This window comes from Oryctolagus cuniculus, chromosome 15 (assembly GCF_051225735.1).
Source record: "Oryctolagus cuniculus isolate XC-2025 breed Fujian yellow rabbit chromosome 15, ASM5122573v1, whole genome shotgun sequence".
NCBI classification, from domain to species: Eukaryota; Metazoa; Chordata; class Mammalia; order Lagomorpha; family Leporidae; genus Oryctolagus; species Oryctolagus cuniculus.
Window position 1 is genome coordinate 76,815,192 of NC_142881.1, and position 258,088 is coordinate 77,073,279.

General features: G+C 45.6%; 2 protein-coding genes across 2 annotated transcripts; one reads left to right on the forward strand and one right to left on the reverse strand.

Annotated features, from left to right (window-relative positions):
- Nucleotides 1-12,420: 12,420 nt before the first annotated feature.
- LOC149122084 (glutamate receptor ionotropic, delta-1-like) lies at nt 12,421-148,497 on the reverse strand. Its single transcript, XM_089313629.1, has 10 exons — nt 148,393-148,497; nt 146,877-146,978; nt 145,407-145,604; nt 142,021-142,345; nt 140,786-140,924; nt 58,064-58,259; nt 28,856-29,022; nt 26,544-26,551; nt 23,438-23,679; nt 12,421-12,849 (listed from the first exon to the last, which is right to left on the reverse strand). Exons 1-10 carry the CDS (start codon nt 148,495-148,497, stop codon nt 12,421-12,423), a joined length of 1,911 nt encoding a protein of 636 aa, XP_089169755.1.
- LOC100343955 (non-histone chromosomal protein HMG-14) lies at nt 89,997-91,151 on the forward strand. The gene is given in 2 exon segments (XM_089313749.1): nt 89,997-90,163; nt 90,166-91,151. Coding segments are annotated over 2 exon segments (303 nt in total). The 5' UTR covers nt 89,997-90,079; the 3' UTR covers nt 90,385-91,151.
- Nucleotides 148,498-258,088: the final 109,591 nt, after the last annotated feature.

Genomic DNA, 258,088 nt, shown 5'->3' on the forward strand with positions numbered 1-258,088 from the left:
TGAAAATTAACTTTATGCAGAAACGTAGATAAATTTTCTAAAACCAATGTTTGGGGCTGGCGCCATGGCTCAATAGGCTAATCCTCCACCTTGCGGCGCCGGCACACCGGGTTCTAGTCCCGGTCGGGGTGCCGGATTCTGTCCTGGTTGCCCCTCTTCCAGGCCAGCTCTCTGCTATGGCCTGGGAGTGCAGTGGAAGATGGCCCAAGTGCTTGGGCCCTGCACCTGCATGGGAGACCAGGAGAAGCACCTGGCTCCTGGCTTCGGATCAGCACGATGAGCCAGCTGCGGCAGCCATTGGAGGGTGAATCAATGGCAAAAGGAAGACCTTTCTCTCTCTCTCTCTCTCTCTCACTGTCCACTCAGCCTGTCAAAAATAAAATAAAATAAAATAAAATAAAATAAAATAAAATAAAATAAAATAAAAACCAATGTTTGAATGAAAATAGCCAGGCAAAAAAAATTGATTCCATTTATGTATGGAATATATATATACATATATATATTCTAAAAGTTTCATTAAAAATTGTTTTCAGTTAACTTATTTAAGACACACAGAGAGAGATAGGGAGCAAGCTCCCATTTGCTGGTTCACTCCCCAAATGCCTGCAATGACCAGCACTGGGCCAGGCTAATGTTAGCAGCAAGAACAGTATCCAGGTCTCCCACATAGGAGGAAGAATCTGATTCAGATTCAGTCGTCAGAGCTGTTTGCCAGGGTTCTTTAACAGGAAGCTGGAATCAGAAGCTGGAGTTAGGGATTGAAACCAGGTGGTCTGGTATAGAATGTGAGAGTCCTGGCTGGCATCTTAATGGCTAGGCCAAATGCCCGCCCATCCATCAATGATGTTGAAACTGAAAGCAGTGATTCCCTTGAGAGTTCTGGAGATGTCAACCTAGGAGGTGCACAAGAGGGGCCTCGGGGAGGCTCTTAATATTTTTTTAAGATTTATTTATTTGAAACACAAGCTACAAAGAGGGTGGGAGAGAGAGAAATCTTCCATCTGGTTCACTCCCCACATGGCTGTAACAGCCAGGTCTGATCCAGGAACTCCATCTGGGTCTCCCCTCCCACTGGGTGGCAGGGGCCTAATACGCTGGGCCATCTTTCTTTGCCTTCCAAGGCACAGGAGCAGAAAGCTGAATCAGCTGTGGAGCAGCTGGCACTTGAACCAGCACTCCAATATGGGATGCTGGTGTCGCAAGCAGTGACACGGTGCCCCATTTATGCTTTAATTGGCTGGGACCACACGAGGACAGTCTCACTATTGCAATGAATTGGGCTGTATACTTATTTGCACATCTGTTTGCATATGTGGTATGTACATGTTTGCATATGTATGTATATATACTTTTTTAAAAGATTTATTTTATTTGAAAGAGTTACACACAGAGAGAAGGAGAGGCAGGGGGGAGGGTCTTTCATTTGCTGGTTCACTCCCCAGTTGACCTCAACAGCTGTAGCTGTGCCGATCAGAAGCCAGGAGCCAGGAGCTTCTTCCTTGTCTCCCATGCGGTGCAAGGGCCCAAGGATGTGGATCATCTTCTACTGCTTTCCCAGGCCATAGCAGAGAGCTGGATCAGAAGTGGAGCAGCCAGAACTCGAACCCCTGCCCATATGGGATGCCGGCACTAAAGGCAGCAGTTTTATCTCCTAAGCCACAGCGCTGGCTCTGAGTTTTCTTGGCTCATCCTCTGAGACAGAGTTGCTCCTCTCACTGTGTGGATTTCATGGAAGTGGACGCTGATGCTCAGAAGAGGTAAGTGACTGACTCAGGATCCCAGAACTTGAAAACAGCAAAGCCTGGCTTCCTGTTACCAGTCTTGTGGGTTTTTTTCCTCAGCATAGTATAGAAATAAAAAGCCAGGAAACAATTTTCAAAGGGGCAGAGATTTTTATTAGACAGAAAAGAAATTTTTGTTTGATTGGCAGGTGACAGAGAAAGTGTCTGGTCTGAGAGGGACACTGGCTTTGAGGAAGTGTCCCGGATTTTTAAGGCATTACTGTTTTTTCCATTGGGTCATTCTGTGAGGGTGCCCATTGGACAGGGGTTTCACATACTGTATGTGGATTGGCTTGGGGCTCATGGAGATAGCAGGGTCCCATGGAGACAGCCCGTCTCCTTAGGGGCCCAGCCACCTTCTCTGCTAGCTGTGGGTGGAAGACTGTGACTAACTTGAAGGCGTGATTTAAAACCACCAGAGTCACATAAGATAGCCGGGATCTCCTGCAGCCAGTCTGAGTCTCTCCAGGGGCTCAGCTCCTTCCCCTGTCAGCTCTGGGTGAAAGATTGCACCCACCCTGAAGCTGTGATTTAAAGCCGCAAGGTCACACATGCAGCACAAAAAGCTGTTAAGTGGGGGAAGATGCCGGTTGGTCTGGAAACAGGCTTTCCAGCCACAGCTGACAGCCTGCTTGTGAGACATCCTGCCTATGTCAGAAGGGGCTCACATGTCCCCAGCCCTACTGGCCAGCCTCACTTCTAAAGCACACCTTCCTGATCCCAACACCCTGCCTCCTGGGCAGCTTGCCCTGGAATTCCTGGGGATCTGTTCAGAAGCGCGTCCTCACTACCATGTTACAGTTTTGCAGGATGGAGTTCCATTAATGTAACCGGGAGAAGGTAGACAAGTGTTTCCTGGTGAATGTCACATCCTTCACTCTGCCTACTGCCCTCCCCCACCCAGGCTTGCAGTCCTTGGTGGCTGAGCTCCTGATCTGGGAAGTGACCTTGTGCCTGACCGTGTCTGTCTACACTGTCTGAACACACAGGGAAGTCTGGGGTGGGAAACGTGGGGCTTCACTTAGGTTATCACGCTAGCTGGACCACCTTCAGCGAACCTCTTAAAGACTATCTTATTTGCATTGATTATCAAAAACAGATTTTAAAACTTTTTCTAGGGAGAAGAATGAGTGAATTCTTATAGCTCACAATAGGCATAGACCTGTGGGGATCCCCTTTCTTTACCTCTGGTCCCTGTTCCATTAAATACCTGTATGACTCCCCCACATGTCCCCATCCTCCTACCCTGTACCCCTTCTCCATCCTCCACACCCTGCTCTGGGCCCTGGGCTCTGGGTGATGAGTGTGGATGACTTCTGTGACCTCCCTTGCCCTCTGCTCATGGACAGGCAGGAGACTGGCAGGTGGGGACAGTGAAGTCACTATGCATGCATTCCCCCAGGTCAGTCACTGCTTGTGGGGTCACCAAGGGAAGGCTCATCCCCAGAGCTGAACTCATCTCCCACCAGGCAGCCCTTGAACTCTTAAAAGCCACACTCCTTCCCACCACTGCTCAGGCTGGAGATGGGACTATTGGCAGCCTGAAGCTTCTCTGCTAACCTGTGACTTTCCTTTACCTGCATACATCTTTCTGAAGGGAGTCTCTGCTCAAATCCTCAGCTTCAATGTGCCGTTGCTTAGAGCAGCCCACTCGATCATTTTCTCCTGAGTGCAACACGCACCTTCTCCATGAGAAATTCGCTGTCCAGATGACAAGTTGTCCAATGAGCAAGATTCAGCCACTGTAGGCTTTGGGTCTGAGGTTGAGAAACTAAAAAACAGACTCAAAATACACGTAAAAATAATCCTACCACACATATCCCTTGTAGTTCCAGAGGTATGCATTTTCTTTCCCCAGACATGACACGAGGGGGCTGGGGCCTACCACAGCAGCCAGGAAGCCCCTGAGGGCCTGGCATTTTGCAGAGGGTCCAGCCATGGACCCGCCCCTTCCAGCCATGCCCCAGAGGATTCCGCAGTATCTCTTCCAGTTTTGGAGATGCCATCTCTCTGGTCCTGCTTCTTCTCGTCTGCATTGCATTGTGAGCATGCCTGGAAGCCTACAGGGTGCTGAGTGAACACCTCACCATCAAGGCATTCCTCCCCAGCTAAGCCATGCTGCTTTTCATTTGCTTCCTGGGAACAATCAGGATTATCACCTGAGTGGGTCTCAGCAACAGAAGCCAGGGCTGCCAGCGCCGTCAGCTCCCAGTGGGACAAGGAGGGAGAGTAAAGCAAACAGCCCTGTTCCAGTGATGGATATGGAGATGCTGCTTCCCTCCGTGCTGACAGACAGCTAGACCTCCCGCCCCCAGCTGGAAGGGAGGGGTCAAGTGTGAGCGCTGCGCATGAGAGGGATGGCCATGCTCCAAGGCTGAGGAGGTCACCCCAGGGGCAGGCCGTGGTGGGTGTGCAGATCACTATGGATGGGAGTGTATTTGTGCAAACAGCTTACCTGTGCTATCATGGATCCTCAACTGAGCTCTCTCTCACCACTTCTCAGAACAGGTCTTTTGAGGTGGTTTCCCTAGCTATAAATTTTAGGTAATAATTTTTACCATGCACAGCTGATACAAGGATAAAAGAGTTTATATGTGAAGGGGACACCATATCTATCAGTAACCGGTGCCTGTAATGGAGAGGATAATGAGCATTCTTATTTGAATATAACTAGCACGTTTTAGAGAATGGCTGGAACTTCTTTTTTTTTAAACTTTTATTTAGTAAATATAAATTTCCAAAGTACAGTTTATGGATTACAATGGCTTCCCCTCCCATAACTTCCCTCCTACCCACAACCCTCCCATCTCCTGCTCCCTCTCCCATTACATTCACATCAAGATTAATTTTCAATTACCTTTATATACAGAAGATCAATTCAGTATATATTAAGTAAAGATTTCATCAGTTTGCACCCACACAGAAACACAAAGTGTAAAATACTGTTTCAGTACTAGTTATAGCATTACTTCACATTGGACAACACATTAAGGACAGATCCCACATGAGGAGTAAGTACACAGTGAATCCTGTTGTTGACTTAACAATTTGACACTCTTGTTTATGGTGTCAGTAATCTCCTTAGGCTCTAGTCATGAGTTGCCAAGGCTATGGAAGCCTTTTGAGTTCGCCGACTTTGATCTTATTCCAACAGGGTGATAGTCAAAGTGGAAGTTCTCTCCTCCCTTCAGAGAAAGGTACCTCCTTCTTTGATGGCCCCGTTCTTTCCACTGGGATCTCACTTGTAGAGATCTTTCATTTAGGTTTTTTTTTTTTTTTTTTTTTTTGCCAGAGTGTCTTGGCTTTCCATGCCTAAAATACTCTCATGGGCTCTTCAGCCAGATCTGAGTGCCTTAAGGGCTGATTCTGAGGCCAGAGTGCTGTTTAGGACATCTGCCATTCTACGAGTCTGCTGTGTATCCCACTTCCCATGTTGGATCGTTCTCACCCTTTTTGATTCTATCAGTTAGTATTCACAGACACTACTCTTGTTTGTGTGATCCCTTTGACTCTTAGACCTATCAGTGTAATCAATTGTGAACTGAAATTGATCATTTGGACTAATGAGATGGCATTGGTACATGAATTCTTGATGGGATTGTATTGGAATCCCCTGGCACATTTCTAACTCCACCATTTGGGGCAAGTCCGATTGAGCATGTCCCAAATTGTACATCTCCTCCTTCTCTTATTCACACTCTTATATTTAACAGGGATAACTTTTCAGTTAAATTTAAACACCTAAGAATAAATGTGTGTTGATTACAGAGTTTAATCAATAGTACTAACTAGAACAAAAAAATACTAAAAGGGATAAAGTATTAAATTTTACATCAACAGTCAGGACAAGGACTTATCAAGTCACTGTTTCTCATAGTGTCCCTTTCACTTCAACAGGTTTCCTTTTTTTGTGGTTGGTTAGTTGTCACTGATCAGGGAGAACATATGATATTTGTCCCTTTGGGACTGGCTTAATTCACTTAGCATGATGTTTTCCAGATTCCTCCATTTTGTTGCAAATGACCGGGTTTCATTTTTTTATGACTGCTGTATAGTATTCTATAGAGTACATGTCCCATAATTTCTTTATCCAGTCTACTGTTGATGGGCATTTGGGTTGATTCCAGGTCTTAGCTATTGTGAATTGAGCTGCAATATACATTAAGGTGCAGACAGCTTTTTTTGTTTGCCAATTTAATATCCTTTGGGTAAATTCCAAGGAGTGGAATGGCTAGGTATGGGGAGCAACCGAGACTAGACTAAATTACTGGAACTGCTAAGACTAATTCTATGCATCTGATCTCCCATCATATGGTGCTGAGAGACAGCAAACAACTTCTACACAGCTGCCTCACCAGTTTGACTGACGAGCTGCAGGAGCTGATCCTGCTCCTGATTGGAGGAGAGCAGTGTGCTTGGTGTGTGGGCAGCAGAGCACGGGTTGGTGGAAGAGGACTATAAAGGAGGAGAGAGACAGCATGCACCAGGAACACCTGAGGAACATCTGAGCAACCCCTGAGAGAGCCCGCCGGCGGTGTGCCGCTCCTCCGCGGAAGCGGGGAAAGTGGCGAGGGTGCCGTCCCTCCGCAGAGGCGGAAGGGCTGGCAGCAAACCCGGGAAGGGCTGGGCAAAAAGAACAGCGCAGGGTCCGGTGTCGTTCCTCCGCGAATGGAGGAGCGACATCTAGGTTGTATGGTAGGGTTATATTCAGGTTACTGAGGAATCTCCAGACTGACTTCCACAGAGGCTTAACCAGTTTGCATTCCCACCAACAGTAGGTTAGTGTCCCTTTTCCCCCACATCCTCGCCAGCATCTGTTGTTGGTAGATTTCTGTATATGAGCCATTCTAACCGGGGTGAGGTAAAACCTCACTGTGGTTTTGATTTGCATTTCCCTGATTGCTAGTGATCTTGAACATTTTTTCATGTGCCTGTTGGCCATTTGGATTTCCTCTTTTGAAAAATGTTTACTGAGGTCCTTGGCCCATCTCTTAAGTGGGTTGTTTGTTTTGTTGTTGTGGAGTTTCCTGGTCTCATTGTAGATTCTGATTATTAATCCTTTTTCTGTAGCATAGTTTGCAAATATTTTTTCCCATTCTGTCGGTTGCCTCTTCACTTTCTTGACTGTTTCTTTTGCAGTACAGAAACTTCTCAATTTGATGCAATCCCAATAGTTGATTTTGGCTTTGACTGCCTGTGCCTCTGAGGTCTTTTCCAAGAAGTCTTTGCTGGTGCCGATATCTTGCAGGGTTTCTCCAATGTCCTCTAATAATTTGATGGTGTCGGGTCATAGATTTAGGTCTTTGATCCATGTTGAGTGGATTTTTGTGTAAGGTGTAAGGTAGGGGTCTTGCTTCATGCTTCTGCATGTGGAAATCCAGTTTTCCCAGCAGCATTTATTGAATAGACTGTCCTTGCTCCAGGAATTGGTTTTAGATCCTTGATCAAATATAAGTTGGCTGTAGATGTTTGGGTTGATTTCTGGTGTTTCTGTTCTTTTCCATTGGTCTATCCATCTGTTTCTGTACCAGTACCACACTGTTTTATTACAACTGCCCTGTAATATGTCCTAAAATCTGGTATTGTGATGCCTCCGGCTTTGTTTTTGTTGTACAAGATTGCTTTAGCTATTCAAGGTCTCATGCTTCTCCATACGATTTTCAGCATCATTTTTTCTAGATCTGAGAAGAATGTCTTTGGTATCTTGATTGGGATTGCATTGAATCTATAAATTGCTTTTGGGAGAATGGACATTTTGATGATGTTGATTCTTCCAATCCATGAGCATGGAAGATCTTTCCATTTTTTGGTATCCTCTTCTATTTCTTTCTTTAAGATTTTGTAATTCTCATCGTAGAGATCTTTAACGTCCTTAGTTGGGACTTCTTTGCACATTTCAGGGATTGTGGTGACAAACCAGGATTTGGTGACAGGAGAGTTGGCGGTGTGCCCCAGGCCCTCTGGCAGGAGTGAGGCCCACTTTGCAACAGGCACACCCTCTGCCTTGGTGGCTGATTGCTGAGTGCTCCGCAGCTGATTGCTTTGTAGGAGCTGTGCACAGGGCAGGGAAGCACTGACACAGCCTCTTCCTCCCCTGCACTCTGCATCCCAGCTCTGATGGACAGAACACCACCTGCACGCAGTACCAAGTGCACTGCTGCTTGCTTTTAAACTCCGTGTGCATGAGCCTGGCATGGTGACCATGCCTGTGGGAACCTGAGTGCAAGTGCACATGCCTGTGTCTGTGGATACTTGTTTTGGGTGTGGCTAAGTCTGCATATGTTGGGGGAAATATTTGGTTTTCCTTCGGGTTTGGACTCCTGGTTGCCCATGGCAACTGTGTACTTGAATCTGTTAGCAAGGGAGCTCCCCCTGACTCCCACTGTGTCACTCACCCTAAGTGACCTCAGCGTGTCTGGTGCCCATTCTTCCACCTTGAAAACACTGGCAACTGCACATTTCCATGGTCAGCATTTTCAGAGAGAATTACTACTCTCTCTAGAGCTCAGCACTCAGTGCCAAGTTCAGAGGTGAAAGACCGAAAGCCAGGGAGGGAAGTGGTCAGAGGTATTGACAATGATCACTTCCTCTTTTATAGCTGCTAGCTCCCCTGAGTCACCTGGAATACGTGCACTTCTCCCACAAATAATCTCTTCTGACTAAATGCCACCACTGGGAGGAAGAAGCATGACAATGATTAAAGTTCCTGGCTCAGAAAATTGTTACTTATCTGAGTTTCTTGGTAGGAAGGGTGAAGGTAATACCAGTCACACATAATTCACATAATCTTCATTTATTGAAAACAACCAATAGCAGGAAATAAAAGCATGTTTGAGATATAAAAAGTGTGGCATTAGGAACAGGAATGCTGTCTCTTTCATTGTGTCCCTTGCAAAGAAAGGTCAGTGAAAAAAACATTTGAGCTTTTATCTAATCTTGTGTTGCTAAAAGCTAGGAGCACAAAACAATGCTTTAGTGAAGACATAGGACGTATGTGCTAATTTGTGAACCTGTTTTGTGCAGTTTGCAGAAAATGAAGGAACCACTTCTGGTGGAACCAGAATGTCACACAGTGAACCCGGGTTGTCTGTTAGATGTTGTCCATCTCAGTTATCAAATTTATCTTATCTGTAATTCAACTCAATGATTATTAAAAGGCAGAAGCCACAGAAATGAAGAACTCACCCATGTCATTGCAGCTGTTCATGATTGAAAAGATAAAGATCGTGTATGGACTGAGTTTTGTCTTGGTGTGACCTGGGGGTGTGTATGGAATTCAGGAACTGGGTTGCTTCTTCCCAAGAAAACAGTCCTTCAACAGTTCCTGTGTGGCTCCCACTGTCTGTCCCCTTCCTCCCACTCCAGTTTGAGGGTTTTGGCCCCAACAATGGAGGAGCCCATCAACGGTGCACAGAATGAGGCCCAAGGGCTGGCCATGCCCCTTTAGCTCCTGCAGGTTGAAACCTTGGCCAACCTCTGCAGGCCAGCTTGGTTTAGCCCAGGATTCACAGTGGTACTCTTTGCCCCACAGAGGCCCTGAAGCCAAAAGGAAGAGTGGGGCATCAGAGGTGGGGCCTGGGTACAAAGGCCTTTGGGAGTCAGGAAAGAGGTCTCGACCCCCAGGACATGAGCACAGGTAAAGGGTGTCCCCTACAGAAAGGTGAGGACCAAATATTGAGGAGCCAAGCTGCTGCTCCTGCAAGAGTGAGTCCCTTAGCCTGAGACCTAACACAGGGAACCCCCAGAGGGCAGAGCGCGTGGAGAGACGAGAGAACAGAAGTCAGCTGTGTGCACTAGAGTGCTCATTCCACCGGCTCAGTCTGTCCCACACACCATCCCCTGGGTGATATCAGGGGACCCCATATTCCCTGGGGGTGAGGGTGGTGTGTCTCCCACCCCTGAGTGTAGCTGAGACCCACGTGGGAAGAGGAGTCCCCTCTCGACTGTGCCTGTCAGTGGGACAGGACTCAGTTCATGGCGGCAGCATGCCCGGGAACAACCAGACAGCATTTCTCCATCCCAGAGAATAAGAGAGTAGGGAGAAAAGACAAGTTTTATTATTAAACAACTTTAATCCAAATGCTGATTATTATTTGCAGTGTCTGAAGGCACAAAATATACCTAAAATGTATGGAATAGTCTAAACAGAGTTATAAATCCAAAGAGCAAAGCATGAAAAAAAAGGTACATTCTGAGCGGACACAGAAATCTGAGTTGGGAAGAACCTTGTTGTTTTGCCTTTTTTTTCCCTAGAGAACTTGCTTGAATATCAATCATTTCCTCTCGTGCCAAAGGTAGGAAGAAATTCAAAAAATAACAAACACGGTGAAGAATAACACCATGAGGTGTTAAGGATTCTGGAAGCAGAATATTTTCCCCTTGAAGATGCTGGTCTCTTTCCCTCCCTCCCTCTCTGTCACACACACACACACACACACATACACACACACACACCTCCCTCCCTGACACCCATTCTAAGCAAAGCCATCCAAGACAATGTCCATATCCATGGAATATTCCAGAAGACTGCTCTTCTTGTGGGGAGGAGGGGCATACTTGGGTGTGAGATAAGGCAGTGAGACCAGAGTCTGATTAAAAAAATAGAGAGATTATATATATATATGTATATATATATGAAAAATTGACCATCCATCCAGGGTGATGGTGCCCACTGGGCTTTGCCCCACGCAACTCGGCTCCAGGTCCACACACTCTGACTAGAGACATGTCAGTGGATGGCCCTGGGGGCACAGATGTCAGGCCCTTCTCAGCATCCAAAAATAGCATACATAATTATAAACAGTGTCTTCCTCAGGGTGCTTTTAGCTAACTGTGTGATACGGGCACTCCTTACTGTTCAGCCAAGCCACTCGGGACTTTAGGAAGGACATCAGTCCCACACTAGTTATCATCGTCACAACATATCTCTTGAGCCGCTGGACAGGGCTAAAGAATAAGCAATCAAGAGGACTTAGTATTTCTCCACCACCTCAGCCCCAGGCTCTCGGTCCCTGAGTGCTGCTGGGGCAGAAGCCCCGTCCCCTGGGAGCCAGGTATGGACTAGGTCCTCCAGGTGTCAGAACCGCCTTTCTCTTCAGAGCTCAGATTCCGCCAAGGACTCCATCCTGATGGTTCTTTCCCAGGTTCTGTGGTTGAGTTGACCCATAGAGGCGGTGGAGGGAGGCGGGGCTGCCAGGCTGTCCCTGCCTCACCAGACAAGGTCTTGCAGTGTGGAGCCAGGCCTGGGAGTCTCACAGGAGACCAGATGCCCTCAGCAGCAGAGCCCCTGCTATGGGCTGGATCACTGCTTGAGGACCACTGGTCTGGAGAAGGCGGTGTAGCCAGGCCAGGGGGCTTGAGCTGGGGTCTGGCCCAGTTGGGCAGATGACCTGAATGGCTTAAGACCCAGAACAGGCTTGTACATTTGGGATCACCAGAAACCTCCCTATGGTGCTGTGAGGTACTTGTCTTCCTATCATTCAAGGACATGCTGAACCTTCCCTCCCAGGGGCACAGGCTGCTTCTTTTCTTCTGTGTTTCCTGGTTTCCTCACTACCTGGAGCCTCCATCCACCCACCTAGTGCACCTCCCCCAGCTCCTCCCAACAGAATTCTTTAACCTAAAACCATAGCGCTTCTACTCCCTGCATCTGTGAGCACCCTACCCTTTCTCCAGCCTCATCTCTGAGGAATCATCTTCTTCTACCTGGCATCCCAGCCCTCCACCTCTTCTGGTCCACAGAACCAACCACACCTGGCACCTCTCTCTGCCCATGGACCTTGCAGCCAGCCAAGCCCACTTCTGCCCTGCTTCCCTGAGACCATCATGGGGCCTGCCCTCCTCTCTCTAATCTTCTATCACTGTCTGAGTCTGCCAAATAGGAGAGGAAAGTAAAACACAAGCCAACCAGAGACACTAGTGCACATTGCACTGAAATGCTCAGAGACAGTTAGGTCCCTATGTGCAGCGTCTCGGGGCTCCTGTGGCTGCTACACCCTGCCTGCTGTGACACAAGGCGAGGTCCCAGGCTGTCACAGATTGCCCAGCACTGGCCTGTGTCCAGGGTCCCTTCTCTGTCCCAGGCTAGCAGGAGAAGTTGGTCACTCTGCAGCACAGTGACCTAACGGGCCAGGCCAACGCTGGCTCCAAGGTCATTCTTTATCTATGCGAGGGAGAGTAAATGAGGATCGGGAGCCAGGGGCCAGGGAACAGCATGGGAAGCTGTGGTTCACAGCAGCAAGCAGCATGGGGGGCTCCTGTAGGCCCTCCTCTATCAGGAAGGGGTCCTCCTGTGATTGCCTCTCCTGCCCTCAGGCAGCCTGAGGAATAGGGTTTCCTTTGGCACTTCAGAATGATCACAAGGAATTTGCCTTTTTATTCATATAGAACAAAATTTACAAAGTCATTCGTACAGTTTTTGTGTTTTTTTTTTTACTGACTTCGAAAATTGGGAATATTCAAAATACACTTTTACCCCACTCCATTCTGTCATTATTTACATATATGTACAAGAAAAATGAAAGTCTCTGTGTGTGTGTGTGTGCATGTGTGTGGTGTGTGTGTGGTTTCTTGTATTAAAAAGCTCTGCTGGTCGGGTGGGTGGGTGGATGGGCGGGCAGGAGGGCAGGCGGCGCGGTCAGATGGAGGTGCCGTGGGAGGTGTCCAGGGCCTCTGGAAGTACGCCCCCAGGCACAGGCTGGAAGGACATGGGGATGGGGGTCTTCACCGGGCTCTGTCGGAACAGCCCCCCGTTGGGCGACCTGTGTTTGCACTGCATGGAGGGCATGGTGGCCGCGGTGCTCAGCGGCAGCGGCAGGCTGCTGCTGGGCCCTGAGGACAGTGTCCGGCTGGTGCCGTGGCTGCTCTGCTCGGGCAGAAAGGTGCTGACTGACAGCTGCGTGTTCTGGTACTCCCGAGTGGGCTCCAAGGCCTGGCTTGGAGCCAGGCCCCCCATCTCCAGGGCCGAGAGCTCAATGGAAGCTGGGGAAATCTGCTTGTGAGCAATGTCTTCATCCATGAGGCTGTTCATGTGTCGGTGCACCTGCTCCAGGTTCACCTCTTTGTCCTGGAGAGAAAGCACAGGAAGGTCAGGGCAAGCCTCACCGTGAGTTGCATCTGGTTTGCTACAAACTCTGAGGCTTGGAGGGCCTGTTGGGTGGCAGGTGAGTATCCCCACGTTGCTCGCCACCTTTCAATTCCACGGCCAACCTGGTGTGCTCTGGGGGGACCATAGCTTAGAACATGATCTGCCATGGGGTGAAGTCCCTGCAGGCAGGCCTAGGCCATGTTATGCCTCCCTTCTGTCCTCAGCTTAGAGTCACAGCTGGGCCCAGAGCCAACCCTTGTGACAAGATAGGATGCTTTGAAGAACTGGAAGAAACAGCAAGAGAAACAAGGTGTCCCATGGGACTAAAGGGACCAGTGCTGGAGCTTCGAACATGCCCTGTATGTTTGCTACTTCTTGGCAGGATCATCTTGCCCTACGCTGCAGGGGTCACAGGTTCAGGAGGGTGGGTCCAGTGACAAGCCATAGTCACAAGCACCCTCTCTGGGGAGGGGGAGCAGAGGGGTCAGCTGACCCTGGACTCATGATACTCTTCATGGTGGGTGGTGTCACAGCAAGTCATTTGGTTTGCTCATTTATTAATCTGTTCAAGAAGGAAAATAATATTAATAATTTTAATATTAATAATAATTTAATAAGCTTAAATTAATAATATTTTCATTAATCTGTTCAAGAAGGGAAATAATTTTACTAATTTTAATATTAATAATAATTTATTAATTTTAAATTACTAATGTTTTCATTAATCTGTTCAAGAAGGAAATAAAGCATAGTGAATCTCCCTTCTGACAACTTGACAATCTGCCTACAGGTAGCCATCTCCTCTCAGGTTCCCCCAGTGAGGTGAAGCACAGGATCAGGTACCTAGCAGGCTGGCAATGCTATAGCTCCCAGGGAGGTGAGTGGCTGCAGTCCTATTTGTAGGTTGCCTGGGTGCCCACGTAGCAGTCAAGGTTTTAACTGACAGCTTCCCAGCCCTCCCTCAAGCTCCATGAGCAGCACCATGTCACTTCTCAGCTCTGAGACATAACGTCACAGGCGAGGTTGACGTGGTGTGCTGGAGAAACTCCTCCCCCTATCCACCTTGCAGGGAAGTTAGAAGTACAAAAACATTTAGAAACCCTGAACATGTCAAAAAAAAAAAAAAAAAAAAAAAGGAATCATGAAAATCTAACAGCCACTCCAGTGACTTCTTTAAGCTCCTATGGGGCTGGTGTGAGGGGATTTCCCGCAGAAGAAGGTGACCCTGGGTGACTGGCAGGAGTACGCCGGTCACAGGCCCCACAGGCATGTCTCAGACAAGAACGGAAAGACCCTGCAGTTCCCCCCATGCCCTAACACGGCATGGAGAAGGGGGGGGTGCTATTCCCTCCACACCTTTGTGAGTTCATGGTGAACAGCTTGGCTTCTGGTGGGAACCTGCTGTCCCAGAACACTGACAGCATCCATAAGAATACGGAGAGGTCATCCCAGGCCAGGAGGAAATCTGAGCATAAGAGATGCACCAAAGCGTGGAGGAGACAATGGGATGTGGCTCAATCTTGCAGGAGGAGATGACATCAGAAATCATTGGCAAGGCCCCTTAGGCAGTGCTCCAAAGCCCCACACAGACAGAGCTCACTCAGATCATTCATGCTGGGAGGCCAGCTCTGTCCTGGGGGCACCTCTGGGTGGCAAGTGCCATGGGTGAAATAGCTGGAGAACAGGTGCATCTGTGCCAAGGTGTCACAGCCTACTTCAAGACTGTGTAAAAGACACTCCTTGACGATGATGGGGTTACAACCTGATAAACTCCTCGTAAACTGACAATGCTCTTAAGTAGGAAATGCACCGAATCCAGATGACCTATTACGGTGCAGCCCAGCTCTGCCACACAGCACACCTAGAAGTGATGGTTGTTCCCCTGGCAACCGTGGAGCCCAAAGAGAGGACTATGGCTTGCACGTCCCCAGCGTGGGAAAGGTTCAACATCAGAACTTCCAAGTTTGGTTTCTATTGAATGCCCATCACTCTCACCATGTGAAAACCCCAAGTCAAACCATTATAATTCAGGGACTGTCTGTCCATGCAAGCAAGCAAGTTCAAATGCTTCTCTGAATGACCTTCCACCCTGGGTAAGCTGGCTCTGTGCAACTCTGCCTCTTTCTGCATGGTAGGTCTTTTTGCCCCCCACCCCCCGTTTTGTGTTCATCTTTGCATGTGAAACCCTTTTCACAGTATGTTACAGCTGTGAAGTTGGGTGTTAGAGGCTTGGGGCCACTCAGCATCTGAGGCTTATTTGCTCTCAAAAAATTACTCTCCCCACAGGACAAAGGTTTGGCAGGTAACTTAACCACTTAGCCAAGAGGTCTGTGATGCACACAAGGATGACAGGCCTGAGTCTGAATCCTGGACAAAGAGATAAAGAGACAGAAACTGGTGGGAGTTTCACTGCGCAGCAGCAATGCTTCACCCAACTTTCTGCCCCACAGCCACTCTCCCTGCTCTTGACTCCCAGGCCTCCCACCAGCCCTGTGTCTTGCCCAGTTTCAAGCCTGCAGCTCCAGCCTTCTCACGGCTGCTGGGAATTCCTTCTAAGCTTCTGATACAGGATATGGTCCATTCATCTGCATTAGCCAAAGGTAGGTGAATTAGATCTGGGTACACTTTCATATCCACAGTCTATGCTCTTCTCCAAACATAGGACGGGCACGAGAAGGGCACCTGAGTGCCTGGGAGCTGGAGAAACAGAGAGAATTGCAGATCCTTTTAGGGTTTAAGATGATAACCTTCCCTTTTCTGCAGTTAGCAAAGCTTGGAGCTGTGGGGAGCAACCCGGACTAGACTAAGTTACTGGAATTAAGACTTATTCTATGCATCTGCTCTCCCACAATATGGCGCTGAGAAGGGAGAAGCAGCTTCTACACAGCTGCCTCCAGTTCAACCAATAAACTGTAGGACCTGCTCCTGATTGGAGGAGAGCAGCATACTCGGCGTGTGGGTAGCAGAGTTGGGATTGGCGGAAGAGGACTATAAAGGAGGAGAGAGACAACATGCACCAGGAACATCTAAGGGGAATATCTATCTGAAGGAACACCTGTGCAGCCCCTGAGAGAGCTGGCCAGCGGTGTGCCGCTCCCCCGCGGAAGTGGGGAAAGTGGCAGGGGGAACCGCCCTTCCACGGAGGTGGAAGGGACGGTAGCCAACCCGGGAAGAACCAGCAGCAAACCCGGGAAGGGCCGAGCAGACAAAAGAACAGCGCAGGGTCCTGTGTCGTTCCTCCACGAAGAGGGGGAGCGACAGGAGCAAGCTGCCCAGGCCAGGTGCCATCACTGCAGAGCCCCGGTTTCCAGGGGAGAAAGCTGATGCTCAAGTGACGCTGGGGGTCATGGGAAGAATGGGTCTGTCCAACGACTTTGTCCTTTCCTTCTGGTTCCCCTTTAGGATTTTTCAGGATGGAAAGACGGAGTTTACGAGTGGAGCAGTTTGCAGAGGGGAGCAAGTGTCCTGGTCCCAGCTGTGCTCACTCTGAACTCTGGCTATTAGAAGGGAGGGTCTGGCCTTTTCCTCAGAGTCAGCTGAACACTGGGCCAGGATGGGTGTTCAAGATGTGCCTCCCCCACCCAACCTCCCACTCTGCCAGGGCTCGGAGAGAGAGAAAGGTTAACTTCCTGTCCAAGAATGGCTCAGGGAGGCAGGGAGCTGGGAGCAGAGGGCAAAGAGCAAGGAGCCCTTGCTACCCAAAGCCAGTGAAATAAGCATAAGGAAGGCTCTGGAGGAAGAGAAGCCAACCAAACCATCTGGAGAAATATGTGAGCAAGAGAGGGTCCCCGCATCAATGGCTTCCTCATTGGAGCACAAGGAGGGGGGCTGGCAAGGGTGGGGTGCAAGTGTCAGGGGGGCACAGGCAGTGGTCTTGTGTAATAAAGGCCCCTGTGAGCAGGTGATCAGGTAATAGCAAAGGATTTAGAGTACCTCAGAGTCAGGATTACCAAAGGAGAAAAGAGCTTGAATGGTTCCTTAAATGCACATATTTTCCCTTGCCTCAAATTGAGGACAGATGGAGCAGTTTCAGGGACTGCTAAGCCGTGCGGTGCGAATCAATTCCCAGTTGTGTTTATTCATTAGCCTTTGCCCTCTCCTCGCCAGGACGCACGGAAGATGTCCACACACCAATTGGACGATTTTCCAGGAGAGCTTCCTGTGCCAAACACCTGCCAAGAAACCCACCCTGCCCCCCCCACTAGGAGGATCTCATTCCATTTGAATCCCATGATTCCTGGTAGCTCCGACACCAAAGCAAACCCTGGGAGAAGCAGTTACATCACGAGCGCCCTCTATAGGGTGTTCAACTGGGCAGGAAAACGAGTTAGCATGAAAGCAGATGTCTCCCTGTCATTTCTGGAAAATGAAGGCAGCCTGTTGCTGTATCTCACCCGGCATCTTCCTACCGCTGTGTCTACAGGGATCAGACAGAGGCACAGAGAACAGGAGACCCTGGAAGCACTGTCTAGTTCCATCCCCTGGGGCCACAGACTTGATTCTGTACACACAGTCTCATCTGCCTGCACCTGCTATGTCTCTGGCCAAGCAAAGAGGGCAGAAGTCATCAGCCTACTCAAAGGCAGAGGCAGGAGTGATTGGAATAATTATCTTTTAGACAAAAATGGTGCATTTTATTATGTTATGCAAATTCAAATAATAGGCTTTTTTTATGTGAACTACACCAGTTTACATCCTCATTAGCCCAAGGTTCCGGTGTTCAGCCAGGTAATGACAGGTGTGGAAAGAGACTTGGAGACTTATCGCTATGTTCATTAATTGACTACAGGTAACTGACCTAGTCGAACAGGCCTGAATATGACATAAAACTCACTGACTGCATTTACCCAGGAACCAGCTGGATTCCAGCTCTGCATTTCTCATCCCACATGAAAATGACGACAGATGTACCAGCACAGGTTACTGGGGACCCTCCCTCAAGCACTGCCTTGCAGGGAGATAAAGTTCTGTAATTAAGCCACTGTTCACCAACGTGGAAATAATACAGTGTGCTAGAAAACGGTAATTAACTAAACTATCATCTGTGTAACAGCCTGGCACACATGGGACTCGTTAGAACTGACTTTGTTTGGAGTTCACCAGTTCCTACTTTAAGTTGGGCAGGAACAAAAGTGGGGATGAGGGACTTCCCACCTCACAGGGAAGGTTACTGGCGACATTCTCTTGTTAACACTGAGACCAGCCAGGTGGCAAATGAGGGACAAACAGCTGGGAGAAAAGCCACCATCTTAAGTGTTGTCCAGTGATTTCTCTGATTCCAAGGGCGGGAGTCTGAGAGCCATGCTTGGGTGAGAGCAAAGGGGCTGAATGTTAAGTTGATGAGGGCGTCTCTGGAGATGATGGGCAGTTATTCAAAGCATCATGCCAGAGTTTTCATCAGCTCCTTTGCAGATGTCATGGGAGCAGGCAGTGGAAGAGGGGAGAGCTCTGTCACAGGAGCAGCAGGTGTACAGAGGAGTGAATGGAGGCTGGGGTGAAGTGACTCAGTCAAGGATACACAGTATCAGCACTCGCATCTACCCAGCTCCAACACCTTGGCTCTGTTCCACAAGGCCTGGTGGTCTGTTCTCAGTTCTGCCTTGGGAGCTTATCGTGGGCCAGTGCCTTTCACTGTCACCAGAATATCAGAGGCACATGTTGAGATTTTAGAAAGTACAATTGTCCGGGTCTCCCTAATACAGCCCACGGGGGATGGGACCCAAGCATCTCTACTTCTACAAAGCTCCCGCGAGGGTCACCTGGGATGCAGAGCCATTGATCCAGCTGCAATGACTACACAGCAATTCCAGACCCATTCACTCATTCCAATAAAAGCTTTGGAGCTTCCTGCTACCAAATGAGTTGATGTCCTTCGAAAAACATCCATCTTGGTCCCTGGCACACACAAGATTCTTGGTACTTCAGTTATATTCATCACCCCTTAACGAGAGCTTCTACTGTTGCAGAGAATGGGCAAAGGGAATGCAGTGGTGAGGAGGCACCTGTGGACTTGTGTACAGACAGGCAGGTGGACAGTGATCAGCAATGGGGAATCGCACTTAGCAAGGGAGGCAGCCAGTTGTGGTGGTCAGGGGAGGCTTTGTCCAGTGAGCTTGTTCTGAGCCACACAGTGGTCTAGGACTAGAAGGCCCTGGGCAAAGGTCCAAACTATGCATGCTCACTCTCCTTCGTTCTCATGCCAAGCTATCTGATCTCAGCAACATGGCTGTCAGGCCTGGCTCAGTGTTTAGCAAAAGAGGGGAACTGGAGCTTAGAGAATGCAGATGGCTCGCCAGGTGCCAGCAGCCAGGCCCAAGGGAGAACTGAGTCACACCCTTCATTCCCCAAGCCCTCTGAAAAATGCCAGCCAGGGTCCTGTGCTTCCTGGATGGAAAGTCCATTGATGGACTCTTGATGCAAAGTCCATTGCCCTAGCCTTGCAATGAGCCTACTTCTAGGAGGCAGCAGGTGTCCTGAAGTGGACACATCACATACAGGCTAGCTCTCCCTTTAGCTGCTTCTGAGCCCCATTTCTCCAGAGATAAGGATGCCTTCATAGAATGTTCCGGAAGATGGTTAAGAAGATACAAGTGGCATAGGATGAGATCTGCCTCCCCTCTAACCTTCAGTGTCCACCATCATGTCCTTGTGTGTGTGTTGGGGAGAAGGAGGTGCATGACAAGCAGCCCCTTGGCCACCAATAACCAGCACATCCCCTGAGCCTGGTATTTCTCTAGGCATTCTACACACCTTCCCAGGCTGACTCCTCAGTGCAACCCTGCTGAGTGGTCACACACAAGAGGCGTCAGGTGCAGAAGAGAACATCTCTACATGGAGTAGAAGAAGGCATCAAACAAGGGCATGGTATTGAAAGAAGAGTCCCAGGAGAGCGGTGCTGTGGGACATGCAGAGAGATGCTGGCCCAGGGCCAGAGGAGAGGGCCCAGCTGCTGCTCCCCCCACCCCCTGCCACCCAGCCACCCTGGCCTTGGTCAGCTCTTGTCTGCCATGAACACAGGGACTGGGGAGAGCAGAAGCAACAAGAACTGCAAGCTCCCAGCCCGCGACGGATGATTCATCCCTCACTCCTCATGTCATCTCCCATTTGTGCAGTTCTCATCTTTATTTCATGAATATTTCATTCTCCCCGCAATGGCTCCACAGTCCCCATAAATCTCGCGGGTGGCTCTTTACCGCCTCTGTGGAGCATGGTGCACTCACCTGCACTGGGGAACTACATAATCGTCCGATTCCTTAGGAAAAATACGAGCTCAAATCCACATGAATATTAAGGGGTTGAACGCACATTACTACCCTTCCCCAAGCAGGTGTCTAAACTCTGAAAACATCCCAGAGCAAGCCATTAAACACGACTTGGGCCCCACCCAAAGACAGGTTTCTGGCTCATAAGAAATACGGCACAGGGCCCCAAAATGAAGCATCCGAAGAGTAGCCAGACACTTTCACCTAATTGCAAAAGCTGCTCCATAAACCATGAGCAGCCAGTAACACAAAGTAGCTCAAGATTAAATATCATCATTAGTTTTTGAAGGTTTTAAAGACATGCTTCTACAACAGTATTGTTTCAACCCCTTTCCTGGTTCATACTCCTGATGCCACCAGGTCCAGGACCCCTGATGTGGCCTGCCTCCTTCTCCCGCCTCTTCTCCCCACATCACCTGCCTCAGGTGCCCATGTCAGTCCCCAGAGCTCCACACTTCATCTTCCCTTTGTCTACCCAGCCCCAAATACAACTTCCTATCTCAGTGCCACTCCAAGGATTTGCCCCAGCCCTACACCACTTAAGCCCTAAAACACCAAGCCCCAAGAAGTCCTGATGACCCAGTATCCTTGTTGTCCTGGCTGGATGGCCCCCTGCACATTCCATGGTACCTGCTGCTCCCTTCAGCCCTGATCCACAGGACAGAGACTGCCTGGGAATCCTCTGCCCACCTGCCTTTGATAAGGTGAGCTCCCTGAGGGCAGGCTCAGCCTCCATAGGATGCTTATTAAAGAAAGAAGGGCAGGGAGACAGGGAGGGGAGATTTCACTTGAAAATTGGAAACTCCAATAAAGCCAGTGAAAGATGGGCTGTTTCTGTGCAGCTCCTTTTAGCAACACCCAAAAGGGCAGAGGGAAAGGTTGTCGCGGCCTCTGCCCATCCCGCTGCTCTGCAGGTCCTCATTTCTATCCAGAAGCAGCTGGGTGCTGGGACAGGAGGCCCCATATTTTGGAAGCAGGACCAATGTGTTCAACCTCTTGTCCTTGAGACCCTGGGCTTAGGCAGAAGCCAGGAAGGAAGACAGGATGCTGGCCAGAAAGGAGCTGTTCCTAACATCTGGGTCCTCCCCTGGTCTGTTGATTTGTCTTTTTCCTCTACCTTCCTATCCACAGCTGTCCATCTCCCTCTCTCCCTCTTGCTCTCTCTCTCTCTCTCTCTCTCTCTCTGGTTGTCTGTTTTTGTCTCTGTCTGTCACTCTTTTTCTCCCTCTGTCTTTGTCTCTCACATACACCACAGGTGTGCATACACCCCCCCCCCAACAGGTCCATCTGTCTGTCTTCTCTTCCTCTCTCTCTCTCACATCCCCATGACAACTGAGTCTGGGTTGCTCCAGGCTGGAACTGTCACCATTTTAGGGGCTGTGAAGGGCCATGACAGAAGGCAGACAAGGACTTCCAATCCAGAGAGCTGCCTGTTCCTGCACCCGCCCCCAGAGGATGTGCTGCAGGGCTGGGCCTGAGCTTGTATCCACTCGCTCTGCACCCCTCTGCTCCCCACGCCCCTGGCCCGGGGGGGTGAAGAACACCTTCATGTTAGCAAGAAGCTCACCGGCCAGCAGTACCCTCCCTTGCTCCTCTGACCCAAGGGGTAGCAGAAATGAGGCTGCAGACCTAGGAAAATGAACACGTCCCAAACACACCTGTGCAGTGAGTGCAGTGGGTGCCAGCTGGAGGGCCCGTTTCTCCTGTGCTCCCTGGTCCTACGAGGGGTGGCTCTGTGGCCACTGCACCCCTTCTGCCTGCAGATGCTCCTGTGTACAGTGACCTGAGCGGTGGCAGCGGATGAAGTGCCCTGGCCATGGGATGGCAGCACGCACATGACACACAGGCTGGAGGGCGAGGTGTGCATGGCCCTTCCTTGACAAAACCCATGCATCATGTGCCTCCCCATGACTTCTCCATCCCACATTTACAACAGCAGAAGCAGCTGAGGATGGAACGGAGAACTTTCTCTCGGTGGATTTTGCTTCCTTCCTGGCCTCTTGTGGTCCACGCGCACTGGAGGAGGCAGCAGACCCAGGCCTGGCATTTCCTGTCACACAGGTACACAGGAGGCTCAGAACATCAGAAGCACTGAGCCAAGCAGTGCCCTACTTCCAGGGGAAACCATACAAGACAGTGCACCCAGTGCCTGGTGCTAGCGGAGAGTGCGGAGAGGTGGGGGGAGAGGGTGGGATGGCGGCACGGTCTTCCCCCAGGCCCCTGGACTGGCCTGCAGACATGAATGGCAGCTGTGGCCCTGGCAATGCACGAGGGCATGGCCCAATCAGAAGAGAGGGAGCTGGCCTGCTTTTACTGTTCGCCCATCCCACCCCCTATACCAGGATATCTGAAGCCGCCCACCTCTGAAGCCATTTTATAAACTGTCACGGGTCACCTGAGCCTCTGGGGAAAACAAACATGGGCCAAAGAAAAAGGTGTCTTTGGATTCGGTGCTGATTGCTTTCCTGCTTCCCTGTGGCGACTGAGATCTGTCTGCACCAAGGGCACCAGCCCGTGAAGCTGAGTCTCCAGGTGCAGCTAGGCTGGCTGTGTGTGTCAGGCAGGGGGAGCCTGTGGATGGAGGGGCTGTGCTTGTGCTACGGAGGCCTGGATGCAGGGTTGTGTCACTTCCCTCCTCTCTTAGGGGAGCCATCCCCAGAGCACCCTGGTACAGGCTTGATTTTAAAAAACGTAAAATGAGCTTGAAGAAGAAAAACAATGCCCAATGAGCAGGAAGGTCCAGGGGCCAGAATCGGCCTGCGGTCAGTAGGTCGGCACACCTCGGGGAGGCAAGTGTGCCCTGAAGCCCGCGTCTGGGTGGAGTTACGATGTCCCCTGAGCTGGCTGAGCCCTGGAGGGACAGGGCCCCGAAGGGAGGTGGGAGAAAGGGTTGATGGGGTAGGGGCACAGGGCCCCCCTGACACCCTGGGAGAAGTCAAAGAGGACTAGGAAGGGATGCAGGTGGTTTGTCCAGGTCAGGGTGGAGGTGCATGGGCGGGGCAGGGCAGGGCAGGGCAGGGCTCTCTGGTGCTGCCCACACTGTACCTGCTCTATGGATAAATACAGGACTTTAGTGCCCAAGGCTGGCAGCTCAGCGTGTTGCTCAAGCATGAAAACATCCCTTATACTATTTTCTCTTGCTTTCAAGATAAAACAAAGACACCACCCCCACCCCCTATAAAACACAGCTGTCTGCACACAGAGGGGTGAACCCTAGCTGGAGGAAAGCTGCCCACTGCATGGCTCAGGGTGGCCCTCTTGCCTCCAGCTGCACGGAAGAGAGATGCAGGACCCAGGCTACAGACCTCTTTGGGGCTCTCCTGGTGGCATCGGTTGCTGTTCCACCACAACTCCAGGGCAGCCACCAGGCAGGCAAGGAGGAGGCCGATGGCCAGGATGCAGAAGACCCCAGCAAAGCTGTGCAACTTGAGAGATTTGCCGTCAGCCTGGGCGCTGGTGTGGCTGGTGAGGTCGCAGCGGCCAGTGTGTGGCCACCACTTCTGCTTGAGTACATCCAGGTCCCCTTGTGTCCTGTAGCTCCAGGATCCTGCAAGAAACGACATAGGTGAGCCACAGCCACTGACTGCCCCCGTTCAGCCACGGGGTCCTGGATAACCCCTCCAGAGGACAACCTTGGACTTCCATAGCAGCTCTCTGCTCAGCACTCGACCTCTCCACATTGCAGGCACACGACCCTCCAGAATATGCAGTGGGTCTGGCCACTGCCTGCCTTTTGGACAGGCCCACTTACCTCATTCCCTCTGTCCCACTGCCCATGGATAGCCAACAACAAAGCACAGAAGGCCCTTTGTACGGCATCTGGGGCACACACTCAGGGTAGAGTTGAGAAACAGGGGTGACTAAGCAGTGACTAAGAGGCAGGCTGGGATGCCCTCATCCCACACTGGAGTGCCTGGGTTGATTCCTGCCTCCACTCCTAACTCTAGCTTCTTGCTAATGCACACCCTGGGAATAAACAGGCAATGGCTCAAGGAACTGGGTCCCGGCCATCCACGTGGGAGACCTGGATTGAGTTCCCAGTTGTTGCAGGCATTTGGGGGCGTGAACCAGTGAAGGGAAGCTCTCTCTTCTTCTCTTTTTCTCTGCCTCTCAAACAAATAAATAAAGATAGGAAAATACAGAATGGGGATGAGGCCAACATTGACTGTGGATTCAGGGTGTTCTTGATGACACAAATGCTTTCTTTGAAACCTCAATAATTATATCCTACGTCTGTCCTAGCAGAACTCATCAAATCCTCCACTCATTTGCTCATTTGATCTGAGCAGCTTCTGTATGTGCCAGGTATGAAGTTCAGCATCACCCTTTAAACAGCTAGAGCCATGGTGCAAAGGCAGAAGCTGGGATAAATACAATGACATGGAAGAAGAGGCCCCGGGAAATTGCACTGCGTGGGGATGTGTGGCTCGGACTGGAGGATAGGGAGGAACTCATGGAGGAGGTGACAGGAAAGGGAAGCCTGGGGGAATGGATCATAAACTAGCTCATACTGGTCTAGCACATGCTGGGGGCCATGGAGCATCTTCAGTTGGCAAACAGGGCTGAATCTTCCTGACCCTTGAGTGGTCATGAATTTCCATTTAGGACAGCGAAGCAAATCAAGGCCCAGGATGGGTATTGGATAGGCGAGAAGAACTGCCCCAGAGAGAGCTGTGTGTGTCTGTGCCATTGGGTGAGAGCTCAGGGGGTTTCAGAAGTCAGGACATGGTCAGAGAGGCTGTGGAGTGGATGGTGTGAGGAAGATGGTGACGTGGGCAGGACCCAGAGTGCAGGCTCTTCATGCGATGGTGATGGTGATTGCTCCTAGAGTCCTGGTGGTGATTTACTTTTGTGCGGATATTTTGTAGATTCTGTCACTCAGGGGTCTGAACAGTGGTAGGCGGTAGCCCCCAGATTCCAAACACTCACACTTTCCCAATCGAGGAATAGAGTTCTTAAAGCCTGACCCATGGAGCTGTATTTAGCTAACAATATCTGCACCGACCTCTGTAGCGACAGCAGCGGTTCTTCCTAGCTGGAGCCGCTGTCGGCTGGATGGCTGAACAGTCTCTACCCTGCGCCTGTCTTGCACCTGCTGGCTGTGGCAGCAGGCCTGCAACTGTGCGCAGTCTCCTTCATGGGCTTGCATCTGGTAAAGGCAAAGAGTGACAGCCCAAAGGCTTTCCTTTGACCTGTCATGGGCCTAGCATGGGCACAGTCTGGCTTGGTGCAAAGTGTGGGCTTTGGAGGCCTCAGCTGTGTGTCCCTGGACAGGAACTGGCCCCAGCTAAACATCAGTGTCCTCATCTTTGCAAGCAAGACCTCAGATCTCTCTGGATGAGCAGATCCTTTGCAAACTGCCCGCATTTTCTCCTGAGCAGCAGAATCAAGCCATCAACAGATGTATGCTGCATCAATAAATACACCAAGGTCTTCACTGAATAATGAAAGCTAATCTAAACTAAAACAGCTGCGGGGAGATACTGATAATAATGTCCAGGGCACTGATCAGCGGGAAGACACAGAATGTGGCTGTGCATGGGAGAACTTGGTCCTGTGTGATTTATGCATGCCTTCATGCGGGTCGGGGTCAGCCGTGGAATGCCCCTCAACACCACAGATCTCTTGTGTGACACATGATGTGATAAACTGGGCAGCTACAGTGTTGGCTCAGAGTCTATCATGCATGTCTGGCTGTCCACCGACCTTATTTCAGCCTCTGCTGGCAGGGTTGAGTAGCCTGGGCCTTTGGCACTTAGAAGAAACCCAGGGCCCAGATAAACAGGATGTTGGGGCCCTGAAGGCTAGGGGTTGAACCAGCTCACCATGAAGATGGCAGGACTGGGTGCTTATGAACACACACGCTGGCCTGGGCATCAGTTCCAACCTAGACTTGGAACCTCTCCACTACGATGTGAGATGATAACAAATGTGTCCACTTCCCAGGATTATAGTGATGCAATGAGACGAGGGAGCACACACAGACCTGACGCTGAAGACCCAGCCAATGCTAGAGTCCCATTCAAGCTGGTCAGTGGCTGTCCAGTCTGACGGCCAGGCTGGGCAGTGACCGCCTTGGCATTTACACTGTTTGAATCCTCGTCATAGTGTAGTTCTTAGGGTGTCTGTCTTATTTCTTGAAAACCCGAGGCACACACTTCTACATCATTGGCTGACAGCTGCATTCAGAAAGTGGTAGTGCTGCTCTTCAGAGCTTGGTCATTCTGACCTGGGAGGTCACGCATGCTCTTTCCACAGCAGCGGGTCAAGTTCTGGCCTGGGCCATGCTGAGGCCCTGGCCAGATCAGTGTGGAGGGGTCAGCCCCACTCCTCTGTCCACGAGGGCAGCCCCTGTGCGGTATAAAGCAGGCTGCTTGAACTCTTTGCCCTTCCCTTCTTCTTACTCCCTACGACTGTACCTTATTCCAGAAAGAATGTAAGGCAATTGACAGGAAACCACAAAACAAAGGAGAAGCAAAAACAAAAACATAAACCCTGAACAAGCTAAACAACACAGGAATGACAAAGCAAATCACGGGTACAAAATGACTTCTAGAACGAGGCTAAACTAAAATACACCACTGTAATCCATGCTTCTGCTTGGGAGTAAGTCAGAGTGATCCTTGCCACTTCCTGGGGCCCGCTATTCTATTTTTCAGAGAGAAGTGTAGGTGCTTTCCTTTATTCAATACTCATGGAGCCTGCTACTCAGCAGGAGCTCAATATGTGGAGATTAAGTTGCTAAACATTCATCCAATGCCCACTTGGTGTGCTGTGGTCTGCAAACATGTTACAGCCCATCACTCCCTCTTACACACACACACACACACACACACACACACACACACACATTGTGCGTGTTCATCTACACCTTGCTCTCATTGTCCCTGTGAGGTCACATTTGGCACTGAGACCTGAGTCAGCGAGTGGACAAAAGATGCAAAGGCCTTCCCCAGAGTGGGCCTGTCACTCTGGGCTCCCACGCTGCCTGGTCCTGCCACACTGCCCTCTGGAGCCACACGAAGGAGGTCTTGTTGCTTCTGCACCCAGCAAGCCTCACAGTACTGAAGGTGAGTGACTCCTGCTCATCTTATCCTCCAAGGAAAGGGCTTCCTGTCTTCTTCCAACCGAGTCTGAGCCTCCCACTGCCCTGGCTCCATTTGGCAACGTAGCTGAGACCCAAGCTGCTGGCCAGGGTTGGCTCTGTTGTCTGTTCAATGTGTCAGACTCAGGAGACCCCTGGGCTGTGCCAGCACACAGGACCCCAATCTCTCCTTGCTGAGGGCCCCATGCTTTGTGGGTACCAGGCTGGTGTGGCTGCTCTGCTGATCCCACGGCCCCCTATCACCTGCTCCAGGGAGATGCTCATGTGCTGATAATCTGTGGAATCATAGAATCACCCTAAGCCTTCCATCCCAGGAAACCAACTGGAGTAAACCTCAAGAACACCCACGAGTTACACATCCTGGAAAGCAGCCACTGTCTTCCTGCCTTTAATCTGAGCAATTGATCAATCACCCCTCCTCCTTCTCTCTTGTCTTCTTTCTCTGCTCCAGGGAGTGGAGGGAGGCCTGGAATGCAGGCTTGGTTACACCCCGACAACCACACCTTTTCAAGTTTGGACTGACGACTTGGGTGCCCATCACCCAAAGGGCCCAGTCTAGACATTTGGGTGGTGGGTGTAGGAAGTGGTAAGGCTTGGAGCTGTAACAGCAACACAGCCCAGCACTGGGAGCTCAGGACCGGGATTCCATCATGACTCTGCCAGCAGACACTGCGCCACCTGGGTGTCAGAGCGACCACGTCTGAGTTCCCCCGTCCCAGTGGATGCTCTTCACTGCTGAAAATCATGTGTCAATCAGGCAATTGAGGGGTCCCCTGAGCCTGTCACAGTGCTGGCTTTTCCCGCTGTATACCTCTTCCTCATTTCAAACTTCGGTAGACCAAGGTGAGCCTATCCTCTGGGCTTCCTTGCTGGGCTCTGCAGGTCCAGCCCCTTGACCCACCAGGAAGCCACCTTGCAGACAGAGACATCCTTGGGGACAGGGGCCCCTGTGCTAGCTGCTGGGAAAAGGTCGTAGAATTCCCTAAGCCCTTTACTGCCACCCTCTCTGGTTAAGCTCAGGTCTTTTCCTCCCCTGAACAGATTGTACCCCCTTGGTCCAGGATGCACCTGACCCATGGTAGCCCCCTCAGACCATGCACATCTGGATTGGTAAACAGTCTGCATCTCTAATCCCACAGATTACTGCCACTTTGCAAATACATTTATCCTAAAAAAAAATGACCACCAGGTCTTCATCACATCCTATCCATTATTCATTGTCTGTCTGACTCCTACCCACCCTTCAGGCTTCAGCTGTCACCATTTCTGGGAAGTCTTGCTGGGTCTCCTGCCTTCCTCCACCACCTCCTTCAGCTCCCTGAGAATGTCCTTGCCATTGTACAGAGGCCTCGGGCTGGCATTCCCCACTCACATCACTGTGCCCACTGAGAGGACATGCCCTCCAGAGAAGCGTCTACAATAACAATGTCTTTTGTCCCAGCACTACAAGACCCAGGCAGAGTGGGAGACCCTGGGTGCAGAGCTGGGGCTAAGAAGATTTGATGAAGAAGCAAGTCTGGGTGGGCTCTTGTCTCCTGAGACAAAGCGATGCTCCATTCTCCTGTCCCCAACTTCTGAGGCCCGAGGCTGCTGCAGCCGCCTCGCTGACCGTGCCTACCTCTGAGAGAAGAGGTCCCTGTAGGGGCTGCCATGCTGCAGGGCGATCCCATAGCCCTTGCTGCTGATGCTGTTGCCGATGACAGTCACCGAGCACTCGTCGTCCGTCAGAGCTGCGTACTCCACCACAGCCACATCCCATAGGAAGGCATAGTTGCCCTTCTTGGCCTGAAAGACCAAAATCAGTATGAGTCAGTGGGCCTGGTCTGCTGTGTTAGCTCTGGGCAGTGAGGCACCTGAGGGTGGACTTTGAGGGACCCACCCATCCTGAAGCATCCCTCCCGGTCACCAGATGATGCAGCAAACTCTCCTTCCATTTTCTAGCCCATGAATGGCGCCATTCGTTTGCGTCACTCATTTTGGTTGGGTATGAAAGGATGTGCAGGCTTCAGCTCCAGCAAGTCAGAGATGGGGGTGGGAGCAGGAGATGTGAGCTGGAGGTGGGCTCAGCCCTGCAGAGAGCAGAGTCTCACCCCGGAGGAGTGAGATTTTCAGATCAGAGGTGTAGGGACTGCTGACTAGTGTGGGAGAAAGACGATCCTTCCCGGAAAACACGGTCTGCAGGAGAAGTGGAAGGTACTACTGGGGTAAATCTTACTTGCTTCATATTTCTACTTGGAATCTGACTTCAAGTCCTGCTTAGGGTAAATGTGAGTGACCCTGGGTTCAGTGCCCTTGAGTGGCCACCACTTGCTAAGGACAAGCACATGTCTAGAGCTTTCTATGCATGGGAAAGAACCCATTAAGGACATTGTCCTGATCATGACGGTGCTATACCAGTCTCTGCCACATGCCTTGCACTGCCCATTCTACAGAGTGTGCACATACATACACATGCAAACATGTGTGCATACATGCAGAAATACATGTGTGTGCACGACACAATATGCATGCACATCTGCTTCTGTGTACACACATGTGCATACATACACAACACACATATACATGTGCAACGTACACACATACAGATCTGCTCCTGTGCCTATGCACGTATACATACGCACACACACAAATATACAAGGACACATGTGTGTACAGGTGCACACACATACTCACACATCTCTGCAGTGTACACACACACACACATCCAGGAGCCAGTTTTTAGCATCCACATTCCCCTATGGCACCATGGTTGCAGATTATTTCAGCAAGAATTTGCCTGTGGCTTCAGCCAAAGTCCCCTCCATCACACCCCTCCACAGCAGACGTTCAGTTCTATCTTGAGCCATAATCCTAACTCTGCCTGGTGTCTGGACACTCAGAGGGAATGTGAGCTGCTTTACATTTTGGAAGAAGATGCAAAGCAGACATTGTCACTTGGCCGTCCTAAAATAGAGGATAATGTTCTCACTGCAGCAAAGTGCTGTGAGCATGCAGACGCCTCTCTGCTCTTTCCTTCCCTCCTACTACGGCTCACACTAGATGCTGGAAGACCCCGGGGTGGGCCTGGGGATGGGAGGTGATCACAGACAATAGCAGGCCAAGTGGGCAAGCCACAGGCTTCTTAGCCTAAGGAGGGCACTGTTCCTTGGCTCCTGCCTCTGTGCAGTTGAGTCAATACATCTATCAAGACTTTCCAAAGAACACCATGGCTGCTTAAATGAAAATCAAGACTTTCTTCTTTTCAGACCTGCTTGTCCATGGTGCAGGATGGCTCATTTTCCCACCAGAAGCTCTCCATCAGCAGGATTTATGGGTGGAGCGTGACCTCCCACCAATGGAATGGGCTGCTCCAAGCCATTCACACAGTTTGCTCAACCTCCTTGTAAGAAATGACATGCACTTGTGCCACCCATTGACTCGTACCTCAGGGACCGATGCAGATATGACACCAAACTTCATTCCTCAATCCATCCAATTTCATAAGTCCTCAAGGACTTTGACCCAGGTTGCAAAATTACACACATCTCTCTCCCTCCATATGGGAAGATAACAGCCTTTGAAATTTTTTCCTGCTGGCAAACAGGTTTCCTTATGAAAAGATATAAATTTTCAACCTCTTAGTAACCAAGTTTCTTGGCAAAATGTTGACTTATGACCTAATATTTGGCTCCAGTCAGACTTGGGAGCACTTCACATCCATGCTCGCAATTCAACATGACAATCAGACATTGTTATTTGTACGATTTCAAAAGGGCATGTCATGTTGAAGGAAGAATTAAGAGCAGGTTCGTCTCTACCCTTCAAATGATGTTCCAAGAAAGAAACAGAAATGTGTTGCCTTGGATCAAGAGGAAAATGACTCTGAAGGCAGCCTGGTGGGGTCACACTAAAGAGAACTTGAACTTGGATTCCTTCAAGCCACAGGCACGTGTGACTCCAGCTTGGTCTCGGGACAGGCGAGCACAGCTGCATGAAAGAAGCTGCAGTGACAGCTGTGCTGTCCAGGAAACATCCAGAAGCAGTGCTCCCAATGCCTCAGCTTCAGTCCTTCTGCTCAGGAGGGTAGTAGAAAGTAGAAGTCTCCTTTTTGGCCTCACGGGTGGCCACAGCCCCTTATTTGCTTTTTGGAAACAGGATTTAAATTTATCATCGTATATCCCATGTCTACTTGAGAATGTACAGAATACTTCACCTGCTTGACAACCCCAGAGCGGGAAGAGCTAGAGGAGGAGGTGTGCCACCTTTTGTAATGGGAACCAAATCAGAAACTGCAGCTGCTGCGGGACAGACCACCTCCCGGCTCTGTCTCTATGGAATACTCCCCATTCCCACCAGCCCTTCTTCACCTCCAGGGCGCCCCAGAGCTTCCTAGTCCCTTACGGGGTTGGATGCAGCCCCAACACCTCCCATGGGGCCCTTGAGTCCATCAGTTCCCAGGAGAACTTTCTACACCTTGCGGATGTCTCTTTAGACTTTCTGGTGTGTCGGCACTTGCAGGAGACAGAAGCTTCTAAGGTCTGACCATGCTGTCAGGAACACTTCCGACAAAGCTGGGAGAAGTCAAAGCAAAACACGCCCTCCCTCGGTGGCTCTGTCTCCTGTGCATAGATCCTCCTTCTGCAAAGGTGCAGAACACCTTCCCCATCGAGAACAATTCTAAGATGCACTTCTTCCTACAGGGATCAGAACCGGCCCCTAATGACTGTAAGTCCACCTCTTTATTCATGTTTCTCAAAGCCCTGGCTGCCTGATACGAGTGGAGCTATGCCAAGCCTCTGCCTCCAAACAGCTCCTCTCTTCCCTGGCCCTCCTGTCTGCAGCCCAATCCCCTCCATTCTGCAGTCTCAGCACTACCCCCTGCCTCCACTCCTAGGCCCAGCTCCTCTTTTCTCCAGTCTCTGGTTTCTTTGGGAAAGCGTGTCTCTCCCTCATCCTCCATTCTCCATTCAAGTCCTTAGCAGAGACCTCACACAATGAGACACTCATCATTCCCTGTTTATATGAACTGCTCCTTTCTGTTGAGGGTTTTCTGAGGCTTGGAGAAGACACAATAGAAGCAGGAATGTAGCCTCCTCTCGACCACGTGCTGGTGGTGGATGCTTGTGGAGTGAGAAAGGTGAGCCCAGCCACCTCTCTGTGGGTGTCCTGAGACCTTAGACCCAGTGGAACAAGAAGTCTTCAGATTCACTGTTGTTGTGGCTTCCTGTCCATACCAATGTCTTCTTCCTATGTCTCCCAGTGCTGTCTTTTCTCTACTTCCCAGGTGGCTGTGTGAAAGCAGGAAGCATGATGCCCACAGAGCATGCAGGAGAGATGGTGGGTTGCTCACGAATAGATTGTTGGTATCGATTTCACGAAGATCGAAGGGGTGCCATTAAAACAAAACAAAAACAAACACTGGATTGCACCTCTTCAGTGGGTTAAATTACCTTTCTCTGGCTGGTCCATTTGTAATGCTAAATGTGCCCCAAATTTCCAATCACTGTCTTCCCATGCATCAATGTCTTGTTAGGTAGCTGTTGGAAAGTAGGGAGGAGACGAGGCTGTCAGCAGGGCCCAGCCTCCTCCAGGTCCTTGGCTCTGTGCACAGCCTACATGGACATACAGACCTACCTGCCCACCTCCTGGGGGGACCCCTAGAAAGCCCTTTCAGGACCGGCTCTGGCATCCTGGGACACCAGGAGCTTCCCCTCCCAGTGCTGTAGAAGGGATCTGCAGACCATTTAAGAAAGCAGAGATCTAAACGTTCATATAGCCTAGTCTGCTTTTTTTTTTTTTTAATAATATCCAGTGTTGGTGAGGTTATGGAAAATGTGCGTGATCTTTCATGGCATTTGGCATCTCAGAATGGTTCAACACCATGGAAAACAATGCAGCAATGCCCAACGTGAGCACTGAAAGCTGCCCAGACCACTCACCCTGGCAATCCAGAATTTGACCTAAAAAGTGCCCCCAATAGATCTGAAAGTTAGGGTGAATATTTTAAATCTAAAGTTGACTATAAAGTGAACATGGAACAGTTTAAAATATTCAGTATTAGGGAAATAAGTTATGGTTCACATATGTCGGGGTCTTATTCAATAGATAGTAATTAAAAAGACATCACAGGATCACTATTCACACACGCACACACAGAGGTTTTCAAAAGTTCATGCAGAAGTAAATTATAAAAATCTACACATGGATTTCATTTTTTTGCAGCAATAAACACATTTAATACCATTTTCTACAAACTTTTTGAAATACTCTCATGAATGCATGGGTATATATGAGTGTACATACACTTGATGAAAATAGTCAAAAGCAACAGGATGGAATAGACATACTAGTGTTACTGACAGATGCAGTCTTACTGTTGCTCTGTGCATGAGAAGTGGGACAGGCCCAAAGACAGACAGGAGTGTCAGCTAATGGGATGGGACAGTGACGAGTCCTTTTTCTAAGACTCATTCTAATGGAAGGCAGAGTGACAGAGAGAAGGGGAGGGAGACAGAGAGAGATCTTCCATCTACTGATTGATTTTCTAAATGGTCTCAGCCAGGCTGAAGGCAGGAGCCAGGAACTCCATCTTGAGTTTACACAAGTAGTTGGGCCATCATCCACTGCCTTCCTAGGTGCATCAGCAGGGAGCTGGATCAGGAGCACAGCATTTGGGACTTGACCTCATACTCTGATATAGGATGCCAGCATCACAAGTGGTGGCTTAACTCACTGTGCCACAACATCTTGGGGCAACATGATGAAAATGTTCTCTTTAATCCTGTTCCACGGTCTATGCCATCACACACTGCACTGGCATCAAATCTGATCTGCATCCCTGTGTGCCCCAAGCTCCACTGCAGTACTGCCCTGACCCATCCACAGGACAACAGGGCCTGGCACAGCTCCCTCCCATAATTCCCCAGGGCACTGATGGCCCTAGAGCACCCAAGCACCTGGCTAAAGTCTCCCTCAGACCCTTGGCCTGCTTCATTTCACTCTTCTATTTCTTACAAGGAAAAAAATCCCTTGGTTCAGGCACAAAAAGAATAGATGTGAGGGTGTTAGGGAAAGGAGGGAGAGCATCCCTAGTACTGGCTGGGGAAAGTCAAGGGCATCTATCTGAGTGTCCATCCCCAGGATGCCAGGACAGCAGCAGGCAGAGAAAGCACCTCCAGCTTCTCTCCCAGCAAGCCTCATAGCAATAGAACCCAGATCCATTCCCAATGCAGACTTTCTTTCCAGTCCACCTGTATGTGGACGTGTTGCAAAAATAAATAAATTAGTAATTGGGACCATGACGATGTGTGTTCCCAGCACTTGAAGCGTCCTTCCCAACATGTGGTGGGAATCATGGTCACTCTGTAATGCTCAGGAAGGTTGGGCACCAATGACAATGTCATGATTGAGCGGGAACCCGGGTGACTCTCCTACCCATGCCGTTGTGCCACACTGGCAATAAAATGAGATTGCATTGCCTCTCATTGCTCCACTGCTTCCACCTTTCCCAGAACTCATCTTGGAGCACAAACTGTCAGAGACATCTGCCTTCGAGGCAAAAACCTCATTATGTTGCTCCACTCCGTCCCGACTGCTTTGGGAGAGGGCAAACAGCCACAGCATCTCCTCAAATGAGGATGCTGATGCTGCAAACATTGGTCACCAATGCTGGCAGAAAGGTGCACTGGAGCAAGCCAGCATCCTCAGTGCCAGGCGCAGGTTAGGTGTGGGGCACCTGGGGGTGCCAGTGCCTTCAAACATGATGCTGCCTCCAGCCATGGAAGAATTCTTAACGGCCAAATACGCATCCTTTTGATGCAGGGAGAAACTAAGGGTCAGAAAATGATTTGTCTCAAGTAAGACCAGACAGGGAGCAGCAGAGCCAGGACAATTGGAGTTCCAGTTCCAGGAGAGCCTGTGCTTGCTCCTTTGCTTTGCCCAGATTCATGAATGGAGATGGGGAAAGTGTCCCTGGTCCCTTTGTCCTTGCATCATTTCCCAGGAGCAGCTGCTTCTGAGCACAGACCACAGAGGTGGTACTGGGAACCACTGAAATTTGGAAGAAAACAGGACACAGGCTCTGCACCATCACCAGGTGTTGGAGCCTCTCTGGACACGTGATGCCTCCTTGTGTGCCCTCCCCGCTGCCCCTTCCTCCCTGCTCTCTACAACAATGCAGAGCTCCGCCCTTTGGAGTCTCCAAGGCTTAATTTCTATGGTCATGTTGGTACAATGACAAAACATCTCTACACAGTCTGAACCCTGGCTATAGTGATACCTGAATTATGCACTGTGCCAAATCGCAAGATGCTACAGTAAAATCCCAGACCATCTGCGGAGAAAAGGACAACTCTGCAGTGTGCTGGTGGGCATGTGGGCTGGCATGATATTTCTGGCATGGCAATTTGGTGGGGAGAATTGAATGCTTTTAAAATGTGCACATACAGCAATTCCACCTCTCAGGAACCAGCCTAAGAATTATTCAGTTTCTGAAAAGATGTTTATACAAAGGCTTTTCAGACTAGCAATGCTTAAACTATCGAGAACTTGGAAACAACTTAAATTGCCAACAGAGTCAGGTAAATGGTAGCATTAGGTGATGGAATATTATATTGTCAGTAATGTGGCATTTAGCATTGATTGCTAAAGAAGATGTTCATGGAAACATCAGAGGCATCACTGGGCATGAGCCAGCCTGGGCTCTGGAGTCTTACTGCCTGAATTTGAACCCCCTCTCCACTGCCTATGGCTGTGTACATGCAGGCAGGTTGTTTAACATCTCTGGGGCTCAGTTCCCTGTGTATAAAATAGGCCATCTCTCATAGCATTCCAGTGAGGATTAAATTCCCCAATAACCAGGACAGGTACAGAGCCTTGCCTAGCATACAGTTAGTTCAGTAAACCGTAACCCATGTTACACTGTTTGGAACACAGAGCCGTTCACAATCAAGCAGTCACATTGTGCTGTCCCCTTTAAGTTACTGAGTGAAATCTTGTAGTTTATGAGGAATCAGATTCAAACGTGCAGTGCTAACAGCGGCCATCCCTGGGTGATGCTCTCATGGGTCACATCTGTGTCGTTTCAGACGTGTGTGGTGCGTGTCTCCTGCAGATCAGCAAGCCTGTCTTGTGATTGCAGAGGCTGAAGGGGGAATTTGAGAGATTCAGCCTCATTCCTTGAGCACAGTGCAGAGGGCTGCAGGGAGCAAACCACAGCTCTCTGGTTAAACTGCAGTCTGAGGGGGGGCCCTCAGGGTCCTCCCAAGAGGACAATGGTGGTGTGAAATTGCAAAATGCCAAGCACCAGGCGTGGCACTGGGGGGAGGCTCCACACAAACTCTGTCTCCCCTTTCCTTCAGTCCCCAGCAGGGTTAGGAGATCAGTCAGCAGCTGTGATGGAAACATCTTCCCCTCCCCAATTCCCCTCCTGCCAGCCATTCTCCACCTTCAGTGAATCAGCAACACACTCTGGGTGAGTGTGCAAAGCATACACAGGAGTGTGTGTGCCCGTGTGCGAGTGTGTGGGTTTATGTGCATCTGAGACTTGTGTCTGTGCATGTAAGTGTGGGAGAGTGCATGTGTATTGTTCTGTGAGTGTGTGTGCATGAGTGAATGTGTGTTGGTGTGTTTTTATATGTGTGACTATGTACCTGTGTGATTTGTGTGAGCACATATACACACATGTTGGAGGAGGGGAATATGTGAGTGTGTATGGGCATGTGAGGCTGTATGTATGCTGAGACGTGTGAGAATATGTACAGGTATGTTGTGGGGAGAGAACATGTAGGAATGCATGTGAGGATTGTATGTGAGTGTGTGTGGGTGTATTAGTGTGTGTGCACGTGAACCATGTGTGTATGTGCAGGTGTGCAGTCATGTATGAGAGAGAATTGTATATATGCACATAGGTGTGTGTGTGTGTGTGTGTATGCAATTGTGAACCCCACTGCATCCAGGAAGGCAGCAGGGAAGTGCACTCAGGAACCAAGCACTTGGAGAAGCACCAAGGGCTCAGCTGGTCTTGCGGAACAATGGAACGAGGTCACCCAAAATGACGTGGAAAGGTGAGGCAGACGAGCAGAGGGATGCTCAGAGGTTGTGTACAGAGCCAACCCAGGAGCCACAGGAAACCCACTTCCCAGAGAGCAAAAGACAATGACCCTTTACCTGGGTCTGGCCTTGGACCACTGAAAGGAGGCAAAACAGAAGAGGTGCGGTGGGCAAGAGCCAGCTGGCAGCCAGACTCTCCCACAATTACTGAGAAAACTGCTATCCTGAAGTGTCCATGGGTACAAAGTCAATTTGGCTCCTGGCTTCTGACCAGAGTGAACAGGATGGAACTGGACGATGAGATGTCAGGCAGGGCCATGTGAGAAAGGGACATCTTCTCTGTGTGTGTGGCTGGGAGTGGGGGCATGAGACCACTGGTGGGTGGGTCCTAGTGGTCCTGGTGTGGCCACTACTGCCTGGGCAGGGGGACTGAGGGGATGGAGACAGCTCCAGCCTGCAACAGTAGAGTCTCCTGGTGCCAGGCACTGGGATTCCTGCCAGCGACAGCCTGACCCATCTTGGTATTCCTGCTTCCTACGGGAGCCTGGTAAATAATGAGGCAACAGCGAGGGCTGGGGGAGTGGAGGTAGCTTTGCATCTCAGGAAAGGCTACTGGGGGCTCTTCTTTTAAATACCTGCTCAGAATCATCCACTCCAGTTCATAGAGAGCACAGCATGGTATGCTGGTGACAGCAGGGTGACCAGGGGTCCTGCAAGCCTCCTTGTCCCATCACCTGGGGCCTGTGAGCTGAGTGGCCTCATCTGGAGGACTGGGGTAGCTGTGCCCATGTCACACACTTGTCACAGGAAGAGGCAGGGTGACAAAGGCCTCGTGTATGACAGGAGCTCAGACACCCTCATGTTCATGGTAATCATTACCAACATCAGCTTACAGCTGAGATTTCTGGATCCCAACTAAATTGCAATTACCTTGAGATAAATAACACTTGGAATACTCTTGCTGTCGGCCTGGTAAATTAGAGAGACCCAGCCTGGGTCACACTCTTGGCCCAGTTACCAACTCACTGTCCACTTAGACAAATGGAACAGGAGCCCAGCTGGGCCTTCAGGCCTTCTCCAGCACTGCCATCCTCAAAGTCAATTCTACAGAATAGTGATTCTCAGAACGTGTTCCCAGGCCGGGCCCATCAGTCTCACTGGGAATTTAACAAGAAATGCAACTCTTCAGGTCTCCTAGCAGACCTACCGCAGAGAGACTCAGGGAGTGGACCAGATGCTAAAGACGAGGTCCAACGACACGAACTTCCAGGTCAATTAACTTTTGATCTTCTCTTGGGAGACGGCTGAGAAGGGGACACAGTAGTAGGAAGGCTCTAGGGTCTTAGGTGGGGCACTGGATGGAGGCAGAGAAATCACCATACAGAGACCAGGGCTACAGAAGACAAACTTGAAAGGGAAGTCAGGCTTAGCATTTTCTGTCTGAGAAGTGCTCTACTTGGTGCTTTCATTCATTCTCTTCTAGGAACGTTCAGAACAACTCCATGGTACAAACTCCATCCATTTCCCACCCAAGGAAGTTGGGGCTTAGAAAGAACCATGCCCAAAGCCATGAACCAGATCTTGGTAGAGCTGAAATCTCTCTCCAAATGTCCTTGAATGCAAATGGCCTTCCTCTCAGTCAATCAAATGTCCAACATCAGTCTCCCTAGAGAGCCACATGGAGCCCCCTCAGCAACTGTAGTGACTCCTGCTGATTCTTCTGCCACTGGATTCTGGCCATGCTTTCTCTAATAGCACCAGCTCCTAGAACCTGACCCTAGGATGGATCATGGCTGCACTCCCTTCTGAGGCTTCCGGCACTCGAGGGAGAAACCATTTTATTTAGTAAACTGAGATTCCTCCTGGTGGGACAAAGTCTCTCAAATACCCAAGGGAAAAGGAGCAACCTTGGCACAAGAGAAAAAGAAAAGTCCTCACTTGCAAGAATCAATGGCTCCTTGCTTAAAATCTGAAATTGTTCACCATCAGCAAAAACCAGGGCCATAAACAAGCTTCTCAGGAGGGCAAAGGGACACATTGATTTTCAATGATTTATCAAAATTCTAAATTGAACAAGGACCATGATAAGCAACAATCTCATCTGAGCTATTCCATGATAAAAATTCAGAATGATCCAGAAAAAAAAGAGCAAATTGCTTTGCCTGGATACCAAACAGATTCCAAAGGGAAATGAGTATGGAAGGAGCATTGCCATCCCAGGGTTGTGGAACAACACAAGAATACACGAACCCAGGGAACAGAGAGCACAAACGCTCATGTTGGCAAATATGTCCCAAAGCATGGAGCAGTGTAGGTACCCTTCATGTGCCATGCACTCAAACACATGCATGAAAGCATGTAGACTCTGTGGCCACACATGTCTTCTTCACTCCCTTAACATGACTGACAGAGAGGTGGTGCTGGTTAAACATGTGTCGAGTGATGGAAGGGAAAATTGAACGGATGAACATTAGAATCCAGGAAGGCTGAGGCCTTGATCACCATGTCCTGGGCTGGGCTGGCCATGTCCTGTGTCCCTCCATCTCTCCCCTCCCCCTCCTCCATCCTGTAGTTTCTCTAGAGATTGGCAGTCTTTGGACAACACCAATGGGTACCTTGGTATCAGAGTAGGAGTCATTTTCTAAAATTCAAGAATAAATCAAACACTAGCAAAACAGCAGTCCTGGCAAGGAGCAGCACTGGCTTAAGTAGATGGCTCTTAGACTCCAGAGGGCACACGATGCACCTGGAGGCCACATTAAGACACAGATTGCTAGCATCTCCATCCCCAGCTTCTGGTTCCTTAGACCTGGAGGCGAACCCAGGAAGTTCTGTTTCTAACAAGTTCCCAGACGCTGCTGGTGCTGCTGGAACAGCAGCTCATTCCTTGGGAAGAATGGTGTTGAAATACGCTCTACAAGGCATTGCACTAATCCCTTCATGTCACCTCTCATCTTTGCAATGATTCTGGAAGACTTGGTAGTTCTTACTTCTTCAGGAGTTAGCGAACTTGCCCAAGATGTCACATCAAACAAGGATCAACCTCAGTTCTTACTAACTCAAGTCCCAGTCTCTTGACTATGCTATGTTGCTTTAACCCAGCATTCACCTTCATTGAGACAAAGTTCAAGTGAGATTCATGATTCATGAAACTACAGGGACCCCTTCTTCTTCTTCTTCTTCTTTTTTTTTTTTTACAGGCAGAGTGGACAGTGAGAGAGACAGAGAGAAAGGTCTTCCTTTTTGCCATTGGTTCACCCTCCAATGGCTGCCGAGGCCGGTGTGCTGTGGCCAGCACACTGCACTGATCCGAAGGCAGGAGCCAGGTACTTATCCTGATCTCCCATGGGGTGCAGGGCCAAAGCACTTGGGCCATCCTCCACTGCACTCCCGGGCCATAGCAGAGAGCTGCCCTGGAAGAAGGGCAACCAGGACAGAATCTGGCGCCCCGACTGGGACTAGGACCTGGGGTGCCGGCATTGCTAGGTGGAGGATTAGACTATTGAGGCATGGTGCCGGCCATGGGACCCCTTCTTTATATTCCTCTGGCTCCATAGAGGGTTGTTGGCATCTGGGAACTCTGATGAATCTGGAACAAGAAAGAAGCAGCAAAACTGAATGTGCTCACCACTGATCTTGAAGATTTGCCCATAACGGGTGGTGAGAATATCCCTGGGGCTTCTGTTGAAGAGACACGTTGTGGACCCGGAGCTGTGGGGAACCGCAGGCTGGCCACCTGTGGGAACTTCCTCACTTTGCTGTTTGCATGGCCTGTTGTAACAACTTGTGCAAAACAAGTTAAGGAAGTGCTGGCTGCTGAGCAAAACAAGTCAAGGAAGTGCTAACCACAGGATGTCCTGAAGACACACAAACAACCCCGATGGAGTAAGATGAACTTTCGACCTGAGGCACTATGTGCCCTTCAACTTGATTGGACTGTGCCTGCATGGACTGCATGTGAACAGACTTGCCATTGGCTGGGAGCGTCCTGCTAGGGGAACCTTGGGTATATAATGGGGATAGTACTGTGCAGAAGGGCTTGGCTTCTTTTCTTTCGCCTTGCATCTGGATGAATAAAGTTCCATGAGAACCGAGCAAGCAACGATCGTGTCTTTACTACGCTGGACTCTCGCTGGTGAGTGTCCAGCATGGAGCCAGAGCTGGAGCCGGAGGCAGAGCCCCATTTGCAGCTAAGTTTTCCCTCCTGGCCTCTGATCACCATCAGCCTGGAGAGACAGAGCCAGCACAATGGCACTGGCAGGACCTACTAAAGAGGTCATGCTCTGACCAGAAAGTTCCAGAAGGACTCCAATCCCTCACAGCAGAACAAACCTGGGGGCTCTCTGCCAGGATTTACAGCTTTGAGAGGTCAGAGCATCACGTTAAGTTCACCACCCGAGGGGCCTGGCAGGGGTACTGGGTCAAGGCCCTGTTCCACTCAGCTGGAGGCCCCGCTGGACAGTCCCCGGATGCTGAGGTCTCCACACTCAGTGCAAAGTGCTCATCACCACCAGGTAATGAACCGAGGTCTGGCACATGGGCAGCACAGAGCAGGTCCTCATCCACGGGACAAGTCTTCAGATGTCAGACCTCAGATTCCACTGCTGAGAATTTCCTGTGCAGGACAACCACTGTGCTTCCCGTCTCCGACCTGCAGATAGCACACCCTCTGCAGGATTTACTGCTATTACTCCTTCAACCCTTCACTCACAGCCCCCATTCAGTCTCTCCCCCTCTTACACACACACACACACACACACACACACACACACACCCCATGCCCCTTCTGATTTTTTTTTATTTATTTGGCAGGTAGAGTTATAGACAGTGAGAGAAAGAGACAGAGAGAAAGGTCTTCCTTCCATTGGTTCACTCCCTAAATGGCCGCTACAGCCGGCACTACGCCGATCCAAAGCCAGGAGCCAGGTGCTTCCTCCTGGATTCCCATGAGGGTGCAGGGGCCCAAGCACCTAGGCCATCCTCCACTGCCCTCCTGGGCCACAGCAGAGAGCTGGACTGGAAGAGGAGCAACCAGGACTAGAACCCGGAGCCCATACAGGATGCCGGTGCTGCAGGCAGAGGATTAACCAAGTGAGCAGGGCGCCCCATCCCCCCCACCCCTGCCTCGGTTTTAAATGTAGGGCCCTGCAGCACGTTTTTGGCCTAGCAGTTAGGATGCTTACATCCCACACTGGAGCTCCTAAGTTCAATACCTGGCCCTGGTTCCTAATTCTAGCTTCCTGTTATTGCAGACCCTGGAGCACTGGCAGTGATGGCGCAAGCAGTTGGACTCCTGGCACTCACGTGGGAGGCTTCAATTGAGGCCCTGGGCTGTGGCTTTAGTCAGGGGCCATTGCCTGCAACATGAGAGTGAACCCATAGATGGGAGTTCTCTCTGTCTCTGTTTCCATCTCTCTTTCTTTCTCTCTCTGATAAATAAATAAAAAGCATTTAAAATGTAGGTCTCAGAGAAAATTTAATGGCTCACATGCTGGAGAATAAAAACTATCATCTCTATTAGAGCTACCCATCAAAGTGGAAGTCACTCCCTCGGACCCATGCACATCTTACGCTTATTGATGACGACGATGATGATACAATGATGATGAGGATGACAGTAATAATGATACAGTACAGATGATAGTAATACTGATAAAGAGCCAGCACCGCAGCTCACTAGGCTAATTCTCCGCCTTGTGGCGCCAGCACACTGGGTTCTAGTCCCGGTCGGGGCGCCGGATTCTGTCCCGGTTGCCCCTCTTCCAGGCCAGCTCTCTGCTGTGGCCCGGGAAGACAGTGGAGGATGGCCCAAGTGCTTGGGCCCTGCACCCGCATGGGAGACCAGGAGAAGCACCTGGCTCCTGGCTTTGGATCAGAGCGATGCGCCGGCCGCAGTGCAACGGCTGTGGCGGCCATTGGAGGGTGAACAAACGGCAAAAGGAAGAGCTTTCTCTCTGTCTCTCTCTCACTGTCCACTCTGCCTGTCAAAAATTAAAAAAAAATACTGATAAAGTAGACGGATGGTACAAAGAGTTAGATAATCTTGGTTTAATGCTTTTGAGTTTTGCACGCCTTACTTGCAACATGGTATTATGACAAAATGCCCTCCACACTGAAGATAAAGGACACAAGCACTGGACCAGCCATAATAATTTCTTCATAAATATGATTTCCCTTTTTCCCTTTCTCCATTTTTGTTCCTAAACAAACAACACGGTACCAACAAAATGGAAATAAAAGTAAGCTACGCAAAAATTGCCAACCATCTGTTTGATTTTAATATAACCAAATAACAAAAACAATCCGATTCAAGATGCAAAAACTTAAGTCATAAAACCCAAAGCCGTAATATTCAGTGGAACGAACAGGATGGAATCAGCTCCCATTTACAGCAGCTTGAAGGTGGAGCATGTCAGAGCTGAGGACAAAGCAAATTACGGGGCAGACGAAATCTGAAAAATAAAATCAGACTTCAGGAAAGTCAACATCCTCCCACTCTCCAATGAGGAATTGGAAAATAATCAAAGTTAACATGATGTCACGGATATTGTTTTGATTCCTGAGCTTACCTGACCAAATTGTGGAAACTGCAGAAAAAAGGAATTGAAGAATTCGTGACAAGATGTGCTTGGCAATGTCCAAAACCCAAAGCAAAGTAAATTTGGTAAAGGAGGTGCGGAGAGGGTGTTGCTTGACCGTTGGACTGCATTATCCCAAACCAGTCTCCAAACTGAATGAAGCGCTGGGAGTCAGCAGGGGGCCAGCTTTGTCAACTGTGAGGCAGCTGGCTCCAGGGTCCCTGGCTATGCCCCCGGGGGACCAGAGCAGAAGACCCCGCCAGCCTGCCCCTGTGCACCCTCCTCGCTGCTGCTACAACTGGATGCAGTGGTCCTGCTCACTCACATTAAGGAACATGCATGTGACTGCATTTCCATCTTACTCATGGGACACTTACTTTGATTTCTGAAGATTTAAGAGGCTTTGAAGACCCATGAGCTTTGCCCCTGTACCCACCCCTACCCTAGGCCAGCCTTGGGGATGGACAAAGAAGCAAGAGGCAGGTCCCAGCCATTGGAAGCCCTGAGTCCACAAGGCTGTGACAGCACAGGGCACTGAGGAGTAGGGGACTCCAGGTGAGGCTGTGTTCTCTGAGATGCACAGTGGGGTAAGGGAAGGCTGGGGGAAGAGGATGCTTCTACTGTGCCTTATGGGGTCATCAGGAACCAGCCTGGCCCAGTGCTTCGTGCTGTGAACTCTGCAGTGCACAAGGGGTGGGGAAAGGAAGGTGTCGCCCAGGCTTCGTTCTAAGGGCACCTCTCCTCCATGTGTCACGCCAGGGTGCCAGGGTGGGACAAGTCCTGAGCTGAAACCCTGGGTCGAGTGTGCTCATCAGCCAGTCCCCTGCCCTCAGGGGACTTCAGTTTCCTTGTTAATGAACAGGTACACTCAAGCATGAGTGAGCTCATACCTTAGAGAAAGTTAAACCCCCACCGGATCCGTGCCAAGCCCCACCAGCAGGATTTAAATTAACCTCCTGCTCAAGAAACCCTGATGTAAGGTCCCCATGGAGGGAAGCAAGACTGGGGGTAAAGGCAAATCAGCCTCCATCTGTTCCTAGGGTTAAGTCAACTCCTCACACAAGGTCTCAGTCAGAATTAGGAGAGAAGTGCATGTCCACTTTTTCATGTTAGCTGAGCTTAGCACTAGTGAATGCATAGAAAAAATTAGAAGCCTAATAAATGGACTAAAGACCAAATCATTCACAAAGTAACTAACTGCAGAAATCCATAGTTGGTGAAGTGGTTTGTATATGTATCACTTCTGATTGCTGAGCAGCCAAGGACTCCCTAACCATGAGATTATTTAACTTCCCCAGACCCAGCACAAGGGCTGTCTCACAGTTTATCATGGCCATGTTTAGGTGGACCTAGGTAACAAAAAGATTGAAAAGAAAATGATTTCTGTTCCACTACAGTTCCCAGAATAATGAAGGAAAAATTCATGCAGATATAAATACATATGTACTAATGTAAAAGGAGACAGAAAAACAATCACAGTAAAGGATATGAGGGAAGTAGAAAAAATACTAATTCATAAAAGGATTTCCCACGCTAAAGAAAAATCACAAAACTTGGATAGGGAAAAAAATGAAACCTGAATATTTTTTTATCCCTAAAATAAGAATGTAATTCATCCAAATACTGATTTTGGCAATACTCAGTACTATTTTGTCAAGAGCTTTAAATGTTTACATCCTTTTTAACACCATAATTCTACTTTTGAGAATCAGACCTACAGAAATAAATGTAGTAACTGGAAGAGCATTAGGCTCAACGATGTTCATTGCAATGTTATTTATTTGTGAAAGGCTGGAAATGATCCAAAATGGCAGTCAAGGTGGGAATGCTTAAATACATTGTTTTACAGCTATTTGATGAACTACAATTAGCCACTAAATGATTTTTACTAAGTTTTGCAATCGTGTTAGAAAACCACAGGATAAAAATATTTTATAGCATCATTATTACATTAAAATTTGTAGAAATTTTTAAAAGTCTAGACAAATTCATAAAAGAATTCCTGGAGCTATATTTAGAGGGTGAAATAAAAAGATGCTTAAAAATTGGTTTTCTTCTGTCTATTTTTATTTTTCCAAATCCATTAAAGTTATCCTGGGGCCAGTGTTGTGGTGTAGTGGGTAAAGCCTCCGCCTGTAGTGCCAGTATCCCATATGTGTGCTGGCTTGTGTCCCGGCTGCTCCACTTCTAATCCAGCTCCATGCTAATGACCTAGGAAAGGCAGCGGAAGAAGGCCGAGGGCTTGGGCCCCTGCCACCCACTTGGGAGACCCAGATGAAACTCCTGGCTCCTGGCTTAGACCTGGCTCAGCCCTGGCCTGTATTTTTCTGGGCCAGAGGATACAAGATCTCTCTGTCTCTCTCTCTCTCTCACTGTAACCCTTTCAAATAAAATAAATACATTTTTAAAAACATTCTCAATGGCAACACTGATGTATTTTAATGAATGGATAGTGGATATCCTAATTCCCCTCTCCACACTGGTTATTATTTTAAGCTGAGATGGTGGGAGAAGGGGAGGTCAAGTGGACTTGGACATGGGCTGGACAACACAGTGAAAGCCTGGGAGAAGGGCTGGGAGCATGTTCTTGGCCAAGGGCACCTGGAACTCAGAAGGCAGAAGCCCAGGCCACACAAGAGGGAGCTGGCAGGACAGTGACTCTTCCCAACACTGTGAACACCACTGCCCTCCTTCTCCGATGTTGAGTGGAAATGAAAGCGGGTTTCGTTCGTGTGGCATTGGACTGTCTTTTCCGCCTCTCTGATTCCCATTATCTTTCTGTGTATGTTATTTCCCACTTGCCAGTTTTCTTTCACATTCTCACCCTTTTATCTTCAAAATAGGAAGGGAGCTGAGGCGTATGGACTCTACATCATGTGTGCATGGCAGGGCTGCCCTAGGAGGCTGCCTCCAGCCTCACTCAGTAAACAAACCCATGCTCTGTGCGTTAAATCAGAGCCATCTTCCAGAACTCAACACAGACACACTGAAAAAGATTGATCCTGAGACTTCATCCTTTGGATTCAATAAGGAAGACACCACCAAATTAAAATGCATGGGACAGAGGTAAGTGTTTGGCACAGGGTGAAGATGCTGACTGGGATTTCTGCAGCTCACCCTGGATGCCTGTGTTCAAGTCCCTGCTCTGCTCCCAATTCCAGCTTCCTCCTAATGTGTACCCTGGGAGGCAGCAGGTGATGGCTTAGGCAGCTGGGTCCCAGTCACCCACCTATAAAATCCTCTGTTGAGTTCCCGGCTTCCAGCTCAGCCTGGCCCAGCCTTTGCCAATGTGGATCTTTGTGTGTGTGTGTGTTTTGGTTTTTAAAGATTTATTTATTTGAAAGGCAGAATTACAGAGAGAGAGAGGGAGAGAGGGAGTGAGAGAGAGGGAGAGAGGAAAGGAGGGAGGGAGGGAGGGAGGGAGGGAGGGAGGGAGAGAGGGAGAGAGGGAGAGAGAGAGAGAGAGAGAGAGAGAGAAAGAGAACCTTCCATCTACTGGTTCATTCCCCAGATGGTTAGACCAGACAGAAATCAGGAGCCTGGGACTCCATCCAGGTCTGCCACATGGGTGGGTGGGGCCCAAGTGCTTGGGCTAGCCTCCACTTCTTTTCCAGGCTGCATTAGAAGTGGAGCAGCCAGGACTGGAACTGTCAACCATGAGGGACACTGGCATTGCAGGTGGCAGTCTAACCCACTGCACCACAGGTTAGCACCCAATGTGGACACTTAGGGAGTGAACCAGAGGATGGGAGCTCTGTCAGTGTGTTCCATTTGTCTCTTTGCATATCAAATAAAATAAATAAAAATTTTAAACAAAAATAAAAATAAAAGTCATGGTATATAGCTAATACAGTGCTTAATAGGAACCTTATAGCTTCACAACTATTAAGCAAGAAAACAAATATAAAATTAATAATCTAAGTGTTAACATTAAGAAACTAGAAGAGGTAAGAGAAAATTATAATCTAAATAGAGGTAATATAGTTTACCAAAAAAGCTGAAATTAATCAAATATAAAAAGAAGAAACATTAATGAAGTCAAATGTTTACATTTGCTTAGTGGAAAAACCATGTTCATGAATTGGGAGACTCAGAAGTAAATATCAATTTCCCCTAAATGATCCACACATCAAATATATCAGCTATCTAGATCTCAACAGACTTTTTTGAAGAAATGAACAAGGTTTAAATAGAAAGGCAAAGTTTCTGTAGTTTCTCAGACAATATTACAAAAGAGGAACAAAGCAGGATTTAACACTACCTGACCTGAGGAATTATTATAAAACTACAGTGACCATTTTTGTATAAGAATAGACAAACAGATCAATGGAATAGAATGGAGAATCCAGGATCTCATCTATTTTCTGAGTAAACACAAGTCTTTTTAACAAACGATGCTAGGTCATTTGTTAGTAGGGCAACATTAATTTGAGATGCATGTAATGATGACAAAAAACCCTCCCTTCCTCACTTTATTATCATTGCCACAAGTCTCTCATTATATGGTAGTACTATCCCTATTTTCAAGAAAAATAGTATATATGCATATGCATATAATAACTACATGTAAAGCAAACATGGAAAAATGTTTAAAAATGTAAAATATCAAAATAAATTTTAAAAATGTTTCCAGGAGCACAAAGAAAAAAGAAATGTCATACTGTATCCCATAACTATGTTTGAGTATTGCTAATAAAATATTTTAATAAAGATAAATAAAAATTCAAACAAAAATGTAGATGCTATATAAAAACCTCTAGAAGAAAACTAGCAAGTCTGGGTTAGTCAAAACTTTTAAAAAATTTTATTTATTTACTTTGTTTGAAAGGCAGAGAGAGAGAGAAAACTGTATGCTGGTCCATTCCTCAGATACTCACAACAGCAAGGGTTGGGCCAGGCTGAAGTTAGGAGCCAGGAACTCAGTCCAGGTCTCCCATATGGGTGGCAGAGACCCAAGTACTTGAGCCATCATTTGTTGTCTGCCAGGAGGCTATAGCAGGACGCTGGATTGAAAAACAGAGCCGGGACTCAAATCCAGGGAGCAGTTTAACCACTAGGCCAAATGCCTGCTCTAGACAAAACGTTTTTAGATGGGACTCCAAAAACATTAACCATAAAAGCAAAGGGAAAAAAGTGATTTTTGCATTTTATCAAAATTAAAAATTTCAACTCATCAAAAGACACCATTAAGACAATTAATGGGCAAGTTACAAAATGGGAATGATATTTGTAATAGTTACATTTCATCAAGGACCTGTATCCAGATTCTATAAAAAGCTCATAACAGTCAGCAATGAAAAGATGAAGAGTTCAATAAAAATTAATGGGAGACTTGAGCACACACTGGAGGAAAGAGGATCCATGGGTGGCCGATGAGCAAATGAGAGAGTATGCGAGAGCCCAGTCACCAAGTTAGAACACTAACATATGTCCTCACACCCACTAACACCACTGCAATCCAGCCAGCCAAGAGAGACTGGTAACACCAACACGGCTGGTTGGAACGTCCACAGCTGGAATCCACAGCTATGCAAGGAGTGGGGTGTTATCAGTGGGGGTAAGATAGCAGGAGCCATTGGAGGTGGTGAGACTTTCACACAGCAGTAAACACACATCTACCCAGAAATTACACCCTTTGTATTTAGCAAAGAAAAATGAAAACATATGTCCACACAAGACTTGACTACAAATGTCTATGTGGTCTTATTTATAATAGCCTTAAATTAGTTAGCAACTGAAACTGAAGTCAACTGGAGAATGGATAAACAGACCGGGCTTTATTCCAACAACGGAATACTACTCAAAGATAAACAGAAAGAAAGCAACACACAGCACAGAACTGATATTCACAATGTTGGGCCAACCTCAGACACTTTTTTGGGGTGAAAGAAGCCAAACACCAACACATCCAAGAGGACTTTGAAAAGTTCTTAGGAAAACAGGATCCTGAGATAAATTTATTTTGGTGCAAAGACTTGTGAAACCTACCCATAGCTTTTCCCTAGCATGCCGCCTTGTCCATGAACTTTCGGAAGTAGCCTTATATATTTCTGTAGGGTTCCATTTATATTAACTACAAAAACACAGACAAGCTGCTAAAAATCACCAAGAGGTTGCCTCTGGGGCTGAAGAGAAGGTTTTGCAAGGTGACAAGAGAAAATGTAAAGATTTGTTTTCTTTTATGTGAAAGGCAGTGTTACAGAGGGACAGGAAGAGATGGAGAATGAGTTCCTCCTTCTGCTGATTCACTCCTGAAACAGCCTCAACAGCCAGGGCTGGGCCAGGCCAATTCCAGGAACCCCGATATCCATCTGGTCTTCCATGTGGCTGGCCCAGGTCCAAGCACTTGGGCCATATTCCTTGGCTCTCCCAGGCACATCAGCAGGGAGCTGGATTGAAAGTGGAGCAGCCAGGACTGGAACCCACACTCCTATATGGGATGCTGGTATCATAGGTGGCAGCTTAACCCATTGTGTCACAACACCGGCCCCAAGAGAAAATTTCTTAAGTGATGAAAATGTACTGCAGTTTTCAATGAAGATTACACAATTATACAACCATCTAAACTCATGAGATAGATGTGTATTATATTATTGTATATAAAGCGTACCTCATAAAAAGACTAAGCACTATTTGTCTTTTGTGTTTTCATCTTGGCCTAAGGCATAGGAGATGCTAAGACAGTCTCTGTCATCTGATGATTTCAGACCCAGGCTGCATCTACACTGTGTGCTTCCAGTTCTGTTTATTGGAAACTTCACAATGAACCTGGGCAGGCCTGTGGCAAGTCTCACAGACGGTTCTAGCAGGTGAATTCACTTGCTCAAAGCTGCAGATTAAATTAGGTTGAAAGTGGAATTTAAACTCACTTTCCCTAAGTCCTAGGCAAAAGCTATTCAAACCACATTTCTTGAATGGATTCATGAATAAATGAATAAGTAAAGAGAAAAGATCACCCGACTTACAAAATGACTACAGTGCCTTTAAGCAAGTACAAAAGAAGGAGCAATCATTGAATGAGTGGCTGAGAAGGAAGGAACTTTACAGACTCAGTGTGCACTGACATGGAAGCAGAGAAAGCAGATTTGAGTCTGAAGCAGGCCTGCAAAGCCTCTGCTGCTACTGAGGGCAGTGTTGCTGCCTTCCACATCGCTGCTACAGGTTCCCTTCTGCATTCCTCCCACCATCGTGGTCAAACCTTCCTGATACTGGAATCAAGCATCCCCGAGATGTGCCATCCCTTAAAGCCTCACACACAGGGCCATCGTCTTCACCTTGTTCTTTCAGAAGGAGGGTGCTGGGGTGGGGTGAGAGGACTTCAAGTTCCCACCCCTGGCCCTTCTATGGAAGACGGCAATCCAGTGTCCCTGCCACTCCACAGTGAGTGTGTGCAGTGAGAGTTGCCCTTGCCGTGGACCAGAAAGGAAGAGCAGGGAGTCAGTGCAGGGGCTGAGAGGTGATGCCCACATACTATCTGGTGCCGGGGCCAGCACTACATTGATGGGAGAAATAAATAAGATTTGTGGGCCTGTTTTCTCCCTGCGTTTGCACTTACACTTTATGACCTCAGTGCTGTTTACTGAGTGGAAAAAACCACCCTTGGTTAGCACTGCCGGGCTCCAAAGCGACTTCCCTCTGAAAAATACAATCTCCAGCCACAGGGTCCAAAACCAGCTACTTGTCTGTTTACTCAGAGAGCTCAATGAACTGTGAGGACTGACATTTAAACTATTAACACTATATTCTATCCGACAATGTTATAAAATATTAAGTCTGATTTATGGAAGGACTTAATCAATTGGTAGCTCAGGTCAGCCCTGGCATTGCACAGGAAATGGGTTAAGTTGGACGTGACTTGATAGAGTGGATTAAGTTAAAGAAAAAAAAAAAGATCCCACCAGCAACATTAAAGTTGACTTCACATGGCCAAGTTATTAGCATATAAATTTGAACCACTTGCCAGCTCAATTCTGCATCACAGAGTTTCTCTCCTTGATATTTTTAATAGTCTGAAAATCAAAAGATAAAATCACCTACTTAAAAAATCTTGGCTATGATGCAAGGAAGGAGGGGTAAGGCTTGGAGAGAAGGGAGCCAGAAGGTACTTTGGCATCAAAGTGGAAGGGGTATAGAAGCCCATGGAAGGAGTGGGAGGGGCACTGAGCAGCGGAGATGGCAATGTCAGCCTAGGGGAAGAGACAAGGTTGGCGGGCTGGATGACCATGCCATGACTTACTCATGGCTGTGTGACCTTGGGCACATCATCAAGCCTCGCAGCAGCTCGGGTCCCATCATGATGCTATGGGAATCATAATTAAGTAGTCTGTTTAGGATGCAAATCATCTGGCACTGTGCCTGGTGCATGGAGGCTGCTCGGCAGACTGCAGGAAGAGACTGGAGCAGGCCAAGAGGAAAGCTGGTGCCTGGGACAGGGAAGGGCCAAAGTGAGGCCTGGAAGGGACAGGGAAGGACACAGGCTGTATACTACAGGTTGAGCACCCGGACTCAAAATCCAAAACACCCCCAGATCTGAAGCATTTTGAGAACCGATAGGAGACCATGAGTGGAAAATTCCACATGGTAAAGCGTGTTTGAGGAACACAATTTAAAACATTGCACGAAATTATCCTCAGGCTGTGTGTGTAAGGTGTGTATATAATGACACATAAATGCATTTCTTATTTAGACTTGGGTCTCATCCCCAAGATATCTTATTATGCATATGCAAGTACTGTAACATCTGGGAAGATCTGAACTCCGAAACAATTCCATTCAATTGTGCAGAGTTAGACGGTGCATGACTACAGGTGCCTTTGGGCTCTTAGCTGATGCAGCACCTGGGGAGTGCACCTCTGCTCCACACCAAGGACCTCCATCCTTTTCTCTAAGGGGTTAGATCCTAACTATGTCAAGGTTTGCAGGCTGTATGGTCCCTGTCCCACTACTCAACTCTGATGAAATGGCAAGAAAGCAGCCATACATAATATGTAAATGAATGAGTGGGACTGTGTTCCAATAAAACTTTATCTACAAAATGAGCAGTGGGCCAGATTTAGACCATAGGACATAGTTTTACAGTCCTTGATCTTAATCTACACCTTCCTCAGCTCTAACAGGTGCGTGTGGCTGAGGGCAATGGAGGCAGTAACCTTGATCCCCCTCCTTTCTCTCTCTCTCTCTCTCTCTCTCTCTCTGCTACATCTCTTGTGACCAGCAGAGTCTGATTGGGAGACAAGCCTGAAACAAAGTTTGCAGCTGTTTCCCTGTGGCTTCCGTGACAGAACCTCTGGAAGACAACCCGCTAACTGCTGGTGGGCACCGGGTCTCAGATTTGTCTGTCTCTGCTCATCAGACAGCAAACAGATGACTCATTCAGGAACAAGGTGGAATTCACAGACTCACTGGATGCCAGGCAGGTTTGTTGTCTAAAGTGCATGTTGCAGGCTCTTATTAAATAAAAATGTCCTCCTCTTGCTCTCTTCCGAGTGAGGTCCAGTGAGCCTCACCGTCCTTGTCTGCATGATCACTGGCAATGCAGGGTTGGGTCCCAGGGATGGGGCAACTGTGGTATAACCTTTTTCTACTTCTGATATTGTGTAAGAGTGATCACCTCCTCTTGCTGAGCAATATTCCACCTATATTGGTTTTAAGTCATTAAAAACTACAGCATTCCCAGGGAAAACAATGCTAGCAGCTCCCAGAGGTTACCCTGATGCCAAGCTCCATCACTTTAGTAGCAATTAGACATTTCCCCATGACCCAGCTCTCTCTGCAAACCGAGCCAAAGTCACCAAAGGGAAACTGGAAATTAGAGGTGTGATTGTCATCTGGGACTAGAGGGGTGTCCAGGAGTCCCTTGGTGACGCCGCTTCACCTTAGCCAGGCTGCCTGCCCTGCACAGAATAGGCTCTGTTGGAGACCCAGAGCTGAATGTTAGGACAGGGACCATTATTCCCCTACTTGCTGGATTCCTTGTGGTTTCTAGATTCAAGCCAGGTTCCTCACTCAGGGCATGGCCATCTCCAGTCTCATCTGCTGAGAGGCTGGGGTTTCTAAGGTTACTGTAGCCCTACACTAAGGGGAGAGATAGTCCCATGTAGGCAGATGGACAGGACAAATTTCAGACAAGCTCACCCCAACAGGTGTGAACGGAGGATTTGAGAGTGAAACTGAGCTCTTTCTCTATTAAAAGAAATGCAACGTGCTTCATTTTTTGACAATACTATAAACTCCCTTTTATGACACCAGTTATAAAATCCTTAACATTTGTCTAGTGCCAGCAGTCCATTTTTTTTACAGATTCAAATGCAAGAGAGAAAATTGTGATCCCAAAACCAGCTTGGGTTATAAAAACAGGGTATAATAAAAGTAACACATCCTATTTCCTGAAAAAAAAATTAGACTCTATATAATGAATGTATAGGCAGTGATGAAGAATCATGCATTTGTATCCATCATTGCTTCTTCTTTAAGTAGTTTAATTCATGAGCAAAATCCAAAATATCATCAGAGAGTGATAATTTCTCATGTTGGACCACGGGCATAGGAGGCTGAGGTGGCAATTTCCTGAGATTTCCCAGATGGTTTTAGTGGGGTGTGCTGGCCTCCCTGAGCCACACCAGGGCAGGTGCACAGAGCTTGTAAGGAGGCCAGACACTGGCACTAGTGGACAGCCACACGCTAGCTGGCTGGGTCTGGGTGTATTTGGGAGAATTGGCAGGTGTGCAGAAAGGATTAATCACAACAATTGCTTGAGAACACCCATCCATTTGTTCAAGTAGAGATCCCTCCTTTTTGTTAAATCTCTCACTATTATAATGAAAAACGAAAATAAAACACCCGAGAAAGCTCATTTGGCACCGCAGTTTAAATACCACTTTGGATACCCACATCCTATATTGGTGTGCCCGGTTTCAGTCCTACCTCTGCTTCCAATTCCAACTTCCTGCTAATGGACTTCCTGATAATGGCAGGTGATGGCTCAAGTACTTGCATCCCTGCCACCCACTTGAGAGACCAGCATTGAGTTCCTGGCTCCTGGCTTTGGCTTTTCCAAGACTTGGCTATTGCACTATGATGGGCATTTGGAAAGTGAACAGGTGGATTGGAGGTTTTCCTCCATCTCTCTGCCTCTCCAAAAATAAAATAAATAATTTATTTTAAAGAATTGGGAACAGAGAAGTACAGCCAAGAGGTTATGAAGAAAAGGTTCTTATACATGATTACCTAAAAGTTACTATAACAAAACTATAACATTACACAAAGGCACAGCTTTGTACAAAAAACATTTCTGGGGCTTGTGCTCTGGCATAATTGGTTAAGCTGCTACCTGTGACTCCGGCATCCCATATGAGCACCAGTTCAAGCCCTGGGTGCCCTACTTCTGATCCACCTTTTGGTGATGTGCCTGGGAAAGTATCAGAAGATAGTCCAAGTGCTTGGACCCCTGCACCCACGTGGGAGAGCTGCAAGAATTTCCTGCTTCCTGGCTTCGGCATGGCCTGGTCCTGGCCATTGAGGCCATTTGGAGAGTGAACCAATGGATGGAAGATATTTCTCTCTCTCTCCTCTATCTGTAACTGCTTTTCAAACAAATAAATAAACCTTCAGATCAAAACAAAACATTTCTGCAAGGATATTTGTCCAGCAACTATTTGTTCAACCTCAGAGAAAGCTCTGGCTGCTAATTATTGTGGCCAAAGTGTACTGCTCCAAAATATCTGAAGGAATTCCCCCCCCACAACCTTTTGTTTCTAAAAACTTTGCCTTGCCTCAACCTCTTGGAATATGTTCATAATTTTCTATGTCATGCATATGCCCATTATAATTCTCTGCTATTCCCGGGAACTGCCGTGTTTTGGTAGCTCCAAATCAATATCATTGTCTTTAGAGAGTCTCTTTCTCTCTCTGAGCTGGTTTGTTTGTTTTTTAGATCAACATGCTGCTCTCTTTCCTGTTGCATTGCCTCCCCCAACTGCAGCAGGCACTGGGGCAACTCATGTGTTTCATCGTTACTTTAGATGTGTGTATGCATATGTTTTGTACATTCTAAAAAGAGTTATGATGGGTATGCTATTTTCTATTAGTTGATACATATATAATTTCTGCTAAGATTCTTCCATATTATTCTATGCGGCTGTAGGTCATCCCTGTCACTGTTGAGCCATATACATTTTTGGCACTGATAATGGTCATTTAGATGGTTCACAGGGGTTTGGTTCTGTGAACGAGGCTGCCATGGCCATTCCTGACTCCAAGGGAATGTGTGAATGTTAATTCAGGGTTGATGGATATGAGTGGAATTGCTGGGCTATAGGGTCTGTGAACATTCCATTTGCTAAGAGAATAACAAACTCTTTTTCAAAGGGGTCATCCCGAGTACCCGCCCACCAGCAATTAAACACCTGTTGCTCCACATCCTCTCAGCTACTTCTCATTTTGTGCTGTCTAATTGGTGTAAAATGATATATCTCTGTGCTTTTGATTTGTCTTTCACAGATCATTAATGAGTTTGAACATCTCTTGATATAATTATTGCTCATATGCATTGCTTCCTCTGTAAAAGGCTGTGCGAGTCTTCTGTTCATTTTTCTATTAACTTGGAGCTTTTCTTAATGATTTATAACAGTTCTCGATATTAACTGAATATTGGGTATATGTATTATAAATAGCCCCTCGTAGTGTGTGACTTGCCTTTTGATCTTTTAGAGTGTCCTCTAATGAACAGAAGTGTAATATTATCAAACAGTTCCCTTTCCTTTACAGGAAGAGCTTATCGTAGTATTGTTGCAATGTATCTTGTTAATACCCTGTGTGGATGGGCATATTGGCTGTCTCAGAGAGACAAAGAACATCGGGAGAAGGAACTCAGGGCTACTGGGCTCTGGCCTCACACTCACAAAACGCCTTAAATCAATTTTGTATTCATTATCTCAAATGAGGTCACCTACAGCCACAAAGAGTCACTGTCAGGGATGAGAGAAGACTGGAAGCTCCAGTCCAGGCACCATCCTTGGCAGCGCAGTAGGAATTAGGAGGTTTTCCTAAGTCTTCTAAGCATGAGAACAGCAGAGTTACACTGCATCCCATTACTCCTGTGAAAGTATCACTCGACTATGTAAACATCCAAAAGCTTCCATCACATGCATTTTCAGATGTTTGAAGTCCAGAAGGAAACCCCCAAACAGGAGGTTCTCCAGGTCTCTCTCGACTCCATGAGGTCCCAGGTTAGGTGGCTGGTGTGCCACATTTTACGTGGTTGATGAATCATGCAATTGGGATTCCCACCCATCTGTGTCAGGCTCAGAGCCCAGGCACTGTCTGCTGTGCAGCTGATCTAAGTAGGGGTGCCAAAGGGCCAGCGCCCCACCCCGCCCCGGCCTCAGCCAGTGGACCTGAGACAGCACTTTCTGAGCTTGTTTCAAACCTATTCCTAGCAGGCACTCAACAGCCCCACAGCCAGAAGCTGCCTCCTTCTCAGCCTTCTGCCCAGTGGTCCCCAAGCAGGGCTCAGGCCTCTGTCTCTGGACAGCCTGGAGCTCTCCTGGGAGTGACTGGTGGGTTGCTGAGGATGCTTCTCATTATAAAGAGCAGGTAGATCCTGGTGGCCCCGAAGCTCACTCTACATCATCCTCACATCCATCCCCTGCCCTCAACAGGCAGCTCCTGAGGGGCTGCAGGAGACATCAAGTGTAGTGTTGGGGGTTGTGGAAGTGGGTAGAGTAAGGGTTGATGGACCTGGCCACTTCCCACCTGTCCCCCAAGTACAGGCTCTGTCCCAGGCTTGCTGCCCTAACCACCATCCCCAAGGCACACTTCCTCACAGCAGGGCCCCAAAGACCCTGCCTGACCCCTGCCCTGTGTGTGGACCAGCATGTGGACCCCCAGGCTGCAGCACCACGTGCTCCACCACTGCTGAATCTCCTCCTCCACCCCTGTGCCTCTCGCCAGCACTCTGATTCTGCCAAGTGTTCCCGAGTGCCAGCATCCCCAGAACTCACCAGGAGGGAGGGCACGAGGCTGGGACTCCATCTGCTGGCTTTCCCCCAACCAGCACCTCCCTGGAAACTTAGAACACACCTAAAGAACCTGCCCCTGCTGCCGAGAATGGAAGTCCATGGAGAGGAGGGGTGGGGAGGGATCACCCTGCAGGTGACAGGGCTGTTCAGATGCACTGGGGGATGATCACGCCCAGGGCCCAAGCACCAACACCCTCCTACCTTCCTAATGCCTTCCGAAGGACTGGCCACGCAGTTGTCGGCCCCTCCGTTCTTGCTGATGGTCCTCCACAGCTCGGCAAATGTGCTGTCCTGCTCCAGTGGGTTGGTGCCCTTGGCTCGGAAGTACTCATACACAGCAGAGTCCCGGACGGTGCCGTAAGACATCTCCACTTGTTTGGACAGGTCCTGGAATGTCCTGAAACGCAGACAGGCGGGGGGGGGGGGGGATCGTGGGTGTGTGCTGCACCCTGCAGGCTGCAAGGCCAAGACCACCACAGCCCACACTCCACGTTCTTCACACCCACTGCCTGACAGCACCAGACCCTCAGCCTGGAGCATGACCGCTACTCCATCACTGGATCACAGGCATGTTTCCTCCATGCACATGAATTCAGCAAGATTAATGAGCACCCACGGTTAGGTTCTAGGCTGAGCTCCAGGAATGGAAGGATGAATAAGACACATTTCCTGCCCAAAAGGAGTTGAAAGTCCAGCTACAGAGACAGATATGCAGACAGATGATCATGATGTAAGTTGGGGTTGTGTTTGCCCTAGCGGTGAAGACACTGGTTGAGACACCTGCATCCCACATGGGAGTATCTGGGTTCGAGTCCCAGCTCTGGCTCTTAACTCCCGCTTCCTGCTAACGGGAGGCAGTGGATGACGTCTCAGGTAATTAGGTCCCTGCCACCCAGGTTTGTATTGCTGGTCCCTGGCTTCAGCTCTGGCCCAGCTTTGGTTATTGTAGATATTTGGAGAGTGAACCAGCAGATGGGAGCACACCCTTCCTCTTTCTCTTTCTCTCTCTCTCTCTCTCCCTCCCTTCCTCCCTCACCCCACTCCTTTCTGCCACTCAAATAAAAATAAATCAATGAATAAATGAACAAATAAAGAAATAGGATTAAAACAAGATTTATGTATTTAATTAGTTATTTGAAAGGCACAGTGAGAGCAAGGGTGAGAGCGAGTGAGTGTGTGAGAGAGAGAGATCTTCCACCTGCTGATTCTGTCTCTAAATGGCAGCAATAATCAGAGCTGGGACAGATGGAAGCCAGGATCCTAGAACTAAATTCAGGTCTTCCATTTGCATGGCAGGGACCTAAACTCTTGAGTCATCACCTACTGCTTCCCAAGTGCATTAACAGCGAGCTGGATGGGAAGCAAGTAAGCAGAACTTGAACTGGCTCTCTGATACTGGATGCTTGTGTCCCAAACAGTGGCTTAACATGCTGTACCCCAACACTCATCCCAAGAAATTGGGTTCTTGCATGAGCTTTCCTGACTTTTAAATATTTGCAATTATTCAAAAGATAATTCAGATTAAGCCACAGCATTTTTGGGGGGCCTTGTGTTTGCTTTATTACAGAGAAGAGGTAGATATCTCTGGCCTAGAGCACATCGGAGGGAGAGAGATTTTCGAGGGGCTCAGCAACGTAAGAGCAAATATCTGAGCTGGGGGTGAAGGAGGAGACTTCTTCGTGGGAGGAGGAATACAGATGCTCCTTGACTTATAAGACTGCATCCTGGGGTGGGTGTTGTGGCACAGAAAATTAAGCTGCTGCTTGGGACACCCTCATCCCATAATGAAGTGTATGGAATAGAGCCCTGCCTCCACCTCCAAGCCAGCTTCCTGCTAATGTAAATCCTGGGAGGCAACAGGTGATAGCTCAAGTTCTTGGTTCCTGTCCATCCATGGGAAACCTAGATGGACTTTTGGCTTTGGCCTGATTGAGCCCTATCTCTTGCAGGTATTTGGAGAATGAACCACAGATGGGAAAACCTCCTTCCTCTCTCTCTTTCTTTCTCTCTCTCTCTCTCCAACCACCTTTTGTCTGCTTTTCAGATAAATAAAAATAAGTCAACTGAAAACATATTATCCAGATAAGTATCATAAGCTGAAAATAATGTAAGTCAAAAAAGCATTTAATACTTAGTCAACTTTAATCATCCTCACAACCTCTGCATTAGTCTACAGTTTGGCAAAACAACTCAAAGAAGCCACTTTATGGTAGAGTGATGACTATCTCATGGAATCCATTGAATATGAATAGCTCTGTTTTGAGATAGACTGACAATGTGGTATCTGCGAGGGTCAGTGGCTTCCCCTCATGACTGCAGGACTGGCAGGGAGCTGTGCTCACTGTGGCTGATTGGCACTAAGACAGAGGACTGCACCACAGAGGACCAACCCAGGGAAGGACTCAAGACTCAAATTTTGAAACCAGAGTTCTCCCCTACACGAATACTTTTGCACCACTGTAAAGTGAAACCATGGTAAGTTCGGGACTTGTGGTCAAGGCAGGGATGACCAGCTGATAGCAAGTTCCTATCTGCCCTAAGACAAGCAGTAACTGGCTCCAGGTGCTGAGAGTGCCCTAGAAACCTCAATGGGGAGTCAAACCCCCTCTCCAGCCTCCAACCATCCATGCTTTGTTTCTGTTCTGGAAACCTCACTCACTTCACTCACTCATTCACTCACTCACTGCTCTCTACTCACAACATTCATCACCCCAATTTCCCATTGAATCCCCATTCCAACAGGAACATCTACTCCTCCCAACCTCTACATATCCCTCCTTGTTCCAGTCTCCTCTCTGGCTGCTGTCCTCACCCCCACATGGTACTGCGGCCAGTACTGAAAGGAGAAAACCCCCACATGCCACAGCCACGACACTGGGCCATAGTGTTCCCGCACCGCTCTCATCACCCATCTACTTCTATAAGCCTCTTGATGATGGATGCCACTGATGCTGTCCCCATGCCTTGCCTCCCTGTGATGTCTCTGTGCCTTGCAGGCTTCTGGGACAGCAGGATCTCACCGTGACTGCAGAGGGCAGTGTGCAGAACCAGGGCAGGCAGGGGCTCCGGAACCCAGCAGCCAGCCTTGCCTCCCAGCTCCACCACCACTAACCCTGCAAGCCCAGACAAGTTGGCCAACACCCCTGTGCCTCAGTTCCCAAATGTTTTACAAGTGGGCAGGAATAGCAGAGCACTTCTGTGAGGATGCAACGGGATGTGTGCTTGGTTCTTAGAGCAGTGCCTGCTGCACTCAGCGCACTGTCACTAGAACCAGTTCTTCCGTGCACTTAGTATACATCTGGGTCCCCCGTAGACGATCAGAATTTGGAGGACTGGTGCTGAAGCAGCCCCGTCGGCATCGGAGGCCCTGGATTCAGGGCTCATAGCAGCCTACACAGCAAGCACACAGGAGCCCCAGTCGGGAACGGCAGCTCCCTACTGCCTCAGAGATGCCCGAAACGGCATCCTTTCCCTGCCAGCTACGCGGCCTAGAAACAGAGCTCCGTATTTGCTTCAACACGTTACAGATAAAAGGAAACATAAAATCACAAATCCGATGAAGAAATCTCCCTAATTATTGTTCATTATTTATATCTAATTGAAGCAGAATGTTCCTTTGCTTGAAGGGCTCCGAGGGTTGTAACTCTGTCGTAATTTGCCTGTAAATGAAAGGAAAGGGAATCTTTTTTTCTCCCCACATTTAAAACATTTTTTTCTCATGCTAATACAAACAAACACAGGGCTTTGATGAATGGGGAACATCCGGAAGAATCACACAGTGGAGTCTAAATACTGAACCGCTCCAAATGACTACGCTCGCTCTCCAAGAGCCCGGAGTGGATGTATAGCAGTCCCATCCCCCCACTGGAAATAGAGAGTTCTTCTGCACTTACTCATATGGTGCCTGTGGCCAGCGGCACACGGAGCATCATCTCTGGATGACAAGCATGCGGCCCAGATGTTTATGGCATCTGTCCTGGTGTAGCTCCTTGTCCTCAAGGTCACCCCGAAAGGCCCCAGCCCCCTTGCTCAGACTCCATGGGCCAGCCCATCACCTCCCTCAGCCAGGGATCAGTACAGAAGCATCTCTCCCACCACAGATGCATACTGCCCTGTTCAGCGAAGGTAAGCCCACTGCCATGTGCAGCACACACTCCCACATTTCAGGGTGAAAAAACCTAGATAAGGGTACGGGGTGGGGGTGTGGTTGGGAAGGAGGGCTCAGTTATTCACGGACCAAAGTTATCATCACCTCCCTGGGGCATCATCCTCTTGTCAGAGTATCCAGTGTTGGAAGGAACACCTGGGGAGGAGCAAGGAGGTGTGGGGCAGGATAGCCACCCGCCCAGGTGGCTAAGTGAACAGCCATCAGACATGGTAGCCAGAGAGGAGGCCTATCTGAACCAGTGAGACAGGTGTCACTGGGAGTACGCTGCACTGTGTAAAGTCAATGTCTTCAGCAGTTGATTCTTAGATAGTGGCCAAGTGCTCCCACCACAGAAGGAGGGGGGGAGATGTGCCCCCTCACAGGTGGGGTCTCTAAGATCCAGCACACAACTTGCTGAAGTCATTCGACCAGCTATTTCCTCGACAGTTCTGGACATCTGCAAGGTGCATCATCTTGCAGAATGAAGGGAGTTCATTCTCAAGGGGCTCCCAGCAGAGGTCAGAGAAGTCAACCAGCAGTAACCAAACAATGGCAGCTGGGTGGAGATGCATGTCCATCCATACAGTGGATCCCAGAAGCACAGCGGAGAAGCAGATGACACATGGGCCAGAGCTCAGCAAGGTGCCTAGCAGAAGCCTCCCTGGGAAAAGCCATGACCAATCGGACAAGGAGCTGACTCAGGAGACGCTTCAAAAGCATCGTGCCAGGCTGTCCACCTGGGCCTGGCTTGGCTGATGACATGTCATGGTGTAAGCAGGTGCAGCTTGAGGCCTGCCCCATCTCTGCTTGCAGCCTATCTCCTTGCTTTCACTCTTGATAACACTGAAGCTTAGAATCCTCTCATGGCACAGCCTGCCCTCTCCTCCAAGCCAACTTTTGACCTCATGGCTTCTACTCAGTCGTGCCCTAGAAAAGCTGGGTTTGGGACCAATGCAGCTGCTTGTGTGTATGTGCTGCCCTGGATTGCTGATTTGGGGGTGGGAGGTACTTCGTAGTTCACAACTATAAGCCCATCAGACCGTCTTGCAAAAAGACTGTGTGAATGTCCTTTGCCTTTGAGAGCAGCTTCCTCCCTTCACAGATGCACCTGCTGGTAGTTCCACAATGTCTCCTACAGTCGTGGCCAAGGACAGTCTACCCAGCTCAGCAACACCTCCCTTCCTCCCCACACTTCTCCCCATAAATCCATCTCCTCATTAACAAAGAGATAAATGCATTTGCAGCATGAGACAAATCAATAATACAGCATTCATAAATGCATCTTTGCATGTTAACAGAAGTATTTACATGGCCAATAGAGATAAATACACTTGTAACAAGGACAGAATCAATATACACGGTATGCAAAGCAGATTTCAACAACGGTGGGGATGCCGTCATCACGGGACTTATAAATTTAAACCCCCAAGCCCTATTCTTCTTCTTTAAGGAGGAAAAGAAGGTAGTGGAATGGCCCAAAAGACGGGGGCGGGCAGGGACGCTCAGCCTGGTAAATTGATGCTGCGTTAATTACAGCCTGCAGATGTCTTTACTCACATTCCAGCAGTCTCGCTTCTCTCTCATGTCTGCCTCTACAAGAGAGGACAGAGGACGTGGCACAAAGCAGTCAGCATCACCTGGTGGGGGCTCCACAACCAGCCTACAGGTCTTTCTGCACCAGAGACCTGTTCCCTGTTCCTCCTGGATTTCTTCCCTAGGGTTCACCTCACATCTCTCTCCTCTCTGAACTTTCCTTCATACCCTGTAGGTCTTCCCAGGTATCTTTCCTCTTTCATTCATTCATTTAAAAAAAGAAATAAACTATTTCCTAAGCAGCTGCTTGTGCTCTGGGTCTATGCTAGGACAACACAGCACAGCGCTCCTGCCATTTGCACTGACACAGGGGTAGTGGACAAGAAGCCAGGCGTCCACTCCACCAACATGCTGTAATACCAGCCTGGGAAAGGATACAGATGGCCTCCAAGGACCACAGAGGACTCTCTCTGTCACACAATCCTTCTTTTTGTGTTTTCAGTTTTATTTTTCCCAACACTTAAAAATGGTAGGAAAAAAAAAAGGGACACGCAGTCTTAGCTTGCAAGCTGTGAAGAAACAAGCTACAGGCCAGGTGTGGGTGCAGCTGGAGACCCTAGAGTCATGGATCTAGTGAAGAAAAATGCCCTGAAGATTAAGAAAGCATGGTAGGGGTTGTCGAAGACCAAGAAAACAATTGGGAGGGTCACCAGGGAGAGTGGTTTAGCTTTGAAGTTGACATCTAGGAAACAGGCTTCTCCCAGCCCGTTCCTTGTGCCTGACTGAGAGGAGCCTGGAGCAGCGAGTTCACGGAGGGCAGTATGGGCCTGAGGCACCCAGGCTGTCCAGGGTACAGGCTGCTCCTGGAGTCCTTCTGCCACTTCTCCTGCCCCAGGTCCGTATGAAGAGCGACTGCAGATCCATCATCCTTATCCCTGGGTTGGAAAACTTTGCGGCCCACCAGGATGAGGCTGTGTGGTCCATGGCAGGAGAATGTGACATCACGGACATAAGCCCTTCACACTGTGCTCAGATACTGGCCTTGGAGAGCCAGCTGACCTGTGGCCATCTCCCCAACCCCTCCTCCACATCCACTTCTCCCCAAATTCCATTTCTCTCATTACAGCCACCCTTCCTTAACCACAGGTTCACTTCCTCTTACCCACGGTCAACATAATGCAAAAATACTACAGAGAAAAATATAGAAATAAATAATTGAGAAATTGTCCATACTCTTTTTACATTATAACTTTGTTATCAAATAATATTACAAAACATATTACATGTTATACTGTTATATTTAATATTAACATTAAATATATTTTATAACACTGTACTTTTTATAATATAATATAGTATTATAAAATAAAAAATAATAGCTTTATTATTAGTTACTGGTGTAAATGTAAATCTCTTACTGTGTCTAACCTATAAATTTAAGATTATCATCATGATATACAAGGGCACTTCAGAAAATTCATGGAAAACTGGGATTAAAAGGTATCCTGGGGCCAGTGCTGTGGCTTAGCGGGTAAAGTTGCCACCTGCAGTGCCGGTTTCGAGTCCTGGGTGTTCCACTTCCGATCCAGCTTTCTGCTATGGCCTGGGAAAGTAGTAGAAGATAGCCAAAGTCCTTGGGACCCTGAATCCACGTGAGAGACCCAGAAGCTCCTGGCTTCGGATTGGCACAGCTCCGGCCATTGCGGCTGTCTGGGAGTAAATCAGAGGAAGGAAGACCTTTCTCTCTCTCTGTCTCTGCCTCTCTCTCTCTGTAACTCTACCTTTCAGATAAATAAATAAATAAATAAATAAATAAAAAATAATTTTTTTTAAAAAAGGTATCTTTATTTTGGTGCCACACTCCCTGAAAGATGCATATTAGGGGTCTCCAAAAATTTCATGGAAAATCAATATTATGAAAAACAATGCCTGCATTTCAAAATACTTTGCACCAGAGTAAACTACCTTTTAATTTCATTTTCCCACAAACTTTTTAAAGAATCCTCATATGTGAAGAAGACAGTACAACATATCAAAACTTAGGAGATACAGCAAAAGCAGTGTTAAGAGGAAAGTTTATAGCAATTGGTGCCTATGTCAAGAAATTGGAAAGGCACCAAATAAATGAGCTATCAATGCATCTCAAGGATTTAGAAAAACAATGGAAAACCAAACCCAAAACTAGTAGGAAAAGAGAAATATTTAAAAGTTGAGAAGAAACCAACAAAATCCAAACCAAAAAAAAGAAATGCAAAAAGATCAGCAAAATGAAGAGCTGTTTTTTTTGAAAAAATAAACAAAATTGACACACCATTGACCCAACTAACCAAAAAACAAAAAAGACAGAAGACCCAAATCAATAAAATTAGAGATGAAAAAGAAAATGTAACAATAGATACCACAGAAATAAAAAGAATCATCAGAAATTACTACAAAGAGCTGTATGCCAACAAACTGGGAAACCTAGAAGAATTGTGTAGATTCCTGGACACATACAATCTACCTAAATTGAGCCATGAAGACACAGAAAACCTAAACAGACTCATTACCAAGACAGAAACTGAATCAGTAATAAAGACCCTCCCAACAAAGAAAAGCCTAGGACTGGATCGCTTCACTGCTGAATTCTAGCAGACATTTAAAGAAGAACTAAGTACAATTCTTCTCAAGTTTTTCAAAACAATTGAAAGAGAGGGAAACCTCCCAAATTCTTTCTTTTTCCCCCAGATTCTTTCTATGAAGCCAGCATCACATTAATTCTTAAACTCAAAAAAAGATGCAACAGAGAAAGAGAACTACACAAACATAGACACAAAAATCCTCAACAAAATTCTCTCCAATCAAATCCAACAACACATCAAAAAGATCATTCACCCTGACCAAGTGGAATTTATCCTTGGTATGTAGGGATGGTTCAATATTTGCAAATCAATCAATGTGATACACCACCTTGACAAACTGCTGAACAAAAACCATATGATTATCTCAATAGATGCAGAGAAAGCATTTGATAAAATACACCACCCTTTCATGATGAAAATTCTAAGCAAATTGGGTATAGAAGGAACATTCCTCAAGACAATCAAGGCAATTTATGATAAACCCATGGCTAGTGTCCTATTGAATGGGGAAAAATTGGAAACATTCCAACTTTGAGATCCAGAACCAGACAAGGATGCCCACTCTCACTACTGCTATTCAATATAGACCTGGAAGTTTTAGTCAGAGCCATTAGGCAAGAAAAAGAAATCAAATGGATATTAATTGGGAGGGAGAAGGTTAAACAAACCCTATTTGCAGATGACATGGTTCTATATATAGAGGATCCAAAAGACTCCACCAAGAGATTATTGGAACTCATAGAAGAGTTTGTTAAAGCAGCTGGGTATAAAATCAATATACAAAAATCAACATCTTTGTATACACAGATAATGCCACAGCTGAGAAAGAACTTCCAAGAACAATCTCATTCATAATAGTTACACAAAAAACAAATACCTTGGAATAAATTTAACCAAGGATGCCAAAGATCTCTGCAATGAGAATTACAAAATATTAAATAAATAGAAGGAGATACAAAAAAGGGAAAAATCTTCAATATTCATGGATTGAAAGAATCAATATAATCAAAATGTCCATTCTCCCAAAAACTATTTATAGTTTCAGTGTGATATCAATCAAAATAGCAAAGATATTCTTCCAAGATCTAGAAAAAATGATGCTGAAATTCATATGGAAACACAGGAGACCTTGAATTGCTAAAGCAATCTTGTATAACAAAAACAAAGCAAGAGGCATCACAATACCAGATTTCAAGACGTACTACAAGGCAGTTATAATCCAAACAGTCTGGTACTGGTACAAAAACAGATGGATAGATCAATGGAACAGAATAGAAATGTCAAAAATCAATCCAAGCATCTACAACCAACTTATATTTGATCAAGAAGCTAAAACCAATCCCTGGAACAAGAACAGTCTCTTCAACAAATGGTGCTGGGAAAATTGGATTTCCACATACAGAAGTATGAAGCAGTACCCCTACTTTACACCTTACACAAAAATCCATTCAAAATGGATTAAAGAACTAAATCTATGACCTGATGCCATCAAATTATTAGAGAATATTGAGGTCATTGTCAAAGGCAAAGAGTTCTTGGAAAAGACCCCAGAGATACAGGCAATCAAAGCCAAAATTAACAAATGGGATTTTATCAAATTGGGAAGCTTCTGTACTGCAAAAGAAAGAATCAGGAAAGTGAAGAGGTAAATGGGAGAAAATATTTGCAAACTATGCAACCGATAAAGGATTAATAATCAAAATATATAAAGACATCAATAAACTCCACAACAACAAAGCAAACAACCCAGTTAGGAAATGGGCAAAGGACTTAATGGATATTGTTCCAAAGAGGAAATCCAAATGGCCAAAAGACACGTAAAAAATGCTCAGGATCACTAGACATCATGGAAATGCAAATCAAAACCACAATGAGGTTTCATCTCACCCCAGTTAGAATGGTTTTTTGCACAGAATTCAACAAACAACAAATGCTGGCAAGGATGCAGGGAAAAAGGTTCCCTAATCCACGGTTGCTGGGAATGTAAACGGGCAAAACCACTATGGAAAACAGATGGAGATACCGCAGAAATATGAATATAGACCTACCATATGACCCAGCCATCCTACTCCTAGGAATTTATCCTAGAGAAATGAACTCAGCAAATAGAAGAGTTATCAGCACACCCATGTTTACTGCAGCTCAATTCACAACAGCTAAGACAAGCAATCAACCTAAATGCCCATCAACTGAAGACTGGATAAACAGATTATGAGATATGTACTCCATGGAATAATACACAATGGTAAAAAAAAAATGAAATCCAATCATTGCAACAAAATGGAAGAATCTGGAAAAATCGTAGTTAGTGAAGTAAGCCAGTCCCAAAGGGACAAATAACATATGTTCTCCCTGATCTTTGATAACTAGCAAAGCACCTGAAAGAAAATCTGTATATGTGAAATTGACACTTTAAGAAGCAATGACTTGTCCGGCGCCGTGGCTCACTAGGCTAAAACTCCGCCTTGTGGTGCCGGCACACCAGGTTCTAGTCCTGGTCGGGGCACTGGATTCTGTCCTGGTTGCCCCTCTTCCAGGTCAGTTCTCTGCTGTGGCCAGGGAGTGCAGTGGAGGATGGCCCAAGTACTTGGGCCCTGCACCCCATGGGAAACCAGGATAAGTACCTGGCTCCTGCCATCAGATCGGCACGGTGTGCTGGCCGCAGCTCGTCGGCCATGGCAGCCATTGGAGGGTTAACCAACAGCAAAGGAAGACCTTTCTCTCTGTCTCTCTCTCTTACTGTCCACTCTGCCTGTGGGGGGAAGAAAAAGGAGCAATGACTTGAACAGCCTTTGTCTTGACTGTCGAGGAACAGTTTTTTTTCTTCATACTATTTGTTTGAACACTTTACTTAACATAGAGTTAATCATATGTATATAAAGTCGTTGAAAAGTAAAAAAAAAATAGTAGGAATGAGAGAGGGAGGAATAAGTTTGCAACTGTAAAACTGTATAGTTCTGCATACATTCTTGTGGACTTACTTCTAAGGGTACAGTTTAAAAACTTGCCATGGGACCCCAAATCCCACTAAGATGGGTGTTAAAATGCCATCTGAAGTGTTAAAGTGATCATATTAAGTGTTAAAGTGGGGGTAGCACTGTGGTGTAGCAGGTAAAGCCACTGTCTGCAGTGCCAGCATCTCATACTGGTGCCAGCATCTCATATTGGATGCTCCACTTCCAATCTAGGTCTCTGCTATGGCCTGGGAAAGCAGTGGAAGATGGCCCAAGTCCTTGGCCCCTAAACCTTCATGGGAGACCTGGAAGAAGCTCCTGGATCCTGGCTTTGGATCAGCACAGCTCTGGCCATTGTAGCCAATTAGGGAGTGAACCAACGGATGGAAGACCTTTCTCTCTCTGCCTCTTCTTCTCTCTGTGTAACTCTGACTTTCAAATAAATAAATAAATCTTTAAAAGTGTTAAAGTGATCATATAGATAGAATTAAATGTTAAGGGATCATATAAATAAGATCAAGTGTCTGGTAATAATAATAGAATTAAAAAAGAGAGAATATTCCAACATGGGAATCAATCTATACAGCAGACTCAGAATGACAATCGCTTTAAATAGCACTCTGACCTTGGAATCAGCCCTTAAAGCTTCCTGGTCTGGCTGAAAAGCCCACAAGAGCATTTCAGGCATGGAAAGCCAAGACACTGTGGCAAAAAAAAGTCTTACATGGGGCTGGTGCTTTTGTGTAGCAGGTAAGGCCGCCACCTGCAGTGCTGGCATCCCATCACATTCCAGATGCTCCACTTCTGATCCAGCTCTCTGGTGTGGCCTGAGAAAGCAGTAGAAGATGGCCCAAGTACTTGGGCCCCTGAACCCATATGAGAGACCTGGAACTAGCTCCTGGCTCCTTTATTTGGATCAGTGCAGCTCTGGCCATTGCAGCAAATTGGGGAGTGAACCAGCAGAAGGAAGACCTCTCTCTCTCTCTGTCTCTGTCTCTCCGTCTCTCTCTGTGTAACTCTTTCAAATAAATAATCTTTAAAAAAAAGTCCTACATGTCCTACATGAATGATCTCTGTAAATGAGACCCCAGTGGAAAGAAGTGGCCATCAAAGAAAGATGTGCTTTTCTCTGAAGAGAGGAGAGAACCTCTACTTTGCTTATGGCCTTGTCTAAATACTGATGGAGATTGTGGATTCAAACCGTGTCCATAGCCTTGGCAACTCATGTCAAGAGCCTTGGGTGATCACTGATGTCATACATAAGAATGCTAACTGTTAAATTAACAACAGGTGTCACTGTACACTAACTTCCCATGCAGGACCTCTGTCCTCATGAGTTTTATTATGAGAATTAATTGTAAAACTTGTTCTCAAACAGCTTGGGTGTGTGTGTGTGTGTGAGAAAATTGTTGAAATATTTATTTAGTATAGAGTTGGTCTTCTGTGTATAAAGTTAATTGAAAATGAATCTTAATGGAGAATGGGACTGGGAATGGAAGAGGGAGGAGGAGGTAGGGTGGGAGTGTGGGTGGGAGAGGGGGTATGGTGGGAGGATTCAATATATTCCTAAACTTGTACTTATGAAATTTGTACTCCTTAAATAAAAAAGATAGAAGTTGAAACTGTCATTATATATGGATAGTAAAATCATATATATGGATAACCCAAGAGAATTATATACAGAATAAGTAATTTCTATATGTATAAATAGGTAGTTTAGAAAACATATAGAATTTAGTCCATTTATAATAGCAATAAAGGGCTAAATAATTAATAATATTCTTAATGTAAGAACTCTAGATAAAACTTTTGAAAACCATGAACACAAAAATCACTCCCCCAGTTTATCTAAAACTTTGTACTCTGTGGTCAATGTTTTCCTTTTCCTCATCCCCCAACCTCACCAATCTCTGGTAATTACATTTCTACTATCTGATTTTATAAGTGCAATTTTTTAATTCATATAAAAGTGATCATACAATATTTGTCTTATTTCAGTTATAATAATTTCCAATTTCTCTATGTTGTCACAAATGACAGAATTTCCTTCTTTGAAAAGGTAGTAATACATTGTATGTGTGTATGTGTGTGTGCCTGTGTGTGTATAAAGTACCCTCATATACATAGGGACAAAACCATAGTATATGTAGGGAAGGTACCATCTCAGGTACCATCCACTAGGGATCTTGGAACTAACCCCTCTTCTGTGCTTTTGAAATGAAAAGATGCCCAAATTAAACAGGGGTAAAAAAAAAAAACCACCTCAAAGCACTTATGCATCGTATAATTGTACCATTATAAAAACTAACAACTAATAAATGTAAATAAATAAAAAAGTAGGAGGACTATGTTGGAAATAGCTATAAGAAGTCATTCCTTACAAATGTCATTTCTGTAAAATTTGCATTTTTTATTGCATCGTAAATAAAAATGGGACTTGAATGAGTTTAAAATCCTGCTGCCCACATACTGGTGTAGCTCCAGGCCTTGGGGACATGGCTCCATGCCCTCTCCTCCTCCCCATCCAGAGTTTCCTCCTGAGTCACCTTCCCAGTCTGTGAAGACCCGCTACAGTCTACTTCCAGGAGGCAGAGTGATCATGTCACTTCATCGTCCAAAATCCTCCAATGACTTCTGGTCTCAGAAGAGCATCCAAACCCTCCCTGGCCTGAGAGCTCCCATGTGGTGGAACCCCAATACCAGCACACTCACCACTCTGGCCTCCCTCATTTCCCACCAGGGGTATTTTGTAGTTCTGTTTTTCCCTTAGCTGCAGATTCCTAATTGCTTTTCTTTTTCAGTGTCTTGGGTCTCTAATCAAATGTCACCTTCTCCACGAGAGGCCTTTACTGACAGCCCTTTATAAATTATATGACAAAAATAAACACCACACAGCCTGACGTATGCTACTCTTTCATGCCGTTTCTCCCCCTAGAATGGGATGGAGGGGTTTCTTGGGATGTAAGGCTTTCAGTTCTGAAACCAGGAAGGTTCCAGCTAAATCAGGATAATTTGCTCCCTACCCACAACAGTGCCCGCACACAGCAGATGCTCTTATGAGCATGGGTTGTGTGTGTGAATCATGCAGTAGATACAAATGAGCTTCCTGTGTGCCTAGAAAGCAACCTGCTGGAAATTCTCAAAGTCCTCAAAGTCTTCATGCAGAGCCAACTAGTGTCCTTTCTGGCAATGGGTGGGAGGTGCCCGAATGGCAGAGGTGTGGCCTTGGGCTAAGAGACTCAGCACCGAATCATGTGGATCAGAACCAGCTCAGGAACGAATCAACAGGGGTCTCAAGAATCAAGCCCACTTCTTTGTGGGGTCCAATCAGGGTGTTGAAGCTTCACAGTCACGGGTCTGGTGGACATCAGCATCTATCAGCTGAGAGAATTCTCCCCAGATGCAGCCGCTGTCTGCTTCTCTGGATGCTGTTCTGCCTTTCCATGGGAGCCCTGTACCAGCATCCCCACAATGCCAAGACCATGGTCGGCTCCCAGCTCCTAACATCCAGAAATATTCGCTGCCACAAATCAATATAAAAGCAGGATGCACCATTAAACTTTAAGATATCGATACAGGAGCTCTTAATCCATTATGAGGCTGTCATAACTGACTGAGATGCAAATCAGAGGTGCAGCCTTTGGGAGAGGTCAAGGCACCTCCCCTGCCTCCTGGCACAGCCTGCATCCCCCTCAACTCCAGAGCAGTGGCCGAGACTTTCCTCTCCCGGCCAGAAAGTCACCATTCCCACCATGCCCCTGCCCTCTCCTCCTTCTTGGCAGAGGTCTGACTGAGCCCCGCTCCTCAATCCGTCTCCTGGCAGCCACTTGATGTGCTGGAGCAACGACATGACAGCACTAACTCACTAACTCCCAGACCCCAGACTAACACTTCTTGGGTATTGCTTCATTTAACCTTGGCAATAACCCTTTCACAAAGTTATTATCACTCCACCTCCCCTGACTTAAAGAGGAACAAGCCAAGGCTCAGCGATTAGGGGATTTATAGAAGGTGGAAGAAACAAGGAATAGAAGGGCAGCTATTTCCCACTCAGGATTGACGGAGACAAAATCTTGGACATGCCCAACTCCTCCGCTTCTGATCTGGCTCTTTGCTAATGTGCATGAGAAAGCAAAAGATGGAGACCCAGATGGAGTTCCAAGTTCCTGGCTTCAGCCTGACCCAGCCCTGGCCGTTGTGGTCATTTGGGGAATGACCCAATACATGGAAAATCTCCCCCCTCCCATGTTACTCTATTGATTAAATAAGTAAAAATCTTAAGAAAAACTGTGCTATATCAATGTCATCCTATAGTAACGCTAAGTAACCCAAAGCAAAGGAGGGGTGATTAACAAGTCCATGTAAAATTAACACAGACTGCAAACACAAGGTAGAGTTAAGCGGTCATGGGCACGTGATATAGAATGCATGCCAGCCTGCAGATGAAGCAGCTGGGGTATGGGCAGGAGGAGTGGATTTGTGGGCAAGGTGAAGCCAAGAGAAGACTTGAGGAGAAAAAGAGAAAATTGGCATGCAGTGGGCAGATATAAGATGCTCTGATCAAAGGTAGGTGTGTATCAGAGAGTGGAACATTCTAGCAACTACCAGTGGCTTAGGAAGAGGAGTAGTCACATAAACAACTAAGAAGCACAAGAATGGGAGCGAGCGACAACTGCCCATCAAACACTTACAAGACAGTGATAATGGAACTTTCATAGAAGTGCACAGATAATGGGGAAATGAGCTCTCAATGTTCCAGGATAATTACAAAGCCAGAGGACACCTGAGCTGAGCAGGTGGGCACATCCTACACTGCGGACATATCATGTGCTTTGAGGAACTCAGGGGCAGAGGACTGCACAGTGCAACCACATGCAGGCCTGGCTGTGTGCATGTGTGAGTGTGTGCCCGAGGGCTGCAGGACAAGAAGAGGAGGAGAAGGACAGAGGGGGGTATCACTGCAAGGCTGGGATGATCAGACCAGGGGATGTCATTTGCTATGATAAACTTCAAATAAATGGAGCAGCTGTGGGTTCTGCAGAGGTGGGATGGGGACCACATAGGCGGCAGATCTGCGCGGCAAGAGAAACCACGCAAAGCAGCTGATGCCGAGCTCACGGCACACAGGTCGTCTGTACTCCAGAGCTTGTTTCTAGTTCTGGGCAGTCAGCACTCACTGTGTGAGAGACTCGGGAACTTCCCGTGTGGGAAAGCTGTAGGGAAAACTCCAGCACACAGAAGCCTGTTACTGAACAGTGCAAAAGCAGCTGTAATTAAGTTTGAAGCTCCAATATGCTAGCCAGTTTTCAGAAAAATCACTGTAACAAGGACATAGTCGGGTGGAGACGCCAGGGAAGAGAGTTAGAGGAGAAAGGGATGTTGTATTATTAATGAGCTTTGAGTTCTGAGTATGGAAGGAGTCCCATTTTGTGCCGCTATTTGGCTTGGCTTATTCCAGCTTCAGAACCACCCTTGGAGATAAGTTAAGAGACTGGGCTTTGCAGAGCTGGTCCATGCCAGGGCCATGCTGGACTTGCTAAACATTTGCAGGTCTGCATCTTCAAGCTGCCAGAGAGACTGAGAGATCTCCCCAAACCAGCTGCCATTAGGGATGATGTCCCCACTGTGGACCGTTAAGCCACAGTTGGTTTTCCCTTGGACAAAAAGTTCTTGTGACACCATTAGCAATGCCAGGTACAGCCTCACCCCACCGGGAACCCCACAAGCCAATTGGCCTTGACTGGTGACAGACTGTCTACTGCTGGTTGCTGCACTCCCCGGGTGGGCATTGTCATGGGCATTACCTAGTGCCCACCTATGCCCTGAACAGAACAGCACTGTCCACAGCTGCAGACCTAGGGTGTTGGCAGGAAGGAGCATGATCTTGGTTTCATGTTCTCTGAGCTCATTACTCATCCCATTAACTTCTCAGGGTTTGGGCAAGACACCCAGTATGTCTACTTGTGTCCAACAATGGACTGCCTGATGGAAAGACAACGCCCGGCTAGGAAACACCAGATAAACCACTGGGGTAAAGCTGTTGGACAAGCAGACTAAAGGACCCTGCCACTGAGGAGGCACCAGACACAGCAGCCCCGGGAGGCAGTTTGTACAGCCTCAGAACTCTGAGAGTGGAACTGACGTCCCCCAGAATTGGAGATTCACACCCACCAACCCAGGACTTTGCAACTGGTCAGCACCAGAACCCAGCACAGAAGCAAGGCTGTTCTGGCTGCAAGATTTGACTCTGCACCTTGAATGGTTCCTTCCTGAGAAGCAGCAACAAGGTCTAGGTCATGTGTTAAATCATAGTGGGGTAGGCTCTGGCTTCCAGGAAGTGTCCAAGGAGCAGGGTAGGCATGGGGGTGCAGGGCAGGGTTCATCACTCGGATGCTGGAGGCAGATTGTGCTCTGGAATATCACCCTAGCATGTACTAGCTCTGTGACCTGCACACGCATCAGTGGCCTCATGGACACCACAGGGATCTTCATGGAATAGGTTAATTCAGGCGAAGTGCTGAGAACAGCACTAGCGCATGGGAAACACCCAAGGACCGTGCTCCACCATGAGCAACCTCATGGGGCTGGCATTCTGTGGTGTAACAGGTCAAGCGGCTGCCTGCAACACTGGCATCCCATATCACAGTGCCTATTGGAGTCCCAGCTGCTCCACTTCCAATCCAGTTCAATGCTAATGTGCCTGGGAAAGCAGTGGATGAGCGACCAATGCTTGGGTCCCTGCCACCCACATGGGAGACCCTGATGGAGTTCCTGGCTCCTGTCTTTGGCCTGGCCCATCACCAGCCTTTGTGGTCATTTGGGGAGTGAACCAGTGGATGGAAGATAATTCTTTCTCTCTCCCACCTGTCTCTGTTACTCTGCATCTCATATAAATAACTCTTAGCCTCAATAGCAAAAATTATTAAATGAGAGAATCATGCTATATTGTGGTCATGATGTCTGGTTGGGTCCAGGGGCAGCTGGTCTGGCTGTCACAGTGCATTTGTTTCGAATGTGTTTAGCCCAGATGTGTGATTTCCGGGTCTCCATAGGACCGGCACCTTCCCTGGTCTCAGACCAACACTGACATTCTTGGCCTGGCCCTGGCCATCTGGGACAAGAGGATCTGCCAGGTCTGCCCTCCTGTGAGATTTCATGAGTCTGTGGCTGGGCTGGAGCACAAAACCTTGTTTGAGATTCTTTCTTCAGACAAAGCAGCACTGTGGACTCTCCTCTGAAAGCCTGCATCTCATTTTCCTGTGTCTGCTGGTACCCAGAGCATCACAAGGAACAGACTCTTAACAATTAAAATCCAGTTTGTCTATACAGCAGGAGCCCCATCCCTGCAGACTGTAGGCAGCCACATCCCCAGTAGCAAGGGCCCAGGGGCCTTGTCATCGTCACACCATGGTCTCAGCCACACCAGGCTGAATGTGCCAAAGCAAATTAACCAACCCTCAAAGGCATCAGCTCGGAGGGCTGTCGGCTTCTCTGACTCCACAACATAGCACTGCCCCCATGGGCAGCTGTAGGCTGAAAAAATAATGCAGAACAAACCAGCAACAAAGCCAAAGCAAAGCCAACCCCTGCCTCAGTGGGGCAAGTGGGCTGTGCAGCAGGGAGGCTGGTGGTGAATTCTAGGTGGAAGCGGCTGCCAGGCTTCAAGAGAAATGAGAATTCCAAAGCAACCTTCAAAGCACTGCTCTTCACATGTGGTGCCCTGGGCCTGCTGTCCCTGCAGATCGCTGTGTCCACTAGAAGCAAGAGTCCACCTGGACGGTCCCCTTCCTGCCATGTTCACAGAGCATCCAGGCTAGGCAGGATGGACGCTGCCTCCCCACTGAGCATCCTGGGGTTCAGCGCCTGGAGCACCAGGATCAGGCTGCACCTGCATCTTTATGTCTAGATCCCAGGAGCCGCTTGGCCAATGCTGCATGATGATTGGAGTGGATGAAAGATGTATAAGCCACACATCCCTACTGCTTCAGCCCTGGTTTTCTCTCCTTTTCCTCCACTCTGGAGGCTTCTTGGTCAGGCACACAAACAGGGGTGATTACACCTGTCTATAAAGGCATTTCTGAAAATGTGACTTCATGGATCTGGCCAGATTGGAAAATGAACAGCAATAGGACCTGGGGGCAGTTGCCTGGAGGAGACCACGGGGTCGGAGAGGGCTTGGATGTGAGCATGGGACACTTTCGGGCCACGTGACCACAATGAAAGCAGCCAGGGAGCCAGCAAGTGGGCGGTGGGAGGTGGAGGACCATCTGAAGGGAGCCTATCTCTTGCCAGCCCCAGGCGCTATTTTCCCATTGCCCTGGCCAGACTCCTGCCATCCCCTGTGGCCCATGCTCATCAGGAACAGGTGTCTCTCTTCTCCCAAACCCAGTTAGAGGTGGTGTTCATGGGCAGCATTTTTTAAGCTTGGGACCTAACAGGAAAATGGAGCCACCCAGGACAGAGCTGCGTCTCATTGCAGGAGGCACAGCATCTTGCCACGTGGTTGCAGCAAGGTTCTCCATGGAGGGCAGTGATAGACTCTGACCATGACGCTGCCTACATGAGCCCATTACAACCCTCCAAGCACAACTCTCCACTCTTCCTGGGCTTGCCTGCACGTAGCCCACCAGCCACCTCTGTTCTTTATGTCCTGTCTCACTAAACCCTTCCGTTTCCCAAGACCACGATGCTTTCTCTTTCCTTCCCAAGTGTGACATGGAAAGCTTCTCCCTCCTAACCATGCCACCAACGCCTCACATTGCAGATCGTGGGCTGCAAATTGCTGCCTCCAAGATTCTGTTGAAGACATTCCCCACTGTGAGCTGAACGGCAGCCTTCCAAATACAAGTGCTGGGACAGGCATCTGGTGCAGTGGCTTAAGTTGCCACTTGGTTTTTGTCCTGGCTGCTCCACTTCTGATCCAGCTTACTGCTAACACACGTCCTGAGAGACAGCAGCTGGTGACTCAAGTAGTATGCTGGCCACCACACAGTGACTTGGGTGACATTCTGGGCTCCCGGCTTCAGTCTGGCCCAGCCCTGGCTGTTGTGGTCATGTAGAGAACGCACCAGCAGATGGAAGGTCTCACTGTGTCTGTCCCTCTTTTCTCAAAGACAATGAAAATAAATATTTTTTTAAAAAAAGGTTTATTCATTTATTTGAAAGGCAGAGTTACACACAGAGAGAAAGAGAGGCAGAGAGAAAGAAAGTCTTCCATCTGCTGGTTCACTCCTCAGTTGGCCCCAATGGCCAGAGTTGTACCGATCCAAAGCCAGGAGACAGGAGCTTCCTCTGGGTCTCCCATGTGGATGCAGGGCCCAAAGACTTGGGCCATCTTCTACTGCTTTCCCAGGCCATAGCAGAGCACTGGATCGGAAGTGGAGCAGCCAGGTCTGGATGCCGGCACTGCAGGTGGTGGCTTTACCCACTATGCCAGTAAATGCATTTTCAAAATAGACACACTGGACTTCCATCCCCCAGTGTTTATGAGTGTGCTGCAACAGAGGTAAGTGAGGTCATCATGAGGGCTGCACTCCATCATAACCAGCACCCTCGGATGGAGGAGAAATTCAGACACAGATGTTGCACAGGGAGAATGACACATGAAAATGAAGGCAGACGTCAGGGTAATGCATGGGCAACCAAGGGAGGCCAAAGATCACCAACAACCACCTTAGAAGCTAGGGAGAGACAAGAACAGGCTCTCCCTCACAGTTTCCAGAGGGAACTGCTAACTTCTTGATCTCTGACATCCAGAACGGTTGAGACAATACGTTTCTGTTGTCCCAGCTGCCAAGTGGAGCTGGTACAGCCTCCATGTGCTCTGACAATCAGACTTCCCTCGTCACAGCACAGGTCTTGTCACACTGCATCCATTCACTCACCCGCCTGCTCCTCTCCCTTGCCAACCGCCACTCCAGGGAGGTGCACACGTGCCTTCTCTATCACCCTCTCATCTCCAGAGCCTGACACAATGCTGTGGTCACAGGGACAAGTGATCTTTTTGCTGTAGGTGGGAGGGAGGGAAGGAGGAATGGAGGGAGAAAGGAATGGAGGGAGGGAAGAATGGAAGGGAGGGATCTGGGGCTGGTGCCATGGCACAGTAAGTTAATCCTCCGCCTGTGGTGCTGGCATCCCTTACAGGCACTGGTTCTAGTCCCAGCTGCTCCTCTTCCAGTCCAGCTCTCTGCTAAGGCCTGGGAAAGCAGTAGAAGATGGCCCAAGTGCTTGGGCCCCTGCACCTGCATGGGAGACCAGGAAGAAGCACCTGTCTCCTGGCTTCGTATCAGCACAGTTCCGGCCGTTGCGGCCATTTGGGGAGTGAGCCAATGGAAGGAAGACCTCTCTCTCTGTCTCTCCCTCTCACTGTCTGTAACTCTACCTGTCAAATAAATAAATAAAAATCTTTAAGAAAAAAAAAGGAAGGGAAGGATAGAGGTGGGGAAGGAAGGAAGGAAGCAGAGAAGAGGAACAAGGTAGGAAGGAAGGGAGACTAACCCTAATTATGGGCAACTCTTGCAGTATGCTCACTGTGTTGGTCATGAGCTGATGTTACTGCAGTACTCTCACCCAATGCATTCTCAGTCCCATCCAGGTACATACGTGCTCAGTGACTGCCTGAGGGCTGGGCAACTGACAGATGAGTTGTTAATCCACAAGCAGACGACTCCTGGAACGTAAGAGGCATGGCGTGATTTCTTTCCCGGCGCTGTGCTCCTTGGAAGGACCATGCCACGTGACAATTGAGGAGCAGCAGAAATGGAATGAATGCAGAGATGTTGAGCAGCCTGGGAGGGAGCTCCTCACTGGGGTCACAAGATCACAATCTCTTTGTGCCGCCAGTCTAAGAGTCAACATGGAAGAGCCTCCCATGAGAGGAGTCGCATGGTGAATGGCTGCTAACTGTTAGGTACTGTGTAAAATCTTCAGGAGGTCCAAGAGAGGCAAGTGCCCTAGGAGGAAGCCAAGGCATGTGGGGCAGGTGGCCAGAGTGTTGTCCTGTCACAGGTAAGGGTGTGAGTGATGGAGGCTCTTCTCGGAGAACCACAGCATGGCTTTTAGGCTAACCTCACATCTCAGTCTTCACAATGGCTGCTTTCAGGCTTTCACCTTTTGTAAAGGGAATGTATCCATGTCTCATTATTCTGCATGGCTTGATGAAGCATTTTCAAAGTCCCAGCAACCCCAGCTGTACATGGGAACCCAAGCTCTGAGCTCAGCCCCTCTGCTGGGAGCCAAGCTGGAAGCCATGGCCATGGGTACCTTCCAAGTGGTGGCAGCGATGATATTAGAATTTGAGACCCTATTTCCCCTAAAGGACAGGAGATCCAGGAGGGCACAATAGGGGTCCTCTCGACTTGAGACTTTCTTCTTAACTTTTCAACGTGACTTTCATTAAGCAATGTATGGTACTGTAAAGCAATTACTTTGATGCAAACAAGCGTACATTTGAATCCAAGCTCTGCTACAAACCAGTTTCCTCATCTGCAGTAAAAGGTCAGTAAGTTAAAACTCAGTAAAAATTAAATGGTGTAATTTATGGAAAGCACTCAGGCAGTTGCTAGCAAGTAATTGTATCATAAACACAGTATATACCTAAGTACTTCAAGAACTCCATGGAAAAAATGGAATTCAAAGATAATTTTATTTTGCTGCAAGAAAGTTTTGAATCCATGCATATCGGGAGCGTGAGGGGGTCTTCAAAATGTTCGTGGAAAACTCATTGTGGAAAAAGTTTGCATGCATTTCAAAAATTCTGCACCAAGATTTCTTTAATTCCATTTTCCCAGGAACATTTTGAAGTACCCTTGTATATGGATATATGGTATATTATAAAATACAGTAAAATAATATTCATTCCTCAGCAAATGGTACTCACTGTTTATGCCATTTTTGTAATTATTACTAGTGCTGCTGGGGTGGCTTTCTGGCAATTTCCTGTACAGAGAAATGAGCATGACTGATCTTTCTCTATTGGGCCAGTGCTCTCCACTTTCCCTTTCTAGAGAAGCAAACCCCAGCAGCCCCAGGGTCACTCATGGACAGTGGCCAGCGCTGGTGCTCGGTCAGTGACACTCAGCTCTAGAGCTCCCTAAAGCACCACCCCGACCCAACATTCATACTTCTTCCTGCCTTTGCTCACGACACTAAAAGGTTAACATGGTAATTAAAGCATGGGGTCCTAATTCTTATGATATTAATTAAAGTGAAAGCTGCAGATGGTGTTTAATAACAACTTAGTCCCAGAAGGTTCCAGGCACTTTACCTAAATCAAACATATCATAAAGTTGGCATGAGAATCACAGAACCTGGCCCTGCCACATCTGGCCAGGGACACACATTTTCATCGACAGTGAAAGCAACAAGCCATCTCTATTCCTGATGCAGATGTGGCCTGAGACGGCTTTGGTGTGATCCCACCCCACCCGCTCTAGGAGCCAAAAATAAAGGCGTATTGATTGCAAAAGATTAATAACAGAGCTTGAGAAGGAAAATGGTGCAAAACACCTTTTTCTCTCCTTTCGTGATATAAATGCTTGCCGCCCCTACAACCTAATTTTGTCACCCAGCACATGGGAGTATATTAATTAAAGTGACACCAAGGACAGGAAAATCTGAGCTCTTGGGGTGATGACGGGAAATACATAAATATGCATCTCCACGCTGCCTCAGGAAGGGAGGCGCGTTGCCAGGCAAGATCGGCGTAACTCCACCAAGGGCAGGGTGCAGAGGGGCCTGCGAAGCTCACCCTTGGAGGTCAAGGCTCTGGTTCTGGCCAATGCACACAAAATGCAAGCAAGGAAGCTGGACAAAGAGCAATTTGCTGATGGCCCACCTCTTTTGTAAAGAACTGGACCATCCCTTGTGTAAGTGTCCCCCGATTGGGGCTAGTGTTTAATGAATATGTGTTATGCACTCTACTTTCAGAATACAGATCATCCCTGACTTAGGGTGTGACTTAATGCTCTTTTGACTTCACGATGGTATGGAAATGACACGCGTTCTGTAGAAACCGTACTTCAGTTTTGAAATGTGGGATCTTTCCTTGGGCTCGCTGTGTGCAGTCCAATCTCATGATGCCAGGGGGCAGCAGAGGGAGCAGCACCCAGCCAGGCCCACGGACACAGGGGAAATGACCTGGACACTCTGCAGGGTGCTGTGTTGCTATCTTGTGATTTCAGGAGGTTAGAGCCATCCCGTGCATTTCTGAACTTGGGCATTTTCAGCTTACACTGGGTTTCCCAGGATGTAAGGTCATCATAAGCCGAGCAGCACCTCTGCATGGGGAGAAAATGGTGCCATTTCATAGCAGAGGAAACTGAAGTCCAACATGGTTAGTTAATGGCTCAGCAGGAACCCAAAACCAGTTCTGATTAAAAGTCCTCCTCTATATTGCTCTGATAAAAAGGAGGCTTGGGACACCCAGGTAGAACCAGTAGTGTTTCCCATGGTGCCAGGCCTGGAGCAGATTGGGGACCTCCCTCCAGGGTCCGTGCTGACCCTCAGCCAGGGGCAGGGCCAGGCACTGGCAATCCCCGGTGAAGACGAGATTTCACTGAGGCTGACTTGTAAGTCTAAGGCGCCAGTGGATGATTTTGGAGATGTTCATGTTTGCCTGGTTGTATGTAGGTCAATTTCACTGTGATCAATAAATCAATCTCAGCAGCCAACTGCGCGGCTATGTGCCCTGATTTCAGCTAACACATGGGATGTGACTTCAGCTCGCCTTAGCTTCCTCGCGGTCATTACCTATCGGCATCTCTGCCTGGACATCCGTGGGCATCTAGCATTTGCCTGGACCCAAGTGGACCGTGCTGCCCTCCCCACACTGGCTCCTCACTTATATGCCAGGTCTGGCACCACCGCCCACTCAGTGCCCCGAATCAGGACCCCGGCTGCTCTGCCTGTTCTCTCCTTTGTCTTTCTCCTGTGTGCCATCCTCTGACAGGTGCGACCAAGTACACACACCCCAGGCTTTCTCAGATCCGCCTTCTCCAGCACCAGTGCTACCGCCCTAGCTCAGGCAAACCCCGAGCACATTCATCAGGTAGTCATGAAAGACTGCTAAGCAGAGGCAGAGAGGAGCAGGCTCTTGGAGAAGAGCTGAGCCTCATGAACAGCGGGCAAGTGGGCTGACCCATCTTCCCTGCTCCTGGTGCTACCACAGAGACAACGTGACCATGGGATCAGTGTGGCTGAGCTGGGTATAAAACAACACCCACATTTAGCTCCTGGGAGGCCTGTCTGCCTCTGCTTCCTCTGTGGTATGCTGGGCTTCCTGGGAGAACTCTCCTTAGCAGCCTCTGTGATGGCTAGCTTGGGACAGAGCAAGCATGCTATTATGCAGCAACTTCTTCCTTACCCAGAGCCATATATATCAAACACATGCACATACATTATGTCTCTGGTTTGCCCACTTGCTCCCCTAATAAACTGCATCTGACACAAAAGGAGGAAAGATGAATAAGAGGAGATTATTAGGGAGGACTTGCTGCATGGGGAGCACTGCTCTGAGCATTCACAGAACAACCTAGCTAAAACCTATTATTATTCTCGATCTACAGAAGAGAACTCTGGAGCCCAGAAGGTTAATTAATTTGTCCAGTGTGACACGTCCATTCGCTACTGGGTCCAGGCTCTGAGCTCAGGCAATCTGCCTTCCGAGCACGCATGCTCTCCTCACCTGTGCCAATGCTATAAGCTCAGGAAGATGCCAACCATTCTGTCTTCTTCCCCTGTGTGGCCCAGAACTGAGTGTAGCACCTGACACTTGGTAGGATGTCAACAATGACACGGGGAGTAAAGGGTGGCTGACCGCACATGTGTCACTGCTGGAAATTGGTCCTGGGCTCAGCAGTGCTCCGTTCCTGGCCGTGTTGTCACATGGGCTTCCCTCTCCCCCAGCAGGAAGTGGCTCCTCCTCCTTCCCTGCTTCTCCCTCAATTCAGGCAGAGCCAGCGCTCTTACCAGGAAGGTGGCTAGCTTCCCCACCACCTCCCTAGCCCCATGCAAGGGCCAACCAGGCAGAGACGACCCGCCATCTCGCCCTCTGAGTTCTCCCCATGTTCAGAGGAAGCTTCCTCCCCAACCCTGGCCACTGTGTCGTGACCACATTATTCTAAGTTAATGCACATTAGTGGTGTGAGGGCATCAGGAATGCCAGCCACACAGCTGTCACACACAGGAGCTGGGGAAACCCTCCCTGGGAGAGCAACAGCTCAGCACAGCTCTTCTGGGTCAGAGAGAGAGAGAGAGAGAGAATCCTGTAAAAGACCACAATGCACAATGAGGGCCAGGCAGAGTGTCTGTGTGTGAACAAGAGTGTGAGGCTGTGACACCGTGTGTGTGTGTGTATGTGTGTGTGTGCAGGTCCCCACCTCTGAGCTGGGGGGTCAGTGGGCTAATGCATATCCTCTTGGTGTAGAGCTCCGAGACAGAAGGAGGAAAAATGCACTCATTCTTTACCCAACAAGAGAAGCCACTTAGGAGATCTCACACAGAAGCTACTGTGTGAGAGCAGAGTCGGTGCTGAGTCACAGATAAACTCACAAATTGTCAGAACAAGGAGGCAGGGTTGGAAATCTTGTAAAATCCCTTCCCTTCACAGAATGAGATAGTGAAGTCAGAGAGGATAGTGAGTTTCCAGGGACACACAGCTGCTGAAGACTCTCTGCCCATTGAAATGCAGAGAGAGAGATACAGAGACAGAGACAGAGAGAGAATGAGAGATTGATCTTCCATCCACTGGTTCACTCCCTAAATGGCCACAATAGCTGGAGCTGGGCTAGGCTGAAGCCAGGTGCCAGGAGCTTCATCTGGGTCTCCCATGCGGATGCAAGGGCCCAAGCATTTGGGCCATCCTCTGTTGCTTTCCCAGGTGTATTAGCAGAGAACTGGATCAGAAATGGAGCAGCTGGGACTTGAACAGGCACTCCAATAGCGGATGCTGGCATTACAGGGGTTACAAAACAAAACTGGCCCTGTCAGTGGGATTTCTGAGGGCTTCTTCACAAACCCAGAGTATAAGGGGTCTCCAGAAAGCACAGATCCCCAGTTTGCACTAGAACAAACCTTGAATCTTTTCCTTTCCATATTGAAGGAATATCACTCCCCAACAGAGGGAGAAGCTTCAGGGAAAAAAAGCCAGAAACAAAATATCAGAAGTTTAACAAGGGACTTAAGGAGCAGAGAACATTAAAGAACAGCCTCCAGGGTCCACAAGGACCAAGGGGAAGACACTGAGAACATGGGAAACACAAGGGAGTGCCTTGAAGCCCCCCGAGGTCCTGCGTCTGTGCCCCCTGCTCAGGGCCAGCAGGTGCATCCTCCCCCTCAGCTCATGGGGTCCCTTATCTTGCTGAGTCACTAGACTACGCAGACTGCTACCTCCTGGCAATTTCCCTGTCCCCGCTTCCCCATCTCAAGGCTGCACTCTCTCTCTCTGGTTCCTTCCTCCATCTGCCTGGGCCTCCTCCCACCCCTCACATTGGATTTCCTGCAAGAATACCATCGCTCAACCCTCTTCTTCCCAAACCAGCTCACCGTCTGACTGCCGTATTTCCTCTCCAGCCTCTGACACACTGGGCTTTTCTACATCTTGGTCCACTGCCTGGTGCTATCAGAGCATACCGGAAACGGGAAAACTTACAAAGGAAAGAGGCTTAACTGAACTTGAGCTTCAGGCAGGAGAAAGTCCAACAATGAGTGACCACATCTGCTCAGCTCATGGCACAAAGCAGAAGGGAAGCACTTGCATGTGGAAGAGAGGGACAAAGAAGTGGGTCCCCCACCCTGAGAACTAATGCAGTCTCATGGGAAAGACATTAAGGTCCCCAACCCTGAGAACTAATCCAGTCTCATGGGAAAGACACTAAGGACCTCACTCTTCCAGCACCGGCAGGTGGTTTCAACATGAATTTTTATGGAGAAAACCTCACTTGTACCATAGCTTCTGCTTTGTTTAAAATCAGAATTTTATGGCCAATGCTTCCCCCTCATTTTTAGGGAAGGAGAAACGATGCCAACCACCACCCTTTTAACTCAATCTTTTTGTCACCTGTCTGTTGTAGAAGCCTCCTCCTGGGCTTCCAGTATTTCAATCTCTCTCTGCTCTTTCCAAGCCAATAACTCTTTGTATATCAGTCTTCTTAACTGATAGATCTGGTTTTTTTTTTTTTCACAGACTGTACCTATGTTAAAAATTGTCTGTTCTTCTTTCCTTCCTTTCACTACATGCCCTAGTTGCCACACCTGTCCAGGTTCAAGGATGACTACCTTTGAGCCTCCTTCTGTCCACTTTTGCAACAGGATGTGTGTGTTTGCCCTTCCCTCTGGGCTTCCTCTCTGGCTCATGAGCTGTGACTTGGCCTGGAGTTACAAAGCTGCTGTCCAGTTGGCTTGCCCTTTGAATTCACTAGGGGATGAGCTATGCATCTCTAGCTGGTGGTGCACATCACTCCAAAAGCAGGTACCCAGGAAATGTAAGTGAAGGAGAGATCAGATAGATGCACGGCTTCCATATCTCCCTCTGCATAGTTCAAAGTTCATGAAAGATAAATGAGAAAAGTCCTATTTTTGAGCGAATGGGTTATAAAAGCTCAGATGGCGTATCCCACATGGCATTTTAGAATATTCCAGGAATCATCACATAAATCATATGGATTGATTAAGGTAAGTGTCCTAAAAAATCAACTGCAATTAATTCCCCCATTTAAAAGATGAGCTAGGGGGCTGGCACTTTGGCATAGCAAGCTAAGCCCCAGCCTGCAGTACTGGAATCCCATACATATGCTGGTTCAAGTCCTGAATGCTCCACTTCCAAGCCTGAGAAAGCAGCAGAAGATGGCCCAAGTCTCTGGGCCCCTGTACTCACGGGGGAGACCCAGATGAAGCTGCTGGTTTCTGATTTTAGACTGATGCAGCCCTGGTTGTTGTGGCCATTTGGGGAATGAACCACTGGATGGAAGAATTTTCTCTGTCTCTCCTCCAATTCTACCTTTCAACTAAATAAATAAATCTTAAAAAAAAAAAAAAGACGAGCAAACAGACCCTGAGAAGTTGAAGATCACAGAGCTAAAATTTTGTGGAACTGCATAGCCAGTTACCATAGAAAAGTTAAAAGTGATCACTGTAGGGTTTTATAATTGCTACCTAAATCCATTCATAGCAAGGTCAGATGGATTACCTGCCTCTGACACCCCCAGTGTATGCTAATGGGAGGCTCATTAACTATTAATGCAAATCCTAATCAAAGACATATTAGGTCCCTTATCCCAGGAGGAGATAAATGTAGGACAAACCCTGGGCCTGACGCTCAGACACACAGAATTGTTCTGCCTAATGCGCTGAAATGTTCCATTGGAGCCTATTGAAAATTATATTTTAGAGCTCATTTTGGGATCATGTTCAATGTACTATCGATGACTTTACAACTGTTTCAGAGGAGATAAGGGACCATACTTCAGGCTCAATGCTGTTTGTGTCATTACATCTTAGGAAAACTGGCCAGATAAAAGAGACTCCTATTCCCAGCCACAGTTTCAGAAACTATTCACTCTGAGGCCTAGAAGTGGAATGATGGTGTCTTCCTGAGGGCAGCACATGCCTGAGAGCCAGGACTAGGAGGGAGTGAGGGGAAACTTCAGAGCCAGCAACTGACCCTGCAGAGAAAGCCTGAAAGCCAAGTGGCCTCTCCCTGTCCCCCATCCTCTGCATCTGCCCCAGCTTCTCCCAGGCTAAGGGAAAAGGATGATACAGGAAGAGCTCAGACACAGAGCAGGGACTTGGGATAAGGGTTGTTGGGAAAGGCTGCTTGGAGGAGTGGCATTGTCCCTATGTCACGTGGAGAGTCCCCTGACCCCATATGCATACCATGCCTGATGTTCCTTAGGGGCGACATCTGAGGCAATGACAAAGAAAGTTAATTACAGTGTGTGTGTGTCATGGAGAATGAGCCCCCACTGCCCGCCTCATCTTTATCTCTCCCAAACAGAGGCAGACCACAAGCACAGTGAGTTCAATGGCAAACTCCAGGGACCGGAAGGACAGTGTCCCTCAGTGTCTGGTGGGACCCTTGCTATAAAGTCACGTCCAAGCCTGGTGTGATATCAATCCTCACAGGCAGAACTGGTCAGATTTAGTGTGCTTACAAGAGGGATACTCTTGGTTCTTGACCTACTGGGCAAAGCCAGAGGCCAGCGTGGGGTCCATGTCGGGGGACCACGGGGAGGTGCAATTAAGTGTCCAGTGACCCTGTGAGGGCTGGGACCTGCCTGTGAAGTCATGACTGAGATTTGAAGATCCACAGTTGGGCCCTGGTTTCTAAACCCTTGGCTTGGTCAAAGGGCAACAGACAAATTCTGCCTCCTCTTTTGCCCGTGCTGTTTCCACTACAAAGTCTGTGCAATGCCTCCAAGGATCTGATCTGCAGGTTTCCTGTGGCAGCAAAGAACACAGTTATGACCTGAGTCCCTGTTCATGGGAGGGAGGTCACCCAGAACTGTCGCAGACATGGCTGGTGCATGGCCTAGAACCCTGTGTGCAAGATGTGCTCATCCCTCCCATGCAGGTCAGCTGCAAACAGCACAAGAGGGTTGCCTTCCACCGAGGGAAGCTGCCTCCCCTGGAGATGCAGTGCGAGAGGCAGCCCCTCTGCCTAAGGCAGATCTACATCCGTGGGGAAACCTGCCCTCCAGAACTCTGCTCTATTGGGGTTGGCTGGAGCTTGTTTCCAGCTGACACCACACTCTTGCTTAAAATCTTCCCCTGCCTTGCTCTGTGTCCCTCATCCTGCTTCACTGGAAATGCCCCTTCCACCCATAAGCCATTTGTGCAAGATTTCCCAGCTCAGGCTCTGCTCCTAAGGGTTCCCAATTTGAGGCCAGAAAGTCTGGAGCTTCTTGTCACAGTGGAGCTGCAGCTTCTGACGAGCCACTCCCAGTACCTAGCCTGCAGGTCCCAGAAAGCTGTGGGGTGTGGCGCTGAGCTCATTGTAAGCACCCTTGACGTCCCAAAGGTCTGACTTGATGCCTAAAGCTGCACGTCACCTACAGTCTTTGCACGCCTGCTTTTCCATCCCCCTCAAGTCCTCAGGAGCCAGGCTTTGCAAGGACAATTAACTTCCCTTGCTCATCAGATTCAAACACAATTAGTCACTGGGTTTGCCATTAGTTAATGGCAGGCACAGTTATCAGAACCATCATTTTTCTGTTTTGAGAAGGAATAAAGTAAAGAAGGCCTGGGAGAACACTTGATCCTCAGGAGGTATTGTTTGCAGATGAGCAGAGACACCCATTTGTCAGGCCCTGAGTCTGTGGCACATTCTAAGCAGCCCATGATGATGACTTTAGACTGTGGTGTCCTCTGATAGACTCAGACTCAGGAACACAGCCCACCTCTTCAGTGCTAAGCCTGGAATTTATTTCTGAATCTAAATATTAAATGCCAAAGTGTTCATCATCATCAGAAAAACAGGACAAGTGGGACTAGGATAGGGCTAGTGGATTAAGCCACAGTTTGTAACGTCAACATTCCCATACCACAGGGCTGGTTTGAGTCCTAGCTGCTCCACTTTTTCTCCAGGTCCCTGCTAACGTGCCTGGGAAAGCAGTGAAAGATGGTCCAAGTGCATGGGTCCCTGCCACCCATGTGGGAGAGACTAGGAGGGCGTACCAGGCTGCCAGCTTCAGCCTGGCCCAGCCCCATCCATTGTGGCTGCTTAGAGAGTGAAACAACAGATGGAAAATTCTCTCTGTGTGTGCCACTCAGCCTTTCAAATCAATTATCAATCAACCAATCAACCAATCTTTGCACCTAAACCAGAGCACCATTTGAAAACAAAATTAGGGGTCCCAGCAGCTCTGGCGGCGGGAGCCGCGGCAGCTGCAAGGCAGCCCAGCTCTGCGAAGGCTCTCGGCGCGCCGCGGCCCGCAGGCACCAGGCATGCGCCCTCCGCACCGCCAGGATGCCCAAGAGGAAGGTCAGCTCTGCCGAGGGGGCGGCCAAGGAGGAGCCCAAGAGGCGGTCGGCGCGCTTGTCGGCGAAGCCGGCCCCGCGAAGGTGGAAGCGAAGCCCAAGAAGGCTGCTGGGAAGGATAAGTCATCAGACAAGAAAGTGCAAGCAAAGGGGAAGAGAGGAGCAAAGGGAAAACAGGCCGAGGTGGCTAACCAAGAAGCTAAAGAAGACTTGCCTGCAGAAAATGGAGAAACGAAAAACGAGGAGAGTCCAGCCTCTGATGAAGCAGAAGAGAAAGAAACCAAGTCCGATTAATACCATACACCATGTGTTATCAGTGGTCCCTGTCTCCCTTCTTGTACAATCCAGAGGAATATTTTTATCAACTATTTTGTAAATGCAAGTTTTTTAGTAGCTCTAGAAACATTTTTAAGAAGGAGGGAAGCCCACCTCATTCCATTTTTTAAGTGTAAATGATTTTTTTTTTAAGAGGTGAAATCATTTGCTGGTTGTTTATTTTTTGGTACAACCAGAAAATAGTGGCATATTGAATTCTGGGAGGCTTTGACTGTCTTGGGTGTCAGCTTAACATTCCATAGGTGGGGGTGGTTTTTATATCTTACAGTACAGCGCATACTAAATGGCAATTTGGAGTCTCAATTGTGCATTTAATCTGTCTTGAATATTTTCAGTTACTTCTCCCATGTTTTGTAGAATTGTTTCCTACAGAAAACCACTCCTTGTTCTGTCAGAACCATGTGCACTCTGTAACATCTTTGGTTGTGGTAGTCCAGTTTTCCTAATGATTTTGTTAATGTGCCATGAAAGATTGAAAATTTGAGTGTCGTGTATATGCTATTATATTGTGAATGGGTGGGATTTATGTAACAGCAACATTTGAAGATACTTGTACTTGATAGCCTCTTAAGGAAGAGTTGCCTCCAAATTTGAAGCTGGAAAGTCACTGGAATAACTTAAAAAAAGAATGACAATTCATGGCTTTTTAGATTTTTGGTACGTATGTTAAGAATTGTGTACAAATTAAAATGTGTGTGCTGATTCTCAACACCAATAAAATCTCAATTATGAAAAAAAAAAAAACAAAATTAGACAGGGGCAAGTAAGTTTTAAATAAGACCAGAGTCCGAATGAGCTGGCTGTAGGCAGGCTGAGATTGCCCCAGTCAGCATGCTTAGCCCAGGGTGACCTGAGAGCAGAGGGAAGAGCCAAGGCATGAGTCATCCTTGTGATTCCATTGAGGAAGAAAGTCAGGCTAGGGGCTCAGTAGTTTCCTGGCACTGGAAATTGAAGGGTGGGCGTTTAACCTAGCTGCTAAGACACTGGTTGAGATACCCACATTCACTACCCGAGTAGCTAGGTTCCCTTCCTGGCTCCAGCTCCGGTTTAGATTCCTGTTAATGCAGACCCTGGTGGGCAGCAGTGATAGACTGAGTAGCTGGATTTCCGCTGTACACGTGGGAGATCTGAATTGAGCTCCCAGCTCCCAACTTGGGCCCAGCCCAGCCCAGGCCACTGAGCATTTATGGACTGAACCACAGAATGGGAGTTTTCTATTGCTGTTTGTCTCTTGGTCTCAAAAAGCAATTTGGGAAAAAAAGCACAGAATTGGGAATTGAGAAGTGGGAAGGAAAAGAGACACAGTCATTTTAATAGAAGACCCATCATGTGCTGGATGCATGCGCATAGTTGTCTATTTTCATAATTTTCAATGCCTGGTTGATATTTCTCTCTCTAGGAGCCAAAGGTAGCAATGACAAGAAGATACACACCCACATCAGCCAATTATAAAAGTTTATGTGATTCTCACCCCTCCTCTCAACGTTTTATTTTCAATACTTTTCTAGAATCTTAGCTGGATGGGACCTTACATGGAGACTTGGCATCTTTGGTCTCTGCAAGATAGGAGTGAGTAGGAGCTGTTAGGAGCTGTGAATGAAAAGTCAAATGTAGGGTTAAAGAAACTGTGGAGACCACTCCAGGGAAAGGAGACCACAACAGGGAAAGAAGGACATGGTGCATTCGTTACTGAAGAGATCAGAGAGCAATGAGCACATGGGGACAAAAACTCGAGCAGCTAGAGAGAGGGCTGGTGCTGGAGTCTCCCCCAGACTCCCAGAATGTACTCAAATCTACAGAAGAATGAACTCAATCACAATACACGCAAGCAGGATGCCAGTTCTTATCCCTTAGTGATTTGGCACTCAATGGCCAAGAGCCCCATTTCCTTACTCTAAGCACTGCACCCCCCACCCTTGACATCCAAACTCTAAATTGGCCCAAGTTGAAACAGGGCCTAGGGTTTGGCTTCCTGGGAAAACGTCAGGTCATCATGAGCCTTTCATTGGAGGTCTCAGAGCCCCACTGGGTGCCAAGAGGAACGATCATCCTTCTACTCGTCAGGGCACTCCAGGAGAAAACCTTGTCTGTGATGTGGGCAAAGAAGGTCTTCTTCTCGGTGATGTCCCTAAGGAAAAGGGCTTGGCCTCACACCCTCATTTATCCCATCCACACACACTCAAAGTGAATTGTGGTGTCCTTGGGCCCTTTCTCATATCCAGAAGCAGACATTAGAAACTCAGAAGAGCAGATTTCAAGAAGATGCAATACCTGCTGATGGGCTTGAGTCCTTCCCCAAACGGAGGCCTCGCTAGTGTTCTCACCACAAGTGGCCCCGTCCTCCCTGCTTCCCTCTCCATCTGGATCTCAACTTTATTTTCATTTTCTTCAGTTTCCCTTAGAGACTTAGCCTCATTCAGCAGCCCCCTGTGGCTCCTCTCAATATTATTTTTATTTGTGTTCCTTGGAAACACAGGGAGATAGAGAGAGAGAAAGAGCAATCTTCCACCTGCTGGTTCACTCCCCAAATATGTACAACAGGCAGGGCTAGGCTGGGCCAAAGCCAGGGACTGGGACTCCATCTGGGTCTCCAGGTGAGTGACAGGGATCCAAGTACTTGAGCCATCACCTGTGGCCTCCAAAAATGGGCATTAGTGAGAAACTGGATCAGAAGCAGATACGGATACAGATATGGGATGCAGGCATCTCAAGTAGCAACTTTAACTGCTGTACCAAACGCTTGCCCCATCCACTCAGTCTAAAAGCTTGATCCGATTTGCCTCATCCTAAAATGATAACTCCAACATGCAATCCCCCAACACCTTCCCCTGCCCAACGGTGCCACTACCGCCGATAAAAGCTCCTGGCTGTCTCTTCCCTTCCTCTCACCATTAACGTTCTCAGTAACAATAGAGCCTCTCCTCTTCAACTGTGCTTTATATTCCTTCACATTCAAATGACACCCTTAGCAACGAACTTTCTCTCTCCATGGATAAAGGAGAGGGAGCGACACTCAGCTGAGTCCCACACTGCTGCCTAGCATGCGTCATTAGAGTTACTCTGCACCTGACATAAGAGGAAACAGGCTCTCAAAGAACATGAATGGCTTAATGTGTTATTTAATCCAGTCTTCTTTCCAGCCTGCGAGCCCATCACAGCAAGGCCTTGGAATTCCCCTGTGGAAACCACAGAGGCAGTGATGGTGGAGGCAGAGTTTCGATGTTCCCCTCCCCCGGGGCATTCTGAGACCTACTCTGGACTGCACCTGCTCCTCTGATGCTCCCTGGAGCACCATGGCATCTTCCTGTGTTCCCCCAGGCCTCTCCTCCACCTGTCTGCTCACAGGCTTGCGTCTTCCTCTGCTATGCCCTACAAGTGACCCCTAACCCAGGTCTGTCCAAGTGCCCTGACTTTCCAGTTACAGTAGTGTCTCCATTGGGAATCTGTTCACAGCTACAGAGGTACACATCTTCTCAGGAGACTCTGAAGTTGCTGGATTTAGCAGCCATGACTCCTCCCAGACCAGAAGGGGAATGCTTCCAGCTGTTCTTCAACCCAGCCTGGAGAGGTGTGGAGCGACCCTTTCAGAGGAAGGGATAACTGAATTGTGTCTTAAAGAGATCAGTTCCCTGGGGAGGCATGGGAGCAGGACTTTCCAGACAGCAGAAATTGGGGCGACCCTGGTCTGCTGGGCAAACATGACCAGCATGGTATGGAAGTGGACAAGGTAAGAATTTGTCCAGAGGAAATGCCACCCTGCTGGCTCAGGAGAAGGTACAAAAGGGCTGAGTCCCATAACCAGGGGAGAAAGTGACTGTGAATGAGCACAAGTGACATGAATGAGCATGGGGACCCATTGACAAACCACCTGTAAGGGGCACTGTGGTGACAGAGACACAGTCCAGTGTCTGTGTGACATTGCATGATGGCCTTGATCTTGATGAGCCAAGAGAAGGTAGTGGGTCAACATGGGTGGTCACAGGAGGGGTCCTGTGGCCCTGGAAGAGGTAGACCAGGCTTCACAGCCTGTGTCCTAATGTCCACCATGGCAAGACACATGGTGGCCTACACCACCAACCTGCTCCTCCCTTTGGTGCCCCAGATGGTGCTGTCAGCCAATTCTGGGAGGCCCAGGACCTCCCAATCATGCAGAAGAGCCAACACCAGAACAAATGAGTGTGGGGTGTGGAGGGTGAAGCAGGAGGTGAGGGGATGGAGCAGCAGGCAGATCTAGAGCACAAGTTGAACCCCCTCCACTCTCCTCCTTCCAGGCCTCATCCCACAGGATGCTAAAAAAATGGGAATATTCCAAAGGACATGGGAGCTGACTTAAAGAGCTCCTACTGGCCAGAAATGAAACCGTAAGAACAATGAAGTGAATATGTTAGGATTGGGTTATAATTCGAAGATAAAATATTCATGAACCTGTATTAATATAAATTAAGACTCAATAACTAAGTGACTAGGAGAGTTGATATAAAGCTCCCTTAGAGAAGAATTCCAGATCACTTGGTAGATGCTTCCAACTCCAGGAAGTGAAAATTAATATGCCCTCAATCCTGAGTGTGGGCAGTGCCTAATGACTTGCTTCCAAAGAGTAGAATATTTGTTTCCACAAATACAAAAATGTAAATTCACTTTGGAGAAACCTGCCAGGCACGACCTTGGCCAGGAGAACAAGATTAACATCACCAGCGGTGGGTAACGTGCATGGCATACAAACATGACTTCATGGGGGAGAACAGCACTCCTTTGCAGTCTTCTTCCCCTAAACCCACGAGCCCAGACTAACCAGGAAACACACGCACCAGCAAAAGACAACTTAAGGGACCTTACAAAATATGATTCAAGATTGCCAAGGTCATGAATAGCAAAGAGAGAGAAGCCATCAAGACCACAGGAGAAATAATGGCACACAAAGTCCAAATACATAATGTGCTGTCCTGGATGGGATCCTAGGATGGGATCATTTTAACTGGGCAGAAGTAGAGAAATCCATATAAACTATGGCGTTCAGTTAATAATCCTACACCAATGTTGGATTTTAGCCAAAGGCAAATGTCCCACAGTAATGTAAAAACATTAACAATACAGGAAAGTAGAGACTTGGTACTACCTGTATAATTTTCAACAAATATAAATTATTGTAGAATAAAATGCTTACTTAAACAAATCATGGCAGAAAGACAGACTCTTTGATAAATGTTTCTATAAAAACTGTTTATCTGTATGGGTTAAATGGCAATCTCCAAAATAAATTCCAAATGGATAAAAGACCTACATGTGAAAATCAATACTGTATAATTTCTAAAATAAATTATATGACCTGGCGTTAAAGATGATATTTTCAAAGAGCATACAAATAGAACAAACCCTAAAAGGAATAACTTATCCAGTTAACTATATTAGTATTAGAATCTTCTCACAATAAAGATGCTATAAATAAAATTAAATGTAAGCCCTGTAGAAGAAAAGTTTAGCTCACAGGTAACATATAAATGTAAGATGAATATAATGCAATCTTTAAAAAGGACAAAAATATGCATAGGATATGTGCAAAAGAAGCCCAAATAGAAATAAGCTTATGAAAACATGTTTGGCCTCATTTGTAATCAGAAAAATCCAAATTAATATAGTCATTAGATAGCATGTGATATCCATCAGATTTTCAAAAATGAAAAGTGTGAAATCAAATATTCATAACGTTGATAAACAATGTGTACTCTCAGACACAGCTACTGACAATGTAAATTTGCAAAACCACATTAGAGAGTAATTTGCAAATGTCTAATAAAATTAAGCAGGCCCATACCAATGAGCCAGCAATTCTAGTTCAAGGTACGGACCCAAAGGAACACATCCATCTGCTCCCAAGATATATACAACAATGCCCACTGCAGGGCTGTCAATGCTGGCCTGCTGGCAAAATTCTGAAACAACCCAAATGTCTGCAGGCAGTCAGCAAGGCACAGGACGGGTGCAAAGTTAGCATATACCTCATTATATGGTATCTAAGTAGAGTAGACCTAAATGTACCAAATATTGATTGCAAAGGCAATGACATCAATTTTCCATTATATGTTGATTATATAAAATCTAATAATACTGTATATTTTTGAAAACATATTAATAAAGTAAAGCTATGTTAAAATAGTTAAAATGATATTACATGTTATTTTCAGATCCATTTTATACATTAATATATATTTCCATATATGAACTTGCTGAACTCTGAATGCATGTCAGCAAGTGCCTATATGTGGAATAGAAAAACATGAAACTAGCTCTAAGTTCAATTTGTATTCAAAAGCATTTTATATAATTTTTATTTCAAAAAACATGAAGTGCAAATGAGTATTTTTCCTCCCCACTCCCTTTTTTTTTAGTGGTTAAGATTCCCGCCTACTTCATCAGGGTGCCTGGGTTCCAGTGCTGGCTCAAGCCCCAATTCTGTTTTCCTGCTAATGTAAACCCTGGAAGGCAGTTATGGTGGCTCAAATGACTGGGTTCCTGCCCCCCTGGTGGCAGACCTGGCTTGAGTTTACAGCTCCTGTCTGTGTAAATAATATAGCTCTTGGCTACTAACATAAACATGAAGGGGACGAACTGTCACACCATCACTCAAACAATTGCAACTCTAAAATGGCAAATGTGTCATTTCTTCACAATCATTTTTGGATCTGGTACAGAAAGCCTAAGAAGAAAACATTTAAATGTGAAAAGTCAATTGCCTAGCCCAGGCAATTGTGGGGATCCTCACAGTGAACCAGCAGATGGGGTCTTTGTATGTCTGTCTGTCTTTCTCTATTATCTACCTGAAGATGGACAGATCTGTCTATATCTATCTACTCTATCATCTCTCTCTCTCCTTTCAGATAGAATAAATAAATAAATAAAATTTAGAAAAGCAAACTGATGAAGTAACATTTATTACATGTGGGAAGTGGGGTATAAGTGTTTGTTATACCAGTACATATAAATATATTTATTTTTCACCTGTTTAAATATTTTATACAAATACAAGATAGTTTAATGAGATGTGAGCTATGATAAAAATACAGATAATGGGCTGGCACTGCAGCTCACTAGCCTAATCCTCCGCCTGTGGAGCCGGCACCCCAGGTTCTAGTCCCGGTTGGGGCGCCAGATTCTGTCCCGGTTGCTCCTCTTCCAGTCCAGCTCTCTGCTGTGGCCCAGGAAGGCAGTGGAGGATGGCCCAAGTGCTTGGGCCCTGCATTCACATGGGAGACCAGGAGGAGGCACTGGCTCCTGGCTCCGGATCGGCGCAGCGATCCCTACAGATAGTGATCAAGTTCTGAGTTAATCTTCATATAGAATTAATATTTTGCAACTATGGATAATTGTAGTATAGAAAAAATAAAAATTCATAATTTTGCCATGTAAATATCATAGATAAGAAAAATGCTTAAGGAAATGGGAGAATATTTGTGTAGGACAAGTTCCTTATTTTCCAGAGTAGAAATTCAAAGGAAGGAGCTCAACGTGCACCAACTTATTGACCTTTTCCTGTCTGACCTTATCACTACAGAAGGATAATGTAGGAACTAATATTCTTTGATTTAAAAAGTCTATCAAAGTTCAGCAATATCGTTAGTTTTGCTTGTAGTCATTTTTCCTCGAAGTCAAGTAAAAATAAAAGTAATAATTTTTGAAAAGGAGGTTTATTATGTGATCCCATATTTTCCTATATTCCTCTGCCTCTGCATATGCATAAGTATGCAGATCCAGATACCGAAAATAATTTCTCCAAGTAGAAGTGTTGATGGTTTAGGGAAAGGGAAATTTTTTTTGACAGGCAGTTAGACAGTGAGAGAGAGAGACAGAGAGAAAGGTCTTCCTTTTGCCGTTGGTTCACCCCCCAAATGGTTGCCACGGCTGGTGTGCTGCACCGATCCGAAGCCAGGAGCCAGGTGCTTCTCCTGGTCTCACAAATGGGTGCAGGGCCCAAGGACTTGCGCCATCCTCCACTACCTACCCGGGCCACAGCAGAGAGCTGGACTGGAAGAGGAGCAACTGGGACAGAATCCGGTGCCCCAACCAGGTCTAGAACCCGGGGTGCTGGTGCCGCAGGCACAGCATTAGCCTAGTGAGCCACGGCGCTGGCCTAAAGGGAAAAATGTTTGATGATTGACTTACTTTTTAGGGTTTGAAATTTTGGTAAGAATAAGAAATGCAAAATACAATGTGACCATTACTATTTTAAAACATATAAGGCCATGAGAATGAAGCACAAAGTTCTAGAAACAGTGTGTGACAACGGATATTAATGAAGATAGCACCAACTAAACCAGGTAAGTTTAAGGAGAATTTTCTGAGAAGCAGAGCCCACTGGGTTTTGTGGGGGGAAGGATGTGAAGTTTCAAAAGGAACTGAAGGAGTGAGTGTTTGGGAGAGGAAGTTGGGGGAGGTGAATTAATGGGAAAACAACTGGTTTACTGACAGCAAAATGGCTGTACTTACATACGTAGGGATACTGAATATTAATGATGCCATTTCAAAGAGGGAATCGGCCATGCATGCAGGTCTGTGAGGAGTCCAGGGAAAGCACTGAGAAATGGATTGTTCAGAATTCATGGAGGATGCACCTAGGATGGAACTTGAGTGCATTCCCAAAAGGAAAATGAGCTTTCCAGGAAGGTGCGGGGAGCAAAGCATTCCAGGAAAGAGAAAAAATTTCTGACTGCAAAAGCAGAGGAGCGAGACAACTGGCTGTGACCCACATGTCACAAAAATGCAAGGGTCAGGAGCCCTACGCAGACTTTTTCTTGGGGGTGGGCGTGGAGCAGTTGGGAAGGCATTGAGCAATGATGTGATCAAATGTGGTTTGTGTTTATAAAAAATACTGAGATGCTATCAGATGAAAAAAAGCATGAAGGATGGATTTAAACATGCAAAGACAGGGAAGAAGCCATCCAGGCCCTGAGCACCTGCTCCAAATCTGGAGGAATATTTATGAGGCAGGCCGAATCTCCGGGAGGCAAATGGTTTCCTGTGGGAGATGAAGCCAGGCTGGAGGTCAAGAGTGGCCGAGTGACCAGGCGGGTGCACTTCAGCCAATGGGCAGGGTTGGCAGAAAGGCTCAGAGTCTAGCTAATGAGCTCACTGTGGGACATGTTGCATTTAGGTGCCTGGCCTGGCCCAGGGCCCCAGGTGTTAACATCTTCAACATCTGGTGGTAATTGAAGACTTCAGGGTAGGTGACATTGCTCAGAAACGGCAAGGAGTGAACTCAGCAGTAAACAGGATATGCAATCCTGGAAATACACAAGTCAGGACCCCCTCTCCTGCCATTAACTGACATTCTTTTCAGGCAGCCTGTCAGATCCCATTTATCCATCTTGTTGGTTCTAACACTTTGTTCCTTCCTGCTGGCATCATTTATAATCCTGATTCGATCAGTCAACATATTAGGCTTAGGCATCCCAGGCTTTCCAGTTGAAAATGGCTCCTGTGGAACACCCACTATTCTCCCCATTGGCTAATAAGATAAAGATAATAAGATAAAGAGGATAAAAAGTCACACCATCACTTGAAAATTACAGCTTTGTAAAATGGCAAATGTGCCCTGCCTTTGCAAGCATTTTTGAGTCTGGAACAGAAAGCCTGAGAGGAAAACATCCAGATGTGAAAAGTCAACAGGATAAGATGTAAAGGCAAACAGTTAGCAAAGTAAAAAATTACAGGGGAGGATTGAAATTGGTGAAATGAAATCCACACAACAGAAAAAGAACAGTATAATCTGTGAAGGATGTGCTCCAAAAGTTGGCTCCGAATCCAGAGTGTAAGGCAATAAAGCAATGGAAGGAAACTGAACAGAAAAAGACAGTATTAATGGAACCTAAGGACCAGACCAGCACCCTCGGAATACAGGAACTGCTGAGATACCTGCAGACAACCATAGAAGAAGTAGTAACCGCAGATATAACTGAAGAAAAAGATCCTCAAATACAACGAAATAAGTATGAAAATGAGAGAGTTCACATTCCAAAGAAATCCAATGAGGAGGAACAAATACTACTTATACAAATGCTAACACCAATCTGTTTAAAATATGCTATGTAGGGGCTGAGTGCTTGACTCAGCAGTTAAGACACCAGTCAGGGCAGCCACAGCATACACTGGAGAACATGGGCTTGAGTCCTGGTTCCAGCTTCCTGCTAATGAGGGCCCTGGGAGGCAGCATGACTCAAGTGATTGGATTCCTGCCACCCACCTGTGGGACTTGCAGTGACTTGCCAACTCCCTGCTTCGACCCCTGGCTGCTGTGGGTATTTGGGGAGCAAATAAGCAGATGGGAGCTGTCTGCATGTGTCTCTCAAATCCTCACAAGTCAATAAAACATATCCTACAGGAATATTTTTTATAAAAGGTTTGGAGAACAGATTCAAAGGAAGGAAAACAAAGCTGCCCATTTTATCCTGCGGAGCCCTACATGCTACATAATATGAACTTGGACACATCCAAATATTATTTTTTATATATAAAGAATCAGAAAAAAACACATCTGAAGAAAAGCAGGAGTTCAGGAAAAAAAGTCTATGTTCTATTGTTGAAGTGCCTACTGAAAACAGTTCAATGAATCAAGGGTTAAATTGACAGGAAGAATCTAAGTACAGAGAAACTGTACATAAAATTAGATTTACCAACTAACTTATCAGCAGAAACAACACTCAACTTATAAGAAGGTTTTAATAAAACATTTTAACTACACCTATTTGAACTCACAATGAATTAAATCTGCAATAAAATAATTATACATTGAAAGATACAGTCTTGGCCGGCGCCACGGCTCACTAGGCTAATTCTCTGCCTGCGGCGCTGGCACTCTGGGTTCTAGTCCCGGTTGGGGTGCCAGTTCTGTCCTGGTTGCTCCTCTTCCAGTCCAGCTCTCTGCTGTGGCCTGGGAAGGCAGTGGAGGATGGCCCAAGCACTTGGGCCCTGCATCCGCATGGGAGACCAGGAGGAAGCACCTGGCTCCTGGCTTCAGATCAGTGCAGCACGCTGGCCATGGCAGCCATTTGGGGGGTGAACCAATGGAAGGAAGATCTTTCTCTCTGTCTCTCTCTCACTGTCTAACTCTGCCTGTCAAAAAAAAAAAAAAGCAGTCTTGTGTTTCTATACTTTTTGAATGTTTTCCTTTATTTTAATTCTTTATCAAGTGTTATTTTTATAGTATAACTTTATATAAAACACCTGTGTACTTCAAATTATGTACTGTTCATAAAATTTATTAATATGTCTTTGCTATCCTAATACAAATGTTGAAGACAATGGTACCAAGTCAGAATTCTATAACATTCAACCAAACAACTATTTGGCAGGTCAACACAAATATTCATTTATTAATTCTCCAGGATAGTTTTTCATTAACTGCAAATTTAATTAAATACTACTTAGCTTCCTATTCATGAGAATACTATGCAAAATCACCAAACATTTCTGAAACCAAGACATACTTCCCAATTTGCCAATCTAATCAGCCTGTCAGAAACAAAGAAAAATAAATTTCTTTCTTTTTTTATTTTTATTTATTTTATTTGACAGGTAGAACTACAGACAGTGAGAGGGAGAGACAGAGAGAAAGGTCTTCCCTCCATTGGTTCACCCCCAAATGGCTGCCATGGCCGGCGCTGCACCGATCCAAAGCCAGGAGCCAGGTGCCTCCTCCTGGTCTTCCATGCACGTGGAGGAGCCCAAACACCTGGGCCATCCTCCACTGCCCTCCTGGGCCACAGCAGAGAGCTGGACCAGAAGAGGAGCAACCAGAACTAGAACTGGCACCCTTATGGGATACCGGTGCCACAGCACCAGACCCAATATCTTTCTTTTTAAAAAAAATATATACTTATGTATTTGAAAAGTAGAGTGACATAGTGAGACAAGGAAAGACAAGACCGATCCTCCACCTACTGGTTCATTCCCTAAATGGTCCCAACCATCAGGGCTGGGCCAGGCTGACACCAGGAACTAGGAACTCCATCCTGGTCTCTCACCTGAATGGCAAAGGCCCAAGCACTTGGACCACCTTCCACTGTCTCCCAGGCACATTAGCAGGAACTAGATCAGAAGTAGAGCAGCCAGAACTTGAACCCACACGCTGGTATGGCATTGCATATGGTAGCTTAACTCAATATGGTTTGTTCTTGTGAATTGGAATTGCCTCCTAAGGATCATATTTTACTTTCTAAGTATTCAGTCTTTCAAATAAGCCATTTACAAATTTTGCCTGACATCACAATACCATATTTCAAGACATGTTACAAGGCAATTATAATCAAAATAGCTTGGTACTAACACAAAAATAGACATGTGGACCAATGGAACAGATTAGAAACCCCAGAAATTGATTCACACAAATTGTTGAATTTTCATGCATCTACAACCAACTAATCTTTGACAAATGAACTAAAATCACTCCCTGGAGAAAGGACAGTCTTTCCAACAAATGGTGTTGGGAAAATTGGATCTTCACATGCAGAAATGAGACTCCTACCTTAAACACTATAACAAGCCAACTTATAATAGATCAAAAATTTAAACTTAAGACCAGAAACTATCGAATTACTACAGGCAAATATAGGGTAAGCAAGCAAGACATCGGCCTAGGCAAAGACTTCTAGGGTAAGACCCCCACAAAGCACAGACAATAAAAGGAAATTACATCAGGCCAAGAAGTTTGTGCACAGCAAAGGAAACACTCAACAAAATGAAGAGGCAACTGACAGAGTGGGAGAAGACATTTGCAAATGATACATCTGATAAAGATTTAATATCCAGAATATATAAGGAGCTCAAGAAATTCAACAACAAAACATACAATCCAGTTAAGAAACAGGCTAAGGATACGGCAACAGGCATTTTTCAAAGGATGAAATACAAATGATTAAAAGACACATAAAAAGATGCTCAGGATCACCAGCCATCAGAGAAATGCAAAATAAAAATACAAATAAAAACCATGAGGTTTTACCTCACCCCAGTTAGAATGGTTATCACTCAGAAATTTAAAAAAAAATGCTAGTGAGGATGTGGAGAAAAAGGTGGGAATATAAATTAGTACACTCATCATGGAAGACAGTAAGGAGATTCCCAAAGGAAATGAAATCAGCATATGAAAGAGTTATCTGCACCCCCTTGTTACAGAAGCTCAATTCACCATAGTTAAGATATGGAATCAGCTGGCGCCGCGGCTCACTAGGCTAATCCTCCGCCTTGCAGTGCCGGCACACCAGGTTCTAGTCCCGATCGGGGCGCCGGATTCTGTCCCGGTTGCCCCTCTTCCAGGCCAGCTCTCTGCTGTGGCCAGGGAGTGCAGTGGAGGATGGCCCAAGTCCTTGGACCCTGCACACCATGGGAGACCAGGTTAAGCACCTGGCTCCTGCCATCGGATCAGCGCGGAGCGCCGGCCGCAGTGGCCATTGGAGAGTGAACCAACGGCAATGGAAGACCTTTTTCTCTGTCTTTCTCTCTCACTGTCCACTCTGCCTGTCCAAAAAAAAAAAAAAAAAAAGATATGGAATCAACCCAGATGTCCATCACCTGATGACTGCATACAGAAAATGTGGTGTGTGTGTGTGTGTGTATGTGTGTGTGTGTATATATATATACATATACATATATATATGATGGAATACTACTCAGCAATAAAAAGAATGAAATCCTGTCTTTTGCAATAAAATGGATGCAACTGGACACTAATATGCTTACTGCACTAAGCCAGTCCATAAAAGACAAATATCAGGCTTTCTCTTATTTGTAGCTAATATACAGAATACACAAAATGTAATGTATGTGAGTGAAATTGGCATCTTGAAATTTGAATATTGTTTATATTGTCTGTACTTCTGAGGAACAGTGGCCATAATGCTTGCTGAATTCTACTTAGTGGAGGACTAAGCTTGTGATTATGAAATAAATTGAATATATATTATTGTAAAAATTAAAAGAAAGATAAGAGAGCCTGGAGGAGGGAGGGTGGGAAATACAATATATTCTTAACACTATATATATGAAATACATGAAATCTGTTCCCTTTATAAAATCAATAAAAATAGTTAAATAAAAATTTATATTACAATGCTACAGCATAGTATTGACATAAAAACAGATCCACAGACCAACAGAACAGAATAGAAACCCTAGAAGGAAACCCACACAGCTGCAGCCAACTGATTTTTGATAATGTTGCCAAGAACTTGCAATAGAAAAGCACAGTCTTTTTCAATAAATGATGTAGGTAAAACTGGATATCCAAATGCAGAAAATGAAACTAGATCTCTATCTCTCACCCTGTACAACAACCTACTCAAAATGGATCAGACCTAAGTGTGAGGCCTGAAGCTTTGCAACCATTAGAGGGAAAAATATGTGAAACACTTCAGGACACTGGAATGAGCAAGGATGCTCTAGACCAGGCCCCCAAAGAAACAGGAAACAGAAGCACAGACAAACAAGCAGGATTTCATCAAACTAAAGAGCTTCTTCATGGCAAAGAAATAATCAACTGAAGTTCACTCTTCCAAGAAGCAATTACAAACTGGTTTTCATCTAGGTTTCAGAAAATCTTCTTTGAATTTTAGTATTTGTCCTTGATTTGTTTTCATCTTAGGTATTCCCTATTATCTGTCAGTTGCAGCTTCTCTCTTTTCAATAATCACTCTGAATTAAACATTCCCTGAATTACATTTATTTCTTCCTTCCTTTCTTTTGACCTTTTACTAAAAATAAGGCATATCTATTATTTTTATTACTTTTGTATGCTCTCAATTTTAGTCTTCATTTATAAATGATTGTTTTAATTCTTAAATAAATTGTGCCTATTAAATTTGCTATAGTAAAAAAATCAAAAATTCAATTATTCAGCTGTTTCTCAAAAAGTTAAACATTTAACCATCTCCAGTACTATGATGCCATGCTGAGTTTCAAATATTATCAGCAGCACATTGGCCTATACATATATATCTACAAATTATGTCTTGATGGTTTCCCAATTGAATCTGGAAGTAAGCTTTCAAAAGGTATCAAGGGAAAGTTGGATTTATTTACTTATTGAGAACCACTGAATGTTAACTCCATGCTGGGTCTTACATTGTGTATCTTTTTTTTTTAAAGATTTTATTTACTTATTTGAGAGGCAGAGTTACAGAGAGAGGGAGGGAGAACCATCTGCTGGTTCATTCCCCAAATGACCACAACGGATGGAGCTGAGCCAATCTGAAGCCAGGAGCCAAGAGCTTCTTCTGGGTCTCCCACGCAGGTGCAGGAGCCCAAGGACTTGGGCCATTTTCCATTGCCTTCCCAGGCCAGAAGCTGAGAGTTGGATCAGAAGAGCGGCAGCCAGGACATGAACTGGCCTAGTACGCCACAGCTATCTTAACTAACAGACACAATGCACCAGCGCGTTGGTAGGACTGTGACTGCTTGGAGGTAAGAAAGTTAGAGCTCAGATCCCAAAGTGATCATCTAAAATCACACTCCAGCAAGCCTCTGTGCTGGCACAGAGAGAAAATCCAGTGATTTTTATATGGCCTCTGTGTTTCCACTCTACTCCATTACCCATTAATACAATCCAGGATTCCCCTAAACACTAACCTCTTTCCTTGCATTTTTTTTTTTTAAAGTCAAAAGCAAAGTTCGAAATCAATTCTACCAAAGTATTACCTCACCTGCATATTTCCAGAGTGGAAATTCATTCTGTAGCTTGGCCCTACTTGCAAATCGTTTCAAGTAAATATCCTTGTTTTGTTCTGTGACCCTATGCACTACCTCTGGACATCCAACCCCATGATGCCCCTTTCTTGTGGAGACCATTTGTGATTAGACAACCACCAATTCATTATTTAAAGACTTTGCCTTCTGGAATCATAGCCTTGGACCTCAGAATGTTCCCTTTCCTGTGCGCTGAGCTAACTGCCACGTTCTGCCCACCCCACCTTCTATTCCTCATCTGGTAGAATACATTTCAACAAGATGGTGATGCTTTCTCCCAAACCTCCCATTGCTTGCATTATCAACCAATTATTTTCTTTCCATTATTGTAAAAATATGAACAACTCCATGTGGCTCCAAATTCTCCATAAATATTCTGGCTGTTTTCCAAGGCACTCGACCCGGACTTGTTGGAAGACAGTCGCTGAATACCAAGAACATCTGGGCACAGCCACTGAGCAGCAAAAGCAGCGAGCAGCTCCCCCAAACTACCTTGTTTCAACTTCAGAACAGTCTGGAGCAGGGATCCCAGTGGGCACTGGGTGGCCTCAAGTTGTCACCGGCTCCCTCTTGGTACTTTCCCACCCTGTTGAACAAGTAGAATGGGGCAGCTCATTCTTGGCAGCAGCTCAGCCTCCTGCTTCCAGCAATAACCATACTTACACAACCTCCTCCTTACAGCCACCCTTCTCTTCTAAGAGCTTTCAAAGCTAGTTTTCATTGTTATATTCTTTCCTGCTGACTACTAATGAGTGACGTGTCTCAGAATCCCTCGACAACTCACTCACGACCTTAGTTGCCTCCTGTAAGCCCTAGCTAAGTGTCAGAGCCCTTGCTTAGCATGGAGACTATATGAAGGTGGCACAGTCCTCACCCCCAAAGAAGCTGTGTTCTATAAAGGAGAGAGTTTACAGATGAACAGTAATCACTCAACTTAGTAAGTTCAGTGAGAGAGGCACAAGGAGAACAAATAAATGAGTGGTGAAAGTCCAATTTAAGAAGCTCTATACAGGGGCCAGCACTGGGGTGCACTGGGTACAGCTGCTGCCTGCAGTGCTGACATCCATATGGGTACTGGTTTGAGTCCCGGCTGCTCCTCTTCAGATACAGCTCTCTGCCATGGCCTTGGAAAGCAGCAGAAGATGGCCCAGGTGCTTGGGCCCCTGCACCCACAATGGAGACCTGGAAGAAGCTCCTGCTCCTGGCTTTGGATCAGTGCAGCTCCAGCCCGTTGCAGCCAACTGGGGAGTGAACCAGTGGATGGAAAACACCTTTTTCACTCTCTCTCTCTCTCTCTCTCTCTCTGCCTCTCTGTAACTCTGCCTTTCAAATAAGTAATTTTTTTTTTTAAAAAAGAGCTCTATACAGAAGCTGCCATAAAAGTAATAATGGAAAGAAAATCCCCCAAGATTAAAAACAAAACAAAACTGCATCCTGACAATGTCAACATCTTGAACTCCTAAGTACAGGAACTACATCCCGATACTCAGCAAGGCTTAGTAGTGTGAAACATCACAGAGCATCCATGTTTCTCTAAAGGGAAGGCTGGGAAAACATCCAAGGTCAAGGGCAAAGTTACTGAGCCAAGGAAGAGTGCCTTGAACCTGAACATTGGAAAGAACCACTGGAGATTTATAAGCAAAGGATTGACTTTGATAAGAATTTATTTTACAAAGATTTCTCTACTGGCAATATAAAGGAGTAAAAAAGTGAGGAAAAAAGTTAAGTCAGAAAATTTCCATTGTAAACTAAATGGCCATTGGGGCTGGGATGTAGCCGAGAATATGACCTGATGCATACTTCAGAAATTTAGGGGGTAGAATGAATGGAATCAATCAAGAGAGTCATTGCATGGAATGTGGAGCAGATCAATATGTACAATGACCCCATTTTTGCTTAGTTAAAATATTTGGGGAGAGGGAGAGTGAGATGAAGAGGTGGAGTACAAGGGATTTTCCTGTGCAGTGGGACAGCTATGTTTGATATTGCATGTTGAACACATGTCATGACTCAGTCATCCCTCAGCTCTTGAGGATTGGCTGCAAGACTTTCCACAGATAGCAAAATCTGCTGAGGCTCAATTCCTTTCTGAGAAATGACACAGCGCTTGCACGCAACCTACACACATCCTGCTGTATCCTTCAAATGATCTCTATTCACTCACGATGCCTACTACAATGGGAATGCCATATACACAGTAGTTGCACTGTACAGTTTGGGAATAATGACCAGAACAAAATCTACAAATATTTAGTACAAATGCAATTATTTTTTCTTCAGTGTATTCCATCCAAGGTTGGTTGAATACAGTTCTACATGTAGGCAGAACTTGCAGATAAGGAGGGTCAAGGGTACACTTATCATCATTCATGGAATATACAGGACAAAGATGGAGTCTCAAGTAAAGGATTGTATTCAGTTGGTAATAATGCGTGACAGTGGCTCATCACCTGCAACAAATGTCAATAAAAGGGGAAGATGGGAGAAAGGGAGGAAGGGCTACATGGGCACTCTGTACTTCCTTCTCAATTTTCCCACAAACCTCAACTTTTCAGAAAACAGACTCTATTAACATCTTCTAAAAAACAGGAGATGGGAGAAATACCAATTTGAGATTTCCAAGTAACCTGGGCATGTCCAATTTAGGTTCGTCATAGAGGGTCATCTTGTTGAGTGCCATCTACTTAGGAAGAAAGCCCACGGAAGAGCTGCCTCCACACTTCCTTAAGAGCTCAGCATCAGCATTGGAGGGTTGGACTCAATGTCCTTGGCATTCCTTTGACAGACAGATGCTGCACTTGTAAGAGAATTGGACATGCACCCCAACACAGGAGTTGCATAACATGCTTGCCCTTCAGGAACCTTGATTTTCTGAATTATATATTTCTTACCAATATATCGTGTGTTCATAAGCCTGAGCAGGAAGAAATTCTACAGCCAGGTCGTGCATATGGATGACTTATCACAGCTATAAAATCTGGATGTTTCCAATTCATGAACCTTGCTGCTCAAATGTGAATCAGAACACACAGTGCAGACCGCATTCCTCACAAGCCTAAGAAGTCTATGAATACAGGAGCAAAAGAGGAATGAAAAGGCTGAAAGCAAAAATCAAAAGATGTAGAAGCACTCCAATTTGACCTTTAGGAAAAAATGTGCTGTTGACACTTAGCTCGGCAGGATATTGATGTGTAGACCTTACATAAACATTTGTCTTCCAGCTAAAAATAAACAAACAGGAAAACAACAAACCCACCAAACAACAGTTGAGCCAGCTCCTTGCATGCAGAGCTATAAATGGAGCATGACCCAAGCAAGAGGGAGCACAGAATAAGCGACTCTGGGGTTGAAAAGAGATGGTCACGACTTCCCAGCTGTCATGGACGCACCTCGGGGACACCTAATTCATCACCTTCAAGGATGTTTATCCAACCTCAGACAGGTCTGACACCAAGAAAGCATTCCTTTTTTTCCACATGAGCTGCATTCTGTCTCAAACTCTCCTATCCAAAGTTCCTAGTTTTCTCCACATGGACTAAGAAACCAGGTCAGCCTTTAGGAATTAATTCTTCCAATTACCATATGCATTAGGTGTATACATTGTGTCAGGCGTTGCACTAAACACTGGTTATTCAATGGGGGAAACACAAATGCAGCCCTTGGATCCCCAAAATTTATTATCTAGAGGAATGGATGCATATTAAACAAAAAGTTAGCTCATAAATTCACAGCTACACAGTGTGATCACTGCAAAGAATCACAAGCGTTTGGGGTGATGACACAGAAAAATCGAGAGAGGTGATTTGAACTGAAGGGTGTTGGGGAAGGTCACTGAGCAGGCTTCAGGACTGAGAGAGAGTTGGTTGGGTCACAAACAGAAGAGTATCCCAGAATGCAGGCAGCCTATCTGAAGACCATGAGCTGGAATCTACCCGTGGTATTCAAGGAGCAAACAGAGCGAGGAAGCAAGACAGTGGAAGAGGTGAGCAGAAACCAGAGAGGGGGTGCGCAGAAACCCCCCATGTCATGGAAAGTCTTGAAATCACAGTGCTTGTTTTCCTTTCTAAAAATTCTTTCCATTACTCTACATCTTTGCACTTACATATAAATGTTTAGGATAATCATGTCATTTTAATTTTTTTAAAGTCCAGTGGGGTTTTGACAAGCACTGAGTCTGTGCCTCGGGGAGACTGACCACCTCAAAAATATTGCATCTTCCAGCCATGAATGTCAGATCTTCTTTAATTTCTCTCAGCAACATTTTATACTTCTCAAGGCACAAATGTTAGCTATCTTTAAAAAATGTGTTTGCATCAATCTTATGCTTTTATGCTACGGTAATGCTTGGATTTTATTTTTATTGCTTCCATTACTGGCTGTTACTATCCATAAATGCAAGTGTACAGGGGAGGGCATTGTAACTCAGGGGGTTGAATGGCTGCTTAAGATGCCTGCAACCCCTATGAGAGTGCCTGCTTGAGTTCCAGCTACTCTGTTTCTGCACCAGTTTCCTGCTGATGTGCCTGGGAGGCAGCAGGTGATGGCCTGAAATGAGAGCTCTGGATGGAGTTCCTGACACCTGGCTTCAGCCTGGCCCAGCCCTAGTTGTTGCAGGCATTTGGGGAATAAAACAGCAGATGAGCAATCTCTCTCTCTCTCTCTCTCTCTCTCTCTCTCTCCCCACCCCCCATCTCTACCTCTGTCTCTTTTTCTCCCTGTGGCTGTGACTTTCAAATAAACTTTAAAAATATAATTGTATAATGACTGTTTCCTGCAACATAAAATTTACATACAAGATTTAACTGTTTTAGAAAGTTGCTATTATTTTCTACTAAGACCATCTTGTCACCACAAAATACAGGTACCCCACCTGTTCAAGTCTGGATGCTTTAAGTCTTTCATTGTTGTCACTTAAGTCACAACATAGTTTCTGATCTTAAAGCAATGAAAATTCCATCAGGTATATGATCAAAGTCAGTTCTTGATTTCCTTCATCATGGTACGAAAGCTTCCTTTAATTTCAAACTGACTTATTTTAAATCATGAATGCATGTTGAATGTTGTCAGAGGTTTTTCTACATTAAGATGATTGTGTGATTGTTTTTCAGTAACATAAAATTATTATGAATAAATATTTAAAGGTATGTAAGAATTATGCCTTGAAAACTATAAAATGTTACTGAGAGAAATTAAAGAAGATCTAAATGAATAGAAATATATTCAATATTCATGATTGGAGGACTCAATATTGTTAATAGGGCAAATCTCCACAATTAAGATATTCAATGCAATCCCTATCAAAACCTCAGCTGAAACAAGCTTGTATCTCAGAGATAAAACTTCATTTGAATATGACATATTGTCCTTTTGATTTATCACTGTACTAAACCTATTAATATTTTGTTGAAGACATTTGCATCCAACTTCAACGAAGATAATGATGTGCAATTTTCTTCTATGATCTTTTCCTACTTTTGTTATCAGGATTATGCTGGGTTCATTCAATGCATTTAAAAACACATTTTCTCCTCTACTTTCTGACAGAATTTATGATTCGCATGATTTCTTTGGAGGTCAGACAGTGCCAGCAGTGAGGCCATCTGGGACTAGCATGTCATAGGTGGCAGTATGTTTGCTCACAAACCCAACATCTTGCTTTTTAAAGAAATCTGTCCATCTCACCTGGGTTATTGAATTTATTGGCACAAAGTTGTTGCACTGAGGGCTGGTTAATGACACAGACATGACTGGATACACACGTTGACTTGTTTAGGGCTCTCATTCAGGAGCTTGGCTCACGTGAGGATGGCAACTGAGAAGTCATCTGAAGCCTGGGGGCCCTGGGAAGCTGGCAGTGTGGCCCTGTCCAAGCCTGGAGCCTCACGCCCAGGGAGGCTGAGGCTGTGAGTGCCAGCAGGAGGGCTGCTGGGTGAGTCCTAGAGGCTGAAGGGCAGCCACTGACATCTAAGCCCACAGTGGAGCTCTCCCGGCAGGCGGCCACTTCACCTTCTGCAGTTGCTCCAGACTCACGGACATCTGGCACTGCCCACCCTCATCCAGGTCAGGTCTCCCACCCAGTCCATGTGGACTTACACGTCAATCTCCTGTGAAAACACCCTCCCAAATACACACCTCAAATAACACCCAAATAATGCTTCTCCAGGCTTCTGGGTATTCCTTGATCCAGACAAGGTGACACCTTCAGATTAACCATCACAATAATGTTGTCCTATTATCATCTCCAACTAAAGAACCTATAGGGGAATGTCTCTTTTCACCCCTGATAGTGGGAATTTCCATTCCTCTGATTCATTCATCTTGGCTACTCTTGCTTGGAATTTGTATAAGGTTAAGTTTTTAAACTTATCCAACAGCCAACTTTTAGCTTTGCTAATTTTCCATGCTGTTACACATATTCTCATTTTTTCTTAAAGTTATACTGAATTAAGCTTGTTCTTATTTTTGTCTTCTCTTAAGGGCAAAACTAAGAATGCTGACTGTCTGCAAAAATAATTTTGCTTCTAATAGAGGCATTTAAAGCTGCAAACTTTCCTTTAAGCACTATTTTCACTACACCCCACAAATTTTGATATGTTGTATCCCTGTTATTATTTCATTAGAAATATGTTTATAATTTCTTTTCTGTTTTTTATCCTTGGTACATGAGTTATTTTGAATTATGTTATTTAATTTCACTGTGAGTTTTCTAGATGATTTTTTTTATGGATTTCTGGGTTAATTTGATTGTGGTGGTGAAGCCTACTGAAATTTAACTCTGTTGCTCAACTAGTGGTCTTTCTTGCACAGAATTTTCTGTGCATTCTAGAAGAAAACTTGTATTCTTCAGTTTTGGGGTGAAGTGCTCTATAAAGGCCAACCATCTGACTCCTGCTTAGGATCTTTACTCATATGTTAATCTATACGATGGAATTCTCACATTCAAAGTGATAAGGACCCATGTCCTAAACAGTCTTGAAGTTCAATCTCTAAAGTACTTGATCCTCAGTAGCCCTGGACAGTTCATATGATCCCCATTTTATCCACAAATAGCTTTAAAACCCTCGGCATAAGTATTATCAAAATCTACATGTATTTTTCTTTTTAAAAGATATATTTAGGGCCCAGCATTGCTGGGATCCCAAGTGCATTCGTGTGTCAGGAGCTCCACTTCCAATCCAGCTCCCTCTTAATGGCCTGGGAAATGCAGTGCAGAATGGAGCAAAGTGTATCTAGTGTACTTAGGCCCCTGCCACCTAGTGGGAGATCCAGATGAAGCTACTGGCTCTTGGCTTCAGCAAGGCCAAGTGCTGGCAGCTGAAGCCATCTAGGGAGTGAACCAGCAGATAGAAGATATCTCTCTGTTTGCATCTCTTCTGTCTATCTCTGTAATTCTAACTTTAAAATAAATAAGAAAATCTTTAAATATATATATATATATATATATATTTAAAAGGTGGAGTAAAATAGAAAAAGAGGGAGAGAGAAAAAAAGGGAGAAAAAGAGAGAAGAGATCTTCCATCTACTAGTTCACTCCCCAAAAGCCCACAACAGCCAGGGCTGAGCCAGGTCAAAGCCAGGAGCCTTAGGCCGGCGCCGCGGCTCACTAGGCTAATCCTCCACCTAGCGGCGCCGGCACACCGGGTTCTAGTCCCGGTTGGGGCGCCGGATTCTGTCCCAGGTGCCCCTCTTCCAGGCCAGCTCTCTGCTGTGGCCCGGGAGTACAGTGGAGGATGGCCCAGGTGCTTGGGCCCTGCACCCCATGGGAGACCAGGAAAAGCACCTGGCTCCTGGCTCCTGGCTCCTGGCTCCTGCCATTGGATCAGCGCGATGCGCTGGCCGCAGCGCACCAGCCGCGGCGGCCATTGGAGGGTGAACCAACGGCAAAGGAAGACCTTTCTCTCTGTCTCTCTCTCTCACTGTCCACTCTGCCTGTCAAAAAAAAAAAAAAAAAAAAAAAGCCAGGAGCCAGAAACTCCATCCAGGTCTCCTACATGGGTGGCAGGGACCTAAGTACTTGAGCCATCATCTGGTGCTTCCCAGGCACATTAGCAGGAAGCTGGATCAGAAGTGGAAGTGGGACTTCATCCCAGGCACTCCAATATGGGATGTGGGTGTCCCAAGCAACAGCTAAACTCACTATATCACAAAGCCCACCCCAAAACGTAAGTATATTTCTATTTATCATAATAATTTCACTTATCAGTATATATTTACATTTGCTTCATGTCTTTTCATGTCCTGAGCAATCTTTTTTTGCAGTACTGAATAATATTCCATTGTTTGGATGTACCATGGTTTTTCCATTCACCTAGATATCTTGGTTGCTTCCAGGTTTTCAAAATCATTAATGAAGCTGCTGTAAACATCCATGTGCAGGGTTTTATGTGGGTACATTTTTAAAGTTATTTTGGTAAATACTAAATACTGCTGGATGGTATGGTTGCAGAATGCTTAGTTTTAGGAGAAATTGACAAAGGGTTTTCCAAATGTCAGGATCCTAGATTGTGGCCACTCTGATAAGGGTATCATGATATCCCAATGTTGTTTTCATTTGCAATTCTCTAATGACCTAAGATGTCGAGCATCTTTTTCTTGTGTCTGTTTGCCATCTGTAAATCTTTTTTTTTTTAATTTATTTTATTTATTTGAAGGGCAGAGCTACAGAGAGAGGAAGAGAGAGAGAGATTTCTTATCTGCTGATTCACTCCCCAAATGGCCACAATGGCCAGGGCTGGGCCAAGCCAATGCCAGGAACCAGGAATGTCATCCATGTTTCCCACATGGACGCAGAGGCCCAAGGACATGGGCCATCTTCTGCTGCTTTCCTAGGTGCATTAGCAGAGAGCTAGATCATCAGTGGAGCAACCAGGACTCAAACTGGCACCCATATGGTTGTTGGCATTGCAGGCAGCTGCTTAACCTGTTGTACCACAATGCTCTCTCCTACATCGGTAAATCTTTAGTGAGCTTTCTGTTTGGATCGTTTGCCATTTTCAGATGGTTTGCCTTCTTACTTTTAAGTTTTAAGAGTCCTGTGTGTATTTTGGACACTTGTCATTTATCTTACACATGTTTTGCAAAGATTTCTCTCACTTATTTTGTCATTCTTTTAGCAGTATCTTCCACAGACACTTAAAACTTAATAAATTCTAAGTTTCTCTTTTCAATTAATGGATCATACTTTTGGTGTTGCATCAAAGAAATCATCTTCAAGGTCAAGGTCATCTAGGTCATTGTTTATCATAAAATGTTTGCAAATAATGTTACATTTAAAATAAAAAAGTTATAGGAAATGTTGTGTGAGTAAACGTTATTTATTTGCATCAATATGATTGGAAGGAAAATTACCTTGTGACAAATTAGGCTTCTGATGAATTCCATCTTTTTATTTTCTCCTCTGAAATTGTTTAGATTTGTGGGTAAAGGCAGAACTCTTACTATAGATTGCCCATTTTCCCTTAGCTTAGCAGAAGGATTTATCTGTAGGAAGCATTTGCTCCTATTAATTTGCAAATTTGCTATTTCCAAATTCAAGGAACAGATAAGCAAACATCTGAAAGTTGCCAATTACATCAACCTCCCTGTTTTACAATGCAGAAGATGCAGTCATCTGAGAGTTGGTGACAAGTACAAAACAGAGCTGACCACTTCCTACAATATCACCTCTCCCACATCTCCAAGGCCTACTGCCTTACCTTGGACCAGAACTCCAGGTCTCAAAGCTGTCCCTCCGACCACCAAGGCCCTTACCAAAGATCACAAACAGCAGTGACAGTATCCAGCTTCTCTGTTGCCCTTCCTACCTGCCTGGGAATGGCCTAAGCTCTAACACGTATTCATTGATTCTCCCAGTAACCCTGTGAGGTGTATGCTATTCTTACCCTATGTCCAACTATGTCCAAATGAGAAAAGAGAAGTACAGAGAAGTGAAGTGATTGCCCAAGATCAGACAGGTAGTGAGAGAGAGGATTTGCACCCAGGCAATCAAGCCCCAGTATCCAGGCTCATTACAGCCATACCCCATTGTCCCTCTGGGTCCTTCCACTGCTCTCTTGCTTTCCAACATGAACCTCTGGGCTAAATGTGATCCCACTGAGTGTATTCCTCTAGAATTTTAACCAAAATATTTCCTAACTTCAGGCACTGATGAAAGCAGCCTGCAATGTCCAACTGCCTGCCAATTCCACCCTTGCCAAATGGCTGGGCTGTCATAGTAACAGGTGAACACTCACTGGGAATTGTAATGCACATGAAAGCAGGTACTGCATTTTGAGACGTGTTCATGAGCCAAAAGTGAGATATGTGCTCCTTGATTAATTTACTTCAAATCCACCCCAACGATTAGGTAAAAATTGCTTAAGGTACTTGTAAAGGGTATCTCTGTTCTCCGGAAGATTTTAATCTCTCAGGGTTCTTATGAACATTTTAAATGTGGGCATTTATATGGATAGAGTAGATTACAATAATAATTGAATGCTTTATATTAGCTTGAAAATTTATAGATTTAAGATTATTTGGCTTACTGAGGAATATATTAATAAAAAGAAGACAGCTATGCATAATTCATCTTTTTAGATAGGTGCTAAAATTACCTGGCAATTTTTTAAGCCACAAGGATCACATTTCATGAGCAAGGGAAGGATGCTATCCAATTATCAAATACTATGAGAAAGGCGAGGCGCTTGCCTTAGCAGTTAAGACTCTGCTTGGGACACTGCTGTGCTGAGTTCCAGCTCTGCTCTTGGTCCCAGCTTCCTGCTAAAGCACAGGCTGGGAGGTGGCAGGTGATAGCTCAAGTGATTGAGTCCCTACCACTCATGCAGAAGACCTGGATTGGACTTCAAGCTCCCAGCTATGGCCTTGCCCAGCCCTGGCCATGGTGGGCATTTGGGAAAGAACCAGCAGATGGGAGTTTGGCCTATCTGTCCATCTTCCTGTCTCTCTCTCTCTCTCTCTCTTGCTCTCTCTCTCTCTCTCTCTCTGTCTCTCAAATAAATACAAACTTTTTAACTGTTTGAAAAACTTCTAGGGGAGAAGGGAGATAACTGATGGGAGACAACAATGAGAGAGTCAAATCCATCTTGCTTTGAAAATGCATCATCTTAGTGATTTGTTTTTATATCTAAAGATAATGAAGTTTAAAGGAGCAACAGTGGAAAGCCCCTGAGGTCCTCACAGCTCTGTAGGGCTCTGCATGCACAAATCCCAGTTCTCTGGCATTTGTCTCTGACAAACAGCAATTTATCAGTAAATAGCAGAGCTTAGTAATGTGCATAAGAGTTTATGAAAAGCAAGAGCATAGTGTTTCATCCCACCGTAGTGTCAATCAGAATGCTAGAAACAGAAACTTCATCACGTGGGCAAAAAACTCAGAAGGGAAAATGCCCCACTATTTCATAGTACTAGTATGGAATTCACATCACAGCCTTCACCTGCACAAACCCAGAATAAGATTTGAGAGGATGACTCCAGCCAGACGTACTACTAGGAGCTCCAAGGGGCCGGCGCCGTGGCACAGTAGGTTAATCTTCTGCCTGCGGGGCCAGCATCCCATATGGGTGCCTGTTCTAGTCCCAGCTGCTCCACTTACAGTCCAGCTCTCTGCTATGGCCTGGGAAAGCGGTAGAAGATGGCCCAGGTCTTTGGGCCCCTGAAGCGCCTGGCTCCTGGCTTCAGATCAGCACAGATCTGGCCATTGCAGCCATTTGGGGAGTGAACCAACGGAAGGAAGACCTTTCTCTCTGTCTCTCCCTCTCACTGTCTATAACTCTAACTCTAATATAGAATGAATAAAATATTTAAAAAAAAAAACCCATGTATCTGTGTTTATGGAAAGAATTCTCCACACTGAAAACAAAACAATGAAGACAACATGGTGGTACAAAGGTAAGTTTCAACGTAAAAGACACAACACAGAAATATGTCTATGTGGCAACTCCACTAAAGAAAGGAAGGAGGAGGGAGAGAAGTATTGTTCTGGTCATAGAATTGCTTATTATTTTAAAGATTTACTTGTTTGTTTGAGTGGGAGAATTCAGATAGAGAGAGGGAGAGACAGAGAGAGAGAGGTCTTCTGCCTTCTGCTCCACCCCTCAAATGGTCACAATAGCTAGGTCTAGCCCAGGTTAAAGTCAGGAGCTTTAACCAGGTCTCCCACGTGGGTGCAGGGGCCCAAGCACTTGGGCCATCTTCTACTGTTTCCCAGGTCATCAGCAGGGAGCTGGATAGGAAGTGGAGCAGCAGGGACTCGAACCAGCTGATGGAAGACCTCGCTCTCTCTCTCTCTGCCTCTCCTCTCTCTGTGTAACTCTTTCAAATAAATAAATCTTTTTTTTTAACAGGCAGAGTGGACAGTGAGAGAGAGAGAGACAGAGAGAAAGGTCTTCCTTTGCCGTTGGTTCACCCTCCAATGGCTGCCGCGGCCAGCGCACTTTGCTGATCCGATGGCAGGAGCCAGGTGCTTATCCTGGTCTCCCATGGGCTGCAGGGCCCAAGCACTTGGGCCATCCTCCACTGTACTCCCTGGCCACAGCAGAGAGCTGGCCTGGAAGAGGGGCAACCGGGACAGAATCTGGTGCCCCATCCGGGACTAGAACCCTGTGTGCTGGTGCCGCAAGGCGGAGGATTCGCCTAGTGAGCCGTGGTGCCAGCCCAAATAAATAAATCTTAAAAAAAAGATACTAAAGAACTTTTGTTGGAAACTATATATTTTTTAAAAACTGGAGTAGGAATTTTTTGTGGTTTGTGTATTATAGTACACATCATCATATCAGGACTCTTTATAACAAAAATTTTAAATAAAATAGTGACTGAGAAACAAAGAATATACCCGCAAAGTAGGATGAAGAAAGACTTGAAATGGAAATAAAAGTATTCAAGCAGAATTTATATAATCATTATAATTGCTGAAAAGTATATGAAGACTAGAGAAAATATATTATCTCAGGGGATTTGCTTTTGTTGCTTTTGTATCAAAAGATAACAAAGCTCAAAGGAGCCACAACGGAAAGTTGAGGAAGACAAACCAAGGAGTCTCCCATAACAAATAGGAAAAAGGAGACAAATTGAAAATGATCAAAGAGCAGGATATAAATAAAAGACTCGCAGTACCAACACAGGAAGTTAAGGTTCCTGGAAACAAGATAAAGGTAAGCAGGACATAAATAATAAGGAAGGATTTAATATTTATAGGTGACAAAATTACTGAGCTGAAGGTGCAATTTTCTTTTTGCCTATATAGAAGACTCAAGAATTCTAACCAAATGGATGGCACTCAAGCTGGCTCTAATAAATACAGATGGTAGTTTTAAAAACCAATGATGTTGGTAAGGGCAGGGACAAAGGAAAAAACAAAAGTGAAGAAGTGGAGGAAGGAGGGGGAAAGAAGGAGAAGGACAATAAAGGAGGAAGAAACAGAAAAAGGGAGAGGAGGATGAAGTAGAGGGGAGATAGAGAAAATGTAGAAATGGGGGCGGGACATAGGGATGAGACAGAGGAGTGAAGACAAAGGGAGGAGAAAGTGAACAGGAAAGGAGAAAAGAGGAAGAGGAAAGGAGAAGGAATAGAATAGAGGAAGAAGGAGGAGAGAAGAGGGTAGGAGGAGGAGCAGAAAGAAGGGGGAACAGGGGAGAAGAAGAGATGGGAGAGAAGGGACCATGTGGGAGGGACACAGAGGGAAGGCGAGCGGAAGGCAGGAGGAAGAGGCCAAGGCTTCCCTCAGCATTGCACACAGGAAGCCTGCAAGGAGCAATCTCCACAGAGTAATCGGGGTAGAGTCTTCTCTTCTAGTGAGTTTGTTTGTTTCTTTATTTATTTGAAAGGCGGAGATACAGAGAGAGGAGAGAGAGCGAGCGAGCGAGAGAGCACTTCTATCCACTGGTTCACTTTCTAAATGGCCGCAATAACCGAGCCCCAAGCACTTGGGCCATCTTGCCCTCACACCAGGCACTCTGACATGGGATGTGGGCCAACTAAGCAGTGTCTTAACTGCTGTGCCAAAGGCACACCCCATACTCTTATGGCTTTCCCAGGCCATAACAGAGAGCTGGATGGGAAGAGGAGCAGCCGGGATTGGAACCAGTGCCCTTTGCCAGCACTGCAGGCAGAGGCTTAACCTTCTACACCACAGTGCCAGCCCAGAAGGGGAGTCTTGGCTCAAGAGTATTATTCCACCCAAACAAGTTTAATTCATGTATGAACATAATAGAAAAAAGAGTCTCAGGTGTGCTATCTCAGAAATTAGCTCACTCTTGTTAGGTGTATTTCTCAAAAACCTACTCTGGCTGATCAAAAATGCCTAAGAGTAAAGAAATGAACCATGGCTAAATCATGGGTTTAAGAAACCATCAGGGGTCAGTGCTGTGGCACAGTGGATTAAGCCACTCCTTGGAACACTAGCATCCCATCTGAGTGCTGGTTTGAGTCCTGGCTCCTCTACTTCCCATCCAGCTTCCCACTGATGTGCCTGGGAAGGCAGCAGAAGATGGCTCAAGGACTTCAGCCCCTGCCACCCCTGTGGGAGACTAACATGGAGCTGGCTTCTGGCTTTGGCTTGGCCATTGCAGCTGTTTGGGGAGTGAACCAGTGGATGGTTTATAGCTACAAACACTTAAAAGTGAAAAGAAAGGCATTGAATCAGAAGTTAAGGGACTCACTAAATTCAAAACTAGCAGAATGCATAACAACCATAGGAGCAGAGAAATAAGATGGAGAATATAAAAACATCACAGAAATCCACAAAATCAAGGGTTGGTTCTTTAAAGAAATCCAATATACTGGCAAACCTTTAGTTACCTTGACTAAGAAGAAAAACAGAAGACCCAATAATGAGAATCAGAAATGAAACGAGGTTTATTAATCCCTATATTATAGAAATGATAAATGGCTGCAAGCAACTATTACAAACAATTATGTGCCAACAAATTGGATAACCTGGATTAAGTGGACAAATTTGCAGAAACACTCAACCTAGACTGAATCATGAAGAAATAGAAAATCTGAATAGACCTATTACTCATAAGGACATTGAATAAGTAATGAAAAACCTGGAAACATAGAAAGGCCCAGGACCATATAATTTAATTAGTGAATTCTACAAAATATATAAAGAATGTACAGTGATTCTCCTTGTATTCTTTTTTAAATATTTCAATTCATTTATTTGTACTGTATTTAAAAGGGAAAGACAGAGAGAGAAAGAGATCTTCCACCTAGTGGTTCACAGCAAGTCTTTTATTTATATCCCTAAATACTTGCAAAATCCAGGGATGGGTCCAGCTGTAGCCAGGGGCCCTCACACCAGGCACTCTGACATGGGATGTGGGCCACCTAAGCAGTGTCTAACTGCTGTGCCAAAGGCACACCCCATACTCTTATCAAAAATTTAAAAATGAAGAGGAGGGAACCCTTTCTGACCTACTCTATGAGGCCATCATTGTTACCCTGGTTCTGAAGCCAGGCGAAATCACTACAGAAGAAGAAAACTAAGATGAATACTGCCAATTAATATTTATGTAACATTCCCAAACAAAATTCTAGAATCTGCATTCAGCAGCATATTGAAAGGCTTATACACCATGACCAAGTGGGATTTATTTCTGGAAGGCAAGGATGTTCCAATATACAGAAATCAGTCAATGCAATATACTACATTAACAGATTGAAGGAAAAACCCCACACAGTCCAGCACTTCCATGATTAAAAAGTCTATACAGTAAGGGCTATAAATTCTTGGACTTAAAAAAGCATCAAAATAAACTGATCTTTTAATTCCGACCTGTCACAATGTTTTGAAGCCCCCTTGTATGAGAAATCTATGGCTCACGTCATATTCATGATGAAAGACCAAAAGCGTTTCCTTTACGGTGAGGAAAAGGAAATGGACATCTGCTTTCACCATTTCTCTTCAACAGTACCAGAAGTCCCAGACAGGTAAGAACATTAAACAATAAAGTCATTCATATTTGAAAGGAAGAAGTAAAAGTGTTTCTAGTCTCAGAATGATTTAATATGCAAAAAACACTAAAATTAAATACATAGAAATAAATATTCACACATCTATTAAAATCAGTAAACGAACTTAGTGAAAATGCAGGGCAAAAATCAACGTATTAGTTGTGTTTCAAAACAGTAACAATGGAATGTCTGTAAAGCAAATTATAAAAACAATCCCACACACAACAAAATCAAAAAGGATAAAATAATTCAGAATAAATTTAACCAGAGAGGCAAAAACATACCCACTGAAACCTATAAATGGTCGCTGAGATACAAATAAATACAATGATATCCTCCATAAATGGATTGGAAGATTTAATAACATGAAAATGTCAATATTTTCAAAAGTGATCTATTTTTTTTAAGATTTATTTTATTTATTTGAAAGAGTTACAAAGAGGTAGAGCCAGAGAGAGAGAAAGAAGTCTTCCATCTGCTGGTTCACGTCCCAAATGAACTGCAATGGCCAGAGCTGAGCTGATCTGAAGCTACGAGCTAGGAGCTTCTTCCAGGTCTCCCAGGTGGGTGCAGGGGCTCAAGGAGTTGGGCCATCTTCTGCTGCTTTCCCAGGCCACACCAGAGAGCTGGATTGGAAGTGGAGCAGCCAGGACTCAAACCAGCGCCCATATGGGGATGCTGGCACTTTAACCTGCTGCGCCCCAGCGCCAGTCCCCCAAAGTGGTCTAAAAGTTTGATGCAATCTCTATTCAAATTCCAAGGTTTTTTTTTTTTTTTTGAAATAGGAAAATCCATAAAATTCATATGGAATCTCACGATATGCCAAGTAGCCAAAACAATTTTGAAAAAGGACACAGTTGGAGGGCTTACATTTCCAACATACTCCAAGGGCAGATTTTGGTCTATAAGTTACAGCACCGATCTATCAGTACACTGACATTCCAAAGTGCCTGGGCTTGAGTCCTGTCTACACTCCCAATTCCAGCTTCCTGCTGAGGCAGACACTGGGAGGCAACAGGTGAAGGCTCCAGTACTTGCATCTCTGCCGCCCAAATGGGAGACCCAGACTGAGTTCCCAATCCTGGCTTGGGTCTGTCACAGCCCTAGATGTTGTGGGCATCTGGGTAGTGAACCAGCAGATAGGAGTTTTCTTGTGTGTCTCTGTCTCTATTTAACTTTCTCAAATAAATAATTAAATAAATACTTTAAAAACATTCTCCAAAGTTACAGTAATGGATACAATGTGGTACTGGCACGAAAAGAGACAAAAGGCAAATTGACTGGAACAGAGCACCCAAAACAAACCCTCTCACATATGGCTAAATGGTTTTAAACAAGGATGTAACCATTACCCTGATTTCAAAACCACCCAAAGATACTACAAGAAAAGAAAATTACAGGAAATTAACCCCGATGAACATCCATGAACAAATCCTCAATAAAAGTACTAGGAATCCTAGTTCAACAACATGTGAAAAGGATCCTACTCCATGCCCAGGGAGAATTTATCCTAAGGTTGCAAGGATGTTTCAACACATGCAAATCAATAAAGGTGATTCATCATATTAACAGAATGAAGGATTAAAAATACACATTCATTTCAACAGATGCAGAAAAAGCATTTGACAAAATTAATGATAAAAAAATCTTAACAAATTAACAAGAGAAATCATGCATCTTAACATAACAGAGACCATAAGTGGCAAGCCTATACTTATCATCATATTAAATGGTGAAAATCTGGGGCTGGCACTGTGGTGTAGCGCTTTAGGCTGCCGCCTGCAGCACTTGCCTCCCATATGGGCACCAGTTTGAGTTCTGCTTTAGTTCTGATCCAGCTGTCTGCTCATGTGTCTGGGAAAGTAGAGGAGGAGGGCCCAAGTGCCTGGGCCCCTGCACCATGTGGGAGATCCAGAAGAGGCTCCTGGCTCCCAGCTTTGGATCTGCCCAGCCCAGGCAGTTGCTGCCATTTGGGGAGTGGATGGAAGATCTCTGTCTCTTCCTCTCTCTGTGTTACTTTGCCTTTCAAATAAAGAAATAAATCTTTAAAAACAATGGTGAAAAGCTGAAGGGAAGGATACCCATTCTCATCACATCTATTCAATATAGTGCTGGCAGTACTAGCCAGAGAAATTTAGTCAACGGAAAGAAATAAAAAGCATTCACATTGGGAAGTAAGAAATAAAAACTGTCTCTATTTGCAAATGGCATGACCTTCTATGTAGAAGACATTAAAGTATGTCACCAAATCAGTGTTAGAACTAATAAATGAATGCAGTAAATTTGCAGATAGAAAATTCATATGCAAAAATCAGGAGTGCTACTACAAACTAACAATGAACTATTAGAAAAAGCAATTAAGAAAATAATCCCATTTGGAATAGTATAAACAAGAAAATTCTTAGGTATAAATTTAAACAAGGAATTGAACCATCTGTACATTGCAAAGTAGAAAATGTTGGTCTAAGGAATTGAAGACACGAATAAATGAAAAGATATCCTGTGTTGATTGACTTAAAAAGATTGTTAACAATATGCATACTACCCAAAGCAATGTAGAGATTCAGTACAACATCTATCAAAATTCCAATGATAATTTTCTCAGAAATAGAAAAAAATATCCTAAAGTTCCAATGGAATCCTAGAAGATTCTTGAATAGCCAATCCTGAGCAAGAAGAACAAAGCTAGAAGCATACTACCTGATCTTAAAATGTAAACAAACAAATATTACAAAACTGGAGTAGCTGAGCAGAAAGAAGACTGGCATAAAGACACACACAGTAGACAATAAAGAGTACAGAAATAAGCCCGTACAATTAGAGTCAATCGGCCTCCATTTGGTTTTGGTCCAAAATTGCCGGTGGGGAGGAAAGTCTCTTCAATGAATGCTGTTGGGAAAACTGGATAATCACACATGGAAGAATTAAAATAGAGCCTTACGGCAACCATATTAAAAAATAAACTCACAGTGGATTAAAGATTAAAAAATAAGATCTGAAACTGTAAAAGTTCCAGAAGAAAACACAGGAGCCAAGTTTTAAGATATTGGTCTGGGTAGTGATTTTTTAGATGTGATCCCCAAGGCACAGGCAACAATAGATTAAAGAGAGTGCATCAAACTGAACATTTTCCATACAACAGCTACAGAGTGAAGAGAGAACTTAAAAAATTACAGAAAATCTTTACAAACTATACATGTGATGATGCATTAAGGAGCTCAAACAACTCTATAGCAAGACAAAGTAATATCTCACAAATAGGCAAAGGACCTGTATATATATTTCTCAAAAGACATATTAATGGCCAACAGGTATATTAAAAATGTTCAATATCTACCAGTACTCCCATGTTTACTGCAGCTCAATTCACAATAGCTGAGATATGGAACGATCATAGATGACTGAATAAAGAAAATGTAGTATAAATACATGATGGAATACTACTCAGCCTTAAAAAAGAATGAAACACTGACTTTTGCAACAAAATGGATGCAACTGGAGATCATTAGGCACAGTAAATAAGCCAGATCCCCCCAAAAAATATGTTTTCTCTCATTTGTTATAGTTAAAATGTAGAGAGAGTATAAGAAAAGTTAATGTAGTTCCTGGTGCTGTCACGTAGTAGGCTAAGCCTTGGCCTGCAGCGCTGGTATCCCATATGGGTACCAGTTTGTGTCCCACTGCTCTGATTCTGATCCAGCTCTCTGCTATGGCCTGGGAAAGCGACAGAAGATGGCACAAGTGCTTAGGCACCTGCACCCACATGGGAGACCTAGAAGAAGTTCCTGGCTCCTGGCTTTGGGTCGGCCCAGCTCCAGCAGTTGTGGCCATTTGGGGAGTGAACCAGCAGACGGAAGACTGTTCTCTCTGTGTGTGTCTCTCTCTGTGTCTATAACTCTGCCTCTCAAGTAAATAATATAAAAACTTTTAAAAAGTTAATATATATGAGTGAAATTGACATCTTCGGATTTGATTAGTTTATAGTCTTTGTCTATATCCCTGCTGAACAATGCTCTCTCTGCTTTTTCCTTGTTGAACATTTTATTTAGTGGAGAATTAAGGCTTTGACTAATGTTCTCTTTATATTGATAAAAATCAAATAAAAATATGTAATAGCATTAAAAAAAACAGTAAAATGATAGATTATAGCAGGAACTTCTACAACCAAAAGAGACCAGGGTAGGAAGCTCAATTGACAAACAGTTCAGGACTGTGAAGAGGCAATTCGCAGGAGAGAAATGCTGCCTAGTGCTGAGATGCCAGGTGCCCAGAGGTAGGGACCTCAAGAAAGCTGTGCTCCTCTTCCCCAGGGACTGCTGGCTCTCCCTGGAGCCCCTGCATGCCGGGGGAGAACAGGATAGGTACAGAGGGGACTGGGGACTTGTGGGTCCGACTCCTCCCCACCTCCCTCTTCTCTCTCTTCTGCTCCTCCCCGGGAATGGAGATGAACACAAAATGCTCAAAGGAGGCCCAGGGTGAAGGGAACTGGAATAATCAGAGCCAGCAGCAGGTAAAAATCAAATGCCTCCACATCCCTGGGCTCCCCTCGTGGCACAGGTTTCTGATGAGAAATACACACACACACACACACACACACACCCCTTTCCACCAGTTCCACGGCCATTTAAATGCTGAATGAAACATTATGAATGGGAGAAAGACTCATCATTCTAAAACATGGGAGGCCAGGATGTACAGTCACCCACACTGCCCACCTGCCCTCCTCACCTTGGCCCCGGGCCTGGAAGACAACCAACAAAACCCTCTGGACTTCCGTATAAGTCTTTGTGTGCTGAGATGGGCAACTGCTCACGGGCCATGGTGTGAAACACTTCTGGCTCCACACACCTTGTATCTAGACCAAAGCTGCACTCTTCAAAAACATGAAAACTCTGTCACGTATGGCAACAGGGATGAAGCTGGAGCAGAATATGCTAAATGAAATAAGCCAACCACATACAGACAGATATAAGGGATGCACGATCTCACTCATATGTGCAATCTAAAAAAACTGAACTCGAGCGGAGGAGGCAAGATGGCGGAATAGGAAGGGAGCACACTGATAGTCCGGGGAGAGATAGTTTAATAAAAGTGGAGATACTGCAGGTTCAAGGAAGAGTAGGGGAGGAAACAGCAGAAGAAACTCTTCTGGAACGCGTGATTCACAGCGGACCTGCGTGGAGAGCATGGGAGCCCACAGTTCGGGACACCAGCGGCAGACTCAACACACCAGCGCTGGAACGTGAGGTGAGCCGAACCTCAATAGCCCGAGACACCTGCAGGCAAGCGGAGAGAGGAGACTAGAGGGAACGAGCCCCAGGGGGGAAAAGTTCACCAGGCTAACTGGAAGAGAGAGAGAGAGAAAAAAAAAGGTGACTGGTGCGGACACGGGTTTCTCTCTCTCCGCTCACCTCTCAAGGGTGAGCAAGACAAAGAGCAGGCGCCATCTTGGACATACCTCATAAGCAGAGCGACCTCAGGTCTGCACTGGCCCTGAGCCTAGCAGAAAAACCTGACTCTGGGCAGGGCAAATTAACAGGAGATTAGGACCTAGTAAATTTGTGGTGCTACTGAACTGAGACTGTGAAAAAAGACTGTGGGGGAGAGAACTCACGGAATGCACGTGAGCACTCTCCAGAGACGCTACAATTCCGTAACTTTGGCAACCCAGTGGGAGACTGAAAGAGAATTTGAGCCCACTCTGAGGGCCGAACAGATTCCCTGTGTGGTCCTTGGGAAAGAGCTTCTGATCTCTGGCTCCTGTGGGTATATCATTTGCCTGCTAACTACCTCCAACTTCGTTCAGCTGTGCGGAATTACTTCCCTTTTGAATCAAAAAAAGAAAGAGAGAGAGAGATTTACCACGCCTAACCCGGGAGTGTCACCTTTGGCACACCAAACAGAGCTCTCAGGCCACACCCATCTCAAGCCCTAAGGCTCCATCAAAAACAGATAGTCCACTTAATCTAGAGTCATAGTATAACAAGAAAAAGCACCACAGTGAAGAAACCAAATATCTCCAATATGCCAAATAACAAACGCAAAAACCGAGGTAATAAAAACAAGGAAGTCACCATGACGCCCTCAAATGAAAAAGACACCCCAATTCAAGATTATGAAGATGATGAGATAGAAGAAATGCAAGAAGCAGATCTCAAAAAATTGATAAGAACATTAAGAAGTTCTCAAAAACAAATTCTTGAACTACAGAAATCCTTATTGGACAAGATAGAAAATCTCTCTTGTGAAAATGAAATATTAAGGAGGAATCAAAATGAAACGAAACAACTAGTACAACAGGAAACTGTGATAGTGACTGAAGTGAAGAATTCAATAGATCAAATGAAAAACAAAATAGAGAGCCTTACAAACAGAATGGATGAAGCAGAAGAGAGAATATCGGACTTAGAAGACAGAGAACAGGAAAGGATACAGTCAGACCAAAGAAAAGAAGAGGAAATTAGAAATCTAAAACATATTGTCAGGAATATTCAGGATACTATTAAAAAAACCAACATTCGGGTTCTAGGAGTTCCTGAAGGCATGGAGAGGGAGAAAGGATTAGAAGGCCTTTTTACTGAGATATTAGCAGAAAATTTCCCAGGTTTGGAGAAGGACAGAGACATCCTAGTACAGGAAGCTCACAGAACCCCTAATAAACACGACCAAAAGAGATCCTCACCATGACACGTTGTAATTAAGCTCTCCACAGTGAAACATAAAGAAAAGATCCTAAAATGTGCAAGAGAGAAACGTCAGATTACTCTCAGAGGATCTCCAATCAGACTCACAGCTGACTTCTCATCAGAAACTCTACAAGCTAGGAGGGAATGGCGAGATATAGCCCAGGTAATAAGAGAGAAAAACTGCCAGCCCAGAATATTATATCCTGCAAAGCTATCATTTGTGAATGAAGGTGAAATAAAGACTTTTCATATCAAACAGAAATTGAAAGAATTTGTCGCCACTCGTCCAGCCCTGCAACAGATGCTTAAAGATGTGTTACACACAGAAACACAGAAACACGGTCATCAATATGAAAGAAGGTAAAGGAAGGAAACCTCACAGCAAAAGATCACAGGGAATTCAAAGCATATATTAGAACTTATCTTTGGCAAATGGCAGGGCAAAGTTACCACTTTTCATTAGTCACATTGAACGTGAATGGCCTGAACTGTCCAGTTAAAAGACACAGATTGGCTGATTGGGTTAAGGAACAAAACCCATCTATTTGCTGCTTACAAGAAACACATCTTTCCAACAAAGATCCATACAGACTGAAAGTGAAAGGCTGGAAAAAGATATACCATGCCAACAGAAATGAAAAAAGAGCAGGCGTAGCCATCTTAATATCGGACAACATAAACTTTACCACAAAAACTGTTAAGAGAGACAAAGAGGGGCACTATATAATGATTAAGGGATCAATTCAACAGGAAGATATAACAATTATCAATGTATATGCACCTAACTACAGGGCACCAGTTTATCTAAAATATTTGTTAAGGGACTTAAAGGGAGACTTAGACCCCAATACAATAGTACTGGGGGACTTCAATACTCCACTCTCAGAAATAGACAGATCAACAGGACAGAAGATCAACAAGGAGACAGTAGATTTAAACGACACTATAGCCCAGATGGATCTAACAGATATATACAGAACTTTCAATCCTACAGCTAAAGATTTTACATTCTTCTCAGCAGTACATGGAACCTTCTCTAGGATTGACCACATACTAGGCCATAAAGCAAGTCTCAGCAAATTCAAAAGAATTAGAATCATACCATGCAGCTTCTCAGACCATAAAGGAATGAAGTTGGAAATTAGCAACTCAGGAATCCCTAGAGCATACACAAACACATGGAGATTGAACAACATGCTCCTGAATGAACAATGGGTCATAGAAGAAATTAAAAGAGAAATCAAAAATTTTCTGGAAGTAAATGAGGATAACAGCACAACATACCAAAACTTATGGGATGCAGCAAAAGCAGTGTTAAGAGGAAAGTTTATATCAATAGGTGCCTACATCAAGAAATTGCAAAGGCACCAAATAGATGAGCTTTCAATTCACCTCAAGGATCTAGAAAACCTACAGCAAACCAGACCCAAATCTAGTAGGAGAAGAGAAATAATTAAAATCAGAGAAGAAATCAACAGGATTAAATCAAGAAAAACATTCCAAAAAATCAGCCAAACGAGGAGCTGGTTTTTTGAAAAAATAAACAAAATTGACACCCCATTGGCCCAACTAACTAAAAAAAGAAGAGAAAAGACCCAAATCAATAAATTCAGAGATGAAAAAGGAAATGTAACAACAGACACCACAGAAATAAAAAGAATCATCAGAAATTACTACAAGGACTTGTATGCCAGCAAACAGGGAAACCTATCAGAAATGGATAGATTCCTGAACACATGCAACCTACCTAAATTGAACCAGGAAGACATCGAAGACCTAAACAGACCCATAACTGAGACAGAAATTGAAACAGTAATAAAGGCCCTCCCAACAAAGAAAAGCCCAGGACCAGATGGATTCACTGCTTAATTCTACCAGACATTTAAAGAAGAACTAATCCCATTTCTTCTCAAACTATTCAGAACAATCGCAGAAGAGGGAATCCTCCCAAATTCTTTCTATGAAGCCAGCATCACCTTAATTCCTAAGCTGGAAAAAGATGCAGCATTGAAAGATAATTACAGACCAATATCCCTGATGAACATAGATGCAAAAATCCTCAATAAAATTCTCGCCAATAGAATGCAACAACACATCAGAAAGATAATCCACCCAGACCAAGTGGGATTTATCCCTGGTATGTAGGGATGGTTTAATGTGTGCAAGACAATCAATGTGATACACCACATTAACAGACTGCAGAAGAAAAACCATATGATTATCACAATAGATGCCGAGAAAGCATTTGATAAAATACAACACCCGTTCATGATGAAAACTCTAAGCAAACTGGGTTTGGAAGGAACATTCCTCAATACAATCAAAGCAATCTATGAAAAACCCACAGCCAACATCCTATTGAATGGGGAAAAGTTGGAAGCATTTCCACTGAGATCTGGTACCAGACAGGGATGCCCACTCTCACCACTGCTATTCAATATAGTTCTGGAGGTTCTAGCCAGAGCTATTAGGCAAGAAAAAGAAATTAAAGGGATACAAATTGGGAAGGAAGAACTCAAACTATCCCTCTTTGCAGATGACATGATTCTTTATTTAGGGGACCCAAAGAACTCTACTAAGAGACTATTGGAACTCATAGAAGAGTTTGGCAAAGTAGCAGGATATAAAATCAATGCACAAAAATCAACAGCCTTTGTATACACAGACAATGCCATGGCTGAGGAAGAACTTCTAAGATCAATCCCATTCACAATAGCTACAAAAACAATCAAATACCTTGGAATAAACTTAACCAAGGACGTTCAAGATCTCTACAATGAAAATTACAAAACCTTAAAGAAAGAAATAGAAGAGGATACCAAGAAATGGAAAAATCTTCCATGCTCATGGATTGGAAGAATCAATATCATCAAAATGTCCATTCTCCCAAAAGCAATTTATAGATTCAATGCAATACCAATCAAGATAATGAAGACCTTCTTCTCAGATCTGGAAAAATTGGTGCTGAAATTTATATGGAGGCACAAGAGACCTCGAATAGCTAAAGCAATCTTGTACAACAAAAACAAAGCCGGAGGCATCACAATACCAGATTTCAGGACATACTACAGGGCAGTTGTAATCAAAACAGCATGGTACTGGTACAGAAACAGATGGATAGACCAATGGAACAGAATTGAAATACCAGAAATCAACCCAAACATCTACAGCCAACTTATATTCGATCAAGGATCTAAAACTAATTCCTGGAGCAAGGACAGTCTATTCAATAAATGGTGCTGGGAAAATTGGATTTCCACGTGCAGAATCATGAAGCAAGACCCCTACCTTACACCTTACACAAAAATCCACTCAACATGGATTAAAGACCTAAATCTACGACCTGACACCATCAAGTTACTAGAGAACATTGGAGAAACCCTACAAGATATTGGCACAGGCAAAGAGTTTCTGGAAAAGACCCAGGAGGCACAGGCAGTCAAAGCCAAAATTAACTATTGGGATTGCATCAAATTGAGAAGTTTCTGTACTGCAAAAGAAACAGTCAGGAGAGTGAAGAGACAACCGACAGAATGGGAAAAAATATTTGCAAACTATGCAACAGATAAAGGGTTAATAACCAGAATCTACAAGGAGATCAAGAAACTCCACAAAAACAAAACCAACAACCCAATTAGGAGATGGGCCAAGGACCTCAATAGACATTTTTCAAAAGAGGAAATCCAAATGGCCAACAGGCACATGAAAAAATGTTCAAGGTCATTAGCAATCAGGGAAATGCAAATCAAAACCACATTGAGGTTCCACCTCACCCCGGTTAGAATGGCTCACATTCAGAAATCTACCAACAACAGATGCTGGTGAGGATGTGGGGAAAAAGGGACACTAACCCACTGTTGCTGGGAATGCAAACTGGTCAAGCCACTATGGAAGTCAGTCTGGAGATTCCTCAGAAACCTGAAGATAACCCTACCGTTCGACCCAGCCATAACACTCCTTGGAATTTACCCAAAGGAGTTTAAATTGGCAAACAAAAAAGCGGTCTGCACCCTAATGTTTATTGCAGCTTAATTCACAATAGCTAAGACCTGGAACCAACCTAAATGCCCATCAACGGTAGACTGGATAAAGAAATTATGGGATATGTAGTCTTTAGAATACTATACCGCAGTAAGAAACAACGAAATCCAGTCATTTGCAACAAAATGGAGGAATCTGGAACACATCATGCTGAGTGAAATAAGCCAGTCCCAAAGGGACAAATACCATATGTTCGCCCTGATTGGTGACAACTGACTGAACACCAAAAAGGAAACCTGTTGAAGTGGAATGGACACTATGGGAAACGGTGACTTGATCAGCATAGCCCTGACTGTAAATGAACAACTTAATACATTATCCCTCTTAGTAGTTTTTTTGTCTGTTCTACTTAATATGACTGGTTTAATTTGTAATTAATACACAGTTATTCTTAAGTGTTGAAATTTAACTGAAATGTGATCCCTGTTAAACATAAGAGTAGGAATAAGAGAGGGAAGAGATGTACAATTTGGGACATGCTCAAGCTGACTTGCCCCAAATGGTAGAGTTAGAAACATACCAGGGTACTCCAATTTAATCCCATCAAGGTGGCATGTACCAATGCCATCTCACCAGTCCAAGTGATCAATTTCAGTTCACAATTGATCATAATGAAAGGACTAAGAGTCAAAGGGAGCACATAAGCAAGTCTAGTACCTGCTAACACTAACTGATAGAATAAAGGGGAGAGTGATCCAACATGGGAAGTGAGATACTCAGCAGACTCATAGAATGGCAGATGTCCTAAATAGCACTCTGGCCTCAGAATCAGCCCTAAAGGCATTCGGATCTGGCTGAAAAGCCCATGAGAGTATTTCAGGCATGGAAAGCCAAGACACTCTGGCAAAAGATCTCTGTGAGTGAGATCTCAGTGGAAAGAACAGGTCTTCAAAGAAGGAGGTACCTTTCTCTGAAGGGAGGAGAGAACGTCCACTTTGACTATGACCTTGTCTAAACAAGATAAGAATCGGAGAACTCAGAGGGCTTCCATAGCCTTGGAAACTCATGACTGGAGCATAGGGAGATTACTGATGCCATAGACAGGAGTGTCAATTGGTAAAGTCAACAACAGGAGTCACTGTGCACTTACTCCTCATGTAGGATCTCGGTCCTTAATGTGCTGTGCATTGAGATTTAATGCTATAACGAGTACTCAAACAATATATTTCACTTTGTGTTTCTATGGGGGTGCAAACTGTTGAAAAAAAAAAAAGAAAAGAAACTATCAACTCCCAACTTGACTCTCACTGGGATTAAACATGACAATAGGTCTGATCTGATTTCATCATCATTAAAAAAAAATCATCTATTATTTTTCACTTTATGTTTCTGTGTGGGAGCAAACTCTTGAAATCCTTACTTAATGTATACTAAGCTGATCTTCTGTATATTAAGATAATCGAAAATGAATCTTGATGTGAATGGAAGGGGAGAGGGAGTGGGAAAGGGGAGGGTTGTGGGTGGGAGGGACGTTATAGGGGGGAAGCCATTGTAATCCATTATTCGTACTTTGGAAACTTATATTCATTAAATAAATTAAAAAAAAATTGAAAAAAAAATACAGTACTACCAACTTAATATGCAATTCCTCCAAACACATTTTTTACAAACATGCATGAAAATACTAAAAAAAAAAAAAAAAAAAAAAAAAGATACCGAAGATACCGAAGACCTTCTTCTCAGATCTGGAAAAAATGGTGCTGAAATTTATATGGAGGCACAAGAGACCTCGAATAGCTAAAGCAATCTTGTACAACAAAAACAAAGCCGGAGGCATCACAATACCAGATTTCAGGACATACTACAGGGCAGTTGTAATCAAAACAGCATGGTACTGGTACAGAAACAGATGGATAGACCAATGGAACAGAATTGAAATACCAGAAATCAACCCAAACATCTACAGCCAACTTATATTCGATCAAGGATCTAAAACTAATTCCTGGAGCAAGGACAGTCTATTCAATAAATGGTGCTGGGAAAATTGGATTTCCACGTGCAGAATCATGAAGCAAGACCCCTACCTTACACCTTACACAAAAATCCACTCAACATGGATTAAAGACCTAAATCTACGACCTAACACCATCAAGTTATTAGAGAACATTGGAGAAACCCTTCAAGATATTGGCACAGGCAAAGAATTTCCGGAAAAGACCCATGAGGCACAGGCAGTCAAAGCTAAAATCAACTATTGGGATTGCATCAAATTGAGAAGTTTCTGTACTGCAAAAGAAACAGTCAGGAGAGTGAAGAGACAACCGACAGAATGGGAAAAAATATTTGCAAACTATGCAACAGATAAAGGGTTAATAACCAGAATCTACAAAGAGATCAAGAAACTCCACAAAAACAAAACCAACAACCCACTTAAGAGATGGGCCAAGGACCTCAATAGACATTTTTCAAAAGAGGAAATCCAAATGGCCAACAGGCACATGAAAAAATGTTCAAGGTCATTAGCAATCAAGGAAATGCAAATCAAAACCACAATGAGGTTTCACCTCACCCCGGTTAGAATGGCTCACATTCAGAAATCCACCAACAACAGATGCTGGTGAGGATGTGGGGAAAAAGGGACACTAACCCACTGTTGCTGGGAATGCAAACTGGTCAAGCCACTATGGAAGTCAGTCTGGAGATTCCTCAGAAACCTGAAGATAACCCTACCGTTCGACCCAGCCATAACACTCCTTGGAATTTACCCAAAGGAGTTTAAATTGGCAAACAAAAAAGCGGTCTGCACCCTAATGTTTATTGCAGCTTAATTCACAATAGCTAAGACCTGGAACCAACCTAAATGCCCATCAACGGTAGACTGGATAAAGAAATTATGGGATATGTAGTCTTTAGAATACTATACCGCAGTAAGAAACAACGAAATCCAGTCATTTGCAACAAAATGGAGGAATCTGGAACACATCATGCTGAGTGAAATAAGCCAGTCCCAAAGGGACAAATACCATATGTTCGCCCTGATTGGTGACAACTGACTGAACACCAAAAAGGAAACCTGTTGAAGTGGAATGGACACTATGGGAAACGGTGACTTGATCAGCATAGCCCTGACTGTAAATGAACAACTTAATACATTATCCCTCTTAGTAGTTTTTTTTGTCTGTTCTACTTAATATGACTGGTTTAATTCTGTAATTAATACACAGTTATTCTTAAGTGTTGAAATTTAACTGAAATGTGATCCCTGTTAAACATAAGAGTAGGAATAAGAGAGGGAAGAGATGTACAATTTGGGACATGCTCAAGCTGACTTGCCCCAAATGGTAGAGTTAGAAACATACCAGGGTACTCCAATTTAATCCCATCAAGGTGGCATGTACCAATGCCATCTCACCAGTCCAAGTGATCAATCTCAGTTCACAATTGATCATAATGAAAGGACTAAGAGTCAAAGGGAGCACATAAGCAAGTCTAGTACCTGCTAATACTAACCGATAGAATAAATAAAGGGGAGAGTGATCCAACATGGGAAGCGAGATACTCAGCAGACTCATAGAATGGCGGATGTCCTAAACAGCACTCTGGCCTCAGAATCAGCCCTAAAGGCATTCCTATCTGGCTGAAAAGCCCATGAGAGTATTTCAGGCATGGAAAGCCAAGACACTCTGGCAAAAACAATCAAACAAACAAACAAACAAACAAACAAAAAAAACAAAAACAAAAAAAACCTAAATGAAAGATCTCTGTGAGTGAGATCCCAGTGGAAAGAACAGGTCTTCAAAGAAGGAGGTACCTTTCTCTGAAGGGAGGAGAGAACCTCCACTTTGAATATGACCTTGTCTAAACAAGATAAGAGTCGGTGAACTCAAAAGGCTTCCATAGCCTTGGAAACTCATGACTGGTGCATAGGGAGATTACTGATGTCATAAACAGGAGTGTCAATTGGTAAAGTCAACAACAGGAGTCACTGTGCACTTACTCCTCATGTAGGATCTCTGTCCTTAATGTGCTGTACATTGAGAGTTAATGCTATAATGAGTACTCAAACAGTATATTTCGCTTTGTGTTTCTATGGGGGTGCAAACTGTTGAAATCTTTACTTAATGTATACTAAACTGATCTTCTGTAAAAAAAAAAAAAGAAGAAATTATCAATTCCCAACTTGACTCTCACTGGGATTAAACATGACAATAGATCTTATCTGATTTCATCATCATTTAAAAAATCATCTATTATTTTTCACTTTATGTTTGTGTGGGAGCTAACTGTTGAAATCTTTACTTAATGTATACTAAACTGATCTTCTGTATATAAAGAGAATTGAAAATGAATCCTCATGTGAATGGAAGGGGAGAGGGAGTGGGAAAGGGGAGGGATGCGGGTGGGAGAGACATTATAGGGGGGAAGCCATTGTAATCCATAAGCCGTACTTTGGAAATTTATATTCATTAAATAAAAGTTAAAAAAAAAACCTGAACTCATCAAAGCAGAGACCAGAATGGTGGCTGAAGGAAATGTGAGGTTTTGGTGCAAGGTAGAAAAGTTTCAGTTACATAGGATGAGTAAGTTGTGAAGGTCTAAGCACTGGTGGTAATCATTAGCAATGCTATAGGTATAGCTGGAATTTTTACTAAGAAGCTAAGATCTTATATGTTCTCACCACATATGCCCATGATGGCCATGTGAAGTGATGGCTATGTTTTCCTTGACTGTGGTCATCATTTCATAATGTATTGTGTCGTATGGCACACACACACACATATGCAGTATATCCATTAGAGGATTGCATTTTCTTTCTTCCTTCCTTTCTTTCTTTCTTTCTTTCTTTCTTTCTTTCTTTCTTTCTTTCTTTCTTTCTTTCTTTTTTTACAGGCAGAGTTAGACAGAGAGAGAGAGAGACAGAGAGAGAGGTCTTCCTTTTCCATTGGTTCACCCCCGAAATGGCTGCTATGGCTGGTGCGCTGCAGCTGGCACGCTGCGGCCGGCATCCAAAGCCAGGAGCCAGGTGCTTCCTCCTGGTCTCCCATGCGGTTGCAGGGCCCAAGGAGTTGAGCCATCCTCCACTGCCTTCCCGGGCCACAACACAGAGCTGGACTGGAAGAGGAGCAACCGGGACAGAATCCGGCACCCCAACCAGGACTAGAACCCAGGGTACCGGCGCTGCAGGCAGAGGATTAGCTTAGTGAACCACGGTGTAGGCCAGAGAATTGCATTTTCAACAAGTGATGCTCAAGGAACTGGACAAATGAGAGAAAGAGAGAGAGAGAGAGAGAGAGAGAGAGAGAGAGAGGCTTCAACCTAAACCTAAGCCTCAAACTTTATACAAAACTAATTGTTTGCTGAATTGTAAAACTGCAAAAATTCAAAAGATTTAGGTGGAAGGAGAAAACACAAGACAATCTTCAGAGTCTCTGGCTAGGCAAAGATTTGACACCAAAAGCAGGATCCATAAAAAAAAAAAGTTTCTAAATTGAACCTCATCAAAATTAAAACCTCTTCTCTATGTAACGATTCTGTTAAAGGGTTGAAAAGACCCCTTAGAATGGTAGGACTTATTTGCAAATCACTTACTTGACAACGCATATCTAAACTGCATAAAAAGCTTTCCAAATTCAAACAGTAAAAATCAATCACTCTCATTGGAAAAGGAACAAAAGACAAAAGCAGCTATTTCCCTGAACAGGATGCACAGATAGGGAATGAGCACAGGAAATGGTCTCTACTTCATGAATCCTTAGGGAGATGCAAAATGAGACCCACACAAGACAGCTCTGCACACTACCAGCATGGTCAAAGGAAAGACAGTTACACACCAGGTGCTGGCAGAGATGCAGAGAAGCTGGACCACTCCCCCACTGCTGGCAGAAATGTAAAATGGTATGGCCGCTGTGGAAGGCAGTTGGATAGTTTAAAAAAAAAAAAAAAACTCAACATGTAATTACCATATGACCCTGCAATTGCACTCTTGCATATTTATCACATGTAAATGAAAACTCATGTTCACACAAAAATGTGCATCCAAATGTTCATACCAGCTTTATTCATAATTACCAAGAACTGGAAACAACCCATATGTCCTTCAATGGGTGACTAAACAAACTGTAGTACACAGGATGCCACTCATCAATACAAAGCAATGAACTATTAATACACACAATAAGCTGGATAAATGTACGAGATTATGCTGAAGGAGCTAAAGCCAAAAGATATGACCCATTTGTATAACATGATTGGAAGCATAAAATTTTATAATTAGAGGGCAATTAGAGATTGCCATGATTAGGGATGGAAAGAGAGGGCAAGAACTAGGAAGAGGCAAGTATGGTTATCACGGGATGACACAAGGGATTCCTGTTGTGATAGGACTGCTCAGTCTCTGTGCTGTGGAGGTGGCTACTCACCAAATGCACACAGAGACCAAATGCATACAGAGGCACAGAGACACACAGAAAGACACAAAGAACCGAATGCATACATACACACACAGAGGGACACAGAATCAAATGCACACATACACACAGACATACAGAACCAAATGCACACAGATATACACATACAGACCAAAATGCACACACACAGACACAGATGCATACAGGAGGGGAAGGCTGAATAAAATCCATCAATTCTATCAATGTCAGTACGCTGCCTGTGGTACAATACTAACTTTTCAAAATATTTCCACTGGGTGAGACTGGGTAAAGGACACTGGAAGACCGTCATATTGTCTCTTAAAATTGCACGCGAATCTACAATTGTCTCAGTCAAAATGTCAGTTTAATACAGACACTAGATAATATCATACTTAACCTTGAACCCTGATCAAGGAGTCTGAACTCTTTGAGAAGCTCATTGAGTGTGGCTGGTTTGAGGACAGCCATGATGCAGAGTGGATGTGATAACAGAGCGGGATGGATTACAGAGGCTACTGAAGGCAGAGACTCAGAAAATCCCAGCTGGGGCTCAAATGAGGGGTCATATGGAAGCCCACAGAGAGTGCAGTGAGTGTGGAATAGATCTGTGAGGCGGCCACATCGGCAATCACATTCTCGATGTGCATTTCCAAGTCTGATCATAAAATAAAAGCATTTCCAAGAGGCATCCATCCATCCTGAACTCATTCTTCTAGGCCATCATTTTAACATTTTGTAAAAATGAAGACAGCCTTTGAGTCCTTGGTTTAAATAATTTTTAAAGGTTTCATTTATGTATTTTCATTTTATTTAAAAGGCAGAGAGAGGTGGGCGATGAAGGGCAGGGATCCTCCATCTGCTGGTTTACTCCTACAATGCCCACAGTAACTGAGTCTGGAACAGGCCAAAGCCTGGAGCCTGGAACTCAATCCAGATCTCCCATGTGGGTGGCAGAGACCCAAGTGCCTGAGCCATTATTACCTGCTGCCTCCCAGGGTGTGTGTAAGTTAGCAGAAAGCTGAAACCAGAAGTGGAGCCAGGACTCAAACTCGGGCTCCTCAATATGGGATGTGGGCATCCCAACAGCATCCTAACCTCTTTGCCAAATGCCTGCCCTGGTTTCAAAAATTGTTGAAATGTAAGTGGAATAAGTTTTCTATTCTTTGTGATTATTGGCATGTTTTAAATCACTTTAAGGTATTTGAAGATTTGAAAAATATTAGACTTGTGACTTAAATTAATTTTAACTAAACATTGATAAAATTTGCTTAAATGTCTGCGAACAAGTTTAAATGTCAGAGGAAATTTAATTTGTTAATCTTAATGTTTGATTTGTTGACTTTTGTAAGCAGCATTCAAAGTTCAAAGACATGAATTTATACATTTATGCAATTGTACAGGAAACAAAATACAATAAGAATGAAGCTCTTCTCTTGGCATGAAAGATTTTAGTTATCTGACTGCAGATCCAGGATCTGAGTCTCTCTGTGCCCTCAGGTTCTATCCACAACACCTGAGAGCCCTGACAGGTTTGTACCATGTCTTATATCACTCTAGATCTAGAAGAAGGAACAGGCTTACCTTATGGGGTTGTCCATCCTGGACACTGTGAGGAAGGCAGCAAGGTTGGCTGTGTAGGAGGAGCACACGATGAGGGTGAAGAGCCACCAACTGCCCATCACAATGCGCATCGCCATGGAGTTCACGGAAGATTCGCCACCTGCAGAAGGCAAGCAGGGTGAACTGGTCAGTGGTGATGGGGGATGGGAGCTTCACTCCCTTCCCCAGAGACCTGCTCTGCCCTGTGGCCAGGCCAGGGGACCAGGGAAGGGACTGCCCACTGCATGGGGGGAACTTTGCTGGTAGCAGCCAAGACGTCTACAACTACTGATCTTGGAACAGGATGGAGGACCACAGAACACGCAGGAGTCCAGACGGGCCGTGCAGGGATAAGAAGCGTGCCACAACACCGGGGACAGAATTCTGAATGCCAAAACCTTCTCACCGAGGTGAGAACTCCTAGGGCAGCGTCCCCCTCTGATTCCAAATCCACGCAGACTAGACTCAGAGATTTTGTAAATACAGGCTGTCTACCCAGAGGGTTCCAGAGCTTTCTTTTCAACCAAGGAATAAGATGTACCATACGACTTCTATTAATATTCAACCCTCACTAGAAGACTTTTTCTCCAGGATTCTCAGAAATCATTGCAAGTAACTTTCAGGGAGAAGCTGCCTCTTTCAGGCCAATTATTTCTCCTTGGTCCCTTAGGTGGTAGCAGAGGAAAGCTCCTCACTGCCCACCTATTCTCCTTATATAACCTTGAAAAGCTTTCACCAGGGTAAAAACAGGACCACGACTCACATTAGGAACTTTGCAATTTGTCCTTTTCCACCCCAAATTGCACGGTGCAGAACCCTCAAGCAGAGGAGAATGCCTAGCAGACTGCAGTACAATCGGGATTATTTTCCCCCATTATGACTGCAAATTTAAACCAGATGCAGGGTTTCTCCTGACAACCTCATGTGCCTAGCAATCAAAGGTGGGAGAGGAGAGACGCTCAAGGCAGAACTCCAAAGTTAATTTTACCTAACGGGGAGAATCAGGATCTGAAGTTGAGTTCTTTGTCATCATTTTATTCTGTTTCAATCTGATATCACATAGAGAAATTGGGGCAGTGTGATATTAGGACTGTGTTAGAGATGAAATCAAATTGCATTTAAAATGACTGGGTGAAGTCATTTCTAAGAACACTGCCCACAGGGAAAAGTCCTTCCAGGTCCTCAGGGTTAACCAAGGCCAGGAGACAGGCAGGTACCTTGCTGCACGAAGGCTCCGTACACGATCCAGATGGCGCTGTGCAGGGTGGCAGAGGCAGACGGTCGCGGCTGGGCGGCACTCTGTGCCCTCACAGCCTGGATCCGGTTCAGCACAAAGATGAGCACCCCCACCACAGGGATGGCGGCGGCGATGCAGGCCCACACCGCGAAGTCAAAGGGCGCGAACAGGGAGAAGATGCTGATCTTCTCCTCGGGCTTCTTCATGAGGATCCCCACTGAGTAGTCCATGTACCGCTTGCTGAAGTCCACGACGCTCTCCCTCTCGGGGGTGATGGTGATGGCTGAGATGGCCACGTCTGCTCTCTGAAAGGCAAACCAGCTCCTCAGTCCATGCACCCCCGCCCCTCCAGGGCTTCTGTGCAGAGGAAGCGGATTTGAGGGTTGACACCCTGTGGCTCTGCACCCTGTAAAGTCAAGTCCAACACTGTTGTCTGCTGTTGCTTCTCCTCTCTTCTTCCAGGGTTATCCAAATTTCCCCTGGATAGCAGGGCCAGTCTCCACAACACCATCACCCCATCGATCTCTCTCTTTTCTAAAAGATTTCAGCAATTAGATGGTGAGCTGTTCAACCATGGTGAACTCCACTAACATTTGGGGCCCGGATTGTTTTATATGCAGAGTAAAACTCCCTAGGAATAAAGGGTCGGCCTACGGACACATGAGCTGGTTTTTCTTGTACCCAAGCCATACTGTGAAGGGTTGCTCTGCACATGCCCTACGGTGACCTCAAAATGTCCCCCTAGAGTTCTGCTTCCAAAAATGGCTTCATTTTAAAAACAGACAAATGCTCCAGTAGTATGGACCTGGACTGGAGATGAGGCTGCCATGTCTGGGAGAGGTTAGGAGCCTCACTGCCTAGAGAGAGGGAGGTGGGCTATGTGGTCTAGTTTGCTGTGGCTGTTAGAGTGCTGAGAGGCATGGTCATCACTTTGATCTTGGCTCTGGGACCTCCAGGTAGGAGGCATCAGCAGTGATTATGGTGTGTTTTTGAACAGCCAATCCTGACCACCGGTTTGACCCATGTGTCAAAGTGGGGGAAAGGATTTTATAAGATTGAATGTATGGCTTGGAAGTGCAGATAAACTGACATCCAAACCATCTAGAGTACAGAGGACACAAGATGTGGGAGAGGACTTTGTTCAAGCACTCCTCTTACACTTGTCACATCTTTCATCTCTGGTTCTTGCCTTTCTTCCCAGAAACCCAATATCCAGGTGTTGCTTTTAGGTTTGGGAGAGTTTGGAGCATATTTAAGGGTAGGTTTATACTCTAGTGTACGTAAGGTCTACAGGAAACACTAGCGAATCAACTCATGACAGAGGTGGAGGGGTTGGCCAGTGACAGGAGAGAGACACTCCCCCCACAGCAGGACAGGGCAGGCAATACTTGCCTATGGAGGGGAGGGCAGATGCCAGCAGGTATGTATTTTATAAGGAGTAAAAATTAATTTCATGACCAGAAGTCTCAATTTCTTTCCCCCAATATAAGAGGAGGATGGAGGCCTATTAGGGAGTTCTAGGAGAAAGGGAAACTTTGGAAGACGTCTTTGAGGGATGTGGCCAAGGGGACCCACAAAGGGTAAGCTTGGGGGTTGCGTTGCACAGAGGCCCAGCTGAGGCTGGAGAGCAAAGCTCAGACCCTCATCTGAACAGATTCATGATTTTCTTCTCTACTTGCGTGCAGCAGCCTGGCTATCGGAGTTAAGAAGGCCAAGAACAGAACCAATTCAGGGCTTGGATGCAACAGGACATTGGGAGCATGGATGCATGAGGGATGAAGGGAAGAGAGGCTCTCTCTGGTCAGCCACAGAGGACGTACCAGGCAGGGGAGGCTGCAGTGCCAGGTGGGCACAGAAACATCTGAGTAGGATAGACTCAAATGCACGGGCTAAGTGGGAAGAGCCAGAGGCAAGAGACCATATATTGCATGAGTGCATTTGTATGAAATGTCACAACTGCAACTCAGCAGAGATGGAAAGTAGATTAGTGGTTGCCTTGGGCTGGGGGCAGGAATGGCAGTAACTGTAGATCGGTAGGGGAGCCCGCAGTGGGATTATAGCAGAGCTCTCAAAGTAAATTACAGAGAGGGCTTCACACTCAGTACAGTTACTCAAATCATTGCATTGACATCTAAAATGGCTAACTTACATAGTATCTGAAATTCCCCACAATAAATTTGTTTCTCAAAAAAGATAAAGGGAAATTGCAGTGATCCCAGGCCTAGTGCCTACCTTGATACCTTTAAAAAGCAAAGAGCCTGTGTCTGGGGAGTAAAGACCCCAAAGAGGTCGAAACAGAACAAGCTGTGGTCCAGGTTGGGGAGGGCAGGCATGACAGTTATGGTGACTAATGTGAGATACTAGCAACATGCATGGGTGCAGGGAGTCTACACACTGGGAGTCAAGGGCTGTCCACAGCACAGTACACAATTGTCAACATGTGTGTGTCAAAAGTAAGAATGAGGCCGGTGCCGTAGCTCACTAGGCTAATCCTCAGCCTTGCGGCGCCAGCACACCGGGTTCTAGTCCCGGTCGGGGCGCCGGATTCTGTCCCGGTTGCCCCTCTTCCAGGCCATCTCTCTGCTGTGGCCAGGGAGTGCAGTGGAGGATGGCCCAAGTGCTTGGGCCCTGCACCCCATGGGAGACCAGGACAAGTACCCGGCTCCTGCCATCGGATCAGCGCGGTGCGCTGGCCGCAGCACGCTGGCCGCGGCGGCCATTGGAGGGTGAACCAACGGCAAACAAAGACCTTTCTCTCTGTCTCTCACTGTCCACTCTGCCTGTCAAAAAAAAAAAAAAAAAAGTAAGAATGAGTCCAATACCACTGTTAGAAGTGATGGTGGGGAAATGATTGACAGGTCCCTAGAATCCAGAGGCAAGGCTGGGGGTGAGAGGGACTGGCCTCAAGCCCCGAGTTCCCATGAGGATACAGGTTCTGCAGGAGGGATGAAAGGTAAAGATCTGAGACAAGTATGCAGGGCTGGGGATGTCACACCACAGACACATGGCTATGCAGAACAGTCACATACGCATGCTTACGCAAATGCCAACATGCACGTAACCCGCTATTGTCTCTGGGCAAGAGGAGAAAGGGCACTAGGTCCCTGTTTCAGCCCCAGGAAGGGGGATGGGTCTCCTGATGAGAGTGCTACAGGGTAGGCATGGTGGATGGGCTTGGAACAGTTGAAAGCAATGGTTAGGGAGGGAGACACAGAGCGCTGGAGGAGAAGGTAACAGAGCAGTCACAGGTGCAGAGGAGGGTAACCAGACTGTTTAGCTGGACCAACAGCATAATGGGCCAAGTTGTGAGGCCACCCAGGGGCACACCAGGGGGCCCCTTGTCATGAACCAGCTTGTGGGACCTACCTTGCTGATAAGCTCCCCGATCATCCCGTTCCAGGAGGTGTTGTGGAGCTGGTGACCGTACCTGCCATCAGGGGCCTGGTAAATCTCATACTTGAAGCCCAAAGCCTTGGCCAGCGCGTCCAGGACATCGATGGAGAACCCCTTGTAGCGCTTAGGCTGCCCAAGGATGTTCTCAGCCACCATCACGAAAGGCTCTTCCTGGGAACAGCAGAATGAACGATTTTCATTAACACCCATGTCTGGGGTACAGTCGGACAGACCCATCTAGGAATCCTAACTTGAATTGTTAGCATTTACCTAATTTCGACCTGGAGGCTGAACTCCTCTGCCCTTTTCTAAAAGCAGTTTATGGGCAATCAAGGAACAGTGTGCAGGACAATCACCCCAATCAGCAGGTCAACACACAGCCATGCAAATTTACCTGTCCTGTGTGACGTCATCCCAGGCTGTGCCCAAACCCCAGCTCGTAGAATAACAGCCCTCGTTTTCCTACTTTCATTTGTAACACACTCTGTCCTTAGGAAATGCCATAATTTTAGGAGACCTACATAAGACATGTGACACTTCTCATCCAGGATAATAAATGGCAATAAAGATCTGAGATATTAAATTGAGAGAAGACCGTATTTTATCTATCAGCTTGTACTAGAAAATAGATGCTGATGAACCAGCCAAGGTCATGCTGTAAGTGAAAGGGTAGGCTCGAATTAAAATCCACAGGTTCTGAGCCCAAAGCTGTGCTGTGTGCACACCCACACATTTTGTGCTGTGTCATGTGTGGAGCAGGTGGCTCCCTGGAAGGCAGCCCAGCCTCCCCCTCATGCTCCCCTTCCTTCTTGCAGGAAACGGAACAAGAAGGAGCTTTGGGCAAATGGTGACAGAGCCTATATCTCATTAATTTAGTGTTGTTGGGAGAAAAAGATGCAAGGCACATTCAGGGTCTGCAGAAACACCAGGGGCTTCTGTGCCTGCTGGAACCGAGGGGAACATCTGAACCATGTCCAACCCAGCTCGTAAGTAAGGGGTAAATCTGAAGTCCCTTAGAAATGCAAAAGTCTATGATCCCAGGGCAATGATGCTGGCCCAAGCAACTAGCAAGTGCGTTTCATCAGGAAGTTTGTGTCATGTGGGCCACCCAGAGTGCTGGGGGCTGAAAGAACTTCCTCCTCCCAGCACCCTTCTGGGGACCCTGGCTGCCCGCACCACTCACCTGAAGACCAGCAGCCAGTTGGTCAAGACCCTGTTGATGCCCAAGGAGCAAAGGAGCGGCAGAGCGCCCTCTTGAGGTCAGCGGTGGATCTGGATGCAGGGCCCCTGCTCTAGAGCAGTTGAGGGACCTCCCTTGGAGCCTTACCCTTTCACAGTTATTTGATTGAAAGGCTCGTTTGCTCCTCAAGATCCCCTTTCTCTCCAAACACAGCCCTAAACAGACAGCAGCCTTAAGCTCCCAGAATATCCCCGTGATCCTACCAAGACAGTCACCACTTTGAGAGTCAGTCCTTGGAGGCGGCTGCCCATGGGCCTCTCCTGTAGGCTGCCATTCAGGCCTTTCTCTGAATCCCACGTTGCCAGCTGTGGAGGAGAGGGAGTGTGAGACACACACACACTGTACAGGCACCTGTGCATACCTTAGGAACATGTTTCCTAAACTGGGAACCTGAGTCAGGCAGGGAGGTGGGCAGCAGCCCTGTGGGCTTCCCAGAGACCCAGATCCATCCTGCAGTTGTAAAGGAGAACAGAGAGGTCCATTGCCTCCATCAGCTCACCCAGGCCTCTGGGACTGAGGGTATCCCCAAAATGCAAGCAGTTGGGAAGAGCTTGTCACTAGGACAAATGTTTATGTCCCAATTGTATTCTGTCTGCACACAGAGGCTGTGTCACTTTGTCTCCCACAAAGTCTCCTCTTTCTTTAATCACTCCTTTGACTTTCTTAGGCCACAGGGCCTTAAATTAAACCATTGCCACTGCCACAGGCAGGCTGGGGCTCAGCAGTAGAGCAAGTAACAAAAGCCCAAGTGTGCAGCTTCTCTTGCACCCTGGTGCCTACTGCAAGCATGGCCAGGAGCTCTCTGCATGTTTTCTCTGTAGTCTAAATGCCATCAGATAGGCAGCAGAGGGGGAGAGCACAACAAATATTCTGTGTGTGTGCCACATCCTTCTGCACTTCCTGGCTGTGTGCAGTGGCTCGATGCAACTGTGCCAGGCGTCCTAAGGTGGTGAACACTCTGCCATCGCTCGGAAACAACAGAGGAGACACAGTTGTTCCCAGGACTCAGTGGCCTGCGTCCCTGCAAGGCCAGAGCAAAAATGGCCACCTCTTTGTCTGGTCAATGATTCTCAACTATAAACTGGAGACAGGTGAGAGAAAATACAGAACATACTGGCCCCACTTCAAAGCAACTAAATCAGAGTCTTAGGGTAATATCCATGCCCTTGGAACGGTCCTGCCATGCCCTTCTGGAATCCTTGGCTTGGCTGCATAGTAGGATCTCTCAGGGAGCTCTTTAATACCCTGAATGCTGGGCCCCACCCCCAGAGATTCTGAGCTAAGTGATTTAGATATCATGGTCTAGATATGGTGGTTACAGACAGCCAGGATTCCGAGCCACTGCTGTAGGTTGAACCAGTATTTCTCAAACGATGATGCACACACAAATCACTCAGGGATTTCATATGCACTTTCTGATTCTAGGCTTGGAGATTATTTCTGTCTAACAAGCTCCTAGGTGCTGCTGCTTGCTGCTGCTCCATGGATCACCATTTATGTAAGGATCAGACAGCCATGCGCAGTGCCTATTCTTTGTCAGGAAAGACCCCAAAGACTCCTAGTTGACCTGAGCAGTGGAAATATTCCTCTGGCACTGTGGGACCTAATGGAGCCATCAGCAGCTCCACAGGAGGACATGAGCACTCCCCCAGCACCACCCATAGCCCTGGCACTGGCTGCAGGGTCTGCACACTGAGCCCTGGCTATGAGGTCCAGAACCTCAGTGACCATTCCACCTGGAAGATGATACACCTCTGGGGCCTCAATCAAAACCACCAGGATGTGGACGGGGATCCTAGAGCCAGTTTCCAAGGAATCTGACATGTCCTACTGTCACTTTGAACATGACACCTACCAAGAGAGCTCTCTCCTAGCAGGATGTCTAGCAGTGACGAATGTGAATTTAGTTGAGTGTGGCCATGCACTCTGAAGAGCTCCCCCAGCCCCCAACCACCAGATTATTTCAGAAGGCACTCCAGTGAAAGCAAGTTAAGATCTACCCAGAACTCTGGTCGAGGACATCAAGATGGTGATGATACCAGACTTTGGGAACTGGTACGGGGGAAGGAAACATGGATGCCTCTCCACTGGTTCTGAAGAAAGAGTCCTAAGACCTCAAATTGATTCCTGCAGCTGGATTACAGTGACAGTTAGGGGGAAGATGACAAATTCTGAGGAGGAGAGCAAAGGGATTGATTCTCTGCCTTCTTTGGATACCTCAGTGGGGATTCAGGGGGCAGGGATGGTGTGTGTTCACCATGACATAATGATGTGCACCCCCTAACTGCTCAGTCCAGGTACTAGAGCTGCTTAACCCTCATGTGTGTTCTGTACTCTTCCAGGCCTGGGTAGAGTTCTGAAGGTCTCCTTGAGCATCCCAGTGGCTCACAAGTTGATAGTGGAGGTGGTTGTTTCTTAATCCTGGCTTCCGAGTTCAGAGACTGGACACACTGTCCCACGCCAGGATCTGAGTTCCTAACACCTGGTGCCAAATGTTTCCCACCCCGGACCCCTGCACAAGGACGGAGCATGCTGGCCCCCTGCTGCTCTGGTTTAGATGAGCAAAAGAAGCAGGGCTGTGCTTGATCAGGCAGGCTTTACCTGCCTGTCTACCAGGATTGCGTCAGGCATGATGGAGAATGAAGCAGGAAGAAGGTGTTGGGACAGAGCCCTGTGCTGCCAGGGTGCTAGCTCAGCTCTAAGAAGCTTCCAGCCACTGCCTGGCTCCAGGTAGCAGCTCCTCTGCCTCAAACCTTCCAACAGCCTGCTCACTGGTCTCATTAACCCACCCTTTCTCTCTCTCTTCCAGCCTTGTGCTATGCTGGTGGGTGCCTTTACAGGAAGCAAACCCAAACATGAACTATGCCAGTTAAAGAAAGGTCTTCCCAATCCCAGGCCAGCAATGGTCCTCAGCCACACTTCACTTTGTACAGCTACAGCACACCATCTTCCCTCCCGACCTGAGCTTCAGCTCCTTCTGCCTGGAGCACCAGTTGTCTTCCTCAGGATCTGGTAAATGCTTAATGATTTGAATTATGTATTTACTTGAGAGAGAAAATTCATTCACTGCTTCACTCCCCAGATGCTCACAAAAGCTCCGACCTGGGGTCAGTCTGGTCACCCACTGGGGTGGCAGGGACCCAGTCATGTGATCCATCACCACCACCTCCCGGGGTCTGCATTAGCAGGAAGCTGGAGTCAGGAGCCAGGGTCAGTTCTCGAACCACTCACTCCAATATGGGATGCAAGCATCTTCACCAATATCTCAGTGACTAGGCCAAACGCTCACCCCTTAATCATCTGTGTGGATTTTTTGAAAATAAGCTTTCACTTTGGAGTAGTTTTGGATTTACAGAAAAGTTGTAGGAGTCGTGCAGAGAATGTCCATATGCCCCACTCTCTGTCATTGAGGTGTTAACATTACTGTGACACACTGACCACACTGATTACGACTAATGAATGTGCCACTCAACCTGCAATAGAAATCATCTCTGGGGCGGGGCTGAGTCTGCGAGGCAGCTGTGGGACCCAGCTTCCTTGCTGTGTTCTCTGGGTCAAAACCCCATCTTCCTAAGCCATCTGGTCTCAGGCTCTGCGGCTCAGACATGCCTTGTTCATTCCTGTCCACCATGCACCAAACACCACATCCTTCTCTCCAAGATTTGCTTCTAACACTGGTGTAGCTTTGGGGATGGAGATGGGAAGCTGGGAATAAGTAGGTGTATGTGAGCCTGCAGATCTCTGCTCCTTGCTCTCACCCCTTCCCTGGGAAGCACAGCATTAGAAACAGTGAAAGCAAGTCCACAAATATTTGTTCAATTAATTAAACTGCTCCGAGATTCCATTTTCTTATCTATAAAATGGAAAAAAACCATCTTCCCTGCTTACCAAGTTGAGGGGCTATTCACAGGAGAAAAGAATTTTGAAATAATCTATTATAAAATAGCTTAATTAAGAAACACAAAGTAAAGAAGCAGATTGTAAAACCGCATGTCCTGTGCAGCCTTAATGGTGTTTAAAAAATAAAACAACAGCTATAGTAGAAGGAGGAAAGGATATATTAAAATGAGATACAGTAAGCATGTGTTACACGTGGTTGGTGGAATTAGGAATAACCATCATTCCCTTCTTTATGCTCCTCTGGGTTTTAACAGCTTTCTCATTCCTTTCACAAGAAGAAAAATAAGCCTTGGATAAAAATAACTGGCATAGGTGATTAAGCAAAACCTTTATCACATGCACTTCTATGAGAGGCAAATGTCAAGGGTACAAAAGGAGTCAAGCGATCTGCCAGTACCCCAAGGCCCACGTGAGAGTCAGAACTCACAAAATCAGTGCTCTGGCGCCAAGGAGCTGTGGCCTGGGGGTGCACTCCTACTGCAGATTCAACCAGTGTCTCTTATTAAAGACCCCTCCACACTGGAGAAAGGCTCCATGAACCTGTTGTAGCAGGGTATAGGGACACAGCCAGAGCTGAAACACAGATGTGTGAGGTCAGGCAACGTTTTTCCACTAAGAATGACAGCACCAAAGCATCTCAGTTAATATTCAGATGACCCTGATACAAGAGCACCTTTTAAAACAAAGTGGGGCTGGCACCGCAGTTCAATAGGCTAATCCTCCACCTGCGGCGCTGGCACACCAGGTTCTAGTCATGGTTGGGGCGCAGGATTCTGTCCCGGTCACTCCTCTTCCTGTCCAGCTCTCTGCTGTGGCCCGGGAAGGTAGTGCTTGGGCCCTGCACCTGCATGGGAGACCAGGAGAAACACCTGGCTCCTGGCTTCGGATCAGCATGGTGTGCTGGCCGCAGTGGCTATTGGGGGGTGAACCAACGGAAGAAAGGAAGACCTTTCTCACTGTCCACTCTGCCTGTCAAAAAAAAGTGGAATTTGATGAGAGGTGAAAAAAAAGGTTTCTCTAAAGCTGTCATCATCCTTATCTTTTTGTCTCAAAGTGCTCGGGACTTAGTTATTTTTTGTTTTGTTTCAATGCAAGCATCTCTCTACCTGGCCGTTGGGCATCCTGCACCCTGACAAAGAAAGAAAAACTACTTCAAAGCAAAACCCAAATTCTGCCTTTCCAACACATCAAAGTGCAGCTGTGTTCCCGGATTCGGGGTACTGCATGTTGGGCAGGAGACTTTATTATTCCCTCACATCTGGACGAAGCTGAGCGCCCCAGGCTGCGCGAATCTTCCGGCTTCCAGGAAGTTCTGTGCTCTCGCCCAATTCTAAAGACTAATCAACCTGCATCATTTCTGAACGAAGCCATCCCTCTGAGCACCCGTTCCATTGGAACAGGACAGAGAAAAGCATAATTCAGAGGAGGGAATCCAGTGGAAATTTTTGTTTGTAATGCAGCCTTTAAATGTATCCCCAACCACGCAGCAGGCAACATTAGGAGAGACTGTGCCCTTACCTGTGTCCCAAGAACACTGGTGCTCCCTGCTTGCAATGCCACGGAAAATGTTTCAGTCAATAAAAGCTGAATGGGGCAGAGAGGTTTCATAAATGGGAAGCCAAGAAAACCTTTTACCCACGGAAGTCCTGACACTTCGTCATATGGCTCCATTTGCACACATGTGCGTCTACTCTGACTTCTCCTTGTACTTTGCAGACAGAACGCTGTTTATGGGATCGATGAATTTATGGTCGCAGACACCCACTTTTGACAGCTGACCTGTCAAGATCAGCACCTGAAAAACTAATTTCCAGCACTGTTAAACAAAACGAGCACTGCTTGTATTTGATAAGACAGCTATGGTTTTCATTCATGGCTGTGATCTGCCCTGGCTGGGCCAGAAACGTGGGTAGAGCCAGAGGTGACGGCACAATCATCACTTGGAAGGAGATGAATGGTTTCCAAATCTGATTATGACAAACAACTGTTCAGGAGATCAGCCAATCGGAGAATAGATTTCATAAATCACTGGCCTCAGGAAAATGTATTTCCTGAGTTAAGCGGGCTGTTCTTCATGTTGGAAGTTACAGGGATTTGGGACTCTGTGGCCTGCCCTTAAGAAAGGCAGGGCTATTAACCCTAAGTGGGGCCAGGCCTCTTTTGGAAGATAGAGATTTGGGATCTGTGACCTAGGGACAGTGCCGTTGTCTCTTCTTGGGGATGGAAGATGATGAGAGGAGACAATCCAACCGCCTTACAGCTCAGAGATGGAATAAGACCTGTGTCATACATCAGGGAACCTGGAAAAATTCATGGAAAATGGGATTAAAAGAGAAGTTTATTTTGTTGCAAAAAAATATATGGAATCCATGCATAGACTTTTTTCCATGAACTTTTTGAAGACCCCCTCATATGCAGCCATGCCATTTCCTGGGGAGAGGAGGGAAGGAACAAAATGAGGGAGGGAAGGAAGGGTTTACTTTACCCAAATTGCCTGTTACACTTTCGGAGCTGAGTGGAGCATACAGCTTATCTCAGGCAAGAGAGCACGGAGCACGTGAGGTCACATTGTTATGACCCTGAGTGTCTGACCCCAGGGCCGTTGCTGAAGTCCCATGTGAGCTGCACCCTCAGCAGCCAGCGACTATGTCAGCTGAGTGCAGGTGGCCTCTGTCAGGACACAGGCTTCAGAAATGATGGCCATGGGGGTTTATTATCAAGTGCATAATAAGCCCTCTATTGCATTTTGCTCCCTTGTCCATTTGCACTGGAAAACAAAATGGGCACAGTGTGCATTTCAAGGGATCACTGTGCTGGATGGGGATGGGGTGAGGGGAGGGCCCTGTAATGAGTCAGTTTGATTGACCATTCAGCCAGCCCTGATGGTAGACAGTTGACTGCAAGTATTAGCTTTGGCTAAAAGCAAGGATAACACGTTTTAGACACAGATGCAGCATCTCAGAAAGAGAATCTAAGCCTCTGAGGGTACAGCACTAACATTGGTAGCCAGGGTTCCTGAAGTAAGGTTTAATTTGAAAGTTCCTTTGGGGAATTATAGCATATCGGTGCCACTAAGGCAAGGCTTTGGAGGTTAAGAATCACAGCAGTTGGCAATCAGCACCAAGTCTATATACACCTGCACCAAGTCTATATATACTACACCAAGTCTATATATACCTGCTGAGAAATGGCTGGAACCACACCATACAGGATGGGGGGACTCACTCTGTGATAGGGGGAGGACTGGATGTCTCCCTCTCAGCCAAGTCCGTCTGCAAAGGGAATCGAGCATTTGATGAAAGCTGTACTATCTTAAAACATGCCCCAGCAGAACAAGGGCTGCATTTCCAGAGGGCAGAGTTTTAAAGAACTGAAGAAGAGTGAAATAGGCCAGGGGAGCTGTCAGGCTTGGGGCTTCATGAAAAACCCTTAGCAAGGATGGGAGAAAGAGACTGCCCCTGCAGTGTTGGCAAGGAGCAGGTGACACCTGAGCATAAATGCTTTGAGCCCTGGCATCTGGATCATGCACGAGGGAGCCGACAGATATACCTAACTCCAAGTCTGCAGTCTCTGGAAGACCAGGGCACAATGGGCTCCCTGGGATAGAAGTACTGACAGATTCACGAGCACCAGCAAAGGAGACTTTCTGTCGTGTTAAGAGTGAAGATGGGGGCATCCCCTCTTCTGCTTAGAATACAGAATGCAGCAGGAAGATGTTGTACTGATTTTCGCCACAAGAAAAGAGCCAGGTAATCACCAACAACCTATTTAACAACAACGAAAAGTCAGCCTTTAAGAGACTTGCAGTCACCAGATCATCTCTGCCCTCCAGGGAGAGAGGACATCAGAAAGGTTTCCTCTTTGCTGAGCGTGGGTCCCTAGAAGTGGCTGTTACAAAAGTAAACAGGAGGGAAAATAATGTGGAATTTTAGCAAAGTAAGGAAGGCCACGTGTGGTCCAGCAGGACAGTGAGAGTCCCCAGGAGCTCCAGCACCTAGGGAGGGCCCCCCTATTCATCCACACTTTTCCACCACATCTCAAGCAAGTGGAGTGGGAGAAAGCAAGAGAAAACAGCAGCCCACAGTCAGGGGACAGGATCCCACATGCGCATTCCCAGTCTCGGAAGTGTGTCAGGTATCTAAGAAGAAAACTTACAACTCAGTGATAAGATGCATCCAATTTTTAGAAATAATGAACTTATTTCTCCAACGGAAATATGCACACAGAAATATATATGCTCTGCATCGTGAGTCATCAGAAACATGCAAAATAAAGTTACCAGGAGATAATACTGAATGAGAACAGAATGGCTAAGATCAGAGACTGACTTTATCAAGTGTTGCTGAGGATCTGGAAGGCAAAATATGCAGTCACTCTGCAGCAGGGCTGAGCAACTTCTTCCACAGGTAGACATATGCCTGCCATGGACCCAACCAGTCCATCTCCGGCCATTTATATAATGGAGACACAAAAGGTCATCAAAACATTCATGAAGTGAAACCAAAAGTATATATTTGGGAAAAAATCTGAACTTCATACACATGAAAGGTTTTCAGAAAATTCAAGAAAGAAGCATATTATGAAAAATTATGCATAAAATTCAACATTTTCTGCACCAAAATAAGTATCATTTAATTCTATCTTTCCATGAAATTTTTTTAAAGTTTTATTTATTTATTTGAAAGGCAGTTACAGAGAGTCAGAGGCAGAGAGAGGGGGAGAGAAGTCTTCCATCCACTGGTTCACTCCCCAGATGGCTGCAATGGCTGGAGCTGCACTGATCCGAAGCCAGGAGCCAGGAGCTTCTTTCAGGTCTCCCACATGGATGCAGGGGTTCAAGGACTTGGGCCATTGTCTACTGCTTTCCAGGCCATAGCAGAGAGTTGGATCAGAAGTGGAGCAGCTGGGACTGGAACCGGTGCCCATATGGCATGCTGGCCCCACAGGCGGCAGCTTTACCCACTATGCCACAGCGCTGGCCCCATCCATGAACTTTTTGAAGTTTCCTCATATAAAATACATCCATACAATGTCTACATAGCAACTTTATTTATAATAGCCAAAGGAGACAATGTGTCCAAGTACTGATCAGCTGGTAAATGGGTAAACAAACTGTAGTTTATTGATACAACAAAACCCTACTCAGCAAAAAAACACCCAAGATGCTGTCATGTGCAAAAACTTGGATAAGTTACAAAAGAAATAGGCCAAGTGAATACAGACAGATGCAAAAGATGGTGTAATTTATGATCTCTTTTTATGACATTTTTGCAAAGGCCATATTCTAGGGACTGGAAGCAGATTATAGGTTGCCTGGAACTGCAACTGGGCACAGGGTATCTAATGCAAAGAGGGAACAGATACTGTTGGGGACAATGGAAGTGTCCTATACCTTGAATCTCCTGGTGATACTGTATACATTGGTCAGGAATGATCAAACCTCAACTGAGGGAATTTATTGCAGATAATTCACCTAAAGAAACCTGAAATAGCCATAATTATTTTTGAAGATAATGGAGCCATGTGCTAAGGAGGAGTATTAATGATTAAAGGCAGGGAATTCCAAAATAAATCCTTGGCTGACGTTACTGCCTCTGGGTGATTGCGTTTTGACCATGGAGCTAGAGGCCATGAAGTAGGCAAGAAATTGTCTACCAAACTCAAAGAACTAGAAACATTCTTGCTTGAGATTTAGAAGAACGTAAGTGCAGTTTTACCTGCAAGTAGCTTCATTGTGTGCATGGGACAAACAGCTTACATAACATTACACACACACACATACACACACACACACACACACACACAGTAGGTTCAGCTTTTTAAACTCTGATTTCTTTTTGTGAGATGGTGCGTGTATATGCCTAAACCACAAAAGTAGTGATAGGTGGCTGTTTCTAGCATTGGGTAGAGTGATGCGATCACATGGAATGTTCACCTCTTGCACAACATAATCTTGTAATGTTTGAATTGTTTCACACAGACAGGAAACCATTGTGTTTTTTTTTTTTTTGGTTTGTTTGTTTATTTGTTTTGGGTTTTTTTTTGGGGGGGGGACAGGCAGAGTTAGACAGTGAGAGAGAAAGACAGAGAGAAAGGTCTTCCTTTTTCCATTGGTTCACCCCACAAGTGGCCGCTATGGCTGGTGTGTTGCGGTCGGCATGCTGCGCCGATCCGAAGCCAGGAGCCAGGTGCTTCCTCCTGGTTTCCCATGTGGGTACAGGGTCCAAGGACCTGGGCCATCCTCCACTGCACTCTGGGGGCCACAGCAGAGAGCTGGACTGGAAGAGGAGTGACTGGGACAGAACCAGCGCCCCAACCGGGACTTGAACCTGGAGTGCCAGTGCCATAGGCAGAAGATTAGCCTAGTGAGCCACGGCGCTGGCCACCATTGGTTTTTATAATCAGATGAAAAACAAGGAAGCAATTTTCACTTTGAAACTGCACTGTGATCTAGCATGTGATGGCAACATAGAGGTTTGTATCCCTCTCTAATTGTTTTAGGGACATTGATTTTTGTCTCTCTAAATAATCCACAAATTCTAGCAGTGGTGTTTCTGCAGTGGGGTGAGCTAGACTGGCATTCTGTTTGTTCTACTCATGAGCAGAGGCATTTCGGGTAAGGCATTGGGACTGCTTAGATTCCGTTTTTGGGGCTCACAGAGTCTCACCCATAGCTCCTATGAGATATTTTGTTATTGTTCTCGGCAATCTTTTCTTTTCTCTTCATTTCTACTATGCTAAATCCCATACTAACAACTTATGCAATTCTTGTTAGTTTGAATTCACTAGAATCAATGGTGCTATACACACTGTACATCAGTTGAAAGTATGATAAGATCTGTTCTGACAGCCAGGGTTGTGAGTGTTATATTGGAAAAAGTGGCAGGTATTTCCCATTGGATTCTCCCTAAATCCCTGGCCAGCCCCTCTCCCTGGAACATCCTCTCCTTTCTTTGTTCTCTAGCTCTTTGAAGATCATTCTAGAGGTTCTTCCTTGCACTCCAACAGTGTCTCCCTTCCATAAGCCCATAAATTGACTATAACTCTGTGGGAATCCTTACCACCACATACTAAAACACCATGCCTATCCACTCACAGACAGACTAAATCTCTTTGAAGGCAAGGCTATCTGCTTCACTTTGCTTCACTCAATAAAATCTTATTAGAAATATTAATAAAATTGATCATTCCTTTGGTGCTTCTTCATTAACTGGCTGCAATTTCATGATTTTCTCAAACTCTAGCTACCGGGTCTTGTCCCAGATCTGAAGCTCCCCAAAGCTATTCTCACTCAATATTGAATTTTTCACATCGGTTTAAAGTTCCTGGATGGATTTTCTCTTTGGCATGACTTTGTGTTGAAAACTTACTCTCAGACTTCTGATCTTGAAAAAGGTTGGTAAAATGAATGATTCAAATGGTGTTCTTACAAACCTACTTTAGAAGTCTCTACCTCTGGACTCTTGCTGGTGCATGGTTTGATGGACAGGAGCAGCTCATCTTGGACCCTCCCACATCTACTGAACCAGTGTCTGCGCTTGAACACGAGCCCCAAGTGATGCACAAGTGTAGTAAGTGATCAGAAACACAAGCTCTGGATCATGGCACCAGTATTTCTTGCCTTAAACCTCTGTGAGCTGTTTTACCAATCTCTTAGGTCCTATCTTATCCAGCTTCCACCCAGAAGCCAGTTTTCTCTTCTTTTTTTAATGAAAACAACTTTATCCCACTCTCCTTAATATTCCCAAGGGGTTTCCTATTAAGCTTGACTATCTTTTCTGTGGTCTCTAAGAGTCTTCAGTCCTCTCTGCCCTTCATATTCACCTTGTGCCACTTTGCACGCTGTGCCCACAATCCAGACACAAGCCACCCTTCACTTTTTTCTCTCAGGTCAAGTTCCTCACTGCTTAGAAACATTGTGCACACCCTCCTCTCCCCTGATAACTCTTATCTCTCCTATTCACAACCCATGGTTGCCTTGTTCTCATTTGGCAGGTCTTGCCTGATGGGTTTTCATCTTGATAAAGGCTTCCCGGGTCATTCTTAAGTACTTGTAATATTCTCAAATACAGGATCTTGTTATTTTCTTCCTAACTCCCAAAGAAGCAAACTCTGAAAACCACTGCCCACGATGAAGATGACACCTGCTTTTCCCATCATCATAAACAAAACATGTGATACAATATTTGGCACATAGCATGTACATAGCAAATATTTATTGACTAACCAAAAAATTAAGAGCTAGTCCAGGGTCAGTGTAATTTTCAGAAAATGGCAGACAGTAAATATTTTAGACCTTTGGGTCATATGGTCTTTATGGTCAACTACTCGATGGGTATAGATGGGTTCCAATAAGCTTTATGTACAAAACGAATGTCGGGTTGGATTGAGCCCAAGGGTGACAGTTTGCTGACCTGCGATTGTCAGTCAATGCCTCTATTGCTTCCTCCATAAAGAATATTCTCTCCTCCATTGCCGTTCTCAAAACATGACTCTTCTTTCAAGGTTTGCCATTAAAAAATGGTTTAATGTCATGCTTTCAGGAAACTAAATCTTATCCCTCCAACCACAGTGACAGATCCTCCTGCATCCTTAAATCACCATGCTTAGCCTTTTCCATGGCTAGAGCGAATGCAGGTTTTGCTGACAGCTCCTGCAGCAGATTGCATTCTCTAAAGATGGCTATGATGATATCCCCATCCCTCAGGCTCTTCTGCAATGTGACTCCGCCACCCACTATTGAGAAGTGGAGTCTAATTCTTCTCCCTCTAAATCTGGTCTGAATCTGATGCTACATGTTTTGAGGCTAGGTTGGAAAAGGCCATGCAGCATCTGCCTGGTTCTCTCGGGGATGCTCGCTTAAGCACAAGGCTCTTCACTCATGATGCCATGGACATTGGGGGCCAGATAATTTTTTTATTGGAGGAGGGAGGCTGTTTTGTATATTCTAGGATGTTTAGCAGTAACCACTGCCCTTCCCAATTAGGTGCCAACAGAGTCCCTGCAGAGTGACAACCAACGACGTCTCCAGACATCGACACACTTCCATTGGAGGACAAAATTACACTCTGCCACAACCCATTAAGAATCGCTCACCTAATGGAATCCAGCTGCCAAGACAAAAGATCACACATGTGTGTTCCAGTGGACAGTAGCAAAGGGACCCAGCCATCTCTGCCAAAGCACCAGACAGCACATGAAGACATTTTGGGCTTTAGGACCAGCCCAGCCAAAGTCAGGTACCACCTAGTGGCCTCCACTGATGTCAGAACTGTCAAGCCAAGTCCTGACCACATTTCTGACATTCAGGGGCAGGTGTTTGGCCCAGCAGATAAGCCACCTGTTAAGGTGCCCACCCAACATACCTGTGCTACTAATTCCAGCACCCTGCTCATGTGCACCCTGGCAAGCAGCAGGTGATGGCTCTAGCACCCTGGTCCCTCCCACCTCTGTAAAAGAACTGGATTGAATTCCTAGCTCCCAGCTTCTGCCCTGGTCAGTTCCAACTAGTGTGGGCATTTGGGGAGCGAAGTGATGGACTCTCTCTCTCTCTCTCTCTCTCAAATTGAAAAGAATCACAAAAATTTCTGATATACACAATCCCTGAGATATAAAATGACTAAATTTGAGTCATTTTTTATGACATAGAAATCACAGTAACTCAAAGAGAATTTTGTACCTGGAAAGGTAGTATTACTGTTAAGAAAAAAAAAACAGAATATGGAGAACTGACTTTGGAGCTGAGCAGAGGCAGAAGCTACAAAGTCCTTAAGAAGATTTTTGGTAGACATAATAACAGAAAATATTGGAAGCCAGAAGAAGAATTATTTTTATTATATAGTGGCCAAAAGCTGTCACCTGAAGCAGTATAGAACGTAGAAAATCTGCTTAATAAACTGATGAATCTGCTGAAGAGCATATCTGGATAGAACTGTGAACAGATCTACGTATCACAAAGTGTGCACATACTCAGATACACACAGGTAGCTCTTCCATGGATTAAAGAAGGAACTCCATTCTCAAGGAGACTACAGATAAAATTTATAGAGGCCACAGCTTTCTGGACTCAAAAAATGAACCTATTTGTTAGCCTTAAGGAGAAAACTCCAAAATAAGAGATGCTCTCAATGCAAAGATGAAATATTGCAGAACACCTGGGGAAATGTAGACCCATGGGAAAATCAAAGGTCTGACTGCAAAACCATTTCTTCAGGTCTCATAAGTATTTGAGGTGGTGTCTGGCAGACCTTTCATAGCAAAGGCTCCTTACAATCTTTTTTTTTAATTAATTTATTTATTTGAAAGGAAGAGTTACAGAGTGTCAAAGACAGAGAGTGAAAGAGAGAGAGAGAGAGGTCTTCCATCTGCTGGTTCACCCCCAGATGGCTGGAACAGCTGGAGCAGTACCTATCCAAAGCCAGGATCCAGCAGCTTCTTCAGAACTCCAATGCAGGTGCAGGGGTCCAAAGACTTGGGTCATCTTCCACTGCTTTCCCAGGCCATATCAGAGAGCTGGATCAGAAGCGGAGCAGCCAGAACTCAAATCAGCGCCCATATGGGATGCCAGCACTGAAGGCAGCAGCTGTACCTGCTTTACAATCTTAAAGGTACTCATCACAGACTCTCGCTGCCAGATAACAGAGCTTCTAAAAATCTATAGCAGCTCATTTGGAAACACAAAGAAGAGCCTGTCTCAGAGAAATTCATGGCTGTTCCATCCTCTGATGTGGTGAGCAGCAATAAATGGGATAGAAAACCCGCACACATTTTAAAGGAATTGTAGGGATGGCAGCACAGCCAGTGAGCCTAAATGAGATGATGCCAAATGGAAACCAAGTTTAGATCCCTGAACTTCTATGCTAAGAATGTGGCTCAAAAATGATTCAGCTGCAAATGGAATCGATCTGTTCTGTGGAAATGGAAGGATGACTTAGAAAGCAGAATCAAAGATGTCAAGGAGACAGAGACTCATTCCCAGGAAGCAGCCACATGCCCTAGGCAAGGAGACAATGACAAGGAGCCCAGATGCATATCAAAATTGCTAGGAACAAGTGCTTCTGTGTACCTTCTCTCTCCCCCCTGACCCACAGAGGCAGATGTTGCAGTTATTGCATCACCATCTTGCCTTTTTCCATGGCATGTGGCTGAGTCCTATGACTTGTGCCCTTAGATGAAGGTCTTCAGATTGAGAACTATGAGAAGTCTTCAAAAAGTTCCTGGGAATGCATACAATGAAAAATACTGTGCATGGGTTTCAAGAAGTATCCTGCAACAAAATAAAACTGTCTTCTAATTCTATTTTTCCAAAAACTTTTTAAGTCCTCCTCATAAACTTAGGATGCCATATCCAAGGAGCTTCATCTCTAATTCAGTCTGGTTTAGGTGACAAAATGTTGGATTCTGAGTCAAAATAGTAATGAATGGGACTTTGGGGTTCTCAAGAAAGAGACTCGGAGCAATTTTTAGTTGAGAGAAATGGATCATCATGTCCGGAACAAGCACTCTTCAGGGCATCAGTGTGAGAAGGTGGGGCTCAGTGGGAGGTGCCTGGACCTTTGGGGTAGAGTACTCACATAAGCATTCATGCCTTTCTCCAGAGGGTTCCTGCTCTCATGGGACTGAATTAGTTACTCCAAGAGGGGGCTCTTGCAAAGCAAAGCCATTCCTTCTGTTCTTGTGTTCTTCTATGTACACCTGCTTGCCTTTCTGCTTTCTGCCATGAGTTGAAGCAGCACGAGGCCCTCACTGATGGCATGCTCTTGGACTTTCCAGTCTCCAGAATCACGAAACAAAATGAATCTTTATTATTTATAAATCATTAAGTCTTCATATTCTGTTATATCAACACACAACAGACTGAGACAGGTGTAAAAAAATGGTTCTTCCCTAATTTTCCCTAATTTTCAGAAGCTGAATATCACTTATGAACATAGATGCAAAATCCTCAACAAAATACTAGCTAACTGAATTCAAAAATACATCAGAAAGATCATTCACCCTGACCAAATGGGATTTATCCCTGGAGGGCAGGATGGTTCAACACTCACAAATCAATCAATGTAATACATATGTTAACAAAGTGAAGAACAAAAACCATATGATAATCTCAATAGATGCAGAGAAAGCATTTGATAAAATACAATATCCTTTCATGATAAAAACCTTAAGCAAATTAGGTATAGAAGGAACATTCCTCAACACAATCAAGGTAATAACAAACTCACAGTCAGCATCCTATTGAATGGGGAAAAGTTGGAAAAGTTGGAAGCATTTCTACTAAAAACAGGAACCAGACAAGGATGCCCACTATTGCTATTCAATATAGTTCTGGAAGTTTTAGTCAGAGCCATTAGGCAAGGAATCAGGGATATAAATTAGAAAGGAGAAAGTCAAATTATCTTGTTTGCAGATGACATAATCCTACCTATAGAGGAACCAAAAGACTCTATTAAAAGACTATTGGAACTCATAAGAGATTTATGTAAAGTTACAGGATATGATACCTACACAAAGAAATCAAAAGCCTTTGTATACACAGACAATGTCATGGCTGACAAAGAACTTTTAAGATCAGTCCAACTTATAATAGTTTTAAAAAACATTAAATATCTTGGTACAATTTTAACCAAGGAGGTGAAAGATCTGTACAATGAAAATTACAAAAAAAATTATGAAAGAAATAGAAGAAGACACAAAATCTGGAAAAATCTCCCCTGTTTGTGGATTGGAAGAATTAATATTATCAAAATGTCCATACTACTGAAAGCAATTTATAGAGTCAATGGGATCCCAATCAAAATATCAATGACATTCTTCCTTCTCAAATCTAGAACAAATGATGTTAAAATTCATATGGAATCATGAGACCCTGAATAGCTAAAGTAACCTTAAGCAACAAAATCAAAGCTGGAGGCAGCACAGTATCAGACTTCAAGATATACTCATGGCAGTTATAATCCAAAAAGCCTTGTACTGGCATAAAAATAGACATGTAGACCAATGGAACAGAATAGAAACCCTAGAAATTGATCCACATATCTATGGTCAACTAATCTTTGACAAACAAGCTAAAATGAATCCCTGGAGAAAAGACAGTCTCTTCAACAAATGGTACTGGCAAAATTGGATGTATTTGTGCAGAAGTATAAAACAAGACCAAAATCTTATACTTTATCCAAAAATCGACTCACAATGGATCAAGGATCTAAATTTATAACTCCATACCATCAAATTACCAAGGGAAAACATTGGGGAAACTCTCAAGACTTTGGTGTAGGCAAAGAATTCTATTAAAAGTCCCCAGAAGCACAGACAATTAAAGCAAAAATAGAAGAGATTACATCAAGATAAGATGCTTCTGCACTGCCAAAGAAACAACAAAGAGAAGAAGCAACTGACAGAATGGGAGAAAACTATTTGCAAACTATGCAACTAATAAAAGATTAATGTCCAGAATCTACTAAGAGCTCAAGAAATTCAAAAATAACAAAATAATACAGTCAAGATATGGCAAATGACATGAGCAGGCAATTTTCAAAGGATAAACTTCAAATGGCCAACAGACATGTGAATAAATGCTCAGAATCACCAGCTATCAGGGAAATGCAAATAAAAACCACAATGAGGTTTCATCTCACTCGAGTCAGAATGGCTATCATCTAAAAATAAAAGAACAATAAATGCTGGCCAGGATGTGGGGGAAAGGGTACCCTAATCTGCTGTTGGTGGGAATGTAAACTAACATAATCATTATGGAAGTTAGTATGGAGATTCGTCAGAGATCTGAAAATAAATCTACCATATGACTCAGCCATCCCACTCTTGGGAATTTACCCAAAGGAAATGAAATCAGAATACAAAAGAGTTATCTGTACCCCCATGTTTATTGCAGCTCAATTAACAATGGCTGAGATGGAATCAACCCAGATGTCTACCAACTGATGACTAAATAAAGAAAATGTGGTATATATACACTATGGAATTCTACTTAGCCATACAAAAGAATGAAATCCTTTCTTACAACAAAATGGATGCAACTGGAAACCATTATGCTTAGTAAAATAAGCTAGTCTAAGAAAGATAAATATCATGTTTTCTGTGATACGTGGCAGTTAATATAGAATACAAAAATATATGGAAATGATATGGTCACTATGGGATATGATTGCCATTTTTAGTTCATGTTTATATTCTTCTATACTTTTACTAGTTGGATATTATGATTAGTGGTGAATTAAGCCTGTCAATATTATGTCCTTGCAAAAATTGATGAAGAGAGGTGACGGGGGACAGGGGAGTGAGGAAAGTGTGGTCATCTTCTTGAAACTGTACCTATGGAATGCATAAAATCTGTTCTGCATATAATAATAAAAATTTTTAACAGGCAAATGGTAATACTTTAGCTACCAGTGAGTCTTCCTTAGATTACTCAGTACATATAACTCAGATCTGATGGTAATCAAATAAAGAATCTTTCTTCCTACAACAGTAAAAATGAAAATAGTCTGTACATTACTTTGTAAGATTTAGAGAAGGTTCAATGAGCTTTAAAACCACGTACAGGGAAATTAAGTCATAGCAGTGAGGTGCACCTGCCCATCATGACTGTGTTTCTCCCAACAGAGTCGTAATGAGCAGCTGAGAGTGTGTGCCTCTATGTGGCCACCCAAGATGCTGGGCTTGGAGAAACAATACAGACATTTGCAAGTGACTGAAAGAAATGAAATGGATCAGAATATTCATATACCTCTTTCTGGATCGAGTACAGTATTGAAGACAAAAACACTGAAGATCCAGAGTGAGGTTGAGAAACATCACATGACCTTAGTAAACTCCTCTGACTCTCCACTCTCTCTTCATCATCACCTGAAACCTGCAGGGGAGTGGTCTTAACACCCATCACTTTGCCAGTTAAACCATGTACGAAAAGAAAGAGGGCTGAGAGCCACAAAACAGAACCATTGACATTGCATTAACAACACTAATGTAATCATTATCTTGGGCACAATGAGGTTGTACAGACTTCAAATTGACTCCTACCTCAATTACATACTAATTAGGACCTTGAACCATTCACTTTTTAGCCTCAAGTTTTATTTCCCTAAAATAGAAAATACAATATTATTGATATCAGATCTGTTTAGGCTTTTAGTGAAATAAAATTTATGCCCTGGGCTCCAGGTTACATATGTAGGTCCCAGCCTGGCATCTCCACCTGAAAACCCACACAACATCTCAAAGTGAAAAATCTCCAAAATAGAATTGTTGATCCTCAGCATCCTCAAACACACCTCACACTCTGATCTCAGTTCCACATCTCCCTCCTCTCTGCCACAAGCACCACTGCCTATTTAATGGCTGAAACCAAAGACTTCACAGCCATCCTTGACTTCACTCCCTCTGTAAAAGCCATGTGCTGGCCAGTGCCATGGCTCACTAGGCTAATCCTCCACCTTGCAGCGCCGGCACATCGGGTTCTAGTCCCGGTCGGGGTGCCGGATTCTGTCCCGGTTGCCCCTCTTCCAGGCCAGCTCTCTGCTGTGGCCAGGGAGTGCAGTGGAGGATGGCCCAAGTGCTTGGGCCCTGCACCCCATGGGAGAGCAGGATAAGTACCTGGCTCCTGCCATCGGATCAGCGCGGTGCGCCGGCCGCAGCGCACCAGCCACGGCGGCCATTGGAGGGTGAACCAATGGCAAAAAGGAAGACCTTTCTCTCTGTCTCTCTCACTGTCCACTCTGCCTGTCAAAAAAAAAAAAAAAGCCATGTGCTAATCATGCTGCACCCACTGCTGAACTCAGTCCTGAACCCGGATGTCCCTGTTGCTACCTCCCAGGTCCCAGCACCACTATCATCTGGATCACTGAAACCACTGTGCAGCTCATATCCTTTTTTCTACTCTGGTCTCATGTGGTCACAGGCAGTCACTGTTCATCAAATACCAATTTGCTTCCCTCATTTCAGGGAGGTCAGTGCCACATTCCTGAGTCCTGACAAGTGGGAATGTCAGCAAAGGGGTTTTGGATTTTTGTCCCAGAGCACACACGAGGCTGTGTGCTGCTTCTTCCATCCCTACTTCTTTAGTGATAATCTTGGCAGTGCCTTGTTGATAAATCAGAATCACAAGACAGATGTTGCCCAGTCCCTGAGTCACTGCACAAAGATATTCCAATAGAAATATTCAATCACACTGGGCTATTTATGAACAAAAAGTAAATCTTTATTGCTTTAAGACTCTAAAATTAACATGGTCTAGCCTATCCTGACCATAACCCATCCTCCATACAGCAAGCAGAGTGACCCTTCAGAAACATAGATCATTGCATGATACTCTTTCATTTCAGTGTCTTCCTGGCACTCATTTATAGCAAGATCCAAATTCCTAACCATGACCTTCATTTACATGACTGGAGCTCAGCTTAGCTAAGGACAGTCTCCCACCTTCTCCAAGTTACCTAAAACAGCCACACTGACCCTATTTCTACTCCCCAGACGTTCCAAGAATATTCACAATGCAGAGCCTCTGTACACGCTCTCCCACTAAAAATATTTCTCCCCAGAACTAGTCTTAGCTGACGTCTTGCATTAGTCAGTCCTCTCTAAGTGGAATCCCCTATTCAACCCCTCCCTATTTTCCCATTTCTGTTTCTGACAGTATGCCTGACTGCATGAAATGATCCAACTTACATAATTACTTAATTGCAAAAAAGTTTTTACATTTGTTGTCTGTCTCCCTCCACCGGAATATAAACTGCACAAGGACAGATGATTCTTTAATTCATTTTCAGCCGCACCCTCAACACTTCAGTAAAATGCCTGGCATGGAGGAGGCTTTCAGTAAAAGCCAGTGACTACTGCTATTGTTATCCCAAAAAGTGAAGACATGCATACCTATATTTACAGCTAACTAAATTCCATTAGGAATATCTATTCCTAGAAAGGTAGGTGTCTGAGTTAAAGATCTAGAAGAACTCTAATGTGATATCAGGTAGAAATTTCCATCAACCAAAACTCAGAGAAGATTTTAAATACATGGGAACTTCAGGAAGTTTGTGGAAAAGTGAAATAAAATGATAAGTTTATTTTGATACAAAATGTTTGATTATGCATACAATGGGTCCTCAAAAAACTCATGAAATATGTGTATTAGTGACAAAGATATGCTTGGATTTTAAACATTTTTTTTGCAATAGGAGCCAACACTGTGGGGCAGCTTGTTAAACCATTGCTTGCAATGCTGGCATTCCATATCAGAGCACCAGTTTGAGTCCTGGCTGCTCTGCTTCTGATCCAGCTCCCTGCTAATGCTCCTGTGACAGCAGCCGAAGATGGTCCAAGTACTTGGTCCCCTGCCACCCACATGGAAACCTGGGTGGAGTTGCAGGTTCCTGGCTTCAGCCTGGCCCATCCCTGGCTATTTCAGTCATTTGGAGATTGAGCCAACAGATAAAAGGTCATTCTGTCCATCTCTCCTTCTCCTCTGTCAAATTTTCAAATAAATAAAATAAATATTTTAAAAAGGTAATCAAAACAAACTTACCTTTTAACTCCATTTTCCATGAACTTAATAAAAAGATTTATTTAGTTACAGAGATAGAGGGAGAGAGAGACAGAGAGACAGAGAGAGAGAGATCGATCTTCCATCTGCTTGTTCATTCCCCAGATGTCTGTAATGGCCAAGGTTGGGCCAGGCTGAACCTAAGAGCCAGAAGCCTCATCCGGGTCTCCCATGTGGGTGGCAGGGATCCAAACACTTGGGCCATTTTTTCCAGGTACATTAGGAGGGAGCTGGATCAAAAATGGAGCAGTTGGGACATGAACTGGTGCCCATATAGGGCGCCAGCATCTCAGGCAGCAGCTTTACCCACTACACCACAACACTGGCCCTCCATGAATTTTTTGAAGTAGTACATAAGTTAATGACTACATTTTAGTCAAAGAATATATAAAACCTTTGTGGAATGTTAGCCATCAAAGAAGGAGCTACCTTTCTCTGAAGGGAGGAGAGAACTTCCACTTTGACTATCACCCTGTCGGAATTAGATCGAAGTCAGCGAACTCAAAAGGCTGCCATAGCCTTGGCAACTCATGACCTAGGGAGATTACTGACGCCATAAACAAGAGTGTCAAATTGTTAAGTCAACAACAGGAGTCACTGTGTACTTACTCCTCATGTGGGATCTGTCCTTAATGTGTTGTCCAATGTTAAGTAATGCTCTAACTAGTACTGAAACAGTATTTTACACTTTGTGTTTCTGTGTAGGTGCTAACTGATGAAATCTTTACTTAACATATAATAAATCGATCTTCTGTATATAAAGATAGTTGAAAATGAATCTTGATGTGAATGGAATGGGAAAGGGAGTGGGAGATGGGAGGGGTGTGAGTGGGAGGGAAGTTATGGGGGTGGGGGAAGCTATTGTAATCCATAAACTGTACTTTGGAAATTTATATTTACTAAATAAAAGTTAAAAAAAGGAAGAAAAAATATTGAAATTATTTTTTTAAATAACACAAACAAAAATGCTAAGCAAAATGAGAATCCCATAAGAAGAGACTTGTTTTCGTTTTGTCTTGGTAAGAACTTGGGCATCAGCTCTGATTGGTTGAAAGGTGTGGTACTCCAGTTTCAAGACAGGATCACTCTCTTAGCCACCTCAGCAAATCACCTTACAACACAAAACACGTGTTAAAATTGCAAAGAAAGGAAACCAAAGCAAATGCTTCCATAAAAGATAATATCTAGTTACCTAACAAGCATGGGGCTATGTCTAATCTAATAATATAACAAGACAAGCGGTGGTGATACATTATTTCTTTCTCATAAAAATAATTTTCAGTGAAATAGCTAGTGACGGCACAGTGAAATGGGCACATATTACAGAGTGAGCTGACACTCTGTGGTGGGAAACTTGGTGTTGGAATCACAACAGATACTTTTGTTGACCATGACTTTAACTCCAGGGAACTTCCCTAATGAAGGGTTTCCACATACTTGAGACAAAAAGTTCTGCAGCAAGATGATCATCAGAGAGCCAAACATAATGACAAAAACAAAAATGGAAACTCCCTAAAATCCAATCACATGAGAACTATTAAGTACTTATGATCCACCCCCTGCATATAACACTAAGCGGCATGAAAAGAAACGACTTGAGAGATAATAATCCTTTATCAGTAATGATTATCCTTGGTATTCTCATTATCACTGTTAATCAGCACCCACATTAGCAAAGGTCAAGGCCCTACACCTTGAGCAGTGATCATCAGGAGGGGAATTTGTAACTGCTGCAGAATGGTTCCGTTGGTAGAAGTGGCATGTGCTATGTGTTGCTGGGTGGAGAAGAGGCTTGGGGGAAGGAAGGCAATGAGCTGAGGGGAGATTCTTGGTGCTTACCTTCTTGTAATCTCAAGAGAGAAGAGAGCCAAGAATGTACAAGGATCCAACAAAATGCAACAGAAATCCCAGGCCAATTCTGAATTCAAAGACACCTCTGAATTGCAAAGACACCTCTTCTGGTTGCCCAGATTACGGGCCCCCTTCTCTCAGCAGTGATATTATAAAGGAGACAAGCAACATGCAAATGAAGGAAGCAGATACTCACACAGAGTGAAGTTGGCCCTAAGAAGCTCTGCCTTGGGGCAGGTCTGCGGGAGAGTCTGGAAAGTCTGTGCAGAAGACAGAGGGGACACTAGAAGGGAAGCATTGTATTCAAAATAAGGAAGGCCAGTTAAATCAGACCTGTTGTCACTCCCACTAAGATGGCCCCGTGACACCAGCAAGTCCACATGGTACTAGGTGCTCAGTCTGGTGCCTTTTGTTATCTGGAAGAGTAAAACACGGGACCAAAAAAATTATAGAGGTCCATGTCCATAGTGTCTTTGGGGCCATATAGGGAAAAGGAGAGATTACATGATTTTTAAAAGATACAAAATATAAATATACTCTTACTACAGCCATATCATATTTAATCCTATATATGTACATGTATATAGTATATATAGCAATATGGGGATATATAACAGAGAGAAAAAGAGAAAGGGGGGAGAGAGGGAGAGAGAGATCCTTAAAAAATGAAATTATTACAGAACTGTCATTATCACTCAATGCCTTTTTAAAGCTTTGTTATGAGCTTGTCTCGCTTCTAAAATGTGAACACTGAAGTATAATTTTAAATAAAGTCATGCTGCTATGCAAGCCCAGGGGCTAGCTGACAGCGATCGTCCCCATGCTTACTCTGGGCAGCCTACTCTGAGAAGCCAGGACAGAGACACACTAGCCTCCCCCAAATGGACTTTCCTTGATCCACATTCTTTAATGAAGCTTAGAATAGACAAACTGCAGAAAGAGCCAATGTGTCCCTTGAGTGTATCTTTACGATCCTTGTAATTGGTACAAGACCAAAGTACACACAATCCCAGCCCTGAGGCCCTTTATGAGTTAGAACTGGTGGAAAACACATCCCAGGGCTGGCATTGAGCTCACACTCTTGGAGACACACTCCAGCTGAAGAGTCCAGAGGTCAAGCTGTGACTGACCACATCTGAAGTTCAGGAGGTCTTGGAGCTTACCACATGCCTCCATGAAAGAATGCTCAATCTCAAACCAATAAACACAAGCTTACTTATGGCTTATATATGTGCACGTAGTACTATAACAGTCACACACGGATACATAATCGGGTTTTCACAAGTGGAGATACAGATGGAATGAATTATTGCCGAATGTCTTGCCAGACTGGGTAGATCATATCATCATTAATGACTGAAGAGCCACTCCTCTCTGCCCCAGATGAAGTAACCTTGTCCTACTTAGTGAGTTAGTTCTTAGAAGTAACCTTTGCCCTACTTAGTGTGCTAGTTCCTAGAAAGTGCCCTAGGCACCAGCTGTCACTTGAGATGTGGTTAGCAGCAGGAACCCCACCTCGAGGCTTTGTGATAACTCCTAGTTGCAGAGCACCTTCTGGTGAGCAGCAGATATCCCACCCTAAAGTCTTAAAGTGACTCCTGTGATAGCCAGAAAAATTTTCCCTCCACTAACCCCCTCATTTAAATCCTCCAATCAGTGTGTAAATCGTGTGTGTATCATTTAAACCCTCCAATTAGCGTGTAAATTGTGTGTATTAAGTAAATTATGTGGTTTTTCCCTTTAAAAATGCTCATTAACAACTGTTTGGGGCTTCTTCTTTGGATGGCTTTGTGCTGTCGAGAGGCCCATCTGCGCAGACGTTGAATAAATCCTCTTGCGTGTTGCATCTACTGGTTTGGAATCTGAGTCTTTGGGGTGCGCATCTCGACGTGTCGGGGTCCTAGTTCAGGAACCCAACATTTCATGGGTGCTCGTCCGGGATTCGTATGCCCTCAGACTCAATTCTAGAAACCAGTTGGAGGTAAGAGCTAGCTCATCCACATGGTTGTTGTGGTGTCTGTTTGCATGTTTTGATTTTTTGAAAATTGTGCCTATACAGGGCTTGTATTGTTTGGTGGACCAGTGGGGGAGGTAGTCGTGCCCTGAGACCCCTGAGACCCCTGGGCCCACCCTGGAGGCCGCTCCAGGGGTTCCTTGGGGGAGTGAGAAGGATCGAGTTTCTCTCCTCCCCAGGGGGTCTAGCCATAAGCAGCTACTCCTTTCGGTTTGCTGCTGATCAAATGCCGTGCAGATTTTGGGTTTTGTTCTGTTCATTTGTGTAGTCTGTATTCTGTACCTTGTTGATTCACTTGCCACACCCATGGGTCAACAACTAACTACCCCTTTAAGTCTGACTTTAGGACACTGGAAAGAGGTCACGGAACGAGCACGCAACCAGTCAGTGGAAGTGCGCAAGAAGTGGCTAACTTTCTGCACTTATGAATGGCCGTCCCTTGAGGTCAGATGGCCGCGAGATGGCACGTTTAACCTTACTACTATCTTGCAGGTCAAAAGAAAGATCTTCCAACCAGGATCAGATGGCCATCCAGACCAAGTGCCCTACATCATCACCTGGGAAAACCTCTCCTGATATCCCCCTAAATGGGTTAAGCCTTTTCTTTCCCCATTGGGAGCGCAAGCCCTGAGTCCGGCTCCCTGGCCTTCCTTCACCCCACTTACACCCCCACTTTCCGCGCCGCCGCTTCCCTCTTCCCTTCTCCCTTTAAATGAACCACCTAAACCTAAGTCTAAGACTCCGCCAGTTCCTCCAGGTGCCCAAGATGATCCCCTACTCCTGGAGCCTCCCCCTCCATACCCCCCTCAGGCCCTACCACAGCCAGTCCGGGAACCCCAGGGCCTTGAGCCAGTCTCTCCTGGCTCCACTGAGACAGGGGAGTCCGCCTCCCCACCCCCTACTCGCCTATGACTGTGGAGGGAGCAGGCCGGAGGCCCAGAAAGTGTTTGGACCTCACAGGCTTACCCTTTATTGTCGGTGACCGGTCAGATTCAGTATTGGCCGTTCTCTGCCTCTGACTTGTACAATTGGAAAACTCACAACCCCTCCTTTTCGCAGAACCCTCAAGCTTTAACTGGACTAATTGAGTCCATCTTACTCACCAACCCACCTTGGATGATTGTCAGCAGCTTTTGCAGGCCCTCCTCACCATGGAGGAAAAGCAACGAATCATATTGGAAGCTCGCAAAAATGTGCTGGGAGCGGATGGCAGACCAACTCAACTGCCCAACAAAATTGAAGATGCCTTTCCCTTGACTCGCCCGGACTGGGTCCACAACACCGTGGCCGGTAGGGAGCGACTCCGTCTCTATCGCCAGACTCTGCTAGTGGGTCTCAAAGGGGCAGGAAGGCGCCCCACCAATTTGGCTAAGGTACCTGCAGTTGTTCAGGGCCAGGAAGAAATGCCGGCAGGTTTTTTAGAACGATTAATGGAAGCTTATCGGATGTACACCCCTTTTGACCCTCTGGCTGATGAGCGACAGTCAGATGTGATTATGTCGTTCATCGGACAGTTGGCCCCCAACATCCGAAGCAAACTGCAGTGGCTAGAAGGGCTACAGGGGTATAAATTGCAGGACCTATTAAAGGAGGCAGAAAAGATTTTTAACAAAAGGGAAACACAGGAAGAAAGGGAGGAAAGATTACGTAAGGAACAGGAGCAAAGAGAGGATAAACAGGACAAAAAACGAAGCCGGGAGCTGACCAAAATCTTGGCCACGGTAGTGCAAAGTACTGGACAGGGACAGCCAGGTCAAAATAGGGTCCTGGGAGACAAAAGAAGGCCCCGAGTAGAATGAGACCAATGTGCCTACTGCAAAGAAAAGGGACATTGGGTCAAGGACTGCCCCAAACTACCACAAGAAACTAAAAAAAGAACAGCTCCAGTCCTAGCCCTAAAAGAAGACAAATAGGAAAGTCAGGGCCAGGAGCCCCCCCACCCCGAGCCCAGGGTAACTCTCAATGTAGGGGGGCATCCAGTGACCTTTCTGGTAGATACAGGGGCACAACATTCGGTGCTAACTGATGACAGGGGGCCTCTAAGCTCTAAAACTTCTTGGGTCCAAGGAGCTACTGGGGGAAAGTTGTACAGGTGGATGACTGAATGAAAGGTTCACTTAAACACCGGACAAGTGACTCCTTAGTTCCTATTAGTGCCAGACTGCCCCTACCCCCTGCTGGGCCAGGATTTGCTTTCTAAGGTGGGGGCTCAAATTCATTTCCATGACAAGGGGATTTCAACCACAGACCTGCAAGGACAGCCCCTTCAAATACTGACTGTACACCTAGAGGACGAACATCGGCTGCTCGAAAAGGGCCCAGTAAATGCAACCCCTCTAGAACCTAAGTGGTTAACAGACTTTCCTCAGGCGTGGGCGGAATCAGCGGGGGTGGGACTGGCAGTCAACCAACCTCCCTTAATAATTAACTTAAAGCCCTCCGCCACCCCAGTGTCGATTCGACAGTATCCTATGAGCAAGGAGGCTAAAGAAGGCATCAGGCCCCACATAAAGAGACTGTTGCAGTTGGGCATTTTGAGACCGTGCCACTTGCCTTGGAATACCCCCCTCTTCCCAGTCAAGAAATCAGGCACAGGCCAGCGCCGCGGCTCACTAGGCTAATCCTCCGCCTAGCAGCACCGGCACACCGGGTTCTAGTCCCGGTCGGGGCGCCGGATTCTGTCCCAGTTGCCCCTCTTCCAGGCCAGCCCTCTGCTGTGGCCAGGGAGTGCAGTGGAGGATGGCCCAGGTGCTTGGGCCCTGCACCCCATGGGAGACCAGGAAAAGCACCTGGCTCCTGGCTCCTGCCATCGGATCAGCGCGTTGTGCCGGCCGCAGCGCGCCAGCCGCGGCGGCCATTGGAGGGTGAACCAACGGCAAAGGAAGACCTTTCTCTCTGTCTCTCTCTCTCACTGTCCACTCTGCCTGTCAAAAAAAAAAAAAAAAAAAAAAAAAAAACCAGGCACAGGGGACACAGGGGATTATAGGCCAGTACAGGACCTACAGGAAGTTAACCAAAGGACAGAAGACCTACACCCCACCGTGCCTAACCCTTACAATCTGTTAAGTACCCTGCCTGAGAGTCATCAGTGGTATATGGTGTTAGACCTTAAAGATGCATTCTTTTGTCTAAGACTTAGTCCTATAAGCCAGACCCTGTTCGCCTTCGAGTGGAAGGATCTGGAGACCGGATTCTCCGGGCAACTCACCTGGACAAGATTACCACAAGGATTCAAAAATTTGCCCACCCTGTTCGACGAGGCCCTGCACCAGGACCTGGCAGACTTCTGAGTCAACAACCCCAGTGTAATCCTCCTGCAATACATGGATGACCTGCTCTTGGCAGCGGAAACTAAACAGAACTGCCTAAAAGGTACCGGGGCCCTGCTAAACCAACTAGGGAAACTGGGGTACAGAGCATCCACGAAAAAGGCACAAGTGTGCAAAAGACGGGTGACTTACCTGGGATATTTACTAGAAGGTGGCCAGCGGTGGCTAACAGAGGGCCTAAAACAGATAGTTGCCCTAATTCCACCACCCAAGAGTGCCTGGCAGGTGCGAGAGTTTCTCAGAAGCCCGGGCTTCTGCCGGTTATGGATACCCGGATTTGCGGAACTGGCAGCCCCTCTGTACCCCCTTACTAAACCCAGTACCCCCTTCCTATGGGAAGCAGAGCACCAAAGGGCATTAATCAAATCAAGAAGGCCCTATTATTGGCCCCCGCCCTGAGCCTCCCTGTTGTGACCAAGCCTTTCACGCTGTACATCGATGAGCAGAAAGGAATAGTGAAGGGCGTCCTGGTTCAGAAGCTGGGACCTTGGAAGAGGCCAGTGGCTTATTTCTCAAAAAAACTGGACAATGTGGCCGCTGGATGGCCCCCGTGTTTGTGCATGGTGGCAGTGGTAGCAGTCCTTGTCAAGGACGCAGATAAGTTAACTCTGGGACAAACCCTCACCGTGGTGGCCCCCCACGCCATTGACTCCATTATTCGGCAGCCGCCGGATAGGTGGCTCTCCAACGCCCAAGTGACTCACTACCAAACTATGTTGCTCAATCCGGAACGGATTCAGTTCGGGCCCGCTACTCCCTTAAACCCAGCAACCCTGCTCCCGGACATGGAGCCCGACGCCTGGGTGCCTCATGACTGTCACCAAATCCTGGCCGAGACCCATGGCACCCGGGAAGACCTGATGGACCTGCCATTGCTGGACGCGGAGCACACTTGGTACACGGACGGGAGCAGCTTCCTGCATAATGGTGAGCGGAGAGCGGGGGCAGCCGTGGTAGATGGACACTCCGTAATATGGGTGAGTGCTTTACCCACAGGAACTTCTGCCCAAAAGGCCAAGCTTGTGGCCCTTACATAGGCTCTCAAGCAGGCTAGCGGAAAAAAGATCAACATTTATACTGACAGCCGCTACGTGTTTGCTACGGCCCATATCCATGGGGAAATTTACCGAAGGAGAGGCCTTCTAACTTCAACAGGTAAAGACATCAAAAATAAGACTGAAATTTTAGACCTCCTAAAGGCACTTTTCCTACCCAAAAAGTTGAGTATTATCCACTGCCCAGGACACCAGCAAGGAAATGACCCTGTAGCAAAAGGAAACAGAATGGCGGACGAGGCTGCTAGAGTGGCTGCGTTAGGCCCGCAGGTTCTACACCTAAGTGCTGTGGAGGCCCAGGTCACATGCAACCCCCCTTCCTCTATTCAGATCAAGACTTGGATAAAATCCAGCATCTAGGGGCGAACTATGATGAACAAAAAAAGGTTTGGACGTATCAGGACAAAGTTGTCCTGCCCCATGAAATGGCTCATGAACTATTATCACAACTTCATAAATGGACTCATCTAGGACATAAAAAATTAAAAATGCTCTTACAACAAGAGATCCTACCTTACTTTATCCCAGAACTTAACGCTCTAGTCCAACAGGTCACTGAATCCTGTGTCCCCTGCGCCAAGGTTAATGTGGGGTGCCTCAAACTGCTGAAAGGAGCAAGACTCAGGGGAGAGTGACCAGGAGTCAGTTTGGAAGTGGACTTCACTGAGGTTAAGCCAGGAAAGTATGGTAACAAGTATCTCCTAGTTTTTGTAGACACCTTCTCAGGGTGGACGGAAGCTTTCCCTACCAAGCGAGGGACTGCCCAAGTTGTCGTTAAAAAAATCATTGAAGACATCTTCCCGTGGTTTGGTCTCCCTCAGGTAATTGGATCCGATAACGGACCTGCTTTTGTCTCCCAGGTAAGTCAGATGGTGGCCAAGGCATTGGGGATAAATTGGAAATTACATTGCGCTTACAGACCCCAAAGTTCAGGACAGGTAGAACGAATGAATAGGACAATTAAAGAGACCTTAACTAAATTGGCTATAGAAACTGGCACTAGAGACTGGGTCCAGCTCCTCCCCCTGGCTCTGTTCCGGGCACAAAACACCCCCCTAAACCATGGGCTAACTCCATATGAAATATTGTACGGAGGACCCCCTCCAGCCGCGAGTCTCCTTGACTCCGCATTAGATCCCTTTATTGATATGCCTAACTTGCAGGCTCGACTGAAGGCGCTCCATATCATACAGAATCAAATTTGGAAGCCCCTGGCTGCAGCTTACTGGACCGAGACCACGTCAGTGCCTCACCCTTTCCAGATTGGGGACTCAGTCTATGTCCGGAGGCACCAGTCCAAGACTCTCGAGCCACTCTCGAGCCACGCTGGAAGGGCCCATACACTGTGCTACTGACCACTCCAATGGCTCTCAAGGTGGACGGAGTCGCTGCCTGGATCCACGCGTCCCACATCAAGCGAGCGTCACCGGAGACCGACGGGACCTCGGGCGAGTCACCACGATGGAAATTACAACGCACTCAAAATCCTCTCAAGCTAAGACTTTTAAAAACCCCATAATGCTTTTAATCTTGCTTGTCTCAACTGTGACGGCCAAAGCTCCTCATGCCCCCCAAAACCTAACTTGGCAAATAGTGTCAGCCACGGGTAACATTGTATGGTCCCACAGCTACCTCACGCCTCCCTGGACATGGTGGCCCCCCTCACCCTGGACTTGTGCGACCTGGCGGATGGCTCGGAAACTTGGGAAGTCCCGGAGGAATTTTCCCTTGAGGAAACTAATGCGGGACCTACTGGTCTAAAAATGGGGATTATCCCGGGACCTTCTAGGCTCCACCACCTGCCTGGATGTAACAAGCCCAACTTTCGAGCCTCCCTCCAAACCTATGACTTTTATGTGTGTCTCCAGAGAAATAGAAAGGACTCCTACAAACGTAATTGTGGCGGGGAAGAACAATTCTTTTGCAAGGCTTGGGGTTGTGAAACCACGGGAACTACGTACTGGAAACCCTTTTCCAACTGGGATCTCATTAGGGTTATGCGGGGCCCACCAAGGGGGGGGGTCCTACAAGTAACCCCCTTAGCATAACCTTCACAGAAGCAGGACAAAACTACTGAAAGTGGGTAGCAGGTAAAACAATGGGGCCTCCGATTGTACCAAAACGGCCATGATAAAGGTCTCATTTTTACAATTTGGCTGAGCATAAAGAGCCCAAACCCAGTGCCAGTAGGACCCAACCCGGTCCTAGCAGAACAAGGACCCCCACTATTAAAACGCAAAAAAGGGGCAACTGTCCGGGCTTGAACAACCACCCCAAGCCATAATACCCCAGCCCGAGGAGTTTATACATCTGTAGTGCCCCATGCAAAAGCCTCATCTCCTCTGAACATCAGCCAAATGGAAGCACCATCCCCTCTAACAGCAAAACCTCCTTCACTAACTGGGCAAAGATTGTTTAACCTCATAAAAGGGGCTTATTCTGTTATTAATCATACCAATCCCAACCTGACCTCCTCTTGCTGGCTTTGCCTGACCTCCAGTCCACCATATTATGAAGGCATAGCAGTCACCGAACCCTACAATGCTACTAGAGGTGTTCAATGCCCATGGGAAAGAATGCAGCCCAGGCTCACTTTGACCCAGGTCTCCGGTCAGAGAACCTGTGTGGGGAACCCTCCCCCATCCCATGCCCAACTATGTAACGACCCCATCCCAGTGTACAGTTAGCAACTTATGCTTATGTTAGCCTAGGCTACGGCAATTGGTGGGCTTGTAATAAGGGACTCACTCCTTGTGTGTCTCCCTCAGTTCTTAATGCCACCCAGGATTATTGCATTATGGTGCGGCTGGTGCCCCGAATAATGTACCATCCAACTAACACCCTAGAAGAGTTCTATGACAAACATCCCACCCGTTTCCACAGAGAGCCGGCCTCCCTAACCTTGGCAGTCCTATTAGGTCTGGCGGGAGTGGGGACTTGGGTAACGGCCCTAGTTAAAGGTCCTCAATACTACAATGAACTGAAAGGGGCCATTGATGAGGACATTCAGGCCCTAGAACAATCCATAACCAGGCTAAAAGAATCTTACTTCTCTGTCCGAAGTGGTCCTTCAGAACAGGAGAGGACTTGACCTACTCTTCCTAGAGAAGGGTGGCCTCTGTGCAGCCCTAGACGAGGAGTGCTGTTTTTACGTCAACCACTCAGGAGTCATAGAGGACTCCATGACAAAACTTAGAGCTAGGCTGGACAAGAGGCGTAGGGAACGAGAGGCTCAACAAGGCTGGTTTGAAGGATGGTTTAACACAAAACCCTGGCTGACCACCCTTGTATCCTCAATTATGGGCCCCCTCATTATCCTCCTCCTGATTCTAACCTTCGGTCCGTGCATCCTCAACCGTTTACTCCAGTTCATACGAAGCCTGGTGTCTACTGTGCAAGCTCTAGTACTCACCCCTCTGGAACAAAGGAAGCACATAAATTTTAAGATTAAAATTTGCCCATAAGAAAAGTGGGGGGGGGGGATGAAGAGCCACTCCTCTCTGCCCCAGATGAAGTAACCTTGTCCTACTTAGTGAGTTAGTTCTTAGAAGTAACCTTTGCCCTACTTAGTGTGCTAGTTCCTAGAAAGAGCCCTAGGCACCAGCTGTCACTTGAGATGTGGTTAGCAGCAGGAACCCCACCTCAAGGCTTTGTGATAACTCCTAGTTGCAGAGCACCTTCTGGTGAGCAGCAGATATCCCACCCTAAAGTCTTAAAGTGACTCCTGTGATAGCCAGAAAAATTTTCCCTCCACTAACCCCCTCATTTAAATCCTCCAATCAGTGTGTAAATCGTGTGTGTATCATTTAAACCCTCCAATTAGCGTGTAAATTGTGTGTATTAAGTAAATTATGTGGTTTTTCCCTTTAAAAATGCTCATTAACAACTGTTTGGGGCTTCTTCTTTGGATGGCTTTGTGCTGTCGAGAGGCCCATCTGCGCAGACGTTGAATAAATCCTCTTGCGTGTTGCATCTACTGGTTTGGAATCTGAGTCTTTGGGGTGCGCATCTCGACGTGTCGGGGTCCTAGTTCAGGAACCCAACATGACTATTTCAAGACCCAGTATATGAGGGTTCTTCAAAAATTGGTGGAAAACATATATTATGAAAAAAATCATGCATGTATTTCTATGCTTTGCACCAAAGTGAACACATACTAACTTGTGATGCCATGCCTGCACAAGATCTAGTTCAAAGCACTAAGAAGAACAGCCCTAAAGGGACTGGCACTGTGGCTCAGCAGGTTAAACAGCCAACTACAATGCCAGCCTCCCATATGGGTGATGGTTTGAGTCCCGGCTTCTCCTTTTCTGATCCAGTTCCCTGCTACCACATCTAGGAAAGCAGTGGAGGATGGCTTAAGTGCATGGGCTCCTGCCATCCACATGGGAGCCCTGGATGGAATTCTAGGATCCTTTCTGCAAGCTGGCCAAGCCCCAGCTGCTGCGGCCATCTGTGTTTTGAGGAGTGAATCAGCAGATGGAAGAGCTCTTTCTCTCTAACTTTGCATTTCAAATAAATAAATAAATCTTCTTAAGAGAGAGAGAGAGAGCCCCTAACAAAGCAACAGAAATTCTGCGAAATGCCTAGTAAGAATAAAAGCAGGTCTGTGGCAAAGCTTGATGGAAGAATGGTGAAAGCACCAAAAAGTGCAGGAGGACAACGCCCCCAAAGAAATCAGCAGTTCACACATGGATGCATTGTCTGTTGCAGCAGCTCATCCACCTCAATTTGTGAGGCAGAAATTAACCCTGTCCATGCCCTAATTGAAGAGGACCAATGCTAACAAGGTGAGATGGTACAAAACACCACCTACATCTCAATTCAATTAGCTTACACAATCCCGGCTGAAAAATTAAAGCAGGCCAAATTTTCTGCTCCATAGTCAGCAGCAGACAAGAACGGAACTTCCAATGGAAATGCTAAATAACGAGGATCAAGATGCTGAAGCATTTCTTCCAAGAAGGGCAACAGGAGATGAAACCTGGCTTTACTGGTATGATCCCAAAGGCAAAGCACAATGCAGGCAGTGGCTACCGAGAGGTGGGAGTGCTCCAGTCAAAGCAAAAGGGGCTCAACTGGTCAAGGGCAAAGGCTGCAGCAACAGTTTGGGGGATGTTCTAGGCATTTTTCTGGTTGGCTTTTTGGAGGGTCTAAGAATGATAACCTGTGCTTATTTTGAGTCTGCTTTGGAGATGTCAGCCAAGGCTTTAGCAGCAAGATGCCTGGCAAAGCTTTATCAGCAAATCCTTCTTCACCACCACAATGCTCCTGCTCAGACTTCTTACCAAAAAGGGCAATTCTGCAAGTGTTTTAAAGGAAAATCATTGGGCCTTTGATTTGGCTCCTTCTGACTTTGTCTTCTAATCTTTTTTTTTCCTTTTTTTTTTATCTTTTATTTAATGAATATAAATTTCCAAAGTACGACTCATGGATTACAATGGCTTCCCCCCCCCATACCGTCCCTCCTACCCACAACCCTCCCCTTTCCCACTCCCTCTCCCCTTCCATTCACATCAAGATTCATTTTCGATTATCTTAATATACAGAGTCTTCTAATCTTAAGAACTCTTTAAAGGAACACATTTTTCTTCAGTGAATTGTGTAGAAAAGATTGCATGAGCACGGGTTAAAAGCCCAGGACTCTCACTTATTTAGAGATAAACTAAATGGCTGCACGCATCACTTACAAAAGTGTCTTGAACTTGACAGAGCTTATGTTGGGAAACACGGTCCACATTTTAATCTTATTTTCAAAGTTTTCAAAGACTTATTTTATTTACTTGAAAGATAGGTTGAGAGAGAAAGAGAGTGACCAAAAGAGAAAGAGAGACCAATCTTCAGTCCACTGGTGCACTCCCCAAGTGCCTGCAGCAGCCAGATCTGGGCCAGGCTGAAGCCAGGAGCCTGAAACTCCATCTGAGTCTCCCCTGTGGCTGCAGGAGCCCAAGCGCTTGGGACATCTTCTACTGCCTTCCCAGGCACATTAGCATGGAGCTGAACTGGTACTCCAATGTGGGATACTGGCAGCACCGGACTGGTTTCACCCACTGTTCCACAATGCTGGCCCCTCTACTGCAATCTCACCTACATTATTACAGCATTTTTGAAGTTCTCCCATATACTTAAGGCAAAGTCCATCGTTAAAGAGTGTCAGTTTAATTTGATATTTTAAAACATTCTTTTGAAAATTAGAATTTTAAAATCAGCTTCTTGCCATGTCAGAATAAAACATTATTCATTTATTTTATTTGAGAGGCAGCGAGATGGAAAGAGCTAGAGCGAGAGGCAGAGAACTCCCATCCACTGATTCACTGCCCAGAAGCTGCACCAGGCTGAAGCCGGGAGCTGGGAACTTAATCCAGGTCTCCCACTTGGGTTGCAGGAACCCATGAACTTGAGTCATCACTGCTACGACCCCTGTCCCCCAATAGGGTGCACATTAGCAGGGAGGCAGAATTGGGAACAGAGCCAGGACTTAAACCCAGGCCCTCTTACGTGGGATGTGGGCATCCCAAGTGGTGTCAACCGCTAGGCCAAATGCCCACCCTTGTTTTTTAACTCAAAGCATTGCTGACAGGGAGCTCAGACAACAATCTGAAGAAATGCCCACTCTGCTGTTTTCCTGCTGTTATCCACACTTGCCTTGCCAGTGTTACTTAGCAAGTTATTACAAAATTATTGCAAATTTTTACAAAATTATTACAAATAATTTAAGCTAGTTTTCCATTCCTCTAAGGGTTTTTGTACTTAAAACAATATTATGCATCAACCCTTTACCAGATAAATATGAATTACAATGCATTACAAATAATTGAAATCAAATAAAAACACAGGGAGCTCTAGCAAACCATACACCTTCTGAAATCTCCACTTGTCCCCTGGGGTATCCCACATTCCACACTTCAGTGCTACTGAGAGTGTAATCTGTGGGCCAGCATCAGCCCTCAAACTATCTCCAGGCCTCAATGAGATAAAGTAGAGAAATGAAAACTTCTGGCAGTCTCAAAGATAACACTATGCCATCTCATTTCACTCTACAGGGAGAGGTTTGTATTTTTTCTATTTTGTATTCATTTTATTTTATTTTTTGAAATGCCTGTTACTAGGCTTTATGAAAGGAAGAGCTGTAGACAGATTGAAAATAAAACCACTCATCCCTTTACTACAAAGAATTGAGAAACACAAGCATGCGTGACCCCTGGACAGATGCATGTGGACAGAGGGAGGGTACTGCCCAGCCAGAGCAGGAAGGCCAGAACAGAGGCCTGCAATGCAGAGGCAAAGACATAAACTACTTTGAGATTCAGGCCATGTATCCCCGACATAGAAAATGCACAAGGAGCCCCATGTGCCAGTTCCTTGGGTCCTTCTCCCCAAAACAATGAAAGAGATGACCTGGAAACAAGAGGGTGTTGCTGGCCAGAAGTTCTGTGCAGAAGAGCGGATTCCAGACTTCAGCTAAGGAGTGTCGCATGCTGTAGCTACATCCCAAGGTATGTAGGGTAGGGCACCTCATCAGACCCTGAGAAGCAACCGGAAACCATGCACAGGGTCTCTGGGCAAGCAGGGAAGGAAAAGAATACAATCCCACAGCCACTCCTCCCAGGCCTGCCTTCCTCTCATACCCACGAGGGTGTCAGGTATTCTGCCAATATGCCTATCAGTCATGGCTCCAGCCTGCACCAGAGTGGTCTACGTGGATGCAGGCAAGCTCCTCGGGGCACTTCCCCACCAGCACTAGTGTCCACACATGCAATTTCCTTCTCAAGCTTGCAGGACCAAAGATCTATAAAGAGATGCTCTAATTCCACTCCGCTTCACTCAGTGCTGGGACCTTCTCACCCATGAGATCAGCCATCTAGTGAAACTTCAGTCTGTAGCCAAGATCCACATCCCACCAGCCTACATGACCACCCAGACACTTCAACAGAGAGGAGGTAGGGGCTCCTTCCAAGAGAAGTGTCATTTTTCCAAATCCAGGCAAGGGATCACAGAGTTGCTCCTTCCACTGAATCATCCACAGAGCCACTGATTAAAGGAGCACGGGTCGAAGCCTAGCACCTCCCAGAATGGGAGAGGCACAGGTGCCAGGGATGAAGGAAGCCCCATTGTGTCCTGGGGAAATGTGAAGTCCATAAGGGAGAGGATTACAGGAAGTACTTAAAATAACAGGTTACACCTGAGCAGAGGGCGTGGGGCATGCCCTGCGGAGGAACAGAAAGCAGGGTGGGCCTCTGAGTCTAGGAGACGGGGAAAGGTAGGGCAGAGGGCGAGATGTGATACTGACGTTACAGAGAAGGGCATGAAGACCACTGCTGGTTAAAGGAAGGGCATCCTCAAGGCAATGGCGGGGAAAGACACAGTGCTGTGGGAAGAGATCCCTCCAAGAGGCAGGGACAAAGGCACGGTGGATAGAGGATGGCCTTGAGTCAAACTTGGGCTCAAATTCTACTTCCTCACATTACAGACTGGGTGACCTTGAGCCCATAACGGAGCCTCCTTGATGCTATGAGGATTTCTCCACCTGCAGAATAATGAAACTACAGCCTTCCTTACCTGAAAGGGTTATTTGCAGGCTGCATAGGAAATGAGCGGCATATCAGAGGTGCTGAATTTAGTTTCCTAATCGTCCTGATTTTCTCCTAGAGAGCTTTTGAATCGGCTGAGTCTTTCTGCACCCGACAGCCATTCCCGGTAATTGGAGCCGCCTAATCATGTGCCTGTGAGTTTTCAGTCTTTGCCTCTAACCAGCTCCTCCTGTTCTCCTCAGGAAACATGTTCTTGAGAGTCCCTTGTTCCGAAGCTGGTGGAAAAGGCACCCAGGACTCTGGTGTGACCTGCACAGGTGTTTCAGTTACCCACAGCACCAGAAGGAACCACTCCCGAACTTAGGGACTTAAAGCAGCCGCCTTTTCTTGCTTTCGACAAGTCAGGGAGCTAAGGGACTGACACTCCGTGGCAGATCGATGGGTAGCTGGGGTCAGCTAAGACCATGGAGTTGAATTGGTCTTTTTCTTCCCATGCCATAGATTCCATCCGGAGCTCTGCAGTGTAAGGCAGAAGCTGTGCAGTCCACAGAGGCTGCAGAACATCTGCTGTGTCACTTCTACCATGCTCCAATGGTGAGAGCAAGTCACAGCCAGCTGGGATTCCCAGGGCCCCGTCAGCCTCTGCTCTACAGGGGAGGAGCAGTGGATTCATGTGGCTAAGGGTGAGCACACTGAAATGAGCGGGAGGAGGTGCCACGTTCCCTTCTCAGGCTCTGCCACGGTGCCTCTGTGCAGGTCACCTGGGCACCTCTGCAGGGAACACAGAAGACGAAGCAAGCCCAAACGCACATGCAGTGGGGGCTGTAGGAGCTCCATCACCCAGGCCCATCCAGAGGCCCCACTCCTGCTGAGCTAGATGGGAAAGAACTGGGAGAAACCCACTCTGTGGTGGCACAGGCCCCTCCCCTGGCCCGGGGTCTCAGTCATCTCATCCCTCAAATGAGGGCCATGATATCCCAACCTTGCAGAAGCCTCTGTGCAGGTGCAAGGGCATGCAGGGTGGGGCACTGCTTGGAAACAACCCTCACCTATGCTATTCACCTGCACTCTGTCTCCAGCTTACACCACATCTGCTCTTTCTCATCCCCAGCCACAAGCGTTCAGCCATGTATCCATTTGTGCTATACACGGAGCTGTGTGTTCCATCCTTCTTAGTCCCCAAACACACACGTCACGCAAGGTGCTGCTCTGACAACCACACAGGTATGAACTCCTGGAGCAGATGTGTAGCATAGCAGTTGAGACAGCTAAGACTGGGATGCCTGCATCACATATCACAGTATTTAATTTGATTCCCAGTTCTGGTTCTTGGCAACAGCTTCCTGACACTGCAGACAAACCCTGGTAGGCAATGGTGATGGTTGTAGCAGCTGGGTCCCTGTCACCCATGTGGGAGGCTGGGGTTGTGATTCTAGCTTCCTGCTCTTTGCTCTGACCTGGCCCATCCATAGCTGTTGCAGGTTTTGGGAGAGTGAAGCAGCAGATTCTCTCTCTCCCTCCCTCCCTCCCTCCCTCTCTCTTTTCCTCTCTCCCTCCCTCCCTCCCTCTTTTTCTACCAAAGGAAGACAGGAAGGAAAAAAAGTAATTTTTTGTTTCCAAATATATGAACTCTCTAGTTGTGGTGACACCCTTCTAAGGTAGGCACGATTACCAACTCCACGTATGAGCAGATTGAAGCAAAAGTGGGCTTCCAGTTAAGGGACCGATGACCACCTTTTCTGGTCACAATGTGTCCATGTTCTCATAGCTACTCTCACATTACCCTTCCAGGGCCCTGGCTTCTGGGATATGCCTTGAGCCAAGAGCAGGATCTAAGGTGTGAGAAGCACACCAAGCCAACAAGGGGAAGCCCCAGAGCTCAAGATGCATCCACTCAGCGGATGTTCCTCCACCAGCGGTGGTTCCATAGGCACCACCTCAGTGCCTCTAACTCAAAATTCTGTCACCTGCTTTCACTAGGAAAACACCCAGCCCCTCACTTAGGAACACTTCCCTGCACAGCCCACCTGGAGTCAACTCCTTAACACAGTTGGTGCAAGCAAGCCTCTGGTCCCCAAGATGCTGAGGGGCTCATGCCCAATCTGCACACGAGTGGGGTGAGGGCAGAAAATCCTCCCACCTGCCCACCACGGGGGTTGGCATGGCTGGGAATAATGACTTAGTGGTGTCTGAAGAGGAAACAATAAGAGGATACTACATTTTGGGTGTCTGACATTCAAAGCATCCCCAGGATGGTGGCTGAGCTTCTTAGAGAAAGGGTGGGAGGGCTCACACAGTATAACAGAGCCAGTGCAGATGGGTTACAGGAGGTGCAGTTGGACTGTGTGCTATGAAGGGTGGTTGAGCTGCAACCAGTTCAAGTCTAGTTCCACCTCAAACTATTCTGTGCAAACCTGAATGCATTACTTGAATGCTCAAGCCTTGGTTTTCCTATCTGCAAGGTAGGGACAGTCATATCCACCTGCTTTATATAAGATCACATGATAAGCCTGCTAAAATGTGTCTGGGGCATTCTTGGAGTTCATTCCTACACTGGGAAGCATTCTAAGGGGGAGGCTTCTTCAGGCTCTCCTCAAAGGAAGAAGAGAACCATGTGCAGCTCTGCACTCACACTCTGCTTCAGTTTCTGCACCTGCCGCTTCTTGGTCATATCATTTTGGGCAAGTTCCAAGGCTTCTTTGTACCCTAGATTTTTCATCTGTAAAGCGAAGTTAATAACCATTTCAATGATCTCTATCTGCATCATAAAATCATTGCAAAAACAGTAGTTTAAGGCAACAATCACTCACCATTGTTTTATTTATTAGCACATGCTCTTGCAATTTGGACAGAGTTTGGCAATGACTCATCTCTGCTCCATGTGCTATCAGCCATGGCGGACCATGGTGGCTACAGAGACTCTTGCTTCACTCACACGGCTTCATTCACATGACTTCACTCACACGGCTGGAGACTTGGTGGAGCTACCAACCAGGAGCTCAGTAGGGGTTGCAGGCTAGGGCCTCAGTTTCCCTGCACACAGCCTCTCTTCATTGCTGAACATTGTGGCTTCAGGGTACTCAGACTTTGCATGTGACAGCTCACTTTGGGGCCAAATGAGGGGCTGTCCAGGATCTAAAGACTGAGGCCCAGCCCTGTCATATATCAATTCTGTAGCATTCTGTTGATCAAGTGGATCACAGGGCGGCCCAGGCTGAAGGGGACTTGGAGAACGTGTGATACACTGGGGACCATTGGAATAGCAGCTCTTACCACAGTCCTGTCTTCCCCATAGGGCTATGGGTGGGATCAAATGTACCCACATAGCTATAGCACTTACCCATGCATGAGTGCTCTGCTGATGCTGACAGACAGTACAGTGGAGTGGCCAAAGCTGGGGAAGCCGACTCCCCTAAGATTATTCCACTCTCACCATTTGCGAGGGGGAAGGCTACCTAACCACTGTGTGCTTCTAAGCCTTCATCTATGTAATACAGATAATAACAGTGCTTGCCTCTTGGAGCTGTTGGGAGGACACACATTGATGTCTGTGAAGTGCTTAAAATCACGCCTGGCATGTACTGAATGTGACACAAATGCCTGCCATTGTCATGCTCCTAACCGGAACCCACTCTGATCTCCTGGTCTCGGCCTCCATCAGGTTGTTAGCATCAACACTTCCCGTGAAGCAAAGTGATTCTGCAGAGGCACTGTCTTCCACCTTGCCTCTGGATGTGGCTCAAGGCCGCTGAGTGCCTTTTCCTTCCTCTGCCTCCCTGCTGCTCCCTGATGGGTCCAAAAACATTCCTGTTGATTCTTGGGACAGCCTTGGGTCTACTGCACCCTGACAACCCAGAGTCTGGACAGGCAGCCAAATGTACCTGTTTTTTTTTTTTTCAGGGGGGAGCCCTGAAACCCCATCCTAGACATTCCCCATCTCTTCACCTCTGCTCCCTGCTGGAAAGGGTCACACTTGTTGGGCTTCTCTGTCTTCACAAACCATCCACTCTCTTTGGAACACATCTCCCTGACTTTCCCTTGAGTAATCACTACGTGGAAACAACCCTCTTTAACCAAAGAGAACTGTCCTCCTGGGTGGTAAAAGGCGATTTGCACAGGGATAGAAAAATAGCATTTTTTTATCCAATCCATAATTAGGTCTTGGAGAAACAAATTAAACGAAGGCAAAATTATGTTTCTTTAAAGCGTGAATACTGATCTGCATAATGATGTACATTTAATGGTTTTAATTTCCAAGGGAAACTATTTTTAAAATCAGTTTGGAAAATGTATTTTTCCCTTCAATTCAACGTCTATAAAGTTAAGTCCCCAGGCCTCCGCTACATCACCCCAGCCTGTAATCCCAGCTAATTAGTGAAGACATTTTCAACCTAATAGAGTGAAAGTGTCTTCTGCCACTGAGGGCACCCTGCCACGCCAGGTAAAGAATTAGTGCAAGGGGGGCTGGTGCTGTGGCGCAGTGGGTTAACTCTCTGGCCTGAAGTGCCGGCATCCCATATGGGTGCTGGTTCTGATCCAGCTCTCTGCTGTGGCCTGGGAAAGCAGTAGAAATAGCCCAAGTCCTTGGGTCCCTGCCCCCATGTGGCAGACCCGGAAGGAGCTCCTGGCTCCTGGCTTTGGATTGGCACAGCTCCAGCTGTTGCAGCCAATTGGGGAGTGAACCATTGGATGGAAGACCTCTCTCTCTCTCTCTCTGCCTCTCCTCTCCCTGTGTAGCTCTGACTTTCAAATAAATATATATCTTAAAAAATAGAATTAGTGCAGGAAAGAAGCAGCCTCCAGCATGTGGTATGGAGACTTGCTCTCTCTTGCCCCTGCCACCACCTCGTTCTCAAGCCCTGGGGCATGGGCAGTCTCACCGGGACCATGGTAGTAATCATGGTTGTCAACATGGATGTATACAACAGCATTCTAACACCCACTTTTGTTAGTAGCACTTCACTGGGGGTTGATGCTTAATAGCTCTGTCCAATGTAAGTTGGCAAGGGGTTCCCACAATTAATTCTGACATATGCATTTGGCCAGAGGGAGGGATATGGTTTGGCCTTATCAAATATCTGACATTAGGCAAGCACTCAATCGATTTTAGACATTATTATTATTTTTAGCATGATTTGAGCAACTCAGCTACAGACACAGTGCCTCATACTTCCCATATTGTAAGGGAAGTTAGAGGAAATTGCATGAGAAATACACTTGGCCCTCTGCCTGGCTCACATGCCACTTTCAACTTAGTTCTCTCCTTTTGTTCATCGTGGGCTTGCTCCATTCATCTGCTCAACCAGAACTAGTCAGCAGTCTATGAGAGACAAACACCCTTCTACTTGCAAGCCAGTTTGTGTCTTGGGAAATCGTATAAGGCTGGTCACTCACTGCGAGAGCTGTGAGGCACAGGTCAAGACTCCATGTGTATTTGCAGCACATTCCGTGCCTTCTCAAGCACAGACTCCCCAATTTTCCTCTTTTCTCTCCCCTAAGAGGCCCAAGAAGTAGCAGGTAAGCCTGGATGTCCTGTGCAAAAACCATTCTACTTTGCTGAGAGTCCAGGCTTTGGTGGAATACCCCTGCCATTTGGAGCTGCTTCTCATGGGTACCGAACCCAAGCAGGGCCATTGAGTCCCACCTGAAGCAGCAAGGTGCTCAGCAGAAAGCAGGAAGCAGAAGTGGGTATATTTTCCTACTAAGAACTCACACTCATGTGATGTGGCTTCAGCACCCGGGGCACAGGATGATCTAATAGCACTGCTAACCTGAAGCTTTTAAAGGCTTCAGCATTTGGAGCCTTGACGAATTCTTGACAACTCCTGAAAAGATAAAAACTCTGAACTCAGCTGTGCAAATAAAATGTAAGTTTTCATGAGTATCCAGGAAGAGTGGAGCATCTGCTGTGCACCAAGAACCTGCCATCCACTATTTCAGTTTAGACTCTCTGTGATGCTTACAGCCAGTGTTAACAACCCTCACTGAGCCAGAGGAGCTAACCAGTTAGCACCTGATCACACATCTAGTGGAAGATCCACATGTCAAACACCAATGGTTTTATCTCCAGATGAAACCCAGATAGCAGCTTTGAAGACAGCTGGTTTGGGATTCAGCACAGTTAGCTCTGTGTAGAAGGGAGAAATTGACTGCTGTCCCTTCCAGTTTTAGATCATCCATTCAGACAAATATTTACTGAGCCCTTTCTGTGCAGGTGATGTGCTGGGGGCTGGGGATCCAATGCTGAGTCATGGACGAGGTCACTGCTCTCTCAGGGTCCCCTGTGTGCAGAGGTAACAGCCACACAGATGACTAATTACACTATTGTGCTGTGCCAGTGAGTGCAGAGTAGCCAACCCAATGCAGGGTCATCAGCGGAGGCCTCCTAAAAAAGCAGCAATGACAATGGGTTCTAAAGGGTGTCTGCCATTGAAAGGGAGGAAGGCATGCAGGGGGTCAGGAGACAGGTGCTCCTGACCCAGGCCTCCATGAGGTCACCATCCAGCAGAACAAGCTCTGAAAACACTGGAGTCCACATGAGCCACCTCAGTTCCCCCAGATAGAGTCACATCTCCCACGTCCTGCTTGGCAGCTCACTTGTGTATTCCAAGCTGAATTCTGCAATGCAGAAGAGGTGAGGATACTACAAGAACAGAGAACAAAAGAAATGCTTAAGATGGGAAAGCATTTTTATCAGCATACTTGAAATGCGGTTTGCTCCTCTTCAATATGTGGAAAACACTGACAAGTCTTTCCAACATATCTCAAACATCTGCTGAGTGGGCCCAACGCCCCCTCCTTTTTGCTCCACCCACAATCTCTGTATGCACCAAGCCTCATATTAAGTGGCGCTCAATTACAAGATGTATAATTCTGAGCCATAATCAAGTGCCTGGACAGGAGCGCTCCTTTCCCGCACTGTCCCCTGGGTGCACACAGTGATGCCCATGTAAAGCATGTGCGTGATAATTAAATTTGGCATAATTGGTTTTCCAAATGATCACCAGCACTCCGTTGTTCTGAAAGGATTAATCCTCAGAGCCTTCCAAATGCAGTCTGGTTCTTGGATCTAAATGAGATTTCAAAGAATGTAATTTATATTAACCACAATCCCTAATGCACACTTTAATATATACCCTTTCTTTGTTACAGTTGCTTGCTGGTCAAATCCAACCAAATTAGAGTTCTCCCAGGGAGATGAGCTACCTGTCCACAGATGCCAGCTGGGCTTTCACAGACGGCCTACTGTGGAGCTTGAACGTGAGTCACTCCCAGACCAACCCTAGTGCATGGGTCGGCTTCTTTCTTTTGAGCGAACTGGACTGCTCTATGAGCCAGGGACAGAAGAGATGGACTCTGCTTCCTCCTTTCCTGCTGACCACAAAGGTGGCCGGGGTTTTGAGTCACAAGAATCCAGGACCCAGGAAATGCAATGGAGAGGCAAGAGAATTCCCAGGCTTCACTTAAAAATGCACAACTGTCAGCTTGAAGGGCAGAGGAAGAGGCGAGTGCCTGCTAGGAGCTAGGTGAGCAGCCAGGTGCCTGGGAGCCATTAGCTCACTGATGAAGCAGAATCATCCTAGAGAAGATACTTCTAAGCCCTTCTTAATACAGAGCACCCCTGAGCAGCCTCAGGGTTAAAACCAAGCCCAAAGTCACACAATGCTTGCGACTATAGCTATGAGACGACAAACTGCATCTTTCTGGAAACTCAACAAACACAGCAGAACACTTTGGAAGAGGCACAGGTGGATGGCAGCCAGACAAGGGCTTCCTATGACCTGAGCAAGGGACACTGCTCTTTTTGGAAATCAAGACTTGACTTTGGGGAGGACTGGCATGGTGAGCTGGGGTCTTGGTGTCTGTTGTCAATGGCCCAGAGCCAGCTGCCCACCCTGGAGGTCTCATCTCCTTTCCTCTGAGGTCCTACCTGTGTGTTCTCTGCATTCTGCTCCTTGTAAGAAAAGAAGCTACAAGCTGCCTGCCTGGGGATGCCCAGAGACTGTAGTTCCCAGCTGTGCTTTCTCTTATAAAGAAGAGCAGGTGCAATGATAATCTTTGCCAGGGTGTGAGAGGGGAGGACGTGGGAAACCAATTTGCCCCCTGTCTCACCAAAGGCCCCCGGAATATTGATGCCTGGCACTCCTACCTCACTACCTTCTAATTTGCATGATGCAGCTTATCTTAGACAATGCTTTCCAGATGCTGGGTGATTTCACTTCACTGTACCTATTGATCTGATTATGTAAACTCCAGGTGACCAAATATTGTCTGCAGTCATCGCCAACCTGTGCCTCCTGTATAATACACATTTTTATCTTATTCTCTAGAAATGCAGAGCACAGATGGCTTCATGTGGTGATGTGGGTATTCCTGCTATTTTAACCGACATCCTCGGCATCCTTTAGAATTTTCAGCATGGAGACAGATTTGAATATGTATAACATTTATTAACTGTAACATTAGCTCTGACATTTCAATTTAATCAGTGTTACTACAGACGAGCAAAGCGATTCTCTCGTACTCATACATAAACAGTATTATCTTTTCATTTCCAAAAGGTACTCTTTCGTGATCTAAGACACTCAGGGAGTAATTTCATCTCTGTGTGGGGAGGCAGGAGAGGAGAATCTGGCAAAGCCTCTGTGAGGCTGCATCTGAAGATTAAATAATACATAAATTATAGAGGAGGCCATGGAGAAGCAGACCTCTGGAGACTGCTGGATACTGCAACATTAGATCTTCATAAAAGTGAAATAAATGTTTTCTGCTCAGAGAAATCCAGTTTGTTCAGGAACAGGGCAATGGTTTCTGAAACTGTGAGTCTGTCCACGGGAGGTGACAGGAGGTGACCAAGATGCTCAACAAACCCTTTCCAGGCCAAGGGGCGGCCGTGCTGAACACTCAGAGAGCCAGCATCTCTCTGCACTGCTGAGCCCTGTACAGTAAGGTGGCTGGATGAGCGTCCTTCTTGGTAAGGGCACCTGTGGCAAATCCACCCACTGCACAGTCTCAGAAATAACTACACAGCCCTAGTCCCACCCTGCGCAGCACTTTCTAGAGGCATTCACAAGCCCTCAGTGGGAAACTCCGGGAACAGAGAGAGCAAGGCTGAGCCAAATGAGGCGTCTCTGGTCCCCTAAGTCCCCTGGGATCCAGGACAATGCGGGACAGAGGCGCAGGGTCCAAGCTGTGCTCAGGGGATGCTCCAACATTGGGAAATACCTGTGCGCTTCATTCCTGAGTCCTCTCTGACTCCACAGTAAACCTGAGGCCTCCAGTCCATCCTCTACCTTAGCACCATTGCTGCACTCTCAAAAGGCAAACATTTTTGAAGCCACAGCTTGCTCTTACTTCAACTTGCACCTCTGGTTAGTGCAACACAAATGCCACAGGACAGACTCAGGCACAATCCAAGGAAAAGAAAAGGGGAAAACTGCAAGCAAAAATCCAGGTCATTTCAATTAAAAACTATTTGTCTGAAAATAATGGTGGTAAGATCACAAAGCCCAAGTGACCGCAGGGACTTTTCTGGGTCCCAAAGAGGACCAAGCAAGTGGTTAAATGGCCTCTTCAGGATAGCTGGTGTATCTTCATATCCAAAATTGATTAGGAATTTAGGATGTTCTGGGTGCTGAACAAAGCAACTGACATCTATCTCATTGAATATTCAAGACAACCCCATGACTTGGTATTATAAATATGATCTCAATTTTTGAACAGATGAAACCGAGACTCAGAGAACTTGAATAACCAGTCCACAGTCACACAGCAAGAAAATGGTTCAACTTGGACCTGGTGTCTGCCTTCAGGTCCCAGATAACCCTCCCAGGGTCATCGGAAGTGATCAGGAGTTCCCCTAGGGGCTGGCCCTGTGGTGAAGTGGGTAAAGCTGTGACCAGCAGTGCTGGCATCCCATATGGCAGCCAGTTCGAGTCCTGGCTGCTCTACTTCTGATCCAGCTCTCTGCTATGGCCTGGGAAAGCTGTAGAAGATGGCCCAAGCCTTTGGGCCCCTGCACTCGCATGGAAGACCTGGAAGAAGCTCCTGGTTCCTGGCTTTGGATTGGTGCAGCTCTGGCCATTGCAGCCAACTGGGGAGTAAATCAGTAGATGAAAGACCTCTCTCTCTCTCTCTGCCTCTCCTTCTCTTTCTGTGTAACTCCGACTTTCAAATAAATAAATAAATCTTAAAAAAAGAGTTCTCCTAAGAACTGCATGTGCAGAAGAGGATTTAACTCAAAGGGATGGTGGCTCAGTGCCTTTCTTTTGCTCTGGCCCTCCAACAGCTAGGGAAGAGCCCTAGCAATGTGGTTCCATGTGTCTATGGTTTTGTAAATCTTGCAAAAGTAGGATACTTAATTGGAATCAATAAAGACCACTCTCTCAGCCAATTTCTCCTTAGTCACACTTTATCTCGAGTCTACTGCTGTTGGTGCAGCTGTTGAGACATTTGGGGAAGCTGAATTTTGGATACGTTTGATGTGAGTTCAGTGGCATACGTTTTCATGGTCTAATGTATCTTCTGTGCATTGTTAACTTCTTGCTAGCTGTCTCACGGTGGAAATCCAGGAATTTGGTTAATCACCCTGTGTGCTGACTCACCCGACCCACAGAGGCACACAGGTGAGGGGGTGTGGTGACAACACATATCCCATATCAGAAATACGTGGTGGGGGCTGCCACTGTGGTGTTGCTTGTTAGGCTGACATTGGCAATGCAGTCAGCCCATCCCAGAGCGCTAGTGAAAATCCTGGCTATCCTTCTTCTTCTTTTCTTCTCTTTTCTTCTCTTTTCTTCTCTTTTCTTCTCTTTTCTTCTCTTCTCTTCTCTTCTCTTTTCTTTTCTTGACAGGCAGAGTGGACAGTAAGAGAGAGACAGAGAGAGAAAGGTCTTCCTTTTCCGTTGGTTAACCCCACAATGGCCGCTGCGGCCGGCACGCTGTAGCCGGCACACCACGCTGATCTGAAGCCAGGAGCCAGGTGCTTCTCCTGGTCTCCCATGTGGGTGCAGAGCCCAAGGATCTGGGCCATCCTCTACTGCACTCCCGAGCCACAGCAGAGAGCTGGATTGGAAGAGGAGCAACTGGGACAGAATCCAGCACTCTGACCGGGACTAGAACCCAGGGTGCCGATGCCACAGGTGGAGGATTAGCCTATTGAGCCATGGCGCCGGCCCCTACCCTGCTTCTGACCCAGCTCCCTGCTAATGTGTCTGGGACAGCAGTGGAAGATGGCCAAGTGCTTGGGCCCCTATACCCATGTGGGAGACCTGGAAGAAGCTCTTGGCTCCTGGCTTTGGTCTGAATCAGCCCTGGTTGTCACAGCCATTTGGGGAGAAAGCCAGCAAATAGAAGAGATCTTCTCTCTCTCCTCTCTCTCTCTCTATAACTCTTTCAAATAAATAAATAACTGTTAAAAAAAAAAGAGGCTGGCACCACGGCTCACTTGGCGCCAGCATCCCGGGTTCTAGTCCTGGTTGGGGCGCAGGATTCTGTCCCAGTTGTTCCTCTTCCAGTCAGCTCTCTGCTGTGGCTCAGGAAGGCAGCGTAGGACAGCCCAAGTGCTTGGGCTCTGCACCTGCATGGGAGACCAGGAGGAAGTACCTGGCTCCTGGCTTCGGATAGGCACAGTGCCGGCAGTAGCAGCCATTTGGGAGTTGAACCAATGAAAGGAAGACCTTTCTCTCTCTCTCTCTCTCTCTCTCTCTCTCTGTCTAAACTCTGCCTGTCAAAAAAAAATATGTGGTAGTACAGAAAAAACAAGGTTTGACATAAGCAAGTTAGACATAGGAAAATCTACCAAATCTTGCAACTTGCATATGATGGAAACTTGGGTGAGGTTTCCGCGAATCTGACAACACAATTACATTAACAACCCATTCCCAGTGATGAGAAACAAAATAAAATCTTTCTGAATAATTATTAGTAAAACACTTCCAATCAAGGGCAATGAAATCAGCCCAGGGAAGAGACATCTGCCTTCCCATGTTCACAGTATCACTGTTCACAATAGTCAGGAAATGGAAACAGGCCAAGTGTCCATCTGCTGATGAACAGATGAAGAAGCTGTTGTCCATATACATTCGTGGGGAATAATAGTTGGCCTTAAAAAGTCAGTTAAATCTGGCATTTGCAAGAATATGGATAGAGTTGCAGGTCACCCATGGTAAGTGAAATAAACCAGGCACAGGAGAGACAAGTATCACAGAACTTCACTCTCACGATGAGTTGATCTCATGGAAACTGAGGATAGAATGGTGGGTTACCCATAGCCAGGGAGGGCAGGATGTTGGTGAGGGAACGGGGAGAGATTACCCAACAGGTGCTAACTGATACTGAGATTGGAGTAAGAAGTTCCAATGCCTTATGTCCTAGTAGGGTGACTACAGATAATGATAATGTAGTGCACATTTTTCTTAAAAAAAAGGAAGAAATTATTTTTAAATATTTTTACCCTAAAGAAGTGATGAATGTTTGAGGAGAAACACATTAGGTCACATAGACACATATATGTAAACATCAAATGGTATCCCATAATGTGTACAATTTTATGTCACTTAAAATTGAAAGCATTATTTTTTTTTTATTTTTTATTTTTTTGACAGGCAGAGTGGACAGTGAGAGAGAGAGACAGACAGAAAGGTCTTCCTTTGCCGTTGGTTCACCCTCCAATGGCCGCCGTGGCCAGCGCGCTGCGGCTGGTGCACCGTGCTGATCTGATGGCAGGAGCCAGGAGCCAGGTGCTTTTCCTGGTCTCCCATGGGGTGCAGGCCCAAGCACCTGGGCCATCCTCCACTGCACTCCCTGGCCACAGCAGAGAGCTGGCCTGGAAGAGGGGCAACCAGGACAGAATCCGGCGCCCCCAACCGGGACTAGAACCCGGTGTGCCGGCGCCGCTAGGCGGAGGATTAGCCTAGTGAGCCGCGGCACCGGCCAAAAGCATTATTTTTAAAAGGAAATTCAATCAACCAAACTGGGAGAAAGATTTAATTATCTTTCTATTCTCTATGTAAAACATTAAGTTCATATGAAGAAGAGATCAAAGAGTAGATGGAAAAAAAGAGAAAAGGAAAGCCAAGACACTCTGGCAAAAGATCTCTGCGAGTGAGATCCCAGTGGAAAGAACAGGCCATCAAGGAAGGAGGTACCTTTCTCTGAAGGGAGGAGAGAACCTCCACTTTGACTATGACCTTGTCTAAACAAGATAAGAATCGGAGAACTCAGAGGGCTTCCATAGCCTTGGAAACTCATGACTGGAGCATAGGGAGATTACTGATGCCATAGACAGGAGTGTCAATTGGTAAAGTCAACAACAGGAGTCACTGTGCACTTACTCCTCATGTAGGATCTCTGTCCTTAATGTGCTGTACATTGAGATTTAATGCTATAACGAGTACTCAAACAATATATTTCACTTTGTGTTTCTATGGGGGTGCAAACTGTTGAAATCCTTACTTAATGCATACTAAACTGATCCTCTGTAAAAAAAAAAAAAAAAAAAAAAAAAAAAAAAAAAAAAAAAAAAAGAAAGAAATTATCAATTCCCAACTTGACTCTCACTGGGATTAAACATGACAATAGGTCTGCTCTGATTTCATCATCATTTAAAAAAATCATCTATTATTTTTCACTTTATGTTTCTGTGTGGGAGCAAACTGTTCAAATCCATACTTAATGTATACTAAGCTGATCTTCTGTATATTAAGATAATCGAAAATGAATCTTGATGTGAATGGAAGGGGAGAGGGAGTGGGAAAGGGGAGGGTTGTGGGTGGGAGGGACGGTATGGGGGGAAAGCCATTGTAATCCATAAGTCGTACTTTGGAAATTTATATGCATTAAATAAAAGTTAAAAAAAAACAATTAATTTTTACATGTGAGATAAGCAAATATTGTGTTCATAATGTTTCACTTTACAGATAAGATTGCACTCCAAATTATTAATTGGCTCAAAATTATACACAAAATAATTTGAAATGGCCTCCATTTGAGTTGGATTTATTTTAATGACTTTTGCGTTACACCAGGACCTCTCCAATATTAAGGACAAATTATTATCTGATTCTAAATAATGCATTTCTTCACATTCTTTAATTAGAAATCTAGTTTATAAATAAAATAGATTAGAAGAGAAAAAAAAAAGAAAAAAGAGAAAAAAGCTTTCCTATGTTTTCATTGTTTTTTTTTTTAATTTTTTATGTATTAGTTTTCATTTTATTTGAAAGGCAGAGAGACATGGTGAGAGGGAGAGAGACAGGAAGACAGACAGTTTTTTTATCAGCTGGCTCACTCCTCAAACACCTGCAACAGCCAAAGCTGGGCCAGGCCCAAACCTGGAGCCCAGAACTCAATCTGGATATCCCACGTGAGTGACAGGGACCAAGTACTTGAGCCATCACCCATGTTCTGCCTTCCAGGGTGCACATCAACAGGAAGCTAAAATTGGAAGCAGAGGAGCTGGGACCAGGCACTCCAATATGGGATGCAGGCATCCCAAGCAGTCCCTTAGCTGCTGCGCCAAAAGCCCACCGCTGTCTTCTATGATTTTTTATTATGATTTGTTTTCTCATTAAATAAATACATTAAAAAATAAATTTGCCTTTAATGCTGATTTTGCAGTCGGCACTTCATGATCTCTGAAATTGCATAGACTTTGTTCTCACCAAAGCTGATTCCAATCTGCCTGGGAGGCCCTGGAAGAAAAAGACCTTCTAAACTATAGATAAGGAAATATCCACTTATCCAGTCCACATACGTGGTTATCAGGCCTCAGTGGGGTCTATAAGTTCTCGGTTATGCGTGTTTGAGCCTTTTGTAGAGCTGTGCCCAGAACTCAGCACCAGAAGGGGGACTTCTCAGGTACGGCCATGGTAAAGGTCATAACTAACAGCTGATGTCTGGCTTTGCCCACTAGGAAATGTATAGCCAAGTTTGTGCACAATGTAGACCTCGCAGGAACTCCTCTAATTTACATGGGCATGAACCCAGCCTCCTCCATACCACCACCCCCATGCCTAACTTAATTCACTTCTTGGCCTTCATTAGCTACCCGTCATCTTTGCGCATCCTTTTTTTTGGCATATGTTAGCTAACTCGAGTTCTTCAGCAGATTAGATTCATTAAAAATGCAAATAAATTTAAAAGCATATCTAATATTCAAAGAGCATGCTCATTTTTATAATGGGAAAATCAATTTTATTACAGAAGGGCATAAATAGGCAAACAGGACCCCAAAGTCCCAAGTCACTTCATTTTGCTGGAGTCTGTGGCTTGTTATTAACTCCCCAACAGCTGCTGGGGTTTGGTGGGGGAGGAGGGAGGTGGAAAGTGGAATTTGGGGAGGGAGTGGATATTCCACCATGAGCTTTTCACATGCCTGACAGCTGAGAAGGCAGCCCTGGCTTTATGCACCCTCTCTGGAATGTGACCTCTATCCCATTATTTCTTCAGCACCCATTCTGTCCTGAGGCTGATTCCCTTGGTAGAAATTAGCAAGCACGGGTATCTGCTGAGAGCTCTCTGCTTGCACAGGGCTGTGGTTGGAGCCCTCACTGCAGCCAGGAGGGCACAGCAGAGGCACAGAGCCTCCTGTTGCATTTGTAGAAAAGAATCCCACTGTGAAGTGAAGCAGACCGCAGAGGCTTGGGGGGCAGGAGACAGCCTTAAGAGATGCATGGTCATCAAAGCAAAACAAGAAACGCCAAGCCCAGGGAGCTTGGCAAGAAGTTTCATCACCTTCCTAAGAAATCTCAGGTCCCAATCCACTAAGTCAGAATGAAAGCTGAGGCTGTTTTTGTTCCTTATCCAGAGTCTAACCAAGTGTGGAAAAAAAGAAGTCCTTGATAACTGGTACTGGGACAACTGGATGACTCTGTGGAGAAATACTGAGTGGGATCCATGCTTCACACAAGGCAAACAATGTGCCAGGATGAACTCCAAAAGGATCAAAGGTCTACATGCATCAAACTGAAACCGTAGAAAACACTAGAAGAAAACTTGGATAAACTGTTAAAAATCCAGAGTCTATAAAAGAAAAGAATGGTGGCAAAAACCTTTTACGTGGTTAAAAAATAATGCTGTTTTCATAACAAGAAAGAAAACAGACTAACACTATTTTGCAGAAAATACTGGTGATGTACACTCCAAAGGATAATATCCTTAATGCACAGAACTCCTACAAATCAACAAGAGCTACATCAACAACCTCACTTCGAACGCAGGGAAACTCAATGACCAGCAGTTAACAGGAAAACCCAGGGCTCTGAAACATTTGAAAAGATCCACAGCCTCACGCAGGATAAGAAAAACACAAAGCTCTGTGTTACATTTCTTGGAGCTGCTGTTACCTTTCTTCACCTAGCAGAAGGGCAAAACTCCCCGAGTTAGGTACAGCACTGGGCTGACAAGGTTATAGGAAGGTGGGTATTCAAATACCTATTGAGAGGAACTTAGCAACGTTTAGCAAAGTCACACACACAGACACACACTTTTAACCAGCAATTCTATTCTATGTTTTTTGGTGCTTAAATGAAAGATATTCTAACTGTCTCGTGAATTAATGCATAGTCACAGCAATGTATTCAATAATGTAGTCAACAGCGAAAGATTGGAAACAGCCCAGTGTCCATCTATGAAACAAATCAGGTTCTATTCACTCAAAGGGAAGTACACTGAAAACAAACAAAAAATCCCACAGTAATGAACCTGGAAAAAGAATCCAGAAGTTCTTTTTGAACTAATTTGAAAACATCTGCAAGGGTATTGGTGAAAATCGAGAAGGGTTAAAGAATATAACTGTTAAGTCAACAACAGGAGTCACTGTGTACTTACTCCTCATGTGGGATCTGTCCTTAATGTGTTGTCCAATGTGAAGTAATGCTATAACTAACTAGTACTGAAATAGTATTTTACACTTTGTGTTTCTGTGTGGGTGCAAACTGATGAAATCTTTACTTAATATATACTAAATCGATCTTCTGTATATAAACAGAATTGAAAATGAATCTTGATGTGAATGGAATGGGAGAGGGAGCAGGAGATGGGAGGGGTGCAAGTGGGAGGGAAGTTATGGGGGGGAAGCCATTGTAATCCATAAACTGTACTTTGGAAATTTATATTTACTAAATAAAAGTTAAAAAAAAGAATATACATTCCTATTTGTTTATGTGTAGTTTAAAGGATTTTACACAGGAAACTAAGACTAGCAAGTATCTCTTCAGGTAGGGAGGAAATGAATTAAACACACAGAAGTTATTCTCTTTTTTTAAGATTTTATTTATTTATTTGAGAGGTAGAGTTACAGCCAGTGAGAGGGAGAGACAGAGAGAAAGGTCTTCCTTTCATTGGATCATCCCCCAAATGACCGCTACGGCCGGCGCTGCACTGGTCTGAAGTCAGGAGCCAGGAGCTTCTTCCTGGTCTCCCATGTGGGTGCAGGGGGCCAAAGCACTTGGGCCATCTTCCACTGCTTTCCCAGGCCATAGCAAAGAGCTGGTTTGGAAGAGAGCAGCTGGGACTAGAACCGGCATCCATATGGGATGCCGGCACCACAGGCTGTGACACAGCACAAGTCCCACAGAAGTTATTCTGTTTGTAGATGAGGCAGAGAATTTTCACTATAGAATTTTTCAAAAATTATTTTTGAACCATACAAAGGTATTACATGTCAATACTTTGACAAGTTTTTAACCTGATGATAGATGGTATTTCTAAAATCATACTTGTCTGAGATCAGAAAAAAAAACATAATCAGGAAAGCAGTCAAATATTTTCAGTTGTGGCATAGCAGGTAAAGCCGCTGCCTGCAAGGCCAGCATCCCATATGGGCCCTGGTTTGTGTCCCGACTGCTCCACTTCTGATCCAGCTCCCTGCTAATGGCCTGGAGATGGCATATATTGTTTGGGGACCTGCCACCCATATGGGAGACCCAGACGAAGCTCCAGGCTCCCAGCTTCAGCCTGGCCCAGCCCCAGCTGGTGCAGCCACATGGGGAGTGAAGCACGAAATGGAAGATCTCTTTGTCTCCCCCTCTCTCTTTGTAACTCTGATTTTCAAATAAAAACTAAATCTTAAATACACACATACATACACACACACACAGTTTCCTGTGGGAGGAGCTAGTATTGTGGTGCAGTGGGTTAAGGTGCTTGTTAGAATGTTTGCATCCCACATTGGAGCACTGGTTTGAGTCCCAGCTTGTGATCAGTTCCTTGCTAATGCACCTGGGAAGGTCATGGATGATGGCCCAGGTACTTGGGCCCCTGACACCCACATGGAGCTCTTGGTTCCTGTCTTTGGTCTGGCCCAGCCCCAGGTGCCATGGACATTTGAGGAGTGGGAATAGGCAGGGTTAAAGAGAAAAGGAGAGACAGAGAGAGAGATCCTCCATCCGCTGGTTCACACCTCAAATGTCCAGGTTCCCAGCCAAATCATCAACACCCTTAGCCTTGTGTGTTGCAGGAGATGGTGCCTAAGACCTTTGCCATCTTGAGAGAAAGCTACAAAGATTCAGCAAGCAGCTCTTGGTGCCACCAGCCCAAAAGAATGAGTACTTAACACACACAATATGAAGTAAAAAGTAATCTTCAAAGCAACCCTGTTTTATAAGTGGCAAAAATAAGACTCAGATCAATTTCATGATTTCCATAACAAAAAGCGTGGAGTAGACCATAATAAAGAACAGGATATAAAAGCTTACCAAATACAGAAGAAATGCTCTCCCTTCCTCCACACACTGACAAGGCAGGGCCAGAGTCTTGTCTGGGGTGGAGATAGAGGCCACCCTCACAGTGAAGCGGTGTGGCAGGAGGGGTGGGTATACCAGAGGGTGGGGGCAGGGGGCAGAAGGTGAGGCAAGTACCTGGAAGCCAGCCCTGAGGAGGGGTCTTTCTGCCGAGCCTGATAACCACAGCCCCAACTCAGGCTGCAGTGTCTTAGTTCCTGTGCAAACAAGCAAATGCAGTCATCCCTCCAAATCCATGGGGACTTGGCTCCAGACCCACTGTGGGCATCAAAATCCCGGGATGCTCAGGTCCCTCCTATAAAATAGTAAGCGTTTGCCCAGAACCAATGCACATCCTCCCGTACACTTTAAATCCTCTCTAGCTGACTTGCAACACCTATCCAATATGAATGCTGTGCAAATAGTTGGGATTCTGTATTGTTTTGGGGAACAATGACCCAAAAAAAGTCTATACATGTTCATTACACTTTTTTGGAAATCATAAAATTTTTATCTAGCTTTTACTTTTCTATATTTTAAAAATTTTACTAATGTCTAATATCCATACTTTTTGGTGGGGTACCCTACAGTATTTCAACACATGTATACAGCAGAATCGTAACCAAATTGGGCAAATAATATTTCCATTTTCTTATATTTTCATTGTATTTGGAGGCCACCAGCTCCTCTCCTTCAGTTCTTCAGATAGTAAATAACACTTTATTGTGAACTATCGCTGCCCCAGCATGTTGTGTGCACACCGGAACATTTCAATTCCACCCAACTGTGCCTTGGTTCCCATTATCCGACCTCCCTTCCCCACTCTTCCAATCCCTAGTAATCATTATTTTACATTCAGATTGATTTTTTTAAATTTCTGTTTCCTTGAAAAGCAGAGAGACAGAGAAAGCCTCATCATTGGACACTCCCTGGGATTACGGCCAACATACAGAGGAAAGAATCAGTCCACGCCCCAAGGCATTTCTGCATGTCAAAATGAGGGAGCCCAGGACCCAAAGCAGGCCAGACTAGCGCCACCCACAGCTCCTTGCCAGCATGTACACACTAAACAAAACACAGTGGAGGCCCCTTGTGATAAATATTTACCAACGGACACCAAGATTTAGGTTTCGATACAAATTAAAAAGGCTCCATTAAGACTGTCCCTGCCTTCACTGTAGCTAACACAGAACCACTGCCTTTGCTCTTTGGAGATGATGAGTTAAAGACATACAAATAGTGTGAAACCTCAGTGGCTTGTCTCTTTCTACCAGCCCCTCTGCCTGTTTGGAGTCGTCTTTTTCTTACTTAAATAAAACTTCACTTCTTCTACTCTCCCCATTGTGTCTGCTCTCATAAACTGTCATCGACACCAGGACACAAACAGGGACTCATGTCCCCAGTTTTGCTGCAACTCATTTAACTGATTCTTGGGCTTCCTGTTGAGAGGTTTTGTTGCACACGAGGTCTGCAGGAAGAGCTCTGACTCTCTGAGGAACTTGAGAGACTGATAAGCTGAAGATGCGAGCAGCAAACAGAGCAGCTAAGGCTGTCCTGGTGGAGGAAAGCGATTCAAGGAAGCCTGCCCAGGGAGCAGCAGCTGTGGGGAAGGCGCTCTAGCAGGAGCCAGAGAAGCCAGGAGAGCTCAGACACATGGGAGGCAGGAAGGAAACTCCAGCGGGAGCCACCGGCAGTGAGCAGGACCATGGAGTGAGGAGGTGATGAGCTGGAGTGAGGAGGTGAAGAGCTGGAGTGAGGAGGTGAAGAGCTGGAGTGAGGAGGTGATGAGCAGGTGGCTCACTGAGGTCCCAGGAAGCCCTGGAGGGTGCAGCAGTGAGTGAAATCTGGCAATGTCACTCCAAGGCCAGGTTGCCAAGAGCCACGTGGCATTTACAAAAACTACATAGATCTGATGTGCTTCTCGTCTTTGCTTTAAGGCCCTTGAGATACTGCATCAAGTAAATGATGCACTTCCAGAACTCAACAAGTTCACTTTCTAGAGTGCAAGGGAGGGATTGCCTGTAAGAGTGATTTCAGGGCAAGGGGACAAGAATGCCACCAGTGCTGTGCAGATGGTTTGGATTTTAGCTTACATCAACAGGAAACCAAGAATTCCCAGAGGAGAAAGATCTCAGGAAGGTATGAAGGGTCTTTCTCCAAAAGGGTCCTGGAAAATGAGTCTCATGAGAAAAAAAGAAATGAATGGATTTTAAAAAATTAACCTCAAAATAACTTTAGCTTTGAATTCCATTCTTCCCATGAATTTCTGAAGTCCCTTTGTACTTTTGAGAACCTTCCTGAGCTGGGGATGAAGTCAACGGGAGGTCTTCAAAGCTGGGGTCTCACTGGCACTACCTAGGAAGAGTGTGGAGCAGAGCATCCCAGCATCCCAGCCAATGGTCATCAATAAGAGGTGGATGACGGAGGAGAGGCCTCAAGGAACCAGAGACAGAGCCAACCAGCTACCTGGAGAAGAGTTCTGGGAGTGCCATGCGTTGCTGTGTTTTGAGGTATTTTCAGTGCTCCCAGAGAAGCTGGGTGAAGAGGCTCTACCCCTCCCAGGAAGGGAAGTATGTGCACAGGGGGCCTGGCCCAGGAAGCCTGCCCTCAGTTTCTGGAGTTGCTTGCTCTATGCAGGCCTCCAGACAAGCGCAGAAAACACATCAAGTAGAAGCAAGGGTTCCGTTCCTGTTCTCTTGCTTGACTCTGCTGGACCATTCCAAGACCTGCCTCGGCACAGTGAAAATCTCTCCTTTCTGGGTCTCCCACCTGGGTTTCACTGTGGCTCTCAGTTGCAGATGCAAACTGAGCACCTCCTATGTGCCCCCAGTAAACAACACTCCCAGATGCTTCAGAAGGGCAGAGACGGAGAGAGCGCCAAGTTCCCCTGCAAATGAGAAAGGACAGGCTCACTGCTCCTCTGCCCACCCAGCCCCGGCCTTTCTGTTTTAATTACTGCATGTGAAATCCCAGAAAGATTGGACAGCCTTCGACAGCGCTGCCTGCCCTACACACAGACATGTGACAAGGTTAATTACATCGTCTAAAGAGGGCCTAACTGCCCCTCGCAGGCATGTTCTGCGATCTGTGTGCCCCTGAGTGAGCAGTCAGTCGTCAGTGCTCCTAATCTCCCACAACAGTTGCTGCAAAGCAGCTGCCGGGTCGAGCGTGCAAAGGAAGAAGGGAGCCAGGTGCAGAAATGATGGGCAGCTCCTATCCCGGCACCACATCAGGAAGGGGTTCCTCTGTCCATAGAAGGATTCTATGGAAACATGCCTGGCAGGGCATGGGACAGGGGGTGCGATTGAAGGACCTGGCCATGTACACCTTCCCCAACCAGGTCCCTTCCACCTGCACAAGCTCAAGTCAGGCTGCTTCAGTGCTCAGGTAGTGCCGGGTCAGAATCCAATGAAATGAAAGGAGCAAGGCAGTTCCACCTCGTGCCGTGCTGGGAGGGCCACCTTGGCTGCAGCCAGCCCCAGAGCTGCAGAGCAGACCTACCAGGTGGGATGGGAATGGTCTCTCTGGGGAAGAGAGGGGGGATCTGGGCTTTCACTGAATGCCGCCTCTCACAGGAGGCAGAGATCTGTCACTGTCACACACTCCTTTTGTCCCAAACCAAGCCAGATGCCTTCGGGGGGCTCTGGAGGGAGTGGGAGGGCCCCTGGGGCTGCTTCCCAAAGGCAGAGGAGGACTCTGCATGCGGAGCTGAGAGCACTTCTTTGTGAACACTTGATGGCACACCTGGTTGCCTCAGGTCAGCTCCAGGTGCAGCTTGTCCCCCTTGATCCACTGCCTCCAGCTGGGACACTCCTCTCTTCCTCCTCCTGTGTATGCACACAAGACATCGCCTCCCCAGCTGACCAGCATCTTACCACACTAACTGTCCAGGCCCTCAGCACACTCTGTGCCCAGGCCATGGACCACTGGGCTCTTGGTGGCTATGGGTGTGGCAGTCCAGATGGACTACAGCCAAGGCCACCAGCAGTTGGGATTCTGGGATGTGCCTGGTCTCAGCTGCCAGCAGATCCCCGCAGAGCCACAAACCAAAGTCAGCTTGGTGCAAGTCATGGAGGAAGGGAGTGAGGGCAGCCAGTGAGGGCTGGCGTCACAGAAAATGTAGGAGCCCAGTATCCCATCCCGCACCCCTAGGTGCAAGTCTTACATTTTCCGCTGACTCTTCATATGAGCGGAGAACACAATTTAGCCTAAATCATCCTCAGTTCCCCCTTCAGCAAAGCGTGGATGGTAAGCCCTCCTAGGAAGGTAGCTGCCAGGACTCAGGGTGGCTGCACACCAAGTGCCTGGCATGCAGCAGGCCTGATGGGTGGTGTTCCTGCAGACTCGGTGTGAAGGCACACAGTCTGGGTCCATTGCTACCTCCAGTCCTGCTGAGCTGGGAGAGCTGCAGGGAACCACACCTCCCTGTGTTCCTGTTTGTGAAACAGAGGCCAGTATCACTACCTAACCATGAAGGCCCACACTGTGCTGTTATGGGGAGGAAATCTGTTGTTTGGTGTAAAGTGTTTTGAAGGATTCCTGGCACACAGTAAGTGCTTAATAAATATTTGCTACTGTGATAATTTCTGGCAGGTGTAGTCCTGTCAAGAGGGACAACCAGGAGGCCCTACTCATGGCCCAGCAGGTATCTATATGGCAGCCACAGGTGTGCTGCAAAGGAGGCCCAGGCCAGAGCGTGGCTCAGGGGCTCACAAGTGTTGAATGATTCTCCATATCTCAGATGCTTCCTCCAAGCCCTGCAGAGCTCTGGGGACCTCACCCTGGGGTTCCCAGCAGGAAAGGGAGATGAGAAGGTAACTGCTCACAGGTTTAAGAGTTGACATTTGAATCTCTGCTCTCAGAGAGTGTAGGCAGCAGAGCTCAATTTTAAAAAATCAATATTAAATCAAGGATAATTTTCCCTCTGTTAGAGAGAAACAGACACTAGTTCTCCTGGACTCTTGAGTCATAATATCCTCTGGGGAAGCATGTTTCCCCTCTAATATTGAGGCACCTCTGTTGGCTCCACATGAGCACCGTTAGCACTGCCAGAAGTTATCTGCTTTCCTCTGGAATAAATCCTTACTGTTACTATGGTATAACGTGTCTCTGATGAATGAATATTCTTTGCTTTTGTGAGATATCACATGACTGCGTCCATGAGCCACGACAGAGTGGTGGACGGCCAGACGCACACATGTAATTCAGATGGGAAGACTGCTGTATGGCACTGGGTAAGCAGCTCAGATCCAGGTTACTGAGTAACAGGCTCTCAACCAGAGGGCTTGGCTCAGGAAATGCCAATTCATTACTCTAAGCCTCTGGAGTAAAATCTGTTTTTAATGAACACCTACTATATTGCTTGGCCTTGTGTCAAGCATTTTACACAAAGGATCACAATAAGCCTGTAAAGTAAAAATCATCGTCTCTGTTTACCTGTGAAAAATGAGATCTTTTGTGTATTTAGAAAATCCAGTTCAACGACATGTTGTTAGTAACTTGCTGGTCCTAGATTTGAACCCAGGAGTGTCTGGACTAAGAAGCCATGATCTTAATCACTAGCTCTGACAAACTCTTACAGACTGCTGATTTAGAAGGCTGTGAATTCTCAATAGCTTAACATTGGTTTGACCTATTTTTGTTAGTCTTTTGTCTCAAAATTAATCTTCCTAAAGGCATAAATTAAAAGTTTAATTATAATAAATCCAAATTAATGTTCTCATAAGAATTTCATAACATTCCTAAGTTGAAGAGCCAGTGAGGTCTGGGAGCCAGGATCGTTAGCACAAAATGATAATGACAGCAATAATACTAATTACAACACTGAGCAATTAACCCTCAGACCAGAGACGTGTGTGCACATGCGCACACACACACCAACACAGTTGCACACAACAGTCTGGATCTACATCCTAGCAACATGCCAAGGAAATGGTTGGAGATTTCATGGACTCTATCTTTCATAAGGTTTCCATGGTTGGATAATAATATTGCCTACTGATGATCTGCACACGGAATGTCTTCATCATTTTGACAAAAGTCTATCATGCATACTGAGCCATGTCCTAAACCCTGAAGACCCAGCAACAAAGCAAGCAGGCAAAAATCAATGCTCTCCTGTATGCTACCGTATAGTGGAGAGACAGTGACACAAAATCATGGTAAAGACTCTGGTAGAGAGTGTGATGGTTTATTTTCTGCATCAGCTGGATGGGTCCACAAGGTGGCCAGCCATCTGACATCATTCTGACTGTTTCTGTTAGTGTGCTTGGGGTGAGATTAACATTTAAATCCAGAGACTGAGTAAGGCAGATGGCCCCTGAGAACACACGTGAACCTTGTCAATCAGTAGAGGCCTAAACTGAACAAAAAGGCCCCCTCCCCCAAAAAAGAAAGAATTCTTCCTGCCTTCAAAGGGAGCCATGGGCTGTCTCCTGCCATCTTGCTCAGATGAAAAATCAGGTCTTCCTGGGTCTGGAACCCGCTAGCACTAGGATTGGAAGGTACGTCGTGAGCCCTGCGGGTCCGCAGGCTTCCAGGCTCCCCTGGGGCTACACCATCACCCTCAGCTCTTGGGGGTCTACAGCTTGCAGACTCACCCTGCATATCCTGGGTCTTCTAATTGCATGAGCCACCTCCTACCACCTCTCTCTTTACTAGCACCCTATACATAAGTATAAAAATCTCCCATGGGGTGTGGTTGGTAGTGTGGTAGTGTGGCAGAGCAGGTTAAGCTGTGGCTTGCAATGTCAAGTATCCCATATCAGAGTTCCAGTTGAGGTGCAGGCTGCTCCATTTCTGATCCACCTTCCTGCTAATGTGTCTGGGAAGGCAAGAGAGAATGGCCCAAGTCAAGTATTTGGGTTCTTGCCATTCACCTGGGAGACCTGGATGAAGTTCCAGGCTCATGGCTTTTGCCTGGCCCAGCCCTGGCCACTGCAGCCATTTGGGGAATGAACCAATAGATGGATGATCTTTCTCTCTCTTTCTCTCTCTCTGTCTCTCTCTGTCACTCTGCCTTCCAAGTAAATAAATTAATAAGTACATAAATAAATAAATCCTTTTTAAAAGTCTCCTATCTGTTCTATTTCTCTGGAGAGCCCTGGTAGACCTACACAGAGAGCTGTATGCTAAGAGTAAAGGAGATGTTAGAGGCAGAAATCTTAAGTAAACAAAAAAGCCTCACTGAGGAGTACTTGAGGAAGCAAGGGCAAGGCAAGTGAATAGCAGTGAGAATGCCAGGCCAATGGAACAGCAAGCGTAAAGGCCAGGAGGAAGACAAGTGCCCAGCAGGCAGACAGAGCCACAGGGAGGCCAGCCCACTGACTTCAGGAACTATTCTAGAGCAGTATACAGAACAATACATTCTATGCCTGTGAACAAGCCAGAGTATGTGTGTGCCCAAGTCTCTTTCCAGGAAGAATTTTAGGCATCAAAAGAGACCATGCACTGACATGAGATCAAAAGAAGAAAAGAAACAAGTTGAGGTGGCAATGAACTGGACCAGAACCTAACTGGAAATGCCTAGCTGCCAAGGTGACCTCCACACCTCCAACGAGTGAGGCTCACTTGGGTGCTCAGACTCCTACGAGTCAGCACCAGCAGTAAAATGTCATTAGTCCCGATTCACTCCATCCACAGACAGATGTAGACAAGTCACTTGGGATCACAGCAGCTTTCAGCACTGCAATGAGAAAAAGACTCTCCTGGGAGACGGTCAACCCAGACTCAGAAACACAGGGGACAACAGCACCATCAGCACTATCCTTGCAAAAGAAGGCAACAAGAAACTTCCCAGATGCTTTGTCCTCCATGGCAAAGGGCTGGGCACTCGAGGCGGGTCCACAGAGGGTGCAGGCAGAGCTGGGCATTGGAGGCTGTCACCCTCAGACCAGCCCAACTGTAGGGCATATTTTATATTACCTGGAAGACAGGCCAGACCTCTTGCCCTCACGTACGCCTCACTGCTGATTTATAGACAGTGAACACGGTGCTGAGCCCAGGTCCAGGCTGGCACTGCCCCACATGCCGCTGCAGCATCACTCTTGCTGTTGCCTGGTGAGCAGGGCCCTCAGGCAATGGAGCCCGCAGAAGAGATGACTTGCTGCTGCAGGAGAGCAGGATCCCACAAGGAACACACCCCACCTGGGCTGAGGCATGAGCAGAGGATTGCTACCAGGTCACCTTAGAAAGTTGTTGGGGGTCTGCACAGGGGTATGGGGCCTGCGTGAACACTTCCTTCCATCAGCAGGGCTGCACCCTTTCACCCTGAACCAATGTAAGGCCTTTTTCTCCAGAATCACACCTCCTAGAGAAGAGCAGCCTATGTGAAAGTCTGGCCACACCCAGGACGCTACCTGCTACGTGATGTGAGAGGTCAGGGGGCCCCGGGGGCCCCTTGAGAACAAGAGCATGCCACGTCCCATCTCCATGGGGCTTCCTGGGTGCCGGCTGGAACAGTGCGATGCCAGCCAAGGCATCCAACTCCAGTATCATCTGCTGCAGATAAAAAGGAGTTGTGAGGCACCTTGCAAAGAAAGTGACACACGTGTTAAGAAGGGTGATGTGCGGACCTTCTCTTGGAAGAACTGTTTTGAAGCACTTATTGTCTGACCAGGAATCTTCCAGCTCTTGATGTCGGATATCTACTAAGGGACGTTTCCTCTTATCTTAGCAGCAGGCACCTGCTCATCCAGCAGCATGTGTATGTGTGTGTGTGTGTGTGTGCACAGACCCACAGGGACACAGGCACACCTCCTCCACACACTTCCAGGGAGCCTGCCCTGGGGGACGCTAACCACAGCCAGGGCCAAGGACTCGCTGGGGCTTGTGGGAACTCAGTATTGCTCTGAGTGACTGCTGGGGACCTTCTGCGCTTCTTCCTCCTGGAGCGAGGGTGGTCACTGCATTTATCTTCCCTGGTGCTAGGGCTGGGGAGGGCTGCAGACCCCCAGAGGCCCTGGTTTGTGTGTTTTAGCAAACACAGGTCACAGAATGATGAGGAGCCCCATGTGAAGCTGACAGAGTCTAGTTGGTGGCTCTCAGATGGACCCAGAGGTGGGGTAGGACTTGTCTGTAGGAAGGAAGGGGGTGTGTGGTCCAGGTGAGGCAAGGAAGATGGGGCACTGTTGTGCCCAGGACTAGCCGTGCTGCATTTCATTGCTGATGGAATTCTTTCCCCTCAGAGCACACACTTGACCTTCATCTGGCCTCACTTCCACTTCCCCATGGCTGGGGCTCAGTTCTGCTCAGTGAGGTATGAAAGACAACGCTTCCAAGCCTGGCCAGAGATGCACCATAGATGGGCGACACTGTCCCTTGTCTACAGACAGCATACTTTCACCCTGCATCGCTTCACAAACAGTCATTCGGCCTGGGGCCTGGCTTGACTAGGGGGCAAACACACACAGAGGCATACACGCACACACACACACATACCCACACAATGCATGCACACATGGATGATAACACATCCACACACACATGCATACTGACACACCTGCACATATGTGCACATAATGCCCACACATGCATGCCCACCTACATGCATGTGCACATATACACACGTGTGTACATACCCATACACACGCACCCCTGAGTACATACACACACACACACACACACACACACGCAACCAGACATTGTCATCTTGGATTTTATATGAATGAGGAATAAACTGAAAAGAGGTGGTTTGTTTGTTTGTTTTTTACTTAGAGGCTCAATATTCAAGGAGTTTTCCCCTGAACTTGTACTGAAACTGTGACAGCAACAGGCCTCTGTCAGGGGCACTTGTGTAAACCCAGGGAAACAACTCTGGTACTACAATAGCTCAAAGCGAGCAAAAGAAAGAGACCCACAAAGAGAGAGACAGAGTGTCATGGATGACTGTTGTAGAGGCAAAAGAGATGAGAATACAGGCCCTGGGAGGAAGCTGTGCTAAGCCCCCAGTGCCCTGGTATGGAGCAGGGGAGGGGGGCTTCCAAGCCTTAAGATGGGTGAGAACTCAAGCCATTTAAACGTATCCAAAGGACTTGCAATGCCAGAATCCCATGTGAGCATCGGTTCAAGTTCTGGCTGCTCTGTGTCTGATCCAGCTCCCTGCTAAGGCACCTGGCAAAGCAGCAGAATGGCCTGAGTGTTTGGGCTCCTGCATCTACATGGGAAACCCAGATGAACTTCCTGGCTCCTGGCTTTGGCCTGGCCCAGCCCCAGCCACTGTAGTCATTTGGGGAGTAAATCAGTGAGAGGAAGATTCTCTATCTCCCTCTCTCTCCCTCTCCCTCTCCTCCTCCCTCTCTCTTCCCTCCCTCTCTCCCTCCTTTCCTCGCTCCATCTCTCTCTGTAACTCTGACTTTCAAATACATAAGCAAATCTTCAAAACAAAGAAGCAGGACCTCCAGAATCCAAGGCTTGCAGGTTCCAATAAAAGAATCCGTCCCTACCAATCCCAGGGACGTGGGAGCCGGCTTCCCTTCCCTGTGGTCCTGGCACCCAGTGCATTCAATAAAGGAGCCCATGGAACCTTATGATGGAGCTCTGGTGAAACATGGTTTGGACACAGCTGTGTTACCACAACCACCACCACCTCCTATACTTTTAAGCCTCGAGTCCAGGAATCTGCCTGGCTGAGAGAAAGAAATAAAAAAAGGAAAACTGGCTATAAAAATGCATCAAGGGGCTGGCACTGTGGCATAGCTGGTAAAGCTGCCACCTACAGCATAGACATCCCACATGGGTGCTGGTTCAAGTCCCAGCTGCTCCACTTCCTATTCAGCTCCCTGTAATGCATCTGGGAAAATCAGCAGAGGATGGCCCAAGTACTTGGGCCCCTGCATTCACTCACGTGGGAGACCCAGAGGAGGCTCCTGGCTCCTGGCTTCAGCCTGACATAGCCCTGGCCACTGTAGCCAGCTGTGGAGTACACCAGCAGACAGAAAATCTCTCTCTCTGTGTCTCTCCTTCTGTCTCTGTAACTCTGACTTTCAAACAAATAAATAACTCAGATTTTTTTTTTAAAAAAATGCATCAAACAAACACGCACACACATACACGTCACACGCTCACAATATCTGGCCACACTATGCTGAGTAAAACAAAAATGCTGTTTTCCATGCGATTTCCTCCACGTAATTAACTTTCCCAAATTACAGAGGCAGTGAGTCCTGACTGGTGGACGGGAAGCTGCCTGAATCACAGGCCGGCTCCAATGACACAGTGTATTTGTGTCATCCACCACACATCCATCAGGCACCTTCCACGTGCCTGAGAAACTGCATGTACAGGGCATGATCCCTCTCTGAAGAGTGCTGCAGCCACACTGTGCAGCTGGTACTGGCCCCACGAGGCCCACAAGGGGCACCTCTCTTGCTCTGCTCTAGAATTCAAGCTGAACCTCTCCCCAGGAGTGGATGGACTCTGGGGATGGGACAGCCCCTCCTGGGCTCAGGGGCCCACCCCCAGCAGGCACGTGGGACACCAAGGGGCAGTGGGGCCTCTCGAAAGGCAGATGAGGGCTTGTTCATGGAATGCGGGAACCACGGCGGGGTGCAAGGCGGCACAGTCCCCACAGCCCTCCCCACCCCGCCTCCTCACTCAGGGCTTGCTTCTATTGGCAGTCTCCATGGTGTACATGCACATTTAGATAAGTGGCACTAAAATAAAATGGCCTGTAATTATTGTTATAGATTATAGTAATTACAGAGGGGGGAAAAGGCCAATTAGATTAGCACACCCCCACCCCCACCCCCACCTAGCCCCAGCTGGGATCAAGGGGATTTGTGCAGAAGGCAAGGGACCCGCTGCCAGTGTCAGATGTCACTATGGCCACATTGGGAGGCAAAGGGCAGGGGCAGTGGGAGGCACAGGCTCCAAAGCTGAAAACAAACCTGCCATTAGGGACTGGGGTCTTTCTCCAGCCTGCCTGGGGTTCCTCTCACATGACAGGCAGGGCACTGTGCACTGGGGCCTGAGTCTCCTTAGGGACAGCCCTCCTCACCTCTCCCCCAGCTCCGGTCAGCAAGTCTCCCACCAGTGCCTCACAGGCCTGCCTGGGAGCACAGCATCCCCCCAAGGATGCTGGTGACTTTAAGCAAGTGGTGCTGGTGGATGCAGGGACCATACCCATGCAGGCGTGGTGCTGACATCACAGGTGCAGCATCCAGGTCCTATGGTGCCTGGCGAGGAGGAGGCCCTGCCTGATGTGTGAGCTGCTTCCCCAGGTCTGGCTGTGCCCGGGGCCCCAGCTGAGCCTACTGGAATTCTTGTCCTCACTGTCCTGGATCCAAATGAACACTGAGATTGCCAGCTGCCACACAACCCAAGGCAGGGGTGGCCTGTGGGTTAGAGCCTCTAGCATGAGCAGCTCTGACCTCACCTGCTGGCTATATCCTCACCTCCGTGCAGACTCCCTCAGGGGCCCTGCCCCCTCATGCATTGCTCCTCCACGAATGGGAGCCTTGCTTTGAAACTGCTGCTCTGGGCTGCTGTGACACCATCAGCCACAGGCCCCCATATGCATTCCTGTATCTCTGCCCAGGATTTGGTGCTGGTTCCCATCTTCTCTGATCTCCTATCACTCCTGCTAAAACACTGATCACATCACACGTATCTGCTTACTCATCGGTCACCCTCCGGAGACTGTAAACTTCATGAAAAAAAAAAAAAGAAGAACTGATTTTGCCTTTTAATTACCTTTTAGCGGAGTGTCTGACACACAGTAGACACCCATTAGAAGTTGATGAATGAATGAAAAAAATCAGAAATGATGGACGGCCTAGCAGCTTGCCAACCTTTCACTGTCTTGATTTACTCCTCTGCAGGGGAAGAGCTCCTTATGCAACATGGGCAGGGGCAGGAGGTGCAGTGAACCTGGCCAGAGAGTCAGATGTCCATTATAACGAGAGAGGAAGGCAGGGGCAGGTCCATGGGTCAGGAAGCCATGGCAGGTCGCAAAGGTGGCTGTGGCTCTCTCTGGGGTGATGCTTGAGTTCGGGAGGAAATTTTTCCAATTTTAGGAACTCTTGGCTGTGGCAGGATGACTCTGCTCCCTGGAGATACGGCCTCACAGACACTAGTTATTTACTGCTGATGCAAGTAAATGAGGATTGTAATTCCATGTGGCCTCCCTTCCTACCAATAGCCACTCCTGCCAGAGCTGACACCCTAAGACATGCCCTGGCCCTTGTGCAGCCTGACTGCTGCTAGATCTGTGTCTCTGCTCTTTACGAGAAAGATGGAGTTCTGCATCAGTGCTTTCCTGAGACTCTCCAAGTTGTTCCTGGGCCTGTTTATTTCCAGGCCCAAAGGTTTGCCCTTGGACCCTGCCATCTGCATAAAGAAGTGAAGTCCAGGTGTGTGCATAGAGCAGGGGCACTGGCAGTGCCCAGTCACCAGGCCCCCATTCTATTCTCCAAGTCCAAAGGCTGGAATGCCTGACACACCCCGACCAATGTTGATGGAGGGGGCACCTGTAGCCTTCCCTGTGGAGCCTCAGGAAGATAACCACTGGGTGCCCCCACCTCTCACTGGCCGAATCCTGCAGAATGCAGCCTCTGTGTGCTCCACATCCTTCCAACATCTCCGTGACTGTCCTCCAAAGCCAACATGTGATGTGTGGGAGACAGAGGAAGTCTGCCCTGGATCCTTTCTGAGCCTTGCACTTCCTGTGGTCAGGTCTCATGGAGGGGTGGAAGTGGGGAGTCAGACCAAGTCTTGTCCTGCCTATGCAAGATCCCATCTCCCTGTCCTCTGTGTCAGTTTGTCCCACTAATGGGTTAGCCGAGATAATGGCCAGCAGCTCCCTGCACGCAGCTACTTACGGTGCAAGACTCAGAGACTGTGAGTTAAAAGCTATTGAACATGCACACTTCTTGAAGGAGCCGTCGGCCCCTGGGGTCTCTTAGAGGAGGGCTGGTTTCTTGCCCTCGTTCTCTGTTCCAATCCTTAATTCCGATCCCCCTAATCCTCAAGGGCTCCCTCACACCTGCTGGCTCCTAGTCTAGTGTCACCCTTCTCATCACGTGAGGTCAATCCTGACTGCAGATGATGGAGTCTCTGACACGGGGCCACCCTGACGCAGCACCCACCCAGGACTGAAGAGCATGGTCTGCTTTAAGAGGCAGACGTGGTGAGCTCTCCAGGCCCCCACTGTATCCTAAGAGCACTCAGCCTCTCCTCTGTGCCGGGCTCTGAGTCAGCCTCGTAGGCAGAGGCTTGGGGCCCAACAGCAGAGAGGAATTGTGAAGCCAGAGACACAAGGGCAGCTACAGGGGCTTCTGGTGGTCAACAGGACTTTCCAAGGTGGCCACAACTGGGTGCCTTGGTCCTGCCCTTTCCCTCTGCCTGGCTCCCCTGCTCTGTGACTCCCAACACTGAGCATTTGTCACACATCCTATCACCCACTATGTCCCATGGCCATCATCAGAGCCCTTGGTTCCTTGTCAGCCTTTACCACCCTTTATGGATGATGTCCAGGTGCGTCCTTGCTCGTGGTCCACCCTCTGGGCAGCAGGGATCCCATTAAGATGGGGATGAGCCTCTCTGCTCACTGTCCCACCTGTAGCACTCAGCACATGGCTGGCCCAGGAGAGGATCAGTGAAAATGTACCAGTTGATGGTCATTCAATTCTAATTCTCTCTAAACCTAGGACGGAAACGTGCTTCAGGCCTGAGTGTCTGAGAAGGCTCATCTTTTCCTGGGTGCTCATTTCATCTTCCCTTAGGCCAGCTTGGCACATTGAATAGAACCTGTTGCCTTCTTCCCTGTGGCCAGTAGGAGATGAACAGGCACAGGTGGTGCACCTGGACTTGACCTCCAGGAACTGACTGAGTCTTTGGCAGACAACACCAGCTGGGAGAGCTTCGGGCAGAATCAGGATTTGCTGCCAAAGGAAACTGGGCCAGAGAAGTTGGGGGGCTAGAGGGGAGGGAGAGGGGGAGGCAGGGTGGGCACGTGGACTTTACACACGTAGGTTTCCACCAGCTGCATCTTCATCCTTGCCCTCATTTTTCTCTGTGCCCTGATTTCCCTCATTTCTTGATTAGGGTAGGAGGAAAAAGGAAAAAAAAAACTTTCAGTTGGATATGAAGTATTTCTGTGAGTTCCACTAATCCTTCCTGGGAATGAGGCAGGGTATACATAAATAAATATAAATAAGTAAGTGAGCTCTGTCTTCCCCCAGGGTGCCCCAGTCATTCAGATTTAGGTCATCCGCATGTCTATGATCTATTTTCGAACTTCAAGATTCTGACTGTGTAAGCAGGAACCAAGGCGCTGGCTGGGGCTGAGCCACCTGCCAATGCCAACCAGCTCCCATCCAGGCTGACACTGGCCAGTTATTAGGATTCCAGAGGGGACCTGCCAGCACGCCAAGCCATAGCACTGCGAACCCAGAAGAACCATGAACAACCCAGGTTGTGTCTCTCCTTGGACCTCAAATATAGAAAATGGAGAACCGGGGATAAAAAGCGGGTTTCCCCAAGCTCTGGTGCTGGGCAGGTCAACACAGGCTTCTTACTGTCAAATCCCCTCTGTGATCACACAGTCAGGCTTCAGGTGCCATGCTCAGAGCCATGGCCTGATGAACCCCTTAGCCACAACGGAAAGCAGCAAACACTCCCAGGTTTCAGAGCAGACAGGAAGGACCCAGGCTGCCTTGAGACTCAGCCTGGAGTGGGACATTTTCCCAGGGACCCACGTGATTTGGGGTCATTGAGGTCAGAGGGGCAGAGTCAGGGAGCCCCACCACCACCACTCCAGCCTCAGGCAGTCCTTAGTGTCCAGAGATGAGGAATTATGCAAAAGGATCATGGCGGAGTGACCTCATAAAATGCACACCTGCTGTCCTAACTCAGGTTCAATTTACAAGAGTCTGGGGGCCAACGCTACAGTGTAGTGGGTAAAGCTACCTCCTCTAACACTGGCATCCCATATGGATGCTGGTTCGAGTCCTTGCTACTCCACCTCAGATCTAATCCAGCTCACTGCTAATGTGTCTGGGAAAGCAGCAGAAGACGATCCATGTACTGGGCCCCTGCAGCTATGTTGGAGACCTGGAAAAATCTCCTGGCTCCTGGCTTCAGATCAGCCCAGCCCTGGCCATTGCAGCCATTTGGGGAGTGAATCAGCGGATGGAGAACTCTCTCTCTCTTTGTGTTACTCTGCCTTTAAAGAAGAGAACGGCCAGCCCTGCCGTTTCCTTCTTTCCCTGACACGGAAGAGCCCTGAGCTCTGCTTCTCCTGTCTCTTGGCATGGACACCTGCTCCTCCTCTGTGGACAGCCAGGTCGCTTCCTTTCCCACTCTTCTCTCTGCTTCAGGCCTCAACTTGCATGTCTCTGCCTTTTCCTGTGACCCCGCCTCCCCCCACAGCCAGGCTGGGGCCACCTCCCCCATCCTAGCCTGCAGTGTGGACCAGAGGGGGCCAGGACAGCCCCCAGACTCTAACGCAGTAGAGCAAGGCTGTGCCACCCTGTGTCCTCTGTCATTTCTTAGCACCTAACTGCTTGATTGGCAGGTACCAGGAACTCAGTAAATGCAGACGGCACACTCTGCCAAGCACCAGCAGTGTCTCACTCAGCGATCGTCCTCAGGGGACCCGATTCTTCACTCAGGGGCCGTTTCAGGCCTCGGCAAAGAGGACACTGGCAAGAAACAAACAAGGTCTGAGTCGCAAGGGGACACAGACAGAGAGGCAAGTGGGAAGTCAGAATCAGGAGGACAGGACAGTCAATCCAGGGATGGCCTGGTCAGGCAGACATGGGGATAGCCACCAGGATGGGGCGAGGGGAGTAGGATTCAAGCCCCATCAACATGGGGGACCAGGATGCACTGGGGTCCCTGAGGTTGGTCCAGGAGCCATGTGGCAGGGATGACTGGGCCCTGGGCCCACTGACCTTCTGGGCTGGCTAAGAGTACTGGGAACCCATCATGCTACTCAAGCAAGGGCATCCAAAGATGGAGAGCCAAGGTGGCTGCCCATGACTGCATGTTTCCTGAGGCTTGGTCACTGTGCAGAGCCCCCTGGCTTCTCCTCCTCCTCTTCGTCATCCTGCACCGCCCACTCCGCCCTGAACCCCATGGCCCTGACCCAGCCCTCCTCATGGCTACACAGAGCAGTCTGCAGCCCAGGCTGTGCTGGCCCCTGAGAAGCCTTCCCGGTGCCAGCCACCTCTAAGCTCTGTCTATGGGGCAGAGAAAGGACACTGGCTGGGCTCTGGTCCTAGGCTTCCAAGGTAATGCTTTCCAGAGCACCCCATCATAGCTTGCTTCTCTCCCAGCCCTTCCTTTCCCAAAGACAATGAAGGAACGTCACCCCCAGACTCCCAATCACTGTGCCAGGCAGTGATGACTGAGCAATCAGACAGATGCTGGTGGAAACTATAGTGAGAGATAGGCCCAGGCCAAAGTGAACCAATCTCAGTGAGACGGCATCTCTGAGGCCCAGCCAATCTGGACCCCAAGCCCTCCAGCCCTCCCCACGCCTTCCTTAACAGGGAGCCAGCTCTGCCTGAAGACAGGCGATCAGCAGAAAGAAAGCAACAACAAACACACATCAGAACTCCCCCCACGGCTGGGGGAAGGAAGGGGAACATCAGAAAAAGCAGATCAAGGAGAGGTGAACTCCATCGCAAGGAACTGTCCCTGAGTGGGGAGAAAAAGATGACACATTCAGACAAATGTTCTTCCCCGTCTCTGAGGAGTCACCGATAGCATGGGAGACACAGGAGTTCAAAGAAGAGAGGATGAAACAACAGACAGAGATACACAGCAAGCGGCTGAGCTGCGGAAAGAGACAAGTCCAGGGGACCCTGGGCTTTTGTGCAGGGGTCAGAGAGGGAGGGCTGCAGTGGGGGCACCCTGGGTGGGTGGCAGCTGAGTCCCTGAGGCCTGAGCAGGAGGCAGGGGAGCTGGACCAGGCAGACGGGTGGCCCAGAAGGGAAGCCAGCCGTTAGGCCCAGGATATCCGGGTGCATAGCCCTGGTTCTCTACCCATGCCTGCTTAATATGGGGCACACCTTTCCCCAAATCCTCCTTCCGCAAGCCTGGGACTTCTGACCACCTGGAACTGCCGCCCACCCCACTGGGAGATCGTGTCCCCACAGTGAGTGTCATCAGAGCGCCGTCTGTCTCGACAGGCAGCGCTGATGGCAGTGGCGGCTGCAGCAGCCACAGGAAGAAACAGCTGTAACTGTCACTTCTGAAATGCTGACAGCGTTGTTCCTGTCTCTGATGATGCCTCTGCACTCGGGGCCTCCCATAAATCTTGGGCTGATATTTCCACCAGTGGAGGGAGCCCTGGCAAGGTGCTTTCAATATTTCTCAAATGATTTTTTTCCCCTTGGCTGTGCTTCCTAAGAAGTCATCAGACACCGGGAGCCAGACTCCTCTTTCTTGCTGGAATGATTCCTTCTCTGGCAGGTTGCATCGTTTATTGTTCTGGATTCCAGCTCATGATCTGGAGGTCCCAGGACCCTGGTCTCTCTCCCCATTCTCTGCTGGCTGGCCAGGAGAGCCCCCAATGCACAGGGCAAGTTCAAAGACAGGGCCACCCCAGACCTTCCCAAGGGAAGCTGGTTTCTTTCCCTTGTAATTGGAGCTTCCTGATGCTGGTGCCTGCACTGCAGGCTGGAGTGGGGGTTGCGGTATGAGAGATGGGGGTGTGCTACCTGCTAAGCCACAGCACCGGCCCCTCAAAAACACTGTTACAGTGACAGTCAATCCAGAGTGGGAAGACAAACTCATTGGTCTGTGAACAATTTAACCCCACATTTTCCAAAGTGAACTGCACAGGGCACTCCCCCATCAGTCCTAGGTCCTATGGGAGATGATGACAACAAAACCTTACAGTACGTGGACTTTGTGGTGGGAGGAGTGGATGACACAAAAATTAAACACATTTCATGACTACTGACTTCTAACATGCTGGTGTGCATTTTGCATCATGAGAAGAGAAGAGAGACGTAACACACAGCATCGCCCATTTAGCTCTCCCTTTGGGAAGCACCTCCTCGAAGCACTGCTGCTCAGAACACACTTTTGGAAAAGCCAAATTAATCTTGCTGTCAGAACAGGTGTTCCAATGGATTATTTCTGCCGAAACGAAGGTTGTAGGTTTTCCCCTGCTGAGGTCATTTGGTTAGCCTCTACCCAGCCTGCCATAATGATTTAAATCACAACTCTGTCACCCATCATTTTAGCTACTTAATGTGATCAGTAACCTAATCATTTGTATGATTTATAACATCACAGGATGAAAACAAGCATAGCTATTCCCATCCCCGAGACGGAGTCTTGGAGCATCAATGCTTACAGAGAAAACACGCTCATACTTACAAAAACAGTCAATAATGAGTTTCGCAAGCATGACTCTAACCGTGTCCCGGAATGACAGCTACTTACTGACAGCACACAGAAAATGCTTGATGAAATGGGTCTCCGAGGAGGAATGCCAATGCATACCAGAGGAAGCTTGCTCCGTGCCCAGCTTCCCTTGATTATGAATGTCGGTATCCGAAAGATCGGCAGACTGAATAGTGCTACAGTTTGTATGTAGTTTATCTCCATCAACGTTCACCACAAAAGCTGCTTACCCAGGGATGGGCAATCGGCTCAGCCATTAAGATGCTTCTCGGGACACCCACACCTCCCTTCAGAGTGCCGACCCTGCTGTCCATCCCAGCTTCCTGCTAACGTGTACCCTGGGAGGCAGCAGGTGATGGCCCAAGTACTTGGATCCTTGCTGCCCATGTGGGAAATCCAGATTGAGCTCCAGGCTCTTGGTTTCAACCAGGTCCAGCCCCAGCTACTGTGGGCATTTGGGGAGTGAAGCAGTGGATTAAAGACCTAGATCTTGTGCTGGCTCGTGGGCCTGGATCAGTTACAGCGAGAGTTGTTTGTTATTAAGTGAGCCTGGCGTGTTCCTCGGTCTACTTCACACAGGTGCCTTTCTACACTTTCCCACCTGCCACTCATCCATGTGTTCCTGCCATGTGACATCGCCCAGCACACGGCCCTCAGTACAGGTCACGCAGTTGCCAGCACCATGCTCTCCAACTTCTCAGCCTCCAGCTCAGAGAGACAAAATGAACCTCTTTTCCTCATGAAGAACACAGTATTGGATATTTTGTTGTGACAACACAAAACAGAATAAGAGAAAGAGCTCTTGGGCAATCTGCTAAAATTATTTCTCTCAACTGACCGTGGATGGGGGATTAAGCAGCTTCAAGTTCAAAAGTTTTCGCTTCTAAACCAGTGCCTAGGTGCAGCCAGTGCTTGCTGCAGGATGAAGACAGAGCCAAGTGCTGGGAGAGGCACTGTTGCAGGGAGGTAGCCCTGCACCTGCCTGCTGTGATCACAAATCAGCATAGCCACGCCCCCACACCCTGCAGGTTAAACCCTCCTGGAGATGTGACATACTAGCATTCTTCCAAGTGATCGCTTTGCCTTCCCCCAAAGAAAGAGCACACTCAATGTGGGCTATTTCCTATCCCCTTCCACTATTTACAAAAATAAAAAAAAAAAATTAAAAAAAAATAAAATGGCAGAGGCACCATTCTCAACCAACTTCCAACTAAAATATTTATGAAGGCACAGAAATGACACCACAATAAAAGAACATATGATAAAGGACCTGACTGGCAGCCCCTGGTGTAACTATTGGGAGAATTCCCCTTGCATTCAAGGTGGATGAATACGGATTGTGAGATGTGATTGCTGGACAACCCGGAGGGCCTTTTGAGGACAGCCTTGGCACTCTCAAGCATGGCAGGAGGGCATCCCAGCACCATTCATGCCTTTGCTTGCCTTTGAGGTTGGAGGCCCAGGGTGCAGATCAAATGGACAGTGTACTGTGATTCCCCTACTGTGTGCTGCCCACTGACTCCTGTACGACCCGATTTGTACTGCATCTCCCCAAGGATGTGACAGCAACGGACACAAAAAGATGTCCTGGGTGGACATTCAGCCTAGCAGTTAAGACAATAGCATGGAGGCCCACATCCCACAAAGGAGGGCCCCACACTGTTCTTGATCCCAGCTTCCTGCTGACATGTACCCTGGAAGGCAGTAGGTGACAGTTCAAGTAGTTGGGTCCCTGCCACCCATGTGGGAGGCCTGAATTGAGTTCCCAGCTCTTAGATTTGACCCTAGCCCAGCCACAGCCATTGCAGGTATTTGGAAAGTGGTCCAGCAGATGGAAGCACTCTCTCTCTCTCTCTTTCTGCTTCTTAAATAAATTTACTTTCTTTTTTTAAAATTTTTAAGCTATTCTGTAGAATATCAGTCTTATAGTTCGCACCTCAAAGGGTTTCAGCTATCCTCACCTCAAGAAGCTAGAGAGCCATGGAAGGCCCAAGAAGCCACTCAGTAAGACACTGTGTTACTGTTTAGCTTGAGTCAATATCTCTTAAATGCATTAGAATACAAGGCACTATTATTTTTCACTTATCATATATATGTGTGTGTATATATAAATATATAAATACACACACACACACACACACACACACACATATATGAACTAGTGTTCCTGAAATGTATTTTTCAGTAAGTGCTCTAATCCATTTAGAGAAACTGATTTCTAGAGAATAGGACAGAAGTTTGGGGAAGTATGGATCCCAGGAGCAAAGCACTGTCAGCTGAGAAGGATTTACAAAGAATCTCAACATCTTATAGCAAGGCTTGCAATTGCTTACTGCGTAATACCAAGGAAGTGGCCTTGGATAGGACAATGCACAGTGTGGCAAACAGAATTTGCAAAAAATACTAAGAGGACATTTTTTTTCAGGATTTATTTATTTATTTCAAAGTCAGAGTTACAGAGAGGGTGGGGGGGAGCAGGGGGAGAGAGAGAGAGAGAGAGAGAGAGAGAGAGGGAATCTTCCGTGTGCTGCTTTACTCCCTAAACAGACATATTACTTGGGGCTGCGTAAGGCTGAAGCCAGGAACCTGGAATCTCCATCCAGATCTCCCATGTCGGTGGCAGGAGCACAAGTACTTGGGCCATCTTTCTGCTGCTTTCCCAGGCCCATTAACAGAGAACTGGATCAGAAATGGAGCTGCTGGGACTCAAACCAGCATTCATATGGGATACTGGCTTTGCAGGTGGCAGCTTTACCCACTACACCACAATGCCAGTCCCTCAGACAGGCTTTTTGGTTGTGTGTGTGTGTGTGTGTGTTTTAACGCAACTGTTATAAAGAACGAGAAGAAGAAAGGAGGCAAAGATGAGAAGTCACAGTAAAAGACAGAAGAGAAGGCTGTGTTAAGGGGGACTTGGTGAGTTAGGCAAAGCAGGATTTCAATAACACCAAGCTTCAACTCCTAGCATGTGAATCTACATTGGGTTCAAGGATAAGGAGATTGAGCCAGTGAGGAGAAACCACCCCTCCTAGAAAATGAGAAGGGTATGAACAGGGCAACAACTGGCTCAGGTGACAGATGAGGAAAGCACAGAGAATGGGGATCCAAGCCAGAGTTTCAGAGGATTCCCGAGAGATGAATGCATGAACCAGGAAGTCTACAAAAACTTCAGCAGATCCATGGGAGATAAAATAAAGGGTTCTTTAGAGTCAATTCTACTAAAGGCTCCCATCAAACATTCAAAATAAATTTAGACATATTTTCATTTTAAAATATTGAAGAACATGTAGTGTAACAAATTCTTACAATGAAAAAATCATATTGACTAAAAGCTTGTTTTCAGACACACCTTTTTTATACTAAAAAGAACATCTTGTGTAATGACACAAGAAGTTCATGCAAGATTAACAAAGACACTGCAAGATCCAAGAGACTCAGAAATTAATAAAAAGGGACCTATGCAGAACAAGCCTGAACAGATAGTCCACCCACCTAAAAATGATTAGTGGAATTAAGAAATCCAGATGGGCAAATCGTGGTAAAAAAGCAAAAAGTTGGAACACCAAAGTAATGTAGGTACACAGTTAATACATTTTAACTTGCTGATAATTATATGCCAATCTTCCACTTTCTGCTTACAAGAAAATAGATGATCACAAAACCATGCTAATTGCATACTACTGTTTGGAACACAAGAATGCAATGCACAGGACAGTAATAGAACACCCCTGGACCATACTGGGTACCACAGGAAAGCAGAGGGAGAGGGAGAAGAAAGAAAGAAACAAAGCATTGCCCTCAGGTGAGGGGCTGAGGCAAAGTGGAGGAGGAAAAAAATAAGTTTACTGCAGGGATCCATTTCCCAAGACACAAAGATGCATGGAATGGTCTTCAACAGCAATGGCCACAGAATGAAATACAAGGAAATAAACTGTAAGATTTGGTATTATGGTGAAATTTAAGAATATCCTAGACAAAGGATAAATGCTTACAGTTTCCAGAGGGAGCACAGATAACCTTTCAGAACAACTTGACAGCCAACCTCTCAACAGCAACATTAGGTTCAGCATGACAATGGAGCAATGATATTACAGCTTTTCAAGCACAGGAACATTGACCTGGAAGTTCATATCCAGCCGAACTGCCTTTCAAATGTCATAAAGATCTGTTCACATATACAAGGCTTCATTTGGTTTGTCTCATAAAGATCCGTTTAAGAAAGATGCGAGGGTGGGTGTTTAGCTAGTGGCTAGGGTGCCACTTGGGATGTCAGCATCCTGTATCAGAACCTGGGTTTGAGTTCTTGCTCCACTCCCAATTCCAGCTTCCTGCTCATTCACATTCTTGGAGGCAGCAAGTGATGGTTCAAGGGACTGGGGCCCCTGCCACACACGTCAGAGACCAAGATAGAATTCCTGGCTCTTGGCTTCAGCCTGGCCTACAGCTGGCTATGGTGAGCATTTGGGGAGTGATCTAGTGGATGGAGGATCTCTCTCTTTCTCTCTCCCTGTCTTTCAAGTAGATGAAAAATAAGCGTTGTTTTAAAAGCAAAAGGAGAAGAAAGCATATGCCAAGCAATACTAACAAAAACTGTGTCAATGTCAGATAAAATAGACACTGGGGCACAAAAACATAGAGAAAATAGTCACTATGAACAATCACTACATAGAGAAAATGACCACCACAGTTAAAAGGTTTAATGAACCAAAAAGTATAATAGGTATGTACCTAATGCATTATCCCCCAAAGGTATAAAGCAAACATATATAGAATTATAAAGAGAAATTTTAAAAATCTAGCAACCGAGTGATCCATAGGACATTTTCTTAATCATTATCAAGTAAATCAAGTAAATATCAAAGATGTGAATAGTGCAATTTAATGAATGTATAATTATGTACTGGATGATTTTAAAATACCCATTCTTCTCAGACACACATAGCACATTCCCAAAAAAGCCAATTATATCCTAAAAAAGAGCGAACTATGTTCTAGATAAAAGTAAAAGTTAATAACAAAGGTCTGGCATTGTGGCCTAGCAGGTAAAGCCACTGCCTGAGATGTTGGCATCCCATATGGGTTCTAGTCCTGACTACTGCACTTCCAATCTAGCTCCTTGCTAATGTGCCTAGAAAAGCCGCAGAAGATGGTCCAAGTGCTTGGGCCCCTGCACCCATGTGAGAGACCTAGAAGAAACTCCTGGCTCCTGGCTTTGGAATCACCCAGCTCTGGCCATTATGGCCATTTGTGGAGTGAACCAATAGATAGAAGATTGATTCTCTCTCTCTCTCTCTCTGTCTCCCTCCTTCCTTCCCTCCCTCCCTCCAACTCTGACTTTCAAAATAAACAAATAAACCTTTTAAAATATTCTAAAAACATGGGGCCAGTGCTGTGACATAGCAGGTAAAGCCACAGCCTGCAGTGCCAGCATCTCATATGGGCGCCAGTTCTAGTCCCAGCTGCTCCACTTCCAATCTAGCTCTCTGCTATGGCTGGGGAAAGCAGTAGAAGGTAGCCCAAGTGCTTGGGGCCCCATACCCTGCAGAAAAGACTCCTGGATCCTGGCTTCGGATTGGTTCAGCTCTGGCCATTGTGGTCATTTGAGCACTGAAGCAGTGGATGGAAGATCTCTCACCTGCCTCTGTCTCTCTGTAACTCTGCCTTTCAAATAAATAAATATTTAGGCCGGCACCGCGGCTTACTAGGCTAATCCTCCGCCCTGTGGCACTGGCACACCAGGTTCTAGTCCCGGTCGGGGCACCAGATTCTGTCCCGGTTGCCCCTCTTCCAGGCCAGCTCTCTGCTGTGGCCAGGGAGTGCAGTGGAGGATGGCCCAAGTGCTTGGGCCCTGCACCCCATGGGAGACCAGGATAAGTACCTGGCTCCTGCCATCGGATCAGCACGGTGCGCCGGCCGCAGCGTGCCAGCCGCGGCGGCCATTGGAGGGTGAACCAACGGCAAAGGAAGACCCTTCTCTCTGTCTCTCTCTCTCACTGTCCACTCTGCCTGTCAAAAAAAAAAATAATAAATAAATAAATATTTTTTAAAAATCTGAACACAAATCTCTAAAACTAAATCTTAAGCAAGTAAATACAAAATTATATAAACTAGATTAAACAAAATAATGAGGAAAACCATGTCATCATAGAGGCAGAGAAAATGTTTGAGAATATTCTCTCTATGAACAATATCATATTAAGAATCAAAAGGATTCTTGATTCTAATAGAAGCTAACTACAAAATATATTTAATAAGCATAGCCCTATTAATAGAGAAATAATAATAATAACGATTAAAATCATAAATGTGAAAAGATCTTCACTATTATCAAATTAACTCATTATCATACTAATGTTCTAGAACATATAAATTTGACAGTTTAAAAAGGAGTAAGGACTATAAAGGAGGAAATAATGATCATTACTTTCAAAGTCCATGGTTATCTATGTATAAAACAAACACAAATCATCTTGAGAAAATTAGCTATAAGAGATGAACTTACCAAAATGTATGGATAGGAAATCTATGTATAAAAGTCCATTGTATTTCTATGTCCCAAAAATTAGAAAAATGTATTTAAAGAGCAGCAGTTACAATAGTAAACAAATCAAACCAAATATGTACAAGACTTGTATGAACAAAATATAAAAATCACTGCAAGTCATTCAATAATTTTTAAAATGATGTTGTCCATGAACAAGGAAAGACAGACAGACATGATATAGTAATGATAGCACTTCTCTTTAAATTGATCTATACAGGAAGAAAACAGCTAATCAAAAAGTAACGTTTCATAAGGAACTTTGTAGCAAAAGGAACTAAGAATGGCTAATGCATAGCTGAAGACGTGGAGAGGAGGTCCAGCTTAACAAATTATATCATTTATGTGATTTATTTTAAGATATAAATTTGGATAGTTCAATATTAATGCAGTGAAAGATCAACTGACCAACATAACAGAGCAGAGAATTCAGGAGACACAGACAAATACACTACACATCCACACACATCCTCCCCCCCCGACACACACACTGATCACAATTCAACACACACACACACAACCCCCCACTACACATCCCACACATCTACATATACACATACCTCACACACATGCACTACACACTCCACACACACACACATAGACACACACTTCACATACCCTGCACACACACTCCACACATATGAACAAATCCTACACACACACATACCCATGGCACCACCACCACAGGTATATTAAAATCAAATATCACCTCAACTCACAATAGCTAAGATATGGAATTAACACAGATGTCCATCAACTGGTGACTGGATAAAGAAAATGTGGCACATGTACCTGATGGAATACTACTTAGCCATAAAAAAGAATGAAACCCTGTCTTTCTCAACAAAATGGATGCAATTGGAGACCATTATGCTTAGTGAAATAAGTCAGTCCCAAAAATACAAATACTATATGTTTTCCCTGATTTGTGGTGGTCAATATAAAGACTACAAAAAATGTAATTTATACGAGCAAAACTGACATTTTGAGATTTGATTATTATTTACAGACTGTCTATACTCTTGAGGAACAGTGTTCTTTCCACTTAGAAAAAAATAAAATTGGTTAAAGAATGGAGAAAGTCTTCAAACTCAGCTAGAGAAAAAAAGAAATACTATTTAGATGGGTGAAAATATAAAAATTACTGCAAATTTTTTTCCAGTTGCAATATTAGCTGCAATATAATAAAACAAAATGGAAATAAAAGTTGCCAAATATGCAGCAAAAATAAAATCCCTCAAAAAATATAAAGAAATAAAAGACATTTCCAGCTAAGCAAATACCCAACATAAAATGTTAAAGGAAGGTTTTCAGACTGATGGAAAATGATATCACATGAAAATGTGACTCTAACAGATCTACAACAATAAGGAAAATGTACACATATCACAATATTTTTTCATTTTTTAAAAATAGTTGTGATAAGAAAAATTAAAAACGATAAGCTATGGGGTTGGAACACAAGGAGAAATAAAATCAATGACAATGCCAATAATAATAACAAAGAATTGGCAACTGACAGTATACCAGTACATGAATGATACTGAGATACTAAAGGAAAAAGTGAGAAGTGCTCCATATTCACCCCAGGTCTTCTTACCTGAGGTCATCCTCCAATGTGATTTTCATGGAAATTAAACACGGGCAAGGAGTGACAGTCTCGCTAGGTGAAGAGAACAGAACTCAGAATGTGGTGCCAAAGTTAGAAGGATTTATGAGGTATGTTAAGAGAGGAAAAAGCTAAATGAGAGAATTCCAAAACACCTCGGTGAAACCCACACACAGAGGCAGGCATTGTGCAGAGCCAGCTAAGCTGTGGTTTGAGTCTGGGCTGCTTCACTTCTCATGCAGCTTCCCGGTGCACCCTGGGAGGAGGGGATGATGGCCCACTAATGGTTCCTACCACGCACACTGAAAACGGAGACTGAGTTCTGGGATCCTGACTTTGGCCGGGCCCTGCCTTGGCTGTTACGGACATTTAGTGAGTGAGCCAAAGGATGGATGGAAAGATTAAAATACAATCACCATAACAAATTTTAAAACTGAACCTCAGTAGGACCAAAATGCTAGTTAGCAATATAATTTTTTTAGTATAATCTGTAGTCATTTGGGGAGTGAACCCACTGAAGGGAATGCTGACTCTCCCTCACCCCTACCCCTGCTTCTCTCTGTTCCTCTGTCTCTCAAATACACAGATAAAAATTTTGCTTTAATGGTTTCAACACTACAATTTAAAGACAGGCATTAACACAATGAACACAAACCAATAACATGCTTCCTATGGGGCCACAGGTTAAACATACATACCAGATGAACTGAAAATAAGTGGGTGGATAATGGCACACCTTTCCAAGTTTTCTGGAATGTAGCCAGAGCAAGACTTGGAGGGAAAAGTGTAGAATTAAATATTCATATCAAAGAAAGACATAAAATAACCTAAGTGACCACCTTAAGTAAGCTGAAAGGAAAGAACAAATTAAGCCTAAAACAGCTTGAGCATGTTGCGAATTGCACATCTCTTCCCTCTCTTATTCCCACTCTTATATTTAACAGCGATCACTTTTCAGTTAAGTTTCAGCACTTAAGAAGAATTGTGTATTGATTACAGTATTCAACCAAAAGTATTAAGTAGAACAAACAAAAAAAATACTAAGAGGGATAACATATTAAGCTGCTCATCAACAGTCAGGGTGAGGGCTGATCAAGTCACCGTTTTTCATAGTGTTCATTTCACTTTAACAGGTTTAGCTGACTTACCTCAAACGGTAGAGTTAGAAACATACCAGGGGATTCGAATTCAATCCCATCGAGGTGGCATGTACCAATGCCATCTCACTAGTTCCAGTGATCAATTTCTGTTCACAATTGATCATAATGATAGGACTAAGAACCAAAGGGATCACATAAACAAGAATAGTGTCTGCTAATACTAGCTGATAGAATCAAAAAGGGGGAGAATGATCCAACATGGGAAGTGAGATACACAGCAGACCCATAGAATGGCAGATGTCCTAAACAGCACTCTGGCCTCATAATCAGCCCTTAAGACATGCGGATCTGGCTGAAATGCCCATGAGAGTATTTCAGGCATGGAAAGCCAAGACACTCTGGGGGGAAAAAAAAAAAAAACCTAAATGAAAGATCTCCACAAGTAAGATCCCAGTGGAAAGAATGGGTCATCAAAGAAGGAGGTACCTTTCTCTGAAGGGAGGAGAGAACCTCCACTTTGGCCATGGCCTTGTCTAAATATGATCAGAGTCAGTGAACTCAGGGGGCTTCCATAGCCTTGGCAGCTCATGACAAGAGCCTAGGGTGATTACTGATGCCATAAACAAGAGTGTCAATTTGTTAAGTCAACAACAGGAGTCACTGTGCACTTACTCCTCATGTAGGATCTTTGTCCTTAGTGTGCTGTACATTGAGATTTAATGCTATAACGAGTACAAACAGTATATTTCACTTTGTGTTTCTATGGGGGTGCAAACTGTTGAAATCTTTACTTAATGTATACTAAACTGATCTTCTGTAAAAAAGAAAAAAAGAAAAGAAAGAAATTATCAATTCCCAACTTGACTCTCACTGGGATTAAACATGACAATAGGTCTGATCTGATTTCATCATCATTTAAAAAATCATCTATTATTTTTCACTTTATGTTTCTGTGTGGGAGCAAACTGTTGAAATCTTTACTTAATGTATACTAAACTGATCTTCTGTATATTAAGAGAATCGAAAATGAATCTTGATGTGAATGGAAGGGGAGAGGGAGTGGGAAAGGGAAGGGTTGCAGGTGGGAGGGACATTATGGGGGGGAAGCCATTGTAATCCATAAGCTGTACTTTGAAAATTTATATTCATTAAATAAAAGTTTAAAAAAAAAGCCTAAAACAAACAGTACTGGGGATAAGAGCAGAAATCATTGAAATTGGAAACAGAAACATAGAGGAAATCAATCAAATTAAAAGCTGGTTCTTTGAAAAGATTGAGAACACTGATAAAACTCTAGCAAGACTGACAAATCGAGGGGTCAGTGTTGTGGCACAGCAGGTTAAGCTGCCACTTGTAATGCCAGCATCCCATATGAGCACTGGCTCGAGTCCTGCCTGCTCCAATTCCTATCCAGCTCCATGCTAATGTGCCTGGGGAAACAGTGGAAGATGGCCCAAATACGTGGGCCCCTGCCACTCACACTGGAGATCTGAATGGAGTTCCAATCTCCTGGCTTTGGCCTGGCCCAGCCCTAACTATTGTGGCCATTTGGGGAATGAACCAGCAGATGGAAGATTTCTCTTTCTTCCTCTTCCTCTCTCTCTCTCTCCCCTTCTCTTTTTCTCTTCTCTCTGTAATTCTGCCTTTCAAATAAATACATCTTTAAAACAAGAACAGAAAGTCAGTGCCGCGGCTCAATAGGCTAATCCTCCACCTGCGGTGCCGGTACCCCAGGTTCTAGTCCTGGTTGGGGCCCAGATTCTGTCCTGGTTGCTCCTCTTCCAGTCCAGCTCTCTGCTGTGGCCCGGGAGTGCAATGGAGGATGGCCAAAGTCCTTGGGCCCTGCACCCACATGGGAGACCAGGAGAAGCACCTGGTTCCTGGCTTTGGATCAGCACGGTGCACCAGCCGTAGCACACTGCCCACAGAGGCCATTGAGGGGTGAACCAACAGAAAAAGGAAGACATTTCTCTCTGTCTCTCTCTCACTGTCCACTCTGCCTGTCAAAAAATAAATAAATAAATAAATAAATAAATAAATAAATAAATAAAACAAGAACAGAAATGACACAGGTTACTAATATCTGGAATGAAAATAGAAAATTAATTTAGACTTTGAAGATGCTAGTAAGGCACTACGTGAAGAACTACATGCTCATAGATGAATAACTCAAACCAATTCCTTGAAAGATACAAACTATCATAGTCTATCCAAGAAGAAATAGATAATCAGTATATACTTTATATCCATCAAGAATATTGAATTTGTTATGAAAAAATTTTCCAAAAAGAAACTGAGAAAAAGATGGGTTCATTTATATAACCAGGGAGAAATATCATGTAGAAATAATCTCTTTAAGAAAACAGAAGGGAAGGGAACATTTACCAAAAGACTTACAAGAAAACTAGAGACTAGCAAATCTTACAACCTCAGATGCAAAATGTTCAACAAAATATTAGCAAATTGAATTCAGGCATGTACCAAAGAGATCCTTTATCCACTGATTCACTCCTCAAATGGCTGCACTGCCAGGCTGGGTCAAGCTGAAGCCAGGAGCCCTGAACTCCATCCAGTCTCCCATGTGGGTGGCAGGGACCCACGTACCTGAGCGATCATCTGCTGCTTCCCAAGATGCACATTAGCAGGCAGCTGGATTGGAAGTGGAGTTGGGACTTGATCCCAGGCACTCTGATACAGGATTTAGCTGGTCCAGTCAACAGCTGCTACACCACAGTGCCTGGTAATATCACAGTTAACAGTATGAGACTGAATTCCTTATCCTCAACATGTAGTACCAAGAACGGAGGCCGTATTTTACAATTTCCAATCACCATCACACTAGAAGTACTTGGTAGTGTCATAAGACAAGAAAAATAAACAAAAGGCATACAAGAAATACAGATTAGAAAGAAATAGAATTGCTTCTATTTGCATATGAAATGATTCTTCATGTATAAAGCCTGAATCACATAAAAAGCTACTAGAACTAATAGGTAAGTTTAACAAGACCACTGGCTATAAACTCAAACTGGATCACGGGCTTATAAAGAAAACTTTAAAATTTCTAGATGAAACCTAGGAGAAAATCATCCTACTCCTGAGTTTGCAGAAAGCTAAGTTAAAACACAAAAAACACAATTCATAAAAGACAAAAATGGTAATTTGGAATTTGTCAAAATACAAATAAGTTTTACTCTGAAAAAATACTTAAGGAAAAACAGTCACAGGTGGGGAAAATATTTTGAAAACACATACTCAACAAACATGTGGTGTCAAAAGTAGACATATAGAGAACACTTAAACTTCAAGAATAATCAAACAAAACAAATCCATTTCTTAAAATGGGCAAAAGAGGAGACACGTTAACAAAAGAGATACACAGATGGCATATAAATATCTAAAAAGATATTCAACATTCTGAGTCATTAGTTATGCTCAAATTAACATTAAAATGAGACAATACTATCTACGTGAAAGTTAAAACTTTTAAAATAATAATAATTTTAAAAACAGATTTCCAAATGCTGACAAGGATATGGAGCAACACTAACATTAATTCATTGCTGGTAGAAATGCAAAATTTTGTCACTTTGAATAAGAATTGGGCAGTTTCCCATGAAGATAATTATACACTATCACCTGGCCCATTATTCCCATCTCAAGGGGTTCATTCAAATGAATTGAAACTTATCTTCACACAAAAGTCTAAAGGTTTTTGCACAAATGTTGATCATATCTTGTTCCAGAAATGTCCAAAACTAGTCATGTGATGACTAGTTCATAGAAAATGGACTTTAAGGATAATTTTTGTGCAAGTTTTTTTGAAATTCACCTAATTTTTTTTTCATAACACGTGTTTTTCATGAACTGTTTGAAGATTCTTTGTGTGCAAGGATTTTTAAATATCATTTGCACTAAAATAAACTTATCTTTTAATCATACTTTCTGTGAACTTCAAAAAAATACCCTGTCATCAAGATGTCCTTCTGTTAACATCCATACACAGGAATTCTATTCAGCAGTGGAAGGAATAAACACTGAATTACAGAGTGGCATGGATGAGTCTTAAATGAGTTTGCTAAGTGAAAGAGGACAGACCCCTAAGGCTATTTGTCACATTTACATGAAATTCTTGCAACATCAAAACAATAGGAACAAAAAATGGATCAGCAGTTACTTTCCAGGCACTGGGGAGGGCAGAGTCTGCACATGAAAACTTTAAGGATGACCAAAATATATGTTACCATGTTGGTGGACACACAATGTTATGCATTTGTCAAAACCCAAAGAACTCTACATCACAAAAATTAAACTCGATTGCATAATTTTTCTAAAAGCTCAAGCCAAAATGTCAGTAGGTCCCAGGATGACAGTGGACTGTGAAAAAATGAATCTGTGTGCAAATGTAAATCATAACCTCACTGAAGATGGTGAGGGAAAAGGGAGTTGACCTAAGTAGCTTTGGGAAACAGTGTTTTGCTTGGCTACTGAGAAGCTAAATACCAAAAGAAGTGTAGTCAAACACTGTTCTTCAATTGGTAAATTTGTTTCTCACAGTCATGTTGATTAGTAATTCTAATGCTACTTGTATCCAAGGGATGGACAAATAAATAAATAATTTGTAAATAATGAGAGCCAAGTTTCTCATCATCAGAGAGTAAAATGACAAACAAGGAGAGAAGGCTAATGAACCTTTCATAATGGATGAGTTGGAAATCATGATTATTTATACATAAAAATGTGTGTGTGTCTACATGTTCCTATTTAACCCTATCTGTGTGCAGACATAAAGCTACAGAGAGAGAGAGAGAGAGAGAGAGAGAGAGAAATACAAGTACATAATGGGCAGCAGATAGATGATAGATAGATAGATGACAGGTGGAAGATGATAGGTGGATATAGATGATGGATAATAGATAGCCAGGTGACAGTTGGATGAAAGATGATAGATAAAATTGATGGAAGATGACAGGTGGAATGGATGATAGGTAGATAGATACACACAGTAGATAGATAAATGAAACATGGTCAATAGAGACATGAGTGTACATGAGCTAATATACATGCATATGTTTCTCTATTTGTGTCTTAGGAGCATTATATCTCAGTAGCAACACACACATTTATCAGTCAGATTTGCTTTCTAAATACCGTTCCCTAATGAGATAAACCAGAGCCCCTTGGCGACCTAGCTATTTCTGGGTCAGAGGCAAAGAAAACGCAAGATGAGCCCAGAGTATCTTATCCACCTGGAAGTAAACACATCTTCAGAAAGGGGTTGGGAGGGCAGGTACATGCCCAAAGGAGACAGCAGCAAATTGAGGCAGAACAATTGAATGGCAAAATAAATAACAGCAATATGTGATTATAAACAGAAGAATATCATCAATGCACATGAGCATGAGCCCACACCAATCCAACACATGTGTAAATAAATAAATGGATTTGAGGTTACAGATCTTCCTTAGAATTCTGAATGATGTGAGAAGGAAAACAAATCAGAAAGCACACAGCACAAAGTGCTGCATGCAGGATCCACAGGCAAGCACTAAACCCAGTGGGCAGCACTTCAAGGAGAAACAGGATACTGATGCAGTTCAAAGCCATCTTCTCCCAGACGTGTATTAATTACTGTGATGGTTTTACACATCCACATACTTTTTATACTCTGCACACAAATGATGGAGCCTGGATCCTCTCCCTTTAAGCATGCTCTGGACTAAGTGACCTGGCTTCTCATGAATAATGGATATAAAGGAAAAGAGTGACTTTACCGTCACCAGCAACACAGGGATTCTGTGTGCCTCTTGACATGACGGGATCGGAAGGACCCTTCAATTCAGTGATGCTTCCCCCATAGCTGCAGCCCCTGTCCAATTGTGAAAACTCCAACTGTGAGAAGATTACAAAACTCCTGATGAACACTCTACAAAGGCATTGATAAAGACAAGGAAATCCTGAGAAGCTGTGTTAGGTTGGACCAGACTAGGAGCCATCATCACTAAATGCTACTTGGGTTCCTGGCAAAGCTCCTACAGGAGCAAAAAGATGCCAGTGGGACAACAGATGTAATCAATATAGTCGGTAGTTTACCTGACAGAATTGTTCAAGGTTAACCTCTCAAGTCTGAAACCCATGCAATTATTAGATCAGATATTAGCATTAGAGGAAGGTGGGGAAGTGTAAGAAAGAAGTCTTGGTGATCTGCGCAACTCTTCTAAAAATGTAAAACTACTTCATTATTTTAAAACATTTAAAAACACAGGCCAATTATGATGGCCCAAAACCTTTAATCCACACCAAGTGTTATCAAGGATGTACAGCAACCAAAATTCTAATACATCATGGGGAGAATTAAAAATAGAATAATCAGTTTGGAAAACAGCTCTGAAATTTCTTTAAAAATTAAAGATCAGCTTGTCATATGATCCAGCCATTCTCTCTCACTGATGTTTATTCAAGAGAAATAAAAATGTATGTCCACACAAAGACCTTTTTATACAACGTTCCTATCTGCTTTATTATAACAAGTCACAATCTGGAAACAATTCAAATGTCCATCAACAGATGAGCAGATCAACGAACTGTGTTTTCCCCATGTAATAAAACTACTCAGCAGTAAAGAGAAAGGAGCTCTTAGCAAACACAACATTACACATGAGCCTCAAAGTCTTTATTCCAGAAGGGTGAAAAAGAGCTCAAAGTGTAGGAGTCTATATATATGAAATCCCAGAGAACAAGTAAAGTGTTGTGATAGAAAGCAGGTCGGTGGTTGACTGGGAGAGGGGTTAGAGGGAGCAATGGCCTGCAAAGCACAGGCAGAATTCTGTGCGATGCCAATGTCTGCTGTCTTCTCAGACTGGGTATATAGACACGAGGGCACTTCAAAAGACTAGTGAACAAATGGAAGTAAAAGACAAGTTTGTGTGGATGCTAGAATTTTTGAAATCCACAGTTTTTTCATAACACAAGTTTTCATGAATTTTAAAACATCCTTCATATGTATGATTATTTATATATATAATGCATGTGTATTTGCATGCATGTGTATATATATGCATGAGCACCTAAAACACATTAAAATGTACATTGTAAATAGTCACAAATTATTGTACTGCAGTTATCCCTCAATGCAGCTGCAAGAAGCTATTAACATATACACCTGAAATGAGCCCATTATACGAGAGGATTCCAAAAAGTTCATGGCAATTTGCGTTATCTTTTAATTATTTTTGCATGAATTTTTGAAGCCCTCTCATACAATGCCTCAAATATATCCCAAGAAAGCTACAAAAACATTAAAATAAAACAAAAATTACAGAAAACTATGTGTTTTGACAGAGAATTTGAATGTAATTGAAATACATGTCAACAAACTTAAAAAAATAAAATTAAAAAATCAGTGCTCAGTGACTGAAAACAAAGAGAAAGCAAGAAAGAATTAGCATGTGGGTGATACTCAAAAGTTCTGTTGTATATGCTCAGGGTTCCAGAGAGGAGAGGATGTGCCAGAAGCAATAAAAGATGGGAAGAAGGCTAATTGTCTAAAATCGATTACACACGTGAGCCTGGAGACCCAAAGAATCCTGTCAATCCCAAGCCTGAGAGATGAAAACTCATTCTACCCACAGTATGTACTGAAAACTTAACAACAGCCAGAGAACAATGATAGTTTGTCTTCAAATGAGAAGCAGTAACACGGATAGTATCAGAAATGGTAGATTCAACAAGAAAGCAGGAGAGACCTTTAGGTTCTGAAAGAAAAGTAACTGCTGACTCAGAATTCCATTCCCAGGGAAAATGCCCTTCACTGATGATAGTTTTCAGGAGCATAAGGACTGCGAGAATCCACTGGACATCAGCCAGCCTGCACTGAGAGAATCACTGGAGGATGTGCTTCAGAGCAAGAATGATGGAGAGGAAGACAGAAAGGAATCAGAACACGGGAAAAGTAACATCTGGGTAAACACAAAGTGACTGAACAATGTACAAAAACAGCAATATCATGTGGAGTTTAAAGCACACATACAAATTGTGCAATAATAAGCTGAAAGAGGGAAGGATTTAAGAGAGGTTAACACTGGAGGGTTCTAAAATCCATTGGGAGAGCATAAAAGTTATAATTTACATTAGACTGCAATGAGTCAAAATTTATGTTTTAATCTCTGAGGTATTCATTAAGAGTACAGTGAATGGCTGTGTGAATAACAAGTTAATGGGGTGAGGGCAGAGAACTAATTTTTGAAAATATTAAAAAAATGGAAATATAATTTTAAAAAATTAAAATAATCAAAAAACAGAAAATATAGTTTTAAAGATAGGAAACAAAGAACTGCAAAATAAAACCCCAAAAAAGGAAACAGCAATCAGAATGAAAAATATTTGTTTAATACAAATTAAATTGAATACTGGCTATACCAATAGTAATAACTAATAGGATTTTAAATATTTATATAAACACAGAGAAAAAATAATCACATCTGTTTTAAATAACGTAAGAAAGTAGGGAAAAAAAGAATGAAAAACATCATATACAAAACACATAAGAAAATAATCATAAGCTCAGTCAGTCACTACATTAAATGTAGCTACATAAAATGATAAGATTCTCCTAAACCAAAGCCTAGAATATTCAGAGTAGATTCAGTAAAATCAACAGCAACTCTATGCTGTTTAAATATAACTTACTTTCAATATAAGGAAAATACTTTAAAATAAAACAATGGCAAATGACAGACTATACAAATGTTATCCATAATAAATCAAATATGTAAGCTATATTATTAGAAAAAAACATATTTTAGGCAAGAAACATTACTACACATAAGAAAAAACATGTTATAATGATAAAAGTGCAGTACAAAGAAGAACACCAGTGTTGCTGTGGATTTGTTCCTGAGAGGAAGAGCGTGGTGGGGGCAAGAGGCGCGAAGTCACCACACAGACCCTGGGAGTCGGGTGAAAGCAGGCCAGAGGCAAGCAGCCTGCAAACTCCTTATTTCAGTTGCTACAGCTGATTATATAGCCAAGGTAGCCAATCCAGTCAAGGGGTGGTCTATGCCCTAACCAATCACAGCCTATTGCCAGACAGTTTCCAAAGCCATCCAATCACAGCCTGTTGCCAGACAGGCTCTGTTGCCAGGCATTTCTGAAACCATCCAATCACAGCCTGTTGTCAGTCAGGCTCTGTTGTCATGTGGTTTCCAAAGGCATCCAATCATGGCCTGTTGCCAGGCAGTTTCTGTTGTCAGCAGCCATCTTGGCATGACCTTCTCACCTTCTCATTTCACCACATTTCCCCCTTTTCATTTATTTTTGAGCAACGGGAGGCATGATTCTTGGCCATACCATTGTTGACCCCGTTTCCATGTGGTCTCCATATGCGGCTGTGCCTGTCTTAGGTTGTCCCCCAGGGGATCTTACCCGTCATTGACTAACCAGCGCTCAAAACAGGAGACCACAGGAGTGCTTGCTCAGATGGGAGTAGGAATGAGGAACAGTGGTAATCAGGAATGGCATGACCACACACAGGCTGTGGGCCATTTGAGTGGCTGACCAGAGCTAGTGGAGTATAAAACAGTAGCAGATGTAGCTATGGGCAGTTTTTCGGGGTAGGATGATAGGGCAGGTACGTCTGCTAACAAGGCGGACTCTCAGTCTTGTTCAGCTGGTTCTGCTTGGCTATCAGTTGCAGGCTTGATGGTTCTGGCTGGTACACAAATGGGCTGTTCCGCATTCTCTGGAAAGACACAAGCATATCTTCGACCTTTGGTTAGCAGAGAGTGTGGTTCCTTCCATTCTTCTGTCAGGGGGTCTTTCCACCTAACCATAGGGGCTGGGGTCTGGGATGGAAAGGATCCCCAGTATTTATAAGATGGGCTGATCCCTTGGGAATCAAAACTAAAAAACTGATAGTGAAAAGGACCTCAGTCAAAGCAAGCTGTGGGTCTGGGGGTATATGATTGTTTTTCTGTCTTTGTAAGAGATCTTTAATCATCCTATGAGTTCTTTCAATGATTGCCTGTCCCTGTGGGTTGTATGGGATACTGTGGCAGACTGTATGTTCCAGGATTTCAGGAAGGAATTAAATTCCTGTGATGTATATGCTGGCCTGTTATCAGTCTTTATGGTCCAGGGGACACTAAGGACCAGCATGGCTGATTTAACCGCCTTTATCACATTACTAGCCTTTTCTCCAGATTGGGCTGTTGCAAATACAGCCTTTGAATAAGTATCTACCACCAAATGGGCAAACTTAAGTTTACCAAAGGAGTTAATGTGGGTGACGTCCACTTGCCAGAGCTTATTAGGAGCAAGGCCTTGCAGGTTCACTCCTGCTTGTTGCAGTGGGCCTAAGGGGGTGAGGGGTGCACAATTCTTGCAAGAGCGCACTAGGTGTTTGTATTGGCTCATTGTTAGCTCCGGCAAAAGCATTTCATGTTGCTTGCTGACATATGAAATTTTTGGTGTAGAATATGGACTTGTTCTAGGTGTCCAATGAAAGCTGTGTTGCAGGAGATAAGACGATCAACATTTTTGTTGCCTTGGAAAATAAAGCCAGGTAACCCAGTATGTGATCTTACATGTGAGATATACCATGGGTATTTTCTGTTCTCAGTTAGCTCTTTAAGTGTTGTGAATTCTAAATTCTAAATCCCTAATAACATAGCTTCAAAATATATCATTCAAAACTAAACTAAAATGAAAGGAGAAACTGACAAATCCCCAAGTACAACAGGAGACAGGAGGACAAAATACACAGTTGGTTTTCAAGGATACATGGACTATTTACCAAGAATACTATAATGCAGTTCTAAAGTAAGCCACTTGTAAAGAACCTAAATTGTCCCACAAGTTCTCCCATCATGGCAGAAATAGGTCACAAACCAGTAACAAAAAGATGGCCAGATGGGGCTGGCACAGTGGCATGGTGGGTAAAGCCTCCGCCTGCAGTGCTGGCATCCCATATGGGTGCCAGTTTGATCCTGGCTGTTCCACCTCTGTTCCAGCTCTCTGCTATGGCCTGGTAAAGCAGTGGAGGATGGTCCAATTCCTTGGGTCACTGCACCCATGTGGGAGACCTGGAGGAAGCTCCTGGATCCTGGCTTTGGATCAGCGCAGGTCTAGCTGTTGTGGTCAATTGGGGAGTAAACCAGCAAATGGAAGACCTCTCTCTCTCTCTCTCTGCCTCTCCTTCTCTCTGTGTGTGACTCTGACTTTCAAATAACTAAATAAATCTTTAAAAAAATATAGATGACCAGAAAACCTCTGCTTCAAATATAAGCAATGAGTTTTTCAAAAATCTGTGGAATAAATAAGAAATTAAATAATGTTTGAGTAAGATAACAAAGTAAAACATGTCAAAATATTTGTACTGTAGCTAAAACTACATTGAAAAGAAGAACCATAGGGTTAGATGAAAAGAAGAAAAACAAAAAATAAATATTCCTCATAGATGTCAAGAAGCCAGAAAAAAGAATGACAAATCATAGTGTAGGAATTCAGAAAATAAATAAGAAAACGAATAATTATTTTAAAACATGGTGCGGGTGGGAGGGAAGTTATGGGGGGGGGAGCCATTGTAATCCATAAACTGTACTTTGGAAAATTATATTTACTAAATAAAAGTTTTAAAAAAGTCTGAAAAATAGACAAAATAAAATAACAAAAATGAATTATAAAAAGACAGTATCTCTTTTGCTATGACAGTAGACAATTTAGATAAAATGGATAGATTCCTTGCAAAATTACAACAAAACTGACTCAAGAAACAATTTAAAACCTAAATTTACACACTAGCATAGTCTGTGTTCCTGGGTAGATATGTACACTTCACTAGTAAAGCAAACCCATACTGACGTGTGTGTGTATGGGTGATGTTCAACCTGGGTCTGCTCCACTAGTGAGTTCTCCCAAACTTTATAAGAAAGAAGTTGTACTCATGCACACAAACTCTTCCAGAAACAGACAAGAAAACACTTTCTATCTCATTCTCCAAGCCTCAGGCCTCAATAATTGTGACACTGAAATCAGACAAGGCCATCACCACAGAGGAAAACTACAAAACTCTCCATGAATGTAAAGAAATTGTCAACAAGGCATTAGTAAATCACACCCAGTGACAGATAACAAGGATAAGAAGTTATGGCCAAGCATAATGTGAGTAATGACAAATGGCTTAGCTATCAAAAACCCATCAACGTGAGAGCCTCTGAGTGAGATGGGATAGACTCATTTCTCCCTGTTCCTCCTGCTAAGCACAGCTATAAACCCCAGAAATAACGCAACAGGCAACCCAAAGAGAACTCTGAAGGGTGGAAAGAAGAAGGCAAACCAGCAGAGTGATCCAGCACTGAAGAAAAAATTTAGGGGCAGGTTATGTTAAGTTCCTCAGTCGACAGAAAAGTGCAACTTGGGCTAGAATTTTCCAAATCCCGATACAGCAACAGAAGGTAGCCCCGGCAGGCTCATGTTCTCTACCAACCAGGCCATTTCCAGGAGGGTGATAACTTAGGAGCTTTGCCAAGAGCAAATGGGCCAGCCCTGGAAGCACCCTCCTTCCACACCAGCCCAGGACTCCCCTGACCTAGCAGAGGCCAGGCAGCTGGGCAGCACTGGAGAGGGGATCTCACAGCCACAGCCTCATAGCCCAGACATCCCCTTTGTCACTGGGACCCAAGACCATACTCCTACTCCCCACAAACACTGTGCAGGAACAAGAGCGAGTTCACCCCAAGTGCACAGCTCTTGTCCATGAAACCTCTTCATCCCCAGAGGCCTGAGTGGTTCCTTCTGCACTGAGAGGTGGCAGAGGTGTGGGGGATGCTGACACACCCAGGCTCCAGTCAAGGGAACGGTCTCTTTCCTTATAGGGGCAGGGTGGTCTGGCCACAGCTGTCCCGCCTGCACAGCACTCTTCATCCTCATGGACAACACCCTTCTTTCCATAAACTGAGAGTTCCAGGTGGTCCAGCCTGCTCCTCGGGAAGCAGCAGCAGGGAGCAGTGGGGGCCTCCAACAGAACAGGCCAACTACGCAGATCCAAATAGCACCACTAAGTCATCCCAGTGTTTACAATTCAGCAGGCACTGAAAGCACAGCAGAACGAAAGTCGGCCACACAGACCAGGACTCACTACGAAAACAAAAGGCGTAACTGGAACCCAGTCCTCTAATACCATTACCACAATGTTCAGGATACAATTAAAAATCACCCATCATCCCAAGAACAAGGAGAATCACAACTTGGGTGAGAGGTAACAGTCAAATGATGCTAAAAACAAGATGGGCCAGGTTGTTTGAAAGATCTGATGTGCATTTAAAATAAGTCATCATGAAAATGACAAATTCTCCTGAGACCAATGAAAAATGTAGAAAATCTCAGCAAAGAATGAAAAAGTATAAAATAGAAACAAATGGAAACCATGGGCCTGAACGAATACTGTAAAAAAAAAAAAAATGGAGAATTCCCTGGATGGAATCAGTCAGAGTTTAGATGATTGAGGGCAGAATCAGTAAACTGGATAATGGATCAATGACCTTCACCCATTGTGAGCAACAGAGAAAACAGAGTGACAAGAAATAAAGAGTCTCAGACCTCTGGGACAACAGGAAATGATCTAACAGCCAGCATTCTTTCCACTGGAAGACTGGTAGAAGAAGCTACAGTCACCTGAAAGACTACTTGAATACATAGTGGTTGACAACTTAGCACATTCAGTGAGATATAAAAATCTACAGATTCAAGAAGACAGGAACCCTAAGTAGGATAAGCTCCAGGAAATCCACACGGAGACAAATCACAATGAAACTTCTGATAGCAAAAGACAGAAAGAGATACTGAAAGCATCCAAGCAGGAACTACCTAAAGGGACATCAATTTAATTGGCAGTAGATTCCCAAACTGCAACTATGAAGACCCGTTAGAAAACAGCAGAGTAGAGTGTTGAAAGAAAAGAATGCACAACCACAATTCTATGTCTGCAAAGCTATCCTTCTGAGAGGAAAGGGACATAAAGACATTCTCAGATGAAGGAAGACTAACCACACTGGTGGCTAGCAAACAATCCTTCAAGACTGGCTAAGAAGAAAGTTCATTCAGCAGAAAGGAAATGGTAGCAGAAGGATTACTGGGACATCAGGAACTCAGAAAGAGTAGAAACACAAGCGTGTGTCATCTTCCTCCTTGAGTGTTTTACACGTTCTGTTTGATGAACAGAGATTGTAGTCTGATACTCAAGATGTTGATATTTCCAAACTTAATTCAAAATGGTAAAAAATGTTGATATCAAGGTTGTGATAAGTCACATGTGAGATGTATTCACAAGGTTCATGGAAAATGTTTATGGAAAAAATTGCATGGATTTCAAAATTGTTTAAACCAAAATAAATTTGTATTCTACTTCCATTTTCCACAAACATTCTGAAATACCATGTATGCATACTGTAATACCCAGAGCAACCACTAAGAAAATTATACAAGATGTACATGAAGAAACACTGTAAAAAGAAAAAAAGTCAAGTCCTTAAAATATGCAGGTAACCCCCTTGACTGGCATCATAGAGGCTGCCTCCTTGGTCTACTTTATTAGAGACCAGGAGAACGAGGAGCAAGCTAGCAGCAAAGGATAGGCAACAGGCCAATCAATGGCTGCTTTACATGGTGATCTGCCGTCAAGGAGACCCAGCAAGGCCAGTGCACCCCAAACTTGCTGATATAAGGAGCCAGGGCATTGGGCAAGCAGTTGTCATGACAGCAACTGCCTTCTGTCAGCTCTGCCAAGAGCAAGGCCACTGGACACAGAACTGCCCTGGGTGTCGAAGGACTCCTGGTTCAGAACCGCAGACCTTGTGGCCCTGAGCTCAAAAGCTTTTGGCTCTGCCCAGCCTCTGCCCAGCTTCCAGCTCCAGCCACTGCTATTGAGGGGATGGCCTAGGGTCAGTGAAACGCAACTTGCCTATTTCTATCAGCCTCCTATTCAGCTCTCCTCCTAGTCCAGCCATGTAATGTAAGTCAATAGGGTGCCTCCCTTAAAGGAGATTTGCATCCCTTTCAATTCTCTTCCAGCACCTCATGGATAGGTCTGGGCTTCACACACCCAGCCAGGCCTTAAAAGTCTATCCAATAGTATTAAGCTTAGAAAGCCCTCCCTGCCAGTTCCTAAAAACAGGGCTTTCAGTAACAGCTAACTCAGATAGTCCTGCACCTATTTGGACAGGTCCTCACTGAGGACTTAAAGGGCCTATCTCTTGAGGGGGGTGCACAATAGTCCATAATATAGATGGTTAAATGTAAATGATTTGTTAGTTTGTCTCCTTTCCCAGCCTGAGACTCTAGTCTTGTACATTGGCTTAACTTCCTAGCAAAACTAGCTACTAGATATCCAGAGGAAAGCAACGCATAGCTAGTCCATTAGAGTGTTAATTATTTAACCCTTATCCTCACCCCTGGGGAGAGAAAACCTGCCCCAGAGAGGATATGGGCCATGCAGCAAATTCCTACTTCTGCAAACTTCAGGCACTCCCAGTTTTCTCTATCAGGTTCCTAGATACAGGAAAACAGCACAGTTCCTAAACCAGGCTCTTGACAGGGAGCCAAAGCAGAGCCCCCTCCTTTGGGGAAAAGAGCAAACCACAGCCTTTGCTCAGCTAAAGGATGCTATGACTAAAGTCCCTGTGCTAGGACTGCCAAATCCAGAGAGACCCTCCCAGCTGTACATCACTGGGAGGCAGGGAGTCACCTTAGGAGGGTTAAATCAGGATCTGGGACCTGTTAAGCAACCTGTGGGATACTTTTCTAAAACCTTAGACATGGTTGCACAAGATGGCCTCTCTGCCTAAAGACAATGGCAGCAGCTGCCTTGCTGACAGAGGAGGTATCTAGAATTACAGTGGGACAAGATATCGTCCTTTATACCCCACATCAAATAAATTCTCTATTAGAGCAAAAGGGCTCTCACTGGCTCACAAATAGTAGAATACTGAAATATCAGGTCCTCCTTCTAAAAAATCCTCAGGTAAAAATAAGGCATTGCTCTACTCTAAACCCAGCTACTTTAATGCCACTTCCAGGGGAAAGTGGTCCCCTCCACTCCTGTGCTGAGACTATAGACTTGATCTATGCCAGAAGAAGGGACCTAAAAGACAGCCCCCTGACTAACGCAGATGAAGTTTGTTCATAGATGGAAACAGTTTTGTCAGACAGGACCTGCTTCTCAGGGTATGCAACAGTTACGGCATGGCACGTTATTGAAACGTGCTCTGCCCCCAGGAACTTTTGCTCAGTTAGCAGAACTGATTGCCTTAAACAGAGCTCTAGATCACACAAGGGATTTGTAAGGCACCTTCACTCTGCATGGAGACCTCAGTCTTCCGGTAAGGTAGAAAGAGCCAACCAGGCTCTATGGAAAACATCACAAGTATAGCAATGTGTGCTCGGTAAGAAAGGTTTAGAGGGAAAGAGTGTTGTTGGTAAAAAGGATTAAAAAGGAAAGAGCCTTTTAAATAAGGAAAGGACATGGTTTGTAAGAATCCTGATGGCTAGTTTACTCTAGACTGGAATGGAAATGATGGAATGTTTCAAGTAAGTTGAAGAGGGTATGTGGAAGTCACAAAAGGTTATGAAAGAAAGAAATATTGGACATGCTAACTGCTGTTCTGGGGGGTGTCTATGCCATGTTCCAGAAAGAATGTTGTCTCTGGGTCAATCAGACTAGACAGGTACAAATCCAAATTCGTACTTTTCCTGGACAAAGCCAAACAGCTCCAGGACCAGGCCAAGCAGGGCTGGGATTTCTGGCCTGACATCTGATCACGGAAATCCTGGCTATTTCCTCTCCTTGGCCCAATAACTTCTGTAATCTTGATGCTTCTCTTTGCACCGTGTGTTTTTAATGCCCTGTTCATTTTGTCTCTAACAGACTAAAAGCTGTCGAACTCCAAATTGTCGTCAGACAAGGCTTCCAGCCCATTCCATTGGACGACCTGAGCAGACCTCTGGACCGAGCAGCACAGTCTTTCCAAGGCCACTGTTGCACACCATAAGACAAATAGCAAGAGGAAATACCCAAACCCCCTCAATGCCCATATGCCAGCTTTGAAGAACAGAAAACGGAACTCCATCCATAATCCCAAAGAAGAATTTTGGGTATTACCTCTTGAGGGGGGAATGTTAGGTAGGAAGTCAGTTATGAGCTTATGTGTGTGTGACATAAAGGCCTAAAGAGAAGACATCTATGTCAAGCACATGCTGCATCTCAAAGTCATCCTGATGGTGTTTCAGGGGCAGCCAGGTATTCACATCCTGCCCTGCCCCCTTCTACCTGATAACCTGCCAGGTGGAGGTCCCCACCCCTTCTGCCTTACAAATCTTCCACAATCTCCCAGGTGCAGCCCAATATCTGCATCTCAAACACCCTGCTCCTTTCCTCCTGTCTGATAACATTTGCATCCATAAAGTCCTTTGTTTCAGACCTTCCAGAGAAAACTCAGGGAGAAGCTTCTTAACATTTGCAAAACTCAGGGAGAAGTTTCTTAACATTTGCATCCAAAAAGCCCTTTGTTCCAAGAGGAACAGGTGGGGAAGCTAGACCCATCTCCTTAACCATCCAGTCCCCCCCCCCCCCCTCAACTGGACTGCTCGCTCGCTCAGCCCTCTGCCTCTCTGCTGAGTCGCCCGCCTGGTCTGGCCAGGTGTAATCTCTCCACTCATCCATGTAACCTCACTACCCCCACCCAGTCCAAGCGACTGGGCACTCTCTCTCAGGTCCTGTATGGGGAGGTGCCCATCCGTCTTTACAAATGTCCCCACCCTAATAAACCTTGCTATTTTACCTCCCACAAATATATATATATATATGTGTGTGTGTGTGTGTGTGTGTGTATATATATATATATATATATATGCAGGTAACCCAAGGAAGGTAAGAAGAGAAACAGAGAAATTAAATATAGAGGAAACAATACAATCGTTGTTTAGAACTTACTTGAATGCTAAGGCAACAATTGCCTTACATTTTAATAATGCAAATACAACCAATAAATGCAGAGATTGGCAGGGTGGGTTATTTTAAAGACAGAACTAAATATTGTTTGCAAGAAACTCACTTCATAGACCGTTTAAAGTCAAAGAATGAAAACATACACCATATAAACATTATTTTTTTTTAACTACCAGTGGCCATATGTTATCAGATAAATAAAATTACCAGAGATAGAGGGACATTACATAATGTTAAAAGAACAACCAGGCCAGTGTCGTGGCTCACTTGGCTAATCCTCTGCCTGCGGCGCCAGCACCCCGGGTTCTAGTCCTGGTTGGGGCGCAGGGTACTAGTCCCGGTTGCTCCTCTTCCAGTCCAGCTCTCTGCTGTGGCCCAGGAGGGCAGTGGAAGGATGGCCCAAGTGCTTGGGTCCCTGCATCTGCATGGGGGACTGGAAGAAAGCACCTGGCTCCTGGCTTCGGATCGGTGCAGCGCCGGCCATGGCGGCCATTGGGGGAGTGAACAAACGGAAGGAAGACCTTTCTGTCTCTCTCTCTCACTGTTTATAACTCTCTCTCTGTCTCTCTCTCTCACTGTCTGACTCTGCCTGTCAAAAAGAAAAAAAAAAGCAAAATAAAAAATAAAAAGAACAACCAATCAGGAAGACATAATGATTTGAAATGTAATGTAATGCACCAAATAATAGATTCTCAAAAGACCTGAAACAAAAATAGCTACAGATGAGAAGAGAAATACACAATGCTTCAACTCCAGTCTGGCTTGAACAGCCCCAAGTAATCTGACAGAATTAACAGAAGATCAACACGGATACTGAAAACACTCAAACAGGAATACCTAATTGACAAATACTGACCACTCCCCCAACATTAGTAGAAAGTGTTCACTGGATAGTCACCATGATAGGCCATGTTCCAGACCACAAAAAAAACTCAAAAAATTTAAAGGAGTCGATACATATAGTCTGTGCTCATAGTGGAATTGGACTAAAAGTAAATAATGAGAGACAAGAGGAAAATCTCAAAAAGTGGAAATTAATAACACACTTTTTTTTTTAACTTTTATTTAATGAATATAAATTTTCAAAGTACAGTTTATGGATTACAATGGCTTTTCCCCCCCCATAATTTCCCTCCCAATCACAATACTCCACTCTCCCGCTCCCTCTCCCATTCCATTCACATCAAGATTCACTTTTCAATTATCTTTATATACAGAAGATCAATTTAGTATATATTCAGTAAAGATTTAATCAGTTTGCACCCACACAGAACATAAAGTGTAAAATACTGTTTCAGTACTAGTTATAGCATTAATTCACACTGGACAACACATTAAGGACAGAGATCCTACATGAGGAGTAAGTGCACAGTGACTCCTGTTGTTAACTTAACAATTTGACACTCATATTTATGGCGTCAGTAATCTCCCTAGGCTCTAGTCATGAGTTGACAAGGCTATGGAAGCCTTTTAAGTTCATGGACTCTGATCTTATTCCGACAAGGTCATAGTCAAAGTGGAAGTTCTCGCCTCCCTTCAGAGAAAGATACCTCCTTCTGTGATGGCCCGTTACTTCTACTGGGATCTCACTCGCAGAGATCTTTCATTTAGGTAATTTTTTTGCCAAAGTGTCTTGGTTTTCCATGCCTAAAATACTCCCATGGGCTCTTAATCCAAACCTGAATGACTTAAGGGCTGATTCTGAGGCCAGAGTGCTGTTTAGGACATCTACCATTCTATGAGTCTGCTGTGTATCCCAATTTCCATGTTGGATCGTTCTCTCCCTTTAAATAGTCCATGAATAAAGCAGGAAGTCTCAAAGGAAAAGCTTTAGAAAATACACAGAACTGAATAAAAATGATCTGTAACCTATCAAAGTATGTGCAATGCAGTTAAAACAGTTCTGATAAGAAACTTCAGAGCAGTAAAAGCTCACATGGAAAGAGTAAAACACAAGGCTGGTTTATCAACATATTTAATAAAATTGGTAAACCCTAGGCATAAATAACTAAATCAATAATAAAGAAGAGGCAAATTGCCAATGTCAGAAATGACACAGAAGAAATTATTATGATAATGTAACTACTGAAAAAATAAAAGACAATAATACAAACAACTTCATGCTCATAAATGTGACAAGTTGAAAAAAAATGAATTAATTCCTTAAGACTCACAAACAACAAAAAGTCAACCATGACCAAATGGATAATCTGAATAGACCATTAACCATGAAAGAAGTGGATCTGTAATTTAGAAGCCCCAAGGGAAAAAAAAATCTCCAAGCCTTATTGATTTCACTGGAAAATTCTATCAAACATGTAAGGAAGTAAAACCAATTTACACAATCTCTTCCAAAGATGGAAAACAAAGGAAAATTTCAATATATTTTATGAGGCCAGCACTGCCCTAATGCCAAAACCAGAGAAATATATACAGTAAAGTAATACTACATTCCTGTACTCCTCTGAACTTACAAGGGAAACTTCTGGAATCATGTATCGGCAAATACAATACAACAATGCATTAAAAGGTGTTGAAGATGGTGTGGTACTGACTGAGGACAGGCACACTGATTAATGGGCAGACTAGGGAACCTAGAAATAAATAGTCACAAATACATCCAAATGATGGATGATGAAGGTCCAAAGTTAATTCCCTGGAGGATGAGTACTTTTCTTTTTCTTTTTTTTTTTTTTTTAAGATTTACTTATTTATTTGAAAGTTACACAGAGAGAGGAGAGGCAGAGAGAGAGAGAGGTTTCCCATCAGTTGGTTCACTCCTCAGATGGACGCAATGGCCAGAGCTGTCCTGATCTGAAGCCAGGAGCCAGGAGCTTCTTATGAGTCTCCCATGTGGGTTCAGGGGCCCAAGGACTTTGGCCATCTTCTACTGCTATCCCAGGCCATAGCAGAGAGCTGGACAGGAAGCAGAGCAGCCGAGACTCAAACAAGCGCCCATATGGGATGCCAGCACTTCAGGCCAGGGCACTAACCTTCTGTGCCACAGCACCGGCCCTTATGAGTATTTTTCAAATAAATAACCATGAAGCAATTATATATCCACAGGCAAAAAAAAAATTCAAACTTTATAGTTTATGAGCTAATTAATTCAAAATGCATTGTAGATTTAAATGTAAAATGTGAATACATAAAACTTTCAGAAAAAGACAAGGCAAAATATTTGGGATGTGTGAATAGGCAGAATTCTGAGACTTCACACAAAAAGCAGAATCTATAAAAGGAAGAACTGAGAAGCTGAACTTCACCAAAATTTAAAACCTGACCTTCTCAAGAGAGAAGAGAGAGTGAAGACAACAGAGAGTGAAGACAACGATAGCATGCAATGGAATATTTGCAAACCACAGATCCAATGAAAGACTGCTATCAAGAATAAGAACTTTCAAAACTCATCTGTAAAATGTAAGCAATCCAATTAGAAATATAGGCAAAAAAAATTTGACAGAAATTTCCCTGAAGAAGAAATCCAGATGGCAAATAAGCACATGAAAAATGCTGAACATTATTGGTCATTAGGGAAGTTCAAATTAAAACCATTATAGGATATCCATGCATAATAATTAAAATAAAAATAGTGCTAACACCATATGCTGTTGAGGATGTGAAGAAATGATCTCTTATGAAACTGGAGTATAAGATGATGCAGCTATTCTGGGAAACTGTCAGGTTTTTTTTTTTTTTTTAAAGATTTACCTATTTATTTGAAAGGCAGAGTTACAGAGACAGAGGGACACACACACACACACACAGAGAGAGAGAGAAAGGGAGAGAGGGAGACAGAGACAGAGAGAGAGATGTCTCATCTGCTGATTCACTCCCCAAATGGCTGCAAAAACCAGGGTTGGGCCAGGCCAACACCAGGAATCAGGAGCTTCATTCAGATCGCCCACATGGGTGCAGGGGTACAAATACTTGGGCCATCTTTCACTGCCCTCCCAGGCCCATTAGCATGGAGATGGGTAGGAAGTGGAGCAGCTGGGACAGGAACTGGCACCCATATGGGATGCCAGTGCTGCAAGCAAGGGCTTAACAGGCTATACCACAATTCCAGTCCAATATTTGTTTTTTTTTTTTAAACTAAATATGCATATGACTCAGCAATTTCACTCTTGGGCATTTTTCCCAGAAATCTTGTACACAAATATTCTAGGAAATTTTATTTATAATAGTCTGAAACTTCAAAGCATCCTGGTATCCTTCAGTGGGTGAATGGTTGAGGAAACAGTAAAACATCCATTGTATAAAACACTACTCATCAATAAATGGGAGAAACTATTGATGCATGCAACAATTTCAATTCATCTCTAGGAAATTATGCAGAGTAGAAAAAAGTCACAGAAGTACACCACTATATGATTCAATTTATGTAACTTTTCTTAAATGACAAAATTATAGATGTGGAGAATAAAACAGACCACTGTCTCAGCAGGGCAGGGAGACATGAAAGAAGTAGGTGTGGGTATAAGAGAGCAGTATGAGGGCCAGGCATTGTGGTGTAGAGGGTTAAACCGCTGCCTGCAATGCCAAGATCCCTATGGCTACCTGTTCTAGTACTGGCTGCCCCACCTTTGACTCAGCTCCCTGCAAATGCACCTAGGAAAGCAGTAGAAGGTGGTCCAAGTGCTTGGGGCCCTGCACCCATGTGAGAGACCCAGATAAAGCTCCTGGTGTGTGGCTTCTGCCTGGTCCAGCCATGGCCATTTCAGCCATTTAGGAAGTGAACTAGTAGATAGAAGTGCTCTCTCTCTCTCTCCCTCTCTCCTTCTCTAACTCTTTCTCTTTTTCTCTCTGTATAAATCTGCCTTTCAACTATTTTTTTAAGTGAGAGCAATTTGAGGACCTTTTCAATAACTACTTTGTGTCTTGATTGTGTTGGTGGCTACCTCCACTTACACATGATGAGTGGAACGAAATGCACACACAGTGACACACATGAATAACACTGGGGAAATGTGGCTCTGTCACAGATTCCTGCACTGTTATTAATGTCAGTATCCCTGTTGTGTTATTGTTCAATAGTACCATAAGATGTTGTCAGAGGGGGAGACTGAGTAGAAGATATACTATATCCCTCTGCATTATTTATTACAAATACATATGAACTGTGTTAATCTCAAAATAGAAGTTAAATTTAAAAAATAGTATTCTGAAAAGGAAGAAAAATTAGAAGGTCTCAACCTTAGCAAATATTAGAACTTATTATAGGATATTAATCAAAAGACTATGGTGTGGAATTTATACAAAAAATAGAAATGAGCAGAATCAAAAAGGAAAAATCAATCTTGATCAACATTATTTATCACACTAAGGGGAATAAAAATATAAATAACAGTATCTTGATCGATACAAAATAGCCTTTGACTAAATATAATACCCATTCTTACAAATTTAGCAAAGCAGGAATTCAAGACAATTTTCTTCTCTCTCTCTCTCTCTCTCTCTCTCTCTCTCTCTCTCTCTTAAGATTTAGGGAAAGAAAAAGAGAAAGGTCTTCCATTTGTTGGTTCACTCCCCAAATGCCCACAACAGTGGGAGCTGGGCTGATCCGAAGCCAGGAGCCAGGAGCTTCTTCTGGATCTCCCACACAGGCACAGGGACCCAAGAATTTGGACCATCTTTCACTGCTTTTCTCAGGCCACGGAAGAGAGCTGGATCAGAAGAGGAGCAGCAGGGACACAAACCAGCACTCATACGGGATGCTAGTGCTACAGGCGGAGGCTTAGCTCACTGCACCACAGGCCCAAGAGAATATGTTTCTTTTTTAAAATATTTATTTTGTTTGTTTCAAAGGCAGAGTTACAAAGACAGGAGAGAGAGACAGAGATTTCATCCACTGGTTCACTCCCCAAATGGCTGCAACTGGCTTGGTTGGGCCAAGCTGAAGCCAGGAGCCTGAAACTCTATCTGGATCTCCTATGATGGTGGCAGGGACCCATCCACTTGGGCCATCTTCCACTGGCTACCAGATGCATTAGTAGGGAGCTGATTGAAACAGAGCATCTTAGACTGGAACATGGTTTATATGGGATGCTGGCATCACAGGCAGTGGCTTAACCCATTGTGCCACAACACTGGCCCCAAATTTTCTTAATCTTAAAAAAGAGTAAGTTTGGGCACAAAAGTTTTGAGATTTGTGCATAAGTTTCCATAATACACATTTCCACTTCTGAAAGACCCTTGTATGCACAGATTTCAAAAGTTTTCCCAACAACTTATCTTTTAATCCTATTTTCTGCAAACTTTGAAATACCCTTTTAAGTACAAAATGATCCCTTATCCATGTCCTAAATGGGGCACATGCGTCGCATGAGCTGAGAGAGGAGTTTTGCCATTGCTATGTGTTCATCTGAGTCTGAAACTTCAATCACAAGAGGCCCATGACATAGAAAGGCTAAGCCACAGCCAACTCCCTGGGACATACCCTTCGTTGACAAAACAGACACACAGAAAACAGCCACCTCACTCCTGCCACTTGCTACTGTCTTCCTGGGTATGGCCGTTGCACCTGCCACAGCTCTCCTGAAATTGGGAGGTTACAAAATGCCCTGGGCCCTTGAGCTGGTAGATGAGCATCTTTACTGGCTGTCCCTGAAGCTACCCAAGATCCAAGCCTTAGTGTTTCAGCCACCTGAGGGAGGTCAGGACATTGCTGCAGACAGACACATTCTAAAGATAGGCAAGAATGAAGCAAATTTACGCTGGGAGAAAAATAAATAAGAGTGTAAAGCACCAAGACTAAGATTATGCAAAAATTAGTCACCATGGGACAAAATGTGATGTTCAAGCCAGTGGGGCAAAGAGGATGTACTGTGTAAATAAACAGGGTAGCAACTGTCTGGTACACAACATCCAAGCTAAGTCTAAGTCATTGTGTCACAATTATAGGTCGATGGAAGATTTCACTAAAAGATAAAACCATAGGAATAACTGGAAGAAAGCATGGGTAAATACTCTTAGATGTATATATATATATATATATATATATATATATATATATATATATAAACATGCAAAAAAAAAACTAAAGGGATGAGAAACAATCACACAATCAAGTTATGACCAGCTATGCCAAATACTTGCACAAGAAGAATTAAGAAAAGTAGGATTGTTATTTTGTTTCCAGATGAGAAGAATAACAAAATAGAGGCATGACCTACCATGGTGTTTAGAAAAATTTTTCATTTTTAGTATACACTCTGTTTTTGTTATTCATTTTCAGCTGTTGATGTGTCTTATATGATTTTAATTCTCAAGTTACATGGTTATTAAATCTTTATCACTTAAAAATATTAGATGTCATTAATAAAAACATCTTTAAAAAAAACAAAGTAAAGCAGAAATTATAAAAAAGATGTCCTAAAAATGCAAACGTGGAAAAACATTACAAATACTTCAACTAAGTACTGGACCCTATCAAAATTTAAACGCCTTTATGAGAAAATACTGTTCCTAATTCAAGGGCAAATAATGTACAACAACAGACTATTTGACACAACTATCAATTCTATTCTGAAATGAAAGCTATATGCACTGACAAGAAAAATTTCATCCCCAATATCAACATGCAAAGGATGTAGATTACACTATAATTCACAAATGGCCAATGACTGTATTTTTAGGTACAATGTCACAAGCAATGCAACTTCATTAGCTTTTTCTACATACTGCTACAAATTAGCAAACATTTTTAATCTGTCAATCAGTTTTCTGAGCACCAACCGTAATAATTATCTCTGTATACTATTAGTGGATATGAAAATTAATGAGCCTGGTACATTGTGGCTCAGAGGGTTAAGGTGCTGCTTACAACACCTGCATCCCATATCCAAGTGCT

Bases quoted from the DNA above. Each gene is read 5' to 3' on its own strand.
- LOC149122084 (XM_089313629.1), bottom strand. From the start codon at position 148,497: ATGTCAGATTCCTTGGAAACTGGCTCTAGGATCCCCGTCCACATCCTG. The intron at 146,979-148,392 runs GTTCTGGACCTC...TCTCCTCCACAG, and splicing joins CAGGTGGAATGGTCACTGAG to CTGGCAACGTGGGATTCAGA. The intron at 12,850-23,437 runs GTCTGTAGCCTG...CTTTCTCTCCAG, and splicing joins ACCAGGAGAGCCCCAAAGAG to GACAAAGAGGTGAACCTGGA.